The sequence below is a fragment of the Entelurus aequoreus genome, linkage group LG09 (genome assembly GCF_033978785.1).
Source record: "Entelurus aequoreus isolate RoL-2023_Sb linkage group LG09, RoL_Eaeq_v1.1, whole genome shotgun sequence".
NCBI classification, from domain to species: Eukaryota; Metazoa; Chordata; class Actinopteri; order Syngnathiformes; family Syngnathidae; genus Entelurus; species Entelurus aequoreus.
In genome coordinates this window covers 18,001,322-18,273,821 of record NC_084739.1, presented here as the reverse complement: position 1 = coordinate 18,273,821, position 272,500 = coordinate 18,001,322, and the positions used below count along the sequence as shown (strand labels likewise).

The following is a 272,500-nucleotide window of genomic DNA, read 5'->3' as shown; positions in this document are numbered from 1 at the left end:
TTAGCAAAATATGTAAATATTAAATTTTGTTAAGAATGTGCCTGCTGCTACATTCTGCTACGTGTAAAGTCTGCTAACAATGGTGTCAACCAGCGTCGCTTTATTACGCCTATACTGCGCTCTAAAAATATCCAAACACCTCCATCAACGTTTTATATACACACTGTACGTTTATATGTAATGTAGTAACAGGCCCATTCATAATATCGTGTTATATTGTATTATTATGATTCTACTCATGCAGACTTCCTGAGAGACAACAAACATAATTAAACATCACTTCCTGTACAATGTCTGCTCTCACTGGGATGCCGACTGCTAGGATAATCATATCTTCCCGTTTAGATAAAGAATACAAATAATCGTCGTGAAGGGTTTTTAAAAAAGGTGGGTGCAAACAAGCGTCTTTTCGTGTTTTCTCGCCATCTGTCAAAGTTGACCAACTTCTTGGTTCATGTTCGCATCCTTCTACTATCCCGGTGAGAGACATGATTATTCATCTAGAATTATTTTTTACCAGTTTTGAGGCGAGAGAGCAGCTAGTTACCGCTCTGTGATCGATGCGCCGTTAAAAATAGGTCCTTAACATTAGCACTGATAATAACAATTTTGCCAATACTTGTTTAGTATTCAGGTCACAAAATTAAGTGGAATATTGTTGGCGGTCTTTGGATGGTTATTTAGAGGGCTTTGTGTGCGGAATAGAGGAGCTCCCATTGACTGATTTTTGCTAACGTTTATTGAACAAAACATATGTGTCCTTGTCCTACACAGGAATTGTGAATGATTGGCAACGTTCCAAAAAAGTGTAGTTCCCCTTTAAAGTCAAGTAAGGAATGCAGTGCTTTTTCATCTTGTTTTATGCAATCTGAGGACACATTTCCTTGGAAAGATGCTTTCACACCGCCCAAACCGGTGCCAACACGTCTATAAGCTGTCTGAATTAATATAGTTGTGAAGCTTTCTGTTTTTAATGCATTCTTGTTTTTTAGTTGACTAATGGAGGCCTTCGATCATAGACTCAACACCTTCTTTGGGTCATGGTTGGGCCCCAGAGGTAAGGTCATATTATCAGTTTAATTTGAAATCATACATGGATAATTAATGAATAGTTTATGCTCTGAGCTAACCACGTGTGTATAATCTAATACTATCCAGACCAGCGGGTGCGGGGTTGGCTGCTACTTGACAACTACTACCCGACCTTTACCCTCACCCTTGTGTACCTTGTGGTGGTGTGGACCGGCCCCAAGTACATGAGACACAGGCAGCCGTACTCGTGCAGAGGACTCCTTGTGTTTTACAACGCGGGCCAGACGCTCTTGTCCCTCTGCATGTTCTACCAGGTAAACAGCACTGGAAGGCAGCAATGAGAGGAATTATGCTACATGCTCACTCAGTGTGTCAGTTAACTATTGATTATTTTCTCTAATCCATGCTAAAATCCATCAGACTATCTGATGGCGGCGGGAGGGGGGGGGTTGTTTTCAGGAAACAGACTCCAAGAAGTCTGCTCTGACCCCTGACTCTACACCATATAAACTAATCATCATAAATGGCCATTTCGATATAAGGGTACCCAGCAGGCCCAAGACATTAAAACAAAGTTGAGAACTTGTTGAATTAGGTCCTATTGAGCAACTCAAACATAACGTTGAAACAACATGCTTTTTGACTACGTTTAATCAATGTTGGGTTCTGACGTTGATTTGACCATTAAAATTTGGTCATGTCCCAACCAATATTCTACAACACAAATACAACGTTGAAACAACATGCTTTTTACAGTACAGTAATCTATTTATTTATATCTGCACCTTATTGATTTTGTATCCTGCACTACCATGAGCTAATGCAACAAAATTTTGTTCTTATCTGTACTGTAAAGTTCACATTTGAATGACAATCAATCAATCAATCAATGTTTATTTATATAGCCCTAAATCACAATAAAAAGGAAGTCTAAGTCTAAGTCTTTTTGACGATGTTCAGTGTTTCCCATAAACTGCCAAGATACCTGTGGCGGTGGGAGGTGGCTATGGGCGTGGATATGGACGTGGTTACCATGACATCATCGAGTAATTTGCATAATTTACTACAATGATATGATTTTCTCTAAAAAGGCTCAAAAAATGTATACTTACTAATTAATAATCCATCCATCCATTTTACAATATAAGTACAACACTTTATGTACATATTTATATACAGATTTGAACAATAAATTATTCACTGAAATATATTTATTAATTGTGGTTCTTACAAAGAACTAAAATGTCTCTTAAAGCTCTGCCCCTTTAATTAGTGCATAGTACATACTCAAAGTTCGTACATCCACACGCACATTTATCATACAAACATACACACACACATACTGTACATATACATCCACTGTACAGGCACACATATACACATTCTGTACATATACAAGTACATATGCACACATACACTCATGCACATAATCACGTTTCATCAAACATATATTAATGTTGTTGCCCTAGGGTAAACTGGGTAACACATGGCACACTGACAAAGCTTAACCTATTGTTACTATAACAATCTACAAGGTTAATGTAGGTTGCTTCTCTTTCTTCCCCTCCATTTTTATGCATTCTTTCGTATCTCAAGTTATCATTACGTACAGGTATATGTATTGTTGCATTTGAACAACTGTATTGTTGATAATAAAGGTAAAGTATTGGTATTGTTCATTATCAATAGCGCTATTTCTATTGGTATTTGTATTGCTCCATTTGTAGTGTAATAATGCTCATTGTCATTTCTGTATTGTTTTTTATTTTCGCTAACTGCTTATTTGCTATTACTTTTACCATCATATTTGTACATGTCGTATTTGCTGATGTTGCTCTATTGTTGTTGTTGTGTTTGCTGTTGTTGTTTTTGTCTCTCTGTCTAATCCCCCTCTTGTCCCCACAATTTCCCCCTCTGTCTTCTTTTTTCTCTCTTTCTATCCCCTCCTGCTCCGGCCCGGCTGCACCAAATGATAATATAAATACATTTAATAAAGCCAAATACAAATAAGGCAACAAGAGAAGTATCCTACACTTCTCTTTTGTAAAGTAAATCTGAACAGCCGATATGGGCATCTACATCAACTATATGATTTGGCTGAGAAGCTGGAGAGGACAAAAAAAAAAAAATCTTATTTTTTATTTTTTATTTTAATTTTTTTATTTGTGGTGGACGTAATTCTTTCGTGGCGGGCCGCCACAAATAAATGAATGTGTGTGAAACACTGATGTTTATTCAATGTTTATTTATTTATTTACAGACCGACATAATTTTGTATTACATTATTGTTTCTTTTGTTAATATCAGAGTCCGTTCTGCAAAAAGGTAATCCCTAGAAGCACACAGCTTATGGACAGGGACCCACAGTTAAAATATACATCATCATATAATATACAAAATACAGTACAATACAATACATTGCAAATCTACCCACCAAATACCCATTTACAATTTCATTTATAAACAAAAAAGGAATCTTTAAATCCACCAAATCAGTCTCAATATCCTGTTATGCAAATTTGATTAAAAGGTTGCATCTTGTCAGAATGTCAGGATGTTGATTTGACCATTGAAATGTAGTTATTTCCCGACCAATTTTCTACAACACAAATACAATGTTGAAACAACATACTTTTTGACAACGTTTATTGTCAGTTTTTGATGTTGATTTGACCATTGAAATTTGGTCATTTCCCAACCAACAATGTGGATCCATTGTTGGACATCATCGTTGTCTCAATGAACAAATACAACTATTTTGCAATGCTGTTTCAAAGTCAGTTTTAAAGGACATGAATGTATAATCAATGTTGTATCAATGTCTTGTGCCTGCTGGAAACCCTCTTGCTTTAGCTCACTTCCTCTCTTGTTAGTCATCATAACCCCAGTAGTAGTTTTAGTCTTAGTTTTTTGCTGTCGTCACCTAAAAATGACACACTGTTTTTTTAAAATACCTGTACTTGAATATAACGGTAATTAATAGTTATCAACAACAACATTTACTATTTTTTTCAAGTTTAGGAATACATTTTACCCATAGGAAATAAAGAAAATCTAATTAATTAATTCCGCGGTCAAACGTTCACCGTGACCACCTTTATGTAATCAATGTTTTAAGTAACATTCCTTTTTGCCGTACACTAGGGGTGTAACGGTACGTGTATTTGTATTGAACCGTTTCGGTACGGGGGATTTGGTTCGGAGGTGTACCGAACGAGTTTCCACACGAACATATAAAGTAGCCGCCTAAGCTAAAGTCTTAACAAGCTGCTCCGCTTCCTTCTGCCTCTGCCTCTGTCAGTATGTCTCTGCAGCGCCCAGTATTGTCGCACCCACAGAACCATCTGATTGGTTACACGCAGAGCAGTAACAGCCAATCAGCAGTGCGTATTCAGAGCGGTAACAGCCAATCAGCAGTGCGTATTCAGAGTGTCATGATCCATGGTCCGGATCATGTTTTGTTTAGTTATGCTGTTAGTTTTGGACTTCCTTAGTTCCTGGCTTCACTTCCTGGTTTTGTTTTGTTTCCATGGTTACTCATTAGTTTCACCTGTTCCACGTTTGGACTCACACACACCTGTCTCACGTTTTCACATTTTGAGTCACGCACCTGCTGTCACTATTATTTAAGCTCCCAGTTGCCAGGCTGTCTTCCTGGCAACATCACCTTCTCCGCACATTTATGCTCTGCCCACTTTCTGATCACGCGTCTTCATGCCATGTTCTATGCCAAGTAAGTTTTTGTTTATTGTTCATAGTTTTGTGCCCACGTGCATGTCTTTTGTTTCATAGTCTAGTTTTGTACTTCCACCTTTGTGCGCGCCTTTTGTTTTCATAGTCAAGTTTTTTTACCTCCACTGTGAGCGCCTTTTGTTTATTCCTTTTTATTGTCATTATATTAAATTATGTACTCACCTTCAAGCCACGTCCGGTCCACATCATTTGCACCACGGGAGAACAAATCACGCCATAGACCAAGTCTTGACACAGAGCTTTTGTAGTCAGTGCTTAGCGTTTAGCAGGTAAGCATCAGGCAGCGGACTCTCCCCAAATTATAATAAACACCTCCCAGTCAACTACTAGTAACATCACTATGAGCCCGTTGACCTTCTAGAAATATAAACTGCAGCTCAGCTCGCTCGCAGTCCTGGCTTGAGGTGAAGGCTAATTCGCTTTTAGCGTAACATTAGCTCATTGTGCGGTGTGTGTGTGTGTGTGTGTGTGTGCGTGCGTGTGTGTGCGTGTGTGTGTGTGTGTTACGGACAGCAAAGCCCTGTCTGTCTGTTATTACACTTTACCTTTTTCTGTGTTGATTGAGCTGTGTTGAAGCAGCAAAAAAGGACATTATGTTAAATGAAGAGTTTCTGTCTCTGATAGATGATATAATAATGTAAGTGCATCATTAAGCCTACATGAACTCCATGGTTTTCAGGGATGAATAGCCTCTCCTATTGCTATTGTACTATTTTTTCAGCTATAGTTACATTAATCATTAGTAATGGAGCAGCCTAGTTTTGAATGGCAGGGTCCCTGCTATCACATGTTGATAAAAATATAACATTTACATAACAAAAATCAACTACAGGCTCCCCAAATGTTGTAATAATTAAGCATGATGAGTTGACTTGAAACTGTTTAAGGTTGCACTTTTTATATGTAGAATAATCATTGATTGATTGAAGAAAAGTTTTGTCATTTTATTTAGTCTGAGCAACAACTTGAGGCAGTTTAATGTTGATTAATGTGGGCAGAATTATTATAGTGTTCCCAATGTTAAAAGGATAAAGCCATTGTTTACAAATTTGGTAAATAAATAACCAAAATAATTATATTTTGGGGAATGCCTCGGGATCCCCCGGGAGGAGCTAGACGAAGTGGCTGGGGAGAGGGAAGTCTGGGTTTCCCTGCTTAGGCTGCTGCCCCCGCGACCTCGGATAAGCGGAAGAAGATGGATGGATGGATGCATGTTTTCTTACTGTATCGAAAATTAACCGAACCGTGACCTCTAAACCGTGGTATATACCGAACCGAAATTTTTGTGTACCGTTACACCCCTACCGTACACATGTAAAAAGAAGTTGTTAGTAAAGTATATTGTAGCTATATTGTACTAAGCAGCCAGGCCAGACATTTTTCAAAATCTCTTTTTTGTGCGACTTCTGAGGCATGTTTTAGTTTCATATTTTTTATATTCAGTGGCATATAGTGTTAGTGTCATGACGCCAGGGCACCTTGTATGGTTGTGTTCGTACGTGCATCAATGCTGAAATGTTGTGAATAAACACTGTAAAAATCCCACATATTGTGAAGACATGGTCACAGATGAGTGTTATAAGTTAGATGTGGGCTTTTAAGAAAATTATTATTGATTACTAAACACTAATATTCTGTTAAATCATTTTTAGTTGACATAGAAACATAGAAACAGAAAAATTTACTTTAAAGCGGGCTGAGTGGTTCTCATATGAGTCTAAAGTGAGTCTAAAGTGTGTCTCTGCCCATTCTGGCTTACTTCTTGTTCCCCCGTCTGCAGTGCATAAGGTTCATTAAACCCTGCTCCGAATGTCATCTGATTGGAATCAAAGTACACGGCAGTTTGATTGCAATCAAAAATGATTCATCTGGCTTTTTTATTAAGTGTGTTTTGAACAGACACTCACATTACAAGTACATTACATACAGTTTTGTACTCACATGTTTTGCAATCATAACATGTATTCATCCTTCATCTTTGTCCTCAGCTTGTTGCTGCTGTGTGGCAAGGAAGCTATGACTTCTACTGCCAAGATACACACAGCTCACAGGAAGCGGATGACAAGGTGAGTGAGTGAGTGAGACATATTATCTGTACTTGCAATGTGCAACCTCTCCTCGTTCTTTGCTGCTTGTGGTGTTTCATATCATCCCGGACTTCCTGATCAGACATCTGTAAAGGTACATTATAAAGTAGAACCCACCTGGTTGACTTCTAAATTGGCCTAATTTTAAACTATCCCTACAGGAAATAATACAAAGTTAATTTATTCAAACTATATACCATTAACTAACTCTATTTGGAGTGTTTTTTACATTCAAAACTGTTACACGAGTGTCAAGAGAATGAACCCCTGTATAATATAACTATCCATCCATCCATCCATTTTCTAGCGCTTGTCCCTCTCGGGGCGGCGGGGGTGCTGGAGCCTATCCCAGCTGAATTCGGACGGAAGGTGGGATACACCATGGACAGGTTGCCACCTTATCGCAGGGCCAACACAGATAGACAGACAACATTCACACTCACATTCACACAGTAGGGCCAATTTAGTGTTGCCAATCAACCTATCCCCAGGTGCATGTCTTTGGAGGTGGGAGGAAGCCGGAGTACCCGGAGGGAACCTACGCAGTCACGGGTAGAACATGCAAACTCCACAGAGAAAGACCGGGGATCGAATCCAGCTAAAATTAAGTAAAACTGCTCACTTTGATGAAGGAACAGGAAGGTTTTTGCAGAACAATACTGTCACCTAGTGGCGCTTTATAGGTATTACTGGCATTAATAAAGCATTGTGTGTCGGTCTGAACACATCTTTATCATTCTTTATTTGCTTTGTATATATACTCGTACTGTTTAATACAGGTGTTAAACTAACATTTTGTACATTAAAGATGCTAAAACAACTCAATTTATATCAGTATATACTAAACTATTTGAAAACAACATGGTTGATGTCACGGTTGGGTCGCATCTTTATGCGGGGGTCGTTCTCCCAGGATGCAGACGGGGAACTCCGGATGAAGCGTGCAGGTAGGAATAGGATTTATTGTCATAAATCATACGCAATACAAAAACACAGGAAAAAAACAAAAGGAAAGTGTGCCAATCGCACGGGAAGCTAAGGAAAAAACTTAGCACAGGACTCAGGAACGTGTTGCATAATGCAAATATGGAAGCCAGACCGAGTGTGGCGCACAACGTGAATAAATAGCTCTCTGATTAGTGCCCGGCAGCAGGTGAGCGTGCCGAACACTAATCAGAAGCAGGTAACCAAAAAAAACCCAGGGGTGCACAAAACAGGAACTAAGGAAGTCCAAAACTAAACAGAACATGACTAAACAAAACATGATCCGGGCCACGGATCATGTTTTGGCTTAGCTTTTGTGTCATAGGTGACAATGCAAATACTGTAGTTGTTAGTGTTAAGTCTAATATATCTCATTAAAAATGAATTCATTTAATTTTCAGAACATGTCGAGGGCAAATAAAAAACTAGCTGCGGGAAGAAAATGGCCCCAGGGCCCCACTTTGGACACCCCTAAATGTATTCGGTCTTTCAAATTTGACAGCACATTTGCATTTATTGCATCCAATTGTATGTCTTTTGACTTTAGTATTATCTGATCATGCAACACAAATATTAACATATATTCCAAACATTCTTGTTAAAATAAAAATAAGTACTTAAGAATCTCCCTGTCACCCTATCTTGTGATTTCAAATTAAATTTATTTATCAATTTGTGCGTTACAATTCTGTAATAATTTTATGAGGCGGTTTTGTACATTTATATTGATATGTATGTACTGTTATGAGTGTCATCTGAGGGTATCCATTACTGCGGCCCTCACTGAAAGCGAGTTTGACACCCCTGGTTTAAGATATAGACATTCATTATTGTTGGTTGTGGAACAGAAAAGTAAAACCGTTTTAGTGCAGTAAAAACATAAGCTGCTTTGGTAGTTTTAATTGCAGTCATTAGTTACATGTTATTTACATCATTGTCTACTTGGTCAAATGTATTTTTCTATGCAATTCATATGTAATTAATTGAATCGCACATATTTCACTAAGCCACCATACCCTTTTATATGTTTCAATAAGTTCCAGTTCTATGGCTATCATCACACTTTTCCTCACTGCCATCAAAAAAAACAACTTGTGTCGTTCATCCTTTTGATGCTCACTGAAGTCAAGTCTCTAGTTGTGTCTAACTTTGCTCTTGTGTGTCTCAGATCATGAATGTCCTGTGGTGGTACTACTTCTCCAAGTTCATTGAGTTCATGGACACCGTCTTCTTCATTCTGCGGAAGAACAATCACCAGATCACCTTTCTTCACGTCTACCACCACGCAACCATGTTCAACATCTGGTGGTTTGTCATGAACTGGCTTCCTTGCGGCCACAGTGAGTATTTTGACTCAGCACTGATTTTAACAGACCGCAAACCACTCTATCTGTCTGTTGCCAGCCATGTACGGTGCGCACCTTTTCTCCTTTTTTGTCAAGACCAATTAAAAACAGTTGAAAGAAAAGTATGTCATAAAAAATACACCACAGAGACCCAGAATTGTACATCAATCAACCAAAGTTTACTTATATAGCCCTTAATCACAAATGTCTCAAAGGGCTGCACAAGCCCCAACAACATCCTTGGCTCAACCCAATGGTGGGGCCAGCAGGGGATCCTCTTACATGTAGACACGTGGTAAACTCGCAGAGACGTCACCGACTGATGCATAAGGAGTGATTCACCCCGGGTCCCGACTTCTTGTGAAAGTCCAGTCCATTGGGAGGCCAGCAGGGGATTATTTTGAATGGAGACAAGTCAGCAGCGCAGAAACGTCAGCTCAGCTTTTTACAGCCTCAAAAAATTTAGTTGGAGTTGGAGATTTACAAGTTAAAATTGTAGTCCCCTCATAGAGTAGCACATGCATTTGTTTTGTAAATTTAATGTTTCTTTTTTGGAACATTTTTTTGGCAGGCTTTAGATGCTGTAGGTTAGCAATGAAACAATCTAACTGGCTCAGTATTTTAGGCATTTGGACTGGTACAGCACATTTAGATCATTGACTAACAAGAACAACGGGAAAAATGCATTTGCAGGCACATTATTCTGCTTGGTTTTTATTTTATTTTATTTTTAAAATTTTCATACTTAATTTATTCTTAGATACTGAATTCTAGTTTGTGTATTAATCATGGCATCACAACGTTAGCTATTTCCTTCTACAATAACAACCAAAGTACTAATAATAATGACAGACTTCATGAGAACCAACAACGAATACTTTAGGACAAATGATGATCCAGAACATCATATTTTTGAGCCCGAATATTAAGAGGATGAGCTACAAGTTCTGGAAACTGTGTGCTAAACAGATCCAGCTTTAGTACAACAGTAAGCAGCAATATTGCTAAGTGCTAAACAAGAAATACAAAGTACAAACATAATAAAACAAACACTACAATGCCTGCTCTCACTTGCATGCAGCCTGATAGAATGTTTATAACTTCCGGTTGTTTGTTTGGTTGAAGTTTATTTCGAACATGTATACAATTTCAGTATGATACATCACATATTTTCATTTTTCTTTACAACATGTCGCAAAAGGAGTAGGAAGAAGCAGATCTTATCTACCTCATAGCAATTCCAGTACAACACATGTACACTTCCTGTTCTTCATTTGTACATAATTTACATAAATTCATTCTGAATACAATAGTTTTTTTAGATAAATAGTTAAGTCAGTTATGATTCACATAATGAGATGAATAAGGTATGTTCATGTTAACCAGAAACTGCAACACAATTGATTCAATCATTTGTACTCTGAACAGATTTTTACATTAAACTGAGGTCACCAATTCCAAATCGAAACTTGTTATGATGATTTATATCCTGGATAATTGTCAGGTGACTCACTGATACTTCCTGTGTCTCTCAGCATATTTCGGGCCTTGCCTCAACAGTTTCGTCCACACAGTCATGTACTCCTACTACGGCCTGTCAGCCATCCCCTCGATACGGCCGTACCTCTGGTGGAAGAAGTACATCACACAGCTGCAGCTGGTACGCACAACACCTGTACTAATTCATCCGCAGCTACACTGTGTGCACAGCAAAAGTATCAGGACACATCTCCTCTTAATCAAGCCATCAAAGACACGCTTTTTCCCTTCCTTATGGGTCCTCGTAGTCCCAATGCTTCTGTCCATCTAGAGCAGGGGTGTCAAACGTACCGCCAAGGTTTTATCCGGCCCGTGGGATGACTTCGATAAGTATAAAAATGAGCCAACATTTTTGAATGAAAGAAACTGCTGTTCTAAATGTGTCCACTAGATGTCGCAATAGCAATTCTTTGTATCTTTGTAGATTATGCTACATATGTATAAAAAAAATAAACCACATGATGTTAATGCACCAGTGGAGGAAAATGAGCAAACTACATGAATAACATCCTGTAATTTGATTTTGATATTTTTTTATCTTGATAGTTTGAAAATTAACACCAATGAGTTGACTGATGAACATTATCACATAATCTATTCAGAAAGTATAAATAACGACAAATAAAGGTAGAATACTATTAACTGCAACATGTAAGTGTAAAAAAAAACAACAACAACATTATGATTTCTACATTTTCAGAATGTGCTTGTTCTATTTATAAACAAAGAAAACAATCTGAAGTTCTCTTTATTTTTAAGTTATCGTGCCGTTATTTTACCAGACCACCCCTGATCTAGAGTCACTTTGTCCTTGAGCAGATGTTTACCGCCTTTTAAATATTTGGAATTGCTTGTACGAAGCACAGATGAAGTAAAAATGCATCCATTAAATATATTTTGGTCTGTGGATCAATGCTGTCTTTCTAGTCACCTTGTAACTGTAGGTGTGTGAGTGTGTGTGTTTAACGTGTGTGTACACATGTGTGTGTCATGTTTCAGGTCCAGTTCCTATTAACAGTGTTGCAGACGATGTGTGCCGTCATATGGCCGTGTGGTTTGCCCTTAGGATGGCTCTACTTCGAAATATCTTACATGCTCAGCCTCGTGTTCTTTTTCTCCAACTTCTACTATCAGGTCAGTTGTTTTTTCTAGCTTCTAATTATTGAATGATGTTATACTAGTATCTGCTGGTGATGAGGATCTCCTTATTATCTTATTTGAACCCAAATGACTAACTCCAAACCATAATCCATAACCCGATGCACTAAACCAGTGGTTCTCAAACTTTTTTCACCAAGTACCACCTCAGAAAACACTTGGTTCTCCAAGTACCAGCATAATGACCAACATTAAAATACAGTAGCGTAATAGGCCTACGTATTCATTAAAAACAAGGCATAGGTTTTATTTAACAAGTATATTTAATATTTTTGCCACTGTAACATTACACATAGTTTGAATAGAAACACTGTGTTTGAATATTTAATTAAGTAATTGTTATGCGTACCACAGTTTAAGAATCACTGCACTTAAACCAGCGGTGTCGAAACTTTTTCCTGTGAGGGTCGCACTCTAAAAAATCAAAGGATGCAGGGGCCATTTTGATTTGATTTGATTTTTAAAGCCAGTACATTCTACAAATTATTTTAAATAAAAAAAAAACAGACTGCACCTTATTAGCCACTTGTGACGACAGCATTGCTATGACGGTGTTTTGAAAGCCTACAAAGCCAACCGCCAAGAAAGGTGTGCTCAAACTACAGTTATATCTACATTTAAAGAACAATAGATTTAGATAAGTTAAGCGGTATTGGCTTGAAATAATAATGTATGCACATACCTTTTTTTGTTACAATCTAATTAAGTAGTTTAGAGCAAGTTATCCATCAAAATGTACACTATAAAAAACATTTTACTGTAAAAAAAAAAAAAAAAAAAAAGGTAAATCAGTTGCCAGAATTTTACTGTCAAAAATAACTAAACTGTGGTTGTGATAACAACCGTTGAATTTACAGTAAAAACACTGGTATTGTTTTTCTATTTGCATTTATATGCTCAAAAATATAAAAAATACTGTAAACATTTATTTTATACAGTGACACATAAAACAATATATATAATTATTAAATACACATTCATATATTATTTATTGTTGCAAGCGGCCCTATGAGGGCAGCCATAACTACCATGTGGCCCTTAAATGAAAACAAAACCTAACCCTGCTGCTAAACGCTAATCCTAAACTTCTAACCTCAAACCCGACATTTTTCAATTAAACTAATGCTAAAACCTATCCTTCAACCTTAATTTTGAGCTGAAGCCCTAATCCTAAAACCTGAAACCCGAACCCACCCCAACCCTAACTCTAACTTGAAACCCAAAACCCCTCTTTGTACCATAAAACATCACATAAAGTGCATCTGGAAAGTATTCACGGTGCTTCACTTGTTCCTTATTTTGTTGTTACTGCCTTATTCCAAAATGGAAAAAAATAATTTTTGTCCTCAAAATTCTACAGACAATTCCCCACAATGACAATGTGATTTTTTTTTTTTTTATGTATTAAAAATAAAAAAATCACATGTACATAAGTATTCCCAGCCTTTTCTCAATACTTTGTTGATGCACCTTTGGCAGCAATTACAGCCTCAAGTCTTTTTGAACACGATGCCACAAGCTTGGCACTGCTATCTTTGGGCAGTTACACCCCATTCCTCTTTGCAGCACATCTCAAGCTCCATCAGGTTTGATGGGAAGTGTTGGTTTTCATCCAGGATGTCTCTGAGTACTTTCCGGATGCACTCTAGCCTTAACCCTAAACCCAACTTGAATACTGCCTAACCCCAAAAACCCTAAACCCGTAACACTAAACTCTAACTAGAACATGAAATCCTAACCCTATATCCTACCGTTTCCCAAAAACCTAACCCTACATAACAACCCAAACCCGAAACCCCACCTCTAACCCTACCTTGTAGCCCTAACATGCAACCCTAACCTGAAATCCCTGACGCTAAGTTCCAACTCTACAGAGCAGCGTTCCATCTTGACAGTGATTTTTAACACGTCGTTTTGTTCTCTCTGTCCCTCAAAAGACGTACAAGAAACACAAATGGGACAACGAGGCTGGGTCTTCGCTATCAAAAAACCGACACACAAACAGGACGCCATCCCAGGAACACAATGCACACAACAAAGACAAACTGAGAATGGACTGACCTTTTGAGAGACTCGGTTGTCACTATAGCTGGTTGGCTAATGCTGCTAGGAGACATTTCAGTGGAGTATATTGTACCATTAAGCATTTAATTATTTCCATACTTTATTTAAACAAACTAGCATTTTGACGGGTCTAAGGAGGCTTTCCATGTATACGTGAAAGCTCCTGTGACCGTGAGGGAAATTGGAAGCACGCAGCGTTTGCTGTGGGATCGTCCTTGGTGTGTGTAACACGAGCACGCTCCTTGAATCCTGCCTGTCTGTGCTGTTGCATAAGCCCGAAATACTCTGTCCTCTAGGCACAGGATGCTTATCGCACGATAACGATATTGATAGTAAATTGGGCTGTCAAAGTCAATGCTTCATTAAAGATTAATCCATTAATATTAGTCATCTCATTTAAATAAAAATAAATGACATATATTTAATATTTTTTCATATGCGTACATACAGTCGTGGTCAAAAGTTTACATACACCTGTGAAGGACATACTGTAATGTCATGGCTGTCTTGAGTTTCCAATAATTTCTGACATCTGACATCACAAGGACAAATATAAGACCTTCTGGAGGAAAGTTCTGTGGTCAGATGAAACAAAAATGTTGCTGTTTGGCCACAATACCCAGCAATATGTTTGGCGGAGAAAAAGTGAGGTCTTTAATCCCAGGAACACCACCCCTACCGTCAAGCATGGTGGTGGTAGTATTATGCTCTGGGCCTGTTGTGCTGCCAAAGGAACTGGTGCTTTACAGAGAGTAAATGGGACAATGAAAAAGGAAGATTTTCTCCAAATTCTTCAGGACAACCTAAAATCATCAGCCCGGAGGTTGGGTCCTGGGCGCAGTTGGGTGTTCCAACAGGACAATGACCCCAAACACACGTCAAAAGTGGTAAAGGAATGTCTAAATCAGGCTAGAATTAAGGTTTTAGAATGACCTTCCCAAAGTCCTGACTTAAAAGTCCATGTCAGAAAACCAACACATTTAGCTGAACTGCACCAATTTTGTCAAGAGGAGTGGTCAAAAATTCAACCAGAAGCTTGCCAGAAGCTTGTGGATGGCTACCAAAAGCGCCTTATTGCAGTGAAACTTGCCAAGGGACATGTAACCAAATATTAACATTGCTGTATGTATACTTTTGACCCAGCAGATTTGGTCACATTTTCAGTAGACCCATAATAAATGCATAAAAGAACCAAACTTCATGAATGTTTTTTGTGACCAACAAGTATGTGCTCCAATCACTATCACAAAAAAATAAGAGTTGTAGAAATTATTGGAAACTCAAGACAGCCATGACATTATGTCCTTTACAAGTGTATGCAAACATTTGACCACGACTGTATATACCGTAATTTCCGGACTATAAGCCGCTACTTTTTCCCCTCGTTCTGGTCCCTGCGGCTTATACAAGGGTGCGGCTTATTTACGGCCTGTTCTTCTCCGACACCGACAAAGAGGATTTCGGTGGTTTTAGCACGCAGGAGGAAGACGATGACACAATGATTAAAGACTGACTTTTCATATACCGGTAGGCTGGTTATTTTGATAACGTACATGCGAGTACTTTGTATTACTTTGCACCGTTGTATTATTTGTACTCTGCACGAATGCTGTTCGCCATGTCAAAGATGTGAAAGTTTGATTGAATGATTGAAAGATTTATTGTTAATAAATGGGACGCTTTGCGTTCCCAAACAGTCATCTCTGTCCCGACAATCCCCTCCGTGGTAGCAGGAACCCCTATATACTACGCTAATTACACATCAAAACCCTGCGGCTTATAGTCAGGTGCGGCTTATATATGGAGCAATCTGTATTTTCCCCTAAATTTAGCTGGTGCGGCTTATAGTCAGGTGCGGCTTATAGTCCGGAAATTACGGTACATACCTTTCTTCCTTGAGTTGCATTGCTAATGCGAAACGAAACATGGTTACTAGTAATAAAGATTAAAAATGAACGATATTCAATCAAGATTAATCGCAAATAATCCACAGTAACCCTGCGATTAATCTGATTAAAATTGTTAAGCACCAATATTAATCCAACGCATACAAATGCACATCTTTTTAATGGGACTGGAGCTTATTTAGAGAAATATTACTGTATTATTTTTTTCCTCTCAGATACTGTATGCACATCAGCTGTTGAATATGAGGTATGGAGCTCAATAGAAATTCCTCTTGGTTATCAACCTCTGTGTTCTGTAAATATGGTACTGAACCTTCATGGACATGTTTATTTTGTTGCTAATGTCATGCACATTCACGTTGGCCCACTCAGTACCTACATTATACCTATGACATCATCAGGAGTGGACAGTGATGAATACTTTATTTATGCATTATTTTTCCTTATTTATGTGATGAGACCTATTGTTGCTCTTATTACTAATACAGACTCATTTCACACATGGAGTCTCACCCACATCCAATTTGAGATTAAAAAATCCAACTGGTGCTTTTTTTTGGTTTTTTGCTTATGCTGTTCAATATGGTGTTTGGTTAAGCTTCAAACAATGTACACATTGTACATGGTTGTTGGAATAAATAATGCTAGTACTTCAAGGATGTTGCATTTGTGCTTGTGTCAGAATAGAAATTATCTTCAAAGATATTGATCTTGAACTTGCACGCAAAAAAAAAAAAAACGGTTTCATCCAGAGTGGCGTGACATGCCAGATCAATGACAGGGACAATGGCACACGTGCAAGCATCAAATGGAAACATACCGCACCCTAAGATGTAAGAGCTGTTAAAACAATGTATTTTTGCATTGTTCATTTCATATTCATTCTTAGCTCGATTATTTACATTGTCCCATTTGCAAAGTAGTCATCATTGATTTACATCATAGGTAACCATGTCACACCACCAGCGCAATTTAAAACCACTTTCCCCGCCTGCAAATCCTGTTTTATCCCTTCCATGTTCAGTTCTCAGAAAAATTGAGGATTATGTGTGTGTGTCTTGTTTCCATTTAATAGCTGCCTTTAGTGTGTCTATTGCACTATGAGGTTCATGATTCATAATGAAAACAGTGAAATGTTCATTTTCAATGTGGTTTATTCGAGGGAGAAAAGTGCACCGTGGAACAAAACCAGTATGCTAACATTCATTGGCGGCAACATGTGAACTGTGCTGCTAATTATTCAGCGTGCAACATTTCTGAAATCAGAACTGAAAATTTTAACACGAAACATTTATCAATCTGTAAGTGCTTCCATGTTAGAACCGTAAAGGCTTTAGACGTATAACCAGCTGCAGTTTGGACGTTTAACGATAAAGACTGATAATGATCTTTGTTTGTTAAAGTGATGATGAACATGCAGGCTTCCTGGTGGCTTAGAGTGGCTGATTTGAGAATGCCGTGTAACTCTTCACTCTTCCGAAGAAGAACGGCGAGTACATCTTGTTCAGGTCAAATGCGGTGACGACGGTTTCCCCAGTCAGCCTAGGGAAGCAAATCAAATTATATTTTTGACTAATCACAATCTGTAACAATGTCCATCTTTCACTTTTGTGCAAGTCTTACTTGTAAGTGATGTGGCAGGAATGATGCATCCACACCAGCTTATTGAAACTCTGACGCCCCCCAGAGGACAGAAGGAGCCCCACATGGAAAGTGTGCTCAGCCTCTGGCGCTGGGTTCCGCCTGCAGAACCGATTCTTTTGCATCTCCAATTTCTGTTGACATTTAAGGTCAGTACCAAGTTTGGCAGGTAGACGGTGACAACTTTTAAACAACGGTCTAAAAATGACTGACCAAAAGATTGACACATAAAATACTTCTCTTTTTAAAAAAAGATCAATTTGTTTGCATCTCAAGTTCTGGTATTTAAATTATAAAAAATAATTTGGAAAATGTTTGCATTCATGGTCTGCCTAATACTTAAAAAAAAACATTCTACTATTTTAAACATATTAAAATTTCGGACTTTTGTGGAAAGTCTTTCAACACACTCACCTCATCTTTCCTCTTGCAGACGACAGCAAAAACTTTGGTTTGATTGTCCGTCTCTTGTGACAGACGGAAGTGACCGAACATGACAGCGTCCATTCTGCCAAAACACGCGGACAGGCTTCAGTTGACATATTGACTCACGCTTTGTGACATCATTTGAGACAAAACAACAGAGATGTATGTACCTGACGTTCTGAGTGCGGAGGCGAGGGACAACATATTGAGGCTCCTCAGGCGTGGTCAGCATGAGGACTGTCCCATCAGGGAAGAAGCGCAGGTACCTAACAACACACCCACGTGAATATTGGTCTAGTTTATAATATAGATGCCAATGCAAAAGCCGTGTGGCCTACCTGTAGAACTCAACATGGTGCCAGGGCCGGTAGAACCCGTCTAGAGATTCCTCTCCTTGACGAATGTATGATGTCTTGCTGATGTAGACGCCTGCTCAGATAATGTGTGTGCACGTCACAATCAAATAGTTGGTCGGTCATCACTCGTATACAGTAGATACCATCAAAGCGAACGCGGGGCCTCTTCAGGAACATCTCCCTCCAGGTCAGGAAGGGTCCAAGTTTGGTGCAGTTGCGTCCCCACACTCTTGAACAGGCTAAACGCCAAATCTCAGAGTCTCTGCAAATAAAATAAATAGATAAATCAAACTAAACCAGGAGTGTCCAAACTACGGCCCGCTACTCTTTTCAAATTTGCCCGCAATACGTCATGAGTTCAACAAAGCATCGCACACGGAGTGCTTTCAAATTAATCTTAAAGAAAATGGATGGATAGATACCAGATAGTCTGTGAATGCTACATATTTGCTGCCATCTAGTGGACAATGTGAGTACATCAAGTACTTTGAAGTGATAGTTCATCATTTACTTATATGACACAATCCAAACAACCTTCCCAAGTCATGGTGCAACAAAAAAAAAATGCAACTAACATAAAAGTCAACACACATGGTCACACATAACACAACCTGCTCACTAAACATTGTGGATATTATGAAAAACATCCATACACCATAACAACATTCTAAAATACACCCATTTAAATCCATTGGAGTGCATAATGGGAAAAATGTAAAACACTCTCTCCACACTTACCCATGTTTGGCACATTTTAGCTGCTTGATATTGTGTATTTTCTTCCTTCAGCAGTTACTATATGCAACAATTTAGCACACATGCACTTTAGCACTTCCCCATCTGCCTTATGCACTAGAATTACTGTAGGAGCCTAAATGCTGTTTAAGTTAATTTACATTTTTTATGGAAGGTGCTTTATGTTTATTCAGCCAAAATGGGACTATTTACTTTATTTGCATGCTTAGAATAATTATTACATTTGTCTAAATAATTTGATGACGTAACTGTCATCAGTTACCACACATGGATCTGTGTGGTAGGTTGGGTTTTTGGACACAAGGTATTATGGGTAATGGCAGTCAGGTGCGAGGGAATTGAGCCACACAGTTTTTTGACCTCACACTTACTTTTTCTTACTCTTACTTTTTCTAACTCTTACTTTAACAAACTCTCTTTATTTTGCCATTCATTTGTTCCCACATCGTTATTGTTTTACGTTTTGAATGATTAATTTCACAAGTAAACTACACAAAACGAAGAGGAGCGTCTGGAGTTTTGTTGTCGCCGCAGCAAGCGGGAGCAGGAGAAAGAGGAGCGTCAAGCTAAAGGCTTCATTAGGAATCTACAATTACTATGGCAAGCCTTCTCAAATAGATTATTCTACTGATTGTATCTGACGTTGGCGCTGTGTAACTTATCTTTTTGTGGACCCTGTTGTGTATACCATCAACCTGCGGCGGACTGCAGATAGAAATTAAGTCTTTGGCTACAATTCAGGCACATTTATATTTCAAATGTAATATGTATTTTATATGGTAATTGTGTGCATGTTTGGAATAAACTAACACCATAACCACGTTATCATCATTAATGTGCATTGTCCCATGTAACAAAGATATAACACATATAAGGAATGGGGACTTCCTAGGAGGAGTTTTATTAAACACAAGCATATTGGTGTGTCTAGTGGGACAGGCAATGGTTAAGTCGGAGAAAATGCAGTAGTTTATATATTATCTAATGTTTCTGTGCGGCCCGGTAGCAAATGCTTCACAGACAAGTGGTTGGGGGCCACTGTCAGTAAGCCCCACAAGTTTCATCAAGCGTTCAAACCAGTCATTAGGCCTTTTTAGGTGGCTAAAGGCTCCCTAAAATATTCCCAAGCCCCACAAAATATTTGGTGTTGTCTTATTTATTGAATTATAATCATAAATATGTTAAGTCTGTCTTAACTTAACAGTGCAGGGTTATTTAACAACGTAATGAAAAGGGCCGCAGTTTCAAGAGTCCAAAGGCTCAGACATCATTAAGTGGTTATATTCCTTGGAGACTTGTTGACTTATTTACAAATTAACACATTGGCTTTCACAATGCACTGTCAATAAATTCATTATTGAGCCCTCGCTACTCAATTTCAGCGTGTGCAGCTAGTTAACAGCATGAAGTAACAGAAGCTCCAAAAGTTTTGTTGGGGATTGATGTTCCTTCTTCTGAATTATTTTCCTTCCTCAGTTTTACTTCTTTACACTTCTTCCTTCATTTAGGTTTGTGAGACTGAAAATATAAACATAAAATAAGCTTTGTGATGAAACATACACGTGTGGATTTCTATCATTGTTGCTTCTTATCTAGAACACTGTGTCCGTTGCTTAAAAGGTCCGACAGGAAACAATGACTTGAGCACTTACTCGGGGTAGAACATTCATACTTTGTTATCCAGTCGTTGTTAAAAGTCTGATTTTCTCAATTGTTATGGTTAAATGCATAGTCTTCTTCTACTCACTACATTGCTGCTTCATTGTGACACATTCCTTGTTGTTGCCCTCTGTGGGGTGGCGGGAGTACTACATACATGAGCAAACCTACTTTTAATGCTTTCATCGAGCCTATTTGGGTGATGTTCGGTGGACCAAATGAAAAGCTTTGGTGGGCTGAAAATGGCCCGCGGGCCGCCAATTGGATAGAGTTGTCATAGTGTAAGGTAGAGATGATATATTTCATCTGAATAATAATCATAATACATCAAAAAATACAAATAAATTGTATAATTATTATTATTGGTGCATCTACTGGGGGTTAAGCCTAGTCTTTAAAAACCAGTGTGGCCTGTTTTAAACTTTAATCAAGGTTCCATGAACACACAACAATTATGTGCTATGAGATACAAAAGTGACACTTGAACATAATTTTGTCCGATGCTGCCACAAATAGATTTATCATACTTTTACCTTTCTTCTGTCACCTCATCCTAGTTCCCAAATACTGGTGCCGTGTGTGAATGCATAAATGTAAGCTTTTATGGTGTTATGACTTCAGTGTTGAGTGAACAGTGAAGTGTTCCACGCTTGGTTTGCGCTGGCAGGAAGAATGAAACATTTGGCATTTTTGCAAAGAGTGTAGGTTGTGTTACATATTCCTCATTTGATTTAAAAAAAATCCCCTTTTTTGAACTTTTGACAGCAAACTTTATTGTCGAAACTGGTCTGTGTTAGGTAGCGCCTGCGCAGTTTGTAGTAAAATTATTAGAAGGACACGAGTGTTGCTGGCCTTGCTTTTTCTTTAAGTACACTTTTTGCCGTGCATCTCTTTATTTTTGTTTTTTATGTTTTTTGGAGAGTGCGTGTTTTTCCTGTATTGTATATCTTTACAAAAGCCCAGGCCATGATCATGTGGCCTACTTAGTTTTTGTGGCCCTAAAAAACAACCGCATCGAATGTGTATGCGACGGGCCGGCCCTATGACCGCATACACTTCAGACTAGCGTATATTTGCTGTAATATGTGTGCTGTAAGTGGCATGTGTAAAGAAAACATACACTTGACACATGAGAAGCATGATGAGGTTCGCCATGTTGTTTTGATTGTGATGTTCTGAGTCCTGTGTTAAATGCTATTTAAAATTGGACACCTTTGGCTTTATGTACTACACCCAGAATGATTGTGTTGAAACATTTGACAAATGCAAAACTGATGACAAACAAGCCCACCTTGCACAAATGTAGAATCCACGGCAAACCAGCGACAGCTGCTCCAGGGCTCGCATGTCCAGGTCGCTCGACACAACCCAACGGAAAATGTACATCAAGATCTCCCGTGGCAACGCTGCGATCACACGAAATGAACATAAAGGGGAAGTAATCACGGAAATAAAATATATCAAAGATAATGTATATCCTACCTGATATATGCACCTGAGACATTTCAAACTCAGGAGAACAAATCTTGGCAAAGGTGTTTCCCAATGTGAGCTGATGCTCAAAGTAGGCAATTAGATCCTCAATGTCTCCATCAGCGTCTCTCTCCTCACTGCTCCAATATAAAAAAGTGATAAGTTTCTTAAATACAAGGACAAGACACGTACATGCCACATTCATATCACTTTTGAACATGGAGCCTTGACAACTTGGGCTGGACAATTAATGAAATTATAATTTTGATTTCCAATATAGCGTCTCAAGATTATGAAAATATAACAATCGAAAAAACAACAACGATTGAGCCGCGCAACACGCATTAAATTGTAGCGGTTGTGACGGTGAAACAGTTGAGAAGAGAATAAGTGAAAAAAGAGCATGTCTACTAGAAGTTTGGGATATCACCATGGTGGCAACTTTTTATTTGACACAACGTTAATATGCCTAATCAATAATTGCTAAACTCAACAAAAAAATAGGGCATATGATTTCTGCGTTCAAGAAACCGTGGACGGAGTCACATAATTGGCCAATAAAACTGAATCCGCAGACAAGCGCAAAAGAATATCAGGGAAATTGACATAAATGTGAGTGAAATGTTGTCATGGTGAAGAGAAGGAACCTTTGTTTGGGAAAATAATGTGTCCGGTAGCACTCATTAATCCCCGACAGTCTAAAGTGCCCCGTCATGAACTAAACAATGTCGCGACGGCCACTTGAAACAGCGACTGAACTACGACGCTAAAGCAAGCAAGAACAATCCATACACCCACAACACAACTCATCTGCTTGTGTTGTTGTGAACGACATCATCAATGGACCATTAATGTACAAAAAGTGGTCGCAACTTGAGAGGCTCTTTTTTTAACAGCATCAAGTCAGTCGCCATCAAGTCAGTCGCCTCTTTATTTGTCAAGCAGAGAACAATAGCTAAGCATACTCTCCCCTTCACAATAGCGCGGTGCGCCACATCCGGTCTGACTGCGCTAACAAAATAAAGGTTTCAAAAAAATCATTTGCACAAGGCTTATGTACTTAAAGCCCTTATTGATACATTTACAAAATGATTATGCTCTGACCGAAAATACTGGTCAAAAGATTTTGCATTTATTTGAATTTTATTTTTATACAAAAAGCACACTCTATGATGGTAAAATAAGTGTAAAAGGTAAAAAACGGGATTAAAAACAAAACAGAAAAACTTAATTTATTATTATATTGCTATTATTTAAATGTATCGTTATTGCTATTATTATTATGTTACTTAGTAATTTATATTCTAAACTATATTTAAAGTAGAGTTTCGGGGATACAATAAATACACATTTTTTCAAATGTATTAATAATCGTGTAACTAATCATGATTATTATATTTGCCATAATCGTCCAGCCCTATTCACAACAATGTCAAGCATCTTACTAGTTTCTTTCAGCTCGATCAGCGTCAGGGCGGCTGTAGTAGATTTTGGACTCTATGTCAGGCACAAGCTGCATAGCCAGGCGATAGAACTTGATTGCTGCCAACAAAACACGTCAAAGACACAGTCAAGGTAACTGGAGTGGACTTTTACAACTTATAAAACATTGCAGATTGCAATTAGGATGCATTTCCAAAGACTTCCGAACGGTTGATTATGTACAGTGCACCCTCACAACTCCCAGTGGTATAACATTGAGGGAAATATGGTGTAAAAGTCAAACAAAACAAAAAATTTTGCAAAAAATTAAAAAAAAGACTTTTTCTAGACGTAGTGGTATTAATGATAGAAATGTACTGTACTTAGTATTTCAGTAATACAGGTGCCTCTAAATATGTTTAGATAATTCCAACAAACAGTAAAAAAATACAAACATATTCTCACTTTCCATGCAAGTTAAAAGTTCAACCTGTTCTACTGCGTTTCAAGCTGGTTTTAAAAAAGAAAATCCAATCAATGTGGCTTTGCCGGTCGGTTTACACCCGACCTACATTTTGTTACATTACTAGGGGCCTCGTGTAACAAGTGTGTGTAAGCACTAACACCTGGCATACAACCTTTTTCACGGCAAAGATTAATCAAGACTGACGCTGACGTGGAAATGTGCACTGCCTCACGGAAAGTTGCCCTACCCACAATTCTACAGGCTGTGGATACTTTGGCGACTCATAGTGGTGATGCTGGGTAACCGTTCACATAAGAGTGCCAACTTTTACTCCTCAGACTGATTGACGTTCCCATCAGAGACATATGAACAATTAACCCCCCCCCCCCATGTGAGCAGGCTACTGTACAAACACTTTGTGTTATAAGTTACAATAATTATTTTACATTGGGGTAATGTGTTACCCACTTCTTCTAAAAAATGTAAGTATAATTGTAGCGACTATCTTTGTGCAGCAGTCTTCTTCTTTCTTCTACACGACCACTTTTTTATTTCCGCCTGCTGGAGACACGTCAATGACAGGCCGACAATCACTCTGCAGTTTGCTCCAAACCGGAGAAAGAAGCCCCTCCTGCTGACGTGTGGTTGGTCAGACCGCCCCGAGCTCCAACACATGACTACTTTCATAAGGATTTGCCTATTTTTAAAGGGGCGTGGTCTGGGCGTGCCAAGCCACGCACACGTCTGCAGCAGATTTCAAGTTGATTGCGATGTAACAAAAAATGTGCTTGGATTCGTGCGTACGAATACTTTATTACATCTGAATTTTTTCTTGCATACGCGTACGTTTTCTGGATTTGATCGTACTTTCATTTTTCATTTTTAGTAGAAAAGTCTCGCAACTCTCTTTACATGAGGCCCCAGGTACCTTAAGGTCTAACCTGTAGATTACCTGTCGCCCACAGCTAAAGAATGGAAGCGCTAAACAGTTCATTTGTATGGTACACTGGCTGCTCAATACATTATTGACCAAAATCATAACAATCAGAAGAATAATGAAAGGGTGTCACTTATTTCTAATTTGTATGACAGTTAATATTAAAATGTTACATTACCAGAGTTGATAAATATTTTATGATGACGTCAGGTTATTTCAAGTAAATGACACATGAATAAACCCACCTTCATAGACTGCTCCCTTCTGCTCTTCCTGAACAGCCCTCAAGAACAGCTCTGCCGCCTGAGTGGAGACCAATGTTTTTGTTGTTGTTGTTTTTTTTTAATAAGCGCCTCTTATCTTAAAAAGTCCATTGTTGTGTTTTCATGACATACCTTTTCCTCTCGAGCAATTTCTTGCGTTCTCCTATGACCGGACGCTCGCAGAAGCCGCAGACCCATGCCGCTCGCATCAGAGCTCGGTTTGAGCTCGGACATCCACTGAGCTCGAAAAGCACTGAGCTCCAACTGCAGTTGAATCACAGTAAAGTAAAGCAAACTTGTTTCACCAAAACATTTTACTATACTCATTTGTGATCATTTGCATTTACTCATTTGATTATTTTTACTTGATTGGTGGCCTTGTTTTTAAATCTTACTCAAATTTTAAAGGTGTAACAAACTGTGTGGTGATAAAGTTTCATAACAAAAAAGGCTATTAAATACAGTTTTTGCCCAAAAAACCTATTTTACCTCCACATTTGGGTCATCAGCAGAATCATCCTCCTCCTCTTCCTCCTCCAGTGTACCACCAACATCTACGTTTTCTTCAGCCTAGTAAAAATTAAAAGTAAATAAAGAAATTGTGGTGACCAAAATGCACAGTTTGGATGAAAATCAGAGCGAGATATATTTTTTTTTCTTCTTTTATTAAAAGATGTAACATTCTCTAAACTAGGTGTAATCTAATCCTCTCCTCAGATAATATAATAGTTTTTTAGTCATTGTAATCTTACTTTAGTAGCTAAAAATCAACGGATTTTGTCTTTAAATATAACTGAAGTTATCAGGGTTGTTGTTTTTTAATTGTTTCTTTATTTTTGTCAAGCTGCTCCCTCCTTTCTGAAACCCTCCAGTTTGTCTAGTGGGAGGCCTGCCTAGCATTTAGAAAACCCCTTGTAGGAGTAGAGCTAAATGTGGCATTCATCAAAACAATGAAGAGCACTGTCATTCTAATACAACTAGATCTGTAAAGCATGGTCTATGTTGAGTATTATGGTTCGTACATTACTATATATTATTCATTTATTACCTATGGTACATTTAGATTAATAGCAACTGGATCATTAAATTCATGTAATTATGGACTCTTTAACATTATATTTTATTCATAAAAGGGAATACATTAGTTTACTTGAATCCCTAAATCGAATAATACTCTTTTGTTGTTGGAAATGGAAATTAGCTTTATTTGGCAAGTTGCTAGTCATGAATTGATTTACGTGGACCTCGACTTAAACAAGTTGAAAAACTTATTCGGGTGTTACTATTTAGTGGTCAATTGTACGGAATATGTACTGAACTGTGCAATCTACTTATAAAAGTTTCAATCAATCAATCAAAAATGTACTTGCTGTTGAGTAATAACTCGACCAACTGGTTCTTTTAGCTAACGTTAAACTCAACCACAACTATCCTCGCTCATGTGCAATCGAACAGTGCCAGTGGTCAAATAACATAAAAACAAATTACATTATATGGTTTTAGAACTATACAAGTTAGTCCCTTGAGAAGGTTTATAGTACTAGCGTACAGGTGTTGAGATATCTGCCATGCTAAGTTAGCTAACTCTGTTAGCATGCTAATGTATTTTTAGCATGGCTAGTAGGTAACGAGCACGGTGACCCACCATGACAACTTGGCCAAGAATAGTCTTTTGGTGTGTGCGTCTTCACAAACGGTCGGCGTTCAACGCTTACAGTTCACGGTCGGAGAAACGAACCACGCAACGAACATATTTACGAGCACGCAAGAAGGCAGCCATTTCGCTGAAAGGTCCGACCAGCGACCGGAGCGTGAACGTCTCTTATAGCCGGAAGTAGCTCGTCCGCAACGCCCCCTTTTTGACATTGTTGTCGTTTCGCGGTGTTTTTCAACCACTGTGCCGCGGCACACTGGTTGATTGATTGATTGATTGATTGATTGATTGATTGATTGATTGATTGATTGATTGATTGATTGATTGATTGATTGATTGATTGATTGATTGATTGATTGATTGATTGATTGAAACTTTTATTAGTAGATTGCACAGTGAAGTACATATTCCGTACAATTGACCACTAAATGGTAACACCCGAATAAGTTTTTCAACTTGTTTAAGTCTGGGTCCACTTAAATTGATTCATGATACAGATATATACTATCATCATAATACAGTCATCACACAAGATAATCATCAGAGTATGTACATTGAATTATTTACATTATTTACAATCCGGGGTGGGATGTGGAGGGGGCGGGGGGTTAGGTTTGGTTGTTATCAACACTTCAGTCATCAACAACAACAATTGCATCATCAGAGAAATGGACATTGGAACAGTGTAGGACTGACTTGGTAGGATATGTACAGCAAGTAGTGGACATAGAGAGAGAGATCAGAAAGCATAAGAATAAGTATCTACATTTTATTATTTCAATCAATTTACATTTGATTATTTACAATCCGGGGAGGTAGGATGTGGAAGGGTTGAAGTTGCCAAGAGTTGTTCTTTTAGTGCGGTTTTCAAGGAGGATAGAGATGCCCTTTCTTTTACACCTGTTGGGAGTGCATTCCATATTGATGTGGCATACACTGTAAAAAAATTCCTATTTTTATGGTTAATTTAATCTAAATTTCTACTGTAATTTTTATATATTTTTTAAATAGTTTATAAAACTGTAGAATTGAAGACATTATCTGTAAATAAACAATCCGCCTGATATTTTAAGTAATATGCCAGTAATGACAAACTATGTATATTTCTATTTTTTTTACAGAAAAATACCAAATTAATTATACATAGCATTTTCTGTTTTCTTAAATTACTTTCAAAGTCATGTAAAATTACAGTAATTATCTTTCATTAAATATGTAGCTTGTTATATAAAAGTCTATGTCCATACTAACAATCTAACACAGGGGTGTCAAACTCAAATACAGAGTGGGCCAAAATTTAAAACTGAACAAAGTCGCGGGCCAAGGTTGAACAAATTAACCTTTAACGTACTCTACGAGCTATCGTCACAACCGCTTTTCATCCATTCTAACATTGTTCAGACCCAGTCACAAGATACGTACGGCTTCCGTACGCACACACGAGCGAATGCAATGCATACTTTATCAACAGCGATACTGACGGTGCCAGTATAAAAAACTTTAACACTGTTAGAAATATACGCCACACTGTGAATCCACACCAAACAAGAATGACAAACACATTTCGGGAGAACATCCGCACCGTAACACAACATAAACACAACAGAACAAATACCCAGAATCCTTTGCAGCACTAACTCTTCCGGGACGCAAATACACCCCCGCTACCACCAAACCTCCCCCTCCACACACACACACCTTGTAGCGTCCCGGAAGAGTTAGTGCTGCAAAGGGTTTTGGTTTGGTGTGGATTCACAGTGTGGCGTATATTTCTAACAGTGTTAAAGTTTTTTATTCGGCTACCCTCAGCGTAACCTGTATCGCTGTTGATGAAGTATGCGTTGCATTCTAATGTGTGTGTATGCAGAAGCAGCACATGTTATGTGACTGAGCGGGCTGGCAGGCTGGCAGGCTGGCAGGCTAAATTTGGCCCACGGGCCAGAGTTTGACACCCATGCTGTAGAATAAAGGTATTTTTCTGCAGAACTGTTTGCATCGTCACTTTATTAAAGGTGGTTGATCTTAACAATTCAGAAAAAATCTGTAAAATAATGGTATTTTTCTGTGGAACTGCCAGCATTGTCACTTCATTAAAGGTGTTTGATTGTAATCATTTGGAAAAACTCTGTAGAATAAAGGTATTTTTCTGCAGAACTGTTTGCATCGTCACTTTATTAAAGGTGGTTGATCTTAATAATTTAGTAAAAATATGTAAAATTACGATATTTTTCCGCAAAACGTTTCATGAAAATTTCTGTAAATATGTTTTTGATCGCCCTGTGATGAGGTGGCGACTTGTCCAGGGTGTACCCCGCCTTCCGCCCGATTGTAGCTGAGATAGGCTCCAGCGCCCCCCGCGACCCCAAAGGGATTAAGCGGTAGAAAATGGATGGATGGATGTTTTTGATCATTATTTGGTTTACAATGTTTTACTTTATTTTTATGGTTTTCGTTTGGCAGCCGTAGCTGCCAGTAGATGACCGTTTTTTTAGAGAATTTTTTTTTACAGTGTAGAAAGAGAATGAGTTAAGACCTTCGTTAGATCGGAATCTGGGTTTAACGTGGTTAGTGGAGCTCCCCCTGGTGTTGTGGTTATGGCGGTCATTTACGTTAAGGTTTTGATTGATTGAAACTTTTATTAGTAGATTGCAAAGGAAGAGAATACATTATATGAAACAGTACAGTTTACACAGTACAGTACATATTCCGTACAATTGACCACTAAATGGTAACACTCGAATAAGTTTTTCAACTTGTTTAAGTCCGGGGTCCACGTTAATCAATTCATGGTGTCTCATGAGATACAGTCTGGTGTGCCGTGGGAGATGATGTCATTTCACCTAAATGGGTTAAAAATATTTTTGCAAACCAGTAATTATAATCCGCAAATAATGTGCCGTTGTTCATTGTCTGTACTGTCTAGAGTTCGGCAGAGTAACCGTGTAATACTCTTCCATATCAGTAGGTGGCAGCAGGTAGCTAATTGCTTTGTCCATCTATCCATCCATTTTCTACCGCTTGTGCCTTGGGAGTCGCGGGGAGTCGCTGGAGCCTAACTCAGCTGCATTCGGGCGGAAGGCGGGGTACACTCTGGACAAGTCGCCACCTCATCGCAGGGCGAACACAGATAGACAGACAACATTCACACTCACATTCACACACTAGGGCCGATTTAGTGTTGCCAATCAACCTATCCCCAGGTGCATGTCTTTGGAGGTGGGATGAAGCCGGAGTACCCGGAGGGCTTTGTCGTTATCACAATATGTAGACGACAGCGGGAGGCAGCGTGCATGTCAAAAGGTATCTAACGCTTAAACCAAACATAAACAGAAGGCAAGTGCCGCTAAGAAAAGGCATTAAAGCTTAGGGACGGCTATGCAAAACGAAACTAAAACTGAACTGGCTACAAAGGAAACAAAAACAGAATGCTGGACGACAGCAAAGACTTACAGTGTGTGGAGCAGAGATGGCGTCCACAAAGTACATCCGAACATGACATGACAATCAACAATGTTCCCACAAAGAAGGATAAAAACAACTGAAATATTATTGATTGCTAAAACAAAGCAGGTGCAGGGAATAGCGCTCAGGGAAGAAACGAAACTGCTACAGGAAAATACAGACAAAACAGGAAAAGCCACCAACAGACAAGAACTAAAACATTACACACAGGAAAACACCAACAAACTCTAAATAAGTCGCATCGTGATGTGACAGGTCGTGACAAGACCTTTGAGACAGAGCTATAGTGATGCAGGGTTGGTTATGGTTTGAATTCATATCCAACAATTGCTAGAACAACTTTTTACTGTCAGTATCGGCTGCTGAGTTTCATTTTTTAATGTTTACTGCTGGTGGCATGCCTCCGCATTTTTTCAATAAAAAAAATGTGCCTTGGCTCAAAAAAATGTTGAAAAACACTGTTAAAGAAATTCAATTTCAAATGATCGACGGTATATACCCTTCAAAGGCTTTTTGGGACTGAAATTTAACATGGAGGTTGATGGCTGTTATATCTGTGGAGCTGTAGAGGATGTCAATCATCTGTTTGTGGAATGTGAGAGTGTATGTACATGTGTTTTGGGAGGAGATCAGAGATTGGCTGAGAGACAAGGGTGTGGAGATGTCCCCATTCTCTATAGAAGAGATCAAATTTGGTTATTATTATAAACGGCTGTAACATAGAATTGTTAGTCAACATTATTATGCTCCAGGCAAAATGTTTTCTACATTAATGTCCATTTATGAAAGTAAGGCCTACATTTTCTATTTGGCTTAATGGGTTACAATTATCAATCAAATCTTGGAGAATGATTAAGAGTACAAAAGCCCTTAAATTGACATATTTGTTAAAAACATTTAAAGTGATTTAGGTAGCCCTTTTTGTATTAAAATTTTTTTTTTTTTTTAGTATTATTACTCTATCTGTATTTGCTTTTGTTTTCTTTCCTTGCTGTTGAAAGTGCCTTGACTTTTGTGTGGATTATAAATGTATGTTTGTTGTTCAATAAAAATGTAAAAAAAAATTAAAATATATATACTATATTTTTCAGACTATAAGTCGCAGTTTTTTTCATAGTTTGGCCGGGGGTGCGACTTATACTCAGGAGCGACTTGTGTGAAATTATTAACACATTAGCGTAAAATATCAAATAATATTATTTAGCTCATTCACGTAAGAAACTAGACGTATAAGATTTCATGGGATTTAGCGATTAGGAGTGACAGATTGTTTGGTAAACGTATAGCATGTTCTATATGTTATAGTTATTTGAATGACTCTACCATAATATGTTACGTTAACATACCAGGCACGTTCTCAGTTGGTTATTTATGCCTCATATAACGTACACTTATTCAGCCTGTTGTTCACTATTCTTTATTTATTTTAAATTGCCTTTCAAATGTCTATTCTTGGTGTTGGTTTTTATCAAATACATTCCCCAAAAAATGCGACTTTTATATGTTTTTTTCCTTCTTTATTATGCATTTTCGGCCGGTGCGATGTATACTCCGGAGCGATTTATACTCCGAAAAATACGGTATATTATATTGGCTTTCAAAATAAAATATCAAAATGGAAAAAAACAAAACAAAACAAAACTTGTCGGTCGTACACATCAATCTTAAACTAACCAAAACTACATTAAGTGTATTTTTTTGCATCCGTTGTTACAGTTAATGTTATCACCAAACCTATTTATGTTTACACACAGACAATGAAGTTAAACACCACCGCAAACTACAAGAAGCGTATTACTTGTACATATGTACAAAAAACATCTAGGTACGATAAATATATTTACATTTTGCAAACGCATGTGGAATGCCCGAAAAAATACAATCATTCATCCTTGTAAAAGTGTATTTAATCACAGAAAAACAAACAAGACAGTTCACAATCGCTCACTTCCGCCTTCGTGTAATACGCGAACGTCAACTTACTGTTTATGAATTGTTTAGCACCGAAAACAAAGGCTGGCTATCTAACTTAAGTTTGTTGATTAAATTGATCATCTAAAAAGTGAAAAGTCGCGTATATTGTTAAAAAGATTTCTATCCAGTTGTATGTTTAACGCTTTAGTTGCAAAGTCGAGCTGCCATATGTAACTATTTTTAAACATCGCGAGACTTTCATGGAATTCTCGCTCCCAAACGAGATTGGGCCTGGTTGTTCTGATGTAGCAAACAGCACAAAAGATGGACTCGCAGGTATTTCTCCTGTAAAATTGTCGTTTTGATACAGTTAATGTTCGGCTATGTGTTCTTGTGGAATTGATGCGAGGAGGGTGAGAATTGTTTCCCCCTTTTTATTTTAGCACCTTCGCTTCTGTTGCTTATTTTGTTCTTTTATCAGCTGCACCACTGTCAGTTGTGTATTGCAAATTACGAAACTAAAAAAAAAACCCAGCTCAAATAAACTAAAACACAAAACGTGTATATGTTAAATTAAGGTGGATAAATAATTCAGTGTGAAAATTAGCATTCTGCTCATGTATGCTAGCTTCACATGTAAACTACATTCTCAATAAACTGAGTGTGTGTTTGCCTGTTTGCACACATAACGTTACATATCTGTATGTTAAATACGTTATACGACGTTTAATCGTGCTAAAATTCACCGCTATTCCATAACCCAACAGCAACAGATTTGAGTCGAATCTGGACACCATAATCCTCTTGAAGGAATGATTTGATGCAAAGCTGTTGTGATTTATTACATTAGTTATATGCATAATGGATTGGCAAAAGGGTGCGGTACAGTGATGTGGTGTCTCTTCTTTGTAGCTCTCTAGGTTATGTCCAATACAATATTTGTCCATGTTTTATTTTCCAGGCAGGCGGAGGCAAACCCATGACACCATGAGTCCTCCAGCTTGGCCTGTGGACTTGTGGTGTTGTCAAATGACATTTGGCTGCACACAGCAACAGGCAAGCAAGTCTCAGCTCTCCAGCCAGTTGACATCTGCCACCTGGTGATGGTATGGAAGGAGTAGCACAATGAACCGATACAGCACCCTCAGACAGCTCGGGGATGGCACGTACGGATCGGTCATCCTCGGACGTAACCTGGAGTCAGGGGAGCTTGTGGCCATAAAAAAGTGAGTGTGCTTTTCTTTTATCTGAACTGTGGGCTATACAACCCACCAACTGTCAGATGTACTTGATTAATAATGTCCGACAACAATGAGTATCCAAGTAACCTGAAGGCTTTTTTTTTTTTAAATGTAGAATGAAAAGAAAGTTCTACTCATGGGAAGAATGCATGAACCTACGTGAAGTCAAGGTCTGTAGATGTCCACGTCTTGCATATTTATTCACTCACTTAAAAATTAGGAGAGGGGATTCATTGCGTGTTTGGCTTTTTTCCATTGACCTTTTTTACACTTCAATTCTTGTTTTTTGGAGAAGAACATGCACACTGACTTGGCAACATTAAGGTATAAATGGAAGCGTTGCAGCAAACTTGGTACCTATAAAGTGCAGCATGCTACTTATTTTTTGTGTGGACAGAAAGAACAGTATGGTCTGCGGACATTTGGCCAAGTTTATTAAATGGACAAATCTGCGGTAGGTAGATCTACATACTTATAATAATCTTGTGGCACGCCAAGCTTATTTTCAGATGTAGGGGATTTCACATTTTGTACACAAACACATGGCTTTCCTAACATATTATATGGAGGTTAATACAAATATATGTTGTGTAGACTCGCTTCCACATCCAACTGGCTGAATATCAGTAAATACTGAAGATAATCTACAGAAGGGATAACTAAAGGTCACGAGTCAATGAAAATAGGTGCTTAAAATGGGTCAAATTGCTAAACTACAGCACTTGTCTCATAGCGGCAAGGCATGTTTATTTACTCCTTTGCAGATTATCATACACACACCAATTAGAAAATAAATGTTAAATTATATATAGTTTTCATTTTTCCACAAATTAACAATGACATTTAATTAAGATAACTTGCGTCATTGTGTGATTGACATAACTGGCCATGTTTGTGTGTGAACAGGTAAAATAAAAGCTTTTTGCTGAAAAAAAATGTGCGACACATAAATTAACAACAAAACATGATGGTATTGACTTGCAGCTGTTGATGCTCAGACAACTCGCACGGTTAGGAGTGTAACCGTATTGTAGATACTGCGGTGTTGCGGTTTCAAAATCTTCACAATAATGCCGTGTTGCTTGACCTATCAAAGAAAAACTTGGTGTTTAGTTTTTTCTGGCGCTTAAGCGTTGGCCGGTTCTGAATATAAACTACATCTCCCAGAATCCTCTGCCCAGCGCAGGGCTGACAAGGTGGGGGGCGTGGAACGCCGTAAGCAGGTAGTAAAGTGTGTTCGTAGTAGATAAGAGGAAACTTTTTTGGACATTCCCTTAAAATTTCAACAAAATCTATCCATAACTGTTTGGGTTCTGTTGCTAACAAACACAAAAACAAACTATGGCAAAACATAACCTGTTGGGCAGAGGTAAGAAAGTCTGTGTTCTGCAATGCAAAGTGTACCACTCTCGTCTTGAGGGCCAGAGCCAGCTGGTCACGTCGCATCGAATATACCAAAAAACCTGTACACCGCGGGAAACAGCAGTAAACTAAAAAGCTACTTGATAAATCCTCAATCCATCCATCCATTTTCCACCACCTGTCCTTCTCGATGTCGCGCGGGGGATGAAGTTACAGCTGCACTCGGGCGGAAGGCAGGGTTCACCCTGGACAAGTCACTACCTCATAAACTGTCACCCAGAAAATATATTTGAAGCCAGCAAAGCCAAACATTAGTTTGTGAGGTATTTACATAATTAAAACTTAAATTGTTAGTTAACTTTTCTGAGAAACAGCATTTTCCAAGCTGATTTATAAACATGTCCACTGCAGAGGACACTTCTTCTCAGAAAGTAAAAGTTGAAAGACTCTAAACTGATCATTATTGTTTTAAACATGTTACACTGGATGTTTACATTGTCACTTTAAAGACATTTAACTGCAAATGTTATTAAAATATTTGCTTGAAACGGTTGATGTCCCTGCACAATTCTTTGCACTGAAAAATACATGTTTGTAGAATGATAAAAATATTTTAGCGTTGTGTTTTTGTTCAATTACAGTAAGTGTGTTTATCCTAAACATTCCTGCCACTTTATTTTACACACTGTGGCATTTTTAAGTCTTTTTTCAAATTTTGAACATATACCACAATAATATCGTACCGTGACCTCAATACCATGACAAAATCGTACGGTGAGATTTTGATACTCTTACATTCCTACGTGCGGGTGAGTAAAAAACACATTAATGATGCTTCGTGTAAGTGTGCGCTAATTTCTGAAAATGATGTAAGCATCATTGTGCATTTTTTAAGTCAATATATCGATGAACAGATGCTTTATAATGCACGACCAAGTCAGCTGTGCTATGTGTATGAGGTGTTATGAAAGTGCCATTATAATTTGTTTGACCGAGGGCAAACACCCAAAATCTAAAAACAAAAAAAAAGATGTCAAATCTTTTTGTGGGGCTCCAAAATTAATTATGGCAGGCCATCACAAATAAATGAATAAGTGGGGAAGCGCTGACATCTTAATAACAGTATTTACTGCCATCTAGTGGCACCACTTGATGTCTGTCAGGAACACCTTTTGAGAACATACAGTGTAGCTACTGTTGAGTATGTTGCTATTAAGTTGTTTGTTTGCTGTTTGATTTTTCACTGTTTCCCGTAATTTATAAATCAAACAGTGTAATAAAAAAGGCTTGTGGTGCTTTTAATGCTTTTACTAGATCTTGTGAGTTCCGCTGAAAAAACTCAGTTTGTTGTCTTTTTTCCACACGAGACGACTCAGACAGATTGTTACACTCAAAAGCACCCACAGCAGTTCTGAGAGTGGAAGGTGATTCTTGTGTGCTGTTGTGTACTTTTCAGCTCTTTTTCCCATCCTTAAGCTTACTTACATTCCCCTTTATAGAGCTTGACCTTTTTAAAACAAGCATACCTATTATAGTTGTCAGCTTGGAAGTACAGCATGTTAAGCCATAAAATCTCTCCCTCCCGACTAAAAATTGAAGCATGGTTACACCTGAATCCTTCTGTGTGTTGTTGAGATTTTTTTTTGCATCACTTTTTTTTTACTAATATACTAAAAAGCTTGTTTTCATTTCAGTCCTTGAAGAAACTCAACCACGCTAATATCATCAAGCTGAAGGAGGTCATCAGAGAAAATGACCACTTGTACTTCATCTTTGAGTACATGAAAGAAAATCTGTATCAGCTGATGAAAGACAGGTATGTCCGCCACTGTTATGTTGTTCTCCACACTGCACGCCTAATTAACTAAAGGTATGCGTGTACTAAAACACGTGCAAACTTGATAGCACACGCAAAACTGATCTGCCAAACGTGTGCAAAGTGGATTGCGTCTGTTAAGTGAGCAGAATAAGGCTTGGAATCCATTTTGCGTGTTTTTTCTTCATTAATTGTTAGAACGTCTACAAAAATGGGCGGGGAAAATGCAAATATAATTATTTAGCATGCACAGCCTGATTTACTAAACTAGAAAGTGATTGTGGCACCTAAATTAGCGTCTCTATTTAGCCCGCCTGAAAGATATGTTCAAACTGACAGTTACACACCGCTGCAGGATCTTTAAAGACAGATGGTGGACAGATGAGAGTCCTCCATCCTATGTGTGTGTGACAACTTAAGTCAAATAAAACATATTAGACATATTGTCTATTCAGCAACATCCTTTCATAATTTTACGCTGCATGCTGGGTGACATAAAAAGCTGATAAAACAAATTCAATTGATGTGTTTTAGTGTCCTTTAGTGTTTGGTAATTGCGTTTGTTTTTTCACATAGAATATATATTATTAATCTATCGCCTGTATGGAAAAAAACTTCCTGAAGTATATATTCTTTGTGTCTTGAGCACGTAAGCGCAGCCTCTCTCCCATGAGTGCACCGCCACCTTCACAGCGCATAAAAAGTGGAACATGTCTCCTGCATGTTTGAAAACATGGCATAATGCCACAGATAGGAGCATAACATGAATGTGCAGTAAATGATCAATTGTCTCCATGGAGATGCCCCGTATAGTACATGCAAGATCCTCATTTAAATAAGGCGGTCTGCACCAATTTTCAATTGTACAAGCAGGGTTAGTAGATCACATGGAACACACCCACTAATAGTAGACACAATTTTCTTGTGGATCTTAGTAAATCAGGCCCCTTCTTAATATTTCATGTTTTTCTTTGTTTTGGTGCAGAGCTCGGTTGTTCCCAGAATCCGCTGTGAGAAACATCATGTTCCAAATCCTCCAGGGGCTTGCATTCATTCATAAACATGGTAACTCTTATTACTCCAGTGGCCTCAACCAACCCCTAATGCAACCCTTTGACAAGCTTTTTTTCTTAGGGTTCTTTCATCGGGACATGAAGCCTGAGAATCTTCTTTGCATGGGCCCAGAGTTGGTGAAAATAGCCGATTTTGGCCTCGCTAGAGAGATTAGATCTCGACCGCCGTACACAGACTATGTGTCCACCAGATGGTGAGTGATACATATCAAAAATGTTTTTTTGTTTCTTTTTAAACACGGGAAAGAAACCGTATCAATGTAACCCCTGTTTAATTATGTCAACAAACTGCCATAGGTTCAAAAAAATAGAAGCAATGGCTAAACTCAGTTTGGATTTGGTTATGTCTACACCCAATTATGTCAGTCAGCCAGTTTGAGGGGTATGGACACAAACAGGTTTCACTCTAACACTGTATATTATTGTATGTAGTTTTATCAGGTGCCTAGTACTCTACATCTGAGTCAATAAATGTCTCTGCCCACCATATGAGGAATCACTTTATTTATGTATTGATTTTTGGACAGGTACCGAGCACCAGAAGTCCTCCTCAGATCCACATCCTACAGTTCCCCCATAGACCAGTGGGCGGTAGGCTGCATCATGGCAGAGCTGTACACCCTCAGACCTTTATTCCCCGGCTCCAGCGAAGTAGACACCATATTCAAGATTTGCCAAGTTTTGGGTACACCAAAGAAGGTAACTTTTTCATTGTCTGATCAAGATCCAAATGCGAAAGGTGGATTTATGGTTTTAGTTTGAACACAAGTAAGGGTGTCTCTATCCGATATTGGTATTGGATCGGTATCTGCAAAAAAATATTTATCGAATGATATCGGCTTGCATCTAAAATCTCTGATAAAAGTGAAGTGAAGTGAAGTGAATTACATTTATATAGCGCTTTTTCTCAAGTGACTCAAAGCGCTTTACATAGTGAAACCCAATATCTAAGTTACATTCAAACCAGTGTGGGTGGCACTGGGAGCAGGTGGGTAAAGTGTCTTGCCCAAGGACACAACGGCAGTGACTAGGATGGCGGAAGCGGGGATCGAACCTGCAACCCTCAAGTTGCTGGCACGGCCGCTCTACCAACCGAGCTATACCGCCCTGTTACAAGCAGTTCTACAACGTGTTGACTTGTGCAAAGCTGGATAGCCAGTTACCATCTAAATGTCCTCCAATAGGAAAAATCATGTTGGTATTTTCTTGCATTTTAGTCAAGTCATTTACCAAATGTAAACATGGTAGGCTATACAGGCTACTAGGAGCTAGCTGCTATGGCACACAACAGAAAAGGACAAAATAGTACACACACTAGATTTAGTAATAAGTGTCCCCAATTAAACAATATTACAGTCTAAAACACAGTATTTGTGCATATAAACAACTATCAAATAACTATAGTTGCGTATTACTTGCAGATACAAAGTCTCCAAATCAGAAGCGTACTAGAAAGTGTTCAGTAACCAACATGTCTGGATCATTCAACTTTGTGCGTCACAAGTTTAATTTAATGATTTGTTTTAACCACTAAATGTCTCCAAAAACAAATTATCACTCCACTTCAAAATCATAAATCTGTCATAGGGTTACTGTTTTTAATACCTGCCATTGTTCTCTTGAGTAATTTCACCTGAACAAACCTAACATTCCACACTACAATAACGAGTGTGTACTATGATTCGTACTGATATAGTATCGGAATAATATCAGTATTTTCTCGTACTCAAGGCTCCAATGTTGGTATTGTATCGATAGTGAAACAGTTATATTGGGACACCCCTAAACACAAGTGCCTTTTTCTCCTAGAATGATTGGGCAGAGGGATTCCAGCTGGCCAGTGCCATGTATTTCCGTTGGCCTCAGTGTGTTCCCAGTAACCTGAAGACACTAATTCCTAACGCCAGTCCGGAAGCTATCCACCTGATGACTGACCTGCTCCAATGGGACCCCAAGAAAAGACCAACATCTGCACAGGTATGGTCTAAATAATAATAATAAAATACAATCAAATGTTTTGCCTAATTCTGCATGACAAGATTTTACGAGTTTTAAAATAGGGCGCATTGCAAGACAAGTGCTAAACCAATTTCCTTCAAAGTTTGTATATGAGTATTGGCCAAGACACATTAGCCTCACATTGGGGGCCCACCGGATCCTTTTGATAGAGCTGCAGTAAAAACTAGAGAGGCCCTCAGTAGAGCTTTGATCTCTGCCAATATGGAAATATTGTGTCCTGCTAAGCAACACAAAGGTTATACAACAGTGGAAAACATTGTATTAACATTGTGATGGTGCTCTGCTAAGTCTCAAGAGGGGTTATGAAATACATAATCACTACTCACATCAAAAGATAAGGTACCACAAATGGAAAATACCAGGATTTAACTTTGCACTGCAACCCTTCACATTGTGAAGTCAAGGTTGACCTAAAGTTTTAGTGCTTAATAGGGGATAGTACAAAGTCCAGGGTGTGGGGAAACAGCCAAAATAATGTATGAATGATAATTAATTATTTACGTAATTATGTTAAATTCCCAGTTGATATGATCAGGTGTGAGCAAGGCATTCCATTAGTATTCTGAGACAAGAAAAAATAAATTCCTCTGTACACTTTTTAATAGTAATAATGATAATACTACATTTAATTTAGAAGCGCCTTTCAAAAAACCCAATGACACTTTACAATATACAGATAAAATAAATAAAAGATAATGCCAAAAACAACAAAGGATAAAATCAACATGTAACAAACAAAGGACAGTGTAGAGGCAGTTACAATGAGTATGACATTTTAAACAGGTGAGTTTTGAGTCTAGATGTGAATGTATGAAGGGGAGTCAATAATGCGGATGTCAGGTGGGAGAGAGTTCTAGAGTTTGGGAGCAGAGTGACTGAAAGCTCTGATGGCATAGCAAGGTGTATGGAAGTATTTTAATTCCAATGTGCACCAAAATGAGTCTTGTTATGCAAATGTGCTACCTACCCACAAAGATTAATGGAACTCAGTGCAAAAGTTTTTGCATAATCTTGCTAACACACACACCAAATAACAAAATCCACATTACTGGCATCTAAAAGACTAGAACAATAATCTGATACTTAAATATATTCAAGTACTTTAAGTATTTTTCAGTTGAACAAGGAAGGGATCTGCCTCATACTGAGAACCTTCCTTGTAATATTTGTAGTTTACAGCCATTGATGCTACTTTCATGTGACTGTTTATTGTCATGCACAGGCTCTCAGGTACTCCTACTTCCACGTGGGCCAGACTTTGGGCACTCCTCAGCAGATCCTGGAGCAGGACAGACCTCAGCCACATCCTTTGCCCCCACAGCAACCCTTACAGACGCCACTGCAGGAGCAGCCCTTACATCTGAGGCCTGTGCCCCCCTCCCAGGCCTCTCCCCACAATCAGCACTGCACCACCTCCAGACCGCTGCAGCAGATCCAGCAGCCCTCTCTCCTCCCTGCCCCGCAGCCCCCAGTGGCTGCGTACCAACGTCATGTAGAGCTAGTGCGAGAGCACCAACCGAAGCACGTTCTCAAGCAGGAAGCAAGCGAAGGACCCCCACAATCTCTTCTCCCTTACATTGTTGACAACAGCAAGGTGAGGCCACAAGATCGGGGACAAGTGCCACACTTTTTTCCATTTTTATCAAAATAAATTACAGATAAAGGGGGTGTAGCGATCATTACGCACTAACTTTCAAACATACTGCAAGCATTATATCCAAATGTCAATCTGTTCCGGCTCAGAACATTAGTTTGTTGTCCGCTAACGATAGAGATTTAGCAAAGTTCGGGTACTAACAGGAACTATCATTGAATGTATAACCAATATCTGTGCAAACAAAACATTTTATTTTATTTAATATGTGCATTTTTTGTTAAATCTGTGAATGTAACTATTATTTCCTTTTAATTTTCTTAAACATTTTTTTTTTTTACTAATAAGCCAGCTTTAAAGGAGAACTGCACTTTTTTGGGAATGTTGCTTATAATTCACAACCCTTATGAGAGAGAGACAAGAACACAAATGTTTTTTGTTTTTTTTAATGCATTCTAACTCGTAAATAAAAGTCAGCTGGAGTGAATGGGAGCCACTAAGTCATGACGTCATTGCGTCTATTCAGACTATAAAACCCTACAAATAACCATTCCAGAAAGCGCGGACAATACTCAATTTACATTTCGTGACCTGAATATGAAGCAAGTATTAGCATTATTGTTATTATAAGTGCTAATAATACTTTTAGCGGTGCATTGTCAGAGAGGTACCTCCTTATGCTGCTGTTATGACGTCATCAGCTGGTGAGCTGCTTTCTCGCCTTGGAGCTCGTGAAAGTTTGTTTTAGATTATAAAGCATGTCTTTCATTTAGGAAATGGCAAATAAGACCCGAAAAGATGCTTGGTTCCACCCCTTTTTTTCGCGAGGATTATGAGTCATTCTTCATCTAAACGGGAGTATATGAACATTCTAAGAGTCAGCATCCAAGTGACAGCAGACGTTGTACTGTAAGTGATGTTTAATTAGGTTTGTTGAAAAAGCGAACGTTGTGATGCGGTTTTTTTTTTTTTTTAAATGAATGTGCCGCCATATGCTTAAAATGAGCAAAATATGTAAATATTACATGTTAATATGAAGGTACTTACAGTGTGTATATAGAACCTTGATGGTAGTGTTTGTATGTTTTTTAAGCGCTTTATGGGCAGAATACAACGACTGCCATTTTCTCTATTGTAATGTGACTTTTGCTCACATTAATTTATTATTTAGAATGCATAAAAAAAGAAAACCTTAGTGTGTTCTTGTCTTATATAAGGATTGTGAATGATAGGCAAAACTCCCTAAAAAAGTGCAGTTCCCCTTTAATTTATCCCTTCACAGACAAGACAGGAAAGTGAGAACGCTAACCTGCTGAGCTATCAAACGAAAGCAAAGGGAGGACGTCGGCGTTGGGGTCACGCCGCAGGACACCTCAAAGGTGACGAGTGGGACGACTACGGCGACTCCGAACCGATGCCTTCGAGTGTTCCGGGAAAAGGCAACGTCCCCCGAGAGAAGTCGAGGCAGGGAGAGGAGCCACTCCGAAGGTGATAGGAATTATTGATAATATTTGAATGGAACTGTGGTAACCAAATGTTTTAGATACAGCGACATTCTGGACTTCAGTCGACCAAACGGAAAAGAAGAAGCACCTTTAAACCTGAACAAGACGTCAGGCTTCCAGGAAGCATCGAGGACGGCATCTGCCAAACAACACTACCTGAGACAGTCACGTTATTTACCAGGTAATCATCTATAAGGGCTAAAATCCATGCCTTATATTTTGATTCTCTTCATCTTTCTGCTTTTAAGGCATCAGCACAAAGAAAAATGTGGCCATAAATGCTAGTAAAGACCGGAGCAAGAGCCATCTTTGGGGCAATAGCAGTATTCCATTTGGTGGGACTCTACCAAGCAGAGGACTTCACGGTAATTTCACTTATTTTGCATTTTCAGCTACTGTTTGCACAATTTTTAAATAATGTGTTGTTTCCAAAAACAAGGTACAAATACAATCCCAGGGGCATGCACGCAAATGTTTTACAAAAAAGATGCCTGCTCTGTTGGTCACAGAGGTCATCAGGGTGTCTCTTTGGAATCAGCTGCTTCAAGTGAGAGAACGTTTGATTTCAACAATGAGTAAATTGTATTGTTGCATCAATTGTCTGCCTTTTGGTTCAAGATTATGCAACATGGCGATCGGGTCGGAGTCAGAGGAACGCCTCCGGCAACATGGTCAACAAAAGCCCCCCTTGTCAGTTACCACGTGCACCAGTACAGACCATCCACGGGCGAATAGACTGGTCTGCCAAATATGGACAACACCGCTAGTGGCCTCCCCGCGCTTTACTTTACCTCCCAAAGAGAAGGCCTCATCGTTTTGTACATACATCTTAACACAGCAATAATGTTTGTTTGTTGCCAATGTACCATGGATGTGGTGTGCATGTGTGAGGGTAAATGCAACCAGCCAAACATATTTGCACCTCTGTGATATACTGTAATCTTTTCTGTAACATAACTAACTGTCCTGCTTTGGTTATTACACCTTTATGTTTTTATGGTTTGCTATTGAACCTGTTTACCAAGCTGTATACATGATATGCATATTATTAAGTCACTGTGACTTGTTTATAGCCAAGTAATTACTTTGCCACGCTATATTACTTTGTACATATTGCTGGTGTTTTTACCTTTTTTTACTTTGTGATGCCAGTGATTTAAATGTGTTTTTTGTTTATTGTTTTTCAATTAAAGTCAAGGCCGTGATTGAAATGTCTCAAACACTAACACTTACAGTATACTGAACGTGTAATAGATGTTATTTCAATTGGAAAAAGGCGCCTACATTACCCAACATGCATCTGTGCTTGATAATGACGTCATTTCATTATTGGCACCTGTGGCACGAGCTTGGCAAACCGCTGTCCTCCAGCCTATTAAGTATTTTTACAACGTAAGTACAAAAATAGCACTTTCAGACGTTCATGTTTTTTTCCCACATAACAGCCGTTTGACTCCAATAGCTTTTTTAGAAAGATGTCAATGCGGCAACATTACTCTACTAGCTTCAACTCGAAATTAGTTCCAGGCGAGCTAGCTTAGCTGTATGCTAGCTTACAAATATTAGCCGATAAGGACGTAAAGTTGAGTTTTCAAGCTTAAAAGGGGAACTGCACTATTATTTAGGAATTTTGCCTATTATTCACAATATTTATATGAGACAAGCACACATGTTTTTCTTTTTTATGTAATCCATTTAGTAAATAAATGCTAGCAAAAGTCAGCTAACAATGGCACCAATAAAGCGCCATGATAAACCATCAACGTTTTATATAAATGCTGTAAGCATACATGTAATGTAGTAACAGGCAACTTCATAATAACATGTAACATTTAAGTACTTTGGATATTTGAAGCTTACAGCTGCATACTCATTTCACATACGCAACACTTCATTTCATCAACAACAACACTACTAATCATGGCTGACTTCACCAGAGACAACGGCGACTACTTTAGGACAAACGATTAGGGATGTCCGATAATATCGGCCATCCGATATTATCGGCTGATAAATGCTTTAAAATGTAATAGCGGAAATTGTCGGTTTCGGTGTCATAAAGTAAGATTTATGACTTTTTAAAACGCTGCTGTGTACATGGACGTAGGGAGAAGTATAGAGCGGCAATAAACCTTAAAGGCACTTCCTTTGCGAGCCGTCCCAGTCACATAATATCCACGGCTTTTCACACACACAAGTGAATGCTAGTCATACTTGGTCAACAGCCATACAGGTCACACTGAGGGTGGCCTTATAAACAAGTTTAACACTGTTACAAATATGCGCCCCACTGTGAACCCACACCAAACAAACTTCTCAGGGAGAGCATGTCCCAAATTCCAAGCTGCTGTTTTGAGGCATGTTAAAAAAAAAAAAAAAGCACTTTGTGACTTCAATAATAAATATGGCAGTGCCATGTTTGAATTTTTTTCCCATAACTTGAGTTAATTTATTTTGGAAAACCTTGTTACATTGTTTAATGCATCCAGCGGGGAATCACAACAAAATTAGGCATAATAATGTGTTAATTCCACGACTGTATATATCGGTATCGGTTGCTAAGTTAGCTTCAATGGCGTCGTTAGCAACAGCATTGTTAAGCTTTGCCAGGCTGAGAATTATTAACCGTGTAGTTACATGTACATGGTTTAATAGTATTGTTGATCTTCTGTCTATCCTTCCAGTCAGGGATTTATTTATTTTGTTTCTATCTGCATTTGAGCCAGATGCTATCACGTTAGCTCAGTAGCTAAAGAGCTTCGCCGATGTATTGTCGTGGAGATAAAAGTCACTGTGAATGTCCATTTCGCGTTCTCGACTCTCATTTTCAAGAGGATATAGTATCCGAGGTGGTTCAAAATACAAATCTGTGATCCACAATAGAAAAAGGAGAAAGTGTGGAATCCAATGAACCCTTGTACCTAAGTTACGGTCAGAGCGAAAAAAGATATGTCCTGCACTGCCTCTCTAGTCCTTCACTCTCACTTTCCTCATCCACGAATCTTTCATCTTGCTCGAATTAATGGGGTAATCGACGCTTTCTTGGTCCGAATCTCTCTCGCTCCGTTGAAAACAGTGGTAGAATATGAGGAGGTGAACAACTGACTACGTCACGCTACTTCCGGTACAGGCAAGGCTTTTTTTTATCAGCGACCAAAAGTTGCGACCTTTATCGTCGTTGTTCTCTACTAAATCCTTTCATCAAAAATATGGCAATATCGCGAAATGATCAAGTATGACACATAGAATGGATCTGCTATCAACGTTTAAATAAAAAAAATGTAATTTCAGTAGGCCTTTAATGTACCAATGATAATCACACACACACTAGGTTGGGTGAAATTAACCTCTGCATTTGACCCATCCCGATGTTCACCCACTGGGAGGTGAGGGGAGCAGTGAGCAGCAGGAGTGGCCGCGCTTGGGAATCATTTTGGTGATTTAACCCCCAATTCCAACCATTGATGCTGAGTGCCAAGCAGAGAGGCAACGAGTCCCATTTTTATAGTCTTCAGTATGACTCGGCCGGTCACAACCTTCCAGTCTCAAGGCGGACACTCTAACCACAAGGCCACTGAGCAGTCTTTAGAGGGCTTTATTGGCACAGTAGAGTACTTCCATTAGTTGCGTTGTTAGCCAACTGGTACTTGCTGTAATTTACAAATTAGGATGCATAAAAAAAGAAAAACATATGTCTTCTTGTCTTACATAAGGATTGTGAATGACAGGCAAAATTCCAAGTTTCCCTTTATGTTGGACATTGTCCTCTGTTAAACTTTTGAGAATTTTAAAGATTTAATTGGGGCCAGGGTTTGTCTTTTCTGTGCTAATTCAAACATTGACAGAGAGTACGTGACAAAATGGCCAACTACATAACAGCTGCATGTTTTACAGTGGTCATCCACCAAAAGGAAGAACACCAATTTTGATATAAAAATAATAATAATAATTTTGTTGTATCCCACGACCCCAAAGGGAATAAGCGGTAAAAAATGGATGGATGGAATTTTGTTGTATCTTCTACTCCAGTGGAAATAATGAATGGCTGTATCTAAATTGTACAATGGAATATTATCAGAAATGAAAACATGCTTAGTTAACTGAAATTAATACACAATAGTCTTTATTTACGTTATGTTGTCTCAATCTGTTACAATATGTATGTGTATATGTTTTTTGTTAATCCATCCATCCATTTTCTACCGCCTGTCCCTTTTGGGGTCGCGGGAGGTGCTGGAGCCTATCTCAGCTGCATTCGGGCGGAAGGCGGGGTACACCCTGGACAAGTCGCCACCTCATTGCATGGCCAACACAGATAGACAGACAACATTCACACTCACATTCACACACTAGGGCCAATTTAGTGTTGCCAATCAACCTAAATTATATAAAATGAATACAATTGTTAAATTGTTAAACAATTGTATTCGATTTATATAATAGGTTTATTTAGATGTTGTATTGCCTCTTTTTGAATGTTATAAGTCTAGTTTTTAAAATAGCTGTAATAAAAATGTATGGTTTTTCATAATTTTAGTTGCTTTCTGTTATAGCGATACAGTCATTAGAAATGAAAACATGCTTACTTAACTGAAATTAAGACACAATAGTCATAATTTACGTTATGTTCCTTCAATCTGTTACAATATGTATGTTTTTTATTATTATTATTTTCAAATTGTATAAATTATATAAATTGAATACAATTGTTAAACAATTTATATAATAGGTTTATTTAGATGTTGCTTTAAGTAATACAAATATGTTTTTTGTTACAGCGATACAGTCATTACGTTGTGTGTGAAAAAGGAAGGCAAACTGCCACATGCAGCGCCGCAATTGGATGTGTCTGAAGCTTGGAGCTTGACTTCCCTACGTTTCTCCTACAAATGGGCCTTGAGCTTGTTTGGAGGTTCTAGCAGGGGAGCGCAGCTACTGGTATACCGATGGATGGTTGTCCGTCGGGGGGACGTCGTCCGCTGCCACCGAGCGCTGGGCTTCGGGAGGGACACACATGGAGCGGTGAGGGAGGAAGGGGACACCCGCCTAGCCAGCCAGATCAGCCGAATCAAACCTAGCGATCAATGGGGTGACAGATGTCGCAGCCAGATCGCCCTCACATCCGCCATGTTATGAGTGCTGTGAAGTACAAATACCCGTAGCGACTTTGACCCTCTCACGGTCAGGGTGTCGTTGACTTGGTGCGGGGCTCACCGTAAACACCACACAATGTACGCATAATGATTTATATGTTAAATATTGTGAAATGACACACGTTGCGAAAACGTTGCCATATAAGATACGCGTTATAAATTACCCATCATGCTTAGCGAAGCAAATGCAAATTTAAAACCTTCCTATTGGTCAGACTGAAACTTAGCCGTGGGCGATACTGTATGTTGATATCAATCCTACACATGAATCGATACTTTTTTTTTTTAGACTCGACAAATATTTGTGTTTACACATTTATTTGTGACTAACATGTAGTACTACAATATAACGAAGTGTAACAATACAACCTAATAATCATTTTTATAGCATATTATTGTTTGGGAACAGAAAGTAATCAAAAGCCTAAACTGCTATTGGCTCTCAAATTTTGCCCTCATGTGTCCCACAACGTGTTCCCTATGTTTTTAACGATGTATAGAATGTATCTTAACAACACAACATTTGTAAAAATAAACGAGAATTGACAGCTATCGACCTGATAACGATACTACACTGGTATTGACATTTGGATCGACCCGCCCACCTGTAGTGTGCGCCTCAGCCAATCACATTCATGTGTCAAAGCCCTCCCCTTTGTGTTTTTTTCATGGTAATATTTATTTGGAGTTGCGCAGCTTGCCACTCTTCTTCGTTGTCGGCGTTGAAGAGGTGACACAGGACTACACATACTGTGTGCTTTATTTGTCAATTTGATCATTTGTTTTGCAACTTTCCAGACCAAATAAGTTTGCAAAACTGCACATCGTTAATCGCCATGGCTCAAAGAGTGAAGTTGCACTACTTTAATGGAAGAGGCAAGATGGAATCAATCCGCTGGCTTCTGACTGTAGCTGGAGTTGAGGTAAAGTTTGACCACAAAGCTAAAGTATTCTGTGCGAGATGAGTCACTCCTGTTTATTGTCACGTCCACAGTTTGATGAGTTCTTTCTGACAAACCGAGAGCAGTACCTCAAGCTGCTGAGTGGTGAGTTTTATTTCCCCAAAAATACAAACATCATGTGAGGGTGTACTTGTTTTTCTAACCTGTCCGGAAGCTTTAGTGCTTATTAAAAAAATTAATGTCTTCCTGCCATATTGTGACCTATCAATCTGAGGTGATGTGAAATAATGGAAATTCACCTGACCTCTGTACAGGTATGCTTTAAGATGTTGACTCATACCTGTTTAACTGGGAGTGTCCACTAATGCTCTCTTTGCAGATGGAGACCTCATGTTTCAGCAGGTCCCCTTGGTGGAAATCGACGGCATGAAGCTAATTCAGACCAAGGCAATCTTGAACTACATTGCTGAGAAGTACAATCTCCACGGCAAAGACATCAAAGATCGTGTCATGTATGTTCCATACACCTAATACGTCGTATAGCTAGAACACAATACATTCCATAGTGGTCGAGTTGCAAAATGATCTGTTCCAGGGTCAAACTGTTGCCACTATAACAGTGTTATGAACTATACAGGCAATGTCGCAAGTAACATTCATTCCTGCAAGTGTAAAACTAAGTTAACTGCTTGGTGTAAAAGAGACTTTTTGACATCTGTAATTGTGACTTAAGTGTAAAAATAAGCTATTAGTAAAATGTATAAAAGCATAAAAACACGCTTGACTTTAATGTTGCAATCATTGGCAAAAACCAAGTTTTATGTAAGAACCATCAAACAGTCACATTTGGTGATGCTCAAAATATTGTATGTAAGGAAAGAGAACAAGCGAATATTGTAACTGATATTGCTGCAACGCCAGCCGCGTCCCAGCTGGCACAAGACATTGATACGACGTTAATTATACATGTCCTTTAAAACTGACTTTGAAACAACGTTGCAAAATAGTTGTGTTTGTAAATTGAGACAACGTTGATGTCTGCTGCTTTCGACACCGTCGACCACGTCACCTTAATCACTCGTCTTGAGAACTGTGTGGGCATTAAGGGCGCCGCCCTCAACTGGTTCCGGTCGTACCTAACCGACAGGAGTTTTTGTGTAAAAATAGACAGTTTTATGTCTTCCACAGCTCCTTTACCACATGGGGTTTCCCAGGGCTCAATCCTTGCCCCAATCTTATTTGCGCTTTATCTTCTCTCCCTTGGTTCTATTTTTAGGAAGTACGATATTGCATTTAATTTTTATGCCGATGATTGCCAGATTTATTTTCCCATGGCACAAAATAACACGGTTCAACGTCTTATTGACTGCTTGCACGACATCAAAGCCTGGCTTTCAGCTAACTTCCTGAGCCTAAATGAAGACAAAACAGAAGTTATGTTGTTCGGTCCAAGTCGCTCCCCCTCCCCCAACGTTGACCTCGGCACTCTGACCCCGTATCTCAGCGACTGTGTCACAAACCTGGGGGTAAAGTTTGACTCAGATTTTAAATTCGAAAAACAAATCAGCAGCGTCGTACGAAAAAGCTTTTATCAATTACGCCAAATAGCGAAAGTGAAACCGCTTCTATCAGGACATGATCTAGAGAAATTAATCCACGCCTTTATCTCGACTCGTTTAGACTACTGCAATGCCCTGTATGTAGGCATTAGCCAGGCCTCCCTCGCCCGCCTGCAGCTCGTGCAGAACTCTGCTGCTCGTCTGCTAACACAGACTCGCAGACGTGAGCACATCACCCCTATATTAGCGTCCCTTCACTGGCTCCCTGTGCGTTACAGAATCAATTTTAAACTCCTTTTATTTGTTTTTAAATGTCTAAACAACCTCGCGCCAACATATCTCTCCGACCTCCTTCAGCCTTACTGCCCCACCCGATCCCTAAGATCAGCCGATCAGCTGCTACTGACGGTCCCGGACACAAGGCTGAAGCTTAGAGGTGACAGAGCTTTCGCTGCTGCTGCTCCCAAGCTCTGGAACGACCTACCTCTGAGTGTTAGACAAGCCTCCTCTCTTCCTGTTTTTAAATCTCTCTTAAAAACATACTTTTATTCCATGGCTTTTAACACTGAGTGATATCCATCCTGCAATGGCGCCCCATAATACACCAGCTGTGAACCTGTTTTTATATTTTATTTATTTATTTTTTATCGTGTTCTGTTTGTGTTGTGTGGTGTTTGCTCGGTTCTCGTATTATCTTTTAACCTGCCCATTGTACAGCACTTTGGCTACCCCTGTGGTAAATTTTAAATGTGCTTTATAAATAAAATTGATTTGATTTGATTTGATAACGTTGGATCCACATTGTTGGTTGGGAATTGACCAAATTTCAATGGTCAAATCAACGTCTCAACCTTACATTGATTAATGTAATCGTCAAAAAGCATGTTGTTTCAACATTATGTTTGAGTTACTCAACGTCAGGATTTAATTGAACAAGTTCTCAATGTTGTTTTAATGACTTGTGCCTGCTGGGTAGTAATAACCAATGGTTGGTGGTTATGTTTAGTTATTTTGCAGTATTGACTTTATTTTGCTCAAGTTATTGTAAGTAATAAAAGGGAACAAGGGAATATTTTAACTGATATTTTTATGTCAGCCGCGTAAAGGTAGCAAACAGCCCCTTTTTAGTAAAAGTATCAGGCTTGGTATGGTCAATACGGTAACTACTTGGTAGTGGATCAATACCCACATTTGTAGTATTGCCCAAAACTATGGGCAGTGGAGATGATGTTAAAAAAACTGCTGTGCTCAGCAGTTTGTAGCAACTTTGTATGTAATGCTCATCACCAGCGGTGGGTAGAGTAGCCAGAAATTGTACTCAAGTAAGAGTACTGTTACTTAAGAGATGTATTACTCAAGAAAAAGTAAGGAGTAGTCACCCAAATATTTAGTTGAGTAAAAGTAAAAAGTATGTTGTGAAAAAACTACTCAAGTACTGAGTAACTGATGAGTAACCTGTTCGTTAAATGATGACGGCAACAAATAATGCACAAAAACATAAAAATACCAATGAGCAAATTCAGAGCCAGGAATATCTCTTAAGCAACTAAAACAATAATATATATTAAATAATAATACATTAACATAAAAAAAAATGAAGGCAAATTGAGCCACAATAACTTAACAGCACCATAGGCTCAGTAGGCAGAGATTACAAAGGAAAATAACAAGTTAGCCTTTACGCAAACCATAAACTGATAGGTGTGGGCTGCACCTGGGAACACACTGTGCAATTCTGATTGGTGTTTCTATGCATGCGTGTGTGTCAGTGCAACTGTGCGTGTGTGTGTGTGTGTCTCTGTCTCTCTATGAGGCTGCAGTGCGTTAATAAATGTCCCCACACGATGTACATTTGACAGTGATTCATAGCAGGGAAGCTAACATCAGCCTACGGTGACAGCCAAACTATCTACTAACGTTACTTACCGCGATGTGCTTCCTCAAATTTGACGTCGAGTTCATGTAAGCTTAAGCTTGTTGTTGTTTGCCGCTGAAACTTTATGTGCAGTTAATCATGTGACCGCCTGGCTCTGTTTGATTGGTGAAACGGAGTGAAACGTCACCAGTGACTGCATTTGATTGGTGAAACGCAGGCATGCGATAGATCCTACTTTGAAGGTCTGTCTGACAAACCAAAACAAACAAAGCGTGCATTAACAGATCGATAAAAATCAGTAGCGAGTGGCGAGCTGAATGTAGATAAATGGAGCGGAGTAAAAGTAGCGTTTCTTCTCTATAAATATACTCAAGTAAAAGTATGTTGCATTAAAACTACTCTTAGAAGTACACTTTATCCCAAAAGTTACTCAAGTAGATGTAACGGAGTAAATGTATCGTGTTACTACCCACCTCTGCTCATCACTGCCATCTGCAGGCCTGCAATAGAACAGTGTCAGTATTTGAAAGTCTCTCACATGAAAACTTTATATCTTATTGGAATGTGTTGCTAAAAAGCCTCCTGTGAAGGAGCAAAAGCCACTACTGTCTTTAGAGGTTTCAAATTGACGTTGCCACTTGTCTTCAGGATCAACATGTACTCAGAGGGACTGATAGACCTGATGGAGATGATCATGATCCTGCCTTTCAGCAGTGACGTGACCAGCAAACTAGAGAACATTAAGACCAAGGCCAACGATCGCTACCTGCCCGTCTTTGAAAAGGTATCAGATGTAGTTTTCTTGGTCCAGTACATGTTTCATATGTGGTGTGGAACCAACACTGCAGAGACTAAGTGAGCAAGTGCACCTGGTGGGAGGTCGACTCAGCCTTGCCGATGTACTGCTGCTGGAATGCACCCTCATGTTGGAGGAGAAATTTGTGGGAATCCTCGGCGACTTCCGCAACATCAAGGTACACTTTCAATAATCAATGTGAAAAAAGATACGATGACATTGGCTGTGGTATCCTCTCAGTCCTTCCAGGGCCGCATGAGACTAAATCCCAACATCAGCAGATTCCTGGAGCCAGGCAGCAAGAGGAAGCCTCAGCCGGACGAGACGTACACAAACACGGTCAGGGAAGTCTTCAACGTCAATATAACATTTCCATGAAATTCTTCCACTGAGCAATGAATACATTTTCTAGTCTTGGAAGTGTTCACATACTAGAAAATACAACACCGTACTTTATTAAAAGTACTTTTTGCATTCAAATGTTACATCTTGTGTCCTTTGTACACTCACAAGCATTTATTTATTGTTGCTAGTACAAGTTCAGAGGTGTCTAAACTTTTCCAAATTATTTCTTCATTTTGTAAAAATGCCCAAAAAATTCAGATATTTTTTTAAAGAAAAGGCTTAGTGTAGTAACTAGTTGTTATTTTTATTTACTATTTACTAGGCCACCTGCTCAGTGGCCTAGTGGTTAGAGTGTCCGCCTTGAGATCGGTAGGTTGTGAGTTCAAACCCCGGCCGAACGCAGAGTCAAACGCAGAGGTTAATCTCACCAGACTAGTGTGTGTGTGACAATCATTGGTACTTTAACTTCTTTTTATTTTACACTTGTATTTCACTGTAACAACATTTCAGCTTTTTTCTTTACATCACGCCATTTTAATCATCAATTTTTTTTATTATTTGTCTGCTGCTTTATTTGATTTCTAAGTACGTCCATCACAGTGGACCATGATCCAAAATATTGGACAGCATGTGAAACAATACGAACAAACATGTTATTGGTCAGTAGGAAAACTGTAAACGCTCGCAGGAATGATGTTGGAACACTTGTCAGCCGGTCACGCTATCATCATGAACAACAGGCGGAACACCATCAGCAAACTGCAGACACAAACAACAACATTAGTGGCTGCTATGCGGGGTAAAAAATATTATGGCATGCAAAATAATTCATATAGGGAAGCAGAGTTCCTCATAAGAAACAATGTAAATATGAATGATGGGTTCCAGCCTCGGCAAAAGTCCCTATTTATTGAAGCTTTGTACACTATGATCACAATACAAAGTGCTGTACAGTACTTTAAATCAAACAAACATATCAGGGAGGTAATGGATCAACGTTCTACTTAATAACACAACTGTGCTGTACGCGCTGCCCTGCCAACAGAAAAGCCGATCATCCTACAACAATAAACATTTAAACAGGTAAATTCCACCCACATTAACAAGAAGGCGCTGAGAGGGAAAACTAATACTTTTACTAATAGGGCTGTTTGCGTGTAATAAGTCTACTCTGGTATCGTTCTCCAGAAATGTCCTGTCTCATCACAATTAAAATGTCCTGTAGTACAAAGCCTGTTATCTCTCTTCCATACATGTGAGTATGGACGAGTAGTAGACCTCGAAAATAGTCACTTTACACAGGGATTCCCTCCATTTTGCCAGACTGGTCTGTTGTCTTTTTGGGACTTTGTATTGAGTCAACAAGATGGACAAAACTTGTCATTAGGGGGAAAAAACTAACCAAAGGCACACTCTGAAACGCTGAGATTGACTAGGAAGGCAGAAGGCAGTGGAAGGCTACGCCCCCGCTACAATGATGCATCCCTGAGTTTTGCCTGGCAGGCATGAAAAATGAATGACTGAATGAAGCGTTCATGCACAGAGAAGTGCATGAAGAGCACACGGCTCGAGCTCAAAGTTTGCAAATACAAAACCCAAAACCAGTGAAGTTGGCACGTTGTGTAAATCGTAAACAAAAACAGAATACAATGATTTGCAAATCCTTTTCAATTTATATTCGATTGAATAGACTGCAAAGACAAGATATTTAATGTTCGAACTGAGAAATACATTTTTTTTTGCAAATAATCATTAACTTAGAATCGAATGGCTGCAACATGTTGCAAAAAAGTTGGCACAGGGGCATTTTTACCACTGTGTTACATGGCCTTTCCTTTTAACAACACTCAGTAAACGTTTGGGAACTGAGAAGACCAATTTTTTAAGCTTTTCAGGTGGAATTATTCCCATTCTTGCTTGATGTACAGCTTAAATTGTTCAACAGTCTGGGGTCTCCGTTGTGGTATTTTAGGCTTGATATTGCGCCACACATTTTCAACAGGAGACAGGTTTGGACGCTGTTGTAACGCGTGGCTTGGCATTGTCTTGCTGAAATAAGCAGGGGCGTCCATGATAACGTTGCTTGGATGGCAATATGTTGCTCCAAAACCTGTATGTACCTTTCAGCATTAACGGTGCCTTAACAGATGTGTAAGTTACCCATGTCTTGGGCACTAATACACCCCCATACCATCACAGATGCTGGCTTTTCAACTTTGCGCCTATAACAATCCGAATGGTTATTTTCCTCTTTGTTCCGGAGGACACGACGTCCACATTTCAAAACAATTTGAAATGTGGACTCGTCAGACCACAGAACACTTTTCCACTTTGCATCAGTCCATCTCAGATGATCTCGGGCCCAGCGAAGCCGGCGGCGATTCTGGGTGTTGTTGATAAATGGCTTTCGCTTTGCATAGTAGAGTTTTAACTTGCACTTACAGATGTAGCGACAAACTGTAGTTACCGACAGTGGTTTTCTGAAGTGTTCCTGAGCCCATGTGGTGATATCCCTTACACACTGATGTCGCTTTTTGATGCAGTACCGCCTGAGGGATGGAAGGTCTGTAATATCATCGCTTACGTGCAGTGATTTCTCCAGATTCTCTGAACCTTTTGATGATATTACAGACCGTAGATGGTGAAATCCCTAAATTCCTTGCAATAGCTCGTTGAGAAATGTTGTTCTTAAACTGTTAGACAATTTGCTTAGGCATTTCTTCACAAAGTGGTGACCCTCGCCCCATCCTTGTTTGTGAATGACAGAGCATGTCATGGAAGCTGCTTTTATGCCCAACCATGGCACCCACCTGTTCCCAATTATCTGTTCACCTGTGGGATGTTCCAAGTAAGTGTTTGATGAGTATTCCTCAACTTTTTCAGTCTTTTTTGCCACCTGTGCCAGCTTTTTTGAAACATGTTGCAAGCATCAAATTCCAAATGAGATAATATTTGCAAAAAATAAAGTTTTCCAGTTAGAACATTAAATATCTTGTCTTTGCAGTCTATTCAATTAAATATAAGTTGAAAAAGATTTGCAAATCATTGTATTCTGTTTTTATTTACCATTTACACGACGTGGCAACTTCACTGGTTTTGGGGTTTTGTAGAAGGGTCCCTAAATGGAGGTTCCACTCTATGAGTAGATTGTCTCTTTTGGGTGTCCTTGTCTGTGAGTGACGCGGAACAACAACAGAAGAAGAAAAGCGACGTACACGGACCTGTTTGCCTGCTCCATAGAGAACCAATAAAATGTGTCTTGACTTTGAAAAAATAGAAGGGAACTCTTGACCGCGGCACATTTGTTTTGATGACATCGTTCTTCTTCTGTTGTTTCGGGTCACTCACAGATGAGGACACTGCACATGTGCAATCTATTTGTCCAAACATTGAACAGGGATAAAGAAAAGTTTTCCACTTGTTGTTTTAATTCTCACTGGGATAATAGATAACAATCCATTTTCTTGTTTCTTTACAACAAACCAATAAACAGGGGGAAATTGTTTTTATGTTAAATGAATTTTTCTATTCCAAATGAAAAACGGACCATAAACCTGCTTTATAGAAGACTGGAGTGTGGACATCGGAGCCAGTTAGACAGGCATTTATTGAATCAATGTGGAGCATAACAGAGTTAGAGTCTGACCTTAGAACAGTCATAATTCCCGCTGGCATCAGTTTGCCTGACTTCTTGTACCTTGTCCCCATGACGACCGAGAGGACCCCGGCAGCACCTGCAGCGAAGAGCAAAAAAAACAACAACTGCAACTGAAGGATCGACTGATGAACTCTTGCACTTACACAGCGACACTTTAATGTCGGTGCGGTTGTTGGAGATGTTGTAGGCGCCGTAAGCAGACAGGCCGCCAAAGACCAGGCCGGCCATCAGAGACATGACGCTGCCTTCAGTGATGGGGGCAAACATGACCATTAGGGTGTTGTGTCGGCTTCACCTGTCAGAGCACATCAACCTCACGGCTCATCCGACCTTTTCTCCTGTATCCCATGTAACCTCCCAGGAAGATGGCGGCAGCATAGCCAAATCCCATCCAGTCCAACGCCATTGATGAGCTGCACACAGACACTGGTTAGTTTTAATATTAATCCGTTGCTTTCGGTCTCCCCTAGAGGGGGGGGGTTACCCACATATGCGGTCCTCTCCAAGGTTTCTCATAGTCATTCACCGACGTCCCACTGGGGTGAGTTTTTCCTTGCCCGTATGTGGGCTCTGTACCGAGGATGTCGTTGTGGCTTGTACAGCCCTTTGAGACACTTGTGATTTAGGGCTATATAAATAAACATTGATTGAATTATTATTATTAGAGATGTCTGATAAATGCTTTAAAATGTAATAGCGGAAATTATCGGTATCGGTTTTTATTATCGGTATCGGTTTTTTTTTTTTTTTTTTTTAAAAACGAAATCAACATAAAAAACCCAATGCACACTTACAATTAGTGCACCAACCCAAAAAACCTCCCTCCCTCATTTACACTCATTCACACAAAAGGGTTGTTTCTTTCTGTTATTAATATTCTGGTTCCTACATTAGCGTGGGTCACCCTTGGGCAAGGTGTAGCACCCGAATGCCCCCCCCATCAGGGTTACGATACCCCCCATGAACTACCCTAAAAGAGGATGCGTTACCCGGCCCGGAGGAAGCCCGGGGCCCTCCTCCGGAGCTAGGCCCGGAGGTAGGGCTCGTCAGCGAGCGCCTGGTGGCCGGGCTTGCCACGGAGCCCGGCCGGGCACAGCCCGAAGAAGCTACGTGGACACACCATCTTCTCTGCCACGTGGGCCCACCACCCGCGGTCGGAACCAGTGGGGTCGGGTGCGCTGCCAAGTGGATGGCGGTGAAAGTGGAGGCTCCGGACGGACCAATTCGGGGCAGCAGAGGCTGACTTTCGGGACGTGGAACGTCTCTACGCTGGTGGGGAAGGAGCCTGAGCTGGTGCGAGAGGTGGAGCGCTACCGGTTGGATCTGGTGGGGCTTACCTCTACGCATAGCAAGGGCTCTGAAACCACACTCCTGGACAAGGGATGGACCTTGTTCACTTCTGGAGTTGCTCAGGGTGTGAGGGCACAGGCGGGTGTGGGGATACTCACGAGTCCCCGGCTGAGTGCCTGTACGTTGGAGTTCACCCCAGTGGACAAGAGGGTCGCCTCCCTTCGCCTTAGGGTTGGAGGGGGGAAAACTCTGACTGTTGTTTGTGCATACGCACCAAACAGGAGTTCAGAGTATTCAGCCTTCTTGGATACCTTGCATGGGGTCCTGTATGGGGCGCCGGCAGGGGATTCCATAGTCTTGCTGGGGGACTTCAACGCGCACGTGGGCAATGACAGTGATACTTGGACTGGCGTGATTGGGAGGAACGGTCTCCCTGATCTGAACCTGAGTGGTGGATTGTTATTGGACTTCTGTGCTAGTCACGGACTTGCGATAACAAACACCATGTTCAAGCATAAGGATGCTCATAGGTGTACCTGGTACCAGAGCACCCTAGGCCAAAGATCAATGATCGATTTTGTAATCGTATCAGCTGATCTGAGGCCGTATGTTTTGGACACTCGGGTGAAGAGAGGGGCTGAACTGTCAACTGATCACCATCTGGTGGTGAGTTGGGTTAGATGGCGGGGGAAACCTCTGGACAGACCTGGCAAACCCAAGCGTGTAGTGCGGGTGAACTGGGAACGTTTGGAGGAGTCCTCTGTCCGGAAGGACTTCAACTCCCACCTCCGGCGGGACTTCTCTGCCATCCCTGTGGAGGTTGGGGACATTGAACAGGAATGGGCAATGTTCAAAGCCTCTATTGCTAAAGCTGCAGATGCGAGCTGTGGCCAGAAGGTCTTAGGTGCCTCAAGGGGCGGTAACCCTCGAACACCCTGGTGGACAGTGGTGGTCAGGGAAGCCGTCCGACTGAAGAAGGAGTCCTACCGGGGTATGTTATCCCAGGGGACTCCGGAGGCAGTTGCAAGGTACCGACGGGCCCGAAGGGCAGCGGCCGTGGCTGTGGACGAGGCTAAGCAGAGGGTGTGGGAGCAGTTCGGGGAATCCATGGAGAAGGACTATCGGGCGGCACCAAAGCTGTTCTGGAAGACCATACGGCACCTCAGGAGGGGGAAGCAGGGAACCATCCAAGCTGTGTACGGCAAGGATGGGACTTTGCTGACTTCAAGTGAGGAAGTCGTGGGGCGTTGGAAAGAGCACTTTGAGGAACTCCTGAACCTAAATACATCAGACACACCCTCCCTGATAGGAGCAGGGCCTGAGGATGATGGGGGATCGACGTCGATCTCTCGGAGTGAAGTCACTGAGGTAGTTAGACAACTCCACAGTGGCAAAGCTCCGGGGGTTGACGAGATCCGTCCAGAAATGCTGAAGGCTCTGGGTGTTGATGGGCTGTCTTGGTTGATACGCCTTTTCAACATTGCGTGGAAGTCTGGGACAGTGCCGAGGGAGTGGCAGACTGGGGTGGTGGTTCCCCTTTTCAAAAAGGGGGACCAGAGGGTGTGTGCTAATTACAGGGGTATCACACTACTCAGCCTCCCTGGGAAAGTTTACGCCAAGGTACTGGAAAGGAGGGTCCGGCCGATAGTCGAACCTCAGATTCAAGAGGAGCAATGTGGATTCCGTCCTGGTCGTGGAACAACTGACCAACTCTTTACGCTTGCGGGAATCCTGGAGAGGGCCTGGGAGTATGCCTATCCAGTCTACATGTGTTTTGTGGATTTGGAGAAGGCGTATGACCGCGTCCCTCGGGAGATCTTGTGGGAGGTGCTGAGGGAGTACGGAGTGAGGGGAACCCTGTTGAGGGCCATCCAATCTCTGTACAACCAAAGCGAGAGTTGTGTCCGGGTGCTTGGATGTAAGTCTGATCCGTTTCCAGTGGGGGTTGGTCTCCGCCAGGGCTGCGCTCTGTCACCTATCCTGTTTGTGATTTTCATGGACAGGATTTCTAGGCGGAGTCGTGGCCATGGCGGAGAGGGTATACGTCTCGGGGGGCTAAAGGTTGCGTCACTGCTGTTTGCAGATGATGTGGTCCTGATGGCACCTTCGGTTCGTGACCTTCAGCTCTCACTGGATCGGTTCGCAGCCGAGTGTTCAGCGGCTGGAATGAGGATCAGCATCTCCAAATCTGAGGCCATGGTTCTCAGCAGGAAACCGATGGTTTGTACAGTCCGGGTAGGGGACAGGACTCTGTCCCAGGTGGAGGAGTTTAAGTATCTCGGGGTCTTGTTCACGAGTGAGGGAAAGATGGAGAAGGAAATCAGCCGGAGAATCGGAGCAGCTGGGGCAGTATTGCAGTCTCTCTGCCGCACTGTTGTGACGAAACGGGAGCTGAGCCAGAAGGCAAAGCTCTCGGTCTACCGAGCTATCTACATTCCTACTCTCACCTATGGTCATGAAGTGTGGGTAATGACCGAAAGAATAAGATCGCGGATACAAGCGGCCGAAATGAGTTTCCTCAGAAGGGTGGCTGGCATCTCCCTTAGAGATAGGGTGAGAAGTGCAGTCACCCGAGAGAGACTCGGAGTAGAGCCGCTGCTCCTTCGCTTGGAAAGGAGCCAGCTTAGGTGGTTCGGGCATCTCGTGCGGATGCCTCACGAGCGTCTCCCTAGGGAGGTCCTCGTTGCACGTCCCACTGGGAGGAGGCCCCGCGGCAGGCCAAGGACCAGATGGGGGGATTACATCTCCTCTCTGGCCTGGGAACGCTTCGGGATGCCCCAGGAGGAAGTCGCAAATGTTGCTCTGGAGAGGGAAGTCTGGGGGTCTTTGCTGGAGCTGCTGTCCCCGCGACCCGATTCCGGATAAGCGGTTGAAGATGGATGGATGGATGGATATCTTATTTTTTAATTTTTTTTTAAAAGGACCTTATCGTCACCATACCCGGTTGTCCAAATTAAGCATAATAATGTGTTAATTCCACGACTGTATATATCGGTATCGGTTGATATCGGTAATTAAGAGTTGGACAATATCGGATATCGGCAAAAAAGCCATTATCGGACATCCCTAATTATTATTCATTATTTGAATACATAAATTCGCTTTACATTACGCTCACAAAAAGTGGAACTTCTCCACTGGGCGTCGCTGTGAGTTTATCATTATGTTGCGACGCACAGTAACTACTGGCTGACTAGTGCACATACAGCAACCGGCTTTCAGAAAGCATAAACTTAACATCCTATAAATGTTGATGACGCAGGTGTTGGATTACAATTATTTCATCTTGTGCGGCGACAATAATCACATACCTGTCGTTTTAAAAAGGGTGAGAAGTGTGGCAAAAAAGCTCCTGCTCGAGTACACTTCCTGGTTCAGACAAACACGCCACGGTGACAAGACGTACGCATGCGCACGAAAGTGGTGATGCCTTCACAGACAATTCATACAGTAGGAAAGTATGTCAAGTTCGACCGCTTTTAAAAACTAGCAGGTAAGTCATAAAGAGTCCTAGGGTGTGACATCCATTATTTCATTTCCAAGCTATTTTCGTTGTTTGAGGAATACAAGGTGAAATTTGCCAGAAAATATTTTTTTAAATGTTTACATCATTTATGAGCTCCCTAACCAACATTAAAAGCGGTGTATTTATTCAAATGTCCAATTGAAAATCGCTGACAAGGCATTGTTGATCCCACCTGACCTTTTATTTTTTAACATAATCTAATCATTTAAGATTGACATTTGAACAACTGTACTTGCTTATTTTCTACATTTGTCAATAAGGTAGTGCTATTTCCCATTTACATCATGCAGCACAATTACTAATTTTGTACTTTTTGCTACTGTAATAAATAAGTATATGCCACTCCTCATGACGTGTTTATTTGTAGAAAATTAAAACAATGGCCGTCCCCCTAATTGCTGTTAATTGGTTTCAGACATGACCGCAATAAATTAATTTCCGTGAAGTAGGAATTATATAAATAAAATATTTTCAAAACTACAGCCTACGTATTCTTAGTTTTAGTCATGTTTATGTTGTAGGGCTGCAACAACTAATCGATTAAATCGATTAAAAAAATAGTTGGCGATTCATTTAGTCATCGATTCGTTGGATCTATGCTATGCGCAGAGGCAATTTTTTATAAACCTTTATTTATAAACTGCAACATGTACAAACAGCTGAGAAATAATAATCAAAATAAGTATGGGGCCAGTATGCTGTTTTTTTCCCAATAAAATACTGGAAAGGATAGAAATGTAGTTAGTCTCTTTTATCCGGTTATTAATCGATTAATCGAAGTAATAATCGACAGATTAATCGATAATCAAATTAATCGTTAGTTGCAGCCCTATTATGTTGGAAAGTACCTAGTTTACCACCAAATCATGGCAAAATATGCTAGAAAGTATATCAATAAAATATTTTCAAAACTACCGCATAAATATTCTTAGTCATTTTTATGTTTGAAAATACCTGGTTTAGGACCAAATCATGGTAATATATGCTTTACAAAAATTGGTGATGGTGAATGTGTCGCACTGGCCTTCACAAGGTTAAAATCCCCACATTATAATTAGTGCTTGATATGTAGGCTGAAATAATTTTAAAAGACTGATCCATTTAAAGGGAATATAATGAACTGGTACTTTTGGTTAATAGGGAGAAAGTATTAAATTTTAAAGGCATCTAAAGGCTTAAATGTATTTCTTTTGGCAGCATGTGTGACTGTTACATGTGTCGGTAAATCTGGTTCCTCAAAAGAAATACAAATATGATTAGGAACACACATTAAGAAACTTATTGGAGCATCAAGTGATGCAGTTCATTAACTGTTAACCGAAACAGACAATGTATTTCTCTCCCAGGGAAAACACTTTATTTCACTCACCTCCTGAACCCGCAACACATACAATTGGTCAAAAACTGTAAAGAAGTCCTTCAGGAGCAAAATGAGCCACTGTGATGTGCGGACAATAAAGTGAGCACACCCACACACACACAGGGCTGCTGAACGCCCTTGCAAAGACATCCTCTGGGTGAGGGCCGAGGGCACACTCCTCCAAAGAGAAGGCACACAATTGCAGAGTTTTTTAAAATTTAAATGCGGTCATGTAAAAAAAAAAAAAAAAAAAATCTTCCTGAAAGTTATTATAAAATTTGAGACATATTGGAACACAGAAGAAGGGTAAACTGATTGATGGATGAGGTATAAAAACATGTCTTTAAAAATAGTGAGACTGCGACGTGTGGAAAGTGAAATAGAATAAACAGCAGAGATGTAAATAACACACATGGCTTTTTAGTTTGCATGGCTTTCTAACACTGTTCTTTTGTTGTTGCTTAACAGCAAGGTAGATAGATAGTCCCAACGTAACATTTAGGAGAAAAAAGGGAATAGGATCCATTTATAAATTATTGCTGAATGTAAAACACTGATAAAGGACAACAGCAGGATTTGGCAATGGACATTTGTTTTTAGGAGGACAATTGTAGCGTTGGCATGCATTCATAATACTAACTCACCCTCAAGTCATACAACATCATCATATATGCATATTATACTTTCAATGGCTACATTCATTTTCAGTATCAAAGCCCAATGTTGAGCAGCTGGTGGATGAAGGAGCCCTTCTGGAGGCTTTACCAGACGTTTGAGGCATGGACAGGTTACCTGAATGCACTGACAATATGTGGGACCAAAGGAGTGAACTAAGTGCATCATGTGCAACCTTGCATAAATAATAGCCAATTAATGCACTTCATAGTTTGTGTATGTCAGACCTTTGCTTTATAAAAAGAGTAATATCATGTAAGGAGTTAAGAATTGGCCATAATGGAAGGAGGATGGGAAGCATTCATGTTTTGCGTGGAGAGCAGAAGGTAGGACTATGTATTTTATCTCATGTATATATATATATATATATAAAACTAAACCACTTGTTTCTCATCCCCTCTGGCTGCAAAAAACAAACAAACAGGAAATCAGTTTTAGCACAGACCCACGTCTTGTGTTGGCGTACAAAAGAACGGCGGCAGCCTCGGGGCACACTTTGGTCAGGGCAGGGCGTTGACCCACAGCCATCCGACCAGCGTCCCGTACACCCACGTCCTCCAGTACACTTTCCTGCCGCTCTCCGTCAGCAGCAAAGGCAGCGTCAGCCCCCCCAGGATGAGCACGGAGGGGAGGGTTTTGGTGAGGCTGAGGTGGGACGGTGCGCCCTCGCCTGGGAAGCTGCATAGTTTGTCTCGGTCGTCGTGCTCGTAGAAGTCAGCCAGCAGCCTTTGAGAAGACGGACAAGGAAACGTGTCATTCTTTGTCAATGCAGACCAGACCAGCTAGACATTTAACACGGCAAATAAACACTTTTGGTCATCATATAAAGTGACTTTTGCTGGTAAAGTGCTACTCGAGCATCAAGGTACACCTCAGGTTACGCCATTCACCCACTGATGATGCAGCACCAGGACCTTGCTCGAGGATACTTCCACATTATCATAGGTGTGTGTGTGTGTGTGTGTGTATGCGGGGAAAGGATGGGATGATGTTCATGTGTGCCCATGTGTAAGATGTGTTATTTACACATCACCATCGGCGGTCACTCGAACGAGTATGACGATCCTCCTGGTAGGGGTGTATCCCTTTATGGAGGATGCCTGTGCGTGACTTTGTTTAACGTGGGGAGACTGGTGCACGGACAGTCACCACACGATCCTTGACAGAATCGGGTCAGGGTCCAGTGGCATGGAGTCCAAGACGACTGGGGACCCTTTTCTGCTGCAGCCTTCTTCCGCCATCGCAGCCGTTGTGGTAGTTCTTACATCTACCGTCTTCCGCCTGCTCCGCCGTTGAGGTCTTCACCGTATCCCTGGCTAGGGGGCAGTCAGGTACTAGGCCTTTGCCAAGGGCCACCTGGGGTAACAGTAGTAAAGGGGTTAACCTCCTAGTGCCCCAAGACCCCATAGAGGAGCCTCCACTGCCGGATGCACTTTAACGTCATGCCCAGGACAGTATATTTACACAATAACAACATATGTGCCCATGTGTGTTATTTTCACAATAACAACTGTGTTCACTTCCAGTAGATAGTAAATATATACAAGCTATACACTGAAGTTGTTTTCAAGTTAAATTTCAAGTGTTGTCCCTTTCATGTTTGTGTGTAACAATTACAATACAAACCCCGTTTCCATATGACTTCGGAAATTGTGTTAGATGTAAATACAAACGGAATACAATGGTTTGCAAATAATTTTCAACCCATATTCAGTTGAATATGCTACAAAGACAACATATTTGATGTTCAAACTGATTAACATTTATTTTTTTTGCAAATAATCATTAACTTTAGAATTTGATGCCAGCAACACGTGACAAAGTAGTTGGGAAAGGTGGCAATAAATACTGATAAAGTTGAGGAATGCTCATCAAACACTTATTTGGAACATCCCACAGGTGAACAGGCAAATTGGGAACAGGTGGGTGCCATGCTTGGGTATAAAAGTAGATTCCATGAAATGCTCAGTCATCCACAAACAAGGATGGGGCGAGGGTCACCACTTTGTCAACAAATGCGTGAGCAAATTGTTGAACAGTTTAAGAAAAACCTTTCTCAACCAGCTATTGCAAGGAATTTAGGGATTTCACCCTCTACGGTCCGTAATATCATCAAAGGGTTCAGAGAATCTGAAGAAATCACTGCACGTAAGCAGCTAAGGCCGTGACCTTCGATCCCTCAAGTTAAAACTCCTATGCAAGGCGAAAACCGTTTATCAACAACACCCAGAAACGCTGTCGGCTTCGCTGGGCCTGAGCTCATCTAAGATGGACTGATACAAAGTGGAAAAGGGTTCTGTGGTCTGACGAGTCCACATTTCAAATTTTTTTTGGAAACTGTGGACGTCGTGTCCTCCGTACCAAAGAGGAAAATAACCATCCAGATTGTTATAGGCGCAAAGTTGAAAAGCCAGCATCTGTGATGGTATGGGGGTGTATTAGTGCCCAAGACATGGGTAACTTACACATCTGTGAAGGCGCCATTATTGCTGAAAGGTACATACAGGTTTTGGAGCAACATATGTTGCCATCCAAGCATTGTTACCATGGACGCCCCTGCTTATTTCAGCAAGACAATGCCAAGCCACGTGTTACATCAACGTGGCTTCATAGTAAAAGAGTGCAGGTACTAGACTGGCCTGCCTGTAGTCCAGACCTGTCTCCCATTGAAAATGTGTGGTGCATTATGAAGCCTAAAATACCACAACGGAGACCCCCGGACTGTTGAACAACTTAAGCTGTACATCAAGCAAGAATGGGAAAGAATTCCACCTGAAAAGCTTAAAAAATGTGTCTCCTCAGTTCCCAAACGTTTACTGAGTGTTGTTAAAAGGAAAGGCCATGTAACACAGTGGTGAACATGCCCTTTCCCAACTACTTTGGCACGTGTTGCAGCCATGAAATTCCAAGTTAATTATTATTTGCAAAAAAAAAATAAAGTTTATGAGTTTGAACATCAAATATTTTGTCTTTGTAGTGCATTCAATTGAATATGGGTTGAAAAGGATTTGCAAATCATTGTATTCCGTTTATATTTACATCTAACACAATTTCCCATTCATATGGAAACGGAGTTTGTAAATCTGGCTGAGCAAAGGTGTGTGTGTGTGCGTGTGTGTGTGGGTGTGTGTGTGTGTGTGTGTGTGTGTGTGTGTGTGTGTGTGTGTGTGTGTGTGTGTGTGTGTGGGAAAAGGATGGGATGATGTACATGTGTGCCCATGTGTAAGATGTGGCTCTTTGCGGTAACAGTAAAAAATGTGAATCTTGGTGTAACTGGTTGGCCACCCCTGCACTATAGTATCTTTAAGGGGTGCTGAAAAAATCATTCCGATTCTAAAATTTTCTACCGCTTGTCCCATTCGGGGTCGCGGGGTTGCTGGAGCCTATCTCAGCTGCATTCGGGCGGAAGGCGGGGTACACCCTGAAATCGATTCATATTTTTTAAGAATTTATTTAAAATGTTACATTTCTTTTTTATAAATGAATTTTTAAAAATATGTTTTTTACTCGCTGAATGTGTACGTCATACGTCAGCAGTCAAAAGGAGCTTTTGTAATCGGTTTTGAAAATGTTTTATTATCATTTTTTAGACCAAATGATTGACTCTGAATCAATGGAAAGTTGTAAGATTTCCATCCTCAGTATCTTATAGTACACGGCATGATAGCCTTGCACTGTACAAGTGGTCACAAAAACATGATGGGATTGTGGAGGGTCACATCAGTCACACACAAGACAGAATGTGTTGGCACGCTTCACTGAGGAAGCGTGCAAGCAAAACATCACGGAGGCTTTGCTTATTGATTGAATCAAAAATAATGTTGACCACGCAAGTTCCGCACAAACACTCACCGGTCCTTGATTTCAAAGCGCTCGTGCAGCCACCTGCGGAAGAAGAGCGGCTCAGGAGGAATTTCCTTGACATCCACACGTTCGAAGTGGATGTGGACTCTCGGACATTCTTTGCACAGGAATTCTGCAAAGCAAAAAAAAACAAAACAGAAAATAACAATAATAACCAAGGAGACTAAACAAAAACAGGAAGGACTTTCAGCAAAGCGGCACGTAGGGCGAGTCGGTGGCTGTTGCGTGCAGGAAGGTAGCCATAAATGGAGAATAATCACAAGAGAAGACCTCCACCAAGGCTTCAATGATTGTCACCTGCACAAAGAATGTGACGAACACTGTGGGCTCTTAAAAGATTAATATTTTCACGTTCTGAAGCCAAAGAAAACCAAATGTAATAAATACAATTTAATGTAGCTTCTGATCCTGCATACATGTCTTACATTTTCTTCAAATTCAAAATGACTCAATGATAAAATACAGGCATTTTTAAATAGCACCAATATTGATATTTTTACAAATAAATAAGCCAACAAATGATAAGGTAACATCATATCAGTGTCAACACAACCCTTAAACCATGTGGTTTAAGTCAAATGGTTGACTTTTCAGTCCCACGTCGCATAAAACCTTTGGAGCCAATACAGAAACGGTCAGAGGTGAGCAAGTGTGAAGGCTCAAGGCTACATGTGTATCCCCTGAGAATGTGACCTTCCTGTTTCCACAACATCCAATCGGATCAGGAAACTCGGTGTTGCGGCCAAGAGGGAAACCTGGTCGAAGTTAAGAGCAGAAAAGCCTTTTACCTTCAGCCTAAGATGAAATATTGCATTAAGGAATACTGATAAAATAAATAATCTGCCTTGTACACGCACAAAAGTGTCATGCGTTTTTTTTGGGTTGCAGGGCTACTGGATAGATTGTTAAGCAGTGTATCTCATCCTTTTTTCCTGTTGGGTATTTTATCAGCCAGGTACTTCCGAGACCAGAGCTATTCAACTACGGCCCGGGAATGACACTATAGCGGCCACTAAGTTCAGTTCAAAACTTTGAAGACATTTTTGCAGCAAATCCCTAAAAACACTAGAGTGCTCCTGTTGTCTAGAGGAACTTGGACCACTGTAAACACATTAGCAGGGGCCTTATGAATTAGGCGTGCGTATGCACAAAAACCCGGGGTACGCCCACATTCACGGCAAAAGTGAGATGCATCAAGAGTGAACTGGATGTGGAAATGGCAACTTCCTGGCTGACGTACGCACATTTCTACAGGCTGTGAATATTTTGGCGACACAAAGAGGTAATTGTTCGGGCTTTGCCAACATTTGAGTTCAACAATGTAAAAGATTGAGGTATGGACACAAAATTTACTTTTTTGCCAATGCATTTAATGCTTCATATTAATATTTATGAGGATGTCTATTAATTTATCTCGGCGATCATTTTTGCCACCTATTGCAGTCGCAATGTTTTCCTGTGACGACTTTGTGTCCTGTACGGCTGCTAGCCCAAGAAGCTCTCCTGTGTTGTAATAACAGCGTAATCAAACAAAAGTCAAAGTCTTCCGTATCCTTTTTTGATAGGCTGGGGTGCAGCACTACTTTATCTCCGATCCCCTTGCCTATTTTGGCCATGCACAGCCATCTTGACATACTCACACACTTTATTCCACTCAACTCTCCTTTGTTTGCTGAGAAAGAAGTACCTTCTCCTGACTCCTACTAAATTCTGATTGGGCAGAGTGTGAATATCTTAGGCACATGACTAATTTCAATATGATTTATACATTTATAAAGGGGTGTGCCCTGGGCATGCTCAGCCACGCAAACAACTGCGGTCAATTCCATGTTTATTGGGACGTCAAAAAGAAATATGGTTGGATTCGTGTGTGCACACTAGGGTTGTCTGGGTACCAAATACCAAAATGTACCGTATTTTTCGGACTATAAGTCTGAGTTTTTTTTATAGTTTGGCCGGGGGTGCGACTTATACTCAGGAGCGACTTATGTGTGAAATTATTAACATATTACCGTAAAATATCAAATAATATTATTTAGCTCAATCACGTAAGAGACTAGACGTATAAGATTTCATCGGATTTAGCGATTAGGAGTGACAGATTGTTTGGTAAACGTATAGCATGTTCTATATGTTATAGTTATTTGAATGACTTTTACCATAATATGTTACGTTAACATACCAGGCACGTTCTCAGTTGGTTATTTATGCGTCATATAATGTACACTTATTCAGCCTGTTGTTCACTATTTATTTATTTTAAATTGCCTTTCAAATGTCTATTCTTGGTGTTGGATTTTATCAAATAAATTTCCCCAAAAAATGCGACTTTTATATGTTTTTTTCCTTCTTTATTATGTATTTTTGGCCGGTGCGCCTTATACTCCGGAGCGACTTATACTCCCAAAAATACGGTATATCGATACTTTTTCAAAATAAAGGGAACTAAAAACATTTTTTAATTGAATTTTAATTTCATTTTAACAGAAAATCTTACAATTAGAGATGTCCGATAATATCGAACTTCCGATAATATCAGCCGATAAATGCTTTAAAATGTAATATCGGAAATTATCGGTATCGGTTTCAAAAAGTAAAATTCATGACTTTTTAAAACGCTGCTGTACGAAGTGGTACACGGACGTAGGGAGAAGTACAGAGCGCCAATAAACCTTAAAAGGCTCTGCCTTTGCGTGCCGGCCCAATCACATAATAACTACGGCTTTTCACACACACAAGTGAATGCAAGGCATAGTTGGTCAACAGCCATACAGGTCACACTGAGGGTAGCCGTATAAACAACTTTAACACTGTTACAAATATGCGCCACACTGTGAACCTACACCAAACAAGAATGACAAACACACTTTGGGAAAACATCCGCACCGTAACACAACATAAACACAACAGAACAAATACCCAGAACCCCTTGCAGCACTAACTCTTCCGGGACGCTACAATATATATATAAAAGCCACTATCGGACATCTCTACTTACAATACATTACACAAATGTTTCCTATTGCACTCAAAGTACCATTTTAGAAGGTTAAAACAGATATTAAAAGGCATTGAACACATTGGACTTATCTTGTTGAATTCAAAGAACAATTTACAATTTTCCATATTACATATAGTCTGCCATAATCAAGGATTAGGTTAGAACAGAATAAAAAGCTTTATTGACATTATATTAAATTATTCATGATTTATGGTTACCACTCCTGGTCTGTATTTTAAAAAAACACAATTATTAGTAAATACTAAAAAAAACAAAAAACTAAGGATAAAAGTACACAGATAAGCCATGTAGCTGGTAAAACACACAATTGATAAAGATAACACACAAATCGTAGGAATTTGTTACAAAAATCAGTCATTTCACTTGCATTAGTTGATGCTAATTGGGCAGTTGTAACTGCTAATATTTGACATCAAGCCAAGCAGCTGTGTGCGCATCTATCTACGTATCTACATGTGCACAGCAGGGGAGCTGGTTAACTTATGAGAGTAGCGTATGTGTGTTTTTGAGAATGGAAATGCGGTGAGTGGGCGAGTAACGAGAGAGAGCAGTAGCGTGTACACTGCGCAGTAGAGTGATGAGCGGGTGAATTTAATTATTTATATAGCGGTTTTCTCTAGTGACTCAAAGCGCTTTACATAGTGAAACCCATTATCTAAGTTACATTTAAACCAGTGTGGGTGGCACTCGGAGCAGGTGAGTATCTTGCCCAAAGACACAACGGCAGTGACTAGGATGGTGGAAGTCGGGATCTAACCTGGAACCCTCAAGTTACTGGCACGGCCGCTCTACTAACTAATAAACCGATTATCACGAATCAGCGGCCTCGTTATTCTGACCCAAATGCGGATAAAGTGAAGGGTGTTAACCCCAACGAAAACATCTTCCCTGTGCTCCTCGACGACAGTCTGCACGGGAGTCGAACAGCAGTAAAGGTGTTACAACTACATTATTACCTATCACTCTTTATAACTCCTTGTGCAGATCTGAATGCTTATTGTTTAAACGTTTACCTAAGTTTGAAGCAAAGGTCGCAATACTAATTGCCACGTTTGGAGAGGCGTGTTTTAAAGCAACATTTGCAGCGCCTCCCTGTTGGAAGCGTCACCTTTATCGATAGTTTTGAAGCCCAAATATCTCCATATTGCACTTCACCAACCCCTTTATAAACCAGTAGAATTGCCTTTTTTTCGTCAATCTTTCTCTCATCGATGTTATTGCTTGTATGTGCGTTTTAATTAGTTAATTAGTACCGCCGTACTTTATTAATACCTGTATACCGTACAACCCTAGTGTGCACATTTCATTGCATCTGATTTTTTGTTTGGTATCCCGTTTTCTGGATTTGAATTACACCAATTTTGAGTAAGAAATTCACACAACTCTTAAAACATGAGGCCTCAGATCCCTGCATTGACATTTTAACCTTGCTAGCCAACATAGAACACTGCGGTTTAAACTTGTGATTTACTTATATTGAGGTGATCCTCAGGGCATTGCTGTAAGTCCTATCCTTTTTGTTGTTCCTAATATGATTTATGTAACTAAGGTGTTGCTGTAGGTTATTTTTACTTCAGATGCACTCAGTAGTCATTTGTTCAACTTTTTTAGTTATACTAGTAGTTTTCCTCAAAGTTCAATTTTAGGTTCTCTCTTTTTTATCATTTGGGCTATTCAACTGGTGGCGCGAGGGTTGGGTTAAAAAAAACTTGCGATACACTCACATTTTGGCCGCAGATTCCTAAAAACACTAGATAAGAGTGCTGTCATATAGATCATTTTTGACTAGCTTTTTTACAGAAGATCCTTAAAAACAGCAGAGTGCTCCTGTAACTCTGACAAAATAAACAAACAAAAATCCAATGTCCACTGTAATGGACGCTGGTTCTTCAAAACAATTCAATTAAATTTATTCAGGATAGCCCATTGAGATGCACCATCTCGTTTTAAGGGGGTCCTAACAAATACAGAAAAACATAAAACATACATTACAACAAAACACAGCCATCCATCCATTTTACAATCAAACACAAAAACACACTGCTCTACCACCTGCTCACACACATTTAAATAAACCATTGTAATCGATTACAATACAATATAACATCAGGAGCAACATAATACAACTTCAAAATCAGAAACAATAACTGGATTACAGGTCGGCAATATTTTTGATTTAAAAATAAAAAAAGAAGTAATGGACTTTAAAGAAGCAGAAATATTATTCCAGTCAAATGGGGCTTTAAACTTGAATGACCTGCAACCTATTTCCCTATTTTCGATACTGTGAAAAATTCCATCCATCCATCCATCTTCACCCGCGTATCTGGAATCGGGTCGCGGGGACAACAGCTCCAGCAGAGACCCCCAGACTTCCCTCTCCAGAGCAACATTTGCTACTTCCTCCTGGGGAATCCCGAAGCGTTCCCAGACCAGAGAGGAGATGTAATCCCCCCCATCTGGTCCTTGGCCTGCCGCGGGGTCTCCTCCCAGTGGGACGTGCAACGAGGACCTCCTTAGGGAGACGCTCGTGAGGCATCCGCACGAGATGCCCGAACCACCTAAGCTGGCTCCTTTCCAAGCGAAGGAGCAGCGGCTCTACTCCGAGTCTCTCTCGGGTGACTGAACTTCTCACCCTATCTCTAAGGGAGATGCCAGCCACCCTTCTGAGGAAACTCATTTCGGCCGCTTGTATCCGCGATCTTATTCTTTCGGTCATGACCCACACTTCATGACCAAAGGTGAGAGTAAGAATGTAGATAGCTCGGTAGACCGAGAGCTTTGCCTTCTGGCTCAGCTCTCAGAGCTGTGAAAAATTGATTATTCATATTTCTAAGAGAATAGGGAGCTGTATACTGAATTAAAATTGTTTTAAGTATGGTGGGACATGTAAGTAAATACATTTAAAAAGAAACAAACTAAATGAAAGTGATGCCTCGATTTAGGACTGAGCCAAATAACAGTCTAGTACACGACACAATGGTGAGTTATGAATGGACATCTCAGGACAAGACTATGCAAATAATTATATACAATGTTGAGAGGTTTGAGGATAGAGTCAGTAGTGTTTTGGTAAACAACATCAGCATAATCTAGTTTGGGAAGTAACAATTGTAAAAGCAAAAACAATGGATTGATCCACAGAGAGAGCCCAAACAGCCATACATTTTCTTACAAATATAACCAATATGTAGTTTTAAGGTAAGCTCAGGGTCAATCCAAAGACCAAGGTATTTAAATACTTAACTTGTTCTAGTGGAGTTCCATCATTAAAATTAGTATGCAATTCAGATAAATAAGATAAACGATATTTTGTGCCAAACACAATAAAACATGATTTTTTCATATTAATAACAAGTTAGTTGTTATTAAACTAGTGTTGTACAGTACTGAAGTCTTGTCGGAAGTTATACTCGATTTGTGGTTGGAATGGTAAATAAAAGAGCCATCGGCATAGAGATTAACATGACAAAATGAGCACATTTGAGGTAAATCATTAATAAAAAAATAGACAAAATAAGTGGGCCTATGTGGAACCCTGTGGGACACCTATCAACTAACATTTGATTATGGGATCGGCAACCCAAAATGTTGAAAGAGCCATATTGGGAAGAAAAAAAAAAAAAGATCTGTCTGGAGCTGCAAAAATTAAAAGCCTTATATAAGTCTTACAATGAAGGCAACACATGATGTGTCTCTATTAGCCTACTATCAACATTACAATGTGTTGCAGGCTGACGCAAATCTTTGTTGACAGAAATGTTGAAATTTTATATTTATTATACACATTTTTACAACATTTTTACAAACATCCTGGAAATTACGGTCTTGGAATGGCCAAAAGGTATAGATGTGTGTGACCAAGTTAAGGGAAACAGCCGGCCGTCTTCTTCTAATGGATTCATCACAATATTTGAAAGCTGGGTAACGTTTGCAGTGGTCTATAACAACATGGCACACCAACAACTATCAGAAATGCAGCCAATATTACATACAGATAATGTGCCATGAGACATGCAAATATAAATTAAATACACAGACGATATAAGTAAAGGAAGTTAAATGAGCTCAAATATACCTACAAACAAGACACAATGATGCAATATCTACATACAGCTAGCCTAAATAGCATGTTAGCATCGATTAGCTTGCAGTCATGCACTGACCAAATATGCCTTATTAGCACTCCACACAAGTCAATAACAACAACATCAATAACATCAACGTTTGTGCATTCACACATATCATATAACGTTTGATGGACAAAATGAGACAAAGGAGTGGCATAAAGCATGTTTTTCTGTGGCAGCGTTGGAGAAAGTTGTGCATGTAAAGAAACTACGGTAAGTACAAGGACTTCCAACATTAGTAGGACAAAACAGCGCTCACCAAATACTCATCAGTGAAGCATGTTTAATTTAAACAGTGGGATTTCTAACAATCAGGGAAGTTTGTGTCATGTTTGTCCTACAGAAACAATATTAAAGCAACAAATATATTTTTTCCCCCACCTTTTTACATTTTCAGGGTGAAATACATCCATTTGTTTAAAAAAATAATAGATATCCTGCTTCTCTTTGCTTCCATCTCCTGTCAGACGAGCAGTCACCTGCACCGCATGGGAGCAGGAAGTGCGTGATGAGAGAAATAAGTTTTCTTTCCTTGCTTGAAAACAACGCTGTTTATTCCTGACTGCAAAGGGATGTTTTTTCTAAACACTGCAACAGCGCACACGGAATCACTGCGAACACGCAATCAATGGAAAAACTCCAAAACAGAAGTCATGCTCTTTACAGGAAGCCACAGAATGGCACTAGGTAATGTTGGCTTTGTGATTAATTCCTGAGGGCGTTATTACAATGTCCAATCTTTCAGAATCGATAATACAACACCAGCACAACGGTGGGAACGCTGATTAACAAAGAATGTTGGCAGCTGTTAGTTAGTTCCTAAGGGGCTGTAAAAATGATTTTGTAGCAGTATTTACAAGAACTCTCTTGTCTGCTTAATAATCAGCTGTATAAATGCAGCAATTGACCGAAGTAACCCTAGAAACTAGAGCTATTTAAACATCCGAGTAGGCTCATCAATGTTTTCATTCAAACAAAGAAAGTACTATTTTTTCCTGAACGATGTTATGTCATTGCAGCAAACATTGGTTAAATTTTCCTTTGCTGACCTCGACTGAGTTGAGTCAAGGAGTTCCAGGTGTATTTTGGCTCCGAGTGTACAAGCTCGACATAATGATCCTTTCAAATGAGAGCAGCTGAAGATGAGATCCAACTTACCCGGCATTGAAGGCGCTGGTTTTCTTTGACCGTCAACTCCGAGTGTTCCCTCGTAGGCCACTGTGACATCATAAACCGCATCCAAGTGGCCCCTCATGGTCTCGAGGGCGATGTGTGATGCTTTCATCCTGGGTGTTAGTGTGTGTCTCAGAACGGCGAGTCCTGCAGAGGACACGAGAGAAGTAGTACATATTTTAACAGAGCATGTGGGCTTGTCATGTCTCTCCTTCAGTCACACAATGCTCCTAAACATGTTGGAATCAGTACTTGTCCCAGGATTAGTGTGCAGGATTATGCCAAAAGTACTTCATTTATTTTCCTCAAAAACAAGTTGAGAGGTGACGGCAAGTGTCAGGGAAGAATCCAACAATGTATTTTCCCTTTTGTCATTAATGCTTCAAAGACATAATTGAAGTCTACTGAGTGCTTTTCTATGAAGCTTAATAACTAGGACACACATGAGGTCAATGTAAAGGCCTCATGACATGCTGAGGTCAGTTACTCAGCTGTTCAATGTGGAAGGGGCACGCTTCTCTACTCACTAATATCTCACAAATAGCAGGTAATGTCATGTGAACATGTCAGCTCCTGTGGGCGATTTGTTTGGATTAATGGGGGAAGGTAACTATCAAAAGCTGGAGCTCAGAGATACGCTTCATCTCCGCAGCACGGGTACCAAATAGGAAAAATGTTCATGCAGCAAACACAGGAAGCAGGAAAATATTAGGTGACACAGACATAAAGTTCATCTACAGTATATTACTAATTACTGCGCGTTTATTGGAGTTACTGGATCAGGCAACAGTAAAGTAAAAGAGCCTACTAGATTTTAGTATAAATTCTAAATATGCTCCTTTTAAACTTTTGATACTTTGCTACTTTAGACATTTGGCAATTAACAAAAAGGCATCTGGTTATTGCAGACCACCATGAATTAGTCTGTCATGTAATTTCTTCAGAGACTAGTTATACAAAATGTAGTCATTATTTCTACGCCTACAGCAAATGTGTAATCCTCCAAGAACATAATGAAGGAAATACATATATCTTCCTTTTTATGCCGGACTACAGTGGACATCAAAGGGGAACTGCACTTTTTTGGAATTTTGCGTAAATCCTTATGTGAGACAAGCACACATATTTTTCTTTTTTTTGTGTATTCTAAATCGTAAATAAGTCTTGGCAAGAGTTGATTAACATTGTAGCTAATAAGAATAAATTGTTCATCTTGTAAATTTCTCTAAAAAACATACAAAAAATGTCAACGATACTCAATTTACATGTTGTGACCTGCATATTAACCAAGTATAAGCAACATTGTTATTATAAGAACTAACACAGAGAAACTACTAAACGCAGCGCATTTTCCAACCAGAGAAACCTTATGCAGCAATTGACACACTGAGCTGCTGCTGCATCACCTCTTGAGTTGGTAATAGTTTGTACTAGATTATAAATCATGCCTCGCAATTATATAGTCGAAGGTTGTGGCCATAAAGAAAGAAGTTGGTCAACATTCAAATTAAATTCATACCCGGAAAAAATCGCGTCGAAGATGGGACAATATGCTCATATGCTACCAACATTTTTTTTTTAACCAAGGATTACGATGATCATGTAATCAGGGAACACAAGTTTTGTGTTGAAATTATAAACAATCTATCAGTCAGCATCCCAGTGAGAGCAGACATTGTACAGTTAGTGATTGTTTTATTATGTTCAAAGTTTGTTATTTCTTTTTCAGCACTTAGCAATACTGCCAGGTGATGCTTAGTATTTCACTTGAACTGGATCTGCTCATCACTCAGCATTTAAAACTTGTAGCTCATCCTCTGTATATTCAGGCACAGAAATATAAGGTTCTGGATCATCATTTGTCCCCAAGTAATTGTTGTCTCTAATGAAGTCTAACATGATAAGTAGTTGTTGTTATTGTTTAGGAATTAGCGAATGGTGTGATGCACCTGTAAAATCAATGCACCACCATAGTGCTTAGAATGACCAAAATACGTAAATATTACTTGTTATTATGAATGTGCCTGTTACATTACATATATACCTACAGCATATCTATACAACATTGATGGAGGTTTGGATGTTTTTCATAGTGTTTTATAGGAGGAATAGATTGAATCCCTATTAACTCAATTTTTAGCCACCTCCTGCTAGCTTCTATTAACAATTTAGAATGCATAAAAAAAGAAGGAAACATGTTCTTGCCTCAAATAAGGATTGAGAATGATAGGCAAAACTCAAAAACATGAGCAGATCCCCTATAAAAGTGGAGCTCTCTCTGACAATTTGATAGCCACGAAAAGTAAGAGTTGCAGGGATCTTGTGAGACTTCAGCTCAATGAGCATCTCAACTAAGCAATAGTGTTGGCTTGTTTGTTTTATGATGCTACCATTGCAGTGATGTTTTATTGTTTATTTAACAGGGACAATGGGCAAACGTATTCATCTTTACAAAAATAAGATATCATTCACACCAGATTTAACTACTGCTACTTCCAATCTGCAGCCACTAGGCAAGTAGTTTAAGACAATAAAATAAAATCAACAACTATTCATAACATCCGACTGATTCGCAAAGAACCAGCAACAGCTGTGATACAGCGATTGTCTAACACTGGGGTCGGCAACCCGCGGCTCCGGAGCCGCATGCGGCTCTTTGACCACTCTGATGCGGCTCAGCTGCATACTTGCCGACCCCCCCGATTTTCCCAGGAGATTTATGGATCTCAGTGCCTCTCCTAGATAACTCCCAGGGAAAATATAATCCTATTTTCACTGTAATTACTAAATTAAGGGAGTGCCCTAATGGCACTGCATTAATTGTCCTCTATAGCATTTACAAACAGTATGCCAGCCCGGCCACATGTTGTATGTAGCTTTTACTTGCACACGTAGGAGACAGCAAAGCATACTTAGTCATCAGCCACACAGCTTACACTGACGGTAGCCGTATCAAACAACTTTAACACTGTTACGTTACAAATATGCGCCACACTGTGAACCCACACCAAAAAAGAATGAAAAACACATTTCTGGAGAACATCCCACCGTAACACAACATAAACACAACACAACCAATACCCAGAATCCCATGCAGCCCTGACTCTTCCGGTCTAGATTATACATCCCCGCTACCATCAAATCCCCCCACAAATCAACCCCCCCCCCCCTCCGTGCATTGGTTGAGCGGAAGAGTTAGTGCTGCATGGGATTCTGGGTATTGGTTGTGTTGTGTTTATGTTGTGTTACAGTGCAGATGTTCTCCAGAAATGTGTTTGTCATTCTTTTTTGGTGTGGGTTCAAAGTGTGGCGCATATTTGTAACGTAACAGTGTTAAAGTTGTTTTATACGGCTATACCGTCAGTGTAGGCTGTGTGGCTGCTGACCTAGTACCCCTTGCTGTCACTTACGTGAGCAAGCTTAAACTGCATTCTGCATGTGGTCGAGCAGGTACACTGTTTGGGCAGGCTGTAGAGGGCGCCAAAAGCAGTGCCATCACGCCCTGATATTCGGGAGTTTCCCGGAAAAAATGAGAGGGTTGGCAAGTATGACGCTATCAAGCGCTATTCATTCAAAATCCGCGGGCCGCACTAACATCAAATTTCCACATTAAAGTGCGTGCCGGTGCGTGTGTCTGAGACCCCTGGTTAACATAGCACAAAGCATTTAAGCTTTGCATGCGGTGTTTTTCATTTTAAATTTAAAAATGTTTTTTGTGGCTCCCATTATTTTCTTTAATTTGTGAAACTTGCCAAAATGGCTCTTTGAGTGGTAAAGGTTGCCGACCCCTGGTCTAACAACAGACGTTGTACATGTCCCATCCTGGCGGCTCAATACAGTATTGTTAAGTATTACAGGAATCATTCAAGCAGAAAAACAAAATGTGTGTAATTTTTTTATACTAACATATTGTTACAAAGACGAGAATGTTAAAAATTAAAATGGGGATACCAGTGGTTGTGTCGCCTTCAGCAAGCATCCCTTTTCATTTCTCTACAAACAGTAGCAGTAGTACAAACAAGCACATTGCGTTCCATGACCAAGCTCGTAACTCAGAACACTCCAATTTCAAAGCATCTCCAACAAGTGAAATTAATTAACATTTCTTTAATCTGTGCTTGGCCCTACCAAAACACCACCATTTTAACATGTAAAATGCCATCAACACTTTAAACAAAATAGATGAACAAAGGTGCATCATCTTTTATATCCCTTACATTTTGACGTCTTTATGTCATATTTTTATCCCTTATTGTTCTGCCCTGTAAGTTCTCTTAGAGCAGGGGTGTCCAAACTTTTTTCACTGAGGGCCGCACACTGAAAAATCAAAGCAAGCGGGGGCCATTTTGATATTTTTTATTTTAAAAACCAATACAATATATGTATAAAAAATATACATTTAGGCCTCCACTCAGGCTTGATCCCAGGGACCCCAAAGGGTTTTGGTCAAAAAAATATTAAAAATGTGTCATTATTCGGTATTATTATTTTTATTATTATTCAAGTTTTAAATCTCTAGATAAACATTAGGTCTATGTGTCAATATAACGTTTTTAAAGATTTAAGTTGTATGCTCTTTGTCAAAGAAAACCCTGTTTTTTTATTGAAAAAAAACACAAAATATGCAATATTTTCACCCAATAAAATTTTTAAGTGGAATATTTGAGATTATATAATAATTGGAGCCTTAAAAATGTCACTAACTCATAACACCATTGATTTTAAAGGCCTACTGAAATGATTTTTTTTTATTTAAACGGGGATAGCAGATCCATTCTATGTGTCATACTTGATCATTTCGCGATATTGCCATATTTTTGCTGAAAGGATTTAGTATAGAACAACGACGATAAAGTTCGCAACTTTTGGTCTCTGATAAAAAAAAGCCTTGCCCCTACCGGCAGTAGCGTGACGTAGTCAGTTGATCGCCTCCTCATATTTTCCTATTGTTTTCAATGCAGCTGGAGCGATTTGGACCGAGAAAGCGACGATTACCCCATTAGTTTGAGCGAGGATGAAAGATTCGTGGATGAGGATCGTTAAAGTGACGGACTAGAATGCAGTGCAAGACATATCTTTTTTCGCTCTGACCGTAACTTAGGTACAAGCTGGCTCAATGGATTCCACACTCTCTCCTTTTTCTATTGTGGATCACGGATTTGTATTTCAAACCACCTCAGATACTATATCCTCTTGAAAGTGAGAGTCGAGAACGCGAAATGGACATTCACAGTGACTTTTATCTCCACGACAATACATCGACGAAACACTTTAGCTACGGAGCTAACGTGATAGCATCGTGCTTAACTGCATATAGAAACAAAATAAATAAATCCCTGACTGGAAGGATAGACAGAAGATCAACAATACTATTAAACCAGGGACATGTAAATACACGGTTAATGCTTTCCAGCCTGGCGAAGGTTAACAATGCTGTTGCTAACGACGCCATTGAAGCTAACTTAGCAACTGGACATCACAGAGCTATGCTAAAAACATTAGCTATCCACCTACGCCAGCCAGCCCTCATCTGCTCATCAACACACATGCTCACCTGCGTTCCAGCGATCGACGGTGCGACGAAGGACTTCACCCGATCACAGATGCAGTCGGCGAGACGGAGGAAGTTAAGGTGAGTTCGGCGGCTAACGCGTCTGCTATCCATCTCTGTCTTCCTGGTTGTGTTGCTGTAGTCCGCCGCTAATACACCGATCCCACCTACAACTTTCTTCTTTGCAGTCTCCATTGTTCATTAAACAAATTGCAAAAGATTCACCAACAGAGATGTCCAGAATACTGTGGAATTATGAGATGAAAACAGAGCTATTTTGTATTGGATTCAATGGGGTACCGATACTTCTGTTTCAATGGCTACGTCACGCGCATACGTCATCATCCAAAGGCGTTTTCAACCGGAAGTTTAGCGGGAAATTTAAAATTGCACTTTATAAGTTAACCCGGCCGTATTGGCATGTGATGCAATGTTAAGATTTCATCATTGATATATAAACTATCAGACTGCGTGGTCGGTAGTAGTGGGTTTCAGTAGGCCTTTAATTCATTATTATTTTTTGAGCAATGACACTTAAAAACAAATCACACTAAAATTATTGGGAATCCAAAAGAGTCCTACTCATTAATGTGTTAAAAAATAAATTATAATTTTTTTTTACTGTTTACTTTTAACACAATAATCTCGAGATCAACTTCAGATCTATCTTTCAATTATAAGTTTTATTGTTGTTTATGTTTTTTGTTTGTTCGTTTTAGGCCCTTCTTTTAAAAAAACAGCTAAGTTTTTTATATGGCAAACAAAATATGCAACATTTTCCCCAAAAAATATCTCAAAGTGGAATATTGTGACGTAATTCGAGCCTTGAATAGGTCTATAATTCATAATGACATTGATTTTGATTCATTATTATTTTTTAAAGAAAGAAACAGCCTGCATGGCAGCTTTTTTGTTATTAGAGTAAACATTGCAACATTTTCTTGTTACATTTCACCTGTTTGCTCTTTTATACCACTTTATGTTTTACATTTGTTTCCAATCGTATTTTTAAAATGTGCCGTGGGGCAGTTAAAAAATGACCTGCGGGCCGCAAATGGCCCCTGGGCTGCACTTTGGACACTTCTGTCTTAGAGCCTGTTGAAGACGAAGTTCTGTTTTGGAACAGACACTCAAGGTTATTCATCTATCTATCTTTTAATAACAAAAACAAGCTTTTAGATAATATGGTTTGAAAACCATTACGACAATACCATATAAAACAAACAACTACAGTAGTTTAATGTAATAATATATTAATATTGTACAGTAATCACCTTGAGGAGTAGGCTAATGTGTGCCTCTTTTGCTGATTCTACGTCCAGTGTTGCCAAGTCCGCATATTATAACCTTATTTTAAGATACTTGATTTCATAGAGTTGCTGTGCGTGTCTCTCGCGGCATCTGGCAACCCAATCTCCGATGTCCTTGAGACACTGACCGGAGAAGTCACTTCTGTGTTGAAAACACAACAAGCGATGTGTTTGTCCGTTAACCAAAGCTAATGTTCGACCATCCAGTTTGTTGAGTCAGGACCAGACAACAAATTGAAGCAGAGCTTCTGCAGCTTTTTAACATTTTAATGGAAAAATGTTCGTTGTGTGTGGACACATGCGCGGAGGCTCTCCGAAACGTGTGTGACACAGACTAACTCCGCAGCCGGGCTTGGCTGATATTTTAATGGTTTCTCTCTCTGATTTGGTTGTCTGCTTTCCCTCCTGCCCACTAACTTTCTTAGTTAGTTGCGGTGGATGGAGGGCAGAATGTGGACCTTTCAGGCTCAGCAACACTCAAACGCACATCTCTAATGAAAACCTATGTTTGTTTCTTATGTACATGAAGCAGGAACACCAATGTGTAGCAAAATATTAACTTGTTTGCGTAAATGGCACAAACCTGTTATAAATATTACTTCAACGGAGCACGGAAATACTTGTAACTCAAGGTATGCTCGCAATTCAAAGCCTAAAAAAAAAGCCAAGAGATAGCACATATCTCTAATTACTCGTAAGTTGAGGTACCATTGTATATATAAATACTAGCACACACACAAGCACGCACATACCAAAGCACGCGCGCACGCACACATTCTAGGGACGGACCGATCGATTTAATCAGTCAATTATATCATCAGAGAATAATTGGTAATGAAAACCTATGTTTGTTTCTTATGTACATGAAGCAGGAACACCAATGTGTAGCAAAATACTAACTTGTTTGCGTAAATGGCACAAACCTGTTATAAATATTACTTCAACGGAGCACGGAAATACTTGTAACTCAAGGTATGCTCGCAATTCAAAGCCTAAAAAAAAAGCCAAGAGATAGCACATATCTCTAATTACTCGTAAGTTGAGGTACCATTGTATATATAAATACTAGCACACACACAAGCACGCACATACCAAAGCACACGCGCACGCACACATTCTAGGGACGGACCGATCGATATAATCAGTCAATTATATCATCAGAGAATAATTGGTAAGTGGCCGAAAAATGGCCGATGTTAACACTTATTGTTAGTTAGCAGCAATGTGTATTTATTAGAGCGGTCAAACGATTCAAAGATTTAATCGCGATTGACCACACTTTGTTCATAGTTCATTAAAAATTAATTGCAGAAAATTATAATTTTTGGTCATTGATAAGTGTACCCTAGACAGATCACTTTAAAGTGTTTAATACCATGACTGTACAATTAATTAGCTTTAATGAAATGTTTTTAAACATTATGCTTTTTTAAACAGCTCAACTCAAGGATATAAACACGCTTTTAAAGAGAATTTAAAAAATAACTGCAGTGCGTTAGTGTCTTGCCAGGTTTTGTATTTTGTAGGAATACAATTGTATTCCTGCTTTAGGAGAACTAGCTTGCATTTAGAGGAGAGGAGCTACACTTCCATGCTTAAATAGCTGTTTTACGCATTACTAACACAAATTGTGGATTGTTACGATAATGCTTTGATTATCAAAGATGTTAAGTGATATTTATTCTACCTTAATAAATGTTTCTGAAATTATGTACTTTACATGGAATTCATATCGCTACATGACAATATTTTAACCTTCTCTACCTACCTATTAATAAAATGTAATATTCAGCCTGTTAAACATTCTGTAATTGCAGACTATCAATCAGAACAGGTTTTAAAAGAATATACTGTACCATAGCGATGGTAATATTGTGTAGTGAACTGTAATTACCCGGTGTGGGCTGCAGAGGGCAGTGGCAGGCATGCCTGCAGTATTAAACCCAGTTTCCAGTGTTAGCGAAAAAGAAGACGAGATTGTTCAAAGACAGTCTTCCTCCGTCATATTGCAGCTGCCATTGCAATACACTTAATTTCAATCTGCCAGAAAACATTTATTAAGGTTGGAATATTACAGAATAACAGAATAGCATGATCGTATTGTAAAACAATTTTTCGTTGTTTTGTTGGTTAAACTGTGTTAAACATAACACTACTATTGTGAAGCCGCCAACCGGACATTTATGATTGGTATGAAGAAAGACTGACATATTTTGACGAGAATCTCAGATAAAAGTGACTTCAGACTTCCTCCGTCTTTGTTTCTGCTGAGCTTTTATTCCATCTTACTAAAGCAGTTCGAGTAACCATCTACATTTTATGTTGTAAATGCACTAGGGATGTCACGGTATGAACATTTCTTATCACGATTATTGTGACCAAAATTATCACGGTTATTACTATCGCAGTATTTTTAAATGTGCTAAATTTAAAAAAAAAAAGTACTTATACTGAACCGATCAAAATGATTTCCTTTGTAGAAGAAACATTATTGTAGACAAAAACATTGTTTCAATGTGCCTCAAGCAGAAATTAAATGTGCATATGAAAGCAACACAAGCATTATAAACAATGTAATATGGCAGAAAAAAATACCAAATTAATAAAAATAAATGTGAAAATTGTGCAAGCTCTTTATGGTCATAAGAGATTAAAAAAAATATATAACAAATGTAAGAATTTTGCAGGTTGACACCTGGTGGCAATGAGACGTAACTGAATTTTTTGCCCACCTCAACCGACGCTCGGGGGGGGGGGGCGGGGGGGGGGGGGTTTGGTGGTAGCGGGGGTGTATATTGTAGCCCGGAAGCATTAGGGCTGCATAGGATTCTGGGTATTTATTCTGTTGTGTTACGGTGCAGATGTTCTCCCGAAATGTGTTTGTCATTCTTGTTTGGTGTGGGTTCACAGTGTGGCGCATATTTGTAACAGTGTTAAACTTGTTTATACGTCCACCCTCAGTGTGACCTGTGTGGCTGTTGATCAAGTATGTCTTGCAGTCACTTACATGTGTGTGTGTGTACAGAAGCCAAATACAACATGTGACTGGGCTGGCACGCTGTTTGTACAGGTTGTAGAGGGCGCTAAAGGCAGTGCCATCACGGCACGCCCTTAATATTGTTGTTTGGGTGAAAATCGGCAGAAATTCGAGAGAATGGTTGCCCTGAAATTCGGGATTCTCCCGGGAAAAATCGGGAGGGTTGGCAAGTATGACGCTGTCAAGAGCTATTCATATAAACCGCATTAACATTAAATTTTCATATTAAGGTGCGGGCCGCAAAATAACGTCTGGCGGGCCGCAATTGGCCCGCAGGCCTGAGACCCCTGATCTAGATAAAAATTGTGTTAATGTATGAGATCTAGTCTTATACATAGTGCTGCACGATTATGGCCAAATTAATAATTAAGATTATTTTTTATCAATATTTAAATAATGATTATTGATTTTGTTAAGTAAAGCAGAGTTGGGGTGTGGTGTGAATGTGATGCCATCATGTCATTTTTTATGTCTAATAAAAAGACTATAGATAATGTAATCCATATATTTAAAGACAAATATTTGTTTTTTTGTTCAATAATAATATCAGCGTATCATCTTTTTCTCATTACATGGTGCCTTTATCTATACTTTTACATTTTGATAAGAGAGTTTTTTAAATTTTTTTAAGTTGTGTACAATTATATGTTGCACATGCTGTATCGGACAGATCCATGAAGAATTTGAGCAGAAATATGTCGTATAGGAATTAACTATACACAATAAAACATTAAAACAATGCTATGTCACATGAATGTTTTTTAAAGTAATACCTTTGTGACATGAAAAAACCCACAAGTAATGTAAAAAAAACATAATGTTAATATAAAACTCAAAGCAGTTTGGCTAATGAAAATAAAGTCTAATAAACAAGCTTTGTTCTACTCAAACAACACCATGTGGTTCAATGCAACAGTTTGGCCGACAAAAATAAACCGGTCTATACCTCCATCCATCCATTTTCTACCGCTTGTCCCTTCTGGGGTCGCGGGGGGTGCTGGAGCCTATCTCTCACATCGAATACACAATCTTAACAGCCTGCGTTCAATTCGATGAGATAACAAAACATTTGATCTAGTACTGAAAAGCAGTGCGCTCAAATACACGCCGAGACTCCACGGAAATTAAGCGTGGGAAAATGAAGATGAACCAAGCGCTCTGCTCTGTTTACTCTGAGGGGAAATCTGCGTAGTAAAGTCTGTGTAGTTGTGTTCTGCCATGTTTTTTCCAAGACAAACGACACTAGTGTGCATGCGCCAGCGCTGCTGTGACTCAATTTCCAGGAATTAAGCAGTTTTGCCTGAAATGCATTAATAAGTGACGGTTTTTCGGTAATTAAAAATGTAAACGGTACTACTAACCGTCTGGAATTTTACAGTGGTTTATCATTATGTTGTTTACAGTGACAGCTAGGGATGATACTCGAAACCGGTTTTCCCGGTTGTTTGATAAGAAAAGAACCGAGTCCTCGGACTCGAACCCCTTTTTGAGAACCGGTACCCGTTATCGAGACCACTATAGTAAAGGAAAAGAGTTGATTCTTTATTCGAATCCCGTCCCGACCAGAAATGCTCCGTGGGACATCGCAAGAAATTACGTCACGTAGCTCAGTCATTAGGCGCAGATAGCGAAAGCAGGAAAACAATGGACGCGAAAAAGCGCTCCAAGGTGTAATAAAGTTCAAAACAAAAGCTATAATCCATCGAATAACTTTACTGAGAGATTTGAGCAGTGTACAAACACATGACGAACACTTTTACGACCAACCGGAAACATAGCAACCAGGCTAGCAACGCACCTCCTTTACGGCAGCTGTCACAACGTTCTTAAAACAACCGCAGCACATACATATATATATACAACATATCTCCCTTTTTTAACTTTTGTTTTTCTTTCCTTGTAAACAAAAAAAAAATCACACTGTAGATGTGTTGTTTGTCTAATTATAAATAATGCAGACGAGGCGTGTTGGCTGAGTTCTTGACGTTTACTTTCACAGCGTGGCAACATGCAACACTTTTCAGGGCTCCGCGCATGCTCGTAACTCTCGTTGCATGCTGGGTAGTGTAGTTGTTATATTCTCTAGCTCATAACATTTTTCCCCCTATAAAGAAATAATGTTAACTCAATAAAGTGTATTTCTTTTTTTAGCTTTAACTTTTTATTTTTTAGCATTGTAACCACATTTGCAAAGAACTTTTCCCTTCATAGAATTTTCTTTCAATAAAGAAATAAAGTGCAAAAATGTCAAAGCATCATAACAAACAGTTATGTCAAATGGCAGCAGAAGTGCACTTTTTGGAGAGCTGTATTATTTTCAGTTTTGTGCCCAAGGGACTGATTTTATTTAACACTATATTATTATTTATACACCTATAGTGATCACAGAGACAGGTTGTTTTTGTGTTACTGTATATATTTGTTTCTCTGAAAAATCCCACTTAATATACTTTGGGTAACAACAGTCAATATTTATTTATTTTATTTTATTTTTTTAGGTGGGTAACAGTCAATATTTATTTATTTATTAGATTTTATTTTGTTATTATATAATAAAAGTGAGCTTTTGTTAAACCAAATATTGTGTGTTTTTTTCCATATACAACAACTTATCTGGACTCGATAAGAGAATCGATAAGGAATCGGTTCGATAAGAGGATTCGATAATAGGCTCGAACTCGATAATTCCTTATCAAACATCATCCCCAGTGACAGCCCTTAAAATGCACTTAACTGTAATCCAAACAGGGACGTGAAGCTCCTCCATTCTACAAGCAGCAATGTGCGCTAGCAGCGTTCGCTCCAATGATGTTGTCTCACAGCGATTGAAGGTAATATTGTCTTGTCTGGAAAACGACTTGCCATGGCTTTGAATCTGAGATTTCCATAAAGTCTGCTAGCTATTTTCTAGCTTTAGGCCCGACAGTAACTGGACGCCATTACACTTTTCCACAAGCTACGGAACGGGCCAGGGGTCAAAAACGTTAATCACACGTAAAAAAATTATTTTCGTTAAAGGAACTTACACAACTTTGACAGCCCTAGAATTTTTTTCCCCCGTTGTATTTGACTCACTAATCTCTCTTTCCTCATATTTCTCACTCATTCTATCGTTTGTCACATGCTTCGCTTCTGCTCTTTTCGTCTGTCTCTGTTACAGTATGTTTAGCGCCGAGAATGAACCAATTTGATTGGCTATATATTTGTTGTTTGCTTGAACCAAAACAGGCACTCTGTGTTTCTTTACTAAAACAACACTGTACTCTGTTTCTACTTCCTGTTCCATCAATAAACAATGACAGTTTGACTATTTCCTATTGGAAAAATGTGACAGTTCAAACCAGTGTCCTAGCATGGTTTATCTTTGACATTTTAAATTGAATCTCTAATTAATAAATAATACTACCTTCGGTACTATAATACATATAAGAAATGTTTTTAACATGGCTGACAGTCCGTGGGGAAAAAACAGTGACCTGAGCTCTTAGCCAGCTGTTTGCAAACTGTGTGTGTGTGTGTGAACATGCCGGAGCGGGCATTGAGTCTGCTGCTAAGTCCGTACCTTCTTTAGCAGCAAATGCCTGACTTTCAGCGATAACATTCCTTAGTTCGGGATTATACCGCGTTCCCTCCGGAAAGATGACGAGGTACATCTGTGAGAAGAAAACCATGTTAAATGAAATGAGTCAACTTTTGACTCTTGGGGCAGAAAATACTGGTAGGTTGAGGAGAGCACATAAAACTGATCTATCACTATTGCAAGAGCTTTAACGGTGCCCAAGTCTGGTCTCAAGGGCAACTTTTGTCCAATACACCCTTCCATTTCCAATTACAACAGCCCGTGCAATAACACACTGAAATGATACCCTCTACAATACGTACTATGTACATTAAAATGCTGATATTATTCTTAAATGTATTGCATTCTCTGCCTGCTTTGTTCAAACTAAACTTTAAGTGAAAAAGTGCAAGTACAGTACACACACACACACACACACACACACACACACACACACACACACACACACACACACACACACACACACACACACACACACACACACACACACACACACACACACACACACACACACACACACACACACACACACACACACACACACACACACACACACACACACACACACACGAGGTAGATCACCTTGACTTGGTCATTTGATAAGTAGCTCGCCTGCTGAACTAGTGTGGGGACCCCTGCTATAAAGTATCTAGTAGGCTACTGACTAGATGGTTCCATACAAAATGTTCTTGTTTGGATACAACTTCATCAGAAGGAAGTGAAAGTAGAACATGGTTACATAAAAAAACAAAAACCTATGGATTGGGAACGAAAATGTAAGTACCGTATTTTTCGGATTATAAATTGCAGTTTTTTTCATAGTTTGGCCGTGGGTGCGACATATACTCCTGAGCGACTTATGTGTGAAATTATTAACACATTACTTTAAAATATCAAATAATATTATTTATCTAATTCACGGAAGAGTGAATGTCAGCAATCGTCACACACACGTCAACCAATAAGAATTCGGCAGGGGAGGGTCATGGCAGAAGTGCATTGTGGGTCATTGGATGCTAACTGCTATATGCTACTGCCGTAGCTATTAAAATGGATCATTTCTACATTGGCAGTAACTTATAAAAACTGAACAAAAATGGCACCGAAAAGGAAATCATATACTGCAGATTACAAGCTGGACGTAGTGAAATATGCAGCAGAAAACGGCGATCGAGCAGCAGAAAGAAAGGACGCTAGCGGCGCATACCAGGAGCGACAAGGAGGAAGAAGATTTCATCGGATTTAGCAATCAGGAGTGACAGATTTTTTGGTAAACGTATAGCATGTTCTACATGTTATAGTTATTTGAATGACTCTTACCATAATATGTTACGTTAACATACCAGGCACGTTCTCAGTTAGTTATTTATGAGTCATATAACGTACACTTATTCAGCCTGTTGTTCACTATTCTTTATTTATTTTAAATTGCCTTTCAAATGTCTATTCTTGGTGTTGGATTTTATCAAATAAATTTCCCCCAAAAATGCGACTTATACTCGAGTGCGACGTATATATGTTTTTTTCCTTCTTTATTATGCATTTTCGGCCGGTGCGACGTATACTCCGGAGCGATTTATAATCCGAAAAATACAGTATGTATATTTTTCAAACAAAATGCCTAATTCAGATCATTAAGGGTTTAAACAGCTTGAGACACTGCAATATAAAACTTGTGTACACTAGTAGTACAGTAATTTTGACCTTTTTTGATTGACTTACTGGTGCTCCTGACTGATTCTGAGATCCAAGCTTCTTTGTCATTGCCTGAACGTCAAACTTGGCACTTCGTTTCACATAGATACCTCCGTGCTGAAACAACACAAAAGACCAACCATCATCACAACTATGTACAAACATAATGACATCATGCCACTCCTTAGCTAGCATTACCTGAGAGAAATACCATCCGTACAGTGGGAGCCACTTGAGCCCATCTTTAAGAACATATCTGACATGGCCGAGGGCACTCTGCCTTATGGCCAGCATGTCAGCAATGATCCAGTCCGCTATAAAAACATCAAAGGAGATTAACTTTGGCCACTTTAGACTTACTGTGGATATGCATTAAGACAATTTACCTGTACATTGATGATTGGACAGATAGATAACATTCTCTTTGTTTTTTGGTATATCTCCATATATGATGATCTAGGGTGGAAGAAGAGCAGATCGTTGTTTATTACGCAAATGATAAAAAGTGTGTGCAGCTGTGATGATGACCGCAAGTGACATCAATCCATCTTTTAACCTCTTGTCTTCATTAGGGTCACGGACGACCTGGAGCCTATGCCAGCTCACTTTGAAAAAAAGACGGGGTAAACCCTAGACCAGGGGTGTCTAAACTTTTTCCACTGAGAGCCGCACACTGAAAAATGAAAAAATGCGGGGGGCATTTGGAAATGTTTCATTTTAAAAACCAATACAATATATATTTTAACCATTAGGGCTTCCTTCAATTTTGATGATGGTTAAAGGTTCCAGGGACCCAAAAGGGTCTTAGTCATTAAACTGGTATTAATAAGTCATATATCAATTTATTTATTTTACTTTCAACGCCTAAATAACTATAGACCAATGTCAGATCTATCCGTTGACAAAGATTTGATTATTTTGTTTTATGCCCTTTTTGTCAATACCCGCTTAATTTAATAGAAAAAAACAACAAATACGCAATATTTCCCCCCAAAAAATGTTCAAAGTGGAATATTTGATGTGAAGTAATTGGAGCGTCAAATATAAAAATTATTCCTAACATTGCTTTTGGTCCATTTAAATTTTTTGATGGACAGTTTAAATACAAAAAAATTATCTTACTATAAGGTCTCAGGGATTCAAAAAGCCCCCACTTATAAAAGTGTTAAAAATTAGTCATATATCAATATATTATTTTTACTTTCAACACAAATCTCAAGCTTAACTTCAGATCAAGTCTTTATTTTTTGCACAATGACCGTTTTAAAGTAAATAAATGTTTAAATGGCAGCTTTCTTTATAATACAATATTTTCTCCTTACATTACACCTGCTTACACCTCTTTTATTTCACTCTTAATGTTTTTATTTGTAATATTTCAAAATGTGCCACGGGCTGTTGAAAAAAAATAGCTGCGGGCCGCAACTATTCACAAATGCACACTTGTGTACGATTTACAGTCTTCAATAAGCCTTTTGGACTCTGGGAGAAAAGTAAAGAACAGGCAAACCCCACACAGGGACATTCCAGACTTTAGGGCAGACATGCCGTGCTGCCTACAATAGACCAAAAGTAGTACAATAGCACAGGTTTGGTAATAGTTATATATATTGTTCCGCCACGCTTGGTCGGGGGTCCTTCAGATCAAACATGTTTATTATACAGTAGGGCTGTACAATTCTGCAGAAAAAAAAGGGAATCACAATTGTCTTGCTTATAATTCAGATTCTCCCGGATGATTTTTTTTTTTTACAGGGAACTTTCTGTACAGAAATTAATCAAGACTATGTTGTCTGTCTATCTGTACAGGGTGTACCACACCTTCCGCCCGAATGCAGCTGAGATAGGCTCCAGCACCCCCCCCGCGACCCCGAAAGGGACAAGCGGTAGAAAATGGATGGATAGTCAAAACAAAAACAATGATAGCCATTGTGCTCCCCTGGCCAGGGCAGTAAAAACAACTCGCTCTGGCCGGCAAATTTCACTTGGGACAGAAAGAGGAGAAAGTGATAAAATGGCAGCGTTTGTTTGGGATGCAGCCAATTGTGTAAATAAAAAAAATATTTTTTTATACAGCGATATTATACATTATTAGCATTTATGGGTTAAATGTATTGGGGCTTTTGATAGCCATTTGTACATGTCATACAAGTGTTCCACCCTACACACTTCCATTGTGCCATCAAAGGTGTGGTCACTAGCTGCAGATGAATGCAAACTTTCCTGACAGGCTTGTTGGGGTTCTGGTGAGGCTATGCAACAAGTTTTGCTAAATCCAAGTAAGGGCGAAGGGCTGGCACTGCATGCAATATTTCTTTACTTCTACGCCACTGTCATGTGTGTGAAAGCCATACTGACAAAAGATAATCCCAATTAACTTGGGCCAAACAAGTTGACTCTGTTTACTCCCCTTTTAAACCTGCACCTGCACTTTCTAAGGAGGCTCAGGGTCCACGGTGTGGCAAACAATATCATTATGTTGTTTTATAAGGCAAACATTGAAACTGTCATCTGTTATGGCATCTCCACATGGTTTGGAAATCTGTCTGTCAAACTCAAAACCAACTTCAAAACCTTATCAAGAGAGCTGGTAAAATAATTGGCATGCAGCACCCTTGTTCCCTTCAAGAAATATTCAACAAGACTGTGAGGAAGCAGGGTCTTAAAATCACCCGCGACCCACACCACATACTTCTTAGTGAAATTGTGTTGATGCCAAATGGTAAACGGTACAGAACAGCAACATACAAACTCAACAGGTATAGATTTTCCTTTGTCCCACTGGCAATCAAAGCACTTAACAGAACACTACTGTAATGACTGGATGCAATAATGAGTGCAATATTAGTATAGTGCAATATGGGAGGTGTGCAATACGGGGGGAGTGTAATGTGATCTCAGAACTGATATACCTGCGCACTGTTCACTGTCGTTACTGTATTGTTGCATATAAGTCCCATCCTAAAACTCATTTGTATACTCTAGCCTTTAAATAGACCCCCTTTTTAGACCAGTTGATCTGCTGTTTCTTTTCTTTTCTCCTTTGCCCCCCTCTCCCTTGTGGGGGGACAGGTCCGGTGGCCATGGATTAAGTGCTGGCTATCCAGAGTCGGGACCCAGGGTGGACCGCTCGCTTGTGCATCGGTGGGGGGCATCTCTGCGCTGCTGACCCATCTCCACTCGAGACGATCTCCTGCTGGCCCCACTATGGACTGGACTCTCACTATTATGTTAGATCTACTATGGACTGGACTTTCACAATATTATGTCAGACCTACTCGGCGTCCATTGCATCCGGTCTCCCCTAGAGGGGGGGGTCACCCACACATGCGGTCCTCTCCAAGGTTTCTCATAGTCGATCACATCGACGTCCCATTGGGGTTGTAAGTTTTTCCATGCCCTTATGTGGGCTCTGTACCACGGATGTCGTTGTGGCTTGTGCAGCCCTTTGAGACACTTGTGATTTAGGGCTATATAAATAAACATTGATTGATTGATTTTGTTGGATGAACTGTATGTATGCATGTAAAACGTTGCGTCTTGATGTCCAAGACTAATTTCTCCTCTGAGAAAATAAAGCTAATTATTATTATTATTATTAATAATAAATATATATATTTATATTTTTTTTCTTTTTGCAAGTCAGATAGGTTCATTGGCAACGCTAAAATTGGCCATAGTGCAGTGGTTCTTAACCTTGTTGGAGGTACCGAACCCCACCAGTTTCATATGCGCATTCACCGAACCCTTCTTTAGTGAAAAATGTAATGTTTTTTTTTTTTCAAATTCAAGACAAAGTTATGTTTTTTACTGGTGCACAAAATGAACCATGCATGAACATCACAACAAATTACACACCTGCAAATCAGTGCGACTTCTGCTGTTGCCGCATCCATTATACGCCGATAGGGAGACGTTTTTATTTACACGATGAGTCAGGTGTGTCTTGACCTCAGCGTCGGAGGCTCCACCGAACCCCTGAGGCCGACTCACCGAACCCCTAGGGTTCGATCGAACCCAGGTTAAGAACCACTGCCCTAGTGTGTGAATGTGAGTGTTGTCTGTCTATCTGTGTTGGCCCTGCGATGAGGTGGTGACTTGTCCAGGGTGTACCCCGCCTTCCGCCCGAATGCAGCTGAGATAGGCACCAGCACCCCCTGCGATCCCGAAAGGGACAAGCGGTAGAAAATGGATGGATGGATGCAAATGTATCATGAATTTTAAAAATTGAGCGCGCTCCACCCAAACAAGGCCAGCGGCCTTGATAATATTCCCTCCAGAATCCTCAGGGACTCTGCCTCCATCATTGCCCCGATCATCACGCACATAATACACCTATTAATTACACAAGGCCAAGTACCAAAAGATTTTAAGATACCAAGAGTAACTCCCCTCTTTAAAAAAGGAAGCAAATTGGAACCTGGCAACTACCGACCTGTTTCTATTCTCAGTTCCATTTCGAAAGTAATGGAGAAAATAGTTTATGAACAGGTCGATAGTTACCTTGCCACTAATAAACTCATGTACAAATTCCAATCCGGCTTCAGAACTACCCACTCCACTGACACACGCCTTCTCTGTCTGACCGACCACATCAAACATGAGGTGGACGCGGGCAAATACTGCGGCATGGTCATGCTGGACCTTCAGAAGGCCTTTGACACCGTTAACCACGCTATACTGTTGGATAAGCTCAGAGCAATCGGATTTAACAAAACCTCATGGAGCTGGATGCAATCTTACTTGGAGGGGAGGGAGCAGGTGGTAGAGGTGAACGGCACCGTGTCCCCCCCCCTCTCGGTGAGCTGTGGAGTCCCCCAAGGCAGTATATTGGGACCTTTACTGTTCCTAATATACATAAACGACTTGTCATCGGCATGCGACTGAATTGTTTTTGTTTGCGGATGACTCTGCCCTGCTGGTATCCGACAAGGACAAGTCACAGGTGGAGAAAATCCTCAGTGCTAAGCTCTGTAGAACTTGCACCTGGCTCGCTGACAACAAGCTATCCATACACTTGGGTAAAACGGAATCCATCCTGTTTGGGTCCCACATCAACCATAAGAAAGTCAATGACTTCACTATAAAAGTGGGTGACATTGTTATCACCAGGAATGATGAGGTCATCTACCTAGGTTCCATTCTAGAGGCTAACCTTTCCTGTGATAAAATGGCAACCAAGGTAATCAAAAAGGTTAACCAACGAACGAGATTTTTCTACAGAATCTCCTCTCTGGTCAACAAAAGCACCATGAGGATTCTGGCGGGAACTCTCGTTAAACCCTTTTTCGATTACGCATGCACCTCCTGGTAACCTAGCACCTCCAAAACCCTCAAATCTAAACTCCAAACATCCCAGAACAAGCTAGTCAGGTTACTTCTAGACCTCCACCCCAGATCCCACCTCACTCCTACCCACTTCTCGAAAGTGGGCTGGCTCAAGGTGGAGGACAGAGTTAAACAACTTGCACTGAGCCTAGTCTATAAAATCCACTACACCTCCCTGATACCGAAGTACATGTCAAACTACTTCCTTAACGTAAATGACCGCCATAACCACAACACCAAGGGGAGCTCCACTAGCCACGTTAAAACCAGATTCCGAACTAACAAAGGTCTTAACTCATTCTCTTTCTATGCCACATCAATGTGGAATGCGCTCCCAACAGGTGTAAAATAAAGGGCATCTCTATCCTCCTTCAAAACCGCAATAAAAGTTCACCTCCAGGCAGCTACCACCCTAAACTAACACCCTCCCCGGATTGCTAATAATCAAATGTAAACAATCAAATGCAGATACTTTTTCTTATGCCTTCTGATCTCTCTCTCTCTCTCTGTCCACTACTTGCTGTCCATATTCCCCCCACACCCCTGATTGTAAATAATGTAAATAATTAGTGTGATTATCCTGTGTGATGACTGTATTATGATGATAGTATATATCTGATAATATATATCTGTATCATGAATCAATTTAAGTGGACCCCGACTTAAACAAGTTGAAAAACGTATTCGGGTGTTAACATTTAGTGGTCAATTGTACGGAATATGTACTTCACTGTGCAACCTACTAATAAAAGTCTCAATCAATCAAAAAGTCAGATTTAGTTACTTGTACATATACATACACTCACCTCAACTCCTGTGTAGTTCTCAAAGAAGAAAAGGACCATGCTCTGGTAGATACAGTACAGCCGGTCGTCTAACCTGTGATACAGTCTGGTCGGTAAAAAAGAAGAAAGTAGGCGCCAAACCCCCCATGACAGAAGGTATGCTGGAGCCGACCCCAGCATGACGGTGGCTGGGAACCAGTACCGCAGCGAGTAAGTGTGCACAACTAGGGAGAGCAGCATGTTGTCACCTCACTTAACAAAAATATATTTGTATAAAAAAAAAAATACCTGAAGTTTTAACTACACAATGCCAAGCTCTCCCCCGCCTACTTCTTAAAGCACACCTGCTTGCAGTAATCAGCATTAGACATTAATAAACCGCTGCAGCACGATGGCAAGAGAGGAGCTGGCTAAAGCTAACTTTAACCTTGTGTACATGACAGCCAAGTCGGCTTGGATGATTCATCCATAGTAGCATTTAGAACTGAATAAAGTACGTAAAGCTTTGTTTTACGTAACACAATAAAACGAGACGCATCACACTCGAAGTAAGCCTACTTGCTGTACAAGTTAGTCGTAACCATTAGCCTACTTTACAACGTGCTGCGTTAGAAAACAAGTTTAGACATAAAACGTTACTAAAGAGTGTCGTAACGTAGGCAGATAGGAAGGCGAGTCTAAGTGTTAATTTAGCGGTTATCGGGGGGGAAATATTATAAATACACATTAGTTCCTCTTTCATCGGCTAGCTGTTTTAACACCTAGCTTCTGGCAGCAAATGTCACACACCTCCCTTGTTTAACGCCTCGCAATATCGAGGAATATGATTGGTTCAATCACCATGGAGGCGTGTCTAATCTTAAAGGCCCATACTGTATATAACCAATGCCTTTGTGTCCTTTAAGACAGTGGTCCCCAACCACCGGGCCGCGGCCCGGTACCGGTCCGTGGATCGATTGGTACCGGTCCGCCCTAGAATAAAAAAAATAAAATAAAAAAAATGTTTTTATTAAATCAACATAAAAAACACGATACACTTACAATTTGTGCACCAACCCAAAAAACCTCCCTCCCCCATTTACACTCATTCGCACAAAAGGGTTGTTTCTTTCTGTTATTAATATTTCTGGTTCCAACATTATATATCAATATAGATCAATACAGTCTGCAGGGATACAGTCCGTAAGCACACATGATTGTATTTTTTTATGACAAAAAAAACAAAATCCTCCCGGTCCGTGGGACAAATTTTCAAGCGTTGAGCGGTCCGCAGTTACAAAAAGGTTGGGGACCACTGCTTTAAGATATTCAAATTGATATCAGTTAGGATTACTTTATCATTTTTGAAGTTCAATATATTTAAATATTGAATATTTTGGAAATAGTTTTATTCACACTACATCTTACCCAATATCAATACTTCAATAGTGTTCCTATTTGTAGACATCAATATTTTACAATAATAATCAGTATTTATTCAATGTCTAGCTCGGGGGTCAGCAACCCACGGCTCTCGAACCGCATGCAGCTCTTTAGTGCCGCCTTAGTGACTCCCTGGAACATTTTTAAAAAAAGGATTGAAAATGGAAAAAGATGGGGGCGGGGGGAATACAAACAAACGCAACAGTTTGTTTACATGTAAAATCTTCCACTCTTTTGTCTCATTTTGTCCGCCAAAAGTTTCATGCTGTGCATGAAACAGGTGTAAAAGTGCATCTACCCAAAACCGCACTAAAAGAACACCTCTAGGAAACTACAACCCTAGACTAACACCCTCCCCCCACCACATCCCACCTCCCCGGATTGTTAATCATTAAATGTATATACTTGTTCTTATGCTTTCTGAGCTCACTATGTTCACTGCTCGCTGTACATATCCTACGAAGTCAGACCTACACTGTTTCAATGTCCATTTCTCAGATGATATTATTGTTGATGACTGAAGTGCTGATATCACCAAACCAAAAGTTTCATGCTGTGCGTGAATGCACAAAGGATCACTTTGACTTGTTGTGCTAATCAGGCATATTTGGTCAGAGCATGACTGGCTCCCGGGAGCTTTTTTAAAAAAGGACTGAAAATGGAAAAAGATGGGGGGGGAATACAAACAAATGCAACCGTTTGTTTACATGTAAAATCTTCCACTCCTTCTTTGTCTCATTTTGTCCACCAAAAGTTTCATGCTGTGCGTGAATGCACAAAGGTGCGCTTTGACTTGTTGTGCTAATCAGGCATATTTGGTCAGAGCATGACTGGCTCCCTTGAGCAATTTTAAAAAAGTATTGAAAATGGAAAAAGATGGGGAGGAAAATACAAACAAATGCAACAGTTTGTTTACATGTAAAATCTTCCACTCCTTATTTGTCTCTTTTTGTCCACCAAAAGTTTCATGCTGTGCATGAATGCACAAAGGATCGCTTTGACTTGTTGTGCTAATCAGGCATATTTGGTCAGAGCATGACTTGCTCCCTGGAACAATTTTAAAAAAGGATTGAAAATGGAAAAAGATGAGGGAAAAATACAAACAAACGCAACAGTTAGTTTACATGTAAAATCTTCCACTCCTAGGTCTCATTTTATCCACCAAAAGTTTTATGCTGTGCGTGAATGCGCAAAGGATCGCTTTGACTTGTGCTAATCAGGCAAATTTGGTCAGAGCTTGACTGCCTCCCGGGAGCATTTTTAAAAAAGGATTAAAAATGGAAAACGATGGGGGTGAAAATACAAACAAATGCAACTGTTTGTTTACATGTAAAATCTTCCACTGCTTCTTTGTCTCATTTTGTCCACCAAAAGTTTCATGCTGTGCGTGAATGCACAAAGGTGTGCTTTGACTTCTTGTTGTGCTAATCAGGCATATTTGGTCAGAGCATGACTGGCTCCCTGGAGCAATTTTAAAAAATGATTGAAAATGGAAAAAGATGAGGGGAAAATACAAACAAACGCAACAGTGTGTTTACATGTGAAATATTCCACTCCTAGGTCTCATTTTGTCTACCAAAAGTTTTATGCTGTGCGTGAATGCACAAAGGATCGCTTTGACTTGTTGTGCTAATCAGGCATATTTGGTCAGAGCTTGACTGGCTCCCGGGAGCCTTTTTAAAAAAGGATTGAAAATGGAAAAAGATGGTGGGGAAAATACAAACAAATGCAACCGTTTGTTACATGTAAAATCTTCCACTCCTTCTTTGTCTCATTTTGTCCACCAAAAGTTTCATGCTGTGCGTGAATGCACAAAGGTGCGCTTTGACTTCTTCTTGTGCTAATCAGGCCTATTTGGTCAGAGCATGACTGGCTCCCTGGAGCAATTTTAAAAAATGATTGAAAATGGAAAAAGATGAGGGAAAAATACAAACAAACGCAACAGTTTGTTTACATGTAAAATATTCCACTCCTTCTAGGTTTCATTTTGTCTACCAAAAGTTTTATGCTGTGCATGAATGCACAAAGGATCGCTTTGACTTGTTGTGCTAATCAGGCATATTTGGTCAGAGCTTGACTGCCTCCCGGGAGCATTTTTAAAAAAGGATTAAAAATGGAAAAAGATGGGGGTGAAAATACAAACAAATGCAACCGTTTGTTACATGTAAAATCTTCCACTCCTTCTTTGTCTCATTTTGTCCACCAAAAGTTTCATGCTGTGCGTGAATGCACAAAGGTGCGCTTTGACTTCTTGTTGTGCTAATCAGGCATATTTGGTCAGAGCATGACTGGCTCCCTGGAGCAATTTTAAAAAATGATTGAAAATGGAAAAAGATGAGGGAAAAATACAAACAAGCGCAACAGTTTGTTTACATGTAAAATATTCCACTCCTTCTAGGTCTCATTTTGTCTACCAAAAGTTTTATGCTGTGCGTGAATGCACAAAAGATCGCGTTGACTTGTTGTGCTAATCAGGCATATTTGGTCAGAGCTTAACTGGCTCCCGGGAGCATTTTTAAAAAAGGATTGAAAATGGAAAAAGATGGGGGGGGGGAAATACAAACAAATGCAACCGTTTGTTTACATGTAAAATCTTCCACTCCTTCTTTGTCTCATTTTGTCCACCAAAAGTTTCATGCTGTGTGTGAATGTACAAAAGGTGCGCTTTGACTTGTTGTTGTGCTAATCAGCCATATTTGGTCAGAGCATGACTGCAAGCTAATCAATGCTTACATGCTATTTAGGCTTGCTGTATGTACATATTGATCCATTATACCTCATTTGTAGGTATATTTGAGCTGATTTAATATCTTTTACTTTTATATTCTTTGTATATAATTTATGTTTTGCATGTCTCATGACACATTATATTTAATATTGGCTGCATTTCAGATAGTTGTTTGTGTGCCATGTTGTTCCAGACCACAGCAAACATTACCTAGCTTCCCAAAGATTGTAATAAATCTATTAAAAGAAGACAGCCTGCCGATTCCTCTAACTTGGACACACACATCTATACCTTTGGCAATTAAAAGCCAAATAATTTCCAGGAGTTATCTCACCTTCTGAGTAGCCTCTGATTTACTAATGGTTTCTAATGTTATAGGGACGACGTGGCGAAGTTGGTAGAGTGGCTGTGCCAGCAATCGGAGTGTTGCTGGTTACTGGGGTTCAATTCCCACCTTCTACCTTCCTAGTCACGTCCGTTGTGTCCTTGGGCAAGACACTTCACCCTTTGCCTCTGATGGCTGCTGGTTAGCGCCTTGCATGGCAGCTCCCTCCATCAGTGTGTGGATGTGTGTGTGAATGGGTAAATGTGGAAATACTGTCAAAGCGCTTTGAGTACCTTGAAGGTAGAAAAGCGCTATACAAGTATAACCCATTTATCATTTACAAAAATGTGTAGAATAAATATTAAATTTCAGTCAACGAAGATTCTCTTCAGCCTGCGACACAGTCATTTTGATAGTAGGCTATTATAGCTAATATAGACACTTACGTCATGTGTTGCCTTCATTATAAGACTTATATACGGCTTTTAATTTTTTGCTGCTCCAAACAGATTTGTTTTTTGGTCCAATATGGCTCTTTCAATGTTTTGGGTTGCCGACCCCTGGTCTACCTCGTGAGAAATTACTAAAATTGCTATAATAATCAAATGGAATATTCAAAGAATCTGACTACAATATTATGGACACTTTTATTACTATATTTGTATGGGTATTGGATTATTAATGTTGGCTTTACCCTTTTTTTTAATTTTATTTTAATTAATATAAATTGTTTAGCCAACAGTTTATTTCTTATTCAAATATACAATAAGTTCATTCTTCATTTTGACAGGCTGGTTTATTTCATACTGTTGCAACATTATTCATTCATCACTCAAGTACAGTAGATGCACTATTTTCTAATGCAGTAGTTGCAACTACAACCAAACAGTCCCATGTGTTATGATTACTAGTAACTTGTACCATCTTCACAAAAGAAAATAGTTTTAAATAACATTGTGACAGGAAAATAAGAAAACATGTACTATTTGAAATACTATTAACAATGACATTATAATATACAACAATTCTTCTCAAAAAAAGAGGAGAAATATAATCAAGAGAAAAACGTAATTTAAAACATTTGTTTGCACGTACAACACTTAAGACCTTCAGTATATCAAATTAAATTATGGAATGGATTAAGCAAAGCAATCAAACAATGTACTAATATGATACACTTCAAGAAACTCTTCAAACTTAAAGTGTTTACAAAGTACAAAGAAGAAGAACCATGACAAACATTCTCAATTTATTCTTAAAGTAATCTTACTTATCCCATCATATGAAATATGACTTACTTCACCAATTATTATTATTAAATTCTTACTATTATTTATTTATTTATTTTTATTGTGATTACTTATGGAGTTTATTGTGAAAAAATTGTGAACAGGAAGTGAACAAAAAGTTTTGCAACTGTTATGTAAAGAAAAGGGGTAGGATTAAATAAGCTCTGCTTCTTCCTACTCCTTTTCGAACATGTTGAAAAGAGAAACTGGAAATTGTGATGTATCATGTTGTATGCTTGCATGTTCGAAATAAACTCAAACTCAACTCAACTCAATTATAAGGGTCAAAGTAGGTGATCTGCAGTTGAGTGAACTGGCTCAGCACGCATTTTAAAAATAACATTTGCTTTTAGGTCAGGGAATCTGCCTTCTCATATCACGTTAAAAAAAACTGACAGATCAAAGGTTAAAAGTACTGAGACTGTATTGTTTTCTGTGTGTAACCAGCAACATAAAGTCACTGAGGGGTGAATCTTTCAGAGAATGTATGTTTAGTCTCTGTACACAATTCCAAAGAAAGATAAGAACCCTTGTGAGCAGAAACACTGCATTACAGTATTTAGTAGTCTTTACTCCAAGTTGTAGCTGTCATACGAAAGTTGCTTCAGATGTGTGATGCTGTCTGAAATGGAAGCACAGTAAGGAATAATAAATGCCACCATAAAAACACAATAACACTGAACTGCTAAGTCCCAACTGGGATTCATTCAGTGCGAGTATCTTACCAAGCACCCACTGCTCAGACAGGATCCTGGTGCCCCCTGGTCTCCTGCCACTGTATTTTCCTATGCAGATTCCTGCCTGACGCAGAACTTTACACACTTTCCCCCCACAGAGCTGAATCAACTCTACCAGACTGGTTGCAGGCGGCTGGGAACGCTGGGACACAAACATGGACGGTTGGTCCTGGAACAGGTCCTGCTGGTACCTACCGGTAGATAAATGCCTCTGGAGACGGCAGATCTGGGAACAAATTATGGCAATAAGTACGAACGTGGAACAATCTGAAGTTCAACCAAAATATATGCCTAAACGTCAAACAAAACTTGGAATTCAAACCATCATCACCTGTGATATTGTCTAAAACAAAGGCTTAAATTAAGTGTTTTGCTCTTACTATGATGTATTTTGTGAAGCTATCATTGATATGTAAGTGGTATCAAACAGGAAAAGTGTGACTGTAACCATCCATCCATCCATCCATCCATTTTCTTCAGTTTATCCGAAGTCGGGTCACGGGGGCAGAGAAGCCCAGACTTCCCTCCACCGTCCTCTTTATTTTATTTCTTGTGTCGTAAATAGTGCACGAAATAACAGTGTTACTATTGCTGCTATTGTTTTGTAGTAATAATCTAATTACCATCTCAGAAGTTAGAACAGGGTTTCCCGCAGCGCAAATTGGGAACAGGTGGGTGCCATGATTGGGTATAAAAGCAGCTTCCATGAAATGCTCAGTCATTCACAAACAAGGATGGGGCGAGGGTCACCACTTTGTGAACAAATGCCTAAGCAAATTGTCTAACAGTTTATGAACAACATTTCTCAACGAACTATTGCAAGGAATTTAGGGATTTCACCATCTACGGTCCGTGATATCATCAAAAGGTTCAGAGAATCTGGAGAAATCACTCCACGTAAGCGATGATATTACGGACCTTGGATCCCTCAGGCGGAACTGCATCAAAAAGTGACACTGTGTAAAGGATATCACCACATGGGCTTAGGAACACTTCAGAAAACCACTGTCAGTAACTACAATTTGTCGCTACATCTGTAAGTGCAAGTTAAAAGTCTACTATGCAAAGCAATCAACAAATGAAACAAATCAACAACACCCAGAAACACAGCTGGCTTCGCTGGGCCCGAGTTCATGTAGGATGGACTGATGCAAAGTGGAAAAGTGTTCTGTGGTCTGACGAGTCCACATTTGAAATTGTTTTTGGAAACTGTGGACGTCGTGTCCTCTGGAACAAAGAGGAAAAGAACCATCCGTATTGTTATAGGCGCAAAGTTGAAAAGCCAGCATCTGTGATGGTATGGGGGTGTATTAGTGCCCAAGGCATGGGTAACTTACATCTCTGTGAAGGCACCATTAATGCTGAAAGGTACATACAGGTTTTGGAACAACAAAGCTAGGAGTATCCAACGATGATTTCAAATTAGAAATGGTCACAGCTGATGAGGTGTTTAAAAAATTGAGCGCGCTCCACCCAAACAAGGCCACCGGCCTTGATAATATTCCCTCCAGATTCCTCAGGGACTCTGCCTCCATCATTGCCCCGATCATCACGCACATAATAAACCAATCAATTACACAAAGCCAAGTACCAAAAGATTTTAAGATAGCAAGAGTAACTCCCCTCTTTAAAAAAGGAAGCAAATTGGAACCTGGCAACTACCGACCTGTTCCTATTCTCAGTTCCATTTCGAAAGTAATGGAGAAAATAGTTTATGAACAGGTCGATAGTTACCTTGCCACTAATAAACTCATGTACAAATTCCAATCCGGCTTCAGAACTAACCACTCCACTGACACATGCCTTCTCTATCTGACCGATCACACCAAACATGAGGTGGACGCGGGCAAATACTGCGGCATGGTCATGCTGGACCTTCAGAAGGCCTTTGACACCGTTAACCACGCTATACTGTTGGATAAGCTCAGAGCAATCGGATTTAACAAAACCTCATGGAGCTGGATGCAATCTTGCTTGGAGGGGAGGGAGCAGGTGGTAGAGGTAAACGGCACCGTGTCCCCCCCACCCCTCTCGGTGAGCTGTTGAGTCCCCAAAGGCAGTATATTGGGACCTTTACTGTTCCTAATATACATAAACGACTTGTCATCGGCATGCGACTGTGAATTGTTTTTGTTTGCGGATGACTCTGCCCTGCTGGTATCCGACAAGGACAAGTCACAGGTGGAGAAAATCCTCAGTGCTGAGCTCTGTAGAACTTGCACCTGGCTCGCTGACAACAAGCTATCCATACACTTGGGTAAAACTGAATCCATCCTGTTTGGGTCCCACATCAACCTTAAGAAAGTCAATGACTTCACTATAAAAGTGGGTGACATTGTTATCACCAGGAAAGATGAGGTCACCTACCTAGGTTCCATTCTAGAGGCTAACCTTTCCTGTGATAAAATGGCAACCAAGGTAATCAAAAAGGTTAACCAACGAACGAGATTTCTCTACAGAATCTCCTCTCTGGTCAACAAAAGCACCATGAGGATTCTGGCGGGAACTCTCGTTCAACCCTTTTTCGATTACGCATGCACCTCCTGGTACCCTAGCACCTCCAAAACCCTCAAATCTAAACTTCAAACATCCCAGAACAAGCTAGTCAGGTTACTTCTAGACCTCCACCCCAGATCCCACCTCACTCCTACCCACTTCTCCAAAGTGGGCTGGCTCAGGGTGGAGGACAGAGTTAAACAACTTGCACTGAGCCTAGTCTATAAAATCCACTACACCTCCCTGATACCGAAGTACATGTCAAACTACTTCCTTAACGTAAATGACCGCCATAACCACAACACCAGGGGGAGTTCCACTAACCACGTTAAACCCAGATTCGAACTAACAAAGGTCTTAACTCATTCTCTTTCTATGCCACATCAATGTGGAATGCGCTCCCAACAGGTGTAAAATAAAGGGCATCTCTATCCTCCTTCAAAACCGCAATAAAAGTTCACCTCCAGGCAGCTACCACCCTAAACTAACACCCTCCCCGGATTGCTAATAATCAAATGTAAACAATCAAATGCAGATACTTTTTCTTATGCCTTCTGATCTCACCCTCTCTCAAATGTAAACAATCAAATGCAGATACTTTTTCTTATGCCTCTCTCTCTCTATATCCTACATCCATTCATCTTCTTCCGCTTATCCGAGGTCGGGTCGCGGGGGCAGCAGCCTAAGCAGGGAAGCCCAGATTTTCCTCTCCCCAGCCACTTCGTCCAGCTCCTCCCGGGGGATCCCGAGGCGTTCCCAGGCCAGCCGGGAGACAGTCTTCCCAACGTGTCCTGGGTCTTCCCCGTGGCCTCCTACCGGTTGGACGTGCCCTAAACACCTCCCTAGGGAGGCGTTCGGGTGGCATCCTGACCAGATGCCCGAACCACCTCATCTGGCTCCTCTCGATGCGGAGGAGCAGTGGCTTTACTTTGAGCTCCCCCCGGATGGCAGAGCTTCTCACCCTATCTCTAAGGGAGAGCCCCGCCACCCGGCGGAGGAAACTCATTTCGGCCGCCTGTACCCGTGATCTTGTCCTTTCGGTCATGACCCAAAGCTCATGACCATAGGTGAGGATGGGAACGTAGATCGACCGGTAAATTGAGAGCTTTGCCTTCCGGCTCAGCTCCTTCTTCACCACAACGGACCGATACAGCGTCCGCATTACTGAAGACGCCGCACCGATCCGCCTGTCGATCTCACGATCCACTTTTCCCCCACTCGTGAACAAGACTCCTAGGTACTTGAACTCCTCCACTTGGGGCAGGGTCTCCTCCCCAACCCGGAGATGGCACCCCACCCTTTTCCGGGCAAGAACCATGGACTCCGACTTGGAGGTGCTGATTCTCATCCCAGTCGCTTCACACTCAGCTGCGAACCGATCCAGTGAGAGCTGAAGATCCTGGCCAGATGAAGCCATCAGGACCACATCATCTGCAAAAAGCAGAGACCTAATCCCGCAGCCACCAAACCGGATCCCCTCAACGCCTTGACTGCGCCTAGAAATTCTGTCCACAAAAGTTATGAACAGAATCGGTGACAAAGGGCAGCCTTGGCGGAGTCCAACCCTCACTGGAAACGTGTCCGACTTACTGCCGGCAATGCGGACCAAGCTCTGACACTGATTGTACAGGGAGCGTACAGGGAGCGGACAGCCACAATCAGACAGTCCGATACCCCATACTCTCTGAGCACTCCCCACAGGACCTCCCGAGGGACACGGTCGAATGCCTTCTCCAAGTCCACAAAGCACATGTAGACTGGTTGGGCAAACTCCCATGCACCCTCAAGGACCCTGCCGAGAGTATAGAGCTGGTCCACAGTTCCACGACCAGAACGAAAACCACACTGTTCCTCCTGAATCCGAGGTTCGACTATCCGGCGTAGCCTCCTCTCCAGTACACCCGAATAGACCTTACCGGGAAGGCTGAGGAGTGTGATCCCACGATAGTTGGAACACACCCTCCGGTTCGCCTTCTTAAAGAGAGGAACCACCACCCCGGTCTGCCAATCCAGAGGTACCGCCCCCGATGTCCACGCGATGCTGCAGAGTCTTGTCAACCAAGACAGCCCCACAGCATCCAGAGCCTTAAGGAACTCCGGGCGGCTCTTATCCACCCCAGGGGCCTTGCCACCGAGGAGCTTTTTAACTACCTCAGCAACCTCAGCCCCAGAAATAGGAGAGCCCACCACAGATTCCCCAGGCACTGCTTCCTGATAGGAAGACGTGTCGGTGGGATTGAGGAGGTCTTCGAAGTATTCCCTCCACCGATCCACAACATCCGCAGTCGAGGCCAGCAGAACACCATCCGCACCATACACGGTGTTGACAGTGCACTGCTTCCCCTTCCTGAGGCGGCGGATGGTGGTCCAGAATCGCTTCGAAGCCGTCCGGACGTCATTTTCCATGGCCTCGCCGAACTCCTCCCATGTCCGAGTTTTTCACGTCCCAAGAGCTAGCTTATGTAGCCGAGGATCGGACCGCCAAGTGCCCTACCTTCGGCTTCCGCCCAGCTCACAATGCACCCGACCTCTATGGCCCCTCCCATGAGTGGTGAGCCCATTGGAGGGGGGACCCACGTTGCCTCTTCGGGCTGTACCCGGCCGGGCCCCATGGGGACAGGCCCGGCCACCAGGCGCTCGCCATCGTGCCCCAACTCCGGGCCTGGCTCCGGAGGGGGGCCCCGGTGACCCGCGTCCGGGCGAGGGAAATCTGAATCCTTGTTGTTTCCTTTCCATAGAAGTCTTTGAGCTGCTCTTTGTCTGATCCCTCACCTAGGACCTGTTTGTCTTGGGAGACCCTACCAGGGGGCATGAAAGCCCCCGGACAACATAGCTCCTAGGATCATTGGGACACGCAAACTCCTCTACCACGGTAAGGTGGCATCATATTTTTTCATTAAATCAACATAAAAAACACAATATATACATTATATATCAATATAAATCAATACAGTCTGCAGGGATACAGTCCGTAAGCACACATGATTGTATTTCTTTATGACAAAAAAAAATAAAAAAATAAAATAAAATACCACCCCGGTTCGTGGGACAAATTTTCAAGCGTTGACCGGTCCGCAGCTACAAAAAGGTTGGGGACCACTGGTCTAAATAATATGTAACGGTGCTGTTTTGGTGAACATTTTATTATTATCTATGTGCTGAAGCCTTCCTCTAGCCCTAACCACCTTTGACTGCGGCTCCACCCTATCAGCCATGTTGTAGTTTTCATTGTTCCCATATTGAGTCAACTGACAGATAAGTTAAAACTATATGCTACTTTTTATGAGAAATGGTAACAGTGGGGGATTCTAGAATGCATCTGCATGTATGAACCAGTCTGCCCCACAGAGGTTAGAGAAAAATAGGGGACTTATTGAGTACAACTCGACTTGATCAGAAGCTCTTTCGGTAAACAAACCTCTACCATATATCGAGATATACGCTGACGTAACCCAGGCAAATTATGTCACTAAAGGCGGTGTGGCTCGGTTGGTAGAGCGGCCGTGCCAGCAACTTGAGGGTTCCAGGTTCGATCCCCGCTTCCGCCATCCTAGTCACTGCTGTTGCATCCTCGGGCAAGACACTTTATCCACCAAGTGCCACCCACACTGGTTTAAATGTAACTTAGATATAGATAAGGGGTTTCACTATGTAAAGCGCTGAGTCTCTAGAGAAAAGTGCTATATAAATATAATTCACTTCCCTTAAGTCTCAAATTCCAAACAGCCCATTTGGAGCAAATATGAAGGAAGGCAAGACTGTATTATCAATATCTCTGCCATACCTCCATTATTTGATTTCAAATTTGTGGGACTTATGGGGATCCCAACTACACAAAAACATGTACCAAAAGGTAAGGAACGTTGGTTTTGCATAATAGGAGCCCTTTAAAAGTAATTTTATTAACACTAGTCTCCAAACAGTTTTTAAATTATTTTTTTTTAGTCCTATTATACAGTGGTCAATTTGTTTTGGTAAACTTGTAAAAAAAAAGTTTGAAATGACTTTTTTTTTTTTTCAAACCAATGATTACATTATGTTTCAAAATGAGTTTTGCACCACTGACTCCATTGTAGGTGGCTGTTGTTGCCGCTTTTGGAAAGTTTTCAAAATCCTGTTTAAATAACTTATTTACAGACAAACAAAAACATACAACAGCACAAGTAGGCGTAAACAGTTTGAAATGTCATTTGAGTCTTGTTAACAGACTGACAATGATTTCAAGGAAGCATTCTTGGAATTGGTGAGTGAAGCTTGAAGCTGTCCACAGGGCTGTTTTGTATCCAGCAGGGGTCACTTACTAAACTGAATAGGACAATCTGCGCTATTCCGAGTTGAATGCCAGGAAACGAGCATTGAGGCTTTTAGCCTTTTGTAAATGTTCACATCGGTTTTATTTTACACCAAGTAATCAGGGATAGACCAGGGGAGTTCAGGGACAGGGTCAGATTAACATGAACCCACATTGTGCACTTTTAGGGGAACAACTGACTGTCCTATTGTGTGACTAAATAGTCTTCGGTGCCTGGCTTATAATAGGAAGACGTTGAACATAATAAAACTGTTCAACACACAAACACGTCCCGGTAATGTTACTATTATACTAGGAATAACATGTTTGTGATTTTTGTGGAAACTTGGCACTTGGTTGAATAGTTGAATGGTGTTTGTTAAACCAGTCATTAAAAACAATGTGTTCATGTTCAGTTGATTGAGACTTTTTGCCTGTCATTCACAATCTTTATGTGAGCAAATAACATGTATTTATCTTTTTTATGAATTATAAATCGTAAATAAACCCTAGCAAAAGTCCGCTAACAATGCTGGTAATGGGGATGCAAACTATTCCGCCTATAAAGCCCTCTAAAAACATCCAAATACCTTTAATAACGTTTTATATACATGGCATAGATATGTGTGTAATGTAGTAACCACAACATTCACAAAAACATGTAGTATTTACATATTTTGGTCATTTTAAACATTTCCAGAGCATTTTTGCAGGCGCACATGAATTCACAAAGCGCATTGCAACGTTTGCTATTTTATTAAACAACAACTGATCATGGCAGACTTTGAGATCCAGCGACAACTACTCTGGGACAAATGATTCAGAATCTTATCTTTTTGAGCCTGAGGATAAGCTACAAGTTTTAGAAACTGGGTGCTAAGCAGATCATGCTATATTGAAACACTAAGCATCATGTAACAGTAGTGTCATGTGCTAAACAACGAATACAAACTACGAACATAATAAAACAATCCCTTACTGTATGATGTCCGCTCTCACTAAGAATGCAGGCTGATGAGATTTTTATATCTTTTAGAACAAGTCTTTCCCCCCCTGGTTAGATCATAACTTCATCATAATCCACACTCCTAAAATAAAAAATGCCAAGAGCAAACAGGCATTTTTCCGTGTACCTGGGTCTAAGTTGTATATTAAAGCTGACTTACTTTTTGTCTTATGGCCACAACTTTCTACCATACAAGTGTGAGGCATGATTTATAATCCAGCACAAACTTTTATCATCTTATCAGTTTAGGAGGTTAAGAGCTGCATTAGCTACGATACCTCCGTGATCAAGACGCCGTGTTACTAAAAGTAGTTCCTCTGCATAAGCTCTTATAATAACAAAGTTGCTAATACTTAACATGCAGGTCACAGCATGTAAATTAATTATTGTTGGCTGTTTTTGGACATTTTTTGTTGGGCTTTATAGTCGGAATAAATGACTCTTATTAGATACATTGTTGTCTAGCACTAGCCGCAATTTAAAATGTAGACTGCACAAAAAAAGACCAAACATGTGAGTTCTTGTCTCACATACGGATTTTGAATGATTACATTTTTTTTTTTAAAAAGCGCAGTTCCACTTTAAGTGAACATTTTTCTGCAAGCATTAACAGTATGATGGGCCCTCTAACAGTCTTAAACTGTTAATGTCTTATGTTGATAGCCCCCTGCGACACCTACTGGTAAAAAAAAGTTTTTGTGTCTACCCACAATGCACAATGTAATTTTTGTCAGGTACAATTGATAGTCAAATAATTAGTAATCAAAGTGTTTGCGTTTAATAACTGTCTCATAAATGATTTTTTTCAAAATCTGATTTTTTTTCCAGCTGACTGTTTAGACAGCAAGCAAAATGTGATCTTTATCATACTACAGTGGCCCCAATGCTGCCTCTACGTCACTTGCAAGCACAGTTCGATAAAGTGAAAACAAAGAAAGTTCACCAGATTCCGTAAAAGAACAAGGAAGTCGCTATTACTACTACATAACAAAATAAAAGTTGCCACCATAGATATGGTCGCCACACCTTAAAATGAATGTTTTTTACGTGAAAATAAATTTAAGTAATATAATGTTTGAATGTTGAATTTTTTATTGTATATATAGTGTAATATATATTTGGTTATAATATTTTTATGGCTGTTAAGTAGAGGAAGCACGAACATCAGCGTGGTTATTTTTCAACTCACATGCAAGCAAATACGCCACAGCGTCAATTATGGTCCTTCAACAATCGCTATTTCTTTGGAATCAAAATATATATTCATATTTTACATATAGCCTATTTGCACACTATTGACTTGTGACGCACCGAAAATTTGGCTGTCAAAAATAGACTTTGCTCACCAAAACCAGATGTTGGGATGAAGTATCCACTTCTGCTGGGGAGCTGCATTTTTCCCCGCGCACACGAATGACGTAGCTTGCCCAAAGCTGACAAAAAAGTCACATACTGGTCGCATTCAGGTCGCAGAAGTCACATTTAAAAAGATCAGATTCAAATCGGATTAGGACTACCTCCTGATGTGGCCTTATTCTGATGCGAAAAGATCAGATTTGAAACACTTTGGAGCGTTTAGTCCGTTAAAAAAATGTTATGTGTCACTTGAGTGCAAAAAAAAAATCAGATTTGGGGTGCAGTGTAAATGAAGCCATAATGAATCGAACTTGAAACATCTGTACCGTATTTTTTGGACAATAAGTCGCAGTTTTTTTCATAGTTTGGCCGGGGGTGCGACTTATATTCAGGAGCGACTTATGTGTGAAATTATTAACACATTACCGTAAAATATCAAATAATATTATTTAGCTCATTCACATAAGAGACTACTAGACGTATAAGATTTCATCGGATTTAGCGATTAGGAGTGACAGATTGTTTGGTAAACGTATAGCATGTTCTATATGTTATAGTTATTTGAATGACTCTTACCATAATATGTTACGTTAACATACCAGGCACGTTCTCAGTTGGTTATTTATGCGTCATATAATGTACACTTATTCAGTCTCTTGTTCACTATTCTTTATTTTAAATTGCCTTTCAAATGTCTATTCTTGGTGTTGGGTTTTATCAAATAAATTTCCCCCAAAAATGCGACATATGTTTTTTTCCTTCTTTATTATGCATTTTCGGCCGGTGCGACTTATACTCCGGAGCGACTTATAGTCCGAAAAATACGGTAGTACCTTTTACCAGTTTCGGGAAAACTGAGCGCAAGGTGGGTGAAGTGTCTTGCCCAAGTACACAACGGCAGTGGCTAAAATGGAGGAAACTGGATTAGTACCAGTAACCCTCAAGTTTCCTTACTGGAAAGATGTTTTAAAAGTGAAAATGGCTGTTGGTTGATACTGTATAACAAAGAAAAGACTCAGGCTGATAAACACATGGACTAAGTATTCTGTTATGGGGAAATTACACTTTCTTATTTTAGTAACTAGTGTGCATATAAATCAGTTCATGAATGCGTGTAAACATAAACCCCCTACTTCTACGAAAAAGGGCACTGCAGAAGCATAAGGCTGCAGTGGTGTAGAAGAAAATTATAACTTGCAAAAAATTTAAAGGCTCCCTAATGTGTAAACTAGACCAATGGTGTTCTAGCACTAATGTGTGTCCCTAGAGCCTGGTTGTGAGCACCAAACGTAACAAAAACTTATCTTCCTTGTTTGCTCCACTTTTAAGAGAAGACGGAGAATTTTGCACTTAATGACATTATAAATACATTTTAAAATTCCATCAACCCGAGTTACCCTGTAGATGAGCCCACCCTGTGTATATGTCCACCATATCATGGAGGACAGCTTTGTAAAACTGCAGGCTTTGCTACACATCTTAAATAAAATCCTGGCACTCTGCCAAGTGTCAGTCAGTTCTAGACACGAGAACTACACTTTATTTTATTTATCTTCAGGAAATAGGCAAACTTTGCATAATGTTGACTGTAATGTTAGAACTGTAGATAACACAGCTATGCTCATGTTGTGTCCTGTACCATTCCTTAATGTTACATTGTTGTATCTAATACATCTACAAAGTGTTTTGAGGAGCACTACTCTCTGTCGGAGACAGGCGTAGGGAAACACAGGGCTCAGATGGTAGACCTGTTGTCCTGAAACAAATCCAGCTTCCGCCATTTTAGTCACTGCCGTTTTGTACTTTGGCAAGACTACTTCATCCCCTGTTCCCTCGAAACAGGTATGGGGGACTATGGATGTACAGTGAATAAGAAACTGCAATAATCAGGCTCATTTACAGTCTATACAGCAGATTGGTCATTAATGTGAAATTTCATGAATAAATAAATCTTATTAGCATTGCAGCTACAGACACATGAAACAATGTACTCCGAGTAGCACTTTCAAACTGTCTAAATACCAGCATTAAGGCTAGATTTTTACTAACACTCTACTGTGGAACCTCTGAAACACATTTAAAATGGTAAAAAAATTGTATATTGGGATATTTAAAAATAAAAAAAAATGTATTTGGTGGAGTGACTCGGCACGAACAAGTGAAACGTCACTGTTTTGGGGAATAATGACTTGCGCTTCCTGTCTTGTAATATGCCTTAAATATTTAGCATTTCCCCTACGCTGTAGCATATTACGTCAGCCTACTTCCTGCAATTCAGTGCATTTCAATCCATTTGTTGATCATGCCGTTTAAAGAAGGAATGCAATCTAGTTGGGCTTTGTTTGAGGAAAAATGCATTTAAGTGTAAAACATGATGCACGACAAATTAACCTAAATGAGTTACTTTTCTTAAAAGAGTCCTCAAGGGTGAATGGCGCTCCTGAAGCAAAAGCAGAGAGAATGTGACTGTGGCACATTCCTGCATGAAAGGACAAAACATCCTCCAGTGTCTTTCCTGTACTGCACACCTGCACTGTGTTCCCCATGGCAATATCAGTGCCCCCAGGCAGACTTCATAAAAACAGAAAACATCCACATCACCAATGCAATTGAGGTAAAATGCAAATTTGTCTTGGTTTGTTTTTCCAAAGGATTCCCTTGGTAAAATTTGAACGTAAAAAGTAAAGTTGTGTGATCCAATTTTAAACACACAATAAAAGAAAAACAAGTTGCAAATGTTTTGTTTTTTTTAATAAATATTGTCATCAGCTCATTTGCTGTCTGATTATTTTTCTTGCATATTATTTTTAAAACATCTGTGCTCCTAATTATTTTCACACTCAGGATTATAAATTATGCAGGTACATGCATGTCTCTATAGGCCAACAAGGAGCTATTTTTGGCAACTAAATATAATGAAATAAAATGATCTTGTAATATGTCAGTACAATGTCCATTTGTTCCATTAATTTATCAACCACAAATGATTAATAATTATATAAAACACATTAAAAAAACATAACATATTCACAGTCAAACATTCATATAAGGGTAGAAAACAATACTGTACAATAATGTTCTGGGGTTCATTAACAAATGGTGAAACACAAAGTCTTTGTAATGTACCACTGCTTTGTCTTTGAGCCAGAAAAAGTTGTTATTAAATTGTATGTTCAGTTTCTTATATCCGGGCATCTTTTTTGTAATAACAGATGGAGTTTTTACCTTCACGTGTCTTTTGAAGAAAGATACTTCTGGAGAAGGGTCCATCTGAAGAAGACTGCAGATGGCAGTCAAAACATGCCAAAGTAATAACTACTGTACCAAAAAACTTGTCAACATATAAGAAATTTAACATGTATTTACTAAGAACACAGTGAATTCATTCAAGTGGTTATAGAATTGTCATTGATGGTACAGGTATTTGTGCTTGAAACATGATTACTAAATTTGTGACAGATTGATATGTTTTCACATGCATTGCAGCTATTGTAATCTAAAATAAAAAAACAGTTGTGTGTTTTCTGAAGGACTCACAAATATTTTTCAATGGATGTTTGACTCGAACACAGTGCCTGCGGTAGACAGCTGCATCCTGCAAAAGTGTTTTTAACCAGTGGAGGGGACAAAACACGTGGGCTTTGTGTAGGATATAGTAGAGAATGTGTAGTTTGTGTGTTTAACTCTTTGTGAGTTGGTGTGAATTATAATAGAGTCCCCTCTTCACTGTGACTGGCCACATGAAAAGGGGAGTGGTCTTAATTCCATTTAGCGACTATGGGGTTGTGTCAGGGGGCAGCTCAAGTGGCTGGAGGCTTGATGAAACACGCACACATGCAGTCTGGCACCGGCAACCTGTAAAAATGATCTTCTGAATGCTAATGCTTTTTTTTTTTCTTTTCACTGAGTGGTTAGAATTTGCAGAGCTTTAAAGGATTGTTTAAAGTTGGATGCAATTAGGAAAATAATCTTTAGAAATATTGGGAACCCTTTCAACCTCTCAAGATGGAAAGTGTATTGAAGATGTTGCATGTCGACTTGCTTCTGTTAACTGTCTGTTTCGGTGTGGGGACAGCACGTTCGGACAGCATTGTGGGTAAGAGACAGTATCAGATCCAAAACGGGCAATGCAGCTACACCTTTCTGCTGCCTGAACAGGAGAACTGCCATAGCTCAAGTAGTGGCTACAATTATCCAGTTCAAAAGGACGGGCCTACAGACAATGACCAGTCAGTTCAGAGACTACAACAGCTGGAGATGGTTATGGAGAACAACACACAGTGGCTACTCAAGGTAAACTACTGTCTGCCTGCCCTTTACGTCACATACCATTAGAAGCTGACCTTTGACTCCAATGTACAATTACTACAGTTAAGGAGATTGAAGCCTTGTTTTGTACAACAGATAAAATCTACATAGATCTTCCAGTAGGTTAAATCAAACATTTTAGGAAATACTGTGCAAAGGTCCATGTTAAACAAGGAAAATAACATTTATATATATATATATACATATATATATATATATATATATATATACATATATATATATATATATATATATATATATATATATATATATATATATATATATATATATATATATATATATATATATATATATATATATATATATATATATATATATATTATTGCAGTGGTTCTCAAACTTTTTTCACCAAGTACCACCTCAGAAAACACTTGGCTTTCCAAATACAACCATAATGACCAACATTAAAATACAGTATCTTAGTAGGCCTAAATATTAATTGAAACAAGGTACAGGTTTTATTTAGTAAGTTAGTGTATATCCCAGTTTAAACAGTAACACCGTGTTTGAATATAGGAAAATAAAACTGTTACTTTACAAAATGTAACTTAGTGATTCTTTGGCATATCCACTAGATAGACATAGTTTGAGAATCACTGCACTATCGTATTTTAAATGATTTTGATTACAGCTTTTCAAGATCATGAAAATATATTACTTTTAAAAAAGTATAATAAAAAAAAGAAAAGATTAACGGGCCGTGCAATGTTCATGCAAATTCCTGAGATTGTTGACAGTGAAACAGATGATGAGCAAATGACTTTGGGGTTTCATCATGGGGTTGCTACTTTTTATTTTACACAGCGCTCGCTAGTATTTCTAGTCAACAATCATTAGACTCAACAAAAAAAGTAAGACGTATGGGCAGTCACATAATTGGCCAACAAAACGTAAACCGCTGTTGAAAGCAGAATGTCACGGAAATTGACATAAATGTGAGTGAAATTATGTCATTGTGAGTACAACGTACATTTGTTTGAGAAAATAACGTGTCCGATACAGCTCATTCATCCCCGAACCACGTCCTAAATCAAACAACGTCAAGACGGCCCCTTGAAACAGCTACTCAACTACAAAGTTAAAGCTAGCAAGAGCAAAACATACATATACCCACAAGTTGCACAACACATCTCATCTGCTTTTGTAGTTGTGAACGACATCATCAATGTAACAATGTACAAACAAAAAAGCAGTTGCAACTTGAAAGGGGCTTTTTTTTTTTACAGCCTCAAATTGTCTCTTTATTCGTCAAGCTGAGAACAGCACAGCACACTTCCTCCCTTCACAAAATAGCACCACAATCGGTCTGACTGCCAGACAAAATAAAGGTTACAAAAAAGTACCTTATACAAGCATAATCTACTTAAAGCAGTTATTGATACATTTACACAATAATTAGGCATTGACCTAAAATACTGGTCAAAATAGTTCAGGATTTTTTGCATATAATTTAACATTTTATTAAAAAATTCCCGATTGGTACACCCTAGACAAGTCGCCACCTCATCGCAGGGCCAACACAGATAGACAGACAACCATTCACACGCAAGGACCAATTTATTTGAAACAAAAAGCACGCCCTCTAAGGTTGTAAAATAGGTGTAAAAGGTTAAAAACAGAATTTGAAGCCATTAAAACAGAAAAAGGTAATGTTATTGTTTTTTATATTGCTATTGTTAATTACATTTGTTCTTACTATATTGTTATTTTACCTATAGTTTTTATGTTACTCTTTTATAACAGTTTTTTAACTACAGTATATTTAAAGTTGAGTTTTGGTGGTACAATAAATACTCATATTTTCAAATCCATGAATAATCGCGTTATTAATCGTGATTACAATATCAATCAAAATAATCGTGATATTATTTTTGCCATAATCATCCAACACTACTAAAGACTTCAACATGGGTCCAAAATTCTAAAAGTGAACCCAAAATTCTGTCTCACTAGACATCTTAGGGATGGTCTAATTGAATACACAGAAATTATATTAATTGTACTGACTAAATTTAGTAACTTGGAAGAATAGAGAAATTGCAGAGGGCAATTTGTGCGACTCGAGTGTCTCAAAGGTGTCAATAGCCACACATTTGCTAAAACATTTGTAAAAGCATCATGGTAAGGAGTATGCAAAGATTTAACAATTAACTATACTAGAAAGACTGGTGAGCCACAACAAGTCATTCAAGTGATTGCTGTTTTGGAGGATTTCTTTGTATACCTTCAGCTAGTAGGGAGTCTGAGAGGCTCTCCAGCACAGCATCCGGAGGAGCAAGAAGAGCAGACTGACAGCCGAGAGGGATAAAATGTCAAAAGTCGTATGCACCTCATGTTGAGGTAAATTTGTGAGTCCCTTAAGAGGACAGGTACAATGTGCCCATTGGACATTCTACTATTAGTATGTTAATTTACAATTATTTAAGTAATTTAACATTTCAATTGTTTTACTACATCATTGAGCTAAACCCCATACTGGTGAACTATCTTATTGTGCAGTTTCCTTTTTCATTTGTTTTAAGTCTTATTTAACCCGTTGTTACAAACCTTTGCTTCCTTTTAAAGAGTGCTGTTAGGTCTGACGACTAATAAAAAATTCTGTTAAAAGCTTAAGCGTTTCAAAGTTTAAATATAAAGCAAAAAAAGGATTGCACAATGTGAGCCATGCTTTGGGCATAATCAGTATTAGACTTGAAAAGTTGTAATGGGTAGATAGTACATGCTTTGAAGCAAAATGTTTTGTTTTTTTTAATCACCAAATGTAAAAAGACAAAGTTAAAAAAACTCCCTGCTTTGACAAAACTTTTCAGATGTGTCTGAATGTACTTCCCTTTCAGTTTGCTGAACCATTCCTTGAAGGATGAAAAAGGGGGGCTATTTTTTGCGGCGCCTTTTAAAAAAGTGTTTAATTAAGCGAGCCAGAACAGACACTTCAGTTTGATCGCACAATTATATTCTCGTAACAGAACCCAAGCAACGATCCTTTACAGAGAGCAGCTCTGTGGGGGATTTATTTGATGCTCTTCATGAAGCAGCCCCACCAAAGAAAAAGAAGAACTACTGGTCTTTTCTATGTATTGTAGCGTTACAATTTTTTGAGTAGACCGGTTTTAAGACGCTTCAATCAGCTGCACGAAGCAAACAGTTACCGGTAATTCCCCTATGAAACGGATCAGAAAAACACTGATCTGGTGTGTTTTTCCATTATGAGATAGAGGTAGAATAAGAACCATGTCAGGAAAGTTCTATTATCATGATGTTGTAGTGCTAATTATTTAAACATACCTGTACAAAACAAATGGGAGATGGTGCATTGTGTTGACAGTACCGGTAACCATGAAACGTAAGTTTCCATTTTAAAGGGGTTGATGAATACAGGGGTGCTGAACAGTGAGAGTTTGGCAGTTTATATCAATAAACTGTCACTGCATCTGCAGCCTACTAACACCAGTGTGTCACGATGGACTAAATCATGGGTTGTATTGTAAAGCGCTTGTGTGTGCGAAAGGGTATAAAGTATATCTAATTATTATTATCACAGTATAGAAAACAAATAAACCATAAAATGCGTACTGCACTAAAAAGTATCACATAATTTCTATTTTATGCATTTCACAAATTTAACTTTAACTCATCACATAAACACACGATTTGTGACACCATGAGGGGGAGTTCTGTTCCTTGGGTGAATATGGGGGATTAAAACTCAAATGCTGTCACTTTTTCTTTAAAGCCATACTTGCAGAATAAAACTTTCTGATACGGGTGAAAACAAGTGTATCTACTTAACTGAATAACTCTAAAAAAAATACAACTAATTAAAATAGGTAATTTGATTGGGTTCGACGACGTGTCAGCAGGTTTTCAGTATTAGCGTCTTTAGTCATTCTTGAACAATACACAAACATATAACTAGGTGGCAGCAATGCTTCGATTATTCAACATGCGGAGAAAGAAATATGACAAAGTATGGCTTTACTGTGATTACAGGAGGTAAATTATAATAAAAAATATCAGAATCAGATTTATTGGCCCAGTATGTTTAACACACAAGGAATTTGACTTGATGGTAGACCGCGCTCTCGTTGTTCAATGCAAGAAACAAAGAAAACGCAACATCTACAAGAGAGCACATCTCAAGTAGAATAAACTCTTTATGTGAAGCAAGTGTTAGTCAATAACTAACTTGACACGTACAGATAAATACATTGGGTATACAAATATTTTGTCCCTTTGGGGGGGGGGGGGGGGGGGCATGACAGAAAACAATTGCGAACCACTGAATTTAACCATCACTTCCATCCAAAATGAATGAAAACAATATAACGTCATTGTAATTTATCGAGTTTCAATGCGAGTTTCAGTACCAGGTCAAGTAGTATTTGCAGTAGCTAGACAACAAATTACTGATAGGAGAGTACTCTTAGCTGAATGGGGAAATATTTTTAATATAAACGGACCAGGAAATGTGATGTCACATTTTTGTGTGAATGAGGAAGACAGTTATTTTTAACTGGATGCCTCGGGGTCCAGCGGAGTAAACAACTGATTAGATCGTTAGCTGTAAACGAGACTTCCTGGCAAGAATTCAAAAGGCCACTCTCTCGACTGTAGATGTGCCATTAAGAGTCACTTGGCCGCCAGGCGATGATGACAAACTAAATATGCTAACATTACATCTTTTTGATGTATTTGTAAAATTGTTATGCAAATTGTTTGCAGATACAATATATTCAACTAAAGCGAGCTTCCAGTTCTAACCTATGTCATCGTGTCATGAAGGATGTAACTCCTCACTCAACACTTCCATCCTGTTTACGAATCGTGTGACCTGATTGCCACTCTGGAACACAAAGCAGGAAATAACTTAATGATTGGTCTTAGTCTAAATCTGGCAGTACTGTAAGGTACATAAGAACATATCAAGGTAAAATGACAACAGTGACCTTTTCCCATCCTGACACTGTATGATGATTACAATTCTTTGGTTAAATTGTTTGAGTGGATCATCGGAAGTAAGAGAAGGTCTTATTGAATAATATGCAGATACCTTAGTTATATCAGCACATTATGTTTATAGCTTCAAGAACAACTGTAAATTAGTATTATGTAGTTTAAACTGATTACACAAATAACATATTGATATTGCACTGAATCGGTGCTGCTGGATGTGTAGAACATGCCTCTGAGACAGGAAAGTGGGCCAATATGGACTTTGGGACAGATTGGAGTCACCTCAGCAAGCAAGGCATGGTATCAGTGTTTATTCGGTCCTAAGAAATGTTATACTGCATATATGGCTGTTTATTGATTGTGGTCGGTAATTGGTTTTATCAAATAAAGATACATTACTTTACAACTCTCAGAACCTTTCCTTTGTTTTATGCTACAGCTACAGAACTACATCCAAGAAAGCATGAAGAAAGACATGGTCCAAATTCAACAAAGTGCGGTACAAAATCACACGGCTACAATGATTGAAATAGGAACAAACCTGCTTAGTCAAACTGCAGAGCAAACAAGGAAACTCACCAACGTTGAGGCACAGGTAAGGCTGGCCTTGATGCAACAGTATAAATTGACACTAAGACAATCTGTTCATACAAATATAAAATACATTATGTGTTGATGGTCTGTACAGCTACAATGTTAGAATATGTAAAAAAAACAAGAATGAATGTGTCAGTTTATTATTGTGGCTTCACATCAATAACCTTATGTGAGCCAACTGTACAGCATTTCCTGTTATTAGCACACTTGTATTCCCACAGAAAGAGTATATCAGTTTGTCACAATCAGACATCCGTCTTTTCAAAGACAACAGATCCATTGGAGAGACAGTGTTAGAATCCACGTAAACAGGCTGCTTTTTGCTGAGTTAAGTTCCTCTCAAACTGGGAAATTAAAGGCAAAGTCCCCAACCTGTTAATTTACCAATTGTGGGATAAACACATTGTTTTGTTTCCCCAAGTTAAGGTACATCTGCTCCATTGGAATTTTGTTTCTCTTTCCTGTCACATTTTTCCATTTCGCAAATGGTGGTTTTTGTTCACTCAAGAGCTGCAAAATAAGCTTGTGTTGACTTAATCCAACAAAACAGGGCACAGCCAATTAAGTATGGTCAAAATACAGAACAACATTTTAGGACTAAAATTGTGTTGCAAATAGGGATGGGTACTGAATTTAGTACTTGTATAGGCACTGACCGAATTCTATTGATACTACAAGCTATCGATTCACCCAAAACCAAACAGTGCCATGTTTCGGTACCTTTATTTCACATGCACGCTTCTGGTTGCGCTGCTCAGCTGGCTACTCGTGCTGTTGCCGTTTCTTATTTCCTAAGTGTATTCTTTTACTCTGTGTCGTGCGAGTGCAATAAGTTTGTTTTGGCAACAATATGGCGACTTTTGGACATAAACTACTCGGTTGCGGACATCCTGTTAAACAGCTGCTCAATCACGAGCGGCAACGAAGCTGCTGCTGTTGTTGTTACTCCAAAACTACAAGGCTGTCCCTCTGTCAATGGAAGCAAGCCCACCGGCTGATCTGTCCGATTATGTAAAATACAAGTGGCTAGGGGAAGACAACGACCCAGGAAAGGAAGAAGAAGAGTGGGAATACCGCACAGTGGCTGAGAAGAGGAAACATCGGCGCTGCCTGCTACATACACCGATGTCCAATCGCTATAGAAGAAAATGGATGGGCAAAGTTTATTTTAAGTACAGGGAATCAAACGTGACGGAGTTCATATAAACATTGCTCCATTAAGATATCTTGCGGACTCTCGGAGCCGTTTCTTTTTCATCTGAGCAGAGCTGTCAGGAAGAGTCGAGGGGGCGTGGTCGGTCTGTGAATGTCAGCTGATACAGACTGTAAGCACAGCCGATAAAGAACTACAATGCCTGTCACTGAGATCCTTCTATCTCACAAGAGGAATTACAAATGCATGCAAAGTCTACTTCATAAAAAATATTATAAATAAGACTCAGAAGTAAAAAATAAATAAAGATTTAACAAACGGATCAAAGTTATTTTCAGCTTGTTGTTAAACCTCAAGTAAAAAATATGTAAATTATTATTAAAAAAACAATGTTTAATAACACATGAACACACACAACAGTACCGAAAACTGATACCGTATGGCACCGATATCGATTCCCATGTACCAGAAATCTGTACTTGAAATGTGAACGGTGCCCGTCCCTAGCTGCAAGTGACTTTCAGTGTGCTGCAGGGAAAGGGAAAGATTTGCACGATAAATCTGCTTTGCTACAAAGCACTTTTAGACCAGCAGCATTGAACAATATTCTTTTAAATCATATATTCTTGAGGGACTAACTTTTCTATTTTTGCAAGCAGTGTTTCACCATAGGGGCCATTAATAACACACATTTCCCAGTGCTTCTTTGTTGAGATTTAGCTCGTAACCCATGGGAGCTGCTGGTTACTTTGATCTGCACATCACCAATGGCAACACAATGCTGCTGTGAGAGATACTATATGGGTCAACAATAGGACAGTTTACATTCTGAATGATGAGTGAGTGGATCACAAATTGTAATCAAGAGTTTTTCTGAACAAAAGGTCATCTTAACATTAAATGTAACTGTTACAAAAACCTAAGTTATGCACAGGACTATCTTCTTGTATTTCCAGGTAATCTGGGTTATGCACAGGACTGACTATATTCTTGTGTTTCCAGGTAATCAATCACACGACGCGACTCGAGCGACAACTCCTTGAGAATTCCTTGTCAACAAATAAGTTGGAAAAACAATTCATTGTCCAAACCAATGAAATAAACAAGCTAAGCGACAAAAACAGGTGAGGTTGTGAGAGCATTGCCTAGTTTTACAAACACACTTTTTAAACAGCACTTTTAGACTATTAACATACACTACTCATCTTCTCAGCTTACTGGAAAAGAAGGTAAAAGATTTGGAGGAGCAGCGGAAGGGAGAGCAGAAGGTGCTTAAAGAAGAAAAGGAACAGCTTCAAACATTAATACAAAGGCAGACAGCCATCATTGGCGAGCTGGAGCAGCAGTTGCTCAGAGTGTCATCCAACAACAGTGTCTTGCAGCATCAGCAACAGGAGCTCCTGGAGACTGTCAACCACCTAATTTACACCTTCTCTATCGGCACAGCCCGAGGTGGGTCACCAGACAATAAACTGAATGTATTCTGTCAGATTATAAATATATATTTTTTAACTACTGGGAGAAAATGAGACTAACCACAACATATCAATATGACACAAATCTGTAAGCTATAATGGACATTTTGGCAACCAATACATAGCTGATGTAGGCTTTGTGTTAAAAAATTAGATTAGCTATAGAGTGCAATGTTGTTTAATAGAATCAGTGTGCTGTAAACAAAACTCGGTTGTTTTTCAATTTGCAGAGACAAAAACCCCTATGATGCAGGATACGCCCACCACATTCATGGACTGTGCTGCGGTCTTCAAATCGGGAAACACCAAGAGTGGGGTCTATACTCTCACTTTGCCTAATACTACCCTGGAGGTTAAGGTGAGCATACAAAGTTTTACAAGATAGTTGTTATGACACGTCATACTTTTACTCAGGAACAAGTTCTCCACCCATCCAAGGAGATTTGGTCCATAGCAGCTTTGTCCTAACTGTTCAAACATTTAAAAAAGTCAATCTAAACTGCCTATAAAGCCCTAAGATGATGTGCATGCTTGAGCTAAAATTCTGATTTCCTTAGATACTTTTCAGCATGGAAAACCTGACTATTTGTGAAGCTAACTTGATGCCACTGATCAGTTCTAAATCAGAATCAGCTTTATTGGCTAAGAGTGTGAGCATTTGCAAAGCACGGTAGTAGAATTATTAATTGGTCCATCCCCCTTTTCCTTTTGTATTCAGGCTTTCTGTGACATGGAGATGGAGGGAGGTGGTTGGACGATACTACAAAAACGCTTTGATGGCAGTGTTGACTTTCACCGTACGTGGCAAGAGTATAAAAAAGTAAGGAGCGGCGAAGTGGGAAATTCTTTCCTTAAGAAAAACCTAGGCTACAGGATTCAATGCAAATTCACAAAGCTTTTCAAGATTTGGATTAGAGTGTTTTCTGGGTCTAGTGACTCACATTGGTTTTGAGCTGTGGTCCCCAACCGTCTGTGACGCATTTGCTACCGGGCCGCACAGAAACATTAAATATTTAAAAACGACCACATTTTGTACAACTTTACTTTCGCCTGTTCCACTAGATACACCAGGCTTGTTCATAGATGTATAATACAACTCCTGGTAGGTAGTCACCATTTGTTTTATCTTTGTTACATGCAACAATGCACAATAATGAACATGTAAAATGTAAATTTGCCAGATTATAGCCAAAGGCTAATTTCGATACTCTTTTAGATCCTAATTTATAGTTACTTTCATTCCTGTGTTTACCTAACCTCCGTTCTTATTGTCTGTTATATGTTTTATATATGACATGCTGTCTGTTGCCTGTGTTGATGAGCCAAAGACAATTTTCCACCTCGGTGGACAATAAATATTTATTGTATTCTAAAATAAATACACACACGCGCACACACACATAAATACACACATATATGCTTACACATACTAGGGTTGTCCTCATTCCAATATTTTGGCACCAATACCAAATTGTATTTTGATACTTTTCGAAATAAAGGGGACCACCAAAAAACATTTTATTATTGCCTTTATTTTAACAGAAAATCTTATGATACATTAAACATATGTTCCTTATTGCAATCAACAAATAATGTTGTCATAAAATAAGATAGTGAACATTTTAGACAACTTCTATTTTAGTAGTAAGTAAGCTAACAAAGGCTCCTAGTGTGGCTACTGATGTTTGCAGTAACATTGTGTCTGTGTCATTTCCCATTCTAGTTCATTAAAATTATGAGGGACAAGCGGTAGAATATGGATTATTAATCTACTTGTTGAAGTAGAATTTTTGTATTTTATTTCAAACCTGCACAGTACAACAACACTTTTTTTTAACATTTTGGCAGAGACATTTAAGCGAGGCTTGAAAAGGGGTTGGATGAAGCAGATGCTTATAATATCCCAACCCCTCTCACTCATTCCACATTTAACATAAACAATATAATACAAGAACAATACCATACAAACAAAAACAAGAAAAACTCCTGTACACTAACAATACAATAGTACCACTGTTAGTATGAGACAAGACAAGACGAGACAAAACACACACACACACACACGCACATGCGTGTAAGTGTATGTGTGTATTTCTTCCTATGTCCGTGTACACAACGGCGTTTTAAAAAGTCACAAATTTTACTTTTTGAAACCGATACCGATAATTTTGAAACCAATACCGATAATTTCCGATATTACATTTTAAAGCATTTATCGGCCGATAATATCGGCTGTCCGATATTATCGGACATCCCTAATATACATACATATATGTATACATATACAGTGGGGCAAAAAGTATTTAGTCAGCCACCCATTGATTGTCAATGGGTGGCTGACTAAATACTTTTTTGCCCCACTGTATGTATATATACATACGTATGTGTATACATATATTATTAGGGGTGCAACAATACACATTCGTATTGAACCGTATACGTACATACTAGGGGTGTGGGAAAAAATCGATTCGAATTCAAATCGCGATTCTCACGTTGTGCGATTCAGAATCAATTGTCATTTTTTTAAAAATCGATTTTTTTTTGGATTTTTTAAAAAAAATTAATCAATCCAACAAAACAATACACAGCAATACCATAACAATGCAATCCAATTCCAAAACCAAACCCGATCCAGCAACACTCAGAACTGCAATAAACAGAGCAATTGAGAGGAGACACAAACACGACACAGAACAAACCAAAAGTAGTGAAACAAAAATGAATATTATCAACAACAGTATCAATATTAGTTACAATTTCAACATAGCAGTGATTAAAAATCCTTAATTGACATTATCATTAGACATTTATAAAAAAATTTAAAAAAAAGAACAATAGTGTCACAGTGGCTTACACTTGCATCGCATCTCATAAGCTTGACAACACACTGTGTCCAATATTTTCACAAAGATAAAATAAGTCATATTTTTGGTTCATTTAATAGTTAAAACAAATGTACATTATTGCAATCAGTTGATAAAACATTGTCCTTTACAATTATAAAAGCTTTTTTCAAAACCTACTACTCTGCTTGCATGTCAGCAGACTGGGGTAGATACTGCTGAAATCTATGTATTGAATGAATAGAGAATCCTTTTGAATCTTGGCAAAAATCTTAGCCACACGATTATCAAATGTAATAGGAAAATTAATTCATACTGACCAAACTGGCTTCATGGAAGGTCGACAATCTTCAGACAATACAAGGAAATTGTTTAATGTTATTTACTATGCTAGAAGTCTCCCTTATCCCACAGCAGTATGTACTGTTGATGCGGAGAAGGCATTCGACCGCATAAACTGGTCATTTATGTTTTGCACATTACGTAAATTTGGATTTGGAGATAATTTTATACAATGGATTAAGATGCTTTATACAAGGCCCATAGCATCAGTCAAAACCAATAATCATATTTCAGAACCTTTTTCGTTAAAAAGAGGAGTAAAACAGGGATGTCCTGCATCTGTATTATTATTTAATTTGGTTATTGAACCCTTAGCTGCAAAAATAAGAAGTGAAAATAATATTCATGTTATAAAAATTGGCTCTCAGTATAATAAGCTATCGATGTATTGTGACGACATAATTCTCTACCTGTCACATGTTAACTCCTCTCTACACTATATCAATAATGTCATCACTGAATATGGCTGTTTATCAGGGTATAAAGTCAATTGGGACAAATGTGAAATATTACCACTTAACACTGCAAGAAATCACAAGTTCAGAACTCCAAAATTGGGTTTGGTTTTAAAATTGTATTGCATTATTATGGTATTGTTGTGTATTGTTTTCATTTAAAAAAAATTAAATAAATAAAAAAATCGTTTTTGAATCGAGAATCGTGTTGAATTGAAAAAAAAAAATCGATTTTGAATCGAATCGTGACCCCAAGAATCGATTCTGAATCGAATCGTGGGACACCCAAAGATTCCCAGCCCTAATGCATACACTACCGTTCAAAAGTTTGGGGTCACCCAAACAATTTGGTAGAATAGCCTTCATTTCTAAGAACAAGAATAGACTGTCGAGTTTCAGATGAAAGTTCTCTTTTTCTGACCATTTTGAGCGTTTAATTGACCCCACAAATGTGATGCTCCAGAAAGTCAATCTGCTCAAAGGAAGGTCAGTTTTGTAGCTTCTGTAACGAGCTAAACTGTTTTCAGATGTGTGAACATGATTGCACAAGGGTTTTCTAATCATCAATTAGCCTTCTGAGCCAATGAGCAAACACATTGTACCATTAGAACACTGGAGTGATAGTTGCTGGAAATGGGCCTCTATACACTTATGTAGATATTGCACCAAAAACCAGACATTTGCAGCTAGAATAGTCATTTACCACATTAGCAATGTATAGAGTGTATTTCTTTAAAGTTAAGACTAGTTTAAAGTTATCTTCATTGAAAAGTACAGTGCTTTTCCTTAAAAAATAAGGACATTTCAATGTGACCCCAAACTTTTGAACGGTAGTGTATATATATATATATGTATGTACCCATTGCTAATGTGGTAAATGACTATTCTAGCTGCAAATGTCTGGTTTTTGGTACGGTGTATATATATATATATATATATATATATATATATATATATATATATATACACACACACACACATACATATACCGGTACATGCATACATATAATTCAGTGGAAATCTACTATAGTTAAAATAAGGTTGATACTGGAGGCTGAATAATAATATATTTGAGATGCACTGTAAATGAGATGTTTTCCCAAATATGCAAATTCATAAAAAATAAACCCAGGAAACCTGTAATGAAATTTTGCTAATAGGCAAACATAATCTCTCACTGTGGCGAGGCCGCATTCATATGTTGTACTGTAATTAATCCTCTAACTCAGGGGTGTCAAACTCAAATACAGAGTGGGCCAAAATTTAAAACTGAACAAAGCCACGGGCCAAGGTTGACAAAATTAACCTTTTAATAGGGACCCAAACAAGTTTTGCATTGAATATTGAACAAGCAAGGCTTATATAACTTTATAGTGACATGCAAAATCGAGTTTCAAATAATAATTATAATAATTAAAAAATATCAATGGCATATCAAATACAATTTTAATAAAAATTGAATGCCTCTTTTCTATGTGCAGCCATCTGAGGTAAATATCAAAATAAACTTTTTCCACAGGCTAATAATACATTTGAAAATAAAATAATGAATGAATCAAACATTCAAGCCTTGAAGTAGCAAGAGAAAGTGCATGAATAAAATGTTAATTATTGTTCAGTTTGCTACACTGATTTGCTTTAACACTGAATATGGAACAAGCAATGAATGAATGAATGAATGAATGAAATAAGTTTATTTCGGTCATATAATCAACCATCAACCATTAACCATTTTGTGTGACCAGTTTAACAGTACACATTTACACACAAAAAGAAAAGAAAAGAAAAAGAATGACCGAAAAAGGAATAGGCTGAAGCCAAAGCTTATATTTGCCTATCCTATACCTCCACACTGATTTGCTTTAACATTGAATATGGAACAAGCAAATCTTATATAACTTAATAGTGCAAAATCAACTTTCAAAAAACAAACGAAAAAACATCAATGGCATATTAAATACAATTTAAATAAAACATGTAATGCCTCTTTTCGATTTGCAGCCTTCTGAGGTAAATATCAACATTAACTTTTTCCACAGGCTAATAAATTTGAAAACAAAATAACGAATAAATCAACCATTCAGACCTTTTTACTGCTCAGTTTGCAATACTAATCTGATGTGCCCAAGCCAGATACCTGGCATCTTTTCTTCGATGCTAGTTTATTAATGTCAGGGCTCAGGCTTTGAGCTGAGGCCACCTTCATTATTGACAGAAGGTGTTCATCAGTCAGACGTATCCTGTGAGACGTTTTCGTCATCTTCATTGAGGAGAAAAGTTGCTCACATAGATACGTGCTGCCGAACATGGAGAGCAATTGAGCAGCTTGGGTGCGGAGCTGAGGCGTGTCAGGGATGAATTGTGGAAAGTGTGCGGCGCCAACAGCATCATACTTTGACTTCAGCGTGTCATCACACTGGAGTTCAATCAGCTCCATTTGGAGGTTAGTTGGGGCTTTTTCCACGTCAACTGCGAAGGGATTACTAAGCAGTTCAAATTTACACTTCTGACCATCAAAGTCGCCAAATCGCCGGCTAAACTCAGCGCCGAGTACACTGAGTTTTTCACCAAAATGTGCGCACACGGCGGTAGAGATCTGCGTTTTTATGGTTTGGCAGCAGGGGAAATGGCCAAAATTTCCTTGCAGCAGCTGATTCTCCCACAGGCAGAGTTTAGTTTTAAAAGCTCTCACTGACAAGTACATATCTGTGATGATGCGGCCCCGCCCCTGTAGCTTCAGGTTCAGCGCATCAAGATGGCTTGAGATGTCACACAGAAAGGCCAGCTCACACAGAAACTTTTGCTCCCGGAGGTCTGCTGTGTCCTTTCCTTTGCTTTGCAGAAACTGACATATTTCTTCACGCAGCTCAAAAAATCTGTTTAGTACTTTTCCGCGGCTTAACCATCTCACCTCTGTGTGATACGGCACGTGAGGTGGGCGGGTTGGGGGTGGGGGGTTTGGTGGTAGCGGGGGTGTATATTGTAGCGTCCCGGAAGAGTTAGTACTGCAAAGGGTTCTGGGTATTTGTTCTGTTGTGTTTATGTTGTGTTAGGGTACGGATGTTCTCCCGAAATGTGTTTGTCATTCTTGTTTGGTGTGGGTTCACAGTGTGGCGCATATTTGTAACAGTATCAAAAAAATGTGTATATGGCCACCGTCAGTATGATCTGTATGGTTGTTGACTACGTATAAATACGTCTTGCAGCCGTATGGGTGTGTGTGTGTAAAAGCCGCATAAATTGTGTGACTGGGCTGGCAGGCCATTTTTGGGGGATAAGCGAACGAGAGGACGTTAAATGCAAAGCCACTGTTTTCATACCGGCGGGCCAGATTTAATGTTAATTGGATATTGCCTCAAGGGCCAAATGAAATTACTCGGCGGCCCAAATTTGGCTAGAGTTTGACACCCATGCTCTAACTGAACAACACCTAATTTAAGTAACCTATGTGCTTTGTGCAGGGATTCGGAGATCCTTCGGGTGAATTCTGGTTAGGAAATGAATTTGTCTCCATGCTGTCAAGCAAGCACTCATATATCCTACGGATCCAATTGAGTGACTGGGAAGGGACCTCTGCATTTTCCCAATATGACCAGTTTTCTCTTGATGGTGAAGGACAGAACTACAGGTAAGCCAAGTTCACAACATTTAATTACTTACTCTGGGTAATAAATGTGTCCAATACCAGGTGGCATTTATGCTTGACATTTTTTAAGCTGTCGGCTAAATGTGTTCGCTCATATACAGTAGTTATTAGCAAACAATCTGCATTATCATCTACAAAGACATGCACCTGGGGATAAGTTGATTAGCAACACTAAATTGGCCCTAGTGTGTGTCTGTCTATCTGTGTTGGCCCTGCGATGAAGTGGCGACTTGTCCAGGATGTACCCCGCTGAATGCAGCTGGGATAGGCTCCATCACCCCCCGCAACCCCGAGAGGGACAAGCGGTAGAAAATGTATGGATGGATAAATAATACTTTTGTTCTTATTATAATTTTCCTTCCTGATTAGTTGGAGTAAATCACACTGTTTAGTCGCTCACAGCAAAGCAATTCATTCCGAACACCGACACAGTTTTTAAAAATTATTTCCTTCAACCACTTCATTAATTGACTTACTAATATTGTACAACTGGGCGTGGCAGTGTAAACACCGCAGCACAGATTAACAGAGCTGTGGTTATTACGGTCTACTTCACAATTTATTTATTTTTAATACCAAATACTTGTATTTTTTGTATGTAATGTATCAGCTGATATAGTTATGTAGTTGTACAAAAACTAAAATAAAATAAAATAAATGTAAAAAGGCTGATACCGATAAAAAGAGAGGCCGATACTGATATACCGTATTTTTCGGACTGTAGGGCGCACTTAAAAAATCCTTTAATTTTCTCAAAAATCGACAGTGCGCCTTATGTGAGGAATAATTGCAGACTGCAAGATGACGCCAGTAAACAACACCAAAACTTTAAATTGAGAATATAGAACATTACACACGATGCTCAAAATGTCAAAAAGTTTTAGTGCGACTTTGGTAAGCTATGAAGCCACACCACTTGATGGATTGTCGGAGCATTACGGCTACCGTAGTCAGAGGTGCTGTGCTTCAGCATACAAGTATTATTATGGTGTGTGTAAGGACCCCAAAATGGCACCATTTATGATATTAACGGACTGTAATCATGTAGACAAATACAGCGTGAGGACGTTAACATTGACGCAAACGATGGTATAGCTTGCATTTTCATTTTAATCACCGTTTTACCCTATTGGTAGCTTTTTTTGAGAAAGCAGCGAATAGGAAGGAAACCCACCCTTGGGAAAGTGAGTCTTTTTACAGCATAAGAAGCCCAAACACACCTCTGAAATAACAAGTGTCTTGCTAAGAAAGCTGAAGGTGATGGAGAGGACAAGTATGTCTCCTGACCTGAATTCAATTAAGCACCTGTTGGTCACCCAAAAGTTGAAGGAATCTGGAAGAGCACAAGGTGTTTAACGTTTTCCAGCTCCAACATTGATGTCATCATAGAGGAGTGGAAGAGGATTCCAGTAACAATCTGTGCAGCTCTGGCATTGTTTTTTTCTTCTTCCAGAAGACAGTAAATCTATACATATAAAATGGTTGCGAAAATGTGAGGTGTGTACTAATTTTTATTATATACTACCGGTACTTTATCGCTAAAAGCAAAATAAGTACACACACACAAATTCCATAAAGCTGCCAGATTGCGTGAAGTTACAAAACAGTATGTCAGTTGTGTTTTGAGGAACAACAGTAACAGACTTCCTTCTACTTCTTCCTTAATATTTCCTTTCCCATTCTACAGGATACACCTTAAAGGCTACAGTGGAACAGCAGGCAAAATAAGCAGCATCGGGCAGCCAGGAAGTGATTTCACTACAAAGGATGCAGACAATGACAAATGTGTTTGCAAATGCTCACAACTGACAACAGGGGGTAAGTAAAACACTCATGTGATGTGAAATTTCTAAGCACTGGATAAAATGCAAAAATAAGTGTGGGACATTTTTACATTCCTACTCTCCCAAACGCTTCTTGGCACATCTTCTAAAAATCTTGGAAATTCATTATAGGAGCTCCTGTTCTTTCTTGTCTGGTCAAGGAGCACAATTAGGGCAGAGTTAAACACTGATCAACTCTAGAGGGATTTCAGTCACTATACCAGCTGAGATTAAAGAGCCTGGGAACAGCTTTTCCTTTTCTCCTTTTGTAGCTTTAAGGTCCTCCCTCCATTGCCTTGTAAGTGACTCTGCTGCCAGAATTTGTGTCTGCCACTGCATTAGAGGTCTGTCAAGTAAGCATGAAAGCAAAACAATCCTAACCCTGTTCTTTTTCCCCAAGAGAGGTCAATCGCAAAAAGCTCTTAATGCAGATCATTCACAACTAAACAGACTGAAAGGCAGAAGAAAGAGAACAGAGTTGCCAAACAAAATGGAAGACCAAATATGTATAAAAAACAAATGTAATCTTGCATGCAAATAAGCTTAAGCAGAATGGCAAAAGACATACCACAGACTTAATTTTTGTTTAATTGTACAAAGAATACCCACAAGCTTCAACTTTAAAGAACCAGTAGAGTGAAAAACAAGTTGACTCTATATTGAAGCTATTATCAAAAATATCTGATTTATGACACCAAAAGACATCTAAAGTTTGTAGATAAATAGATATGATCAAAATAGTATCAATCTCACAGAGATTCCTGAGCCATTTTAAGAGATAATGAGAAAGCCAGTAACGTGATCACGTGACGTCGCGCTAGGAACCACAGAGCCCTTCCCCATCAACAACAATGCTAATCAAGGAAACTTTGTGAGCACCAACAATGATTGGAAAAATTATGATCCAGGTCTTTATATTTTTGAGTCCGAACAAAAAGAGAATGAACAATACATTTTAAAAGCCAAGTGATGGGTGCAGTTTCAATGTGACACTATAGCATCCAAAACATTGCTAGGTGCTAAACATACAAACTAACCATAAAAAAACTAAATAAACCAAACACTTACTAAAATATTTCCACTCTCACTCGGATGTCAACCGACGAAACGCCGAAATAATTCCGTTTGGATGAAGAATTAATCACAATCCTCACAAAGGGTTAAAAAAAAGTTCCAGCAGGAAGCAACTTTTAGGGTCTATTTATCCATCTCGGGGACATGAAAGTCGACCAGCCTGTCGGTCCATGGCCACATTTGTCTACTACCAGGTGACAGATGCAGGAATTATAATCTAGAATTTACTTTTAGTAAGTTTGAGACGAAGCAGAAACAGCCGTCGGCTTAAGCTAGTATTAGCTCACTGCTATCAATGCTGCGCTAAAATAGTCCGTCTGCGTTGCCGCTCATAATAACAATACCTCTTATATTTGGTTAATTTTCAGGTCATGACATGTAAATGGAGTATTGTTAGCACTTTCTGGATGTTTTTAGAAAAAGTATAATGAGCGCAACAAAGGACCATCGATCTGTTGACTCAATTGTTCGCTAGCTATTTACGATTTCGAATGCATAAAAAAAGCCAAGCATATGTGTTCTTGTTTTACATAAGGATTGTGAATAATGAATACAGAACACCACATCTCTTTCCAATTTTTGCATATTTCCAATATGACTGATCGGATAACATGATCAGAGTGCAAAAGCGTTACCACCTTTATGTCAATCACTAAAAATAGCTGAAGGTATACAGAGCGGATTATTCATAACGGCTGACTGAATTTGTGCCATTTTGTGATGTTTAAACAGTGTTCTCACATACTTTGCGGATTGTAAATATATATATATATATATATATATATATATATATATATATATATTTATATACATATATATATATTTATATATATATATATATATTTATATTTATATTTACTTTACATGCAGTCGGCTTTCAGCCCCAGAACAAATGTTTTTAGCCCAACGCGGCCTCCAAGTCAAAAAGTTTGGCACACCTTTTCTATGCAGTCAAACCTTGAATCTGTTCTGTGTTTCAGGTTGGTGGTTTGATGCTTGTGGTCCATCCAATTTAAACGGCATGTATTACCAGCAGGGCCAAAACTCCAATCGCTTTAATGGCATCAAATGGTACTACTGGAAGGGCTCAGGATACTCACTGAATACTACAACAATGATGATCAGACCGACAGACTTCTAGGTTTAACCATTTTATGTGTCACTCACACTTTAAGCAAGATGGGGAAGGAAACTCAGACGGACTTGGGCAAAAGGCAAAACAAAGCTATGGAGTCCAATGTAAACAAATCACAATGGAGCGTTTCTAAAAAGACTCTAGAAAAAACTTGATTTTGTTATATGTTGTACAATGACAATAAAGATTGTATCTATTGGGGAAAGCATCATTTGGTGCATCAGCAAGTTAAAGATCTAAAACAAAACATAACATTAAAAAAAAAACTTAAAAAAAGAAGGTATTTATTAAGTTTAGCCATAAAAAAAGGATCTTATAAATAAGTTCAGCTATTATGTTTAAACATGTACAATAATTACTTACTACAAATATTGGTATACATTTTTGAGTGGAAATGGTACAACAAGAACACGTAGGCTCTTTATATTTATTAAAATCTTTGTATAGGTTACTATTGTAGATTTTTTAAAAGGCAAATGAGAACATAAGCTTAACCTTTCAGTTAAGATAACATTACTTGTAGGAATCTTCCGATCAGGGTTTTATGCTGCCGATTCCAAACATCCATCAATGAGATTAAACAGTACCAATACAGACAACAGACAGTCCGACGCTGATCACATGTATTAACTGTCATAATTTTCCTACATTTATGGTGAATGGTATTGTCAGTTTAACACAATCAACACAATATTTAAACATGTTTGTTATTCTCTTTTATTACATACAATTGTTTGAGAAAAATGAAGTCAATAGTACAAAATAATTAATTATAATAGTACTAAAAACTAACAGTATATGACCAAAGATAATATTTGATAACACGTAAGATACTAAGAAATGCAGTTGTTTTGCTGTAATGGAGGCAATTATTATTAGCTTAGGGTAGCGGCTCCACACTGTGTATGGAGACACATAATTAGCTGCTCGCAGCTTGCCTGCCAGAGGTTTGGCGTTGGTGATCGGCATTGAAAGGCATTAATCGGCAATGGTTGATCACATACTTTTTCACGAAAACTGGCTGACCGGTCAGCACATCTCCAATATTTTGCGGTGAATGTATCAGTATTGTGCTGTATGTCTTTTAAAAAATTATTTATAAGTGGGATATTTTTTTCTTGCTCGTTTGCATCATTCACCAAAATGCTTTCATTTGGGGTGTCCAAAGTGCAGCAAGGTGCTTGAAGCTCCTTTTTTTTAATTAGTCTTAAGAATAAAATGAATTCATTATTAATGATATTGTTATTGAGTAATATTAGATATTACACTATATAGTTACAACACAAAGCTGAAATGTGGATGTTTTGTTTAGGTAGCTTAGTATATATTGGCCCACAGATTGGTTTTTAGCATCTTTAATGTACAAAAAATGCTAATGTTAGAAAGCTATAAGGTTTGGACATTATTGACATTCAGAATGCATAGTAGGAAAATAATACTACGGAGAAATAGACACGACAACTGAAAAGAGGTAGTTCCGCGAAACACACGAGAGAGCAAGGAACGTGACAAAAACGTGCTGACATTTGTCTACGTCAAAAGCTTGTATAGTTCCTCACTGTGGGAGGCGAGCGGACAGTGACTCATGAGTTCAGGAAGAGGCAACATCCACATTTCTCACAGGATGCTTCAGAAAAAACAAGCCCACTGAAAATGGATGGCTGGCAATAAAAACTTGCAGGCGGCAAACTACCTTCCGCCTTGCACTTATGAGCAATTATTGGCGGAAAAAATGGTTTGCACAGTGAACATGATTGACAATAGTAATTAGAGAACAGATGTGCAAAGCAAATTATTTGTCAGAATTGAAAGAATACAAATGCTTAATTTAAAGCGCAAAATGAACGGACATAATCAGAGTAGCCTAAATTTAGAAATCAAGGAAGATCAGAAAAAGGCACTTGTAGAAAGAAGCACATGCATGCATATTCATCATTGTTTTGATATTTAATAAGTGTCAATTTAACTGTTTGTATATTTGTTTTCATCTGCAAGACTTGAGTCATTCATTAGGGCTATATAAATAAACATTGATTGATTGATTGATTGATTAATCACACAAATGTACACAGGGTAACTAGTGTATTTCAGATTCAGAAGTACTTTATTAATCCCTGAGGGGAAATTGAGTAATTTGTGTTTTACACTTTCTCAAAGTGGGTTTTATAGATTTTTTTTATGTTCTGAGGGTTTGTTTTTAAATTATATTGTGCCGAGAAAAATACTATTTATGTGGAAGATGAATAAACTACTAAAATCTTCAGCTGAATTTGATTAATGCATGAACACAGTCACTGATCAAGTAAAGCTGGAATTGCTATCATTCATCATGTTTGCTCAGTTTTCAAATGGAAGCTTGTGATTCTAATATGCATGCTGCTATTTAGGAAATACAGTACAATAGTCAGCAGCCAGCACTCGTGGAAATATCATCTAGTACTGGCACAAGTACTCACCGGTGCTGCCGGAAACAGCTCTGAAAGTTCAAATGGTTCCTCTGGAAGCCATTGCCTTTGCTCCAAACTCCACAGAATCTAAGAATCAATAACAAACATCAACTTCTGGTAATGTACTGATGGACACACCGACAACCACCTACCCATTCAAAAGAGATGATCCAGCAGCCACGAGCAATGCCCAACAAAACATTGATAGTCCGCCTGTGTTCCCCAGAAACCACGTGAGTTGTGCTCTGGCAAACTCGATTGGTGATGGAAAAGCCACCCAGTGTTTTCACAACTTGAACCACCGTCTGCTGCTTGCTAGATGAGGTAAACAATTGTAAGAGTGTAAGAGAAACACACTAATTACACATAAATTATCAAAACCCATAAGTGTTTGACATTTATTTTGCTTCTGAATGTGATCTTAAGTAGTACTTACTCAGTAGGCATGCTTGTCATGACCAGTGTTCTAAATGACTGCAACACATTACACAGGAGATAGAAATATATTAATATATTTGGTTATGAATCATATTTTATTTGCTATCATTTTGCCTTTAAATACCCGTTAGTATGTTTTCATTAAGACAGCTACATTAAACTTATTTTTATTGCAATAGCCACATACGTGTGACTTTATGATAGCTTAAACCAGAGAAACTTGTGAATGTTATGCACAAAATCAAAGTATAGTTGCCAAGAAATATCACACCTACTGAATTTGAAATGGGTTACATATATAATAATGTAACAATATATATTTTGCCCAATATATATTATTATATTTATGTATTAATATATAATCTACATATTTTATAATTACTATACATACAGAGCATTCACAATATTATAATAATATACCTAGATATAGTGATCCCACGCCACACCGTGCTTCAAATATTGTGGTTTTACCTCATAACATACCAAATGTTTTTAAAGCATGAATTTACAAAATTTTTACGCTAAATTAAACATTTCTAGCATAACATTTTATAAAACTGCTCAAAATATCAATACTACACTAGTATTGGCCACTAGATGAGACCAAACCAATCAGATCACGCTGTTCATTATCATGGCCACTGATTGGCTCAGCCTCAGCCAGTATTACTGTGTTGTGTAAAGGTGACACAAGAGTGTTATTGTCTCGAGGGCCCTCATAATGTATTTAGAGGGTAGTAAAGAGTGTTTTAATGCTCTGGCTCCAAGAAAGATTTGATTCATAATTACTGGTTCCTACTTTGCGGAAATTATTTCATTGCTGTCATGTCTGGAACCAATTTTAAGCAATAAATGAGTGATTACTGTGGACAAAAGTATCACACAATCAATAAACTAATGAATGACTTTGTACACAAAGTGATCCAGGACAGATCCAATAAGGTATGCTTGGATGCACTTGGTGATGAAAAACCTGCACAAGTCTGACCCATTGAACATATTTAAAATGAACTACAACAGAGATGATGACCAAGCAGTCCTCCAGCATCACTGACTTACAATGTTCCTCTGGATGAGTGCACAAATACTCGCAGAGACTACAATTCAGAAAAACGGAAGGTTTAAAAGCTGCAAACCAACTACCATAAATGTTCTTCTACTTTTCTTCCAGTAATTGCAATAATTGTGTGACCAAACACTTGTCTAGGTAGCAAGGACAAAGATCCACACCTAACAAGAAAAACGGATGGAGCCTGTCACACAAATTGCAGCACAGAGAACCAAAAGAGCATCAAAGGCATTGAAGCAAAACTGTAAATATGTTTTATTTATTCTCCGGATCCTGAAATAATCAACCATAACGGCTTAATAGGCCCAAACAGTGTTTCGATATTTAGTCCCCCAGGGACGAAATTAAAATATGTGATGTATTATATTGTAACTGTATGAATGTTCCAAATAAACTTAAACCATAAACAAGTTGGAAGGGCTTAGAGGAGCCTGCCAATTAAAATTCTGTCAGTAAGCCCCTCTATGTTCATCTCAACACAGCTATAACTTACAAATACTGATAAGGAAGCTGGAAAGATTACTTTACCAACAGATCACAACCACTCCTCCACTGGTACCCAATTATGCAGCATTGTACTGTATACCAAGCTGTTTGATAACTTTGGGACTGTTATGCTTATTCAAAGCACTTTCAAAATAAGTCAAAACAAAGAAGCATGGCTGATCTCATGAGAAGAACATTAGTACAGAAGAATGTGTTGCAAATAATGAGCCTGCAACAAAGTGTCGCGGTGAAACGCAGCAATGCCCCCTGATCCACAGAGGTGGAATTCTTAACTTAGTGACAAGGTCATGCTGACTTATGTCTGCTACTCGCAACGTGCTGAAAAAGATTTGCTTCAAAGTAATCCATAGAGGGACAAGGTTGCTCGCGTAAGAGGAAAAGCTAGGTGTCAATGGCAAACCAACAGTCATTATAAGATTAAATCACTTTTAAAATAAGGAGAAGAAAAAAAAATGATTGAGGTTGTGAACACCGCCACTCATGGCTGTGTTCAGAGTGAAGTAGAGAAGAGCTGGAATAAGAATGTCAATGCTTGACCTCTAAAAGAAAATAGTTTGCTCACTATGATCAGGTTGTGTTTTAAACATTACGCAATACTCTTTGGGGTATAGGATGCAATGTTTGGCTTTTTTCAGCTGCATCATGTTGAGGTTACAGCATAAAGACAACAAAGGCCAGGTGACAAAGAGGAAGTTATATGCTATCATCACAGGGGCTAAACACAGGAAGAACCCGAGGATCAGACAGACAGAAGCTCCTTGGCCAGATGAGTCAAATCCCGACATCAATGGAAGCTAACAGCCTCAACAAGGAAATGTATCTAAATAGGAGTGACACACCACACACATGCTAGGCGTGTGATCCTAAACGGTCTGTATCGTGGAAAACAATGCCTGATAGTATTACATCATATTTTGCAGCTGCAGTACATTTGTGTCCAAGTGAATAGGGAGGAAATTTAGGCAGAGTGGAGCACCACATAATGATGCAGCCTGTCAAAACCAGCATACACTGTAGTCTGGAACATCTGAACAATTACTCTGAGACAGAATTGATCAATTTTAGTACCTTTGCTTTGTTGATTTTCTCACTTGTGTCGGTGTGCTTATTCTGATTCTCCCGGCCTTCAATTGGGAGCTCAGTTAGAGCAGCTGCAGATTTTTGTTCACTTCCTTTGCCTATATTGGTAACAAGGCATAACAAGTGAAAACTGTCAAACACACAAGCGACATTGCGTTCGTGCCATAATAGCTGACTTCAAACTAACATTACACCCATTAAAAGTTCCTAAAGTACCATACACAGTATTAAAAATGAAGTAGAAAGTGCACAGATACTGTATTATTATTACTACCGTTATGCACACAGAGTATTTCATATGTAACTGATATACCACATAGAAGTCAATGTTTATGTAATGCCACTTTGCTCAAATTGTCAGCTATTCTACATGTTAGTTATTAGCGTGAACTATATTGTTACAGTTTATTAACAGTAAATGTGTCCTCAATGTTTTTAACACATTGAATACAAAACCAGAAGAACTGAGTAAATGACTTGCTTGTAAACATGATACTTTATGGAGTAGTCATTGGCATTTTTTAAACAAATCTTTAATACAAGAAATAATGCCACAAAAACATCTTAGGTAAGAAAAAGTAATTGCATTGCAGACATGTTACAGGGGATTATACACTGCCTGGCCCAAAAGTTTACACCAATTTTTAATGAGCTGCCCTGAGCTTTGATTATGGCATGCTTCTACAATCTTTAATTTATAGCTGTCCAATTGTTTTTGTTCTTTAAATAAAATATATTGTATTAATGACAGGAGATTCAAACTAGACTACTTTATGTGTTGGGACAGTTCTAACCTAATTTTAATAGTTTCTGCAACCGCTTCAGCTGTTTTTTTCATGCTTGATGCATACCCATAATTTAAAAATGTATTCAACAACCACAAGACATGTCTTTTGACACTATTCAACAAATAACATGCTACTCTCTGCATTAGTTTGGCTTAAATAACCAGTTGCCAATTGAAATTGAATAGCCTATGCTGTAATTATCCAATAGGAGGCTCATACCTATTTGGTGTGTTAAATTCAGATGATTACTTTTTGGGGGTCCAGGCAGTGCATCTGCTTATTAGCTAATGTTTATGCAGAATCTGTTTTATAAAAATAATTTTTTTTTGTCCATAATTTAGACCCAGGGATTACAAACCTCCCCAAGTCCTAAACATGTTTGATAAAAATGCCAGTTCATGATAATATATTTTTGAAACCTGGACAATGTGTTATAGTTCATTCATATACTATACTCTAGTCTATAATCTGGATCCCTTGCTACTCACTTTGAAAAGTGTGAGATAAATGACAAACAGTGTGATTTCGCAGCTCCAAGGACGTCGCCCCATTTGTTGTCTTTGGTGACCGAACAGAGGCAGATACCGGTTTTGCTGCACTTCCACTGGATTTAACAAATGGTAAAGAGCTTTGCCGTTTGCTTTTAGCAATCAGTGTTAGTGTGGCATTTGGAGGATCCAATGCAGGCAGGGACTCCTTGAAATTTTGTTGTGGAGGACTTTTATGCTCTGTTTTTGCAACAGACTGTTGACGACGGCACTTGTCCCCACTTTTCTCCACTCTCTTCTTCTTAGAGTTGTTGGTTGCTGTTTCAGCATTATCGCTTCTCCTTTGTTTTCTTTTCTTTGGGACAGAGTCCATCCTAAAGGGAATGTGGAGATCTCTCATTTCATGCAGACCAGGCAAAAGAGGCTTCTTGGGTATTTTGTGGTCATTAGGCCTGGAGAAGAAGTCCTCGAACATATCATCCCCCACATCATCGGAAATGGAAGAAACATTTTGAGAGTCGCTGGACGGACTAAACAAATGTGCAAGCGCAGAAAGAGAGGGTTTGCGTCTTGTTCGCTTTTTCTGAAATGGAGAGTTAGAAGTCTTTGTCCCTACCATGGTCTTTGTTGCTTGAATACTTCGCCTTCCCTTTTCAGATTGGTCGGCTGACTGTTCCAGTGGTTTACCAACAGGACTGCAGGATTCTGTGCGTGACTTACGCTTTTCTTTGCCAGTCCCTTTGCCATCAGCAGATGTCACCTCCTTCACATCACTTTGTATTACACCCACAGACTTGGCTTTCTCTGTTGTTTTTTCCCCAATTGAAGACCTTATTGGTTTTGTTTGTATGGTACCTTCTTCCTCACTTGTCTCAAAGTCCGGACATTTCAAAGGGCATGGTGACAGCCAAGACTTTTCAAATTCTTTGGTAAGGTACTTGTCATGTTGGGTATGCTCAGTTGTGTCACTTTCTTTACAGGCATTTTCCTTATCAGCAGAGTGGCTGAGCTCAGCAACAGAGGCACTGGAATCGTCGTCTGAATTATCATCTTTAAGAAGAAAAATATCAAATTAAAATATTGCATCTAAAACACACAATTTATGAATCAAATATGGTTTTATGCATCTCTGCAACACTTCCCACAACAGATTGTATGCCACCCACCCAGTGTGACATTGTAAAAAGGCAAACTTAAATTAAACACGATGAATCTAGCCAAAGGGATGTATTTCTTAAGAGCTGTCAGAAGAATAAATGCAAGTCAATGGTGCACATGCAGACAGCACACCAACACCATGAAAAAGCCTTCTAGTTTTTCATTGTGCATTTCATTTTGTAGGTTTCAGTTAAATACTAATAATACTGCAATCTAATACAAATGCATGTTACAGAAAAAAATACATGTTTCAGTCGTGGTTGGTTTTGTTATAGAAAAAAAATGATCCCACAATCAATATTATCTAGAATCAAACCTTTTGTTTTGTAAATCTCAAAGCAAGCAGTTTTGTATTGAACCTTATTATTCCTAAACGGCAAGAAGAGGCTTTCTTCAGAAGATCATTGCAAATGATCTATTACTTAATACTGTAAAGACTTATCTATTTATTATTTATTGCTTTTACAAAACAATGGCAGTGCTTACACAAAAATTTGAAGACAGTTGGTGAGTTCCCAAGCAAGGGCTTTGGCCCAGAGGGGGAAGAGGATTCAATCAATTGTGAGGCTGAAAAAAAAGTCTGATGGTAAATGTTTGACATTGCAAAAATAATGAAATATTTTACACATTGTTTTACTTACCAGTGGGTGAGATATTTGCATGTTTCTCTTTCATGTCTTTTAACCGCTCTGCCATGTAATCGGCCCTTTTACACGCAGGGCTGTACACAATTCCACTGTCTTCATCAATAAAAATAGGTGACACATCTGTGACTGTGGAGGCAAAAAAACTACATCATTTGCTAGTGAGCTTAGTTATACAAATGTCAAAAAGCAGCCTGATCACTTACACATTGGTTGCTTGGGAGCCATGTCCTTCATCAACTTATCTAACTTCTTCTTCATGCGTCTGTCATTTTCTGGCGTCCTCTGTGGACAGTCTCTAGGCTGCATGCAACGGTGCTACACCAAAAAAGCACAAATATGTTAGGACGTTTTAAGAGTGCAGTGGTACCTTGGTTTTCGTACACCCCACTATTATACCAAAAATATTGCCAGTTTATGTATGCCGTCTTAATTGTTGTACAGCTTAATACTGCATGTAACAAACTAGGGTTGTTACGATACTAGGATTTCAGTAGTTGATACCGATACCTGTTAATTTCTACGATTATCAATACCACGATTTAAGAAAAAAACAAAAAACTAACCAATGTACTTTTACAGTCACTATCTTATTAAATTAAATGAAAACTATTTCAAACTGTCAAGTATTCAGAATCACTGTGCTTCAACATCTTTCTGCACAGAACTAATTGCAGTACAGGCTGCCAAGAAGTAACTACACTTTCAAAAAAAAATTATTTGCTTATAAATATGCTCATAAATACCAATAGTCAACTATTTTACATAAAAAATTGTACAGCAGTAGCCTTCAAGTATATAAAACAATATTGTCCTTTATATTATTGCAATATATTAGTGGTGTGACATAATGTAGTTTGTAATGAAATAGGTCAATAAAAAGGCTAAAACATTTTAAAAAAAATAATTTTGTTTTATTTCAGTATCAACAGTTTCAGTGTTTCTAGTTTTCAATTTGTGTTAGTTTTTTAAATTAATTTTTTTCCTTCAATGTGCCAAAGCCTTATAAAAAAAAAAAAAGCATGGTTACACAAATGGTTTACTTATTTCACCAAGAAGGCAAAGTGTTACCAAACACCAAACCTGTCTCTAAGCTCTCTCCCTTAGAACTTACAGTATGAGGTTGGGTTGGAAGGTTGTGGAGGTTTTCTACACATCTTGCACAGCAGTGATAATGGACACTCCCATGGCTTGTGGTGGCGGATCTCCGGTGTCACTCTTGTATTTATAATTTTTTTATAAATACCAGTACATGATGAAAGACACCCGCCTCTCTCCATTTTAAATGCGTACCTATATTTGCTTAAAGTCACTATATTGATAACACGGACCCCTTCTACTTGGTCTTATTCCCTGTAAAACCAGGTGCATATAAGGTGCGTTGTGAAGCGGAGTTACAATGCAATCCTCCATACTTCCATTATAAAAAATTGTATGACCTAGAGCGGATTGGAAGCGCCAAATCCACATTTGAGCCAGACTGAAACGAATAAATGAATATGTGGGAAACACTGGCTCATTTTTTTAGACAGCAGGCATTCTTTGGCACTGTGTAACCCACATTTAAAATATCCATTGAAAACATGCATACAGTGCAAAGACTTTTATTGTGGAGGGTTACTTCCTGCCGCTCACTTCCTTATAAGGAAGTGCTGCTCACTTCACCAGCCCCTCCCGTACCTGCTGTGGCTGCGGTGCTGTGAGAAGCACTTGAGAAGCAACTTGCAATATCTTCTCATTCTCCCACTTTGTATACTTCATAATTAGGTGAGTCTTTTGCCATGGCATAATCAACGGATTTCCACAATCACAATCATGTGCCATGTCGCCAATATTATGTTAGCATCTGTTTTAGCATAGGCGCTAACCGCTGCCATTCTTCCATAGAGCCATCGTGTTCGATTAACTATCGGGCCGGGCATGGTGGGTTGTTTTTGCCCTCGATTACTCAGGTAATTATGTTTTATTTTCTTCTGATCATCCAGCCGATTTATAGGCAACAGTTTAGTCTAGCAAAGTGGCAAAGGGCTTTGCACTGCTAATATGCTTTAGCCACTTTGTGGATGCACTTCAGATGGAACGCAGGTGCGTGTATTTAGGTTGTTGCGCAACACTTTAATTTATTAACTCTGCTTGATTGTTTATCAACTTTGAATGTTTGGAAAAGTACTTAAATGTGAATTATGATACATTGAGTTTCTAATGAGTATTATTATGAAACTAGGTTATATTAGTGCACCTGTAATTTAATTTGTAAATGAACTTGTAATTTAATTTGTAATTGAACTTGTGATTTAATTTGTAATTGAAATTGTGATTTAATTTGTAATTGAACTTGTAATTTATCCATGATTGAGTTTTATCACTTTAGATAAAAAATCATGATCTGTATTAGAAATGTATTATGAATGTTCATTTTAATTGGACTCATGATTGTATATTAATCAACATGATTAATTTTGTCATATCAATTGGTTTATTAGTACAAATAATTAGTCATTCTGGACAATGGGATGCTTACATTATGCTTTCAAGTACATATATAATGTACTTTGCTAGTGAAGAGGTAACTAGATTACTCACTTTGTTTTTTGGACTTTTAGGTCAGGTTTTTTTTCCGGGAAGGAATACCCGTTGACCCAAACAACCTGAGCTCCCTATCCACCTTCAAACTCAACTCAACAAATGGCGAGCTAAACAACTACGCGGTAGGACAAGCATTTTTTTCCTCCTCCGTGGCGAACCTTTTGGATTACTTTTGTTTTTGAACTGAACTTTGGACTGACGCGAAAGCGTTTGCGTACTTTTTTGAACTGAACTGTGAACTGGTTCCGATCCGAGAAAGCAGCAGGACTGCATCTTGTATTTTTGTTTTGGGCATTTTTTAATTGTTTTCCTATTGTGTCATCTGTGGCATTTATATTCTTGTTAAATACATTTAATGCAGTCAAAACCAAAATAACTAGTTGTCGTCATCTTTCATACCACAGGCTCCTAGACCAGGGGTCGGCAACCCGCGGCTCCGGAGCCGCATGCGGCTCCTTGACCACTCTGATGCGGCTCAGCTACATACATGCCGACCCCCCCGATTTTCCCAGGAGACTTATGGATCTCAGTGTCTCTCATAGATTACTCCCAGGGAAAAAATAATCCTATTTACACTCTAATTACTAAATAAAGGGCATGCCCTAATTGCACTGCAGTAATTGTCCTCTATAGCATTTACATACAGCGTGCCAGTCCAGCCACATGTTGCATGTTGTTATTACTTGCACACACAGGAGACAGCAAAGCATACTTACTCATCAGCCACACAGCTTACACTGACGGTAGCCGTATCAAACAACTTTAACATTGTTACGTTACAAATATGCGCCACACTGTGAACCCACACCAAAAAAGAATGAAAAACACATTTCTGGAGAACATCCCACCGTAACACAACATAAACACAACACAACCATTACCCAGAATCCCATGCAGCCCTAACTCTTCCGGTCTACATTATACACCCCCGCTACCACCAAATCCCCCCCCCCTCTCCGTGCGTTGGTTGAGCGGAAGAGTTAGGGCTGCATGGGATTCTGGGTATTGGTACCGTCAGTGTAAGATGTGTGGCTGCTGAGGTAGTACGCCTTGCTGTCACTTACGTGAGCAAGCTGAAATTGCATTCTACGTGTGGTCGAGCAGGTACACTGTTAGGGCAGACTGTAGAGGGCGCCAAATACAGTGTCATCACGCTCTGATATTCGGGAGTCTCCCGGGAAAAATGAGAGGGTTGGCAAGTATGACGCTATCAAGCGCCATTCATTCAAAACTCGCGGGCTGCACTAACATCAAATTTCCACATTAAAGTGCGTGCCGGTGCGCGTGTCGGAGACCCCTGGTTAACATAGCACAAAGCATTTAAGCTTTGTATGCGGTGTTTTTCATTTTAAATTTAAATTTTTTTTTTGTGGCTCCCATTACTTTCTTTCATTTGTGAAACTTGCCAAAATGGCTCTTTGAGTGGTAAAGGTTGCCGACCCCTGTCCTAGACGAACCATCTTCTGTCACACGGTTTACATTCTTAACCCGCCTAGCCCATGCTAGCGTTACAATTGGCGAGCTAGCCAGGAGCCTGTCAGTATGAACGATTTTTGATACGACCTTTTGCATATATATGTATCTTTTTTTTGTTGAGTTGAAAGATGGATTACTTTGTAGAAAGTGGTATGGACATTGCTCATATGGTCATTGTTAGTGGTGCAACAAACACTGAAGCAGAGAAAGAAATTATTGATAATTTAAGCGGGTATGGTGATGTTAAGAAAGCGATTAGTGTTTACGATAGTCAAAACCCTTATTACAAAAACCTGGCCGTTGAGTTTGTAGACGTTGCGGCGTTAGAAAAGCTAAAACCGTTTTTGCCATATACGACGCACACAGCAACCGGTGAAGTTGTTGTTAACTTACTTTTGGTCGAGGGTGCCGCAGCTACAGCAGAGCATCCCCAGTCCCAACACCAATTTGTGGACTATCTCCAAGTTCTGAGACGCCTTTCCCGGGAGAGTGGTCGTCCATTCGAGCATGTTTTAAAAGGAGGTATGGACCAAATTAGCTCTCATCTTGGAGCTCTTGGGGGAGAAGAGGATGAAGGCGATGATGAAGATATGGAGGCGGATGACACCGAGGTCAGAGTGGCTAGCGGTGACGTGCTCCGAGTTCAAGGCCCTTCTAACCCACCGACAGCGCCAAGGATTTCACTGTCTGGTCAGGAGTTGACCCCCCCGAAGTCCAAAGACTTGTAGTCGAGCACATTGTGCGCAGGGATGATGCTAACACTCAGTTACTGTCTCCATTACGGCTGCGCACGTTCTCAGGAAAAGTCCCGAAACCCCCTCATGAAGCAGACTATGAAGCCTGGAAAACACAGATGGAGTTGTTAAGTGCTGATCCTAGTCTTGCTCCTTTGCACATAACCAGACGCATAATCGAAAGTCTTCTTTCCCCTGCTGCTGATTTAGTAAAACATTTGGAACCAAACACCCTGCCTGCCACATTCCTGCGGATTCCTGACTCTGCATACGCTACTGTTGAGGATGGAGAGGAACTATTTGCCAAGTTTTTAAATACGTTCCAAAACCATGGAGAAAGACCATCTTCATATTTGCAGAGACTCCAATTAACAATCAGTGGCGTGATAAAACGAGGTGGCATTCCGGCAGGCGACACAGATAAACACCTGTTGAAGCAGTTTTTCAGGGGCTGCTGGGACAATACTGTGATAAACAAGTTGCAATTGGAACAGAAAAAGGATCAGCCGCCCTCCTTTGCCGATTTACTCTTCATGCTCAGAACTGAAGAAGACAGACAGTACACCAAGAATACTCTCATGAAAAGACACATTCCCTCAGTTAAACATCATGTCAATCTACAGACTCAGAGCGCTACTCAATGTTCGTGTGGCCATTCTGCAGATACAAGTGCCATTGATGATTTGAGAAAGCAAATGATTAAGCTTCAAGAGCAGATGTCCGCTCTGTTGTCTAGAAAAACACAGAACACTGACAGAACAGATCACAAACAGAACAAGCAGAAACCAAGAAATAGCAATGCGCCAAAACCTTGGTTTTGTTTCAAATGCGGGCAAGATGGACACATTTCTCCAAACTGTCCAAACAATCCAAACCCCGCTTTAGTGGAGAACAAGAGGAGACAGGTCAAGCTCAAGCAACAATCCGGGGAAAGCCGTAAGACGTTAAACTGCAAGCAGCTTCCTCGGGGGGACAAGTGGGAGCTGCCACCGATCGTTGTCCCCACAGCAGGCACTCAACTTTTCAAGCCTCAATACCAAAAGGCTTGGTTGGCACCAGAAGCACTGGAGTGATCAAAATCCGAGGAGCCAAATTCCATGCCTCTTTGACACAGGCTCTCAGGTCACAACAGTTTTGCACTCGTTTTACAACACCTACCTCGCAGATCATGAAGTAAAACCTTTGAACAATCTCCTTGAGGTAGAGGGCGCCAACGGACAGAGTGTGCCTTATATTGGATATATAGAGCTTGGCATAACATTCCCGGCAGAGTTTGTCGGTGAGGAGATGGGCATTAACACTCTTGCCCTTGTTGTCCCTGACCTGCGATCTTCACAGCCGCCTTTTCTCATTGGCACAAACACTTTGGACACTGTGTATGACCTTCATAGTCATAAACAACCTAAATTCCATCCGGTTCCCTTTGGTTACAGAGCAGTGCTGAAGATTCTGGAAATAAGACACAAGCTGGCAACTGATGACCATCAGGGAGTGTTGAGAATGCAGTCCACCGAGCCCCTGACAATCCCTGCTGGGCAAACTGTAGTGCTGGATGCTTTTGCTGTGTGTCCATTCCTGCAAGGCGAGAAAGAAGTTGTGATTCAACACCCAGCTTCGTTTACCCTCCCAGGTGGTCTGATTATACAGTCCTGCCTGGTTGATCTACCTTCTGTCCAACCTGTCAGGCTGCCTGTGGTAGCCACGAACAAATCAGCTCACGACATTGTGATCCCCGTCAGAGCACACATTGCCGAAATCAGTGCCATCCAGTCTGTTTTCCATAAAGAGCAAAGTGTAGAGCCATCCCAGTTAACATACAATTTTGGTGACTCTCCTCTCTCCCCTGAATGGAAGCTCCGTGTGACAGCTATGCTGAACAGCGTTCCGGAGGTCTTTGCGAAACACGACCTTGATTTCGGTCGAACAGACAAGGTAAAGCATGAAATCAACTTGTCTGATCCAGCCACCTTTAAACAACAGTCTAGGCCGCTTCATCCTCAGGACGTGGATGCTGTTCGCAAGCACCTTCAGGAATTGTTGAAGTCCGGCGTCATACGTGAATCAAGCTCACCTTTCGCTTCCCCGATAGTTGTGGTGAGGAAGAAAAATGGCACAGTAAGACTCTGCATCGACTACAGGAAGTTGAATGCACAAACCATTAAAGATGCCTATGCCCTGCCTAAACTTGAGGACACATTTTCAGCTTTGTCTGGTTCTGTCTGGTTCTGGGTGTTGGATTTAAAATCTGGGTATTACCAGATCGAGATGGAGGAGAGGGACAAGGCCAAGACCGCTTTCGTCTGCCCGCTAGGGTTTTACGAATTTAACCGCATGCCCCAAGGTATCACCAATGCGCCGAGCACATTCCTGAGGCTCATGGAGCGTTGCGTGGGGGACTTAAATCTGAAGCAGGCACTAGTCTTCATTGATGACTTGATAGTATTTGCCCCAACGCTAGAAGAACACGAGCAGAGACTCCAGAATGTACTTCAGCGTTTGAAGGAATATGGGTTAAAGCTATCAGTAGAGAAGTGCATGTTCTTTCAGACGTCTGTCCGCTATCTTGGGCATGTGGTTTCCAGTAACGGAGTGGAGACGGACCCCAGCAAGATTTCCGCATTAATAACTTGGCCAGTCCAGAGGAACCTTAAAGAGCTTCGATCATTCCTCGGCTTTGCGGGATATTACCGTAGGTTTGTTCAGGGGTACTCTTCTATCGCAAGACCCCTCAATGAGTTGACTGCCGGTTACCCTCCTAGCCAAAAGAAAACAAAGCAAGCGGTCAAATCCCAACACTATCTCGACCCAAAAGAGAACTTTGGCGGACGTTGGACACCTGCTTGCCAGGACTCTTTCGAGGCCATAATCCAGAAGCTCACCACAGCCCTCGTCCTCGCTTTTGCGGATCCAAGCAAGCCTTACGTCCTGCACACAGACGCTTGTTCAACCGGGCTAGGGGCGGTGTTATATCAGGAGCATGATGGACGCAAAAGAGCTGTTGCATTTGCCAGCAGGGGCGTATCACGCAGCGAAGCCCGTTACTCTGCCCACAAACTAGAGTTTTTGGCTCTAAAATGGGCAGTGACAGAAAAATTCAGTGACTACTTGTATGGCTCCACCTTCACTGTAGTCACTGATAGCAATCCGCTCACCTACCTGCTGACATCTGCCAAACTGGACGCTACGAGCTACCGGTGGCTCTCGTCGCTCTCCACATACACCTTCAAAATTATTTACAGACCAGGGAAACTGAACGCCGATGCGGATGGGCTCTCTCGGCGGCCTCATGTGGAACACCCAGAGGACGCCCGTTCCCAGAAGGAACGAGAGAGAATCCTGAGGTTCGCACAACACCATTTGGACGACCCTTCCTGCATCTCTATTGACGAACACTCAGTGCAGGCAGTATGTGACAGGCACCTTGTGTACAGCTCACCAGACAAACTGCAAGTGGCAGCTCTTGTGCAAGCTCTCTCAATCAGCGTTGACGGTCTACCGGACAGCTTTGTGGATGATCAACATTTCTCTTTTCCAGTCACTTCCTTTTTGTCTGTCACTGAGATTGCAGACAAACAAAGAGCAGATCCGGTTATTCAGCATGTTGTCGCCCAGTTGGAACACGGATGCAGCCCGCCGCCTTCTCTGAGGGAACAGCTTCCAAATCTGCCGCTGCTCCTGCGAGAGTTGCCACGACTGGAGATCTTCAATAACGTCCTCGTTAGGAAAAGAAACATCAATGGTGAGCCCAGCTACCAACTTGTCCTACCAGAGGAGTGTCGAGCAGAGGTCCTCTACCAGTTGCATGACCAGATGGGCCATCTTGGAACAGAGAGGACACTTGACCTCATTAGAGCACGCTTCTACTGGCCACGCATGTCCATCGACATTACTAATAAAGTAAAGACCTGTGGGAGGTGCGTTCGTAGGAAAGCGCTGCCAGAGAGAGCTGCACCGTTAGTAAATATCCAAACAGCAAGACTGCTCGAACTTGTTTGTATGGACTTTCTTTCAATCGAGCCAGATCGGAGTAGCACGAAGAATGTACTTGTCATCACTGACCATTTTACTAAGTACGCTGTAGCGGTCCCAACCCCGAATCAGAAAGCCACGACAGTAGCCAAAGCCCTGTGGGACAATTTCCTGGTTCATTATGGAATACCCGAAAGGCTCCACAGTGACCAAGGGCCTGATTTTGAATCACACACCATCAAGGAGCTCTGTCAGATTATGGGAATCCACAAGGTCAGAACCACGCCTTACCACCCTCGTGGCAACCCTGTGGAAAGGTTCAACCGTACGCTCCTGAACATGTTGGGCACCCTGCAAGACCAGGACAATACTCATTGGAGGGATTTTGTCAAGCCTCTGGTACATGCTTACAATTGCACCGGCAATGACGTCACCGGCTACTCCCCCTACGAATTGATGTTTGGCCGACAACCCCGGTTGCCTATCGATTTGGTTTTTGGTCTGCCTGTGTCTGGAAATCCTCAAACATCCCATTCACAGTACGTTGAAAAGCTCAAGTCCCATCTTGAAGACAGCTACCGCATTGCGACTAAAAATGCAGAAAAGGTCATGGGAAGGAACAAGTCTCGATTTGACAAGAGAATTACACCCTCCGAATTATGGGTAGGGGACAGAGTCTTGGTTAGGAATGTCAAGTTGAGAGGCAAGCATAAGATAGCAGATAGGTGGGAGGCGGATGTGTATATTGTCGAGAAGAGAGCCGGCACTCTTCCGGTATATACCGTCAAGCCTGAGGGGAAAAATCGAACTGTAAGGACCCTCCACCGAGACTTGCTGCTGCCTTGTGGCTATTTGTCAACAACCCCCAAAGCAGACTTGCCAAAGCAACCAATGACATCAGCCAGAGTGATTCCACCAGTGGACCCAGCAATTCTGGAGCTCTCTGAACCAGAATACTACCCCCCAGATGTGTATTTACCCAACTTACCTGAAACTTGCTCCGCTCCAGCAAAATTCACAAGAGTGATTGACTTACCTGTTCCTATACCTTCAGTTGTCCCAGTTGCAGTGCCCGTGAGTTCGCCTGGCCAGCCCTCACAACGTGCTACAGAAGGGGATCCTGTTGGTGTGGTGCACAGTGTAGAGATGGATCAGGAAACACCTGCTGACCCTGGGCAAGTGGTTGAATTGCAGGACACAGAGTCCGTGCCAGAAGTGGATGGTGATGCTTTCGGGCAGCCAGAGGACAGCACTTCCTCTACGACAGGCTCTCCACAAGCAGCATCTACCTTGAGTGAGCCCGAGTCACCCACTGGAACCAAAACATTCAGTCCAGAATCTGTATCGCCAGCTCCACGGCCTACTCGAACCCGCAAACCTCCCAGTCGCCTTCAATATTCAAAACTTGGACATCCAGTTTTGCGCAGTATCCAGACCTTGTTCCAAGGATTGAGTAATGTCTTTGATTCTACACTGCAAGTAGGAGTCTGGATCGACAATCACTCCCCAGGAACGAATTGTATGCCGCCAGCCACCTCCATGTACGAGGCCGTACATGAGTATAGGGGGGGAACCTGTAACCCATATTTAAAATATCCATTGAAAACATGCATACAGTGCAAAGACTTTTATTGTGGAGGGTTACTTCCTGCCGCTCACTTCCTTATAAGGAAGTGCTGCTCACTTTACCAGCCCCTCCCGTACCTGCTGTGGCTGCGGTGCTGTGAGAAGCACTTGAGAAGCAACTTGCAATATCTTCTCATTCTCCCACATTGTATACTTCATAATTAGGTGAGTCTTTTGCCATGGCATAATCAACGGATTTCCACAATCACAATCATGTGCCATGTCGCCAATATTATGTTAGCATCTGTTTTAGCATAGGCGCTAACCGCTGCCATTCTTCCATAGAGCCACCGTGTTCGATTAACTATCGGGCCGGGCATGGTGGGTTGTTTTTGCCCTCGATTACCGGTACTCAGGTAATTATGTTTTATTTTCTTCTGATCATCCAGCCGATATATAGGCAACAGTTTAGTCTAGCAAAGTGGCAAAGGGCTTTGCACTGCTAATATGCTTTAGCCACTTTGTGGATGCACTTCAGATGGAACGCAGGTGCGTGTATTGAGGTTGTTGCGCAACACTTTAATTTATTAACTCTGCTTGATTGTTTATCAACTTTGAATGTTTGGAAAAGTACTTAAATGTGAATTATGATACATTGAGTTTCTAATAATGAGTATTATTATAAAACTAGGTTATATAAGTGCACCTGTAATTTAATTTGTAATTGAACTTGTAATTTAATTTGTAATTGAACTTGTGATTTAATTTGTAATTGAAATTGTGATTTAATTTGTAATTGAACTTGTAATTGATCCATGATTGAGTTTTATCACTTTAGATAAGAAATCATGATCTGTATTAGAAATGTATTATGAATGTTCATTTTAATTGGACTCATGATTGTATATTAATCAACATGATTAATTTTGTCATATCAATTGGTTTATTAGTACAAATAATTAGTCATTCTGGACAATGGGATGCTTACATTATGCTTTCAAGTACATATATAATGTACTTTGCTAGTGAAGAGGTAACTAGATTACTCACTTTGTTTTTTGGACTTTTAGGTCAGGTTTTTTTTCCGGGAAGGAATACCCATTGACCCAAACAACCTGAGCTCCCTATCCACCTTCAAACTCAACTCAACAAATGGCGAGCTAAACAACTACGCGGTAGGACAAGCATTTTTTTTCTCCTCCGTGGCGAACCTTTTGGATTACTTTTGTTTTTGAACTGAACTTTGGACTGACGCGAAAGCGTTTGCGTACTTTTTTGAACTGAACTGTGAACTGGTTCCGAGAAAGCAGCAGGACTGCATCTTGTATTTTTGTTTTGGGCATTTTTTTTTTTTTTTTCCTATTGTGTCATCTGTGGCATTTATATTCTTGTTAAATACATTTAATGCAGTCAAAACCAAAATAACTAGTTGTCGTCATCTTTCATACCACAGGCTCCTAGACGAACCATCTTCTGTCACACGGTTTACATTCTTAACCCGCCTAGCCCATGCTAGCGTTACAACTGACTGCTCAGTGATCACACAACAAGAATTGACGTGGCTCTCTGAGGAAAAAGGGTTCTCCAGTATTTAGTACTGATGGATCTTTTCACAACCTTATTAAAAAATGGTCTGTTAGCCTGCATAATCAAATAGACAAAGAATTTCACGCGTTGGTGACTCAGTCTCCGTGCTTTTTTTTATTATTTATTTTTAAGTGCATCGATTATCGGCTGCAAATTAACATACCATTGGGCCAAAGAAAGTTGCACGTGGCAGTACTTTAATTAAAAAAAGTTCAAGAAACACCTTGTAGCAAAGTATGTAGCTGGCATCCTCGTGGCTCACCTTAGCCACTCATTGCAGTCTTCAATAAAGGTGAGGTTAAATGTTAATTTATCTATTTCATTCGTCATTGTTTTCTGCATATGAAACTATACTATTCTATAAAAATGTGTTGTTTGTGTGAATATTATTGAGTGTCTGAAACAGATTCATTGGGTCTGCATTATTTCTTATGGACATTTTTTGTTGGCTTTTCTTACGATTTGAACTTCGTCTGACCTTTTGGATCAGGTTGCAAACAAAAACCGAAGAACCACTGCATCTACTAGTTGAAGAAATGTTAAGTTTGAGGTGACATCAACAGCAAATGGAGCATTTTGCTGCTGTGAAATCTGATTTTCCCCACTGTCTAATGAACAATGGCTTATTATCTATTCCATAAGTGATCTTTTTTGGAAGCAATTTCAAATGTGTTTTGGAAAATGATGACAATCAGTTGTCGATTCCACATACAACTGTTGCGCAGTAAATCACTTTATAATGACAAAAAACTAAAGCATTACATTTTTGTCTGGCTATACTCACTTTCTTGTTTCTTAATACTGGATTACTTTCATCATTTGAGGCTGGATACAACTCTTCATCCCCATGCACTCCTTCTTCATGACATCTGCACATCATTTCAGCAATAACAATTAATCCTCCCCTCACTGTCTCCAAATAATACAATCTGCACATACAATTAACATAAAAAGTAAACTATTTCCATGTGTAGAGTGTCATCCATACCTGTCTATCCAAAGAACAGAGACAAGCTTCACATGACTTTTCTTGGCTTTCCTCCATGTCGCAGGATGACCGTTGTGAAATACAACATGGGTGACTTGTTTATTGAATGTTTTTGATACCTGTAAATAATTGTATGTTATGTTAAAGTGGCAGTGTGAAAAGCTGGTGCAGTTTTTTATGTTAATCCTAAACGGTGGTATAAAGTGTATAAAGAAGTTAACATCAGTAAAACCTAAAAACAACAAAACTATTTGTTAACAAATGAGAATAAAAAGAACAAAAGTATTTAAAGTTGTACAAATCATAACACCATTCCTTATAATACTTTTGAGGAAAATGTGTCTTTTTTTTTGTTCTAAAGATCTGGAAATGATCTGTCATCGGTTTCCATTATTGTGCACCCCTATTTTTCCCTACCAAATTTTAGCCAGGCAAGAGCAGCTCACAGCATTCACATGTATTTTTTTAAGGTAGTGTTTCTCCCAGCCAAGTTAATCTATAATATGGGAGCAAGGTGGGGCATGCGATCATGGAGCTAAATTCGGGCCAAAATATTTTGTACTTGAAAATATTAACTTCAATTTGAAAAATGTATGTCTTGATATTGAATTTTCAATCAGTGTTGATTTTAAAATTAAAATAAGAGTAAACATTATTTTCATGTTGAATATGGGTATAATTCACTTTGGTGATTATTTTGGAATACATTATTTATCTAAATTTTTCACTCTAATATATTGTGATTCATATCTTATTTTTCAGTTGAATTTTTCTTTTTCCCCAGATTCAGACATTTGACCTAAATTTCGCGTGGGTCACTTGCCATCAACTGTGGAGGACGTGGCATCATGACAGACAGCTTAGCAGAAAGGCTAGGGCCTTCCCCTACCACGTTGCCTTCAGGGAACACAGGAACTAAAATAATTTAAACATACCAATATTCCCCAAACATTTATTTTATCGGAAGAATAATATACTGTTAGAAAGCCTACAGTTTTTGCATGTTTATATCTTTTTGTGCTTCGCCGAGCATTCACCCTTCCTACTTTATTTAGTCGTCCTTGAATGCACCATAGTGGTGTACAATTAGACCAAGTCAAACCAATGTCACCAAATCGCTATTTTAAGCAACTGTGTCCTCGTTTTGTATCGTATAGTTGCTTCTTTGTGTAGGACAATAATTAAATAAAAAATGGGAGAAGAAATGCGCACCATGTAGATTCATTTCAGGATATTAAATAATACCAACGAGGCTAAATTGCCTAAATATGGCTAAAGGACATAGAGACAAGTTAATGAGCTAAAAATAGTAGCCCACGTGTCAAATATCAATCACCTTTTGACAACAACTTTGGACTACAATTAGATAAACAATGATTGACTCATGAAAAGCTCTTCTGGTAAACCTCTATAATATATGCAGATATCAGCTAATATACAGTAACTAAGGCAAAATATGTCACTAAACTCTCGAATTCCGCATGGCTTGCAGGGTTTTCCCCAGATTGCCAATATACTTGTGGCGGTGGGGGCATTGTGAAAATGACGCCAAAATGTTGCCTATATTTTCTTTAAAAAGGCTAAAGAAATGTTATACATACATTTAAAATCAGTTCTGTTATTTTGAATTAACATATATTATTTTCTTATATTATGTTGCTCTATTATAACATTGTTGCTGCTTATTGTGTCCTTTGTTGAGATTTGTTTTAAGTTTCTAGTGACCTCTTCAATCCTTGTAGTGACGTTTTCTCTATTAAGAATGACTATCAAAAAATCTAGCATATTTTTACGGTGTTATTGGAGACTGTACTTGTTTGTGGACTCTTTTAAAGATATAAATTGCAGCTGGAGCAGCATCGCGAAGCAAGTGTGACGTCAGGCTTGATGAGCTCTGTTATATTCCTCTGCGCAGGAGCACTTTCAGTAAGTCGGCCTGGTCAGTAAGGAGCGCAAATGTGTGGAACTCAGTACCTGAGGAGGTTAAACTGGTCACAACTTACAAGGCCTTCACAAAAAATGTGTAATTGTGGCTTATCAACGCCTACAGCTGCCAGCACTAAAAGATGAGCCTGTTTTGATGCGAAGATAAATGTTATGTTGTATTTTATTTTTTATCATATTGTATATCTACTGTGTGCTTTTTTATTTTTCTCTCTCTTTCTTTTCTTTTTCTTTTAAATTGTAATTTTACCACCTTTTTTTACATCATGGCCAGGGGACTACAGATGAAAACTAGCCTTCTGGCTAATTTTGGCTTTTTTAACCATGTGTAGTCATGTGTTTTATGAAATTGCATTGTCCCCTTTGAAATAAACTAATATAATCTAATCATTGCAGATTATACAATTTATAGGTTGTTGTCATATTGACCATGCTCCCAATGCCACAGTTAAAATGGCAATTTGGGGGAAACCTATCTTATTATTAATTTGGAAAAGACTGATGTATTTTTCAAAATTCCACACCAGATTTTTCAGTTACAACGATGAGGTTTTCTAGTACAACACGTTAGGCTCTAATTTAGCTCCATAGTTGTACGCCTGGTTATTGACTGGCAACAAGTTTAGGCTGTACCCCCACTTCTCATCTAAAATCATCTAGGATAGGCTCCAGCAAATCATATTGTTGATGTAGTTGCCCATATCGGCTGCACACATTTACTTTACAAAAGAGAAGTGTGGGATACTTCTATTGTTGCCTTATTTATTTTTGACTTTATTAAATGGATTTATATTATTATTTGGTGCAGCCGGGTCGGAGCAGGAGGGGATAGAAAGAGAAAAAAACAAAGACAGAGGGGGAAATTGTGGGCACAAGAGGGGAATAAGACAGAGAGACAACAACAACAGCAAACACAACAACAATAGAACAACATCAGCAAATAGGATATAATAATAAATAATAATAATGGATTCGATTTTATATCGCGCTTTTCTATTGTTAGATACTCAAAGCGCTCACAGAGAAGTGGGAACTAAGGCTGCAACTAACAACTAATTTGATAATCGATTAATCTGTCGATTATTACTTCGATTAATAATCGGATAATAGAGACAAATTACATTTCTATCCTTTCCAGTATTTTATTGGGGAAAAAATCAGCATACTGCCACCATACTTATTTTGATTATTGTTTCTCAGCTGTTTGTAAATGTTGCAGTTTATAAAAAATTAAATAAAAAAAAGTAGCCTCTGCGCATGCGCATAGATCCAACGAATCGATGACTAAATTAATCGCCAACTATTTTTATAATCGATTTTAATCGATTAGTTGTTGCAGCCCTAGTGGGAACCCATCATTCATTCACACCTGGTGGTGGTAAGCTACATTTGTACAAATATGATGGTAAAAGTGAAAGCAAAGAAGCAGTTTGTGAAAGAAATAATAATACAGAAATGACAATGAACAAATGGAGCAATACAAATACCAATAGAAATAGCACTATTGAAAATGAATAATAACAATTACCTCTATTATCAACAATACAATTGTTCAAATGCAACAATATATATATGTAATGATAACATGAAATACAAAAGAAAGCAGATAAATGGAGGGGAAGAAAGAGAAGCAAACTATATTAACCTTGTAGATTGTTATAGTAGTGATAGGTTAAGCTTTGTCAGTGTGCCATGTATTACCCAGTTTCCCCTAGGGCAACAACGTTTATATATGTTTGATGAAACGTGATTAGGTTAGAGGTTAGAAAATAAATAAATGAATTTGTCATTACCTGAGCACCCATTTCCAGTAGCTGCTGAATAAACGGTTTCGAATAGTTGGCTCTCTTGTCAGATGACCACACATCCACATAGGCAACGACATCTGGAATGATGACACAAACACAAGCCGTGAACCGATGCCGCATCATGAGGTCAATGTGCTGATGATGTATAGTACCTTTAAGAACCGTAGTGTTGCTTGTTGTCATTACTGGCCGCCTTCAGTTCCAAGGTTGCCCTTCACAAAATAATTTCATAAGCAAGATGCTGACTTAAACTGCATTGTGGATGATATAATTCAATGATCGTGCATTTTGCTTCATCTCTATGACAACAGACTCAATGGTGGACGAGAAGAAAGAATGGAGATGGTGCACAGGTCAATACTAAACGATATCCGTTCTCACGAATGACTGCCCGGTGCAGTTGCTGTCAATCGACCAGAGCCCAGACACACAAGAGAAACTCGACAATGACGCAAGAATCAATAGCTAGGTGTAATGTCCCCTATGACTGCCTTTCATCAACAATCGAGCCGCGAGCGCCATTATCCCGCGAACTTTCGACTTTAGCATCGAGGCTAACGCTTAGCTTACTTGTTGCACATGGGCGTGTTTGAAGTGCGCCAACTATTAACAAGTCGCCTACACATTTTTTTAATACTCTAATACGTGTGTTGAGCACTTACTTTATGTGACAAAGGGGTTTTTAAACCGTCCAATATCGAACAAAAGGAAAGTGTGGCTTGGGATAATTCGCGCTTGCAGTTTGTGACGCAGTGCATTGTGGGATAAAGAGTGATGATTGGCTGACAGATAAACGTCACTTCCGGAAAAAGGTACGTTGATATCCATTCTGTAATAATGTTTTTATTTAATCTTTTTCTTATGTTTTATTAAAAATCAATTACAATTCAGCTTAATGATTATCAAGAGGTCATTACCATGAATTACCATGAATGGATTAACGTGGACCCCGACTTAAACAAGTTGAAAACTTATTTGGGTGTTACCATTTAGTGGTCAATTGTACGGAATATGTACTGAACTGTGCAATCTACTAATACAATTTTCAACCAATCAAAAAAAAACCCGACTTAAACTAGTTGAAAAACTTATTCGGATGTTACTATTTAGTGGTCAATTGTACGGAATATGTACTGTACTGTGCAATCTACTAATAAAAGTTTCAATCAATCAATCAATTAAAATACTCGTTTAATTTTTACCAAATACTGCTGCATATTCCTATTTTTCCTCTTTAAGTCTTATACCAGTGGTGTCAAACTCATTTTATATCGGGGGCCACATTGAGAAAAATCTACTCCCAAGTGGGCCGGACTGGTAAAAATCACTGCACGATAACTTAAAAATTAAGACAACTTCAGATTGTTTTCTTTGTTTAAAAATAGAAGAAGCACATTCTGAAAATTTACAAATCACAATTTGTTTTTGTTGTTGTTTTTTTTACACTTACATGTTGCGGATAATAGTATTCTACGTTTATTTGTCGTTATTTATACTTTCTGAATAAATTATGTGATAATGTTCATCAGTCAACTCATTGGTGTTAATTTTCAATCCATCAAGATAAAAAAAATAATATCAAAATCAAATTACAGGATGTTATTTATGTAGTTTGCTCCTTTTCCTAACATCATGTTTTTTTTTGTTTTTTTTTACATATGTAGCATAATCTACAAAGATACAAAGAATTGCTATTGCGACATCTAATGGACACATTTAGCACAGCAGTTTCTTTCATTCAAAAATTTCGGCTCATTTTTATACTTAGCAAACTCATCCTGCGGGCCGGATAAAACCTGTTCGCGGGCTTGATCCGGCCCACGGGCCGTACGTTTGACACCCCTGTCTTATATGATTACTTTCACCTAAAACACACACATCAAACAATGACAACATTTTGGGGACTCTTTCATGTCCAGAATATTTAGTTTACAGATCGCTCGACCCATCTTTCTTTTCTTTTTTGGGGTAAAAATACATATACGCATTCAAGTTGTGTATGTAACCCCCCCCCCCCATCTACTCAAAAATAGGGGGGGGAAAGGACACACGAATAGTTGTCTGCATGGTTTGAATGGGAAAAACTAGTGTACAACATCATAGTCTCTTAGACAATGTCAGTAGAGTCATTACAAGACTAACACAATACAATTATTATATTGAAAATAATTAAACAACTTTATTATGCAGTATACATTGAGTAATATATAAAGTAATATTTTTAGAGGAATATTTTGTCCTTCTACATGTTGAGATGTTGAGGTGTAACGGCAGTCAGATAAAATATATATATATATATATATATATATATATATATATATATATATATATATATATACAGTCGTGGTCAAAAGTTGACACACTTGTAAAGAACATAATGTCATGGCTGTCTTGACGTTCCAATCATTTCTTCAATTCTTATTTTTTTGTGATAGAGTGATTGGAGCACATACTTGTTGGTCACAAAAAACATTCATGAAGTTTGGTTCTTTTATGAATTTATTATGGGTCTACTGAAAATGTGACCAAATCTGCTGGGTCAAAAGTATACATACAGCAATGTTAATATTTGGTTACATGTCCCTTGGCAAGTTTCACTGCAATAAGGCGCTTTTGGTAGCCATCCACAAGCCCCTGGCAAGCTTCTGGTTGAATCTTTGACCACTCCTCTTGACAAAATTGGTGCAGTTCAGCTAAATGTGTTGGTTTTCTGACATGGAGTTGTTTCTTCAGCATTGTCCACATGTTTTCAATGGGGTTTAAGTCAGGACTTTGGGAAGGCCATTCTAAAACCTTAATTCTAGCCTGATTTAGCCATTCCTTTACCACTTTTGACATATGTTTGGGGTCATTGTCCTGTTGGAACACCCAACTGCGCCCAAGACCAAACCTCCGGGCTGATGATTTTGAGGTAATCCTCCTTTTTCATTGTCCCATTTACTCTATGTAAAGCACCAATTCCATTGGCAGCAAAACATGCCCAGAGCATAATACTACCACCACCATGCTTGATGGTAGGGATGGTGTTCCTGGGATTAAAGGCCTCACCTTTTCTCCTTCAAACATATTACTGGGTATTGTGACCAAACAGCTCAATTTTTGTTTCATCTGACCACAGAACTTTCCTCCAGAAGGTCTTATCTTTGTCCATGTGATGTCAGATGAAACAAAAATTGAGCTGTTTGGCCACAATACCCAGCAATATGTTTGGAGGAGAAAAGGTGAGGCCTTTAATCCCAGGAACACCATCCCTACCGTCGCGACTGTATACTTTTAACCCAGCAGATTGGCAGGGATATATCCAAGATGACTACAAATAACCCCCATCAAGTTAAACAGTTACCCTAAATCTAACAATCAACCAGGGTTTAACCATGTTTCCGTGTATTTTTTGGTTGAAATGGACAAACTAAAGTTATACTTTGCCACATCAGGCTTAAAATATTATGGCTTCACAGATTTTCTTTTGAATCATTTTTAAAGCATATTCTACACTATTTTGGTCCTAAACTAAGCATGCTCGGGCAATAAGATGACTAAATGAACTATAAATATCAAAACCAAAGTGGTATTGACCACGGGAGGAGACCAACCAGAGGGCACTGTTCAGTGCCGTGCCTGCTGATTGGATGATTGGCTCAGTTTCAGGCAGCATTACTAAATTGAATTAGTGACTAAAGGGTGCTATTTAATGTCTTGATGGCTCTTATGTTGATAAACATATTTAGAAGGTCATAAACAGTTTTTTATGCTGTTTATAATAGATTTAAAATGAATGATTCCTACTTTGCTCAAATAAATTTATTGCGGTGATGTCCAGCGATAAATGAATGTGTTTGTTTGTGAATACTGCACTAACTTCCTGCCAATAGGGCTGCCTAAAAGTTCCTATGTATATAAAATGGTGGAGCAGTCAAGTAAATTATAAGCTATTCATTCGTCTATATTAAACCCTTCTTGTGCAAGCATCATTCATCATTAAAAAAAATGTTCATGACAATGCCACAAAACAGCTTTTCTTTAGTGTCAAAACGCCAATTTTCACAGCACAGATGCAATCAATGCAAAAGTAACTAAACATACCAGAGAAATTCACATACCATTTTTTCGCCGTCATTTTTGATGACACACTTTTGCACCAAATACCAACATTAATGCGTACATGCCTGTGGATGAACCTTTTGCCGAAATTCCTAACAAGCAGCATTCTTTAAAAAAATTGCTTAAATGATGCATAAATGGCCCATTTTTTTTCACAGGTTTTAAACCGCTCACTATTAAAGCCATAGCATTGCATTTTTTATTTAATTAAAGCTATTTATGCAAGCCAACTAAAGCAACACTTCTAAATAGCAAGATAACCATAGCACGATGCACACAAAAAACATGTTTTCATTATAAGTCATTATGAAAATGGTCGAATGTCCATTAAAGGCGGAAAATGAGTTGTTAGATGTGATGATAGCTCCTGTTAAACAGAGTCACTCCTGCAGGCGAGCGGCGCTGAAGTGCGAGACATCTCCATGTGTACCGTGGACATGGGGAGCCGCTCGCTCTCCTCCTCTAGGGGGCGACAGCTGCAGTACTGGAGCACCTCTTTGACTTCCTGCCTGAAGTTGGAGTTGAGGAAGCCGTAGATGATGGGGTTGATGCAGGTGGAGGACATTGCCAGGAGGTGACAGAGGGAGAAGAGCAGGTTATGGTGGCAGACGGGAAGCGCGTCCTGGTTCCAGTCGGACACCGCGTTGAAAATGGTGAGCGGCAGCCAGCAGAGGGCGAACGCCGTTATCAGGGCCACGAGCATGATGTTGATTCGGCGGCTGTGGGTCATGCGGTGGCTCTCCGGCGTCCTGGCGCGGTCCAGCATGTCTTTGCGGTGACGCAGGCGCACAAAGACTCGGACGTAACAAAGCAGGACGAGAATTAGAGGGCCGCAGTATTGGAACAAAAGCAGCCATGTGGTGTAGGTCAACCTGTCATGTTGGGATGGCCAGCGCTCCAGACATGCCTCCATGTGTAGGGACGCGTAAAGGTTGTGAAAGTATTGGGTATTTTGAAGCACGGATGAGTTACCGGGCGAGGCGTGCGGGGTTTCTCGATAGAACGCCGGCTCGGTTAGCATCATGTTGGTGTAGGGCTCGTTTGTGAGCAGCTGAAAGGCCAAGAAAGGCGAGGAGGTGAAGCCCGCCAGTATCCAGATGATAACCACAGCTGTGTAGGCTTGAGGAATGCTGGGTTTCCAGCCAGCGGGGTTAATGATGAGTTGGTGTCTCTCCAGAGCGATAAAAACTAGAGACAATATAGAGACGGTCACAGACACGCACTGAATGAATGGCACCAGGCGACATAGCAGTGACCCAAACACCCAGTGGTCCATCAGTGTGTAAATGAGTGTGAAAGGGAGGCAGAAGACACACACCAGAATGTCAGAGAATGACAGATTACAAATGAAAATGCTGGTGACATTGGCTTTCTCTCGGCGGCGTGTAATTATGCACATAAGGCCCACGTTGCCCACCAGGCCGAGCACCATTGTAACGCTGTACCACGCCACCAGGAACGCCGTGAGGATGGGGGACGAGGGGCACTGCTCGTCCTGCCCGAGGACAGATAGATCCGAGAGCAAAGTCTCGTTGGACGCCCACTCTTGCAAAGAGCGTCCCTCCTCCGTAGGCGTCGTCCGGTTGACGGGCGGAAGAGGGGACGTCGTGGACGGGGAGGGCTGGCTCGCGTTGCCACTGAAGGACATCTCACTAGAACTTAAGGGTCAGCGGCCCCCGGGATGAAACCATCCATTTCAGTCCTTAGTGGGATATCAGCATCTGACAGGGACACATATAAAAGGGACAAGACATCATTTGTCACTTGCACACTAACAGGTCAAAAGTTAAAAATAAACACATATCATTTTTATACGTGTCAGCTCTTTTCTTAAAAAAATACAAGACATATATGACTCGATGGAGATGTTTGCTCGTAAAATAATTGCTTCATTTTTGGAACGTGCTTTCACTGTTGTTTTGGAATTGTGTGAATGAATACAATGTTATTGTAATAAAATTGTGTGTTTATTTAAGTTACCTTTAAAAGTCTGTTATCTGTTGCTGTTATTTATTGTATCTCTTGTATATATGTGTGTATATATATATATATATATATATATATATATATATATATATATATATATATATATATATATATATATATATATATATATATGTATATATACATATATATATATACATATATATACACATATGTATATATATATGTGTATATATATGTTTATATGTACATATATATATACACTTATATATACAGTATATATATATATATATATATATATATATATAAACATATATATACACATACATACACATATATTTATACATATACATATATATATAAACATATATACACATACATACACATATATTTATACATATACATATATACATATATATATATACACACACACACATCTATATATATATATATATATATATATATATATATATATATATATATATATACACACACATACATATATATCCATCCATCCATCCATTTTCTACCACTTGTCCCTTTTGGAGTCGCGGGATATATATATATATATATATATATATATATATATATATATATATATATATATATATATATATATATATATATATATATATATATATATACATATATATATGTGTGTATATATATATACACACAATTATACACATATACTGTTTATAAATATATATACACATATATATAAATATATATACACATACACACTATATTGTCAAAAGTATTTGGCCACCCATACAAATGATCAGAATCAGGTGTCGTAATCACTTGGCCCGGCCACAGGTGTATAAAATCAAGCACTTAGGCATGGAGACTGTTTCTACAAACATTTGTGAAAGAATAGGCCACTCTCAGGAGCTCAGTGACTTCCAGCGTGGAACTGTCATAGGATGCCACCTGTGCAACAAATCCAGTCGTTAAATTTCCTCGCTCCTAAATATTCCTAAGTCAACTGTCGGCTTTATTATAAGAAAATGGAAGAGTTTGGGAATAACCTATAATTAACTTTGGAGTATTCACATCACAACTATGTGATGTTACTGACACCAAATGTAACAATATGCTGTATCATCAATTATTGCTTTGTCTTAAAAAAAAAACGCCATACTGTCGATTCAACTGATCGTCAACAATAGGCAAAAATTTAACGGTTCAGATTACATTTTTTTTTCAATTATGAGTCAAAGACAGTTCTTGCAAGGCTGTCTTACAGGAAACTTTGAATTGTATTACATTTTGCTGCATGCTTTGAATGGGAATAAGTAGGACCATTTGGAGGACGAACATAAAATTGGGTCTAAAAATAGCTAAGCTGCAGGAATCGCTACTAAAGTTAAAAAAGGAGTGACACTACCACCACGCTGCTGGAAAATGTAATGAAACTGCAGTAGCACGCTGCTACTGTAGTTAAATTACAGCCCAGAAAATATACCGTGCAATATGCTTAGCTAAGGTTTGTTTAGATTTACAAAGGGAAACTAATATAATAACATAGGCCAGACCTGGGCAAATTAAGGCCCGGGGGCCGCATACGGCCTTTAAGCTTTTCAATCTGGCCCGCCGGACATTCCCAAATAATTTTTTTAGATCTTTAAGATGGAAACTGTGGCTGCCATTATGATGTGTAGTGATGTTTTCAAATGACCGTAAGTCTTGACCTATACAAAGTATTTCAATGGTTGGAATCTGCGCTTTTGCATGATGTACTAGTTACTATGGTCATCTAAGTCACAGCAGCTCAGACGAGGCACCAAGCAGTGTGGGTGGGGAGCGTTTCCACAGAATGTTCCCAGAGCGACCAGCCTGTCAGGGACAGTCGCGGAAGGAGATTTTTACAACAAAGTTCTAAAGCTTAGGGATATCAGATATATCAGATTTTAGGTGGGGATTTTTTTAACCTTCGCGTTCATATTTCGCCGTTTGTTGCGTTTCGCTTGATTGTAAAATATGTCGATCAGGAGAGGGTGTGACGGTCATATGTTGTCAATATTCAGTGTTTTATCCTTCATAGTTAATATTGTAAATCCCACATTCTTTAATTTCAAGTACATTCTGGGTGTCTCATAAAGTAAAAATAATGTAAATTCCATTCCGTTTTTTCAGGTGGTCTGTCATAACGTTTTTAGCTTTCAATCAGACATTATTGTGAGGTTTTTGTATTAGTGTTCCTAAAAATCAGTGTGGGGGGAGGGTGTGATCAGCGCGCTGCAGGAGCAAAGGTCACCGCCTCTGTCAATGGTGTTGAGGGCTGAGCACCATCGACTAGGGGCGGGGCATGTGCGGGACGGCGAGACACAGCTGGCAGGTGATTAGATTACACAGGTGGTACGTGTTAATCTAATCAGCTGTTGTCTTTAACAGTGAGCGGCCAGCGGAGGAGAGGGGTGGGAGAAACTGGAGAGACAGACATCTGAAAAGATTGAACTGAATAAATTGTTCTTGGCATCGCATGTTGATTAAAACTCTGTTCAACAGCACGCCTGGCTCCTGTGACGTGGTATCCGTGGAACGGGTAGGGAACGACCTCCACAATCAGATATACCAGCCCCCAGACACATTTTTTCTCTAAATTTGGCCCCCCGAGGCAAAATAATTGCCCAGGCCTGACATAGGCTCATAACATGCAACTCAAGATTTTTCAAGCCTTCTTTCGATACACATTTTGATGATTATGGATTACAGTTTATGAAGACATTGAATTCAAAATCCCAGAAAATGTGGGGTCTTCAAAAACTGTAAGCCATGATAATCAAAATGATCATGTAGTTATGTAATGAGTTTATAGAACTTATTAGTTTCACATCTGAAGTTGAATTGCTGGCATAAATTGACTTTTACACGATATTTTCATCGTATGTGTTCGACCTGTATAAATATGATCACTCACTGAGTAAAATGTTGCCGGAAAACATGCATTTTTTCTCTGACTACAATTGATCATTCACCTACCGAAAAAAGGAGCTTCCACTGTGGCAAATTGGCTCAAGCTTTTGAACACAAACATCCGTCGTTCCTGGCCGAGTACTCTTCCGTGATAACACTGCCCGCCAAGAAACTAGTCAGAATATGTCTCCTCACGCTCATCTGAAGGAGAAGGCATTCATTTCAATTTAACAGGTAATAGCGCTAACATCATAGGCGGAATTAGTACCTGTTGTATTTACAAAACTCAACACCAGTGAAGTTGGCACACTGTGTAATTTGTAAATAAAAACAGAATACAATGATTTGCAAATAATTTTCAACTTAAATTAAATTGAATAAACTGCATAGACAAGATATTTCATGTTCGAACTGAGGAACTAAATGTTTTTTTTTTCAAATAATCATTAACTTAGAATTTAATGGCAGCAACACATTGCAAAAAAGTTGGAACAGGGGCATTTTTACCACTGTGTTACATGGCCTTTCCTTTTAACGACACTCAGTAAATGTTTGGGAACTGAGGAGACCAATTTGTTAAGCTTTTCAGGTGGAATTCTTTCCCATTCTTGCTTGATGTACAGCTTAAGTTGTTCAACAATCCGCGGTCTCCATTGTTGTATTTTACGCTTCATAATGCGCCACACATTTTCAATGGGAAACAGGTCTGGACTACAGGCAGGCCAGTCTAGTACCCGCACTCTTTTACTATGAAGCCACGCTGTTGTAACATGTGGCTTGGCATTGTCTTGCTGAAATAAGCAAGGGCGTCCATGATAACGTTGCTTGGATGGCAACATGCTGTTCCAAAACCTGAATGTACCTTTCAGCATTAATGGTGCCTTCACAGATGTGTAAGTTACCCATGCCTTAAACACTAATACACCCCCACACCATCACAGATGCTGGCTTTTGAACTTTGCACCTAGAACAATCCGGATGGTTCTTTTCCTCTTTGTTCCGGAGGACACAACGTCCACAGTTTCCAAAAACAATTTGAAATGTGGACTCGTCAGACCACAGAACACTTTTCCACTTTGCATCAGTCCATCTTAGATGAGCTCGGGCCCAGCGAAGCCGGCGGCGTTTCTGGGTGTTGTTGATAAATGGCTTTCGCTTTGCATAGTAGAGTTTTAACTTGCACTTACAGATGTAGCAACCAACTGAAGTTACTGACAGTGGTTTTCTGAAGTGTTCCTGAGCCCATGTAATGATATCCTTTACACACTGATGCCACTTTTTGATGCAGTACCGCCTGAGGGATCCAAGATCACGGGCATTCAATGTTACGTGCAGTGATTTCTCCAGATTCTCTGAAACTTTTGATGATATTACGGACCGTAGATTGTGAAATCCCTAAATTCCTTGCAATAGCTCGTTGAGAAATGTTGTTTTCAAACTGTTGGACAATTTGCTCACACATTTGTTCACAATATGGTGACCCTCGCCCCATCCTTGTTTGTGAATGACTGTGCATTTCATGGAAGCTGCTTTTATACCCAATCATGGCACCCACCTGTTCACAATTAGCCTGTTCACCTGTGGGATGTTCCAAATAAGTGTTTGATGAGCATTCCTCAAATTTCTCAGTATTTTTTGCCACTTCTGCCAGCTTTTTTGAAACATGTTGCAGGCATCAAATTCCAATTGAGCTAATATTTACAAAAAATAACAAAGTTTTCCAGTTTGAACGTTAAGTATCTTGTCTTTGCAGTCTATTCAATTGAATATAGGTTGAAAAGGATTTGCAAATCATTGTATTCTGTTTTTATTTACCATTTACACAACGTGCCAACTTCACTGGTTTTGGTGTTTGTACGTCAGATGATTGCTACTCCCTGGGATGAGATCGGCGTGGTTTATAAACACGACATTCATCGCATGCTGTATGTTGAAATATTTCAGCATATTAAGTTACGTTAAAGTTAAAGTACCAATGATTGTCACACCCACACTAGGTGTGATGAAATTCGTCCTCTGCATTTGACCCATCCCCTTGTTCCACCCCCTGGGAGGTGAGGGGAGCAGTGGGCAGCAGCGGTGGCCGCGACCGGGAATAATTTTTCGTGATTTAACCCCCAATTCCAACCCTTGATGCTGAGTGCCAAGCAGGTAGGTAATGGGTCCCATTTTTATAGTCTTCTCAGCCGGGGTTTGAACTCACAACCTACCGATCTCAGGGCGGACACTCTAACCATTAGGCCACTGAGTAGGTTTTCTTGTATGTTTTCCTTTTGATGAAATAACAACTTTGCAATTATTACCGCCATGTTGCTGTATGACGTTACAACGCACGTATGATGACGTCATCCTCACCCGGAAGAACCGTTAGCGGAATCGGTTGACAAAATGGCTAGCGATTCCAAAGAATTGATACACTGGGGACCAGTTTTGAACAAGAACTGGTTTTTGATTACCATCCCGAAGGGAGACCAAAGAGTCCGAAAAATGCTCATTCAGCCAGGGCTCCGTGAAGCTCGTCCATACCGACGCTCAACGTTAGCTCTGTAACCCGTCTCTTCCTGTGCGTCTACTCCGGTCTTTCCACGCGGACTCAAGTGTTAGAATAGACCCAGCAGCTGGTCTCCGGTGCAAACATGGTCATGGTCTAAAGGCTCCCCAGAGGCAGATACAAAACTTTACAAAAAAGCCCCGCAGAAGTCACAAAAGTGCCACCCATGGTTGCGCAGTCCCGAAATGCCCCGAACCATTGGCGTTGTTAGGCCTATTTTAGGGGGGCTCAAGCCCCCCTAAAATGTTCTTAAGCCCCCCTAAATAATTAGGTGTTAAAAAAAAAAAAAACAATTTTTTTTTTTTTTTTTACAAATACATGCCGACATATTCATTATAAAGTGGCCCGAATATGAGTTTAAATAAATAATCATATAACCTGTCATTATTCACTCAGTTTCCCCTCACTTCATAGTGTAAGGTAGAGAGCCCCTTTAGTGCGTCGGTATCCAATCCATTCCACTTGTTCGTATAGAAAATGCCCACATCACTCAAAATCCAGTCTGCATTTTCTCTGCGACCTTGCTTGCGGTCCTGCAGGTGTACGAAGCACATTAGCACACAGCACTGCAGAACAAGAACCTTGTGTCTGCAATTGTAAATAATTTAGTTTTTAAGTTTTGTGTTTCTTGTAGAATCTATATAAAGTAATATACATTAGCCTATTGTTAAAATAATGAAAACAACATCATTAAATATATTTGTTTTATTGTATTGTTACATTAATAGCTGTTGTATTATTATAGGATGGCTTGTTAAACATTTCATAGGATTTTCAGAGGGTGGAAAAACTAAGACATTTAATACAAAATGTAAAATGAATAAATACATAAAAAGAAAAAGAAAAAAAATGGTTAAAAACCATCATCCCGGGGAGCATTTCATTTCGTCCCGTGCATTTTTTTTTACCGTCCCCGGGACGACTGAACTACGTTAATCTCAAGCCCTGGAAGTTACATTTTATTGTTTGCATTATTTGTTTCAGCATTGCACTTTGAAGATGGTCCCTCAGCTCTTTGACAACTTTGGCTCTTTTTCAGATCAGCAGACTAAGTCTTTCTTATTTACAGTATATATAAATGTTTCTCATTTCTATTCAGACTTCCATATATATTTAATTTCCTTAACGGCTTGCCATAGTATATATATATAAATATATCATATACAAGCCAAATTATCACGATCCAGATATTACTTTAATTCAAATAATTAAGTAATATTTCCAGGGCTTGAATTTACAACCATTTTAGTCACATATGTGCCCAAAATGTAATCTGTGTAACTTCAAAATAATTGGGAACAAACAATTATTGTATTGGGAGCGAAAGTTGTGGCATTAGCTTCTATGTTGTGAATGAATAACGTAGAGGCTAATGCCATGACTTTCATTGTGTTTCAGTGTATCTTGAAGGATCATGCAAGTAATTGTTTCTTGTTGATGCTGTAAACAAAATGTCACTGTGCAAACCCATGTTTGTTGTTGTACTGAACACAGATTGAAACTAAACCGACTGAAATAATAATGACAATGAATCATTTCTAAGTCTTTGTTAGCCGTTTGTGAAGTTTTGTGCTCGTGCGCTACGTTCGCTCGCATCCTGTGCATCTCCTGGGGGCTAAGCCCCCCCTGTCCTTAAAAGCTAGTGACGCCCCTGCCCCGAACCAAAAGGCAAAAAACACATAAATAGGAGAGAAACATACAGCACACAAAAGGTGGACATACAAATGCACAGAGATCCTGCAGCCAGCAGCGACTACAGCATTACCATTTAGAATAAAAAAATAAATAAATGTTTTAGATATTTTTTTAAATAGCCAATTGTTGCAAAAATGCTCTTGTGGCCTGTATATGGCCCAAGGACCATAAGCTCCCATCCTCACACAAGGACTCATTTCTCCTCTCCGTTTAACCACTTGCACATTTCCAACTTCACTTCTCCTAATTCAGGGGTGTCGAACTCATTTTAGCTCAAGGGCCGCATGAAGGAAAATCTATTCCCACGCGGGCCGGACTGGTAAAATCATGGCCTAATAATCTAAAAATAAAGACAACTTCAGATTATTTTCTTTGTCTTACTTTGGCCAAAAATAGAACAAGCACATTCTGAAAATGTACTTACTACAAATAATCCTCTTGGCAAAACACTTGACGTAAATTGAAAACTCTGAGGGAAAAATTGCTGCAGTTTCAAAAACACCGTGAAAAACACAATGAACTTAGACTTTGTCTCAGTGTTTTTACAAAGCCATTAAACTTTAAGCACTTCCTGTTTATCATTCTAACGTTGGCAGTTTATTAAAAATGCTTGGAAAAGCAACCAATTTTTTCCACAAACCGCCGCATTGGTGAAATCCGCATACTGCCACAACTAGGGCTGCAACAACTAATCGATTAAATCGATTAAAATCGATTATTAAAATAGTTGCCGATTAATTTAGTCATCGATTCGTCAGATCTATGCTATGCGCATGCGCAGAGGTTTTTTTGTTTAAAAAAAAAAAAAAAATATATATATATATATATATATATATATATATATATATATATATATATATATATATATATATATATATATATATATATATATATATTTTAATAAACCTTTATTTATAAACTGCAACATTTACAAACAGCTGAGAAACAATAATCAAAATAAGTATGGTGCCAGTATGCTATTTTTTTTCAATAAAATACTGGATAGGATAAAAATGTAGTTTGTCTCTTTTATCCGATTATTAATCGAAGTAATAATCGACAGATTAATCGATTATCAAATTAATCGTTAGTTGCAGCCCTAGCCACAACACATTCATTTATCATCATTCAAATGTTTCAATTATAATTAAACATGGTGTCAGTTATCAAAATGACACCATAGCTTTGTGATGTGTTTTTTGTGAATAGAGCCTGCCAGGACTTAAGACCTCGTTTTAATTCTTCCACCTTCTGTAGCCTTTGTTCCGTGTCCATATTCTTGTCTTTGTCTTTGTGTTTCTTAGACCATCAATCAATCAATCAATCAATCAATGTTTACTTATATAGCCCTAAATCAGGAGTGTCTCGAAGGGCTTCACAAGCCACAACGACATCCTCGGCTCAGATCCCACATCAGGGCAAGAAAAAACTCAACCCAATAGGATGACAATGAGAAACCCTGGGCGACCGGTGCAATGGACGTCGAGTGGATCTAGCATAACATTGTGAGAGTCCAATCCATAGTGGATCTAACATAATAGTGAGAGTCAAGTCCATAGTGGGGCCAGCAGGAGATCATCTTGAGCTGAGACAGGTCAGCACCGCAGAGACATCCCCAACTGATGCACAGGCGAGTGGTCCACCCTGGGTCCCGACTTTAGACGTTTCATAGTGCCTTCTTAGATTATATTCTTTCAATACAGCCACACTTTCTCCACACAGGAGGCAAACAGGTTTGCCTTTTACCTCCGTGAACACGTACTCTGCCTCCCACCTGGCTTGAAACCGTCCACCTTCCGTTTAGCCATTATTGGGGAGGCGGTTTGCTGAAAGTTGACATCTGCCCTGAATGCTGATGAGTAATAAAGCCAAGGCCCACTTGCGGGTCTACCGTTGCATTGTGGGGAATGGAGTATTGGTGCGTGCAAAACAGCAGCAGGCGGCTGTGGCCTGCAGGGCGATTCTAAAACTATTCAAATATCCCATTAGCCATAGATAATTAATCCAGATCTGGCCCACGGGCCTTGACTTTGGCACCTAGGTCCTGCAGGCCGAAGATAAAAAGCATGCCGACGATGAAATTAGCGCGCAAGTGCAGCGCGCCAACAGAGACTTCTGTTTTCAAAGTAAGTTGATGCACGATGTGTCAAAACAAAAAGGGGCATGACATTGTCCAAATCCTAAAAATGGATTATGCCCCTCTCTCGCTCTCTCTTGCCTGGAACCTTTGCCAGCATGTGACAGAAAAAACAGCGCGGCGGACAAAATGAGCCTGTCATTTTCCATTAAAGCCGCATGCATTTGGCTATCAGTCACTTCACTGTGCATCATTACTAACGCAGGCTGTCAGTGCGTCGAGCGAGCTGCAGGCTGGGTGGCAGAGCATTGATGTAGCTGCATGTCGAGGGGGGGAAAAAACTACAAAAAAAAAAAGCCATACTGTAATAGAGCAGAAGTTCTGAGAGAAAAATCCTCCCATTATTCCACAACCTTGGACCCTCTCTGTTCTAATGATGCGAGTGTTGCAAACACATCCAGGCTGTACGGAACAGTCTTTACACAAGGAGCAATGTGACCTGGCACCACGATGTCCACCATATTCTCCCTTTCTTGTTAAGAGCAGCCATTATACACTGATAAATTAGCCCTCGGTGACAGGAAATTAAATGAAGATGAATGTGGAGGTATTGTGGAGGTTAATAACTTGTCCTCCACACCCACTTTGTTCCACTGGTTGTATCTCCCAAGAACAATTGTGTTGTGTAGAGTAAGTATATATTTTTAAAATCTTTTTTTTTTTTTAAATGAATCTAAGCCTACACTGGCATCGTCGTGTCTCTTATTAGTTCTCTGATGACTAAACTAGAACTGTTTTCTCACCAATGACAATATCACACATTCAGGGAAGGCTAACTCCAGCTATTCCTGACTACAGTCATGCATTTAGACACATAATAGCCAGCACTTTAACAAGAATGGAACATAAAAAGACAATCAGATTATGAAAGTAAAATGAAATACAATTATTTTGAAATAATATAAATTGAAATCCAAATAAGACAGCATATAACTGTAGAGATGACATTAACATAAAAATAAAATGGATGGATGGGTGGATTCTAGATTAGTTTTTTCACTTTATTTTTAATATGATAGTCATGCATTAAATAAATGACAAACAAAATGCCTTATAAAAATTAAAATATTACATTTAAATCAAGTGAAATAAAATACAAATAAATACATGTATACACACATACATAATGTATATAAATAAATACACACAATACATACATATATATAAAAAGTGTTGTATTTTGTATATAAATAATATATGTAATATATATAATATGTATAACGACACGCGGTATGTATGTATAAACATATATATACACATACATACATACGTATATATACATACATATATAAACATATATATACACACATACATACATATGTATATATACATACATATATACATACACGTATAAACATATATACATATACATACACATACATACATACGTATATACATACATATATACATACACATATAAACATATATACATATACATAGATACATACACACATATATACATATACATACAGTATATACATAAACACATGTTTATATATATTGTTTATATATACTGTATGCATGTTTATATGTACATGTGTGTATGTATGTGTATATATACATACACTCATATAAACATACACACATATACATATACATACACATATATACATATATAAACATATATATACACACACACACATACATACGTATATATACATACACGTATAAACATAGATACATACACGCATATATACATACAGTACATACATACACACATATATGTTTATATATACTGTATGCATTTTTATATGTACATGTGTGTATGTATATGTGTATATGTACATACGCTCATATAAACATATACATATATACATACACATACATATATAGATACATACTTATATGTATATATAATTTATACATACATATACATGTATATGTATATACATATATGTATATATACGTACATACCTATATGTATGTATACGTACATACATGTATACATATATATGTACATACATATATAGACCCAAATATACACATATACAAATGTATAAAGACATGTACGAATATATAAACATATACATGTATACAAACATAAATATAAACATATATCAAGTAATACATAAATATACACAAATATATATACATACATATATACACACATATACATACATACTGTATATACATATATATATACATACTGTATATGCATATATACACATATACTTACATACACATATCATATACATTTCTACACATATATCATATATATATATATATTTCTACACATATATCATATACATACAGTATATACACATAATATATACATATATACACATATTATATATACATATATACACCTACATTATATATACATATATATATATATACATACATACAAATATACATATATTATATATACACATAAATATACATTATATACATATATATATATATATATATATATATACATACATACAAATATACATATATTATATATACACATATAAATATACATTACATATATATATATATATATATATATATATATATATATATATATATATATATATATATATATATATATATATATATATATATATATATATATATATACATATTAGGGCTGTGAATCTTTGGGTGTCCCACGATTCGATTCAATATCGATTCTTGGGGTCACAAGTCGATTCAAAATCTTTTTTTTTTTTAATTCAACACGATTCTCGATTCAAAAACGATTGTTTCCCGATTCAAAGGATTCTCTATTCATTCAATACATAGGATTTCAGCAGGATCCACCCCAGTCTGCTGACATGCAAACAGAGTAGTAGATTTTTGTAAAAAGCTTTTATAATTGTAAAGGACAATGTTTTATCAACTGATTGCAATAATGTAAATCTGTTTTAACTATTAAATGAACCAAAAATATGACTTATTTTATCTTTGTGAAAATATTGGACACAGTGTGTTGTCAAACTTTTGAGATGCGATGCATGTGTAAGCCACTGTGACACTATTGTTCTTTTTTTTTTCTTTTTTATAAATGTCTAATGATAATGTCAATGAGCGATTTTTAATCACTGCTATGTTGAAATTGTAACTAATATTGATACTGTTATTGATAATATTCATTTTTGTTTCACTACTTTTGGATTGTTCTGTGTCGTGTTTGTGTCTCCTCTCAATTGCTCTGTTTATTGCAGAGTGTTGCTGGGTCGGGTTTGGTTTTGGAATTGGATTGCATTGTTATGGTATTGCTTTGTATTGTTTTGTTGGATTGATTAATTAGAAAATACAAATAAAAATAAAACATAATTTTTTTTAATTAAATAAAAAAAATAAAAATCGACTTTTTAAAAATGACAATCGATTCTGAATCGCACAACGTGAGAATCGCGTTTCGAATTCGACTCGATTTTTTCCCACACCCCTAATACATATATACACATATATTATATATACATATATAAAAACATATTAAAATATATATTCACATATATACATATACATATACATCTATACATATATGAAAACATTACAAATATATATTTAAATATATACACACACACATAAATACATATACATATACACATACATGTACATATACTGTATACATATTTATATATACACATATGCATATATATACATATATATATACACATATGCATATATATATATATATATATATATATATATATATATATATATATATATATATATATATATATATATATATATATATATATAGATACATACATAAAAACATTAAAAATATATTTACATATATACACATACATTCATATACAAATATACAGTACATATGTACACATATATACATACAGATATACATATATATATACATATGCATATATATACATACATAAAACATATTAAGTTAAGTTAAAGTTAATGTACCAATGATTAAAAATATATATTTAAACATACATACATACGCAAATATACTTACACATATACATATATATATATATATATGGTATATATATATATATATATATATATATATATATATATATATATATATATATATATATATATATATATATATATATATATATATATATATATATATATATATATGTATACATACACATACATACATACATACATACAAAAAAAGTTCCTGCAACTCCGAGAGGGACAAGCGGTAGAAAATGGATGGATGGATGACATTGATAAAATAAAAAATAAAGGAAGGTTAGTTTTTTGACTGCATCTTTACTATTATGGTTATTCATTGCATATTAGACTCGGACAAAATAAGACTATAATAATGAAATGCAACAAAATGATTAAATAAAATAAAGGTGAAATACGTGATTAAGGTGTTTTTTTTCTAAATCTTTACTGTCCATCCACTATAAGAAATAAAATGAAATAATGAAGTGAAATGAAAAAAAGAAAAATAATTAAATCTGATTCATTAAAAAAAATAAAAATCGGGCTATATGCTGTATACATCCACTCTTCATCAACGGCACAGCGGTGGAGATAGTAAGCAGCACCAAGTTCCTGGGGGTGCAGATAACTGACAATATGACCTGGTCCCTACACACCAGGGGCTGTACTTATCAAGCTTCTTAGAGTGCCATTTTACACTTAAGTCCTGAAAATTTGCGAAATTTAGTCCTACTCTCAAACTTAAGAATAAAAGCTTTTTATCAACGTTCTTAAGTCTAAGAATCACTCCTACTCTCCACGATATTTAAGAGACCTTCAGAGGTGTCTTAGGTGGTTAGGAGTTGCCAGCAGGGGATGGCACTGAGGCGAGAGACGTGCGCGAACGTTCATCTTTGTTTGATGACGAGCAGCTGATCAAACGGTATCGTTTAGACAGAGCAGGTATTATTTTTGTCACAGATTTAATAATTTTCGATTCCTTGTTGATTTCTGCATGTGGCTGCAGTGGACTAGTATATATAGAGCCACCCACACCAGTTTCAAATTAGTTGCCTGATTAATGAATTGGAAAGAAAATGTTATGAGAGTAGCGTATGTGTGTGTGTGTGTGTGTGACCCTTTAATAGGTGACAGCATGTGAGGTGAGTGACGTCAGTGAGTGTGTGGGCAAGAGAAGAGAGGGAGCGGTATTGTGAATGCGAGCGGGGACTAGTTCGTTTTGTGTTGTATTGGCTGTGTGCAAGCAATCAATAAAGCAAGATTTGCAACTAATCGCCGGACTCATCATTCACTCTAAAGTCGTCCGCTGTGGAGACCCACTGCCGGGTAAAGTGAAGGGTGTTGCCCCGAGCATACATCCTGGAGAAGTGTCTCCCCTGCCTCTTTGTTACGGTCTGGGAGCAGGAAGCAAGAAAGGTGCAACAAAAAGGAAACATTTATTTTTGATTCATTGCCAATATTGTTTGTTTGTTTTGTATTATTTTGTAGTTTATTGTCAAAATATACACTCTCATTGTCCACTTAAATATTTCTAAGATATTTCTTTATTCTTAGACAAGGGATTCCCTTCCGTGATTGGTCATTTCTATGGACACAGAAATGACATCACCTAAAATTCCGTTTACGGCACATAGTAATGTCGTAATTCAGCTCTGAGTGTGACACTTAAGATTCAGTCCTACACTTCGCTGAAAGTGTGAGTAAGACGCTTGATAACTAACTTTTAAGTGCAGCTTTCAGCGAAGAATTTATTTACTCTTAAGTCAACTCTTAGCAGACTTCTTAGGAGTAATTCTAAGAAGCTTGATAAGTACGGTCCCAGAGCTCTTGTAAAAAGAGCTCAGCAGCGCATGCACTTTTTGCGTCGGATGAAAAGAGCACAGCTCCCTCCCCCTATTCTCACCACATTCTACAGAGGCACTATAGAGAGCCTGCTGACCAACTGCATCTCTGTCTGGACTGGAGCCTGCAGTGCCTCAGACTGGAAGTCTCTCCAGAGAGTGGTGAGGACGGCGGAAAAGATCATCAGGACTCCTCTTCCTCCTATGCAGGAGATCGCAAAAAGCCGCTGCCTGACCAGGGCTCAGAAAATCTGCAAAGACTCCTCCCACCCCCACCAAGGACTGTTTTCACTGCTGGACTCTAGAAAGAGGTTCCGCAGCCTCTGAAGCAGAACCTCCAGGTTCTGTAACAGCTTCTTCCCTCAGGCCGTAAGACTCTTGAACGCATCATAATTAAATTATCCCCTCAAGTCCCCCCAAAATGGATTAACTTGCTGGAATAAAAAAAGACAATATAACATGCATCCATAAACGTGGACGCATGTGAAAAAGTGCAATATATTTATCTATACAGTAATCTATTTATTTATATATATTTATTTATTTCATATACGTATATATTTATCTATTATTTATATATATGTATTTATTTATATATGCACCTTATTGCTTTTTTTATCCTGTACTACCATGAGCTTATGTAACGAAATTTCGTTCTTATCTGTGCTGTAAAGTTCAAATTTGAATGACAATAAAAAGGAAGTCTAAGTCTAAGTATATGATTACAGTCATGCATTGCATTGAATAAATAAAATACAATCAGGGTAGGAGAAAATATAACCATAAAATAAAGAAAAATATTAGTCAAGAAAAAAAAGAAGAAAAAAATACATATAATTTGTTTACCAGCCCAGCTCAAAATGAGACCAAATATGACCATAACACTTATCTAAATCATAAAGTACAGTCAAATCTGATGATTGGTTTGAAAGGCTATTTTTTTAATGACTGCATATTTTTCCAATCTTTAGCTGTACGGGTGACTACAGATGTAGATGAATAAGACAAAAATTACCATATAAAATACATTAGATATTGTAATTAGCTAGAAAACATATTTTGTATTTCTGCATCTTTTTGCTATTTTTTATTCCAATGATCATATCATGAAAAAAACCCCAAGGTGGACTATACTGTACGTGCTGAGCTGTCAAACAAACCCACCTTTTTACTGTTCCAAACCTTTTGTAATCTGTAAATTGTGATCCCAGTCACTACACATATGCTCTTCCTCCAGTGCACTTCTGCTTGGCTTATCTGTGAATTCATGTGCACTCACATGTCCAACTCTTTCTCCCAATCTTTCCACATGCATGCTCCCTGCCACTGGTGCTATTCTGATCAATTCCTCATCCCATTCCCCTGCAACTCCTGCATGAAGATGCCAGATAACTGCTTGACCTGAGATAATAATCCCAGCCTCATTATCCACAGCTGGGGCTTCTTGTTTGTTACCTTTCCTGCAATTACCACGCCACACATATTCATGAGCTATGCTCCCTACACAGTGTGTGCAACTTATTATAAATGCATGCATTCCTGCAGAAAGTGGTTGCAATTCCTAGAAAGCATGCACGTGCTTGCCGCCTTGTTGTTAGAATCAGTCAACATTTGCAAAGAAAACATGCAGATATTCTACAGCCAAGGGAAGCATCACTGTATTTTTTATGCAGGGTTAAAAAAAACAAAACACTCACCTGGGGGATTTGATGCTCCAAGCAGGTGTGAATCCAGAGTTGGAGAAGGAGCAGATCATCCTGGGGAGCCAAATGCCTCAGTGAGAGGCGATGGGGAGAGGAGTTTGGCTATTATTGGGCTGATAGAACCCTCAGGGTTGCCAGACCCTCCTGTGCACCGAGCTCTGCTGTCACACTGTGGTGATTTTATTCAATTGCACCCTGGAAATGACACCTTGCTGTAAAATTGGACTGGAAATTGGGAGTACAGTGATGCACACACCAGTCCAACCTTACAGGATACACAACATCATGAAATATTTATACTTTTTACCCTAAGATATTGAGGTCACCGCATGCCGGTCTCAGGCAATGGGTTGGAATGCTTTATATTGTATGCATAATGTCATTAAGTAGACAGGGTGAGTTGCAGCTATATCAATCAATCAAAGTTTATTTTAATAGCCCTTAATCACAAGTGTCTCAATGGGCTGCACAAGTCACATACATCCTCGGCTCAGATCCCACATAAATGTCACTTTAAATGTATGGGAGTTACATATTTTATTTTAAAAAAATGTAATAAAGAAAAGAAAATCTGAGTTACCTATTTCATTGCATACAATAATAATAAGTTACCTGTTATATAAAAAGGGGGGAAATGACAATAAGTAAATGTGAGTTACTTATTTCCCATCCATTCTCTACCGCTTGTCCCTTACAGGGTCGCGGGGGTGCCGGAGCCTATCCCAGCTGCATTCGGGCGGAAGGCGGGGTACACCCTGGACAAGTCACCACCTCATCACAGGGCCAACAGAGATAGACAACATTCACACTCACATTCACACACTAAGGCTAATTTATTAAATACGAATAAAAATAAAAATGAAAATAAATACGTGTTGACGGATGCATGTATCCACATTTATCCATAATTAAGAGATACTTCTTTCTATATTTCTATAGTCATATTTTAAATAGCTAATGTTCCATCTTGTACTCTTTTCATTGTTTTGATCGTCTCATGACAAAGTGCTTGCACTGTGGACGGCCTTGAAGTAGGAGGCAGAGAAGAGGAGTCCTCCCTGCTTCCCTTCTCGGGCCGACTTGAGATAACGGACACAATGGGCATCTGTGCGGCCGTGACAATAAATTACAAAATACCTATCCTGTGCTTGGTGGTACATTTGAGTTCAGTTTATATGTCATCTAAGGAACTTGGGACTGACCAGCGTTTTACATCCCACTTGGAGGAACATCTGGTCAAACGCAACAATTTGGGGGCTCGTCCGGGATGACACGCTGACAATTGGACCTTCTCTTGCAATCTTCTGGACAGACTCACATGGCCAAAACATAATTCAAGGTAAGCAGAACCTTTCTTTTTAGATAAAATCTGCATTAGGAGTCTGTCCTGAGGTCTGTAAGTCAAACACAGAATTGTACCCCAGACACAGAGTGGTGATTTTGATAGATTGATTGCATTTTGATTGATTGATTGCATTTTGATAGATTGGTTGCATTTTGCCGTAGCCACCATTGCATAAAAGTTGTGAATACCACTCACGTCATTGTGTCAAGATTACCGTGACGGGCTGCTTCACTGACGAGTAAGCAAATAGTCGGGTGTGGCTCACCCTGGGTAGTTGGTCGCCGCCTAAAAGAGTAACGGGTTAGAGTTAGAGGCTCTAGCTGCGTATTGTACGATAAATTGCACGGGTTAGAGTTAGAGGCTCTAGCTGCGTATTGTACGATAAATTGCACGGGTTAGAGTTAGAGGCTCTAGCTGCGTATTGTATGATAAAAGTACGGGGTTAAAGGCCGCCGTATGGTTTGGGGGTTGAAGGCCCTCAGGGGTTCGAGGCCCCTGAAAAAAAAAATGGACACAATGGTCAAGGAGTGTGACAGACAAGAATGTGATGGCGGCTGGGGAAAATGTGATTAATCATTACTGTGTAATGATCAATTGAATGGACGGTTGTCGACAATGGAACTAGCAGGTAGAGAAAGAAAAAAAAAAGGAGAACGTTCCTTGAAAGGGTTAAGAGGGAGTTTATAATACTCGAAAAGTCGTGAACTCAAACGTCTGGTAAAATAAAATAAAAAAAATTAAAAAAAAAGTAACTGGAAGTTTTATGGTAAAGTGAAACGCAGAGAGTGTGCTGCTGAGTGTGAGTGTGTGTGTGTGTGTGCGGGAGTGCTTACGCGTGCTTGTGTGTGTGTGTGCTGCTGAGTGTGTGTGTGCGGGAGTGCTTACGCGTGCTCGTGTGTGTGTGTGCTGCTGAGTGTGTGTGTGTGTGTGTGTGTGTGTGTGTGTGTGTGTGTGTGTGTGTGTGTTCGCTGGTGGAAATGGAACACTCAGGGAGAGAATTTAAGAGTTTGGCGTATGATAAAAGTAAACGGGGATTACGTGGAAAAACGAAATGCAGCAAAAGAACCGATGATTAATGACAGAATTGACTGATTGTTTTTTTGTCTGCCGCGCATGCGCAAGACAATTCAAACGACCCGCCCAGACTTTGACTAGGCCACCGCCCCCTACTCCAGTGACAAGAGAAGGAGGTATTAACACCCTCTAAGATTAATCCTGCCTCCGAAAATTAGCCCCTTGTACACGTCTGACCATTTTCTCCGGCAGACTTTTTTGACACATGACATTAACACTTTGGACATACTACAATATAAGTCTCTTGCCGATGCATACATGCAAGCCATTGTTGACCTTGCTTTCCCACCTGTACCTCCGGGAGGGAACCTTTGGTCAAACACTTTGGACAAAGTTAACCCTGATATACACGGTGCCAAAAACAATATATGACAGGACATTTTATTCATCCCATGCAAAATAGGGCTAATGACAGAGCAACAAGGAAACGACTCCTTAATTTACAGATCGTTGAAGATAAAAGGTCAAAAGAACTAATTAGTAAAAAATCAGCTAGGGTATATTCAGCACTGGGTGACCTTGCTTCTGAGTTCCAACAGGTGGAGGAAAGAATCCTCAACAGACGTGCGACCAGACGGTTGGACTCGGGTGGTGGACAACACGGTGCTTCAAAGCCAGTCCGGGGTGGAAACTGTTTCGGCTGTGACCAGCCTGGTCACTGGAGTCGTGACTGTCTGAACATTTCCGAACAGGAAAGGTTCCGTAGTGCCAACAAACGAACACAAAAGCGTGGCAAAGGACGCCCACCGCAGGAGCCCCAGCAGGAGATACAGACTGGCCCCCTGCTGGACATGAGTGTCAACGGACAATGTTATCAGTTCGTGATTGACACTGGCGCCACCCATTCGATTCTGAATGCAGAGGTACCAAAGAAACTGTGTGCTTCCTCTTTAAAGGTTGAAGGCTTCGCTGGGGTCACAAGAAGATTACCTGTCACCAAACCACTTCCGGTTCAGATTGCGGGACACACACTAAAGCACCCCTTCGTGATTGACCTGCACACACCCTGCCAGATTGGTAATTACCTCCTTTACAGACTGTACCCTGACATTCAATATCGCACAGAAGGAACCTTCCTGGTGTTACCTGACAGCTCAACCACCAAGCTGCGACACCACTACCAAGGCTCCTCCATGAGCTCATACCACAGCCTGAAACAACAGGAATGGCTGACATCCAACTGCTCTAACAGTGAAAACCCTGACTGACTGAGATGCTTCCGTGTGTTCTGCCACCCAACTCGCCATATGTTATGATTATTTATATATGTTGGAACTCAAGGTGTGGCTGCTCATGTTGACCTATCTTTGCAACAGCTAGCATGGTATAAGATGGACACAATAGTGTCCCACATTGTTCCCTTGCTCTCTGTCTCGCCTACAAAACCAAAGAACTTAGGTGCAATGATAAGACACGGCGTAGCTGCCAAACATTACACCGACACCCAAATACCACATTTTCAATTGTTTAGGTTTAGCACATAGTTGTGTTAAACACATAACTATGGGCTGCACTTTAGACACCTGTAGGCTACGAGGAGCTAGCAGCTACACAACAGCTGAGCTAAAACGACACATTACACATTTAAGCATATCAAATAATTATAGTTGCTCATTACATACACAAAGTTGCCATGGCAGAAGTCTGATAGAAAGTATTCAGTAACAAACGTGTCTGCATCATTCGACTTTCTACAACATGAGCTTGACTTAATCAATTATTGGGGCCACCAGGTGTGGTAAAATTTCAAAATACTATTGATAAAGCATCCGCCATAAGGGTAGTATTTTTCTAGTATTTGTGACAATATAAAATATAAGCATATTTAGTGGAGTTTGAGTTATTTGTGATATTGCTAAGGGGTCCCCTACCCTAACAACACCCCCCAGTGGACCACAGAGGCAAAAGAGACTATCATTGACCTCAAACATGACTTGTCCTCCGCTACTTGGCTATTAGTTGACCTTTTTCTTAGATGTTTCTGAAAGTGATAGTATTACTAACACAGTCCTTTTTTCAGAAACAGAAGGGGGTGAGTGAGGGTGGATACAGACTCCTTGGAACAAAATCGACAATAAATCAGACTCTGAGACATTCCATAGTTTTAACGTTTTTCCCGTGGGTAAGAAGTTATAACTAATTTTAATTTGAAAATAACGATTTTACACATCGATAATAGTTTAGTAAATGAAATTTAGAATATGGAGGAGGTGAGGGTGAACCATGTATAGTCTTTGATTTCACTGATATGATCAATACGGTACAAGGGAAAAGGTACGTACTGACTTGTGTTGACCATCACAGTGGTTGGCCGGAAGCAACAACAACCTCAAAAGAGGATGCAATATCAGTAATTAAATGACTTGTGAATGACCTAGTACCCCGACATGGTTTCCCCAAAAAGATTAGGTCAGACAACGGCAACCATTAAAAAAAAACAAAAAACTCACTTAGCCTTGGTCGAAAAGGCTTTCGGACTAGAACACAGGTTTGGGGTACCATCCTGAGTCCCAAGGTAAGGTTGAAAGGATGGACCAGAACATTAAAAACTAATTGGCTAAAATCTGTGCACAGACCAAATTTAATTGGATTGACATGTTGCAATTAGCGTTAATGATCATTCGAAGGTCCGTGAATAAAACTGTTTTACCGCCCTTTGAGTTTTTCACCCTATGAGCTGCATACAGGTCAGCCATTCACAGGACCAGCAGCCCCCCATGGAAGGAGGACTCAGCGTAAAACCAAAATGGTATTTTACACAAATAAATGCAGAATTTGTGTGCGAGTTCTTCTGTACAGATACGAGGATGACAGCCCGCCACTCCAGATTCCCTTCCGCCCGCTGAGAGGGTCAAGATCTAGGTCATCAAACGCAAGTGCACGGAGCCCGGGTGGACTGGTCCCTTCAAGGTCGTGGAACGGACGTCCCACGCCCTTCGATTGGCTGGTTAAAGGGACACCTGGTACCACCTCTCCCTCTACACTCCTGCTGAAGAACCTGACAGATTACCAGCGGATGTCATTGCTGACATCGCCACTACAACTGCCCCACTCGACCCCCTAGCAGCGCCTTTTGAGCCTGAGGCATCTGAAGAAGAACGGGAGCAGAAAACGACTCATTTTTAGTGTGTGTGTTAACGAGGTAACACACATAAGGGGTGATTGTGCTAGTAACCTCTCCCCCTCTAGGTCATAGAAGAGCGAGGCTTTAATTACACACACATAATCCTACAGCCCAGAAGACGACGCTGAGAGAGAGATTTTCTACCTATATTACTCTTTTCAACTTCTATATTGTATATCCTTATTTGAGACCAGCCTTTATACTCGAAGTTATCCAATTTCTCTTGCTTGTTTGCAGCATAACTATCTGTGTTGTTACATTAAGTGAAAAATTTGATGTTTATCCCCGTTTTGTTACCTAAATTACTCTGATTTTGATAGACGAAAGGCAGGATGTTACACCCGACTAGTATTCCCTGACAGACTGCTGCTTGGGCTTGTTCTACTGTCTTTGTGTCTCAGTTCTTCCTTACTGACGACAGTGACTGACAAATGTCTTAGAACATACAGCGGACTTTAAATAGACTGGGTCAAAGGGGATAGCAAGACTTATTTTTTTGACCTGTGAGGTGTGATTAATTACGGGGGACACAATAGCTATTACCGTGGTAATAACCTCTATATTTGTAACGACTCAACCCTGAACCATTGGTGTCGGATGCAGACAACATACTCTGGTAAGTGGTGCCCATCGTCCCTTTTATGTTGTTTTGGGGGTTGACCTGACTGATACAGACTCTAAAGGAAATATTAAAATTAATGTCCTTGAGAGGGCGTTAACTACCTCTACACCCTCTGTAGCACCCAAAGTACCACCCCACCTCGATGGTGTTTCAAAGGCTCTCACATCTGTGCGTGCTAATGACATCACCACCGAAGGCCTGGTAGCTTTGACCTTAGGAGCAGGTGCAGGCAACCTATGGCTCAGGTGGATGACTAGCATGGCTAAGAGCCAAAACCTGGGTTGACTGACATAAATGGCTTGGTTCAGAAGGCCTTAGAAGGCCTCCAAACCCAGTCTAAGGAACTTACTGAAGTTTCCGGTGTCTCTGACCCATTTAAAGATTGGCTCTAGACCACCTTTGGCAGGTGGACTGACATAATTAAGTCTGCCCTAGTCTCCTTTAAAGTTTTCTTGGCCATTATAGCCTCATGCGGTTGCTTTATCGCCCATGCACCCGCATCTTTGTTAGAGCTGTCAAAGGTCAACCCCACCCTGTTTCTAGGTTTGCTATGTCTCTGAAGGGGGTCTAGCAAAGTGGTGACTTTAAGACTTTCGAGATTTGCTAGTTTCCTTCCCTGACAATGACGACATTGACATAAACTCCGTCCATTTATCTCCCATGTAGCTATGCTTTTATTTTATTGCTAGCTTGCTCAAAAATAAAAAAAAACCCAGCACCTACTTTAATGTGGGGCGTGCTTTAGAAGTGTTGTACTAGAGGTAAAGATCTTTTTAGAAGATCTTGAAGGGGGAATTGACGGATGCATATCACATTTATCCATAATTAAGAGTTACTTCTTTCTATATTTCTATAGTCATATTTTAAATAGCTAATGTTCCATCTTGTACTCTTTTCATTGTTTTGATCGTCTCATGACAAAGTGCTTGCACTGTGGACGGCCTTGAAGTAGGAGGCAGAGAAGAGGAGTCCTCCCTGCTTCCCTTCTCGGGCCGACTTGAGATAACGGGGGGGGGGGGGGGGATATTGAAGAGGAGAGTGCATTCCGGGATGTTGTCAGATCAACTTGGGCTACGCATTCGTATGTGTTGTTCGAGGCTGGTCTCTATTCTCAAATATTTGACAATAAATTATAAAATACCTATCCTGTGCTTGGTGGTACATCTGAGTTCAGTTTATATGTCATCTAAGGAACTTGGGACTGACCAGCGTTTTACATCCCACTTGGAGGAACATCTGGTCAAACGCAACAGTGTGTAGGTTATCTATTTTATTAAACAAAATTATCTATTTAAAATCAAATGAATACATAAATGTAAGTTACCTGTTGTATAGAAAAAGAGGGAAAAAGACAAATAAATGTCCACCCATCCATTTTTTACCACTTGTCCCTTTTGGGGTCACAGGGGTTGCTGGAGCCTATCTCAGCTGCATTCGGGCAGTCAAAGTTTATTTATATAGCCTTTAATCACAAGTGTCTCAAAGGGCTGCACAAGCCACAAGCTCAGATCCCACATACATGTCACTTTAAATGTATGAGTTAAAAAAACATTTTTTAATAAAGAAAAGAAAATACATATATCTGAGTTACCTATTTCATAGCATAAAATTATTTCTTTAAGATCAAATGAATAATGAATAAATGTAAGTTACCTGTTATATAAAAAGGAGGAAAATGACAATGAGTAAATGTGAGTTACTTATTTCCCATCCATCCATCCATCCATTTTCTACCGCTTGTCCCTTACGGGGTCACGGGGGCGTGCTGGAGCTTATCCCATCTGCAAGTCTCCACCTCATCACAGGGCCAACACAGATAGTCAACATTCACACTCACATTCACACACTAGGGCTAATTTATTAAATACAAATAAAAACAAAGATAAAAATAAATACGTGTGTAGGTTATATATTTTATTAAACAAAATTATGTATTTAAAATCAAATGAGTACATAAATGTAAGTTAGCTGTTATTTAGAAAAAAGAGGGAAAATTACAAATAAATGTGAGTTACTTATTTTATTAAATAAAATGAAAAATTTGAATGAAAATAAATACGTGTGTAGGTTATCTATTTTATCAAACAAAATTATTTATTTAAAATCAAATTAATACATAAATGTAAGTTACCTGTTATATAACAAAAGAGGGGAAATGACAAATAAACTTGAGTTACTTATTTTATTAAATAAAATGAAAATTTTAAATTTTAATAAATACGTTGTGTAGGTTATTTATTCTATTAAATAAAATGATTTCTTTAAAATCTAATTAATACATAAATGTGATTTACCTGCTATATAAAAAAGGGGGAAATGACAGTAGGTAAATGTGAGTTACTTATTTTATTATATAAAATAAAAATGAAAATAAATATGTGTAGGTTATCTATTTTAATAAATACAATTATTTCTTTAAAATCAAAAGAATACATACATGTGAGTTAGCTGTTATATAAAAAAAGAGGGGAAATGACAAATAAATGTGAGTTACTTATTTTATTAAATAAAATACAAAATAAAAATGAAAATAAATACGTGTGTGAGTTAACTATTTCGTTAGATAAAATGAAAAGTGAAAAAATAATGTACATGAGTTACATATTTTATTGAATGCAATGAAAAATGTAAATAAATAAATGTGTCTGAGTTACTTATTTAATTAAATACTTTTTTTTAAGATAAAATGACATGTAAACATTAAAAGAAATACATGTGCGTCAGTTACCTACTGTATTAATTCAAATAAAAAATTTAAACAAAAATCTTTCCATCTTTTCTACCGCTTGTCCATCTCAGGGTAGCGGGGGTGCTGGAGCCTATCCCAGTTTCTTTCAGGCAGAAGGCAGGGTAAAACCCTGGACAAGTCGCCACCTCATCACAGGGCCAACACAGATAGACAGACAAGATTTGACATTCACACACTAGCCAAGTTTTAGTGTTGCCAATCAACCTATCCCCAGGTGCATGTCTTTGGAGGTGGGAGGAAGCCGGCGGGAGCCCACGCAAGCTCCACACAGAAAGAACCCGAGCCCAGGATTGAACCAAGGACCTTTTTATTGTGAGGCACACGCACTAACCCCTGTCCCACCGAAATGAAAATTAATACATGTAAATGTCCATTTTGTACCGCTTGTCCCTCTCGGGGACAAGTCACCACCTTATCGCAGGGCCAACACAGACAGACAATCATTCACACTTTTATGTATTAGATACCTTTCACTAAATATGCACAAAACTTTAGTTTTTTTAAACTATGTGATATAACGCCTTTTAGACTGTAGTTTTTGTTTTTATGTACTGCAGGTGATTGTATGTCTATTTGGACGTTGGAGTCTGCAATAAAGCATGATATATTCACACACTAGGGCCAATGTAGTGTTGCCAATCAGCCTATCCCCAGGTGCATGTCTTTGGAAGTGGGGGGAAGCCGGAGTACCCGTAGGGAACCCACGAAGTCACGGGGAGAACATGCACACTCCACACAGAAAGACCCCAATCCTGGGAATCGAACTAAGAACCTTCACACTGTGAGGCATGAGCACTAACCACTGCGGCACCATGCCGCCCTACGTCTTACTTATTTTATTCAAATGGAAAACTTAAAATAAATACATGTGAGCTACCTATTTTATTAAAACACAATTTAAAGAAATGCATGTTAGTTACCAATATGGACACACCTTTGTTTTCCAATCATGGCAAGGAGGAAAGTGAGTGTGAAGGACAGTGCTGAGAGGAAGTGGATGATATCCATAGAACTAAAAAAATGAAATTGTCAAAAACGTGACCCAACGTTTTGCTAACTTGGCGATCTAACAAAGGTCTAAACTCATTCTCCTTCTATGCCACATCAATATGGAATGCACTCACAACAGGTGTAAAAGTTAGTGCATCTCTATCCTCCTTCAAAACCGCACTAAAACAACACCTCCAGGCAACGTTAACCCTTGACTAACACCCTCCCCCTTCCACATCCCCAGATTGTAAATAACCAAATGTAAATAATCAAATGTATTTCTAATGTATATACTTGTTCTTATGCTTTCTAAACTCACTTTGTTCTCTGCTCGCTGTACACATCCTAGCAAGTCAGACCTACACTGTTTCAATGCCCATTTCTCTGATGATGCAATTGTTGATGACGGAAGTATGCTGTTATCAACCAAACCCTTCTCATCCCACCCCCCGGATTGTAAATAATGTAAATAATTCAATGTATATACTCTGATGATTAACTTGTGTGATGACTGTATTATGATGATAGTATATATTTGTACCATGAATTGATTTACGTGGACCCCGACTTAAACAAGTTGAAAACTTATTCGGGTGTTACCATTTAGTGGTCAATTGTACGGAATATGTACTGAACTGTGCAATCTACTAATAAAAGTTTCAATCAATCAATCAATCAATCAATCAATCAATCAAAGCAATTCGAGCGTATTACTGCTAGTCTGCACTATACTGAAGCAGAATCAATCAATCAATCAATCAATGTTTATTTATATAGCCCTAAATCACAAGTGTCTCAAAGGGCTGTACAAGCCACAACGACATCCTCGGTACAGAGCCCACATACGGGCAAGGAAAAACTCACCCCAGTGGGACGTCGGTGAATGACTATGAGAAACCTTGGAGAGGACCGCATATGTGGGTAACCCCCCCCCTCTAGGGGAGACCGAAAGCAACGGATGTCGAGTGGGTCAGAATGAGTCTAATGCCAACCATGAAGGTTAAAATAACACACAGCGGACATTTATCCATGAAAATATGAGGAAGCAGCTGGAAGTAAATACTGTAGAAGGCAAATGCTGTATATTATTATTACATGACTTCATAAAACTATTCTAGTTGTTAGTAGTATTTTCCATTGTATAGTTTTTCTTTCTAAAAGGCACGTTAAAAATTGTACTGCTTTGAGTTAAAAGCGCCGTCGAAAACCCAGCTGAGGTACTACTGTAAAATGAATTTGATATTTTATTAAATAAAATGAAAACACTTGTAAAAATGTGAATCAAAAAATAAAAATAAATACATGTATGTGACTTTCTGAATGTTAGAATACTGCAATCTTGCTCCAGTTTTAGTTCGTGACTTCATTTATGGTGACCACGTGTGTGCAAAATAATGAAACAAAATACAATTTATAATAAAAACATATATGAATTAACATTTGCCCACCAGCTCGGATCAGAATAAATAAAGTAATATGGCCTTCAGCTGGGAGTTGTAATTTCTGTATTTATATATTTACTTTCTGCATCCTGACCTGGATGTGACTGCAATGACAACTGACACGGTGGGTTATTACTCCTTTATGTGCCAGACTGTCAAAGATGCACACATAATTATTATAGAGCACACTTTATGGTCATCTCTCTAACTACTGTACCGTATGTAGTGTAAACTCTGTTTATTACGATCTCATTTATCCACTGTGTCCTTCTCCCAGTAGAAATCAAGCTTCCAATCTTGGCTCATAAGCAGCGACACTGCTGCCGTATCACGCCTAATGATGGTTGTCAAGGCAACCCACCTTTTGGAGAGTTTTTTTTTTTCTAAAATCTTTGATCCTCAGCTCTTCGAGAAGAAGGAATGATGTGAGGCACGGCGACAGTTGGGGGGGAAGCCCGGAAGAGTAAACACGGTACATCTGCATGCATATTTCCATACATTTGTTGACACCCATATTAAAGTCTCTCACCAGTGACGGGCGATGGGTTGTTTTATTCGCCGGTCGGTGAGTCGGTGAGTCGCTGATGTGCGCTCCGAAATGCGGGCAAGCATTGGGAGCTGCTGTATGACACCCTCCCTTGCAATGTTACACTTGATTTCTCTTTGTAGGAAGAGCACATTGTACAAAGTGAAGAGAATAAGGTTAAGCACATTCGAGAGCACATGTGCCAAATTCAAGGCCCGCCACATCATTTTATATGGCCCGTGAAAGCCTGGAAATTTGCATCAATAAAATATTTTCTTACTAAATTATGTTTTTTCTATTTTGACAAGAAAAAATATATATACTGAAATTGCATACCTTTTAAACTATACAGGGGTCCCCAACATTTTACATATATATATATATCACGCAATGATGTCACGTTATCAATGGGAAAATGCATTTTTAGACAATAATATATGCCTTAGCGGCTAGGAGACATTGAGAGTAACTAGTAAAAATGGATTAGAAAGGACAGATTTAAAAAAATAATAAAAAAAAAAAAATTAATTTTTTTTTTTTTTTTTGGAGTTGGGACTTCCAAGTTGACCGGTTTTTGGACGCTGGCGGGCCGTAGTTTGGGGACCCCTGCTTTAAAGGCCTACTGGCTTGGCTGCGTGGGGGCGTTGGTCCCTGGTTCCCTGGGCACCGCACCTACTGTTTGTGGGATGGGCTCTCGGGGAGGCTGGGGCCGTACTCTGGCTCCCGCACACACTGGGAGTCAAATGTATTGTACATGCAAATTCACATATACTCACATACATACATACACACATACATAGGTACCTACGCTCCCACATACATATACAAATACAGTACATATTTGCACACTCAAAGTTCGTACATCCACACGAACGCTCATTATACAAACATACTGTATACACATACTGTACATATACATTCACTGTAAAAACATACATATAGACATACTGTACATATACACTCACTGTACAAACACACACATACACATACTGTACATATACATTCACTGTACAAACACACACATGCACATTCTATACATATACATTCATTGTACAAACACACATATACACATACTGTACATATACATTCACTGTACAGGCACACATATACACATACTGTACATATACAAGTACATATGCACACATACACTCATGCACATTATCACGTTTCATCAAACATATATTAATGTTGTTGCCCTAGGGTAAACTGGGTATAACACATGGCACACTGACAAAGCTTAACCTATTATTACTATAACAATCTACAAGGTTAATGTAGGTTGCTTCTCTTTCTTCCCCTCCATTTTTCTGCATTCTTTCGTATCTCAAGTTATCATTACGTATATGTATTTTTGCATTTGAACAATTGTATTGTTGATAATAAAGGTAAAGTATTGGTATTGTTTATTATCAATAGCACTATTTCTATTGGTATTCATATTGCTCCATTTTTAGTGTAATAATGCTCATTGTCATTTCTGTATTATTTTTTTTTCCGCTAACTGCTTATTTGCTATTACTTTTACCATCATATTTGTACATGTCGTATTTTCTGATGTTGCTCTGTTGTTGTTGTGTTTGCTGTTGTTGTTTTTGTCTCTCTGTCTAATCCCCCTCTTGTCCCCACAATTCCCCCCTCTGTCTTCCTTTTTTTCTCTTTCCATCCCCTCCTGCTCCGGCCCGGCTGCACCAAATGATAATATAAATACATTTAATAAAGTCAAAATACAAATAAGGCAACAAGAGAAGTATCCTACACTTCTCTTTTGTAAAGTAAATCTGAACAGCCGATTTGGGCATCTACATCTACTATATGATTTGCCTGAGAAGCTGGGCAGGACATTATAAAATAAATAAATTAAAAAAAAAAAAAAAGGGGAGGGGTTGAAGGATAATTACAACGCTTGAAGGATGCGGCTAATGGGAGTCACCGTTGTAGCATTCGAAACCCTCCGTCAACGTTTTATATACACACTGCAAGTATAAATATATATAATGCACTGGTGGGCCGTCAGGGCCAGCAAGGCCTTCTCTGCTGGCCTAACATAACCAGAAATCATGATCATAATTAAAGACAAAAGTATTTTTTTATTTACTTTCCCTAAATATATAAAAGTATTCATATTCTCTTCATGTCATATTATGCTCCTTCCAGTGCTGTTGTTTGTAGGTTAGAGTTTTTATCCAATCAGAATACAGCTAGCTGCTGTTGCCATGCTGTACGAAATCTGCCTGGGGCCTTCAGAATCAACAATGCAAGCGTCTATGCACTTTAAGTGAACGGACACATACAGTTGATAGATAATTGGGATAGCCAATCAGATCACGAGTTGTTGTCAGTAAGGCCTTCTAGATGGCCTCATGTTGAAAGTGACATTTACGCGTCCTGTGATTAGATACTCACTTGTTTGAGCTGCGGCAGTGCTATGCAGATCAGCAGAGCGGATGAATTTGAGAACACATACAGTTGATAGACAGTCGCGATAGCCAATCAGATCACAAGTTGTTGACATTAACCTATCTAGGTAGCCTGACGTTAATGACTGTGATTGGATACTCACTTGTCATTCCAAAGTGAGTATCCAATCACAAGTTGCAATTTAGCAGGAAGCGGGAAGTGTTGATCCACAAAGAAGAACAAAACGTTGATTAGGTGGTGGTAGATATACATTTGCAAGGCCATTTTCAAGAAGGATATTTAAAGAGAAACTACATCTTGTGAGACGATGTCGGCCAACCCCGGAAGCTAGCTCAGCTGTTCCGGCGACGAAATGGGGAAATGCCATTTCCACTCGAATCATCGGACTACGAGGGGCACCACTGGCTTATACGGCGTCGAATGTGTTCTACAAATTGTGAGTTCAAATATTTATTTTCTTAATTTTTTTACGTTTAATATGTTTTTTACAATTTTAATTTTGACAGTAAATTGCTGATGCGGGTTTATTGATTTTTAAATGCGCCAGAAAATAACCCGTCTTGTACACTGTTGATTTGTTTTAATGCCCAGTAGGGCGTACATTGGGTTCTGTATAGTATTTCTCCAGCAATGGTCATGTGGTGACATAAATGATGGTATTTTAAGAGGTAATCATTGAAGTCGGACATCACTGAAGGCCTAGGTGGGAAAGGCAGAGCCCGCCACTGATATAATGTAGTAACAGACACGTTCATAACAGTATGTAATATGTTCAAGATTTACCGTATTTTGGTCATTTTGTTTCCATACCGGCGCACTTCCGACTTCTGGAAACAAATGTGTGTTCCTACTACTGGAAACAAACACGTGTGTTTGGCAGATTCGGTAACAAACAACAAAGACGACTGTTTTTGGACAAATTAGGAACATAATATTTTGAAGCTGAACATACAGAGGATGAACTACTGCTTGTAGAAGCCAGCGGGAAGGAAGGGTGAGACGTTGGAGCAGACGGAAGCCGAGAGAGTCACATGGTAAGTGACTCAAAGATGCAAAATGTGGAATTTGAAGCCACGGTATTTTGACATAAATGGAGTGATTACCCAAATAAACCGGAAATACGTCCCCAGGCCAGCTAGACCAAACAGACAACTGTCCATCGAGTGAGTAACACTTTATATTGATCATAATACACGCAGCACTTCATGTGTATATCATGCTATGTTGTCTGGCTAGCTGTGTACAAACAAAACATGAAATGTGGGCTAATACTTTAATACAGTGGTTCTCAAACTTTTTTTTGTCATCCCCCACTTTGGACAAGGGGGAGTTTTCAAGCCCCACCTGCCCCCATCGCCCCACCTGCCCCCATCGCCCCAACAGAACGCTAATGCCAAGCTTAACATTTTCAAATTTATTGAACATCAAGTTGATGTTATAACATCAAGTTTTATACATTCAAACTCAATAACATAAAATAACATCAAGTTCAATAATAAATAAAATAACTGTGCAGCTGTGGTATAACTTGCATCAAGTTTAATATCAAATAAAATAACTTGCATCGAGTTCTATAATAAATAACACAAAAGTGTTATAGCTTGCATCAAGTTTAATAATAAATCAAAAAAAGTGTTTTAACTTGCATCAAGTTCTATAATAAAAAAAAAAAAAGTATTATAACTTGCATCAAGTTTAATAATAAATCAAAAAGTGTTATAAATTGCATCAAGTTCAATAATAAATCAAAAAAGTGTTATAACTTGCATCAAGTTCAATAATAAATCAAATAAAAGTGTTATAACTTGCGTCAAGTTCAATAATAAATCAAATAACTTGCATCAAGTTCAATAATAAATAAAACAAAAGTGTTATAACTTGCATCAAGTTCAATAATAAATCAAAAAAAGTGTTATAACTTGCATCAAGTTCAATAATAAATCAAACAACATGCATCCAGTTCAATAATAAATCAAATAACTTGCATCAAGTTCAATGATAAATAAAAATAAAAGTGCCACTTTGCAATCTTTGCAAAAAAAAAAAGGAGGAGCTAATGCATTTGGCAAGACAGGGCAAGTGAACATGACTTTTACAGTACTCCAGCATTAGTGGCTGCAATGAGCCTGTTTTGCACTGCACAGCTTTTCAAATCGGGGTTGCAGGCTCGACACTGCCACTGTTAAAACCTCATTGAGTTCGGGGCTGAGCTGCCTTGACGCGAGTGCTTCCCGGTGAATGACACAGTGTGTCCAATGCGCATTTGGCGCAACCCTCTTTATTAGAGCCTGCAGCCCGTTTCTTGACTTTGCCATGGTCTGTGCGCCATCAGAGCAAAAGCCCACACAGTTTTCCCATTTAAGGTCGTGTTCTTTGAGGAAACTGTCCATTATCTTGAACAGCTCATCAGCAGTGGCTCTATTTTTTATGTATTTGCAAAACAGCAAATGCTCGCACAGTGACTCGCCATTCACAAAGCTTCCGCTTAGCCCCGCCCCCATTAGTTACTGTTGCTATGTCTGTCAATCTTTCGCTCCTACCTAGAAATGTAAAGCCTACAGGAAAAATAAGTAATTTACATTTATTTATATAGCAGATTTCACAGACAGAATCACGAAGTGATTTACACTGTGTATAGAAAATGAAAGCATGGTTAAAAAAAAAATATCTAAGAATATAATAAAAAAAATTAAAAAAATTAAAGTGAAATTTCCTCCCGTTCCTTGCGCCCCACCTGTCATGTCTCTATTCCCCACCAGTGGGGCGCGCCCCACACTTTGAGAAACGCTGCTTTAATATGATTGTTCTTGTTTTTCAGTCTGTACAGATTGGTGTCCTATCGCATTGGGTTGTGCATTACATACTCAAACGCGTTTTGTGTTGACATAGCTCATCTCTTGCCGTAGTTAGCTTTTACAGCTAATACCGTAGCACGCCGATGTGTTAGTATGCTAGAAAAAGAGTTCCTCAGTGTTCGTTCTTACAATAACAATGTCGCTACAGTTTAGTTATTATACAGGACGTAAATCAAGTATTGGTGACGGTTTTTTAATGCATTTTTAAAGTGACTTAGAGGTAGATTTAATCGGTCCCATTAGCTGCATTGCTAACAACCAAAAAAGAGACGATTTTTACATGTTAAAATGCAAAAAACTCAAAACCTTTTGTTTACTTGTCTCTCATAATGAATCTGAACGACTGAGCTGTCAGTTTTTCACCTTAAAAACTAAGGGCTTTTTTTGGTTTACTGTGTACTGGAAGTAAAAAAACAGTGCAATATATTTTTTTAGGATTAAATACTGTCAGCTCAGTTGCCAAAATAACAATACAAAAAAAAAGTGGCACTGAAAACTGGCACAGAAATATGTTGTAAAAACCATGGTACATTTTACAGGAAAATTCTGGCAACTAAGCCTCAAGCTTTTTTATGCTTGTAATATGTTGTTAAAAAACAAAAACACTGTATATTTTACAGTAAATTTCTGGGTACTGAGTTTTCTACTGTAAAATCTACATATTCTTTATTACAAAGTGCATACAAATATATATAATATTTAAATGCATAGGCAAATTCATATATTATTCGCTTTTACAAGCGGACCCTCTGATGGCAGCCATAACCGCGATGTGGCCCTCAATGAAATCAAGTTTGACACCCCTGGTCTATATAGCAACATTAATGTAGCAATTGTACTTTTGGATGACCAATATTTTGGATGAGCTTATAGTATAGGCAGAGCAGAGTCTCTTGCAGTCATTGTCATGGCGACACAGATCACTATAGTGGTCTATTGTTGGCGGATCGGCAAGGTTGGCGCGTCAGCGTATCCACTGTTATAAATTGTGAGGAATAGAATGTTGAGGGAACATTCTACGACTTAACAGTCTTGGTCAGGGTGAGAAGTTGAGCGACAGCCTTTACTTTATTGTATCCTCTCAAGGGACAATGCCATAGACATTTTTTGATTGATTGATTGAGACTTTTATTAGTAGGTGGACCTTGGAATACTTTAGTGTAGTCAGTGTATAGCTGTTTGGATTTACTATCCACTATAAAGATGTCCACCCACAGCAAATATTGTCTTAATAGCTGGCACACAAGCAAGGAGACCTCACAGTGAGCAAGGCCAAATTGTGATGAAAGTGTTCAAAATTGAGCGCGAACGCCATTGTTATCTAACACTGCCTTGATCATTTTAGGCATTTCTTGTGTTTCTCCACCTTCCTCAACATGGCCCTTGGCATCTTGGAGGTGTTAACCAACCGGAAGCAGCAATACCTGAGGCTATATCGCATCTTGTGGTGCACTCCAGGGATCAATTTCTGGGACTGAAACTATTCAACCAAACGACATCCGTGAATCCCCCGAAGACCTAAAGTTAATACTGCTTGCAGATGACACGTCTGCACTCCGCTCTGGGGAAATTTGCAAGAAGTAATGAGAACTGTTATGGTAGAAATGAGCTGAAAAAGATGTCTTGATCGCACATGGGTTTGGACTGTCAGTTAATTTCCTGTGGTCTGTATCATTTCCTGTCCTGATGCTCTTATTTTGGTTCTACTTTCTGTTGAGCAGCTTGTTTTGCTGCACCTTCCTTTTTGGTTTGTTGCCATGCACCTGTTTCCCATTTCTAATCAAATCTATTTACAAAACCCAAAACCAGTGGAGTTGGCACGTCGTGTAAATCGTAAATAAAAACAGAATACAATGATTTGCAAATCCTTTTCAACTTATATTCAATTGGATAGACTGCAAAGACAAGATATTTAATGTTTGAACTGAGAAACTACATTTTTTTTGGCAAATAATCATTCACTTAGAATTTAATGGCAGCACCACATTGCAAGAAAGTTGGCCCAGGGGCATTTTTACCACTGTGTTACATGACCTTTCCTTTTAACAACACTCCGTAAACGTTTGGGAACTGAGGAGACCAATCTTTGAAGCTTTTCAGGTGGAATTATTTCCCATTCTTGCTTGATGTACAGCTTAAGTTGTTCAACAAGGGCGGTATAGCTCGGTTGGTAGAGTGGCCGTGCCAGCAACTTGAGGGTTCCAGGTTCGATCCCCGCTTCCGCCCTCCTAGTCACTGCCGTTGTGTCCTTGGGCAAGACACTTTACCCACCTGCTCCCAGTGCCACCCACAATGGTTTAAATGTAACTTAGATATTGGGTTTCACTATGTAAAAGCGCTTCGAGTCACTAGAGAAAAAGCGCTATATAAATATAATTCACACAACAGGGGTCTCCGTTGTGGTAACTTAGGTTTCATATTGCGCCACACATTTTCAATGGGAGACAGGTCTGGACTACAGGCAGGCGAGTCTAGTACCCGCACTCTTTTACTATGAAGCCACTCTGTTGTAACACGTGGCTTGGCATTGTCTTGCTTAAATAAGCAGGGGCGTCCATGATAACATTGCTTGGATGGCAACATACAGTATGTTGCTTCAAAACCTTCATGTACCTTTCAGCATTAATGGTGCCTTCACAGATGTGTAAGTTACCCATTCTTTGGGCACTAATACACCCCCATACCATCACAGATGCTGGCTTTTCAACTTTGCACCCATAACAATCCGGATGGTTAATTTCCTCTTTGGTCCGGAGGACACAACGTCCACAGTTTCCAAAACAATTTGAAATGTGGATTCGTCAGACCACAGAACACTTTTCCACTTTGCATCAGTCCATCTTAGATGAGCTTGAGCCCTGCACAGCCGGCCGAATTTCTGGGTGTTGTTGATAAATGGCTTTCACTTTGCATAGTAAGAGTTTTAACTTGCACTTACAGATGTAGCGACCAACTGCAGTAACTGACAGTGGTTTTTTGAAGAGTTCCTGAGCCCATGTAGTGATATCCTTTACACACTGATGTCGGTTTTTGATGCAGTACCGCCTGAGGGATCGAAGGTCGCTTACGTGCAGTGATTTTTCCAGATTCTCTGAACCTTTTGATATTACGAACTGTAGATGGTGAAATCCCTAAATTCCTTGCAATAGCTTGTTGAGAAATGTTGTTCTTAAACTGTTCGACAATTTGCTAACGCATTTGTTGACAAAGTGGTGACCCTCGCCCCATCCTTGTTTGTGAATGACTGAGTATTTCATGGAAGCTGCTTTTATACCCAATAATGGCACCCACCTGTTCCCAATTAGGCTGTTCACCTGTGGGATGTTTCAAATAATTGTTTGATGAGCATTCCTCAACTTTCTCAGTTTTTTTTTTTGTCACTTGTGCCAGCTTTTTTGAAACATGTTGCAGGCATCAAATTCCAAATGACCCAATATTTGCAAAACATTTTGTTTTCCAGTTCGAACGTTAAGTATCTTGTCTTTGCAGTCTATTCAATTAAATATACTGTAGATTGAAAAGGATTTGCAAATCATTGTATTCTGTTTTTATTTACGATTTATACAACGTGCGAACTTCACTGGTTTTGTATATTTTATGTACACTGTAATAATCTGTAAATTTAGTAAAAAACTGTCAACTCAGTCACCAGAAATTAACTGTAAAATAAACAGTGTTTTTTTTACAACACATTGCGGTAAATGTAAAAAACACTGACCTACGAGCTTTTTATTCTAAAAAATGTGGTACCGTTTTTGCATCAACAGTCATACACAGTAAAATCAACAACCTTAGTTTTTAACGGTAAAAAACTGGCAGATCAGCCGACAGAATTTTACCTTTAAAAAAAACAAACAAACGTGGTAGAGTTTTTTCAGATTACAGAAATATGCTGTAAAAATCACCGTAAAATCTATTGTCATTTCTACAGTGAACGATTTGATGGAAAATCATAAATCAAGCAGATATTTAAGTATTAATTTTTATTTTGACAAAAAAATGTTTGGAAAGTATGAAGTAAGTATGGGAAGCATATACTATTTGTTGCAATATTGGATATGAAAGTTTAAAAGGTGTTCAATTTTCATTTCAAATGCGAAAAACAAATACATTTCGCAAGAAAAGATAACATATTTTATGGACGCATATTATTTCCAGGCTTTTGCGGGCCATACAAAATAACGTGGCAGGCCACATCTGACCCCGGGTTTTGAGTTTTAAATCTGTGGTATAATAAAAAGAGTCGCTGAAATGTGAATAACATACTCATTTGAGAGATATTGTACATCCATGTTGTGGCACAACTCCTCCAGGCCGCATTATTCTACGTAATACAACACAAGAATGGAAAAAAAGAAAAACATTTCATAGTCAAATGGCAAATAACCAGTTGACATTAGAAGATATACCTCTTTCACACGAGATACAAGCTTGACGTTTATTATTAATTAAAAACAATAAAAAAATACACATTATGCTTTAAATATTTGTTTTCATTAATGCGAAAAAACTAAAACGTTAGTGCAACCAGTCAGTATAAAACATACACATTTCCTGAAGTTGTAAACTTTTGGCCAAAGATTATCACTGCATTGCAAATAAGGACAATGATCGTAAACAATTAGTATGCATCTGTACATAGTTTGTGTTTTTAACCCTGACAGTGTAAACATGTATTTGTGTTTGCAAGACGCTAGCGTAAACACAAGTGTAAGACAAAAAAAAAGCTTCAGTTCCTTAACATGATCAACATGCTGTGCGACGACAATAAATTACATAAAATAAAATAAAATCTGATTATGCAGCATTTATATATATATATTTGATCTTATTGATCTTCATAAAAAGTTTCCTTTGGTAACAGTTACCAAACAGGCATGTGTTCTAGCTGTGTGAAAACCCGAGTTTATTTAAGCAAATGCTGAGTGTGATGAATAGCCTAGATTAGGATGAAAAGTGGAACATTAAAGTGATTATATAAGGGGTACCTTCCAGGATATGTGCATGCACCCTTAAGACCCATAACCCCCCCCAAATATTCAATATATAATGTGCAAAAAAATCAAAAAGGTACTTACCGGTAATCTAGTTAGTGCATCCATTTAAATTCACCAAATATTTGGGTTCCTTTGGGTGAACGCTATGTTTCATGCTGCGTATGCATAACAACACCAACCAACCAAAATAAAATCCAATGAGTGTGAACTTCAACGTCCATGCACTTGCGGTGCTAAACCCCCCCCGACCCCGACCCGACCCCTTACCCTATCAGCGTTTTCATGAAGGCAGGTTTACTGAAGGGCCAGTGGTACTGGTTGGGGACGGGTCCGTTCACGTTGCACTCAAAGAAGGAGAACATTGGGAACCAGATGCGCGCTCTGCGGCTCTGCTGGTAGGCACGTGTGTTGGCCAAGGTGTGGTAGTAGAGGAAGAGGCGCGTGGTGATGTAGAAGGCGATGAACACGTCGATGGAATAGTGCTCGTGTGCCGCCAGGATGAAGAAGATCCCAAAGAGGTTCAACACCCAGGATATGGTGTGAATCATATTCCAGCCCCTTGGAGTGTCTGCCAGGGAATACATGGGGATGAAGTCAGGGATATACAGTAGTTAATCTATTTTGACCTTATTGCAGGGCTGGATGATTACGGCAAAAATAACAATCACGATTATTTTTGATTGATTTTGTAATTAATAACACGATTATTCATTAATTTGAAAACGTGAGTATTTATTGTACCGCCAAGACTCAACTTTAAATAAAGTATAAACATGGGTATAAATTAGTAACGAACAAACCACAACAATTAAAATAATAACAGTAATATCTATAAATTAAACTGCTCCTTAATGTGGACAAGACCAAGGAGCTGGTCAACGACTTCAAGAAGAAAATGACCACTGTGGAGCCCATCAACATCCAGGGCCGGGAGGTGGCAGTAGTGGGGCAGTACAAGTACCTGGGAGTCCACTTGAACAGCAGACTGGACTGGAAGGACAACAGAAAGCTGCATACAAGAAGGGTATGAGCTGACTCTTTCCGGAGGAAGCTTAGGTCCTTAAATGTGTGCAGCAAGCTGTTGGGAGATCTTTTTTTAGTCTGTTGTGGCCAGTGCCCTGTACTTTGCAGTGGTTTGTTGGGGGAGCAGCACCAGCAAAAGGGACTTAAACCAAATTGAGAAAACTGATCTGGAAAGCCGGCCAAACTATTGGCACGTATTTGGAGGCGTTTGTGTCAGTGAGGGACAGGAGGACACTGGACAAACTGCTCGGCAGCATGGACAAATCTGCCCACCCACTCCACCAGACAATTGAGGGACAGCGGAACTCATACTCCAACAGGCTCCTTCAGCTTCGTTCCCACCGTGTTCGATTTAAGAGCTCCTTCATTTCGCACTCCATCCAGCTGTATAATCACTCGCCATACAGCAATAGATGATATCTGTCTATTACCTGACCGCTTCTATGTTTATAATGTATATTTTCTGCTGGATCTACTCTCTATTTCAGTGATCCTCAACAGGCGGACCGCGGTCCATGTCCGGACCCAACGACGTGTCCGTCAGGACCCAGCACGAATTATAGTAAAAAAAAAAAAAAAAATTTTTTTTTTTTAATTAATTATAATTATTTAAAAAATATATAATAATTGTATTTATCTTTGAGTTATCGCTAGCGCAAGTCAACATTTTTTGTTGTTTTTAGTCAAATATCTCCACGTTTCGTTTACACTTCTCCGTGTCTCACTCACTCCGTCTCTCTCTCTCTCTCTCTGAGAGAGAAAGAGAGAGAGACGGAGTGAGAGCGAGAGAACGCCACTCTGATTGGCTGCGGAATCAGCCAATCAGAGTATGGGTTGTCATCTCTATCACAACTACGCGCTGATAGGCTGTTACCACCTGGGTCATACAGCGCTCATGCCACATGCATGGAACCTTTCGCTGCAGGCATACAGTTGTCTCGTCTCGCTACTTCGCTAACTGTTCACTCGTCAGTTACTGAATGTGAATCAAATCACAATGGCATGCTCCAAGTTGGCTCAGGCTGGTAAAAGAAAGGTGGACAGGGAAAACCGACGTTTCAAGGAAGAATGGAGAGAGCAATATGTTTTCATCCTACCTACTGCAAGTACCAAACAAATGTGTCTAATATGCAACAGTACTGTTGCTCTGGTGAAAAGTGAAAATCTGAAACGTCACTATCTGAAAGAGCACCGCGAATTTGAAGAGACATTTCCTCATGATTCAGAGCTAAGAAAAAAATAAATCACAAGGCTGAAAAGGTCATATAAAACATCAAGCAAGATTTTTGTTAAATCTATGACACAACAACAAATAGCAACAGAGTGCCCACTCAGAGTGGCATGGGTTTTGGGTAAACACAAGAACCCATTCTCTGGTGCAGAAATAATTAAATAATGCTTGACTGAAGTGATGGGTGCCATGTTTGAAGGCAAAGAACAGGAGGAAATGACAGCTAAAATAAATCAAATCCCACTCTCTGATGCCACAGCTACCAGACGTACTGAAATATTTATTTTATTTAAGTTCTTATTTATTTTTGTTTCAAAGAAAATCTTTCATGTATTTTATTGGATATTTATTTTATTTTTGTTAATTTTAAGAAAATGGTAAACTACTACCTACCTCCTGCTACTATATAAGTTTGACCGATAATAAACGGACCCAGCCTGTTTCAAAATAACATTTGTGGACCTTCAAGTTTTGTACTTGAGGACCCCTGCTCTATTTTATGCTGCCCTTTTTTTTGCTGCAGCTGTTACATATAATGTAATATTGTTTATGGTAATTGGATTTGTTATATATTGTATTAATACATACAACTATAATGTAATATATCAGTATATATTATATACTGTATATATAATAAGTAAATATTACATATATGTTATATTTTATATTTATAGTACATTTTTAGTCTACTTTGTACCTGCATTATCCTTTCCATATTTACCCTTTCCATCCTTTGTAACTGCACTACCGTGTGGAACAATTTCCCTTGTGGATCAATAAAGTTTGTCTAAGTCTCTGAAATAAAAAAAAAAAGTTTTTCCGTTTTAATTGTTTTTAATTCCGTTTTTTTTTACCTTTTACAGTTATTTTACCACTATAGTGTGTGTGCTTTTAGTGTCAAATAACATTTACTAAATTGTTAATTAAATGCACAAATCTTCACATTTATTGGTGCAATACATCTTTGGACAATTCTGACCGGCATTTTAGGTCAAAGCATAATAATTGTGTAAATGTATGAATACGTGCTTTAAGTACATTATGCTTGTGTAAGGTACTTTTTTGAACCCTTTATTTTGTTAAGCGCAGTCAGACCGAATGTGGTGCACCGCCCTATTATTCTATTATTGTGAAGACGAGAAGTGTGTTGTGCTGCTGCTCTCAGCTTGATGCGTAAAAAGATGACTCACTGGAAAAAAAAAAAAGAGAGCCTCTAAAGTTGCCACCACTGTTTGTATATTAATGGTACATTGATGATGTCGTTCACAACAACACAAGCAGATGAGATGTGTTGTTGGTGTATGGATTGTTCTTGCTTACTTTAGCTTCGTAGTTTAGTCGCTGTTTAAAGGGGCCTTGTCGACATTGTTTAGTTCAAGGTCGGGCGGTTCAGTGTTTTGGGTACAAATCAGACACATTATTGTCACAAAAAATGTTTTCCTTCTGCTCACACTGAAAACATTTCACTTACATTTATGTCAATTCCCCTGATATTTGACGTTTTACAGGAATATGTTTTATTGGCCAATTGTATACCGGTAACTCCTTTCAAGGTTACGTGAAAGCGGAAATCATTTGCCTTAATTGTTTTGCCGAGTGTCATTATAATTGATTAGACATACTAGCACTGTGTCAAATAAAAAGTAGCAACCCCGACATTGAGTAGAAGTGCTATTTTTTTTACTCCTTCGCTTCTCAACTGTTTCCCAATCACAAGCTCAGGAATTTGCATGCACATTGCACGGCCCATTAATTTAGTTTCGATTCGATTAATTGTCCAGCCCTACCTTATTGTCAAGAACATCAACCTACATGTGTCTATGTGGTCAAAGCCTGAAGCAAGAGTAATGTGCTAAAACACACTGATGAGCAGTGTTGGGACTAACGCGTTACTAAGTAACGCGTTACTGTAACGCCGTTAGTTTCGGCGGTAACTAGTAATCTAACGCGTTATTTTTTTATATAGAGTAACTCAGTTACCGTTACTGCATGATGCGTTACTGCGTTATTTTACGTTATTTGTATGTAGTATCGGCTAGAAACTGAAGATCTGAGTGTGTTTTATTGGAGCGCTCGAGTGGAAAAGAAGAGGCGTGCTTTCCCCCACCCACAGAAAGCACGCCTCCCCGCAGGAGAGACGCTCCTCCAGAGCCGTACTTCGGGTCTAACAACCTTCACTTTACCCGGAAGAGGGTTTTTACAGCTGAGGGTGAATGACGAGCCCGGCGGTTTGTTGCAACTTTGTGACTTTATTGCACACAGCCATCCACCAAGCTAGAGCACCTACACGGACTCACTGTCGCCGCTCCCTCACCTCTCTCGCCCACTCACTCACTGACGTCACTCACCTCTCATGCTGTCATATCTTAAAGGGCCACACACACACACACACACATACGCTACTCTCATAACAACTAACAAGACATCATGGCGAAGCCAGAAGTCAAGTTTTTTAACATGGAGACATTCTCAATAATTTTCTTTTGCAGAGCACAAAGAAAATAACATTTTAGTTAAATGTAAGTTGTGTCTTGGATCAAAGATCCTATCTACTTAGAGTTAAAGTTAAAGTGCCATTATGTTGCAGCTATTTAAAATAGTTTTGTCAATTTTTTCTGGCCTGAAATAAATTGGCCCTTTAAAACATATCTTTGTCTTTGTGTGTTGTATGTAGACCACATTGCTTTCTGAGTTCAGTGATGCAAATGCATGTCAAGTTGATCAACAGATTGTATTATTCTCCAGTGCAATAACAGTACTGAAATGAAGGCTAAAAGGGCATTAATAATAAAAAAATAATAATAATAAATAATAAAAAAATAATAAAAAAAGGGGGAAAAAAGAAGTAACTAAATAGTTACTTTTCACAGTAACACATTACTTTTTGGTGTAAGTAACTGAGTTAGTAACGGAGTTACTTTTGAAATAAAGTAACTAGTAATTGTAACTAGTTACTGGTTTTCAGTAACTAACCCAACACTGCTGATGAGTGAAAACTTGTTCAGTCTGAGTCAGACGCATACACCATCTGACTGCCTGTAAACAGCCATAATATGCTTCAATACACAGCTAAAAATTGTTGCCAACAGTCATTAATGCATTTGAAAGCAATATGGAGCTTGTTTTTGTGTGTTGATGTGAGGTACAGTTAAAGGGGAACATCACTTTTTTTTGGAGGGGGGGTTGCCCATCATTCTCTATGTGAGACAAGACACATCTTTCCCTCTTCTGGCCATTCTAATTAGTGAAAAACTGCTAATATGAGGCAGCTAATTAAGCAGGTAATGGAATGAATCTACTCCTATGTAAAGCCCTCTAAAAAACATTCAAAACTCACCAACTACCTAACTACCGTATTTTCCGGACTGTAAGGTACACTTAAAATCCTTTTTTTTAATCAAAACTCGACAGTGCGCCTTATAACCTGGTGCGCCTAATGTAAGGAATACGTTTGGTTGAGATTACCCACCTCGAAGCAGTTTTATTTGGTACATGGTGTAATGATAAGTGTGACCAGTAGATGGCAGTCAAACATAAGAGATAAGTGTAGGCTGCACCGTTTGATGTGCATCAACATACGAGTACCGGAATTGTTATGGTGTGTGTATAAGGTAAGACATTATCTGGTGTTTTGTTTCGCAATATTATGCAAAAGCAACTTTTCTTACCTTCTAGTATTTGCTGATCTGTATTTGGGATCTGCATAAGTCCTGAAAAATTGCGCGCATACGCCTTTGTAGTCCGTGCCGACCCGTAGTGGATAAGCTTCTTCTTTTTCTCTATCTTCTTGTTATAGGACATTCATCCTCTGCTGTTGCCATTTTTAATATAAAATAGTGTAAAGTTCTTACTTATATCTGTCAGTAAACTCGCTATGAAAGCGCTAAAACATACTGGTGTAGTGAGTTTACATTATTCACCCAAGGAACTTTAGTTATTACAGTTCTGGTTGGACGGCTTTTCACGGGACACATATCCGGTGTTTTGTTTCCGGATGAGAAGACGCTGCCGAAGGTGAGCCACGTAAATAAGACCGCCCACAAAACTGCGCATCCTGAAGCGATTGTCAGAAAGTGGCTTGAAGATGATCTGTAAAACATAATCTATGCAACATTTGGACCAAAGAACCACCATTACATGTTATGCAGACCGCAAGGAAGTGTTTTCAATTTACAAAAAAATTATAATAATATGACTCCTTTAATGCGCCCTATAATCCGGTGCGCCTTATATACATAAAAAAGATAAAAAATACACCATTAATCGGCAGTGCGCCTTATAATCCGTTGCGCCCTATGGTCCTGAAAATGTGGTAGTTATTTTTCAAATCTTGAAGGCTTCTGTTTGTTTCTACCCTTACAAGCTGCTGGAAATGTGAATTTCTCTTTGTAGATGGATAAAGTATCCATCTATCTAGTTATCAACTCTCCATTCACAGTACATGCTGTGACCTGCATATTAGCCAATCTCTAGCGACATTGTTATTTTAAGAGCTGACAGAGAGGAACTATTTTTCTGGCGTTGGGTCCCTCCACCTTGCCCACACTGCTCCTCCGACCACTAGCAAGTAACCAGCTCCTAGCTAGCTTGAGCTGCTAATAATGCCATAAAATGAAGGTGCTTGAGCTGCTTCTGCTTTTGAGTTAGGAAAAGTTAAAGCTTCATTATAAATCATGCATCTAACCGGTTGTGGCGCCAAGCCGAGAAGTTGGTCAACTTCGATACTATATGGCTCTCAACAAATGGAATGCAGCATAAGACCATCGCAACATCGCTAGGAAGCATTTTTTATCTGAGAAATGAGGATTATTCACAATATAATGGCTCAAGGAGAGCAAAAGTGCTGAAAGATACAACAATCCGAACAGTCGAAATTCCAGTGATAGCGCCCATTGTGACTCATTGCTTTATGTTCTTATTTGAAATGTTTAGCGCATAGCAACAAACGCTACCGTTATATTAAATGTGCCTATAACTAAATTTTATACATACAGTACTTACAGCATGTATATAACAGTGTTGGAAGTTTTTGGATGGTTTATGGAGGGCTTCATAAGCAGAATAGATTGTATACCCATTACCTGCATTGTTTGCCGCCACTTGCAAGCTGTTTTTCTCTATTTAGAACACAAAAAAAGGGCTAAAAGATTGTGGACAATGTGCAAAATTCCAAAAAGTTCCAAAAAGTTCCAAACTACTCCATTTTTTTAAAGTGAAAATGTCACTATGGTTAAAAAAAAAAAAAAAGAGTCACATTTGAAATCTGATGGCCAGAAGCTAAACTGATAACTATCGAGCTTCCACCGATCTGAGGCAGAGTGACAGCCAAGACAAAGGACAAAAAAAAAGATGCTCGTGAAGTTGAACTGCAATGACTTTGATAAGTGAGAGATGAGAAACGCTGGCATCGATTGGCTTATCTTGTAACAAACTGTTGTGAAGCAGCAGACAATCGATCGATGACACTTTAGAGACAGTTTTTATTCTCACGGTAATAAAAAAACGGTAATAAAAAATACAGGGACGAAGGGCGTCCATTGACAAGATATGAACTTTTGTTTCTAAGTTAGAGCTCATTGCATAATATGGTAACTTTCATATACTTTTTAAAACCATTTTTATACATTTCTATCGTTCCATGTCCAAAATAATTAAAACACTTTCTCAATACAGCCACATTTTCTAGATTAATGAGAACCCTCGAAGATTATGGACGATATTCGGGGTATAAGTTAAATGTCACAAAAACACAAATATTATTGTTAAACTATAACCCCTCATTAGAAATTAGAGAGACGTATAAACTAAATTGGGACCTGGAAATGGTCAAATATTTGGGAGTTAATATAACAAAGGAAAGAGATAAACTATATGAAGCCAACTATGGGTCGATAAATCTGAGGCTTAAAATGGATCTGGAGAGATGGTCAGTGCTGTGTCTGGACTTAAGCTCAAGAATAGAAATAATCAAGATGAATGTGTTGCCGAGACTCTTGTACTTGTTTCAATCCCTACCAGTAGCAGTACCACAAATACAATTTGATGAGTGGGATAAAAATATATCGAGATTCATATGGGGGGGTAAAAGACCCAGAATTAGGTTCGAAACTCTCCAGCTGCCCAAGGTAAAAGGGGGAATGGCATTGCCAAATCTGAAAGAATATTTCCATGCAGCCCAACTTCGGTATCTAGTATGCTGGTGTAGACCAGAATACGAAGCGAAATGGAAGGGAATTGAATTAGACCAGGGGAGAGATCTTATCCAAAACTTGTTGGCAAATAAAACAATAGAAAAGAGAGTAGAGGCAGAACTGAGTCCGATTACTAAATTTACAATTGGAATTTGGAATAATATCTCAAAAAAATACAAATTAGAGGATGAAAGAAAGATACTAGGATGGTTGACACGTGATCCCAATTTCAAGCCTGGGTTCGAAGATCATGGGTTTAAACAGTGGGAACGAAAAGGCTTGACGGCAATGTGCACACTGTTGGAAGATGGGCAGATGAGGAGTTTCGAAGACCTACGGGCGACATATGATCTAGACAAACATGAGTTCTTCCGGTATTTACAGATAAGGGACTACTATATTAAAAAAATTAAAAGGGCATCAATGAACCCGCTAATTAGAATAATGGTACAAGCTTATAATAATAAAAAATGTAGAGTGACCTCAGCTGTTTACCAGGGATTGATGACAAGCAAGGGGACTTCAACCATGTACATTAAAGAGAAATGGGAAAGAGGATTTGGGGAGCAGATCACTGAAAAGGACTGGTATAATATTTGTAAAACGCAGTGCACGGCCACGAGTTCTAGGGTATGGAGGGAGTTTTGCTGGAAAAACATGACTAGATACTTTATAACTCCAAAAATAAGCGGAAGAGTCGCAGCAAAGAAACAACCATGTTGGAGGCTATGTGGAAATATGGACGCTGACCACGAACATGTGTTCTGGAACTGTCCCAATATTGAAAAATATTGGTATGACGTGTGGTCAGTGATAAAAGAAGTACTACAATATGACATTCCAAAAACAAGTATGATACTATACTTGGGAAACTTGACGCAGGAATATATGCAATTCGATGATTTCTATTTAGTCAAGGTTTTGTTAGCAGCCAGCAAAAAGGCAATTACAAGACTGTGGCGTAGTAGCAGCTCACCGACCTGTGAACAGTGGCTGTGCATTGTGGAAGAACTATATGTAATGGAAAGATTTACACATAGACTCAGAATACAGGAGGAACTATTTCTTGAGAAATGGACAAAATGGACTGAATACAAAACTCAGGAAAATGACACCACAAATGCTTGATATGGAATATAAATTGACTATGTATATATTGTAAGATGTTGACCCTGTTGATATATGTATGCATGTGACAGAATAAAAATTTAAGTTTAAAAAAAAAATACAGCCACATTTTCTACATGTATAGAAGATGATAGTGTTCTACATTAGACTACAAGTTACCTGAATCATTTCAACATCATCAAATTTAAATTTGACATAGTTGTAGGCAGTAACAAGTCCTAAAATAAATAAATAAAATAATAACTAATCCAAATTTTTTTTTAAATATTTTTAAAAGTAAAAATCTACTTACCGGTACCTTTAATAACATAAAATACATTAAAAATGGTAAATATTTTAAAATAAAAATCTACTTACACAATGTTTTAGGTCTTGGGCACTTTCTTGAATCATTCCTTGCAAAAGATGCACGTTCAACAAATAAAAAGTACTATTAAAGGCCTACTGAAACCCACTACTACCGACCACGCAGTCTGATAGTTTATATATCAATGATGAAATCTTAACATTGCAACACATGCCAATACGGCCGGGTTAACTTATAAAGTGCAATTTTAAATTTCCAGCTAAACTTCCGGTTGAAAACGTCTATGTATGATGACGTATGCGCGTGACGTCAATCGTTGAAACGGAAGTATTCGGACATATTGTATCCAATACAAAAAGCTCGGTTTTCATCGCAAAATTCCACAGTATTCTGGACATCTGTGTTGGTGAATCTTTTGCAATTTCTTTAATGAACAATGAAGACTGCAAAGAAGAAAGCTTTAGGTGGGATCTGTGTATTAGCGGCTGGCTACAGCAACACAACCAGGAGGACTTTGACTTGGATAGCAGACACGCTATCCGACGCTAGCCGCCGACCGCATCTATGATCAGGTGAAGTCCTTCGTCACTCCGTCGATTGCTGGAACGCAGGTGAGCACGGGTGTTGATGAGCAGATGAGGGCTGGCTGGCGTAGGTGGAGAGCTAATGTTTTTAGCATACCTCTGTGAGGTCCCGTTGCTAAGTTAGCTTCAATAGCGTCGTTAGCCACAGCATTGTTAAGCTTCGCCAGGCTGGAAAGCATTAACCGTGTAGTTACATGTCCATGGTTTAATAGTATTGTTGATTTTCTGTCTATCCTTCCAGTCAGGGGTTTATTTCTTTTGTTTCTATCTGCAGTTAAGCCCGATGCTATCACGTTAGCTCCGAAGCTAATGTGCTTCGCCGATGTATTGTCGTGGACATAAAAATCACTGTGAATGTCCATTTCGCGTTCTCGACTCTCCTTTTCAAGAGGATATAGTATCCGAGGTGGTTTAAAATACAAATCCGTGATCCACAATAGAAAAAGGAGAGAGTGCGGAATCCAATGAGCCAGCTTGTACCTAAGTTACGGTCAGAGCGAAAAAAGATGCATCCTGCACTGCACTCTAGTCCTTCACTCTCACGTTCCTCATCCACAAATCTTTCATCCTGGCTCAAATTAATGGGGCAATCGTCGCTTTCTCGGTCCGAATCGCTCTCGCTGCTGGTGTAAACAATGGGGAAATGTGAGGAGCCTTTCAACCTGTGACGTCACGCTACTTCCGGTACAGGCAAGGCTTTTTTTTTATCAGTGACCAAAAGTTGCGAACTTTATCGTCGATGTTCTCTACTAAATCCTTTCAGCAAAAATATGGCAATATCGCGAAATGATCAAGTATGACTCATAGAATGGATCTGCTATCCCCGTTTAAATAAAAAAAATGAATTTCAGTAGGCCTTTAATCACTTTCAGCTCAACTGTTTAGTGTCTTGGAGCAAAATACTCAAGATAAATACTAAAATAAATACAACACTGCATTATACGTTTCACTATGAATATTTGAATGTGACTGAAAGCACAGCTATGCTAATAAAATGTTTAAATGCATAGAATTAGTATATTATTAAAGTTTTTTTTTAAGATTAAAGTACCAATGATTGTCACACACACACTAGATGTGGTGAAATTTGTCCTCTGCATTTGTCCCATCCCCTTGGGGAGCAGTGGGCAGCAGCGGCGCCACGCCCGGGAATCATTTTTGGTGATTTAACCCCCAACTCCAACCCTATGTTGCTGAGTGCCAAGCAGGGAGGTTATGGGTCCCATTTTTATAGATAGTGTTTAAACTCTGTCCGCCAACGGCCACATAGAAAAAAGTAAAATGATGCGAGGGGCCACTTCATATATTTTTAGAATTTAAAGAAAAATAATACATATATTATTTTTGTCATTATCAGACATTAGTATCAATAGTTCCACTTTTAATCTCCATATTGTGTGTTGTTGCTGTATTTTGCCCCATTTTCTGGTTTTATTTTATTTTGAAACATTGTCAATAAAAACAACCCTGCCTGAAGGGACTTGTGGATTAATAAAGAATTTCTTATTCAGATATTTGTTTCCGCGAGTAAATTGCTGGCCTTTAATTGGTCATTATTGAACTTTCTTTGAAAACTCAAATGGTCGGTCGGTTATGAAAGATTTATATCTTGACAAAAAAAGGCGAAGAAGCCACAAAATAACACCACGTTTTTCTGTTTTCACTGGAGTCTGACAATTCAATAATGACTGTATCCCTTTCTCATACATCATAGATGTTAGATAAAACAAACTCACATTCCGTCACAAAAAAGTTGAGCATCGTAATGACGACTGTGTGCCCGCTGAACATGTAGTCACCGCACGTTTGGACACCGGTCAGAGTCATCCCGAATCCGACCCAGATTGTTAGCGTCCTCTGTATTTTTTCCCATGAATCACCGTATGTCTGAGGGAACAAGACGACCCCGTTAGCGGCGGGCATGTCGTGACTCACAGCAACAATAGCACATTTTTAGCATCTTCAACACATACGCCTTGTAATCTCTGCAGAATGGGAGAAGTTTCTCACCTTACTGGCACACTTGAGGTGCTGGCCGGGCACTGAGAGGGAGGTGACAAACATGGTGCAGCAACGAAGCAAAAATACAGTCCCAATCAGAGAACACAATCGTCTCAAGAGAATAGACCTGTAAGACAAGATGGGATTTGGAGGAGATATGTGAAAACTAGGGATGCTACTATCAGAGGTTTTATGCTGCCAATTACATTACCGATCATGGATGAGTGAGATCGGCCGATACCAATAGCATGCATACCAATGAGCACGTGTATTGACTGAAATGTTTCAATTAGAGATGTCCGATAATATCTGCTTTAAAATGTAATATCGGAAATTATCGGTATCGGTTTGGAAATTATCGGTATCGGTTTCAAAAAGTAAAATGTATTACTTTTTTAAACGCCGTGTACGTAGTGGTACACGGACGTAGGGAGAAGTACAAAGCGCCAATAAACCTTAAAGGCGCTGTCTTTGCGTGCCGGTCCAATCACATAATACGTACGGCTTTTCACACACACAAGCGAATGCAAGGCATTCTTGGTCAACAGCCATACAGGTCACACTGAGGGTGACCGTATAAACAACTTTAACACTGTTACAAATATGCGCCACACTGTGAACCCACACCAAACAAGAATGACAAACACATTTCGGGAGAACATCTGCACCGTAACACAACATAAACACAACAGAACAAATACCCAGAACCACTTGCAGCACTAACTCTTCCGGGACGCTACAATATACACCCCCCGCTACCCAATACCCTGCCCCCCCAACCCCGCCCACCTCAAACTCTCTCAGGGAGAGCATGTCCCAAATTCCAAGCTGCTGTTTTGAGGCATGTTAAAAAAATAATGCACTTTGTGACTTCAATAATAAATATGGCAGTGCCATGTTGGCATTTTTTTCCATAACTTGAGTTGATTTATTTTGGAAAACCTTGTTACATTGTTTAATGCATCCAGCGAGGCATCACAACAATATATATATATATATATATATATATATATATATATATATATATATATATATATATATATATATATATATATATATATATATATATATATATATATATATATATATATATATATATATATATATACACACAGCCTGGCCCCCGGCCAAATTTTTTTAACCCAATGCGGCTCCCGAGTCAAAAAGTTTGGGGACCCCTGCTCTAGACTCTTATTGATCTACTTGTTAATTTCATGTTAAGAACTACTTACTTTCTGTTGTACCATGATTCCATCTACACTTCTTAATGTTTCCTAAGCACTTATTTCTTGGTGTTGTTCAAAACTAGCTAAGCGTTTAGCTTAGCTATTAGCATGCCTGCTTCTGGCTTTTTCTCGGTGTGTAACATGTTTAGCCACGTCCTCCAGTGATAATGTTACATAAGATACTAAGAAAATGCGTTTATTTGCCTTCATGGAGGGGATTATTGTTATTTTAGGGGAAGGAACATAACTGTGGTGCGTTCAAAGACCCTCGATTAAAGTTAGAAACAGGCGTCACTTGGTTTTAAAGACAGGGGAATGCTTAACCACCAGGAAATGCACTAACAATAATATAATCATTATAATAACTAGAACATTTTGATGGGCCTGCTATCTTTGCCGTGCTCTTCTGGCCGGGGGTCGGCGTACTTTTAAGATGACGCATAGGGTCTGAATCTGTGAGTTTTAGGTGAAACCGTAAAAAATTAGCTAAAGAGCTAGCTTTAGCTAACGTCAGCATGCTAACACTTACCATGTGTCACATACCAAGTTATAGAACTCTGGAGTAAACGGTCTCAAAATGAGCAACCGTACAAAATGAGCTGAAGAGCTAGCCTAAAACGTTACCAAGCTAAAAGTTAGCATGTGTCACATACCAAGTTATATGACTCTAAGGTTTATGGCAGTGGAGTTACATTAAACAAGTGTAAAATTGGCTTAAAAAGTTGACTGCTAATGTTAGCATGATAACATGTGGGATTTGAGACATCTGTTAAGGGCTACATAAGTAAACTTTGGATTGATTGATTGATAACATTAGCAGGCTAACAGTTTGCATGTGTCATATACCAAGTTATATGACTAAGGTGTATAGCAGTGGAATTAAAAGGGTATGCACCACTTCAATTGGCCCATTTTATTTTTTATTTTAGTAAATAGCGTCATCATGGTAACATGAAATGTTCCCAGCTATAAATATCACTGTCTGCGCGAGCGAGACCTTTCCGACGGTATAAAATATGCAGGGGTTCGTTGGCCAGTTGGTCTTGAATTAAGCGCGGCAGAATAAGATAGAAGAACTATAATAAAAGTTGAAGTATGAGGAATAATAATATGGGCTGCTTGCAAAGCTTTGAATTGCAGAAGGCCCATAATTATGTATCGTGTTAATTTTGTATTATGATAATCCTATTTGTATAAGCTAATATCTACTTTACACTCAGAAGTAAAGGAACACTTGACTGAATTATAGTTATCTTTAAGTGAATGACAGGTTCTTTAGATTGAATTTGTTGGCACTTTTGAGTTGAAACCCATCCGAAAACAACTTTTTTTTTTTTCAAACAAAAAAGTATTTAGGGAAGGTTAATCTACATATGTTAATCCCATCTGTTACAAGTCAAAAAACTAATTAAGGTTTTTACATGTTCTAAAAAGCTGGTTTCAACTAAATCCATGCAATAATTATTTTCTAGTGCATGTAAAAATAACATGTATAGAGCGATGAGGTTGGGTGAAAAGGGGGAGGGTGGCACTTCAGGAGTCTTGTGTCTAGGGCCAAGAATATAGTGCTACACCCCTGAGTATGGGTGCATGTTTTGACAAGTTTTCACCTTTACGTGTGCAGCGGTTTGGAAGTAAAAGACCTAAACCTTGGGATGCCCAAGTTTGGGCTGTATTTTTGTAAAGTGTGCTCTTTTGTTTAATTCTATAGTATACATTAACAATACTTGTTATTAGAGGTAATTGATTTTTAGATGCATCGCAATTCGGACATGGACAATTATAGAATTGATAATTAAACGTCAATAATTGATGTATTTATTGTAAATAAAGTAATGCAGCCAGTTCTAAAATTTGGCTGACTGCAACGAGCCACCTCATCCAGAGATCCGACCAGCTCCTTTATAATCGGGGACTTATGGTCCAGTTTTGCACACATTGTCATTAATTTGATAAATGTAGGAATTAATTCAACAGTTTCTTATTACAAATGAATTGTTTTTTTAAAGTTGCAAATGAAACGAAAAATAAATGTAAAACTCCATCAATATACAAAAATTTGAGATGCATCAATAATAGTTTTTTTTATTAAATCGTAGCTCCTCAATCGTAATTGTAATTGAATAGTAAGGAGCCCAAAGATTCCCACCTCTGCTTGTCATAATGTGTGGTTTTGATTCTTACCTGTGCTTATGAAGCAGCAAGATCAGTACAAGCATATAGCACAGAATGAGGCCACATGCCTCAGCCATTGCAAAAGCCCAAGGGATTCTGGGAACACTGTCAGGAGCGAAAAAACATCAGTATCAGCATAGAGATTAGATATGGGGACAAGGTACATTCAATGACCTAATGTTGCTTAAAAAGCTGATACCTATCCAGGAAGATGTCAGGAAGCGGTGGATATGTCCTCATGTCTGGGACGCGCTCATGTACAATAACCATGACAAAAGATGTTAAGCCAAAGACTAGAAAGACATATACGACGCTTAAGACAGTCTTCCAGACTTCTGGGTCCAGTCGTCCAGCCAAGTGCTGGCGACACCTCCCGTTGGAGTGAGTGTGACATTGCAGTTTCCCATCAAAGCCATTTTCAAATCGACCGCCATTCCTCAGTCGCAGCTCAGTGCCGTTCCCGGGACAATCTCCCTCATTGTAGCGCCTGTCGGATATGTCCCAGCTCCCCTCTGTAGCCACAGTGGGAGCCAATGGGAGTCGAGCAGCAAGACTGTCTCCAGGCTGGAGACCAAGCTCTTCCAGCTGGGCTCGGTTCTGTCTTTGGAGCTGGCGGAGGGATATGGCCAGCCTCTTGATGTCTCCAAGCACAGTAAGTCCCAGAGGAGGCCCCCGCAGGTCTGCCTCAGTCAGAGCGAGGAGACTAGGTCCATCCAGGCGGTGCTGAGAGCAAAGCAGCTTCACATAGTCATCAAATCCATGCTCCTGCAGCCACTGGGCCACCTGCTTGCACCTCCATGTGCTGGCACCGTGCTCAGACGCCATGCCACTGCAGGTACCAACACACAGTGATGCAATTAGCATAGTGGACTCTGATGATACAGATAACTAAAACCGATGCTATCAAAAATGGGGTCTTCAAAGTTTTCCAGGCCAGGGACCAACCAAACAGGAGCGAGGGCCCCCTTCTTACATACCTTGTATACAATTGTGTTCTAAAAAGGTACCTCGTTATTGTGCGATATTGGACAGACCGTTGAAAATATTAAGGCTGCATCTAGCAATTATTTTAGTGATCGAGTAATATATCAATTAGTTTGTTCGAATAATCAAGTAATCGAATAAAAAACTCTTTGCTCCAATGTGTATTTTAGGGACAATAGTTAAACTAAACAACAATTATTCTACTCGCTATAGAAAGCTTTTTAACAAATGCAGCAACGTTGAAATTTCTCTTTTAATATTAAAAAAAAAGAAAACACCGCTCTCATGTGCGCTCCATTGCAGAGGCTGTTTGTACAGTATTTAAATTACCGGGCAATCCATGTGGTCCAGATTTGATACATTTTTATTAGTTACACTCATGAAAGGATTAATCGAAACAAAAATGAATCCAATCTTTTTTTTGTATCGATTAATCGCTGCAGCCCTAGAATATAAACCGATGGTCCTCAGATTATGAACGAGTCTGCAGACAGTGATGTAAGTCGTGTTTCAGTGCAAGTCCGATCATCTCATACCTAAAATATTCATTAATTTATATCCTAAGTCACTCACAATGTACACAAAAACACATAAAGGACATTTAGAATACACAAATAAAAAAATTAATTACAACAATTTAATGAAACAATAATAAACAAAAATTCCAAAATATCCAATTTTGTCTTTTTTGCACTGATGCCACATATTCTTTAGTCAAGAATTTTCAAAGCAGAGTCAGACTGCATTGAACTAAATAACATTGATAAAACATACAAATACAATAATAAAATAAGATGGCCATCAGTTATGCTTACTTTAACCCTTGTGGTTGTCTTTCAAGCATTACTACCTTCTTAAAATATAGTCCCAGGCTCATCAGGAAGGATAACACCCCTTCTCTCCTACCACGTCTTGTAACGGTACAGAATCAATGACCCTGCTAGCTTTCTTTAATGACAAAAACGGTCGCAATAGTCAAGAAATAGGTAACAAATTAGCGGCTAATATTGGTGGCCGTTTGATCCTCTCTGCGCTTTTTATGTTTATTTTCACTTTCATATTACACTGCAGCGAGGAAGACACAATTAAATCTCTAAGGTTAGCTCAAAAGTGGCAATAATGTAATCTTCCTCAGTGTAACTTACAACTGTGTGAGCTGTCTGACTTGAAACAGTGAGCACACAGTGTAGCGCAGCTTTATTCAACTGGCGGCCCGCAGGCCACATCCGGCCCGCCAAAGCTTTTAATTTGGCCCGCCGAACATCACACAAATAGGCATGATGAAACCACCAGTACTCCCGCTACCCCACAGGGGGCAACAGCGAGGCATAAGTGTCACGGGGCGGTATAGCTTGGTTGGTAGAGTGGCCGTGCCAGCAACTTGAGGGTTCCAGGTTCGATCCCCGCTTCCGCCATCCTAGTCACTTGGGCAAGACACTTTACCCACCTGCTCCCAGTGCCACCCACACTGGTTAAAATGTAACTTAGATAGTGGGTTTCACTATATAAAAAGCGCTTTGAGTCACTAGTGAAAAGCGCTATATAAATATAATTCACTTCACATCACTTCACATTGAAGCAGCAGTGGGGGTAAGTAGAAGAAGACTACACATTCAACCCTTGAAAAAAAATTGCTGACTTTGCGATGTCTTTTGTATTTGTGGTCATTTTTTTTTGTCTGAGAGTAACAATCAAACCTCGTTTAATACATGTAGTGACACATTTGACCAGTAGAGGGCAATAACGCTAACAGTGATAAGTCACATTCAATGTTTGGTGTGTGACTGTTGTGTAATTTCTATATGTGTAAACAATTTTAGTTTATTGTGTGGATATATTAACACTAAACCTACTATTTTATTTATGTAATATACACAATGGACATTATTTATGTAAAATATACAATGGACGTTACACTTTTGTTGTGTTTATTTTATGTTTAAATTTTCAGTCTTACAAATTTTTACAAATCAAAAACTGATGACTAGATGGAAAGATATACCCATCCATTCATCCATTTTCAACCGCTTGTCCCAAAATGTTTTGTCTACGTCAACCAAAAACTTCACGACTCAGCGGACCCCTTGTTAAAAAGCTCTGACATTAAGATGTGAATAAAGGCTCCTACAACCTTCTAACTATTGGCGTCATCACCACAAGTTATCAAAGGTCTTATTGTTCAAGCATGAAATGAAACGCTCATTGATTGATTCAAAACCATTGAAATGGTTAAATGCACCGAAAACATGTTTTTCTTACTTACTCTGAAGCACTCTTTGAATCACTAAGCCCACTGTTAATTTAGCTTTAATCAGCACATATTGTGGCTGAGAAAGATGTGAGATAACCACAGTTTACATTATTCAACCCAAACTTTCATTAACAAATTATCCATCCATCTTCTTCCGCTTATCTGAGGTCGGGTCGCGGGGGCAGCAGCCTAAGCAGGGAAGCCCAGACTTCCCTCTCCCCAGCCACTTCGTCCAGCTCTTCCCGGGGGATCCCGAGGCGTTCCCAGGCCAGCCGGGAGACATAGTCTTCCCAACGTGTCCTGGGTCTTCCCCGTGGCCTCCTACCGGTCGGACATGCCTTAAACCCCTCCCTAGGGAGGCGTTCAGGTGGCATCCTGACCAGATGCCCGAACCATCTAATCTGGCTCCTCTCGATGTGGAGGAGCAGCGGCTTTACTTTGAGCTCCCCCCGGATGACAGAGCTTCTCACTCTATCTCTAAGGGAGAGCCCCGCCACCCGGCAGAGGAAACTCATTTCGGCCGCTTGTACCCGTGATCTTGTCCTTTCGGTCATAACCCAATGCTCATGACCATAGGTGAGGATGGGAACGTAGATCGACCGGTAAATTGAGAGCTTTGCCTTACGGCTCAGCTCCTTCTTCACCACAACGGATCGATACAGCGTCCGCATTACTGGAGACGCTGCACCGATCCGCCTGTCGATCTCACAATCCACTCTTCCCTCACTCGTGAACAAGACTCCGAGGTACTTGAACTCCTCCACTTGGGGCAAGATCTCCTCCCCAACCCGGAGATGGCACTCCACCCTTTTCCGGCCGAGAACCATGGACTCGGACTTGGAGGTGCTGATTCTCATCCCAGTCGCTTCACACTCAGCTGCGAACCGATCCATTGAGAGCTGAAGATCCTGGCCAGATGAGGCCATCAGGACCACATCATCTGCAAAAAGCAGAGACCTAATCCTGCAGCCACCAAACTGGATCCCCTCATTGCCTTGACTGCGCCTAGAAATTCTGTCCATAAAAGTTATGAACAGAATCGGTGACAAATGGCAGCCTTGGCGGAGTCCAACCCTCACTGGAAACGTGTCCGACTTACTGCCGGCAATGCGGACCAAGCTCTGACACTGATCAAACAGGGAGCGCACCGCCACAATCAGACAGTCCGATACCCCATACTCTCTGAGCACTCCCCACAGGACTTCCCGAGGGACACGGTCGAATGCCTTCTCCAAGTCCACAAAGCACATGTAGACTGGTTGGGCAAACTCCCATGCACCCTCAAGGACCCTGCCGAGAGTATAGAGCTGGTCCACAGTTCCACGACCAGGACGAAAACCACACTGTTCCTCCTGAATCCGAGGCTCGACTATCCGGCGTAGCCTCCTCTCCAGTACACCTGAATAGACCTTACTGGGAAGGCTGAGGAGTGTGATCCCCTTTAATCCTAATTAACAAATTATACTATATGAAAATAGGACCAAAGCCTTATGAAGGGTTTTCTGTGTTTAAAAAAGTCCACATGATTAGGGATAAAGCTATCGATTATTTTACTAACCAAGTAATCTATCAGTTTGTTTGATTAATAGAGTAATTGGATAAATCACATTTTAAGCCTCAATGCGTATTTTAGCAAAAATAGTTGAAATAAACAAAACATGTTCAACTTGCCATAACATTCATTCTATTGCTCTAATAGAGTGGTTCTAAAACTTTGTTTACCACCTCAGAAAAAACCTGGCTCTCCAAGTACCACCATATTGACCAACCTTAAAATACAGTAGTGTAGCATTTTTTGGCCACTGTAACATTACACACAATTTGAACAGTAACACTGTTTGAATATAGGAACATAAAACACTGTACTTTAACCAAGTGATTTGTTGGTGTGCCACCAGATGGATTCGCATACAAATGCAACGTTTTACTTGAATGCATGTCATTTATCTGTATGAAACTAAGTAAAAGTTTTATATATAGGTCTTTTAGGCTGTATTTTAAAGTTATTTATAACATTCTTTTTTCATTGATCTGATCACTGACCGTATAGCGGTTAAGGTAAAAGAGTTTGTATCGTCAAAATAAATTGCATGATTAGCCCAAGTGTGTACATGCACATGTACATGCGATATTTTTTTGATTTGGCATGACAAAAATGTGGAGAAAGTCAATGGTGAATATATATGAAATAATATAATAAAATTACAAATAATATGATACAAACAAACTCATATTTTGTTGAAGCAGCTGTTTGTGTGCCATACATACAGTAGCTTCCATTAAAAAAAAATACCAGTACAAGTTGGTTTGAAAATCAAAAAAATTATACTTTGCATTACAATTGGATTAAAAAAATAATAAAATTAAATTGATACTTCGGGATCCCCCGGGAAGATCTGGGGAGAGGAAAGTCTGGGCTTCCCTACTTAGGCTGCTGCCCCCGCGACCCGACCTCGGATAAGCGGAAGAAGATGGATGGATGGATGGATGATACTTTGGTAATTCACATTTCTTAGTCCTCTCAAAAGTACAACTGATTGTACTTCAAAAACTAATATTTCAGTGTATTAAAAACTAGAATTATTCCATTCAATATTTTGCATGTTTATGCAGCATATACATACACAAATAACTGTTTGTTTAAATAACAAAAATGTCTCACTGCAAAAATACAAATACCAAACATCCTAGATTTGCTGATTCAGAATTACATTTGTGATTTTTTTATATGCACGTGGTTTACTTGAAATGTTTGAGGTTATTACTGGGTTTTATTTGCTAAATCAACTGCAGAACAATATTTATACTGTAATAATATTATTATTTTTTTCACTGCACCCATTGTGTTTGGTTAAGAGTCTGTACACAGATGGCAGAATGGTGAATGATGTTTTTGAGGCCAAACCTCAATGTGTTCCTTCTAAAGCCATAGAATGGACATTTTGTTTGCCCTGGACAACATTAGTTTTAGTGTTGTAGCAGTACTGTAGGAGATGCTCAACGTGTTTCATGTGATGGTCATCTCATTGTGTACTTAATGAGGCAGCACGAGTACTGCAGGCTGTTCACTCCTCTAGGTTCAGGCTGCTGACTGGAACAACACTGGCGGCAAACTCTAACCCTATTAGACTGATGTTTTTTATCAGATTAAAAAAACACATCACCCTCCCTCCCATCTTAACTCAAATCACATATTTATTTTCTGCTATGAACAGACAGAAATGGATGTCGTTGAAACTAAACTGTCCTCACGTTTTCTCTCGTCGCCCTTTGACCTGTAGATAAGACGACAACAGGTCAGCTCGCCGGGCATCCTCCCTTCGACTCAAAGGTTGGCAAGTCCCGAACAACATGACTGTATGCAGTAACAATTAACACTCATCATCATAAGTCAATCAGCTCCCGGTCATGCATCATAAAGGCATTAGGTGGTTATTTATGACTTACATTTTAATAATCAAAGATGCAATAGTAGCACAGCAAAAATTGTTGGATTTGTACAATACGGCTGAGGAACTGAATTATCACACATTTTTTAATCCCCTGCCAGTTCACATAAATGAAATGGTACTGTTTGCTTTCTCTGAATACTGATTGATCTTTGGCACATGCAAATTATTATTTTTATTTTAGCAGTTAATTCATAGTTTCCTCAAACAGAAAACTACAGCCTAATTTGAATTTTTGACCAATGTAAGTTTATTATACAAATCCAAAAGGACCCATTTGCCCTTTATTCCCTCTTCCAGTTAATTAAACTTAAATATGCTTAGTTCACCCTCCTGAAAAAACAAGTATCATTCTCACACACAAAATAAGCAATGCCAGTCAGATGAAAGTTTTGGTCAATAAAAAAAAAAAAAAAGTTTTTTCACATTTTACCCTATGATTTCTGAACAAATATGTGTCATGTGGACCTCAAGTGCCAAATCAGCTTGTTTTGCTCGTTGAGTCACACTCACACAGATGTAATGAAACACTTACACAACGAGGCTTTTGGTAACAAAATACTTTGTGTACTGCAAAATATACATCAACTAATACTATATATTATAGTATTGGTATATTATAGAACTAATACTCTGTTATAAACCACAACACAACCAATGAATGTGTCAAGTTCCTAACATAACAACTATGGAGAAACTACACGCCAAATGCTGTTAAAAATTAGGCGAGGTCGAACGTGTGGAAGTTTATAGAATACACTTTCTGGAAGGGAAAAAAGCAGTTTTTCTTACCAAAGAACCACAGTCAGTGTTTGTCAGAGGGAGGAGACGAGCTGTCTTCCTCTCGCATTGCCAGGAATGTTTCAAACCGAACATGCCCACTTACTTTCACAACCAGGCAACAGCAAACAGGAAGTGACGACAAATAACGCCAAGAAAGAGCAACAGCCTCAAATTGCACTGCCTCCTGCCGGTCAGTTTGTAGAAAGACGATTTACGGTATGTGAAGGAAATTAATGAATGGAAAAATGTGGCTTCACTTAAATGTATTGTTCAGTCTTCTTTCCCATACTAGTGTTCACACACACACACACACACACACACACACACACACACACACACACACACACACACACACACACACACACACACACACACACACACACACATATATATATATATATATATATATATATATATATATATATATATATATATATATATATATATATATGTATATATATATATATCTGACCACAGAACTTTCCTCCAGAATGTCGTTTGTCCATATGATGTCGGATGAAACAAAAATTGAGCTGTTTGGCCACAATACCCAGCAATATGTTTGGAGGAGAAAAGGTGAGGTCTTTAATCCCCGGAACACCACGCCTACCGTCAAGCATGGTGGTGGTAGTATTATGCTCTGGGCCTGCTTTGCTGCCAATGGAACTGGTGCTTTGCAGAGAGTAAATGGGACAATGAAAAAAGAGGATTACCTCCAAGTTCTTCAGGACAACCTAAAATCATCAGCCCGGAGGTTGGGTCTTGGGCACAGTTGGGTGTTCCAACAGGACCAAAACCCCAAACACACATCAAAAGTGGTAAAGGAATGGCTAAATCAGGCTAGAATGTCCTTCCCAAAGTCCTGACTTAAACATTGATTGATTGAATGCTGAAGAAACAAGTCCAAAAATTCAACCAGAAGCTTGCCTGAAGCTTGTGGATGGCTACCAAAAGCTCCTTATTGCAGTGAAACTTGCCAAGGGACATGTAACTAAATACTAACATTGCTGTATGTATACTTTTGACTCAGCAGATTTGGTCACATTTTCAGTGGATCCATAATAAATTCATAAAAGAACCAAACTTCATGAATGTTTTTTGTGACCAACAAGTATGTGCTCCAATCAATCAATCAATCAATCAATGTTTATTTATGTAGCCCTAAATCACAAGTGTCTCAAAGGGCTGTACAAGCCACAACGACATCCTCGGTACAGAGCCCACATACGGGCAAGGAAAACTCACCCCAGTCAATGTGAATGACTATGAGAAACCTTGGGGAGAACCGCATATGTGGGTAACCCCCCCCTTCCCCCCAGGGGAGACCGAAACCAATGGATGTCGAGTGGGTCTGACATAATATTGTGAAAGTCCAACACATCAGCGAAAGTCCAGTCCATGGTGGGGCCAGCAGTAACCATCCCGAGGGGAGACGGGTCAGCAGCGTAGAGATGTCCCCATCCGATGAACAGGCTAGCGGTCCACCCCGGAGCAGAGTAGAAAAGAAAAGAAAAGAAACGGCAGATCAACTGGTCTAAAAAGGGAGTCTATTTAAAGGCTAGAGTATACAAATGAGTTTTAAGATGAGACTTAAATGCTTCTACTGAGGTAGCATCTCTAACTTTTACCGGGAGGGCATTCCATAATATTGGAGCCCGAATAGAAAACGCTCTATAGCCCGCAGACTTTTTTTGGGCTCTGGGAATCACTAATAAGCCGGAGTTCTTTGAACGCAGATTTCTTGCCAGGACATATGGTACAATACAATCGGCAAGATAGGCAGGAGCTTGACCGTGTAGTATTTTATACGTAAGTAGTAAAACCTTAAAGTCGCATCTTAGGTGCACAGGAAGCCAGTGCAAGTGAGCCAGTATAGGCGTAATATGATCAAACTTTCTTGTTTTTGTCAAAAGTCTAGCAGCCGCATTTTGTACCATCTGTAATCTTTTAATGCTAGACATAGGGAGGCCCGAAAATAAAACGTTACAGTAATCGAGACGAGATGTAACGAACGCATGGATAATGATCTCAGCATCGTTTGTGGACAAAATGGAACGAATTTTAGCGATATTACGGAGATGAAAGAAGCAATCACTCTATCACAAAAAATAAGAGTTGTTGAAATTATTGGAAACTCAAGACAGCCATGACATTATGTTCTTTACAAGTGTATGTAAAGTTTTGACCACGACTGTATGTATACTTTTAGACTGAATTTATGTTACCGATTTTTTTGCGTCTGTATTTTGTGAATTGATTTTTTTTTACATCAAATTATGCTGACAATTTAATTGAAAAAAACTTGTTAGCAAAATGTGTGTGCTTACAAATTCAGTGTTTTAAAATACACCGTAGGGTTGTACGGTATACCGGTATTAGTATATTACCGCGATACTAACAAATCATATTCGGTACTATACCGCCTCTGAAAAGCACCGGTACGCCCGTTTAAAAATTTTTTTTTATAAAGTTTATAAATTCAGGAAATACGTGCCTGGATTCATGACGACTTTGAATATGACCAATGTATGATCCTGTAACGACTTGGTATCGGATCGATATCCAAATTTGTGGTATCATCCAAAACTAATGTAAAGTATCAAACAACAGAAGAATAAGTGATTATTACATTTTAACAGAAGTGTAGATAGAACATGTTAAAAGAGAAAGTAAGCAGATATTAACAGTAAATGAACAAGTAGATTAATAATTCATTTTCTACCACTTGTCCTTCATAATTTTGACAAAATAATAGAATGGAAAATGACAAAATATGTTACTGCATACATCAGCAGCTAAATTAGGAGCCTTTGTTTGCTTACTTACTAATAAAAGACAAGTTGTCTTGTATGTTCACTATTTTTTTTAAGGACAAACTTCCAATAAGAAGCATATGTTTAATGTACCGTAAGATTTTTTGTTAAAATAAAGCCAATAATGCAATTTTTTGTGGTCCCCTTTATTTAGAAAAGTACCAAAAAGTATTAAAATAATTTTGGTACCGGTATCGGTACCAAAATATTGGTATCGGGACAACACTAATACAGTGTATAAGTGAACTGAATTATATTTATATAGCGCTTTTTTCTCTAGTGACTCAAAGCGCTCTACATAGTGAAACCCAATATCTAAGTTACATTTAAACCAGTGTTGGTGGCACTGGGAGCATGTGGGTAAAGTGTCTTGCCCAAGGACACAACGGCAGCGACTAGGATGGCAGAAGCGGGGATCGAACCTGCAACCCTCAAGTTGCAACCGAGCTATACCGTACCGTAACATTATAAAAAAAATCAGTGCTGAAAAATTCAGTGTCGAAAAATTTGCTGCTTCAAAAAGCAAGACTCACTTACAGTAAATTAGGACTGAAGCAATCGATCCTGTCTCAGAACCAGCCAATGAGGTGTTAAGTTTGAAGTCACATGACACTGGTCTTGCAAAACAGCTTTAAAAAGGCAGTTAACCGGGCTACCTCGGCATAATGCAACATAATTGACATTTCAATACAGCCTGCTAGATATTTTTTAACTATAGAAATGATTCCAATGGTTAAATTATGCACTTCTGAGTGACTTACAAAGCTCTACTTCATGCAGACTGGGCACGAACAGAGGGGGGCTTGTTTACAGAGCAAAAAAGCCTGATAGCGAGTGTCAGACGGAGGCAGATTTGTACAGTAAAACTCTAGAACAGTGATGTTTTTACAAATAAGTGGATTTTTTTACCCTTGGCGTTTGTGTTTGTTGCATCTTTGTTGTTCTTACTTGATTATAAAAGCTGTCGATCAAGGAGTTGGTCTGCAGTAGAGGAGCAACATTCATATATTCTCAATATTCATTGTTTTATTGTTCATAGTTAATATTGTAAATCCTGAATTCTGTATATTTAAGTACACTTCGAGTGTCTTTTTTTACTGAAATCATATTTTTATACATTTATAATAACAATATTATATGCTGGACTTATTTCTTCACATTTCTTCAATATTAAGTTTTTCATCATAGTAATTCCTTTTCTTTGCTGATAAGATGAGAAAAAACGATCAAAACCCTATTAAGATTTACCAGAACAAACCAGTTCACTAAAGTAATTAGAAGTATTCCCATCGGAGTCCTTCTGCTGCCAAATGCCCCCACCTGTCTGCAGCAATCAAGTGGAGTGAAAGTGCACACAGGGCAGTGATGTGTGTTTTAGTTTTATGTCCAATTCAAAAACGTCCCCTGAGTCATGAGTGGTGTGTTAGCTGCAAAATGTCAAACTGAAGACTCCAGGAAGGAAAGGGACGACGATACGGAAAGGAACCAGATATCAAGAGAGGGGACACCCTCTCTGGAGGAGCTGGTGGAGCTTTTACATGCAGCTCCACGCTCCTGTCGCCATGGAGATGAGGTCTGGCCTAACCTATATCTGGGAGACATGTGAGTACTTATGAACACCTGGGTTGACCAAAGTGCGGCACGTGGGTCATTTGCGGTCCAGACCTCACGACATGTAAAAATAAAATTAAATATGGCTTGTATTAAAATAGGGATGTCCGAAGTGCAGCCTGGAGCCCATTCTCGGCCCTCAATTTTTTTCAGAAAATGTAATTAATTAATTATTAATTAGGTTTATTTAATATAACAACTATTTGTTTTGTCACCTATAGCACAAAAGCTAGGATGATGTGTTTTACCCAATAGCTTAGCAAATACTGACGAATACTGAATTGCATATTTAATGTACAAGATGTTCTTCAGTGGCCCCCTGCATTCTTTCATTTTTCAGCATGCGACCCTTGATGAAAAAAAATATATGTAGTTTACCACCATCCATGTGTAAATGTGGAATGAATGAATGATGGGTACTCAGTACTTTGCAAATCTCTTTGAGTGTCTAGAAAAGCGCTATGTAAATCTAATCCATTATTATTATTATTATTATTATTATTATTATTATTATTGGACACATAGAGATGGCCTAAAAAAACGTCTTAGAATTCTCAAAATAAATTGTAATTTAAAAATTATTTTAAAAAACTATCTATTAAAAAATAATAATAATAATATTTTTTTTAAAAATAGATAAGATATATGTATTTTATTTGTTTGAATTAATTTTAAAAAATGAATTGATTTAGATTTGAATAAATATGAATTGCAATTCTTATTGGACCCACCTTCAGTATGAACTCAATGGACAGATCATTAGGTACGCCACCACACTGTAAAGCCAACATGCAAGTGTATCTAATAAAGTGAATTTGTCTAATGCTGTTTTTTCAGGTGTATGTCTCATGACACATTTGGATTATGGACGTTGGGCATCACCCATGTGCTCAATGCATCACATGGCAAACTGTGCTGCAAAGGCAGCGATGACTTCTACGGAACCACGGTGAAATACTACGGTGTGCCAGCCAATGACCTGCCCACCTTCGACCTTTCACCTTTCTTCCACCCCGCTGCTGACTTCATTGGCCTCGCCCTCACATCAGGAGGTATACCATGTGACACTTACTTGAGGTTGAACACCATCCAATATATCTTCATTCTTTTTCCAGGAAGGGTGCTGGTGCACTGTGCTGTAGGTGTGAGTCGCTCAGCCACTTTGGTCCTAGCCTACCTGATGATTCACCATCACCTCAGTCTTAGGTCCGCTATACAACATGTGCTGCAGAACCGCTGGATCTTTCCAAACAGAGGCTTCCTAAGGCAGCTTATGACCCTTGAAAAATCCTTGCAGAGCAAAAGATGAAAAACTAATGACATGATCTGATAACGTTTGTCAGAGATAAAAGCATCCAATTGTATTGGGGATTGCGATGCTAAATGTGCATACAGTAGACTTTTATTGAGCAAGGCATCAAGTTACTATAGTGACTTAGTTGAGTGTTTGAAATGGACCACTATTGGTTATTATCAAATACCTGGTGGTGTAATGGTAAGACAAGAATTAGGAAAGGCATCCGACTTAGAAACTAGGCCATAAAGATTAATGTAATTAATTTGCTGTGGTGGTGATCTCTGATCTGGAAAAACTAAAAGTGAAAAAAAGTAAATTATTGTTATTAAGAACTCTAGGAACTGCATTTTCGATTTTTTTTCAGAGAGCAAAATAATACAAAATATGACTATATAGGTGTAAATCACCAAATGATTCCCAAGCGCGGCCAACGCCGCTGCTTACTGCTCCCCTCACCTCTCAGGGGGTGAACATGGGGATGGGTCAAATGTGGAGGATAATTTCACCACACCTAGTGTGTGTGTGACTACCGTTGGGACTTTAACTTTTAACTTTAATTTTAATGACATTTTTGAAATGCAAATAAATATCAGAAAAAATGTCAAATATACAGTGATGGGCAATAACATGCTACATGTAGCTTAGTTACGTAGTTTAACTACATTTCCCAGTAGCTTGTCGGTAGCTTAACTACTTTTTTTAACAAGTAGCTTTTCCTGTAGCTTAGATAGTGGGTTTCACTATGTAAAAGCGCTTTGAATCACTAGAGAAAAGCGCTATATAAATATACTTCACTTCACTTCACTTAGCTACTTTTAGATCCATTTAGCTCGGTAGCGTACATCAAAGCTACAGGCTACAAAGAAAGAAAATGGACTGAAAAAATCTAGACCCCCAAAAAATATGGAGAAAATACAATGTCCTGGATAAATAACAACATCCATACATACGGAGAAAATCTACAATGATTGGTTGGGGTTCGTGTGATGAGTCACACTTAGCTAAGGTCTGGGCGAAACATTAAGGATTGGCCAAGATATACTTAGACTTAGACTTCCTTTTTATTGTCATTCAAATTTGAACTTTACAGTACAGATAAGAACGAAATTTCGTTGCATTAGCTCATGGTAGTGCAGGATAAAAAAGCAATAAGGTGCAGATATAAATAAATAGATTACTGTACAGATAAATATATTGCACTTTTGCATATGCATCCACGTTTGAGGATGTATGTTGTATTGTCTTTATATTCCAGCGAGTTAATCCATTTTTGGGGGGGAATTGAGGGGATTATTATGATGCGTTCAAGAGTCTTACGGCCTGAGGGAAGAAGCTGTTACAGAACCTGGAGGTTCTGCTTCGGAGGCTGCGGAATCTCTTTCTAGAGTCCAGCAGTGAAAACAGTCCTTGATGGGGGTGGGAGGAGTCTCTGCAGATTTTCTGAGCCCTGGTCAGGCAGCGGCTTTTTGCAATCTCCTGGACAGGAGGAAGAGGAGTCCTGATGATCTTTTCCGCCGTCCTCACCACTCTCTGGAGAGACTTCCAGTCTGAGGCACTGCAGGCTCCAATCCAGACAGAGATGCAGTTGGTCAGTAGGCTCTCTATAGTGCCTCTGTAGAATGTGGTGAGAATGGGGGGAGGGAGCTGTGCTCTTTTCATCCGACGCAAAAAGTGCACGCGCTGCTGAGCTCTGTTTACAAGAGCTTTGGTGTGTAGGGACCAGGTCATATTGTCAGTTATCTGCACCCCCAGGAACTTGGTGCTGCTTACCATCTCCACCGCTGTGCCGATAAGGTGAGTCATTAAAACTTGTAAGCAAAATCATAACAGTCCGACACTCATGTCACATGACGACGTGGGAGTCAGAGACAGATGGACGCTACAAGCTGACGACTCAAAAAAAAAAAACATACTTGAAAATGGTAGAGGGACTCTGTCCCGATAGATTCGATTTTTCCTTTAGTAGAAAAGATGACATGCAGGAACCCCACAATAATGCGTGTCCTTGGCCATATTTAGACAAATGTATGCGTTTAGAGAAAACAACGCGCAAAACCTTAGTTTTTAGTTGTTTACTCTGTAAAACAAAATCATACCGGCTCTCTTCATCTAAGACAGGGGTCCCCAAACTTTTGGACTCGGGGGCCGCATTGGGTTAAAACAATTTGGCCGGGCACTAATTGACTGAAAGAGTGCGCACTTGATGTCACATTATCGATGGAAAAATGCATTTTTAAACAATACGATTTGCCTGGGGGGCTAGGAGACACCAAGAGTAACAAGCGGTAGAAAATAGAGTAGAAAGGACAGATTAAAAAAATATATACAATAAAAATAAATACATAAAATAAAAAAATATATGTTATTATTATTTTTTTAAACTTGGGACTTCCCGCAGGCTGGATTTTGGATGCTGGCGGGCCGGATCCGGGCCGTAATTTGGGGACCCCTGGGCTAGATTAACTAATGGAAAACAGGTGTGCTGGCAGAAAGTGTAGGTGCAGCACAACAAGGAATCCAACAGGAAGTAGAACCGAAAAAGGGAAACGAAACGATACAAAACACAGGAAATTAGTGAACAAAGTTAAAACTGCCATGTGAGTTCATGAGAATTACCAATACAAACATATAGGAGGGTTTGGGGTTTATTTTAAAAAGTCACTCATTCAAATTTGAAAATATTTGTTATCTACATTATTTATTTCAAATATAAAATGCTGCAGAGAGCATCTTGCACCCAAGAAAATCCTCTCAACAATACTCCTTTGTTCCATTCACTGCGTGCATCTACTATACAGTACAGCTGGAGTGACCTCACTGCTCCAGACGATGACCTTTGGCCATCAAGCAACGTCAAAAGTGAGAGAACACTGAGCTAATTATGGCATTCAAACACGCACCTGCTGACGTCCTTCACTGTGCAGCGAGCAGCCTTTGGCAGCAAGCGTGCGCTCGACTCGACCGCGCCATGGTCCTCCTGCCTGTGTGAGACGAGAATGTCAGGGCGCGAACAGCAGCAATACGACCTGGTGCTCATTAAAGAACTGGAGATCACTTTGGATTCTTGCACATTGGGGCTGGCAGCAGTGGATGAAGTCTGGCCCAACCTGTTCATAGGGAACATGTGAGTCCTGCCTCAATATGGTTTGTCCGATATTCTACTGCTTTCTTTACATGCTCACTGAGCTGAGTGATGACTTGATCTCCAGATTTTGCTTGACTTTGAGGAATTATTTTCCAGGAAATTTGGGATGAACTATAAATTGTGCAACTTTTGGGCCGCTTAACTATTATTCATGTGAAAAAACAATTTTGCACATGGGGATTATTGTGAGTTCAGGAGTATAATTTATTTTCTTCCCTTTAGAATTACACTTTTTACCCCTGACGTCCAAAAACAGTCCTTTCAGTACAAGTGTGATGCGAGGGCCATTTTGATACAGTGTGCATTAAAGATGCTAAAACTAATCCAATAGGTCCGGGGTGTCAAGTTATTTTTCAGGTGCATGTATATATATATATACATATACATATATATATGTATATATATATATATATATATATATATATATATATATATATATATATATATATATATATATATATATATATATATATATATATATATATATATATATATATATATATATATATATATATATATATATATCCATCCATCCATCCATCCATCCATATATACATATATATATGTATATATATATATATATATATATATATATATATATATATATATATATATATATATATATATATATATATATATATATGTATATATATATATATATATATATATATATATATATATATATATATATATGTATATATATATATATATATATATATATATATATATATATATATATATATATATATATATATCACACACAAAAGTGTATGCGTGTGTGTGCTGATATGTTAATGTGTATATATATTTTTATGTGTTTATGTATATATGTATGTATGTTCAACATACATACATATATACATACACACATAGAAATATGTATACATGTATACATATGAACATAACTTATGTTCATATGTATACATATATACACCTACATACATATTTATGTATATATGTGTGTATATGTGTATACATATATATACATGTGTGTGTACATGCATACATATATGTATAGATGTATCCAGTATACATTTATGTATATGTGATTGAATATACTGTATATATATGTATATATTTGTATATATGTATACATGTATACATATGTGTGTGTATATATGTATACATACTGTATATGTATAGATGTATACAGTATATGTATATGTATGTATATGTGATTAAATATATATATATATATATATGTATATATATATATATATATAAATAAATATAGAGAAATGTATTAGGAATCGCCTCATGATATTGCACAATTGTCTATGCATTTAATGATTCTATTTTATATTCTATCTACACTGTAGATTTTATTTTTAAAAAATGGCAGGCCAGTCGCCAGAATTTTACAATAAAATGTGCAGTATTTTTTTTTTACATCACATTACTGTAAATGAAAAAACTGTACAACTGTTTTTCACGGTGAAATTCTGGCAACTGAGCAGCCAGTTCTGTTTGACCTTGAGTTGTACACCTGTGCAATAGGTCAATATGCTAAGCTATCTGAACAAAACATCCCCGTCTCAGCTGTCTGTTACAAGGTGTATGTATTTAACAATACATCTCATTAATAAACGATTCTATGCTTTGAATTTGCAGAGGGGCAAAAAAATAAAAAGCAAACATCTGGCTGAAAACAACCCCCCGATCGCACTTGGCCACCCCTGCCATAGATATAGTTTTTATATATTTTTTAAAATATTGTTATATTTTTATGCCTTTTCTTGTCACAAGGATCTCTGACTTTGTCAACATAAAATAAACTAAATACAGTATGTAAAAATGTTCCTAAAATGTTGTGCAATGGGGGAATATTTGATATGGTGGTTGATGTCTGAAACACGTTTCCCCTCCTTATTTTGAAGGTCGAGGTTTAAAGTCATTAAATAAAGCATTATTATGTGTCAACTTGTCAAGATTGCAGTATTTTTTTAAATATGCTGTTGGAATGGAAGTCAATGGGACTAAATATTAAGAGAATACTATAATAATAATATATATAATATATAAAATTAAGAATTATATTTTTTTAAATATAATGTACTTATTATAGTTTTATGTATTTTTTTGTTTTATCTAAAATACAGTAAGTTTTTATGTCTGTCATTCTCCTCCGTGTATTTCCTTTCTGAACAGCAGCAAACCAATTGATGGCCTAATTTAGAAATCTCTTGAGCAGTGACGTGTGAACTGGCTATGATTTGCTTTAGCACAAAATAAAAAAAACAAACAAAAACTGACTGCATGACAATCAAAACACAAGGCTTAAAAAAATAAAGGAATATTCATATTCACACATGTGTGTTTGTGTATGCTTTTTCCAGAGCTGTAGCACAAAATAAAAAGACTTTATCTAAACTGGGCATCACTCACATCCTGAACGCAGCTCACTCCAAGCAAGGCAGCATCGGTGACCAAAGTTTCTATGGCAACGCTTGCGTTTACTGCGGTGTACCAGGGGAAGACTCGGACCACTTTGACCTGAGCCAGTACTTCAAATCCGCAGCAGACTTCATCCATAAAGGCCTGAAGTATGATCATGGTGAGCATGCGGAGCCGCGGCCACAGAAGGTTTTAGATTCCCATGCATGTCATTTCCGCCCTCTTTAGGAAAAGTGTTGGTGCATTGCATTATGGGTATGAGTCGCTCTGCCACTTTGGTGCTGGCCTACCTGATGATACGGCAGCGTCTCTCACTCCAGGATGCTGTGAAGCATGTTGTCCAAAAGAGAGCCATTTACCCTAATAGGAACTTTCTGATGCTCCTCCACAAGTTGGGTGAACAGCTGGCATTTAAAAGGAAGATGTGTCCCCTCCTCTGAGGCCTCCTCAATGACCACATTAAACTTCTCCATCCCTCAATGGACATCAGAGTGTGTGACGGTCCTCATGTTTATGATTTGTATGCAACAAAATGTCATTACATGTCAACAAACTTTGTAAAACCTTTTAAGAAAATATTAGAAAAGTACACTGTTTTAATGTTGTCAATAGTGCACACATATGTAACAATGCGTTGTTTTGTTTGTTTTTTTAATTGACGTTCAAAGGCAACTGTAATAGTTTTTTAAAGAATTTAATAAACCAAAATATTAAAAAATGGTTTTCCTTCACGTCTCTTCACCTACAACATTGTAGCCTCAAAGCATATTTACATTTATGCTTTTCTTTTTTTAAATTATATTGCAAATTACAAAAATTAAAGAAAATATGTGTTGGCCCTGTGATGAGGTGGCGACTTGTCCAGGGTGTACACCGCCTTCCGCCCGGATGCAAATCAGAGATAGGCTCCAGCACCCTTCGCAACCCCGAAAGGGACAAGCGGTAGAAAATGGATGGATGGATAATAATTTACTGTATTGCATACAGTAATTATCAATATTATACAACAATGTAAAAATCCCAAAAACTACTAATGATTGTAATAATACAATTTGTGATTTTTGGTATATCAATGTGTAGAAGTTGCCCTCTAGTGGGTTCTTTAGACCACCACACACTGCCAGGAGAGCCAGGGACTTCAGGGTATAACACTATTTTATTTTCATAACAGGTGCAGATGCTTTTGCTTTTCAGCAAAGTGTCTTTGTCTGCTGCGTCCACTCAGCAGCACCTCCAACCCCGACTAGCTCGTCTCATCACGGCTGCTGCTAATAAAGGCGACAGGTGATTAGATAACAAGGTCCACCTGGGCCATCTACGCACCTGTCGCTGTCTTCGAGGCTGGTCCTGGCACACCCCGTTCCGCGGCAGGCCCGCAGGCCACGCCCCCCTCCGAACAATGTTTTCAAAATAAAGACATTGGTGAAAAAAATAACAAATATAAAAGATCAAATGCTGTGAAAGTACATTATGATAAATAATGAGGATATCATTAACATATAACAATAACATAACACACTGCATATATATATATATATATATATATATATATATATATATATATATATATATATATATATATATATATATATATATATATATATATATGTATATATAATATATATATATATATATATATATATATATATATATATATATATGTATATATATATATATATATATATATATATATATATATATATATATATATATATATATATATATATATATATATATATATATATATATATATACAGTGGGGCAAAAAAGTATTTAGTCAGCCACCCATTGATTGTCAATGGCTGACTAAATACTTTTTTGCCCCACTGTATATATATATATATATATATATATATATATATATATATATATATATATATATATATATATATATATATATATATATATATCCGTCCGTTTTCTACCGCTTGTCCCTTACGGGGTCACGGGGGGTGCTGGAGCCTATCTCAGCTGCATTCGGGCGGAAGGCGGGGTACACCCTGGACAAGTCGCCATCTCATCGCATATATATATATGTATATATATATATATATATATATATATATATATATATATATATATATATATATATATATATATATATATATATATATATATATACATTACCGTTCAAAAGTTTGGGGTCACATTGAAATGTCCTTATTTTTGAAGGAAAAGCACTGTACTTTTCAATGAAGATAACTTTAAACTAGTCTTAACTTTAAAGAAATACACTCTATACATTGCTAATGTGGTAAATGACTATTCTAGCTGCAAATGTCTGGTTTTTGGTGCAATATCTACATAGGTGTATAGAGGCCCATTTCCAGCAACTATCACTCCAGTGTTCTAATGGTACAATGTGTTTGCTCATTGGCTCAGAAGGCTAATTGATGATTAGAAAACCCTTGTGCAATCATGTTCACACATCTGAAAACAGTTTAGCTCGTTACAGAAGCTACAAAACTGACCTTCCTTTGAGCAGATTGAGTTTCTGGAGCATCACCTTTGTGGGGTCAATTAAACGCTCAAAATGGCCACAAAAAGAGAACTTTCATCTGAAACTCGACAGTCTATTCTTGTTCTTAGAAATGAAGGCTATTCCACAAAATTGTTTGGGTGACCCCAAACTTTTGAACGGTAGTGTATATATATATATACACACATACACGTTAGGTCAGGAAAAAACACAGAGGCTATTTATTTTCCTACAAGCCTGTTTTGCAGGTTTCCCTGCTATTCAGGGAAGAGAGCAGGGAAACCTGCGAAACAGGCTTGTAGGGATGAAATAGCCTCTGTATTTTTTCCTGACCTAACGTATATTCCACTCTACCACGGTAGTGAGCACTGTATAACGGATAAACCACAGTAACCTCGACAATATACAGTATATATATTTTTTATATATATATATATATATATTTTAGCTTCAATACAAGGAACATGAGCCGCAAGTCTTAGAAGCTGTGTGCTAAACAGATACAGCTTTAGTGAAACACTAAGCATCATGTAACAGTATTGCTAAGTACTGAAAAAGATATACAACATAATAACCTTGTGGGTCTTTTTTATCAGTGTTGGTCATCTTCCCTTAAAAACTGATTAGTTACAGTTGTAAATTACTTCTTCCAAAAAGTAATTCAGTTAGTAACTCAGTTACCTCATTGTAAGAGTAATTAGTTACTCAGCAAAGTAACTGTGACGTCGGTTTGCATTTCTTTATTTTATACGCTTTTACATTCGATAGCCCCTTTAACGTCAAATATGTTTGTTAACACATGGGTCCCCAAACTACGGCCCGCCAGCGTCCAAAATCCGGCCCGAGTAAAAAACATAAAAATAAAATTCTTTCTTTGTAAATTATTTTTCTTAATCTGTCCGTTTTCGCCCATCCAGCAATCCATTTTCTACCGCTTGTTACTAGGTTAAAACATTATTTTATTTTATTTTTATCTGTCCTTTTTCACCCATCCATCAATCCATTTTCTACCGCTTGTTCCTAGGTAAAAAAAAGAAAAACTTTTTTTTTTTTTTAAACATTACATTTTTTTTATCTGTCCTTTTTCGCCCATCCATCAATTCATTTTCTACCGCCTGTTACTGGAACCCCTAGCCGCGCAAGCAATTCATATTGTCTAAAAGTTCGGGGACCCCTGTGTTAACTGATTGAAGGGAAAAAAAACACTATCTACAGCAGTGTTTTTCAACCTTTTTTGAGCCAAGGCACATTTTTTTGCGTTGAAAAAATGCGGAGGCACACCACCAGCAGAAAACATAAAAAAACGAAACTCATTTGACAGTAAAAAGTCGTTGTTGCAATTGTTGGATATGACTTTAAACCATAACATCAATATAGCTCTTGTCTCAAAGTAAGTGTACTGTCACCACCTGTCACATCACACCCTGACTTATTTGGACTTTTTGCTGTTTTCCTGTGTGTAGTGTTTTAGTTCTTGTCTTGCGCTCCTATTTTGGTGGCTTTTTCTCTTTTTTTGGTATTTTCCTGCAGCAGTTTCATGTCTTCCTTTGAGCGATATTTCCCGCATCTACTTTGTTTTAGCAATCAAGAATATTTCAGTTGTTTTTATCCTTCTTTGTGTGGACATTGTTGATTGTCATGTCATGTTCGGATGTACATTGTGGACGGCGTCTTTGCTCCACAGTAAGTCTTTGCTGTCGTCCAGCATTCTGTTTTTGTTTACTTTGTAGCCAGTTTCGTTCTGCAGAGCCTTCCCTAAGTTTCACTGCCTTTTCTTAGGGGCACTCACCTTTTGTTTATTTTTGGTTTAAGCATTAGATACCTTTTTACCTGCACACTGCCTCCCGCTGTTTCCGACATCTACAAAGCAATTAGCTACCGGCTGAGTATTACACGGTTACTCTGTCGAGCTCTAGACAACACCGACACTCAACAACAACACATAATTTGCAGACTATAATTACTGGTTTGCAAAAAATATTTTTAACCCAAATAGGTGAAATTAGATCATCTCCCACGGCACACCAAACTGTAGTGTGCCGCGGCACAGTGGTTGAAAAACACTGATCTACAGTATTTTAGAACATATGGCATTTATCTGAACATAGTAGATTGCAGTGCGCCACATGACATGCATAAAAAATAAAAATGCAAACAAAATAAATATTCCGTAAAGTAACATTAAATATTGAAAGTACAAAACCCAATACGATACCAAAAATGTACACTTAGGTAAAAAGACACAAAGGAACATTTGGCCATTAAGTAGGACAATTGTCTGCACCTGTATACACACATACAGCCTAAAAAAACTTTTAAAAATATGTTACCCATTTTTTGGGCAAATAGATGACATGCAAAACGTTTAAAAACGTTGCACGATGACATTCTGTCAATAAAATTGCACTTGTGTACAAATATTGGGGTCTTTTCTTAAGCTAATTTTAATTATGTAAGTGAGTAATTACTTTTGATTAATCATGATTAAACCAAATTCCAAAATGTGATGAATCTGATTCTAAAAATTGGCTGCATTTGGGCCTGGGGTCGGGTTAGCAGCAGCAGGTGTCACGTTGGCATGTGTTGATGTGAGGTGTGTTCCAATTTGCTTGCGGCAGGCGTGGATAAACACTTTTTTTCCCCTGGACATAGCGTCCATGTTACATAAACATTCTTGCCAGTGAGACAGCATGAGCAGGGCATGATCCGCCCACACAGCCAATCATCATCAGCGCATTTACAATGGTGTCCTCATCCCCACCTTTGCTCTTTCCAAGCAACTCATGTGTGGCCGAAACACATTCTCAATAACGGCAACGGCGTTGTGACAATGGGAACAGTAATTAATTAGATTACACGGTACTGAAAAAAAAAACCATTATATTCTAACGCTATTATTGACAAAACTGCTTTTTTTTGCCTTGGAAGATGACATTATTCAACAGAATGTTCATTTTTAAGCGGGATGAAATACGGCCATAGGAGTTGTATCAGAATCAATCTCAAAATTTGCATTGTCTGTTATTTGCTAATGTATTTTTAGCACGAGCTATTGAGTGAGTTCCCCAGGATCCCTTTGTCCCCTATTGACTACCTTTTGTAATGGCCATAATTGATATACTGTAAACCTGTTATTTTATGACGCTTTTTCCATGAAAACCAAATGAATCCAAGCATTTCCCTTTGAAATACGTGGAAATCCTATTAGAGGTGTAATTTGACCCCTATTGCATAGTTGGTGATTTTGCCAGAAGCGAAAAAAGGGTTTTCTTTGACAAAAAGTGCATAAAATATATATATATTTTTAAATCTAAAAACATTATATTGAAGGATTGATATGAAGTTGATCTAGAGATGTATGCATTTAAAGTACAAAAAAATATGAACATATATGACTTACTTGTAAGCCTTTGATGGCTGAAACTCTTTTGGGTCCCCAGGACCTATAAGATTCACCACATTTGGGGGATCCCAAAAGGTTAATATGCAGTTAATATGCATTTTATGCATTTCAAGGCAGCGGCTTCTTGCGAGCGCTCCTGGAAGTGTAGACCGATTTGGCAAAAACACCCGTCAATTCAGTCAATTTCATGGCTGGCTCACAGCGTGTTCACTCCGTGATCACTTACGACCGACTTACGATTCTGGATGTGGAGAGATCGGGCCATTTTGGGCTGAAAGATGCGTGTACGGTGGACCTACTCGCTAGCTTGGGAATTCTTCGCGAGCTACATCCAGCAGTGGCCTTTGAAGCAGCGGCGTCCACTACCAGCGGAGGCCGTCAACGAAAGAGACGTAAGCGATGCGCTCGGAAGCAGAAGCGGGGGTGTCGGGCGGGGCTAACAACATTGCTAAATGCGTTGTTGTTAGCGGGGCTAACGAAAAAGCTAAATGCTAATCCACAAAGAAGCGCTAATAAGGAGTCTGTTAAACTAGAACTAGCCTGCGCCAGGCTGGATAATCCCTGCACACATAGCAATTCTCTTAGAATAATATACAACTCACATAATGTTTTTTCTGCGTCAGAGGTGGACATGCATTTTACTGAGGTGGCAAACAATCTAAAAATTCCTGTCATATCAATTCCTAGATATGGTCGAAATTATTTAAAGTGCACTACGCATAATAAACGTAACATTATTAATATTGCTACTACGGATACTTTCAACAAAAACTCCTCAAAACAGCCCAATACCTATAATATGGGCTTTTTAAACATAAGGTCATTGTCTTCCAAAACGTTATTAGTTAATGAAGTCATCAGAGACAACAATCTTGATGTCGTTGGTCTAGCCGAGACCTGGCTCAAACCAGACGAATTTTTTGCGCTGGGTGAGGCGTCTCCTCCTGGCTATACGGGAACGCATATTGCCCGTCCCATCAAAAGGGGTGGGGGTGTTGCACTAATATACAACAAAAACTTTAGCCTTACCTCGGACCTAAATAATAAATATAACTCGTTTGAGGTGCTTAATGTGAGATTTGTCACACTGCTGCCTCTGCACCTGGCTGTCATCTACCGCCCCCCAGGGCCCTATTCGGACTTTATCAATGAATTTTCAGAGTTCGTTGCTGATCTAGTGACGCACGCCGACAATATAATCATAATGGGAGACTTTAACATCCATATGAATACCCCATCGGACCCTCCATGCGTGGCACTCCAGACTATAATTGATAGCTGTGGTCTTACACAAATAATAAATGAACCCACGCATCGCAACGGTAATACGATAGATCTAGTGCTTGTCAGGGGTGTCACCACCTCTAAAGTTACGATACTCCCGTACACTAAAGTAATGTCCGATCATTACCTTATAAAATTCGAAGTTCTGACTCATTGTCAACAAACTAATAATAATAATAATAACTACTATAGCAGCCGCAACATTAATGCTGCCACAACGACGACTCTTACTGACCTACTGCCTTCGGTAATGGCACCATTCCCAAATTATGTGGGCTCTATTGATAACCTCACTAACAGCTTTAACGACGCCCTGCGCGACACCATTGATAGTGTAGCACCGCTAAAGCTAAAAAGGGCCCCTAAAAGGCGTACCCCATGGTTTACAGAAGAAACTAATGCCCAGAAATTATCATGTAGAAGGCGGGAACGCAAATGGCGTGCAACTAAACTTGAGGTTTTCCATCAAGCATGGAGTGATAGTTTAATAACTTATAAACGCATGCTTACCTCAGCTAAAGCTAAATATTACTCAAATCTCATCCACCTCAACAAAAATGATCCTAAATTTTTGTTTAGTACAGTAGCATCGCTAACCCAACAAGGGACTCCTCCCAGTAGCTCCACCCACTCAGCAGATGACTTCATGAATTTCTTTAATAAGAAAATTGAAGTCATTAGAAAAGAGATTAAAGACAATGCATCTCAGCTACAACTGGGTTCTATTAACACAAATACGACTGTATATACGACGTGTAACGACCGGGTCGCATCGTGGTGCGGTGGTGTTCTCCCAATGATGCAGACGGCTCGGACACAGCTTGCAGGTAGGAAAATGATTTATTTCCACAAATAAATCAGACAGAAAAAAACAAAAACGACTAGCATGGGAGCTAGCAAGCAAAATAATCTAGCATGAGAGCTAGCAGGAAGCAAAGTGGTCATCAGCTGTTGCATGAGAACAAACTAGGAAGCCAGGCAGAGTGCTGCCCGGGCAAAGACTAAATAGCCCTCTGATTAGTGCCCGGACAACAGGTGAGCGTCCGAACACTAACCAGAGGCAGCTGAGCATAATCTGCCGTCATGGCAACAGAAACAAACAAACACGTGAAACTAAACTGTAAACAAACTGATCCGAGCAGCGGATCCTAACAGTACCCCCCCCTAAAAGGACAGATTCCAGATGTCCCTAGAAAAACAAAAAAAACAACTGGAACCCAAAAAAAACAAGCAATAGTTCACGAGTCAAGGGCGGGCGGGGGGGTGACTTGGTGGTGGGTCGCCAGGCCACGTGTCCCCGAATCCACCGGGGAAGGGTCAGGTGGCGGCGGCGAATGGAACGCCGCCGCCGCTGGCGAGGCGGGCGAGGCGGGCGAGGCGGGCGAGGCGGGCGACCACGGTAAGGCCACATTCGTGGCCGCCGAGAAGGTGGGCGTGAGTGGCGCCAGAATCTCAGCAGCCTCTGAGTCCTCTGAGAGAGCTGCTTGCGCAGCCGGACCACTCGAGGTCGCTGAGACGTTGCCGTGGAAGCGGTAGGTGTCGACGTCGCTGTCGTGGCAGCCGGAGTCGCCGCTGTCGTGGCAGCCGGAGTCGCCGCTGTCGTGGCAGCAGGAGTCGCCGCTGTCGTGGCAGCAGGAGTCGCCGCTGTCGTGGCAGCAGGAGTCGCCGCTGTCGTGGCAGCAGGAGCCGCCGCTGTCGTGGCAGCAGGAGCCGCTGTCGTGGCAGCAGGAGTCGCTGTCGTGGCAGCCGGAGTCGCTGTCGTGGCAGCCAGAGTCGCTGTCGTGGCAGCAGGAGTCGCTGTCGTGGCAGCAGGAGTCGCTGTCGTGGCAGCAGGAGTCGCTGTCGTGGCAGCAGGAGTCGCTGTCGTGGCAGCAGGAGTCGCTGTCGTGGCAGCAGGAGTCGCTGTCGTGGCAGCAGGAGTCGCTGTCGTGGCAGCCGGAGTCGCTGTCGTGGCAGCCGGAGTCGCTGTCGTGGCAGCCGGTGCTGGTGCGAGAACCAGTCGTGGTGCAGGTGCTGGTGCGAGAACCAGTCGTGGTGCAGGTACTGGTGCGAGAACCAGTCGTGGTGCAGGTACTGGTGCGAGAACCAGTCGTGGTGCAGGTACTGGTGCGAGAACCAGTCGTGGTGCAGGTACTGCTGCGAGAACCAGTCGTGGTGCAGGTACTGGTGCGGGGACCAGCCGTGGAGCAGGTACTGGTGCGGGGACCAGCCGTGGAGCAGGTACTGGTGCGAGAACCAGTCGTGGTGCAGGTACTGGTGTGGGAACCAGCCGAGGTGCAGGTACTGGTGTGGGAACCAGCCGAGGTGCAGGTACTGGTGTGGGAACCAGCCGAGGTGCAGGTACTGGTGTGAGAACCAGTCGAGGTGCAGGTGGCCTAGCTGGCGGTTGCGGCTTAGCAGGCCGAAAAACCGGTGGTGGCGGCCGGGCAGGAGGTTGTGGCTTAGCCCGCCGAAGGACAGGTGGCGGTGGCCGAGCAGGAGGTTGCGGCTTAGCACGCCGTTGTGCCACCCCACTCGCACAGCTCCCAGTACTAGCCCCCCCCTCAAAAAGCGGATCCCAGACGCGTTCCTTGCGGATTGGAACCGTCTTCAAGGGTGGGTGGAGGGTGGTCAGGGGGAGGGCTGAATCCTCTCCTCTAAATTGTCCAAAAGGTCTATTGTCACCCCCCACTTGAGACTGGGACTGACTAGAGTTAGTCCTTAAAAAAATGTCCTGATAATGATTAATCGCAGAATTAAAGTCACTTGAAAATGGCTGGCAGGAAGAATTGACATGATGTCTAAAAAAGTCTTTGTCTATGACGTCATCCAAAATGGACGGGACAACGTCATCAAGCGGCGTGTCATCAGGGGGTGCCGACGGAATGACGTCATAGCTGCAGTCCCAGTGATTGACAGGCCAGTCATAACAGTCTTCGGTAAGGTAGTTGATGGGATTAACAGACCTTTGAAGAGGGAAATCTTGGGCTGAATGTAGCTTGCTGTGTACCGGTGGAGGAGTCTGTGGGAGTGGCGCGTCTTTGCAGCGAAGTGAAGACCTCGTTGGCGGCTTCCGTCTTCGCTGACGCGTCCGGTGGTGCGGAGGTGTGGCGATGTCCTCGGGCCAAACGGAGTGGATTGGGACCAACCTTCCGTTAGGACCCCATATCAGGTCCTGGCGCTCCGAAGGGGAATAGCGGAGAGTCTCCGCCTCCATCGCTCGCAACACCATCCACGCACCTTCGTCCCTCTCCTCCGACATGCTCGCTGCGAGAGAACTTCTTCTTGCTGGCTTCCTACTGTAACGACCGGGTCGCATCGTGGTGCGGTGGTGTTCTCCCAATGATGCAGACGGCTCGGACACAGCTTGCAGGTAGGAAAATGATTTATTTCCACAAATAAATCAGACAGAAAAAAACAAAAACGACTAGCATGGGAGCTAGCAAGCAAAATAATCTAGCATGAGAGCTAGCAGGAAGCAAAGTGGTCATCAGCTGTTGCATGAGAACAAACTAGGAAGCCAGGCAGAGTGCTGCCCGGGCAAAGACTAAATAGCCCTCTGATTAGTGCCCGGACAACAGGTGAGCGTCCGAACACTAACCAGAGGCAGCTGAGCATAATCTGCCGTCATGGCAACAGAAACAAACAAACACGTGAAACTAAACTGTAAACAAACTGATCCGAGCAGCGGATCCTAACACGACGGACACTGCCCTCCAAAATAGTTTCTCTCTCTTTGATGAAATAACATTGGAGGAATTGTTAAAATGTGTAAATGGGACAAAACAAACAACATGTTTACTTGACCCAATTCCTGGGAAACTTATCAAGGAGCTTTTTGTTTTATTAGGTCCATCAGTGTTAAATATTATAAACTTATCACTTTCCTCTGGTACTGTTCCCCTAGCATTAAAAAAAGCGGTTATTCATCCTCTACTCAAAAGACCTAACCTCGATCCTGACCTCATGGTGAACTACCGGCCGGTGTCCCACCTTCCGTTTATCTCGAAAATTCTCGAAAAAATTGTCGCACAGCAGCTAAATGAACACTTAGTGTCTAACAATCTCTGTGAACCTTTTCAATCCGGTTTCAGGGCAAATCACTCTACGGAGACAGCCCTCGCAAAAATGACTAATAATCTATTGCTAACGATGGATTCTGATGTGTCATCTATGTTGCTGCTTCTTGATCTTAGCGCCGCTTTCGATACTGTTGATCATAATATTTTATTAGAGCGTATCAAAACGCGTATTGGGATGTCAGACTTAGCCTTGTCTTGGTTTAACTCTTATCTTACTGACAGGATGCAGTGTGTCTCCCATAACAATGTGACCTCGGACTATGTTAAGGTAACGTGCGGAGTTCCCCAGGGTTCGGTTCTTGGCCCTGCACTCTTTAGTATTTACATGCTGCCGCTAGGTGACATCATACGCAAATACGGTGTTAGCTTTCACTGTTATGCGGATGACACCCAACTCTACATGCCCCTAAAGCTGACCAACACGCCGGATTGTAGTCAGCTGGAGGCGTGTCTTAATGAAATTAAACAATGGATGTCCGCTAACTTTTTGCAACTCAACGCTAAGAAAATGGAAATGCTGATTATCGGTCCTGCTCAACACCGACATCTATTTAATAATACCACCTTAACATTTGACAACCAAACAATTAAACAAGGCGACTCGGTAAAGAATCTGGGTATTATCTTCGACCCAACTCTCTCGTTTGAGTCACACATTAAGAGTGTTACTAAAACGGCCTTCTTTCATCTCCGTAATATTGCTAAAATTCGTTCCATTTTGTCCACAAGCGATGCTGAGATCATTATCCATGCGTTCGTTACATCTCGTCTCGATTACTGTAACGTTTTATTTTCGGGCTTCCCTATGTCTAGCATTAAAAGATTACAGATGGTACAAAATGCGGCTGCTAGACTTTTGACAAAAACAAGAAAGTTTGATCATATTACGCCTATACTGGCTCACTTGCACTGGCTTCCTGTGCACCTAAGATGCGACTTTAAGGTTTTACTACTTACGTATAAAATACTACACGGTCAAGCTCCTGCCTATCTTGCCGATTGTATTGTACCATATGTCCCGACAAGAAATCTGCGTTCAAAGAACTCCGGCTTATTAGTGATTCCCAGAGCCCAAAAAAAGTCTGCGGGCTATAGAGCGTTTTCTATTCGGGCTCCAATATTATGGAATGCCCTCCCGGTAAAAGTTAGAGATGCTACCTCAGTAGAAGCATTTAAGTCTCATCTTAAAACTCATTTGTATACTCTAGCCTTTAAATAGACTCCCTTTTCTACTCTGCTCCGGGGTGGACCGCTAGCCTGTTCATCGGATGGGGACATCTCTACGCTGCTGACCCGTCTCCGCTCGGGATGGTTCCTGCTGGCCCCACCATGGACTGGACTTTCGCTGATGTGTTGGACTTTCACAATATTTTGTCAGACCCACTCGACATCCATTGCTTTCGGTCTCCCCTAGAGGGGGGGGGGGGGGGGGGTTACCCACATATACGGTCCTCTCCAAGGTTTCTCATAGTCATTCACATTGACGTCCCACTGGGGTGAGTTTTCCTTGCCCGTATGTGGGCTCTGTACCGAGGATGTCGTTGTGGCTTGTACAGCCCTTTGAGACACTTGTGATTTAGGGCTATATAAATAAACATTGATTGATTGATTGATTGATATATATATATATATATTAGAGATGTCCGATAATATCGGTCTGCCGATATTATCAGCCGATAAATGCGTTAAAATGTAATATCGGAAATGATCGGCATCGTTTTTTTTATTATCAGTATCGGGTTTTTTTTGTTTTGTTTTGTTTTATTAAATCCACATAAAAAACACAAGATACACTTACAATTAGTGCACCAACCCAAAAAACCTCCCTCCCCCATTTACACTCATTCACACTCATTCACACAAAAGGGTTGTTTCTTTCTGTTATTAATATTCTGGTTCCTACATTATATATCAATATATATCAATACAGTCTGCAAGGGATACAGTCCATAAGCACACATGATTGTGCGTGCTGCTGGTCCACTAATAATACTAACCTTTAACAGTTAATTTTACAAATTTTCATTAATTACTAGTTTCTATGTAACTGTTTTTATATTGTTTAACTTTCTTTTTTATTCAAGAAAATGTTTTTAATTTATTTATCTTATTTTATTTGATTCATTTTTTTAAAAAGTACCTTATCTTCACCATACCTGGTTGTCCAAATTAGGCATAATAATGTGTTAATTCCACGACTGTATATATCGGTTGATATCGGTATCGGTTGATATCGGTATCGGTAATTAAAGAGTTGGACAATATCGGCATATCAGATATCGGCAAAAAGCCATTATCGGACATCCCTAATATATATATATATATATATACACATATGTGTATGTATATATATATATATATACATACACATATGTATAAATACATATATATATATATATATATATATATATATGCACACATATATAAATATACATATATATATATATAGTTGGCACGTTGTTTTATTTGTAAATAAAAACAGAATACAATGATTTGCAAATACTTTTCAACTTATATTCAATTGAATAGACTGCAAAGACAAGATATTTAATGTTTGAACTGAGAAACTTAATTTTTATTTGAAAATAATCATTAACTTAGAATTTAATGGCAGCAACACATTGCAAAAAAGTTGGCACAGGGGCACTTTTACCACTGTGTTACATGGCCTTTCCTTTTAACAACACTCCGTAAACGTTTGGGAACTGAGGAGACCAATTTTTGAAGCTTTTCAGGTGGAATTCTTTCCCATTCTTGCTTGATGTACAGCTTAAGTTGTTCAACAGTCCAGGGGTCTCCGTTGTCGTATTTCACATTTCATAATGCACCACACATTTTCAATGGGAGACAGGTTTGGACTGATATGGTATTTATTTTTATTTTTTTTTGTCATAAAAAAATACAATCATGTGTGCTTACGGACTGTATCCCTGCAGACTGTATTGATATATATTGATATATAATGTAGGAACCAGAAATATTAATAACAGAAAGAAACAACCCTTTTGTGCGGATGAGTGTGAATGAGTATAAATGGGGGGGGGGGTTTGGGTTGGTGCACTAATTGTAAGTGTATCTTGTGTTTTTTATGTTGATTTGATAACAACAACAACAAAACAAAATTTTGTTTTTGTTTTGTTTTTTTAATTTCTTGCGGCCCGGTACCAATCGAGCCCGGTGGTTGGGGACCACTGCTCTAACCACTAGGCCACTGAGATACAGTATATGATTCATATCATATATCTACAAATTTGTCATTAAAACAAATACAATATTACAATCCTATAATGTGTTTAGTTGGTAGCATTATTGAATACAAATAGCTCAAATGTGTAAAAAATAAAAAATAAAAAATCCAACATGGCCAGCAGGCCATGCGCCTGCTGCAACCTAAGTGATATTTCTCCATGGAGACCAGGAGTGGAATCCACATGACACATGTTACATAACCAATGTCTGCACTCAAATGCTAGAGTTAATTGGATAATGCCGCATTGTTTTTTAATCAGACACCACCTGCGGCATATTGTCACAATGGATTAAACAGGTTGGATTGAAACTGTAGCGGCAATGAGTTATGATTGCAGAGTTATTAAAGGAACCAGAGAGCATTTCAAGAGGGAGCACGGTGAAGAGCGAAAAGCTCCCCAGTGAACGTTTTTTTTCACGGCCTGAAAGTGAAGTAACGTGTTATGTTTGCAGTTCATTAGTCAATTAGGCAAACCTCTGTCTGTACATGCTAATTTGACAACAGAAATACATTGAACTTTGAGTAGCGTGTGTGTGTGTGTGTGTGTGTATCAGAATGTCTCATAGGGATCCACCATACCAGCCTCCCTCTGTGTCAGTGTTGCAGGAGCTCCAGCTAAAAGACAGGCCACCCACTGGGCATGTCAATCAAGTCTGGCCCAACCTTTACATCAGCAATGAGTATGTGTGACACACTCACACACACACACACACACACACACACACACACACACACACACACACACACACACACACACACACATACTGGTTATTATTTAGAATGGGGACCAAGTTTTTGATCATCACTTGTGGGGACCACCCTTTCTACAGGTTGTGGAGGCATAAAAAAAAAATTGGTAAAATGGCCACTGCCCAGTTAGCTCATACACGTCTTTAAATCTCTGGATTGATGAAGTAATGTGCTGATCATTCTTACTGGGGACCCTGGGGAAAAAGAGTTAATATGGTTCATGGGGACCAAATTTAAATAATTTTGCATATTTCACACAAATTTGTACGGGACTACTGAAGACTATTTAAAAAAAAAAAAAAAGTTCAAATTAAATATGACATGATCCTCAGAATACAGCACTACAGCTGTCCTCTTATAGGAAGTTTCACCACTTAAATGTTCAAGCAAATCCTGCATCTTCTGTGACATTACTGAAAACTGCTCTTTAGCAGTAATTAAGTTGTCTGCAACTCCAACTACCATATATAGAAGGATGGAACATTCTGAATGTGAATCATACTTTAAGGTAATAATGTTTTATAATCATGCTGTATGAAAATGTCATCCTAAGGAACACTAAACCAGATTTTGTTTTTGGAAAAATATATTAGTTTTAACTAACGATGGATACCATACAGAATCACAGTACTATTAATGCCAGGATAACAAATGTTTTATGGGCCAAAGCTTAAAAATCACTTAGGCATCTTCAGAATGGATCTGACTATCATTTAAAAAGGTTTCCCTTTAGGGGACCTGTTTTTTTGTCCCCATACCGTCAGAGGTCCCCTAAAGGTGACTGTGTAAACATGAAATACTTACTTAATGTCCCCATTAAGTAAGCATTGCCAGAACCTTTTTTTTTTTTTTTTTTTTGCCCAAGATGGCGGCGAGCACAGACGCAGCGGCTCACGGCTCTCCTTTTCAGTGCTCTTTCCTCCTTCTTTTTTTCTTGTTTTTTTTCCTTTTGTGCACCACCTGTACTGCAAACACTCGGTACACCCGCCAGTCACTCTTGGATATCGGGAACTCGCACCAGATATCTGTTTCAAGCGACTTTCACCACGAGCACAACAACCCAGACGACATAGCAAGAGCACCGGGCTCTCCGTGGTTTGTTGTCGGGTCTGGGAGACGGCGCAGACGGAGGAGGGAGAGGAAGCAGAAGCGTGGCTGCAGGTCCGGCGTCTTTCTCAGGCTTAGGAAACAACCCCACAAGCCACCTCTACCGAGCCTGTTCCTCTCCAATGCCAGATCCCTCGTACAGAAGATGGACGACCTGGAGTTACAACTCGATGGAAACCGCTATGTTCGGGACTGTTGTGCTATGATTATCACCGAAACCTGGCTTCACCCGGAAATACCCGATGCTAGCATGCAGCTAGCCGGCCGCACTCTGCTCCGCCGGGACAGAACTAAGGACTCCGGTAAGAGCAGAGGAGGGGGGCTCTGTATTTACGTGCATGAGAACTGGTGCAACAACGGGACAATCATTGAACAGCACTGTTGCCCGGACGTGGAGTACATGTCTGTTAGATGTCGGCCTTTTTTTCTCCCGAGAGAGCTGTCTGTTGTTATCATCACGGCTGTGTATATTCCACCGGACGCCAAAGTAAACACAGCGCTCTCTCTTCTGCTGAACACCGTCAACGAACAGCAGCGGGCCCACCCCGACGGTGTTCATATCATAGCAGGGGATTTTAATAAGGCCAATCTAAAGACTGTACTCCCTAAGTTCTACCAGCAAGTGAAGTGTTCTACAAGGGGAAAGAACACCCTTGACCACGTGTATACCAACGTGAAGCACGCGTACAGAGCTACACCCCTCCCCCAGCTTGGACAGTCAGACCATCTTTCCCTCCTGCTCTCTCCTACCTACACCCCCATCAGATGCCAGGCCAGGCCCATCACAAAGACTGTTATGACCTGGCCTGACGATGCACTCCGCAAACTTCAGGACTGCTTCCAACACACGAATTGGGACCTCTTCCAACAACAGGAGCTGGAGACAGCCACAGGAACGGTGCTGGACTACATACAGTTTTGCATCGGGAATGTGACTGTGGAAAAAACCATCCGGGTTTACCCCAACAAGAAACCCTGGATGACCAGCCAAGTCTGCACACTCCTCAGGGCCCGCGACGCAGCCTTCAGGTCAGGGGACAGGGCACTGTACAGTGCTGCTAGAGCCGACCTGAAGAGAGGGATTAAAAAAGCAAAGGCGGACCACAGGAGGTGCATAGAGTCCCATCTGTCCAGCAATAACTCACGGGAGGTGAGTTATGACATCACAAACTACAGAGGCTGCAATGTGACAACTGCGGATCAGAGTGCGACACTGGCAGAGGAGCTTAACTGTTTCTTTGCCCGTTTCGATACCCCCCAGCGACACTCATCTGCTCCAGCCCTGCCCCCGCCCCCACCGGGCTCCGGCACCACTCCACTCACTGTACAGGAGCACAGTGTCAGACGAGTGCTCCTGGCTGTGAACCCCAGGAAGGCTGCCGGACCAGACGGAGTACCTGGAAAGGTGCTCAGGGCGTGCGCCCACCAGCTCGCTCCCCCCCTCACCAGGATCTTCAACCTCTCCCTGGCTCAGGCAGTCATCCCATCCTGCCTGAAGTCATCTACAATAATCCCGGTGCCGAAGAAGTCTCCCATCACCAGCCTGAATGATTACCGACCAGTGGCCCTCACTCCGGTAATCATGAAGGGCTTCGAGAGACTGGTTCTCCAGCACATCAAGGACCATATCCCTCCAGACTTTGACCCCCACCAGTTCGCATACCGGGCGAACAGATCCACAGAGGACGCCATCGCTGATGCTCTCCACTCTGCTCTGAACCACCTGGAGCAGCAGCAGAGCTACGTCCGGATGCTCTCTGTGGATTATAGTTCTGCCTTCAATACAATAATCCCGGACAGACTCTGCAATAAACTGGACACTCTTGGCCTCCCCCCTCTCACAAACGCCTGGATAAGGGACTTCCTAACGGACCGACCCCAGAATGTGAGACTTGGCCCCCACCTCTCATCCACCCGCACGCTGAGCATCGGCTCCCCACAGGGCTGTGTGCTGAGCCCCCTCCTCTACTGCCTCTACACCCATGACTGCAGTCCAGCCCACAGTGACAACCTTATCGTCAAGTTTGCTGACGATACCACAGTGGTCGGGCTCATCTCCAGGGGTGATGAGGCTGCCTACAGGGAGGAGGTCCTGAAGCTGACGGCCTGGTCTTCGGAGAACAACCTCGCTCTCAACACCAGCAAGACCAGAGAGATCATCGTCGACTTCAGGAGGAGCAGCACCGACCCTGCCCCCCTCTACATCAACGGCGAGCGTGTGGAGGGGGTCCACACCTTCAGGTACCTTGGAGTCCACATCTCTAACGACTTTTCCTGGACAGTCAACACCACAGCAATCATCAAGAAGGCTCAGCAGCTGCTACACTTCCTGAGAGTCCTCGGGAAGTACAACCTGAAGCCTGACCTGCTGCTGACCTTCTACCGCTCGTCCATCGAGAGCCTGCTGACCTACTGTATTACAGTATGGTACGGCAGCTGCACTGCAGCAGACAGGGAGAGGCTGCAAAGAGTGGTCAAGACGGCTCAAAAGATCATCGGCCGCCCTCTCCCCTCTCTGATGGACATCTACACCTCCCGCTGCCTCAACAGAGCCAGTGCCATCATCAAGGACAGCACCCACCCTGGCTCTGACCTGTTCCACCTGCTGCCCTCTGGGAAGCGCTACAGGTGCATTAAAACCAAGACGAACAGGCTAAAAAACTTCTTCCCCAGGGCCATAACCACACTGAACAGACTTCCCCATTGACCCTCATAACTGCCTTCTCTTCGGTGAAATAACCCATTCCACCAACCACCCTGTTTCATGTAGATATTCATGTACATATTCATTTCACCCTCTGCTTGTTTTATCGCACTGTATGGAATGGCCTCAATCTCGTTACCCTGCGTAATGACAATAAAGCTGATTCTGATTCTGAACACGCACACGCACACGCACACACAAACACAAACACACACACACACACACATTCTTGTATTTGTTACCTTCTTGAGAAAAATGCCTCCCTCTTTAAGACCACCCTTTCTAGATAAAGATTTGTATTTACAACATTAATAATATATACATAGTATGCCAATATAAAAAAGCTTGTTGTGAAAAATTAGTTGGAATTTCGCAAGAAAAACTTGGAATTTTGGCAGTATTTATTTATCATTTATCATTTATTTATTATAATAAAAGTCGTAATTTTACTTAACGCAATTAAAAAATGTACAAGAAAAACTGAACATTTGTGCAATATTATGATAAAAGTTGGAATTTTATTCAATAACAGTCGCAAGTTTACAAGCTTCAATTTTACTCGACAAAAGTCACAATTTTAGAAGAAAACTTTAAAATTTTGACACTATTATATACTAATAATCGGAATTTCACTTGGCAAAATGATGACAAGTCATAATTTTACTCCAAAAAATGTCACTGTTTTACAAGAACAACAAAACAATTGGCAATATTGTGATAAAAGTCAGAATTTTATATGAAAAACGTCACCATTTTGCATTAAAAAGTAATAATTTTACATTAAAAAAAATTATTTTACGAGAAAATATTGCAATATTACAGAAGCAGAAAGAATATGAGAAATTGTTCCCAATTTTATAAGAAAAAAGTCGACACATTGTAAGAAAAAGACTGCTTTTAGTTAATTATTAAAAAAAAAATTTTTTTTGTAATTGGTATTTAATCTTCATTATTTACTTAAAGTTATATATATATATATATATATATATATATATATATATATATATATATATATATATATATATATATATATATATATATATATATATATATATATTTTTTTTTTAATTTAGATTTTTTTATTTTATTTATTTATTTATTTGTTTTATTACCCCTAAAGCTGACCAACACGCCGGATTGTAGTCAGCTGGAGGCGTGTCTTAATGAAATTAAACAATGGATGTCCGCTAACTTTTTGAAACTCAACGCTAAGAAAACGGAAATGCTGATTATCGGTCCTGCTAGACACCGACATCTATTTAATAATACCACCTTAACATTTGACAACCAAACAATAACACAAGGCGACTCGGAAAAAAATTTGGGTATTATCTTCGAGCCAACTCTCTCGTTTGAGTCACACATTAAGAGTGTTACTAAAACGGCCTTCTTTCATCTCCGTAATATCGCTAAAATTCGTTCCATCTTGTCCACTAGCGACGCTGAGATCATTATTCATGCGTTCGTTACGTCTCGTCTCGATTACTGTAACGTATTATTTTCGGGTCTCCCTATGTCTAGCATTAAAAGATTGACAAAAACAAGAAAGTTTGATCATATTACGCCTATACTGGCTTTTGATTGATTGACTGAGACTTTTATTAGTAGATTGCACAGTGAAGTACATATTCCGTACAATTGACCACTAAATGGTAACACCCGAATAAGTTTTTCAACTTGTTTAAGTCGGGGTCCACTTAAATTGATTCATGATACAGATATATACTATCATATATACTATCATCATAATACAGTCATCACACAAGATAATCACATTGAATTATTTACATTATTTACAATCAGGGGTGTGGAGGGGGTGGGGGTAGGATATGGACAGCAAGTAGTGGACATATAGAGAGAGAGAGAGAAAGAGAGCGAGAGAGAGAGAGAGATCAGAAGGCATAAGAAAAAGTATCTGCATTTGATTGTTTACATTTGATTATTAGCAATCCGGGGAGGGTGTTAGTTTAGGGTTGTAGCTGCCTGGAGGTGAACTTTTAGTGCAGTTTTGAAGGAGGATAGAGATGCCCTTTCTTTTATACCTGTTGGGAGCGCATTCCACATTGATGTGGCATAGAAAGAGAATGAGTTAAGACCTTTGTTAGTTCGGAATCTGGGTTTAACGTGGTTAGTGGAGCTCCCCCTGGTGTTGTGGTTATGGCGGTCATTTACGTTAAGGAAGTAGTTTGACATGTACTTCGGTATCAGGGAGGTGTAGTGGATTTTATAGACTAGGCTCAGTGCAAGTTGTTTAACTCTGTCCTCCACCTTGAGCCAGCCCACTTTAGAGAAGTGGGTAGGAGTGAGGTGGGATCTGGGGTGGAGGTCTAGAAGTAACCTGACTAGCTTGTTCTGAGATGTTTGGAGTTTAGATTTGAGGGTTTTGGAGGTGCTGGGGTACCAGGAGGTGCATGCGTAATCGAAAAAGGGTTGAACGAGAGTTTCCGCCAGAATCCTCAAGGTGCTTTTGTTGACCAGAGAGGAGATTCTGTAGAGAAATCTCGTTCGTTGGTTAACTTTTCTGATTACCTCACCTGCACTGGCTTCCTGTGCACTTAAGATGCAACTTTAAGGTTTTACTACTTACGTATAAAATTCTATACGGTTTAGCTCCAGCCTATCTCGCCGATTGTATTGTACCATATGTCCCGACAAGAAATCTGCGTTCAAAGAACTCCGGTTTATTAGTGATTCCCAGAGCCAAAAAAAAGTCTGCGGGCTATAGAGCGTTTTCTGTTCGGGCTCCAATACTATGGAATGCCCTCCCGGTGAAAGTTAGAGATGCTATCTCAGTAGAAGCAATGAAGTCCCATCTTAAAAATCATTTGTATACTCTAGCCTTTAAATAGACCCCCTTTTTAGACCAGTTGATCTGCCGTTTCTTTTCTTCTCTCCTCTGCTCCCCTCTTCCTTGGAGGGGGGGTTGCACAGGTCCGGTGGCCATGGATAAAGTGCTTGCTGTCCAGAGTCGGGACCCCGGGTGGACCGCTAGCCTGTGCATCGGTTGGGGACATCTCTGAGCTGCTGACCCGTCTCTGCTCGGGACGGTTTCCTGCTGGCCCCACTATGGACTGGACTCTCGCTGATGTGTTGGATCCACTGTGGACTGGACTTTCACAATATTTTGTCAGACCCACTCGACATCCATTGCTTTCGGTCTCCCCTAGAGGGGGGTGGGGGGGGGGGGTTACCCACATATGCGGTCCTCTCCAAGGTTTCTCATAGTCATTCACATCGACGACCCACTGGGGTGAGTTTTTCCTTGCCCGTATGTGGGCTCTGTACCGAGGATGTCGTTGTGGCTTGTGCAGCCCTTTGAGACACTAGTGATTTAGGGCTATATAAATAAACATTGATTGATTGATTGATTAATTTTGGCCAAAGGGGGCGCTGTGATGTGTGTTGATCATCTTTTTGTTTAGTTATGTTCTGCTTGGTTTTTGGACACTTTTTAGTTCCTGCTTTCACTCCCTTGCCTTGTCACCATGACTACTCATTAGTTTCACCTGTCTCACGTTTTGCACTTGCGCACCTGTCACAAATCATGTCTGTATTATTTAAGCCCATTGTTGCCAGGAAGTCAGCCTGACGACATTAACTCTGATACCCCCATGATTACGCGTCCATGCCATAGTTCTGTGATCTTTCCATGCTTGACCAAGTAAGTTTTGTTTCATGTCCTTAGTCTGTTTATGTGTTAATTTTGTTCATAGCCAAGTTTGTACTTCCGCCCTTGTGCGCGCTTTTCGTTTGTTTCTTTTGATAGTGTTAAAATAAATATGTAGTCACCGCCAAGCCATGTCCGATCCAGCTTTACTTGCATCTCGGGAAAACAAAACCCTCATAGTCCACGCATTGACAGGCGCTTTTCAATTTCTAAGACACATGTTTTTTTCCTTTATTGGCCAGAGGGGGAGCACTTCAAATTTTTACACACACTTGTTATTTCATATGTTGACCAGACGGGGAGCACTTTTAAAACCGACAAACAGTCAATTTGAAAAATCCCTCCTTTTTGGGATCACCCTAATTTTGATATATTTCACCACAAGGGGTGCAAATGAGACATTCTCTATTAGATGCAATGGTTTTTCCCGTATTGGGACCGTGATTTCGGTCCTACTTCCTCACCGGTTCTCATATGGATGGTACGTTTCCTTGTTGACGTCTCAAGAAGGGTAGAAATACAAGAACACACGCACACACACACACACACACACACACACAATTTGATTGATTGAAACTTTTATTAGTAGATTGCACAGATCAGTACATATTCCGTACAATTGACCACTAATTGGTAAAACCCAAATAAGTTTTTCAACTTGTTTAAGTCGGGGTCCACGTTAATCAATTCATGGTACAAATATATACTATCATCATAATACAGTCATCACACAAGTTAATCATCAGAGTATATACATTGAATTATTTACATTATTTACAATCGGGGGGGTGGGGGGGGGGATGAGGAGGGTTTGGTTGATAACAGCACTTCAGTCATCAACAATTGCATCATCAGAGAAATGGGCATTGAAACTGTGTAGGTCTGACTTGCTAGGATATGTACATCGAGCAGAGAACATAGTGAGTTTAGATAGCATAAGAACAAGTATATACGTTGGAAATACATTTGATTATTTAAATTTTGTTATTTACAATCCGGGGAGGTGGAATGTGGAGGGGGGAGGGTGTTAATCAAGGGTTGAAGTTGCCTGCAGGTGTTGTTTTAGTGCGGTTTTGAATGAGGACAAACACACACATTTGCACACACGTTTTTAGCGTATGAGTATCCTTTGCAAAAAATGCTCTTTTCCATGTTATACCAAAAGCGTCTTTCACACAGCGATCCTCCAAAATTGTAATCAAACCATCAAACAAAATAATAGCCCCTTTTACACACAATCCAACAAGAACATTGCCAGTTGCAAATTACCCAGAACAAATCAAATGGTACCACATTTCCATACCTTTGTAATGTTGCAATTTCAACACACATTCACATCTACCTTTCAGCAATAAAGATGATTAAAGGATTCTCTGGCCGGAATCTGTCCATCGTCTCCCAACTCTAAAAGAACTACTATCCCTTCCTTACACATCAAAGCAAGTACGGATACCTGATAGAAAACACTCGACCATACACTCAAGCGCCACTATTCCAAAATGCGCTAGCTCTCTGCCAATTTACTTTGGCTCCGCCATAAACAGTACATTCTACTGATTAGCATTATCAAATTTACATGGTGATTTTTCACCTCCAAATTTGGTAATGAAAACATTTTCATTTGTGCTGTTAGGGTGTTTAAGTACTGTTGTTTAAAAAAAAAAAAAACAATTCTGAGCTTATGACGTCACCCAACACCTGGCCTCTCACTGTGTTCAAATCTCACCAAACCTGTTCTGAATGTTTGTACTGGTTTGTGCTGTCAAAAAACATGGTTTTAATGAAATTAACGTTTTATCATTATTCACACCCGTAGGAAATGTTTTTTTTTGACAGCACACACGTAGCACAAATGTCTTGGACAAGTTCGGGGGGATTTGGACGGGGGGTTTGGGAGTGGGTAAGGGGCGGCTGTGTGTGAAAAACAAAACGATGATAACATTGAAAGCATAATAGCACAAATGTTTAGGACACTTTTAGTGAGTTTTGGACAAGTTTGGGTGACATCACTAGTCAGAAAATGTATTTTAGAATTACAGTACAGTCATCCCTCGTTTATCCCAGTTTATTGGTTCCGGACCTGAATGCTGTATAAGTGAATTTCCGCAAAGTAGCAATCATCACTGTAATTATACATCCAATATTTTCATAGCTAGAGCATAAAGCCCTGTGTATTACCTTCTTAATAGAGTTTTCAACTTTATAACAGCCCTCTAGACATGAAATAACACCCTTTAGTCACCTGTACACTCTCTGAAACCAATATAGTGATGCTGCCTGGGGCTGAGCCAAAACTAGTACTGATATTTCTAGTTCATTTGATCATTTTCTGTGCTTGGCAATGCTTAATTTGAGCCAAAAATGTTATAAAATATGCTTTATATAAAAACATTTTGTAAAAATCTTCAATGTAATTTAGCCTCAATATTTGAAGCGCGAGGTGGCGACTTGTCTGTAATTAAAAACCTTAAAGGGGAACCGCAACTTTTTGGGGAATTTTGCCTATCATTCACAATCATTATGAAAGACATAACGGATGGATTTATTTTTTAAATCATTCTAAATATTAAATTAACGTAAATAAAAGTCTGCTTACAGCAGAGCCAATGGGGACCTCCACGATTCAGCTCATACAATCCGATAAATAATCATTCAAAAAGCGCAAACAATACTCCATTTACATACAAGTATCAGTGATGTTGTTATTAAAAGTGCTAACGCAGACAAACTATTTATAGCGGCGATGTGTGTCCCTATGTTTAGAGTGGTCTGCTGCTTCCTTGCTTCCTTGCTCCCTGTAAGTTTATTCTAGATCGGGGGTCAGCAACATGCGGCTCTCGAGCCGCAGTGCCGCACTAGTGGCTCCCTGGAGCATTTTTACAAAAGGATTGAAAATGGAAAAAGATGGGGGAACATTTTGTTTGTTTGTTTTAGTGTGTTTTTTGTTTGAGGACAAACATGACACAAACCTTCCCAATTGTTAGAAAGTCCACTGTTTAATATGTTTGTGTGTATGCTTCACTGATGAGAGTATTTGGTGAACACTGTTTTGTCCTACTAATTTCGGTGGTTCTTGAACTCACCATAGTGTGGATTGTGACGCATGTAAAATCTTCCAATCCTTCTTTGTCTCATTTTGTCCACCAAAAGTTTTATACTGTGCCTGAATGCACAAAGGTGCGTTTTGTTGATGTTATTAACTTGTTGGAGTGCTGATCAGGCGTATTTGGTCAGTGCATGACTGCAAGATAATCAATGCTAACATGCTATTTAGGCTAGCGGTATGTACATATTGCATCATTATGCCTCATTTATAGGTATATTTGAGCTCATTTAATATCCTTTACTTTTATCCTCTTTGTATATAATTTAGTGTTGCATGTCTCATGACACATTATCTGTATGTAATATTGGCTGCATTTCAGATAGTTGTTTGTGTGCCATGTTGTTCCAGACCACAGCAAACATTACCTATTTTGCCAAAGATTGTAATAAATCTATTAAAAGAACACAGCCTGCCGTTCCCTTTAACTTGGACACACACATATATACCTTTGGCCATTAAAAGCCAGTAATTTCCAGGAGTCATCTCATCTCACCTTCTGAGTAGCCTCTGATTTACTAATGGTTTCTAATGTTGTAAAAATGTGTAGAATAAATATTACATTTCAACATTTCTGTCAACGAAGATTTGCTTCAGCCTGCGACACTTAGTCATTTTGATAGTAGGCTATTATAGCTAATATAGACACTTACATCATGTGTTGCCTTCACTAAAACACCTATATAAGACTTTTTAAAGTCATTTTGATAGTAGGCTAATATGGCTTATATAGACACTTATGTCATATATTGCCTTTTAACTTTTTGCGGCTCCAGACATATTTGTTTTTTGTATTTTTGGTCCAATATGGCTCTTTCAACATTTTGGGTTGCCGACCCGTGTTCTAGATCAGAAACCATGCCTCTAACCTGGAAAGTAGATGACTGAGAATATAATCCGACATGTTGGGACACTTTGACAGCCATTTAGGATCTGGAACTGGCGAGAACAACACGGAAAGCGCTTGTCGCCGTTCCCCATGCTTCATATGCTTGATCTTTTGGCTCTGATGCAGCAATTTTGCAGGAATTCTGTGTGAAAGACAGATGTTATGATGGTGAGTGGGTGATTAATTTTCAGAGTTACAGCTTCTGACAAGGCGACACTCCACCATCTGGGAATCACTCATATTGTAAACGCAGCTGACAGAGCCCCACATCATAGCCAGTGGCCCCGTTTAATTGTCCGCCCTGGTCCCCGCTTTGACAGAGACATGTCTGTGGATTATTTTGGAGTGGAGGGTATTGATGCAGTGGACTTCATGCTGAGTCCCTTCTTCTGCCCAACTGCTCAATACATTAATAGGGACCTGCAGGCTAATAGAGGCGGATTTGGTCTTGCTTAACACGACAGTGAGTTTGTCAGTCCCAGGGCGAGTGTTAGTCCACTGCCTGATGTGTGTGACTCGCTCTGCCACATTGATCTGTGAAGACCTCAGCCTCAGGGAGGCGATGGCTGCTGTCAGGACTCACAGACATTTGTCCTGACTCAGGCCTTCCGCAGATGACACCTATACGTAAGCCTGGAGAAGGAGAGGAGACTGAAGGCTCATATAATGAAGGTACAGGAACTCCATTCTTAAAACACTATCATTGGCATCAAGTGGATTCCCGCGAGGGTCTCCATCAAGGGGATCAAGAGGGGTCAGCAGCTCTATGATTGACCTGCAATGGAATACTACAGCGTACTACACTTTTTGTCCTTTCTTCAGCCCTGCTTCCCATGCGACTCAAAGACATTTCTCGGCAGAAACAGTAAGAATACAAAAAATGGTGCAAACCTTTAGGTTGTATTTAGAGATGTCCGATAATATCGGACTGCCGATATTATCGGCCCATAAATGCTTTAAAATGTAATATCGGAAATTATCGGTATCGGTTTCAAAAAGTAAAATGTATGACTTTTTAAAACGCCGCTGTACGGAATGGTACACGGACGTAGGGAGAAGTACAGAGCAGTTGCATCTCCCAGTCATACTTGCCAACTAGAGATGTGCGGCCGATAAATGCTTTAAAATGTACTTTCGGAAATTATCGGTATCGTTTTTTTTTTTTATCAGTATCGTTTTTGTTTTTTTTATTAAATCAACGTAAAAAACACAAGATACACTTACAATTAGTGCACCAACCCAAAAAACCTCCCTCCCCCATTTACACTCTTTCACACAATAGGGTTGTTTCTTTCTGTTATTAATATTCTGGGTCCTACATTATATATCAATATATATCAATACAGTCTGCAAGGGATACAGTCCGTAAGCACGCATGATTGTGCGTGCTGCTGGTCCACTAATAGTACTAACCTTTAACAGTTAATTTTACTCATTTTCATTAATTACTAGTTTCTATGGAACTGTTTTTATATTGTTTTACTTTCTTTTTTATTCAAAAAAATGTTTTTAATTTATTTATCATATTTTATTTTTATTTATTTTTAAAAAAAGGACCTTATCTTCACCATACCTGGTTGTCCAAATTAGGCATAATAATGTGTTAATTCCACGACTGTATATATCGGTATCGGTTGATATCGGTATCAGTAATTAAGAGTTGGACAATATTGGAATATCGGATATAGACAAAAAAGCCATTATCGGACATCCTATTGTCAACCTTCCCGATTTTACCGGGAGACTCACGAATTTCAGTGCCCCTCCCAAAAACCTCCCGGGGCAACCATTCTCCCGGATGTCTCCCGATTTCCACCCAGACAACAATATTGGGGGCGTGCTTTAAAGGCACTGCATTTGCATACCAGCCCAATCACATAATATCTACGGCTTTTCATACACACAAGTGAATGCAAATCATACTTGGTCAACAGCCATACAGGTCACACTGAGGGTGGCCGTATAAACAACTTTAACACTGTTACAAATATGCGCCACACTGTGAACCCACACCAAACAAGAATGACAAACACATTTCGGGAGAACATTCGCACCGTAACACAACATAAACACAACAGAACAAATACCCAGAACCCCTTTCTCTCTCAGGGAGAGCATGTCCCAAATTCCAAGCTGCTGTTTTGAGGCATGTTAAAAAAAAGAATGCACTTTGTGACTTCAATAATAAATATGGCAGTGCCATGTTGGCATTTTTTTCCATAACTTGAGTTGATTTATTTTGGAAAACCTTGTTACATTGTTTAATGCATCCAGCGGGGCATCACAACAAAATGAGGCATAATAATGTGTTAATTCCACGACTGTATATATCGGTATCGGTTGATATCGGAATCGGTAATTAAGAGTTGGACAATATCGGAATATCGGATATCAGCAAAAAAGCCATTATCGGACATCTCTAGTTGTATTCACCTGACGTCACGTCGGGCTCATTAAATGTGCAAGGCTCGAAGTGGTGGTCCAGGGAGCGTGTATGGAGTGAATTACATTTATATAGCGTTTTTTTCGAGTAACTCCAAGCCCTTTACAAAGTAAAACCCATTATCCAAGTTAAATTTAAACCACGCCGCCCACGTCTTTTGTCACCGTTCCTTTTTAATGTGTACATGAATGATTTGTCTGTGATGTTAAATGCATCTGGTACTGGCTGTAGGATTGGTGACTTAGTCATCAGTCACCTTATGTATGCAGAGGATTTGGTCATTTTTAGCCCGTATAGTGCTGGTCTTCAACAGCTTCTGAAAATATGCACACAGAATGGTAGTGATTTTAACATCAAATATAATGCTAAGAAGAGCAAGATCATGATAGTTAGAAGTAGAGAAGACAGACAGCCAGCCATTCCTGACTTCTCTCTATCTGGTTCTGCACTTAGTGTGTGCAGTGATATGAAATATCTGGAACATATTATTACCAATAACCTGTCTGAGTGATGACAAAGATATTTATAGACAGCGAGGGAAGTTATATGCTCAAGCAAACATGCTGTGTGGAAAGTTCAGTCTGTGCTCAGTTTCTGTGAAGATCACACTTTTTAAAGCATATGGCACACCACTGCCCATCTGTGGTGTCGCTTTAAACAAGCCAGTGTTAAGAAGCTCATAGTGGCTTACCATGACAGCATGAGACTGCTTCTAAGAGCTTCAAGGCGCTGCAGTGCAAGCCAAATGTTTGTCAGTATCGGGGTCCCCACCTGCTCTGCCACTTTACGTCATCTCATGTACAGGTTCATGTGTAGGGCAGCTGAGTCAGACAACAATGTCATTAATGGTCTGACTAACCCGACTCGCCGTTCTGTCAGGAACCATTGGCGAGTAAGCCTGTATGCTGGATTGTTTATTATTTATTTAATTTTTATACAAGTGTGGAGGGAGAGTGTGATCAGCGCGCCTGCAGGAGCAAAGGTCACCCCCTCTGTCGATGGTGTTGAGGGCGGAGCACCATCGGATAGGGGCGGGGCATGTGCTGAAGGCGAGACACAGCTGGCAGGTGATTAGATTTCACAGGTGGCACATGGTAATCTAATCATCTGTTGTCTTTAACGGAGAGCAGCCGGGAGCAGAAAGGGATGATACGGACGTGACTGAAAGGTCACGTTCTGGTGGAGAAAGACTTTTTGATAACTATATGTACATTAAAACCTTGTTAAAATCTGCACTCTTGGCTCTTGTGCTGTGTCTACCGTGGAGCTGCTAGGAAGCGACTTCCACAACAAGTTTATTTATTTATTTTATTTCTGCTTGTATTTGGGTTTTATCATTGTATGGTTTATTTTTTTGTGATATGGATCCCCCTGGGTCTGAAATAAAATGACTACTACTACAAAGTCTGTAGCATTTCGCCTTTCTTGAAGAAAAATGCCCTATGCTTGCGTTGTTTTAGGCCAGGAGTCGGCAACCCAAAATGTTCAAATAGCCACATTGGACCAAAAATACAAAGAAGAAATCTGTCAGGAGAAGCAAACAATGAGAAGGCTTCTATAAGTCTCATAATGAAAGCAAAACATGATGTAA

General features: G+C 39.4%; 13 protein-coding genes across 18 annotated transcripts in view; 7 read left to right on the top strand and 6 right to left on the bottom strand.

Moving 5' to 3' along the window:
- elovl5 (ELOVL fatty acid elongase 5) overlaps window positions 1-15,509 on the top strand; it is a 24,109-nt gene extending 8,600 nt beyond the window's left edge. Inside the window, exons 2-8 of one of the 2 annotated variants that reach the window (XM_062058259.1) lie at window positions 993-1,057; window positions 1,159-1,346; window positions 6,774-6,851; window positions 9,025-9,196; window positions 10,738-10,862; window positions 11,741-11,875; window positions 13,837-15,508. In XM_062058259.1, coding sequence (XP_061914243.1) covers window positions 1,000-1,057; window positions 1,159-1,346; window positions 6,774-6,851; window positions 9,025-9,196; window positions 10,738-10,862; window positions 11,741-11,875; window positions 13,837-13,959 — 879 coding nt within the window. In that variant the 5' untranslated portion in view covers window positions 993-999 and the 3' untranslated portion in view covers window positions 13,960-15,508. Of the gene's footprint in view, window positions 1-992; window positions 1,058-1,158; window positions 1,347-6,773; window positions 6,852-9,024; window positions 9,197-10,737; window positions 10,863-11,740; window positions 11,876-13,836 lie in introns of both variants that reach the window. The other variant, XM_062058260.1, reaches the window with a different exon arrangement.
- Window positions 15,510-17,006: 1,497 nt separating this feature from the next.
- fbxo9 (F-box protein 9) lies at window positions 17,007-27,097 on the bottom strand. 2 transcript variants are annotated; one of them, XM_062058257.1, is made up of 13 exons: window positions 26,915-27,097; window positions 25,759-25,839; window positions 25,402-25,533; window positions 25,252-25,309; window positions 23,627-23,723; window positions 22,191-22,321; window positions 22,000-22,114; window positions 18,437-18,555; window positions 18,276-18,366; window positions 18,108-18,203; window positions 17,926-18,019; window positions 17,494-17,645; window positions 17,007-17,412 (listed from the first exon to the last, which is right to left on the bottom strand). In XM_062058257.1, exons 1-13 carry the CDS (start codon window positions 26,915-26,917, stop codon window positions 17,304-17,306), a joined length of 1,278 nt encoding a protein of 425 aa, XP_061914241.1. In that variant the 5' UTR covers window positions 26,918-27,097; the 3' UTR covers window positions 17,007-17,303. The 2 variants fall into 2 exon arrangements, with proteins under 2 accessions (XP_061914241.1, XP_061914242.1); XM_062058258.1 differs by having other exon boundaries at window positions 22,191-22,318.
- A 5,422-nt stretch (window positions 27,098-32,519) lies between these two features.
- On the top strand, window positions 32,520-44,120 carry LOC133657216 (serine/threonine-protein kinase MAK-like). Its single transcript, XM_062058253.1, has 14 exons — window positions 32,520-32,635; window positions 33,261-33,525; window positions 33,656-33,710; window positions 36,597-36,718; window positions 37,704-37,783; window positions 37,853-37,985; window positions 38,319-38,490; window positions 39,601-39,768; window positions 41,033-41,404; window positions 42,687-42,892; window positions 42,948-43,090; window positions 43,158-43,274; window positions 43,349-43,456; window positions 43,528-44,120. The coding sequence occupies exons 2-14, from the start codon at window positions 33,425-33,427 to the stop codon at window positions 43,674-43,676; spliced, it is 1,926 nt and encodes a 641-aa protein (XP_061914237.1). The 5' UTR covers window positions 32,520-32,635; window positions 33,261-33,424; the 3' UTR covers window positions 43,677-44,120.
- A 96-nt stretch (window positions 44,121-44,216) lies between these two features.
- On the top strand, window positions 44,217-53,675 carry gsta.1 (glutathione S-transferase, alpha tandem duplicate 1). Of its 2 annotated transcripts, none has more exons than XM_062058255.1 (7): window positions 44,217-44,301; window positions 48,861-48,985; window positions 49,057-49,108; window positions 49,344-49,476; window positions 53,048-53,183; window positions 53,248-53,373; window positions 53,436-53,675. In XM_062058255.1, exons 2-7 carry the CDS (start codon window positions 48,899-48,901, stop codon window positions 53,571-53,573), a joined length of 672 nt encoding a protein of 223 aa, XP_061914239.1. In that variant the 5' UTR covers window positions 44,217-44,301; window positions 48,861-48,898; the 3' UTR covers window positions 53,574-53,675. The 2 variants fall into 2 exon arrangements, with proteins under 2 accessions (XP_061914239.1, XP_061914238.1); XM_062058254.1 differs by lacking the exon at window positions 44,217-44,301 and adding an exon at window positions 48,752-48,792.
- Window positions 53,676-53,852: 177 nt separating this feature from the next.
- Window positions 53,853-61,933, bottom strand: tmem14a (transmembrane protein 14A). The gene is made up of 5 exons (XM_062058256.1): window positions 61,800-61,933; window positions 57,529-57,611; window positions 57,342-57,443; window positions 57,187-57,274; window positions 53,853-54,299 (listed from the first exon to the last, which is right to left on the bottom strand). Exons 2-5 carry the CDS (start codon window positions 57,602-57,604, stop codon window positions 54,257-54,259), a joined length of 309 nt encoding a protein of 102 aa, XP_061914240.1. The 5' UTR covers window positions 57,605-57,611; window positions 61,800-61,933; the 3' UTR covers window positions 53,853-54,256.
- A 1,421-nt stretch (window positions 61,934-63,354) lies between these two features.
- Window positions 63,355-98,360, bottom strand: agpat5 (1-acylglycerol-3-phosphate O-acyltransferase 5 (lysophosphatidic acid acyltransferase, epsilon)). 3 transcript variants are annotated; one of them, XM_062058252.1, is made up of 9 exons: window positions 98,314-98,360; window positions 97,546-97,618; window positions 91,798-91,867; window positions 91,610-91,725; window positions 91,439-91,528; window positions 89,699-89,789; window positions 76,224-76,385; window positions 67,902-68,025; window positions 63,355-64,775 (listed from the first exon to the last, which is right to left on the bottom strand). In XM_062058252.1, the coding sequence occupies exons 2-9, from the start codon at window positions 97,582-97,584 to the stop codon at window positions 64,550-64,552; spliced, it is 918 nt and encodes a 305-aa protein (XP_061914236.1). In that variant the 5' UTR covers window positions 97,585-97,618; window positions 98,314-98,360; the 3' UTR covers window positions 63,355-64,549. The 3 variants fall into 3 exon arrangements, 2 of the variants coding, with proteins under 2 accessions (XP_061914236.1, XP_061914235.1); XR_009827237.1 differs by lacking the exon at window positions 98,314-98,360 and adding an exon at window positions 65,199-65,405 and having other exon boundaries at window positions 64,659-64,775; window positions 97,546-98,305; XM_062058251.1 differs by lacking the exon at window positions 98,314-98,360 and having other exon boundaries at window positions 97,546-98,305.
- A 4,453-nt stretch (window positions 98,361-102,813) lies between these two features.
- Window positions 102,814-163,075, bottom strand: mcph1 (microcephalin 1). Its single transcript, XM_062058248.1, has 15 exons — window positions 162,942-163,075; window positions 162,432-162,491; window positions 162,265-162,356; window positions 158,528-158,646; window positions 158,324-158,408; window positions 145,828-145,939; window positions 145,619-145,750; window positions 145,464-145,544; window positions 143,820-144,869; window positions 142,532-142,641; window positions 139,886-139,923; window positions 139,602-139,764; window positions 139,459-139,536; window positions 104,014-104,251; window positions 102,814-103,910 (listed from the first exon to the last, which is right to left on the bottom strand). The coding sequence occupies exons 2-15, from the start codon at window positions 162,460-162,462 to the stop codon at window positions 103,858-103,860; spliced, it is 2,382 nt and encodes a 793-aa protein (XP_061914232.1). The 5' UTR covers window positions 162,463-162,491; window positions 162,942-163,075; the 3' UTR covers window positions 102,814-103,857.
- Window positions 116,847-139,724, top strand: angpt2a (angiopoietin 2a). Its single transcript, XM_062058250.1, has 9 exons — window positions 116,847-117,467; window positions 122,896-123,051; window positions 125,209-125,330; window positions 125,420-125,658; window positions 125,912-126,039; window positions 126,400-126,501; window positions 132,786-132,952; window positions 134,658-134,788; window positions 136,848-139,724. The coding sequence occupies exons 1-9, from the start codon at window positions 117,180-117,182 to the stop codon at window positions 137,006-137,008; spliced, it is 1,494 nt and encodes a 497-aa protein (XP_061914234.1). The 5' UTR covers window positions 116,847-117,179; the 3' UTR covers window positions 137,009-139,724.
- A 2,442-nt stretch (window positions 163,076-165,517) lies between the features above and the next one.
- npy4r (neuropeptide Y receptor Y4) lies at window positions 165,518-185,212 on the bottom strand. Its single transcript, XM_062057644.1, has 2 exons — window positions 185,029-185,212; window positions 165,518-168,101 (listed from the first exon to the last, which is right to left on the bottom strand). The coding sequence occupies exon 2, from the start codon at window positions 168,026-168,028 to the stop codon at window positions 166,751-166,753; it is 1,278 nt and encodes a 425-aa protein (XP_061913628.1). The 5' UTR covers window positions 168,029-168,101; window positions 185,029-185,212; the 3' UTR covers window positions 165,518-166,750.
- A 21,391-nt stretch (window positions 185,213-206,603) lies between these two features.
- Window positions 206,604-230,649, bottom strand: LOC133656795 (sphingomyelin synthase-related protein 1-like). Its single transcript, XM_062057642.1, has 6 exons — window positions 230,519-230,649; window positions 223,242-223,871; window positions 223,052-223,147; window positions 219,651-219,768; window positions 219,377-219,527; window positions 206,604-207,744 (listed from the first exon to the last, which is right to left on the bottom strand). Exons 2-6 carry the CDS (start codon window positions 223,865-223,867, stop codon window positions 207,440-207,442), a joined length of 1,296 nt encoding a protein of 431 aa, XP_061913626.1. The 5' UTR covers window positions 223,868-223,871; window positions 230,519-230,649; the 3' UTR covers window positions 206,604-207,439.
- Window positions 230,650-234,733: 4,084 nt separating this feature from the next.
- Window positions 234,734-236,242, top strand: LOC133656796 (dual specificity protein phosphatase 13A-like). Its single transcript, XM_062057643.1, has 3 exons — window positions 234,734-234,924; window positions 235,771-235,985; window positions 236,049-236,242. Exons 1-3 carry the CDS (start codon window positions 234,734-234,736, stop codon window positions 236,240-236,242), a joined length of 600 nt encoding a protein of 199 aa, XP_061913627.1.
- Window positions 236,243-238,763: 2,521 nt separating this feature from the next.
- Window positions 238,764-242,479, top strand: zgc:153981 (dual specificity protein phosphatase family protein). The gene is made up of 3 exons (XM_062057641.1): window positions 238,764-239,354; window positions 241,712-241,929; window positions 241,998-242,479. Exons 1-3 carry the CDS (start codon window positions 239,227-239,229, stop codon window positions 242,207-242,209), a joined length of 558 nt encoding a protein of 185 aa, XP_061913625.1. The 5' UTR covers window positions 238,764-239,226; the 3' UTR covers window positions 242,210-242,479.
- A 9,740-nt stretch (window positions 242,480-252,219) lies between these two features.
- Window positions 252,220-269,064, top strand: dusp13a (dual specificity phosphatase 13a). Its single transcript, XM_062059620.1, has 4 exons — window positions 252,220-252,287; window positions 256,801-256,926; window positions 268,658-268,911; window positions 268,949-269,064. The coding sequence occupies exons 2-4, from the start codon at window positions 256,802-256,804 to the stop codon at window positions 269,062-269,064; spliced, it is 495 nt and encodes a 164-aa protein (XP_061915604.1). The 5' UTR covers window positions 252,220-252,287; window position 256,801.
- The last annotated feature ends 3,436 nt before the right edge of the window (window positions 269,065-272,500 follow it).

Excerpts from the sequence above, each read along its gene's own strand:
- zgc:153981 (XM_062057641.1), top strand. The coding sequence starts at position 239,227 with ATGTCAGGGCGCGAACAGCAGCAATACGACCTGGTGCTCATTAAAGAA. Across the intron at positions 239,355-241,711 it reads AACCTGTTCATAGGGAACAT|AGCTGTAGCACAAAATAAAA; the intron begins GTGAGTCCTGCC and ends TGCTTTTTCCAG. Across the intron at positions 241,930-241,997 it reads AGGCCTGAAGTATGATCATG|GAAAAGTGTTGGTGCATTGC; the intron begins GTGAGCATGCGG and ends CGCCCTCTTTAG.
- angpt2a (XM_062058250.1), top strand. The coding sequence starts at position 117,180 with ATGGAAAGTGTATTGAAGATGTTGCATGTCGACTTGCTTCTGTTAACT. Across the intron at positions 117,468-122,895 it reads ACACACAGTGGCTACTCAAG|CTACAGAACTACATCCAAGA; the intron begins GTAAACTACTGT and ends TTTATGCTACAG. Across the intron at positions 126,502-132,785 it reads CGTGGCAAGAGTATAAAAAA|GGATTCGGAGATCCTTCGGG; the intron begins GTAAGGAGCGGC and ends TGCTTTGTGCAG.
- npy4r (XM_062057644.1), bottom strand. The coding sequence starts at position 168,028 with ATGTCCTTCAGTGGCAACGCGAGCCAGCCCTCCCCGTCCACGACGTCC.
- tmem14a (XM_062058256.1), bottom strand. The coding sequence starts at position 57,604 with ATGGCGTTGGACTGGATGGGATTTGGCTATGCTGCCGCCATCTTCCTG. Across the intron at positions 57,444-57,528 it reads CATGGGATACAGGAGAAAAG|GCAGCGTCATGTCTCTGATG; the intron begins GTCGGATGAGCC and ends CCATCACTGAAG. Across the intron at positions 54,300-57,186 it reads GGAATTATGACTGTTCTAAG|TTTGCTGATGGTGTTCCGCC; the intron begins GTCAGACTCTAA and ends TTGTGTCTGCAG.
- agpat5 (XM_062058251.1), bottom strand. The coding sequence starts at position 97,764 with ATGCTGCTCTCCCTAGTTGTGCACACTTACTCGCTGCGGTACTGGTTC. Across the intron at positions 76,386-89,698 it reads GGCATTTGCTGCTAAAGAAG|GACTCGCCGTTCTGAGACAC; the intron begins GTACGGACTTAG and ends TGTCCTCTGCAG. Across the intron at positions 68,026-76,223 it reads ACCAGCGCCTTCAATGCCGG|AATTCCTGTGCAAAGAATGT; the intron begins GTAAGTTGGATC and ends TTTGCTTTGCAG.
- gsta.1 (XM_062058255.1), top strand. The coding sequence starts at position 48,899 with ATGGCTCAAAGAGTGAAGTTGCACTACTTTAATGGAAGAGGCAAGATG. Across the intron at positions 48,986-49,056 it reads TGACTGTAGCTGGAGTTGAG|TTTGATGAGTTCTTTCTGAC; the intron begins GTAAAGTTTGAC and ends TCACGTCCACAG. Across the intron at positions 49,109-49,343 it reads GTACCTCAAGCTGCTGAGTG|ATGGAGACCTCATGTTTCAG; the intron begins GTGAGTTTTATT and ends CTCTCTTTGCAG.
- LOC133656795 (XM_062057642.1), bottom strand. The coding sequence starts at position 223,867 with ATGGCGTCTGAGCACGGTGCCAGCACATGGAGGTGCAAGCAGGTGGCC. Across the intron at positions 223,148-223,241 it reads CCTGACATCTTCCTGGATAG|TGTTCCCAGAATCCCTTGGG; the intron begins GTATCAGCTTTT and ends CGCTCCTGACAG. Across the intron at positions 219,528-219,650 it reads ACCTCAAGTGTGCCAGTAAG|ACATACGGTGATTCATGGGA; the intron begins GTGAGAAACTTC and ends TTGTTCCCTCAG.
- mcph1 (XM_062058248.1), bottom strand. The coding sequence starts at position 162,462 with ATGACAACAAGCAACACTACGGTTCTTAAAG. Across the intron at positions 139,765-139,885 it reads ATGACAAGCATGCCTACTGA|CAAGCAGCAGACGGTGGTTC; the intron begins GTAAGTACTACT and ends TACCTCATCTAG. Across the intron at positions 139,537-139,601 it reads GGATCATCTCTTTTGAATGG|ATTCTGTGGAGTTTGGAGCA; the intron begins GTAGGTGGTTGT and ends ATTGATTCTTAG.
- dusp13a (XM_062059620.1), top strand. The coding sequence starts at position 256,802 with ATGTCTCATAGGGATCCACCATACCAGCCTCCCTCTGTGTCAGTGTTG. Across the intron at positions 256,927-268,657 it reads AACCTTTACATCAGCAATGA|AGTTACAGCTTCTGACAAGG; the intron begins GTATGTGTGACA and ends ATTAATTTTCAG. Across the intron at positions 268,912-268,948 it reads GGCTAATAGAGGCGGATTTG|GGCGAGTGTTAGTCCACTGC; the intron begins GTCTTGCTTAAC and ends TGTCAGTCCCAG.
- fbxo9 (XM_062058257.1), bottom strand. Across the intron at positions 25,310-25,401 it reads AAATTGCTCGAGAGGAAAAG|GCGGCAGAGCTGTTCTTGAG; the intron begins GTATGTCATGAA and ends GTCTCCACTCAG. Across the intron at positions 17,646-17,925 it reads TCTGCAAGAGGAAAGATGAG|AAATTGGAGATGCAAAAGAA; the intron begins GTGAGTGTGTTG and ends AAATGTCAACAG.
- LOC133657216 (XM_062058253.1), top strand. The coding sequence starts at position 33,425 with ATGAACCGATACAGCACCCTCAGACAGCTCGGGGATGGCACGTACGGA. Across the intron at positions 38,491-39,600 it reads TTTTGGGTACACCAAAGAAG|AATGATTGGGCAGAGGGATT; the intron begins GTAACTTTTTCA and ends TTTTTCTCCTAG. Across the intron at positions 39,769-41,032 it reads AAAGACCAACATCTGCACAG|GCTCTCAGGTACTCCTACTT; the intron begins GTATGGTCTAAA and ends TGTCATGCACAG.
- LOC133656796 (XM_062057643.1), top strand. The coding sequence starts at position 234,734 with ATGAGTGGTGTGTTAGCTGCAAAATGTCAAACTGAAGACTCCAGGAAG. Across the intron at positions 234,925-235,770 it reads AACCTATATCTGGGAGACAT|GTGTATGTCTCATGACACAT; the intron begins GTGAGTACTTAT and ends CTGTTTTTTCAG. Across the intron at positions 235,986-236,048 it reads CCTCGCCCTCACATCAGGAG|GAAGGGTGCTGGTGCACTGT; the intron begins GTATACCATGTG and ends TTCTTTTTCCAG.